General features: G+C 56.4%; 3 protein-coding genes across 21 annotated transcripts; 1 reads left to right on the top strand and 2 right to left on the bottom strand.

The window, feature by feature from the left end:
- Positions 1 to 41,529: 41,529 nt before the first annotated feature.
- On the bottom strand, positions 41,530 to 133,024 carry PLEC (plectin). 13 transcript variants are annotated; one of them, XM_054985201.1, is made up of 34 exons: positions 132,829 to 133,024; positions 79,841 to 79,902; positions 78,445 to 78,459; positions 77,942 to 78,031; positions 75,969 to 76,046; positions 75,768 to 75,860; positions 73,662 to 73,828; positions 69,641 to 69,756; positions 69,425 to 69,531; positions 69,176 to 69,295; positions 68,237 to 68,332; positions 67,577 to 67,704; positions 66,779 to 66,872; positions 66,522 to 66,676; positions 65,728 to 66,037; positions 65,451 to 65,528; positions 64,947 to 65,108; positions 64,749 to 64,853; positions 64,423 to 64,518; positions 64,076 to 64,201; positions 63,834 to 63,986; positions 63,564 to 63,718; positions 63,228 to 63,354; positions 62,056 to 62,239; positions 61,472 to 61,629; positions 61,086 to 61,264; positions 58,834 to 58,972; positions 58,312 to 58,668; positions 57,624 to 57,707; positions 57,324 to 57,428; positions 56,981 to 57,079; positions 52,234 to 55,614; positions 42,273 to 49,259; positions 41,530 to 41,662 (listed from the first exon to the last, which is right to left on the bottom strand). In XM_054985201.1, exons 1-33 carry the CDS (start codon positions 133,016 to 133,018, stop codon positions 42,936 to 42,938), a joined length of 13,833 nt encoding a protein of 4,610 aa, XP_054841176.1. In that variant the 5' UTR covers positions 133,019 to 133,024; the 3' UTR covers positions 41,530 to 41,662; positions 42,273 to 42,935. The 13 variants fall into 13 exon arrangements, with proteins under 13 accessions (XP_054841176.1, XP_054841184.1, XP_054841174.1 ...); XM_054985209.1 differs by lacking the exon at positions 132,829 to 133,024 and adding an exon at positions 114,882 to 114,979; XM_054985199.1 differs by lacking the exon at positions 132,829 to 133,024 and adding an exon at positions 96,055 to 96,541.
- A 12,945-nt stretch (positions 133,025 to 145,969) lies between these two features.
- PARP10 (poly(ADP-ribose) polymerase family member 10) lies at positions 145,970 to 162,745 on the bottom strand. Of its 3 annotated transcripts, none has more exons than XM_054985662.1 (10): positions 162,393 to 162,745; positions 162,017 to 162,265; positions 161,499 to 161,738; positions 160,191 to 161,047; positions 159,387 to 159,599; positions 159,011 to 159,131; positions 157,759 to 158,682; positions 157,537 to 157,661; positions 155,821 to 155,995; positions 145,970 to 146,918 (listed from the first exon to the last, which is right to left on the bottom strand). In XM_054985662.1, exons 1-10 carry the CDS (start codon positions 162,544 to 162,546, stop codon positions 146,617 to 146,619), a joined length of 3,360 nt encoding a protein of 1,119 aa, XP_054841637.1. In that variant the 5' UTR covers positions 162,547 to 162,745; the 3' UTR covers positions 145,970 to 146,616. The 3 variants fall into 3 exon arrangements, with proteins under 3 accessions (XP_054841637.1, XP_054841635.1, XP_054841638.1); XM_054985660.1 differs by having other exon boundaries at positions 157,759 to 158,685; positions 162,393 to 162,744; XM_054985663.1 differs by lacking the exon at positions 162,017 to 162,265 and having other exon boundaries at positions 157,759 to 158,685; positions 162,393 to 162,743.
- A 7,427-nt stretch (positions 162,746 to 170,172) lies between these two features.
- GRINA (glutamate ionotropic receptor NMDA type subunit associated protein 1) lies at positions 170,173 to 194,954 on the top strand. Of its 5 annotated transcripts, none has more exons than XM_054984836.1 (8): positions 170,173 to 170,195; positions 185,518 to 185,884; positions 186,152 to 186,211; positions 186,341 to 186,453; positions 187,153 to 187,353; positions 187,544 to 187,672; positions 190,802 to 190,945; positions 191,365 to 194,954. In XM_054984836.1, the coding sequence occupies exons 2-8, from the start codon at positions 185,554 to 185,556 to the stop codon at positions 191,512 to 191,514; spliced, it is 1,128 nt and encodes a 375-aa protein (XP_054840811.1). In that variant the 5' UTR covers positions 170,173 to 170,195; positions 185,518 to 185,553; the 3' UTR covers positions 191,515 to 194,954. The 5 variants fall into 5 exon arrangements, with proteins under 5 accessions (XP_054840811.1, XP_054840809.1, XP_054840810.1 ...); XM_054984834.1 differs by lacking the exon at positions 170,173 to 170,195 and adding an exon at positions 170,307 to 170,395; XM_054984835.1 differs by lacking the exon at positions 170,173 to 170,195 and adding an exon at positions 174,700 to 174,772.
- Positions 194,955 to 256,055: the final 61,101 nt, after the last annotated feature.

Below are 256,055 nucleotides of genomic sequence, written 5' to 3'. Positions count from 1 at the left end.
TTGCCTGGATCTGCTGGTGTGAGTCCTGTGCACGGCTGAGGCCCCCGCTGTCCTGCCAGAGCTGGGCCAGCTTGCGCTCGGTGGAGCCCAACCAGTCCTGGAATGAGTCGACTGAGTGCTGGAAGGTCTGAGCGGCGGGAAGGATCTGCTCCAAGCACCTGTGCCTGGAGGGACGGAGAGAAGGCAAGGTGGCGAGAAGGGGGGGGCAGGCCGACCCACCCTGCCCCGGGGGAATCGAGGTTCAGTAGACCCAGAGAGGCATTTCTATCAAGAGCCCTTCAAGCGCACACGCGGAAGGGGAGCCCGTTGGCACAATGGGCCCCAGAGGGGACTGGCGCACGGACCCGGACGACTGCTCTGTACATTTGCCCCACCCCCGTTCCATGCCACGAGGGGCCCACAAACCCAAAACTGCTTGGGGGGGGGCGGGGATGTCACAGGCAGGACCCTCCAGTTGAGGCCAGGCCGGCTGGCTGGGCCCCCTTTTCCTTCCCTCAGCATCTTGGCAGGAGCCAACAGCCGGATGCCAACTCACTGGGAGCCATGCCCAGCAAAACCCCTGTGCCAATGTGAAGGCCAGGCCAGGTGGCTGGGTACAGGGGGCCTGTGAGGTCCCCAAGCCAAAAATGAATGCAGAATGCAGTGAAGAGATCTCGGCAGAGGAAGGGAGTTGCCCTCACCCTGCCACCACACAGGTCAAGGCAGGGACTGCACTTGGACCCCGGAGGCGACACCTGGGCCAAGCCTGAAAGAAAATTAGGTCCAACTAGAAGACCACCGAGCCCTTTGCAAAGCCTGGGAAACCTTGGGAGCAGGCGCCCTTGTGTGGAAGCTGTTGGAGAGAAGGACCCAGCGGGAAATCCCGAGGGGGCTTTGCTTTGCCATTGGGCTCACAGCCACGGCTCTTCCAGGCACCAGCAGTCTTGGCTGAACCATGACTGTTCCATGGGGGCAGCGAACTGGGGTGCCACTCTATCCAGGAGCCAGATGAAGGACCCCATCATGGGGGGAGCTCTTGCAAAACCATCTAGCAAACCCTTAAAAAAGGAAGGGCCTTTCCTTCCAACAGGCAAGCGGGCCAAAAAAGGCAGCAACTGAGATAAGTGGAGCGGAGCTAGCGGCCCCAGAAATGACTCCTGGGGAAGGATTTCAAAGGCCACCATGGCTGCAAAGGAAAGGAACACACAGGCACCCGGGGCGTGTGTAGCCAGCAGTGTGTAGAGCGGCTCTGGGCAAGCGACTCTCCCTGCAGCCTCCAGCCTCATATTTCAAATGAGAGCAAAAGAGACCCGTTTCACCAGGTGGCTGTGAGGACTGGCCTAGCAACGGCCAAGCGGCTCCAGCTGGTAAACCAGTTGGGTGTTTTCTCTTTGAGAAGCAAAAGTTGGCCATGGTAACCGAGGTCACATCCAGGGAAGGTCAGGTCAGGGTTTTGTAACCTGCTGCTCCCGAAGGCTTGTTATGAGCCACCTTCAGCAGATTTCTGGAGAGGCGGCTAAGAAGGATCCAAAACACACAAATACGCACTCCAAGGACTGAGCTCAATGGCCCACACACCGGGAGGGGAGGCCCAGTCCCCCTTGGCTCGCTGGGGCTCACCTGGCTTCTGCCTCCTGGGTTAAGGCCATCCACTTCTCCCGAAGACTGGCGAGACCCCCGTTCCTTTCATGTCCATCAGTCCTGCCAGCGGGTTCAAAGGGCACCTGCCCACCCTGCAGCAGCTGCTCCACGTGGACTCGGCGTTCCTCCAGGAGCCGCTTTAGGAGCTGTGGGGGACAGGGTGGCAGTGAACTCGGCTGGGGCTGGGGCTGGGGCTGGGGCTCCCCTTGGCCCCCTCCCGAGTCCCACCTGGCAAGGGCACTTCAGAGACTTCCCAGAACAAACCTTCAAAGGTCTCCCGTCCTTCCCATGAGGCAGCCCCATGAGCCTGCCCTGGCACCCAGCCAGGCGTCTCCCCCCCCCCCCCAGCTTGGTTCCCTTGCCTGACCAGGGGCGAGGCGGCACCGGCTGCTCGGCAGCACCAGGCTGTCTGGCACACCTGGCACACACAGAGGGGGCGTGCAGAGAGAGCACGGCAGAGGGCCCTGCTGCCCACCAAGGGCACGCAGCCATTCCCTTTCCCTTTGTGGGGCTTTCTCTGTGAGGACGCCCACCTTCTACAGTGCCTTCCCAAGAGAGACCTGCCACGTGTCCTCAGTCTTTTGCTCATCAGGATCGGCGGGTGCCTCTGAGTTCTAGCACTCTCAGAGAGGGACAAAAGTCGACCTGAAATGTCCACGGTGCCCCAGATGCAGTTGCACCAGAGATGTGTGCCGAGGCATTCCAGCTCTGGTCCTTTCATTTCCAACCGCCTTCTGAATAATTCCTACCATGGAGCATCTCTGTTTTTGCCACCACTGTTGCACAATAACTTGATGTTTTCCTATATAGCCAAAAATACTTTCTCCTGATCTGTTTCCACAAGTTCAGAGCCCGTCCGTGGCTCAAAGAACCATTGAGAGGGCTGCTCCTTCCGCTTGGCTTTCTTGTTGATGACTGCTTTTAACCTGATTCTATTTTTTAATCCCATTCCAGTGTTTCAACTGTTATGTTCCCAGGGACCTTTGTTGCTTTCACGCAGGAGGAGGAAAAGCCATCTCCACTGGGGAAGCAGCAGTGAGTGGTGTGGAAGCACCCAGGGGTGGCATCCACAATGCCCGCCCGCACACTGCGCCACAGCCCACCAGAGGGAAGGTGGCTCATTACAGGCCTCAGGGCACCTCCCTCCACAGACTGGCTGTGGGGCAAGTAGCTACATGGTTATTTCCCCTTTGAGCTTCCTCCAGAGGTTCGACCCAGCCTCGTTTCTGGCACTGAGCCCAGCACAGCTTCTGCTGGCAGGAAACACGGCTTTCTCTGCAGAGGTGGCCCCCCTGCTGCTCCTGCAAGATGAGGCCATTGGTGGTGCTGATCTGGGCATAGTGGAGAGAGCACCAGAGCGAACCTGGCGCTTGCCTCCCAGAAGCCTCTGGCTAGGAGCACCACCGCTGGCTTGGGAATTTCTGCTAAAATGCTGCTTCACCCCTTGCCTGTTCCCCTGGGAAGTGTAATAGTTATACATTTAAAATATTTCTATTCTGCTCTTTCAAGTTCAAGGCTTTCCAGAAAGAACGGCTGGCTTCCCTATAAGCTGGCTATGGCCCTTTTCACACTACTTACTTGCTTCTGAAACATCGCGAAATGTAGCGCAAAAACCGCGGAAGATAGCGTCTTCTCGCGCAAATTTTGCGCGATGTTGCACAAAACTCTTGCGAGAAGACGCTGTCTTCCGCGGGTTTTGCCCTACATTTCACGAAGTTTCGGAAGCAAGCAAGTAGCGTGAAAAGGGCCTATTTCCCTTGCAAAATCGCCTTACTTACAAGGGGTGCGTGTCAGTTTCACAATGCTGCCGGTAGTGGCTCCACGGGGCAGAAAACAGTGTGGAGGGAGCCACCATTTCTGCCCAAGGGGCAAAGGGCTCACGCAGGGCTGGAAGGCACCAAACTCCCTCCGAATGCCTGATGCAAAGTCCTCCTGCCGAGGGCTTTGTTGCATGTCAAGAGGCCCTGAGAGGAAGGGCTCAGCGCCCAGGCTGACATTTGCAGGAGCAGGAGGGGGGGGCCATGCAGATATGCTGGTCCCAGCCCATTCGGGCCTTTGCACGGAAGAACCAGCGCCTGCAGCCGGGCTCAGAAACGTGCAGACAACCAAGGAAGGCTCAGGTGTCACCCAGTGTCTAGCCTCACGGCCTCCTTCGGGACCTGCTGTTGTTTCCGGACTGCCTTCCAAAGCTCTGCCGCCCACACAGAGTGCCTTGCAGCCATCTCACCTTGACTGCTGCTAGTGCCTGGGCCAGGGAGGCCAGGGCCACTTCCAAGGATGGGATCAACCAAAGCTGATCGAAGGTGCTGCTATCCACACTAGAGACGGATGTTCAGATCTGAAGACGCAGCTCTCAAAGACCGCCAGCCCGCAAAGCTCCGTCCTGAGCAGGCAGCGTCTCAGCTTGGGTGTCAGCCAGCTCCCCACTGAGCCGCAGCCTGTGCCAGGCTCATCCAGCCCTTTTCTGCCTACAGGCATCGCTTAAGGACACCCACTGCTTGACCTGACTCAGTCAAAAAAGGGAGGCAAAGTCATAGGATCAGAGGGGCGGGACCTCCGGGGTCATCTAGTCCAACCCCCTGCACAATGCAGGAAATTCACAACTACCTCCCCTCCCCCCCCCACTCCCAACAACCCCTGCTCCATGCCCAGAAGATGGCGAAACACCGCCAGGATCCCCAGCCAAACTGGCCTGAGGAAAACGGCTTCATGACCCCGAGGTGGCGGTCGGCCTTCCCCTGGGCAGGTAAGCAAGGGCCATGGCCCACCACCACCACCAATTAGTAAGATGAGACCCACAAGATTTCCAGGGTGTCAAATGTCAAGAGACAGAGCTCCCTCCTTCGGGTCTGCAGACCAACACGGCTACCCACCTAACACTAACAGACTCTCCATACCATTCTCTGAACCGTGGTTTTAATGCTTGCAACAAGAAAACGGAAAGACGGCCCAAAGTCCGCCATGGGTATCTTTCCTCCTGTACCGTTGCCAGGAGATGAGCAGGGGGAGGCTAAAGTGGGCACTGAGTGCAAAAGGTTCAAAGATTCTGCTGGGGAAGAGGATGCAGAGCAAAGCCCGTTCCCTTGCAAGCGTCCAGGAACACAGGCAGCCCCCCCCACCCGCTTCCTCAGGCATCAGCATGAATTCATGGAAGTGAGTGTGCTGGCTGCGAACGAGGTGGGCCCCCCCCAGCCCATTTCCAAGAAGCATGCCTGGTCTTTCTGGGTGTAGCCGGCCTGTGATCCCAGATTCCGGGCCTCCAGCCAGGGGAGGCTCCTCTTCTGACTAAAGCCCGAGGCCTGGGGGTCTCTGAGAACAAAAGCCCGGCTGCGGCGGCCTTGCGGGGCTTGGCTCACCTTTTGCTCCTGCAGCTGGGCCTTCACCACCTTGGCTTCTGAAGACGGGGCTTTCTGGTTGGCCACAAGGTCTTCCATGTCCCTGACCCAGCTGAGCAGCTTCCCGACATTTTCCTGGGTTTGCTCGGCGCTCCGCAGGTCTCCGAGGAAGGCCACTGCCTGTGGGGGGGAAAGAGGACAAGCCCTAACCCTGGGCCAGCAGTCCAGCAGGGGCACATGGGCCAGTGGGCCATGCCTTCTGGCCTGAGGCAGGCCCAGCCCAACCCCCCTGAGCAACCTCCCCAACACCAGCTTTCCTCTCAGACCACTGCTTGACTTGCAGCGCCTGAGGGAAACCAAGCCCACGAGGCTGGAAAGGAAGCGCTTTGCCCAGGAGCAGCTCCTCGGGTGGGAGGAAAGAAGGGCTGCTGCTTGCCTCCCCCCCCCTGCCCCCCGCCCCCGCCCAAGATGGCAGAGCCCGGTGGAGCTGTCGTGGGTCGGGATAGGCGTTGGCGGCAGGAGGCCAGGGAGGGGTCTCTTGCAGTTGGCGTGCCACAGTTCAAGGTATCTGGAAAGAGCTGGTCCGGCCCCGATTCTCTGGGTAGTTCCTCGGGTGAGCCTTCCCACCAAGATCGGGCATCGAGCCACATGCAAAGGTAGCTGAGGCAGGGACGGGAGATGCCCTGGAGCCAGGAGCCTCCCGCAACTGAAAGCAGTCCTGGCTGTGCTTTTCTGGAGCGCCTTCCCCGAATGCTCAGTAATTCTTACAGTCACCTGGCTCACAGGCCTCTCCCTTCGCTACGACGTTCCTGCAGCGCTCCGCCAGAGCGCTGGCCCGAGGAGGAGGGGTGCAAAGGAGGAGGGCTCAGCAAGGCGAGGCTCCAGGCCCCCCTCTGCCCTTGCTCCCAACCGCCCCGTATTAACCTCGGGCAGGGATCCTGCACACTCCGTCAGCACCTTCACCGTCCTGGTGACCACAGGCTCTTGGCTTCTGTCCCCGCCAGGGTACTCGGTCACCTCCACGATCTCCGTCACAATCGTCTCCGTCGTCTCCGTCACCTCCGTCACCTCCAGGGGCTTCCAGGTCCAACCGCTTCCTGCGCCCCTCCTCTGGAGCAGGCCCCTGGGGGGGCTCCAGGCTGCCCCCGCTGCCTCCAGGTGGGCCTTCAGGGGGTTGCAGCTCACGCTCCGGTTCTGCACTTGGACGTCCCGGTTGTTCAGCTTTGGGAGGGGGCTGCCCTGCTGGGCTCCCCCCGGCCAGCCGTTCTCTATCACCATCGGGCTGAGGGGAGACTTTTCCGGGGGGCCCGCGTGGCCTTCCGCATTGTTCCTCCCTGAGGAGGGCCCAGGATCCAGGCCCAAGTCTTTGAGGTACGAGTCTTTCAGGAAGTCCTCTGATTTCTGGCTTTTAACTCCCAGGCAGCTGGGCCTGCTCCCTGAGCTGCCCATGGCCAGCAGTGGAGACCAGCTTGGCAGAGGGCAGAGGAGGGCTTGGGGCTCAGAGGATCCCTGCCTGAAACAGAGGAGCAGCGGCCACATTACCTGTCCCCAGAGAGGGGAGCCCAGACCAACACACGGAAAAGAAAAGCCCTCAGGCCACTGAGGTCCCTGGCCCCAAGGAGGCCCGCTTAGCCTCGACCAGAGCCAGGGCCTTCTCGGTCCTGGCTCCCACCTGGTAGAACGCTCTGTCTGCTGAGACCAGGGCCCGGCAAGACCTACTATCTTTTCGCTGGGCCTGTAAGACAGAGGCACATGGCTGAGGTCTGGGCCTCCGCCCGCCTGAAACAACAAGGATTGTATAAAATCTAACCCTCCCTGCGAAGGCTGTCCACCATCCTGTTTTAGTTTGTAAGGCTGACTGCATCATTCGAAATATGTTTTTATTTTAATGATGTTTTAAAATGTTTTATGGAAATGAATTTTATTGTATTTTAATGGGTTGTGATCCGCCCTGAGCCCACTCGCAGGGAGGGCAGAATAGAAATGTGGAAAAAATAATAATAATAAATAAACCAAGACTAACAGCGGGAGGGCTGTCCTGCCCTGCAGTGCTGGACTGTGGAAATGGCCCCGCTCGCCAGCGGAGCTCTCAAAACAAGCCGACCTTTCCCACCCGTCCCTTTGCAGTTTCGTTGCAAACACACACTTCTCTAATCCCCGCAGGCCAGAAAGCGCCCTTTAGATTTTGGCATTAGATATTTGTATAGTTTCATGAGAGAGACACCGCCGGTATCTCAGCAGGAAGAGAAGGCTGGAATGCCGAGGCCAGGGGAGAAATGACCGACCGGCCCCTGTCCGCCTGGTGGCCGGAGATGTGGCTTTGCTGGCACTGACCAAGTAGGCGAGGCCTGGACACGGCCTGCCTGTCCAAGTTCAAAGGAAGGGGGGCAGCTTCGTGGGAGGCCGGCCAGGGCAGGAGTGGGGCGCAGCCTCCACTCCTTGGTGCGCGAGCTCTCCCAGACCCACTGTGGGCATAGGCCTGCCCTCTCTCTCCCCCCCCCCAGACATCCCAGACCACACATAGCGGCAAGGGGAAGCAGGCCAGACAGCTGCTCCCAACGGCCATCACATTGTGCCATCAGATTAACTCCTGAGGAAGCTGCGGACCAGAAAAAGAAGCCATCTGTCCGTTCCTGGAGCCCCAGCCGAAGGAGGCGGCAGCTCTGGCCCAGATGAGCCGCTCAGCCGCATCCAGTCAGGGCATCCGTGAAAGAGCCACCCCGTCCACAGACACTAACCTGCACTGAGGAGCTCTCTTGTGCCAAACTCCCCCCCGCCCCCCAGTATCCCCCCTGCCCCGCCACTGCCTGGCATGCCCGCCCGCCCTCACTGCCTCATCCCCCCCACACACACACACACACTGTAGTTCTGGCTTGCAGGTGCTCGACAGGCCAGCCCGTGTGCGCTGCCCCACGCCCCCTGAGCATGCCCACCTGGACTCCAAGGGATGGCCTTTGCCTCTGTTGTGGGCCGGTCTGCGAGTCCAGCCCTGGCCCCCCAAGTTCAGCCCGGGGGTTCAGTGATGGCTAAGGGAGTGAGGCCTGCCCCTTCTCCACTCCCTTCCTGGGAGGGCAGGATTGTTACCTTCAGGCTGCAGCAGGGGAGCTCCATTCGTGCAGAGGCTGCGGCTGGCAGGAGATCCACGCGGGGGCTGAGCTCAGCGGCCTGCTCTCTTTTCAGGGGCCAGCCCGTTCCTGAGAGCCGGGCCAGGCGGGTGCCTTTGGCTGGAGTCCCGGGAGCAGAGGTCTGGCTGCGCAAGGAGAAGCTTCGGTGCTTTCCCCCCCCCCCCAAGCCTCGACTGGCTTCCCTCTCCTGCTCAGGGGTGGCTTTGGAGGGGGCACCCGTGGCCAGTGCCCAGGAGGGGCTCAGCTGGCTTGCCGGGTCTCTTCGGATGCTCCCACTTGTCACTGCCTGCCAGGCACATGGGTCTCAGGAGGGGTGGGGGGTGTGCTCACAGAGGCAGCCCCACCTGCAGCGCTTCCGGGCTTCCCTCTGGGCTGGTTCTGTGGGGAGCCCCTGTGGATCCCGGGCCCAGCAGCAGCAGGGCTGCCCTGGGGGGGAGCAAGTCGGGCCTCTGCGCCTGCCTGCAGCCAGCAAAGACCCTCCCCCTCCCTGCCCCCCTCTGCCCCGCTGACCCCCTCAGCACACTCAGGCTAATACAATAAGCCTGCACACATTAACTCTTTGCTCACGATAACACAATTGCCGTTACTGGGGAAACACAACAGGGCGGACAACCATCCTGGGAGAGGGGGAGGGGGAACAGTGCCTCTGCCGCCGGCGCTCCACCCTCTGCAGGCACAACTTTCCCACCAGAATGCCTCCAGGACCTCCTCCGGGGGGGGCACACCTGGAGCCCCCCACCAACCCTGGGGATGCTCAGTGACCCCGGCCTCCCCCAGGCACCTCCTCCCAGCCAGGCGGCCTTGGCAGGGCTTGGCTCCTGGGCCAGGCAAGTGAGGGCTCTCCTTTGGAGAACTCTAGCAAGGGACAGAGAGGAAGACCTCTGGTGCCCTTGCTGCCCTGCCAGGAAGCCCAGCTATCCCAATGGGGGGGGGGGGAGGCGAAGGAGGAGGCGGCAGAGGCAGAGCCCTGCTTCCACTGAGGGCTGCCAGACCTCCCCGGCCTCCCGAGTGGCTAGGGAGAGGGAGACAGGCTGCCCCCAAGAGCTTCTTTTGGCCCAGTTGCAAGGGCTTCTTGCCGTCAGCAGCACTGGGCGGCCCTGTTGCCAACATCAGTGCAGCCGGATGCGAACGTGACGGCGGCAGCCCCTTGGGGAGGCTGGTCGAAGCTGGGCTCTGAGCCCCTCAGACGATCGATAAGGCAAGCGCGTGGCGCCTCTGCAAAGCCAGCCAGGCCGGGAGAGCGGCCTGGGAGGTTGGCCCACGGCCGGACTGTCGTTCTCGCACAGACTCATAGAGAAACTGCCTCCCCCCCCCCAGCGCTGCCCTGCTCAGTCCTGCTTTCTCCCCCTCCCACTCATTTCCTGTCAGGAAACTGAAACCAATAAAGTTAGACTTGCCAGTGCTCGTGGCTTTCCCCTCCACCGTGCTATTTTCACAACAACCCTGCAATGTAGATTGGGCTGAGAAAGAATGATGCCCAAGAGGGTTTCTTGTGAAAGGTGACTCTGCTCGTCTTGCAGCCATTGGAGCTTTGCAAGGAATGTCCCGCTAAGGAAGTCCAGTGGCGCCTTAGAGAGCAGCAAGATTTTCAGGGTGGAAACTTTTGAGGGATTCCAAGCTCCCTTATTCAAATAGGAGTAGAAATGGAGATCCCTGTGCCTTTATATCCCAGCAAGAAGGCGTGAGGAAGGGAATCCGGATGCAAAGATAGGAGCAGAAATTATCATCTGTCGTGAGATAAGGATCCAAAGTCTCTGTTCAGCTCCCCACCCCTGCGGGGTGTGTGTGTGTGTGTGTGTGTGTGTGTGTCTATTGTTCTGAACCAGTAAATGGACGCAGGTGCAGCAATTTCACCTTGTAATCTCCCACTGAAGTTTCTCTGTTTGAAGGCAGCCACTGTTAAGCAAGCAATGAGATGTTCTGGAGGAGTAAAACGTTCTCCTACTGGTTTGGGGGTGTTGTGATGTCTAATGTCAGGTGCAGGTCCGTTTGTTCTTTTGCACAGGCACTGACCTGTCCCTCCAAACTGCTGACGTGCAGCCCAGCCACTCGACCGCTGTGCTACAGCAGCCTCCCAACGCTTGTGCAAGAAGAGTATTGTTGTCCAGCACAGTCGATGAGGAGGCGTTGAACTGGGTGACGCTGGCAGCCGTGTGAGACCACCGGCGGCATCCTGCTGTTGTTTCAGCTGGGCCTGTCTCAAGCAGGTTATCCCTTGGTGTTCTTCTGGCTTTGTTGATCCGTTTCCTTACTACGTCAGGCAGGTATTACCGTCCCAAACATGTTTGTTGTAGATCCTGCAGATGAAAATCTCTCTCAGTGGGGCTGGAACAGATACGACTGTGGGGTAGAGCTCGGCTGCAGATGGTGGATCGTTCGGTGTGCTTCGGACAGTGACTGGAGGTGTGTGGGCATGATTGTCCACCTGTAGGTTTCCTGTATAAGGTGTTTCTCAAGTGTCCCTCATGTATGTATACGGTGGTATCTAGAAAATGTACTTCCTGTGTGGATTGATCCATGGCCGGGCGGAAAGTGCGATGGAAGTTGCTGAAGGCCGGTGGAATTCCTCCTGTGCTTCTTCCCCGCATGTTCAGATGAGGAAAATGTCACCCATAAATCCCAGGTACAGGAGGGGTGTTAGCGGGTGGGAGCTGAGAAAGTGTTGTTTCAAGTCAGCCACGAAAATGTTGGCGTGCTGCGGTGCCATGCGAGTGCCCGTAAGTGTGCCGTTGATTTGAAGGAATAAATCTTCACCAAATTTGAAGTAGTTGCGGGTGAGGGCAAACTGGCAGAACTTGGTAGCAAGGCCACCTGTGGTGTTGTGAGTGACGGTGTTCCTAATGGCTGGCAGTCCATCTTTCTGGGGGTGTTGCTGTATAGAGACTCTATACATCCTGGTAGCCAAAACAGCGTTACCTGGTAGACTGTCAACCGACTGTACTTTTCTCAGGAAGCCTGTGGTGTCTCCCACGTAACTGGGGGCACTGATGGCATATGGTCTGAGAATGGAGTCTCTGTACCCAGGCGGCCCAACAGTGGTGGTCCCCATGCCCAAAACAACAGGATATCCTGGGCTGCAAAGCTTGCGCTTTGCACAGAAGCTAGAAAATGCCTGTTCCAAGTTCCTGTGGTTTGTTCATTATGATTTGTTCCTGTACATGTTTGGTTGATCCCTTTAGAATCCTGTTTAATTCTCTTTGATACTCCTGAGTTGGATCTGAGGTTAGGCTTTTGTAGAAAACCGTATTGGTCTTTCAGCCGCTCAGATGTGGTCAGGTTTATCCATGATGACAACCGTGCCTCCTTTGTCAGCTCCTTAGTCATGTTGCCTGGATGATTCCTGAGGCTGTTCATAGCGTTTCTTTCAGCGCGGGTGAGGATGTGCGGAGGGAGGGGAGGATTCCTGAGCACGTCCGTTTGGGCTTAGTGGTGGTGAAAGGGATCTAATGTGGCCCCGTAACCCTCAGAGGGAGCCATAGAGAGTTCTGCTTCCTGCCGTGCTGGGTGGGTGGCAATTGGTGCTACAACTGTCGGAGGGATGTAGAGATGGCAGTTGGGCAACAATCGATTGTGAACTGTTGCGTTGTGAAGATGCTGCCTGGCCATCCACGTTCTGTTCCAAGGCTTGAGGGAAGGACTTCTTCAGACGCAAACAGCGAGAAAAGGGCCTCCAAGTCACCACAGAACTGAATCATCTGCGTAGATTTCGTGGGGCAGAAGGATCGCCTGCAGCATGCATGAGGCTGGGTAGGGTTTATTCATTTATTCACAGGGCTCATTTTGAGGGGGGATGCGCAGGAACGCAGTTCCGGTAGTTCTCCAAAGAAGTCACGTGTCAGGTGGCCCCACCCACCTGATTTTCTGCCATTTGGGGCCCATTTCAGCCTGGATTGGGACCAAAATGGCCAGGATCGGGCCCAAAACAGCCAAGAATAGTCCCCAAATGGCCAGGATCGGGTCTCTGATGAGTGGTAGATCACTCTCCTGCTCAGCAGTGGCCCAATTCTGACCATTTTGGGCGCCTTTTCGGCCATTTTCAGCCCCTTTTTTGCCATTTTAGGCCCAATTTCGGCCCTGAATGGCCAGGATTGGGTCCAAAACAGCCAGGGTAGGTGATGTCAGGGGGTGTGGCATATGCAAATCAGGCATGCTAATGACACACTGCCGGTGATGTCAAGGGACGTGGCATATGCTAATGAGTTATGCTAATGAGTTCCTCCAGCTCTTTTTCTAGGAAATGACCCATTTATTCCTCATACATTATTTATCTTTTTTACTTTCTTCTCACCCCCCCCCCGCCCGTCTATCTATCAAGAGTTTTCTGCCAGGCTGGCGGCTCTTCCAGGTTCGCGGACACCATCATGTGGATCTTTCTATCCTCCCTCTGGGTCTACATTAGCGTTGCTAACTCTGACATGAGAAATTCCCAGAGACCTGGGGGCAGTAATTGTAGAGGGTGGAATTTGGGGAGGGATTTCACCTATAATCTATGGTATACCATAGAGTTTGCTCCCTGAAGCTGCCATTTTCCCAGGGTTGCCAGATCCTGCAAGGCAACCTGCAGTGGGCGGGGCTGCTCACCGGCAATGAAATTATGTTGCTAGCAATGCACAGATGTCACTCCCAGAAGTGACGTCACCATGTGGCTGGAGGATCAGAACCATCCTTGTATCTGGGTAAAGCTCTATGAGTTTTGCCCAACTATTGGTGCTTCACCCGGTGAGGTTATGATATCACTTCCAGGTGTGTAAGAAGTGATGTCAACACATCACTGGTGATGGGATGATGTTGCGGGCAAGGACCCGAGCTGCCCCGGAAGCCCTCCCCTGGGAAGCACCAGCTTGGGGCAGAGGGCCTGGCAACCATGCATTTCCTCCAGGGAACTGATCTCTGAATTCTGGAGATCAGTTGTCATTTCACGAAATCTCCAGGCCCCGCAGAGGTTGGCATCCATAGGCTAGGCACAGAATTAGACATATAGATGCCAGCTGAGGGTAACGTCATTGATTCATTTCTTTATTGCTGTATGGGCACGCGGCTTTTTATACATCTGCTTTCAACTTTAAAACATCTGCTTTCAACTTTACAACTTTAAAAACAAAGAGTGGTTGTCAATGGCGTCACGTCTGATCGGAGGGAGGTGCCCAGTGGAACGCCGCAGGGCTCGGTTCTGGGTCCAGGGCTTTTCAGTATGTTTCTAAATGACCTGGACGAGGGTGTGAAGGGATTCCTCAGGTAATCTTCAGATGACACCAAACTGGGAGGAGCGGCAAACACCCTTGAAGACAGGGATAGAATTCAACCGGACCTGAACACACTGGAAAAGTAGGCAGATTTGAATACGATGCAATTTAACATGGATAACCTGTTTAAACAGCAGGTTTAAACTACAGGAGGGAAGGCACCGACTGGACATTAGAAAAAACTTCTTCACATTAAGAGTAATTCAGCAGTGGAAACAGCTGCCTGGGGACGTGGTGGGTTCCCCCTCAGTGGCAGCCTTCAAGGATGTCTGGAGGAATCCTTGTTGGGGATGCTTTAGGCTGTTCCTGCATTGGGCAGGGGGTTGGACTAGATGGCCTGTAAGACCTCTTCCAGGCACTATGATTCTGTGATTCAATGCAAGTTACAGTTAAACCTGACATTAAATCAATTAACCAAACCAACAGCAGATCTAGCAGACAACTTGTGCTTCCAAGCCCGCCAGAAACTGGTGCTTTGCCAAAGAGGCAAATGAAAGGGCAAAATGAACCTCTTGGGGGGGGGGGGGCGGGGGGGGCAGTAGGCCTGAGCCCTGTCCCACAGAAGTAGGTGCAGCCCTGACAAATCTGACAAAGCCTCAGTTCAAATGCCGGTGGGGGGGGGGGGCTTTACACGTGCATGTGGACTTGTATAAACTGGGCTGCTATGTTTGCCAAGCAGCTACGTATGCAGTTCGTTCAAATGAGACTGCTGCGTGAGGTCGAAAGGAGGCCCACGGGCACGCTCTGCTGCTGCGGCTAGCACCAGAGCTCTAGCAGCCCCTTGCCGAGAGAGTTCTTCCAAACAGGAGCTGCCTGTCCCCGGGGGGGGGGGGGGCTGGGGCCAGCCCCTCAGATTCTGCCCAGCTTCACTGGAGGCTCTGGGAGTACTGCCGCACGTGGCAAATGAGCCAGTACAGTGCCTTAGGCCCTTGGGCTGGCTCTGCCTTGGACTGCCTACAGAGGGCATTCCCCTTGCAGACAGCTCCCCAGTCAAAACTTTGCCTTCCTTGGGCACCAGAGCCTCTAGAGAAGTTCATAGAAGATCTGTTGGCATCCATAGAAGACAGCTGGCATCTGAACCAAGCTGGCGGGGACTGATGCCTTCTGCTCTCAGGTGTGTGTGCGTGTGCGTGCACGTGTGTGCATGGGGGAGCGTACTGGCACCAGCCCCACCTGAGAAGAAGCCGCAGCAGCAGTAGGCGCCTTCCCTTTGGCGGAGAAGGGCGCCCAGCCAAGGCAGCTTTGTTCGGCATGAATGAGCCTTTCAGTTTGTGCTGTCAGGACCGTGAAGGAAGCCCATGCGCTGAGCAGGCCCACCACAAAAGGCCATGGCCGGGGAGGGGGGGGGGAGGCTTTCAGCAGGCTGGCAGTGGCTCTGGACTGGGGAGGGCAAGGCGGGGATGCTCCTCAGAGAGCAGGAGGGGCCGGGAGAGGCCAAGGCACAAAGGGAGGCACATTAACCCCCTGGATGCTGCACTGCAGGAGCGTTGCACTAATACAGATTAAAGTACACTACACTGCAGCAATACACTTGTATTCTGGTGAACTTCTCGCTACATGAACTTCCTTGTATTTTTTAAAACATGATGTATCACCAATACAGGTGTGCTTTCATCACTGACAGCTAATTACAAGTAGTGGACACTATCTAGATTAATGTTCTCCAATCATAGAATGGGCCAATGGTGATCTACTTACTTAACTCTCTCTGTCATTTTTCACAGATTCATAAATTTTTTTGGCAAGTTGGATACAACATAATTTTTAGGCTGATTAGAACGTTATACAATAGAAAATATAAACATTTAATTAAGTATTAAACCAATCATAAGTTTATCTGTGCTATCACATGAAAAAGATCTTAGATTTTTATATAACATAACCTAGAAAAAATGCCAACTCTGATAGTATGTCAGAGTTTTAATTGGAAGAAATCTCATAAGGACCTGGGTGAGAATTTTTCTATTGCTAAGGGAATCTTAATGCATTTCATAGAAACTTTGATTGTTTTAAACTTAATTAGGAAATGTTAGCAAACCTAATTCATATTGCTTTTCTGTGTTCCACCTTTGTAGGATTTATATTAATAATCATATATGTTTTGATATCTTGCTTCTTTAAAAAGACTAGAGTGTATTTCAGTAAAAAGAAATAAACTTTAGAAGGTTTCTATGTGTCTTGATGGGGAAAAGTATTGCACGAAGAAACCTATAAATAAGGTACTGATAAACAAATCTGTTCAAAGAGCAAGTTCTGTTTTGCAGGTCTTAACTAAGTGTTGAAATCTGTCCAAGAGTCAAGACAAATCTTTGCTCTGAGATGGGGGGGGGGGCTTAGTAGGACACGGATAAGAATCCGTCACAGTAGGCCCATGAGGAGGGCAGAGAAGAAACGGACTTGGGCAGCCACAGGCCTTGGGGGCGTGGGAGGGCTCCTGGGCGTGGGACCCTCCGGAGGAAGCATTGCCGCAGGGAAAGGCAGCACAGGCCAGCCCACCCTGGGAGGGGACACCGAACCCTCTTCACTCACCAGGGAAGTGACGGCAGGAGGCCAATTCCTGCCTCAGATGCTTTGCAGCAAGTGACTTTCCAACTGTCTATGGGGCGCGGGTGGAACAGGACCTCCAAGCACCCCCCAACCTCCCACACTTTGCAGCACACATCAGAGTTTGGCCGAAGTGTTCCATTTGGTGGTCCCGGCCGGTCCTTCCCATCATCACGCCTATGGAATCCTATTCTCTTCGCGGCCTCAGAGCCAGGAGCCTCCCTGCTAAAGGAACCACTTAATTAGAAGCCGGCACCAGGGTTGCCAACCTCAGGGGAGGGGGCTGGAGATCTCCTGGAATTCTCTCCAGAGTATAGAGAACCCTTCCCTGGAGAAAATGGCAGCTTCGGGGGGGCCCCACAGGTGCACAGTGAAATCCCTCCCAAATCCCTCCCTCCACAGTCACTGCTCCCAAATCTCTAGAAGTGTCCTAGGCTAGAGCCGGCAGCCCGCACTGACACCCAGGGGGGTCCTCCTTGGGGCAGCCCCCAGGCACACACCCCAGGCCAGGAAGGCACCCCCCTCCCCAGCTCTACAGGGTTATGCCCCCTCCCTCAGAACTGAAACCGTCCCCAAGGGGGCAGGAAGCGAGCACGGCGCAAGGCAGGAGGCAGGCAGTGCCGGCCCCCCAGCAGGTTAACCACGGAAGACTGCGTCCCCGAGTGTGCGCGCCAAAGAGTGTGTGCACGCGCAGTTGAGGAAGGGCGCCTACGTGGATGGAGCGTGCTTTTATCTTTAGTAAAGACAAAAGGGTCCTTTAGGTTAAGGACCTCCACTCAGGACAGGGAAGAGGAGCGAGGGCATCTGATCTCTCTGAGAGGGATGCAGGAAGCATGTCCTGCCCCCAGCTGCCAGGCGGAGAAGAGGAGGAGGAGAGAGAGAGAGAGAGAGAGAGAGAGACGGTGTTTAGCGGGAAGGAGGGAAGGGAGGAAGGAGCCCTAAGAGCCGCAACGGGACACTTCGAAGGGAGAGCAGCAACAGCACAGCTGAAAAGGAGGGCTGCGCAGGCCCACCTGCCCTCTCGAGCCCTTCGGTTCCTGCGTTCCTTCCCTTCCAGCAAACCAGACCGAACGAGGGGCTCACCTAGACAGAAGCGGGGGAGCGGGCAAGCCTGGGGAACTGCCGAGAGGGTCCCTAGAGACCAGGGGGAAAGGAAGAGGCTTCAGAGCGGATGAGGGTAGGCCAAGAGGAAGGACCAGGCCTTTCCCTGCTTTGCCGTTCCCAGCAGTACAACCAGCTGGGATTCCGGCCCAGAGTTTCTGGCTCATTCTGCCTTGCCATTTGATCCTTGCGTTTCTCTCTCCTATCAAGCTCTCCTTTGATCTAACCAAAGGGTGTTTCAAGAGCTTCTGCATCTGGACACTTCTGCAGAGGCCTCCTCTCTGCTGGGCCGTTGCGGCTTTTCTCTCAGGCGCCTCGAGGGGCTCCGGGTAGAAGAGGCCAGCCTGGCACAGCAGCGGTCCTGTTTCTTGGGGTGCCGATGCCCGGGAGAGGGGCTAGGGGAGCTTGCTGGTGCCAGCCGGGAGAGCAGCAGGGCTCACGGGCATGCGGCGCACTGAAGAGGCGGGAGACCGCGACTACGGCCGTTTACGCACAGGGCGCTTGCCTGGGCTTGGGTGGCGCTTGGTTCCTTCTTGCCTCCCCACAGCGTGGTGGGGCTCCCGTGCACCTCCCAGGTTTCCCCTGTCTTTCTGGCAGTCTTCCCAAACCTGATACCGTGAGACATCAGCAAAGCCTGGGGGGCCCAGGAGAACGGCAGTCTGGAAGTGCCCCCGTCTCACTCACACCGGCCCCATTCCCCCTCCCCCAGGTGCTCCAGCTGGTGGCCCCTCCTCCTTCTCAGAAGCCTTTTTTAAAAAACAAACAGCCATTTAACATGATGTAACATTCATTCAACATCACAGCAACCTGTCTGTTGGGTTCTCTGAATTCCCAGCTTTCATTTTTTTTTAAAAAAAAAGGTAAATCCCCAGCCCCTTTTATAGCAGAGATATGCCTCTCCCCTTCTATCTCCACAACAAAAGGGTCTATAAATTTAATTTTTTTTAAATCTAAGGGGGGTGGTTTCAGAAAACCTCATAAATACATTGTTGCAATATTAGAATGATATTCCATTGATTTTTTTTTAAAAGCCCTCAGTGGTGGTTGGAGGGGGATGGTTTCCATGGGGGACCTGGGCAGAGTTGTGGGGAAACCTGCCCTGGGGCAGCTCCGTTGTGGGGTGCTGTAGCAGCAGCATTAGGGGTCTGGCCCCTGTGTGGAGAACACCTGAGATAGCTGTGGGGGACTTCAGGCATAGCAAATGTCCTTCCTTTCAGAGCAGCTGAACTCTTGCCAAGGCAAAAAAGAACCAAGCTCTTGCACAAGAAGTTTTGCTGGGCTCTTGCGGGCTCCATCCTAATTCACTGAAATGATGGAGCCTCCCTGAAGGGGAAGCCAAACAAAATGCCACCAAGCTGGGAGATCGGTCTGACTCTCAGGTGTCCACCCCTGCTCTCAGTGCCAGGCTGCAAGAGCCAGCCACACCTTGCAGCCCCTTTACCTCCACAGCAGCATCCCGGTCAGGCAGGCCCGGCAGCCTCTTCTCCAGGGCATCCAACCAATGGCGCAGGGAGAGCAGCTGCTCCCGAACACCCACGTCTGGGCTGTGCTCCTTCCTCTCGTCCCTCAGCCAGGCCCTGGGAGCAAAAGCAGAACCTGAGTGCCTCCTAGTACTTCCGGCCCTCACTGGCCCTTGCCTGGGTCAAAGGAGCCTGGGGGAATGAGGAGCAGCTGGAGCAACCCTCCTTCTCTGCTGGCACTCGGAGATACAATGAAAAGGAGAGTTACTAACTGCACTAGGCAATATGATGTATGGAAGTACTTTGTAAATGTTACAAATAATTCTGTATAAATGAAAACACTAAACGATTTTGAGATACAGGCACTCAGAGATAAGCAAGGAGGCTCTCTGCCTGTCTTGAGTGCCAAGCAGGCAGAAATCCTTGTCCCCGGGCTCCCCGCTCTTTGCTTAGCAGGGGGGTGCAGCTTCCCAAATGGTTCTCTACTTTTGCTGGTGTCTGAAGAAGGGAAGGGAGCTCTGACTCTTGGAAGCTGCCATGCTGAAGGCCTTGCTGGTCTCTACGGTGCCCCCCCCCCCCGAACTCAAACCCTGCTGCTCCAGCGTGGACCAACATGGCTGCCCACCTAAAACTACTGACGTAGGAAAGGTGCTCCCACCCCTTAATCGTCTTGGAGGTTTGTTTGTTTAATTATAGTCCTAGTCCGCCCTCCCCACACACAGGCGCAGAGCGGGTCACATCGATAAGCACAATATGGAAGATAAAAGCAGCATAACAATAAAATCTACAACTGTGCCCTTCTCCTGCACTTTCTGCACTTCTGCCACGTCCTTGTTGAGACACAGCGGCCAAAACTGCACACCGTATTTCAGAGGGGGCTGCACGCAGATCTGCTCAGGGGCATTATAATATTGGCTGTTTTATTTTCAGTCCCTTTCCTAGTAATTCGCAGCATAGAGTTGGCCTTTTTTCACTGCTGCACCACAGAGCTGACACTTTCATTTCCCTTTCCACTCTAACGCCAAGATCTCTTTCCGGGTTACTCGTCACTTGTTCAGGCCCCCACCAGTGCGTATTTAAAGACAGGGGTTTTTTTTTTTACACTAGCATCCGTCTCTTTACATTTGCATTGAACCTCATTTGCCATTTTGCCACCCAGTCTGGCAAGATCGTTTGGGTTCCCACCCCCCTGCATCATTTGGTATCATTTAGAAACTTTGTTGCTCACTCACAATTCCAGATGACTTATTAAATAACACCAGTCCCAATACAGATCTTTCACGCCGGGGAGATCCATTGCTCACCCCCCTCCATTGTGAAAACTGTCTGTTTGCACCTGCTTCCTATCATTTAACCAATTTAGTGTTGGGGATTTGCAAGTGTTTCCATTTCAGTCATGAAAGAGTTAAACTATTTGCGTTACTTACTTAATTAGTAAACTCACTTTGCATGTAACCATTAGGGCTTTGAATAAGATCCCCTCCGAAGAAAGGGGAGTCTCTAAGCATAATGAAGTGGAATTAGGATTCCCTATTGGGCAACTCGTTTATTAGGGGGGCAATTAAGTGATGCTATGTACTGAAGTTTTATTGCTCTTTGTTCAGTTGCTGTTTCTCTCTCTTTCAGTTACCTTTCTAGCAAGATGTAGTCTGTATAGCATTTATTATTTTCTTCCAAAGTAACCCTATTTTTTATCCTCTTAGTAAAGTATTTTTACAAAGCTACACTGGAGTCTGTGTCAATTCTCATTACTTCCAATGTGCAAATTCTGCATAATCTCTGCTAATTTCTAACATTTAGAATCCATGAGAAGTCCTCTTATCCCAGGACTGCCAAGAATAATTCCGGGGGGGGGGGGGGATGGTGTTCATCCGTTGCAGTAAAAATGAATGGGAGTTTCACGGCCCCGTGAGAATGAACAAGACTCAACCCACAACATCTCTGTGTTCAGATTTATGCTTTCCCCCAACTTTCTGCAACCCATTCTCTATTGTATTTGTTCACTGACTGCCCTAGCTGTTGATCATATTGACTTTTTAAAGACTGGTTAGTCTTTGCAGGACTGTAAGGCAGCTCATTCAGGAGTCCTTAGTGGGGAGGGGGGTTACAAAAGAAAGAAAGAAAGAAAGAAAGAAAGAAAGAAAGAAAGAAAGAAAGAAAGAAAGAAAGAAAAGAAAGAAAGAAAGAAAGAAAGAAAGAAAAGCCCTTTGGCAGGCAGTGACGGTGGCTGTTCTCTTCCTGGTCACGTCCTTGGGGTGGAGGTCAGCATCTGTGGGGTGCAGCCCGGCAGCCCTGAAGGGCTCATCAGGGCTTGGCGTTGATTTCCACACCAGTGTTCTGGCAGGAACTGGTTGGCTGCTTGGGTGGCCGGGGCCCAGGACTCCTTCCTACATAGCAAAAGCAGAGCTGCTTGGGCATCAGGAAACCCCGTCTGTGGCTTCAGCGTGCCCCAAAGTCTCCTCTTTTGGCATTGCCCACTAAAAGTCAGGTGTATTCCATATACAATTCTCCTCATACTGAAACTTCCTTTCTGTCCTCAGCATTTGTCTCATACTTAAAATGCTTCTGCTAAAATATTGCATCTGCCGGGTCTTAGGCCACACCCCAGGCAGGCCAGTCCACGTGCCGCTTTCCCCCCATTGACTGACTCCTGGTTAAACTTGCTTGTGAGTGGCTTTCCCCAAAATGGGGAGTTGCATGTTTGCGTGCTCTGAAGACCTCTTTTTCCAAGAGGGGCGTTCCATGCAAGCTCAGCATGTGGGAAATGCACACGTACCCACCCCAAGCCTGGACATGCCAGCCCGTTGCTGTGGTCCATGGGCACAGAAACCAAGCCCTGGGGCTCCAGGCTCCCACCTGCCAGCTTTGCTCTCCCACCTGCTTTTAGGCCCCTGGAAGGCTCCGGGGTCTGTGGAAGTTCTCAGGACCTGAAGCAGGTCCCCCTCCCCCTCTGCCCAGTGAATCAACCTCTTTCCTTCCAGTCCCTCCTCCCATCGACTTTCCTTGCTCCTTTCCGCAGTCTGTGTTCTTCCTTGGATCACCAGAGCCCGCTGATACTCGCTGCTCTTTTATCAAATCCATCCTATTGGAAGGAAAGCCTCCGTCTGAGCCTGTGCACCCAGCACTGTGAACATGAGCGCATTGCTCATGGCATCAACAACATCGACAGAAGGCTGCAGATGAGAAGCATGGGGTGCTGAAATCAGGGGCAGCACCAAACAGGCCACATTTGCCACTTGGGGCAAAATTCTGCACTGGATGAGTCGAGAGCTGCTGCCCCCTTGGCTGGCTACCAGGGACAGGCTGGCATGGGCTTAATCTGATGTTCGGGGAGACTCCACTCTACTGAATGCATTCCAGGAGTGGCCTGGTGCTGCCCTCCCCAAATGCCAAGGGGCAGCAGGAGTCACCCTCAGTTTTGGAAGACCCAGTTCCTTCAACAGCTGCCCATGTGGCCTCAGCAAGGACTCCCTGGGCCCTAGGGGATTCTCTAGAACCTCCCGTTGATCGTTTCAGGCGGGTGGTTGTGTTGATCTGCAGTAGAAGAGCAGGACTGGAGTCCAGTGGCACCTTAAAGCCCACCTTGATTTCCAGGGTGTGAACTTTCAAGAGTCAGCTCTCATCTTCACACACACACACACACACAGAAAATGTGGAGACACACTATTTGGGGGGAAAGCAAGAAAACTGCCTGGTGGGGTTAGTTCCATTGACAGGACTGAACTTCGCTGCAGTCTTTGCAAGCCTTCCCACATGGGGGTGCCCTCCAACCGTGAAAGTCTAGACGTTGGTTTTGAAGGGTGTGTGTGTGTGTGTGTGTGCGTGCGTGCGCGCGCGCGCAATTGTCTGGGGAACCTTACGTGGGTTTGTTCCATGACTCATGCCAAGGCACAACTGACTGGCAGCTTGGCTGGGTGGTGGAGCCGCACCACTGCAGAATGCGGGCACTAGCCGGCCAGGCTTGCTGCGCTGGGCTGACCACCAGACCCAGCGCCAGTCTGAGCGGTTCCTGCCCACCGTGCCAGGGTGCCAGGAGCAGAGGAGTTGCCCCAGTCCCTGTCCTGCTGCCGGCCGTGCTGAGCTCTCCCCCCCGCCCCCTCGGCCGGCCTCCTGTTCCTTCCTCAGCTCTTGCTCCGCGCGGCCTGTCTTCGGGAGCAGCCTGCTTGCTCTTCAGCCCCGAGGCTCTTTCCTCGGTTTCCGTGGCGCGACCGCTGTTGCCAAGAGCATCCTGCTGGAGCGAGGCACTTTCTGACCAACCACGTGCTTTGAGCCCCGGAGGGTCTGGCGCGGCGATGAGCGCTCCCGGCCGCCGCCAAAGAGCTCGGGCGGCAGGCACAGAAAAGGGGTTAGGCTCTGAGCCAACGTCCGTGCCGGCGGAGGGTTTCGTCTCGTTCCGTCCTCTCCCCCGAGGACTGCCTCCTCCAAGCGGGGCCGGGAGTTCTCCCAGAATTAGAACTGGACTCCCGATGACAGAGATCCATCTCCCTGGAGAAAAGGGCCGTTTTGGAGGGTGGACTGTCCGGCGTCCCGCCCCCGCGGAGCTCCCTCGCCTCCCCAGTTCCGCCCTCCCCAGGCTCCATCCCCCCGAATCTCCAGGAATCCCCCAGCCGGGAGCTGACGCTCTCTCCCCAGCTGTTTGGAAACGCTAATTTGAGTACATGCAAATTAAAAATACCTCAGTACTGATCCTTGATGCTGATGTCTAAACAAATCAGCTGGGCCGACTTCCCTCTGTCCCGGGGCTTGTTAGAAGCCTGTGGGGCGACAGCCGAGGCTGCAAGACCGGCACCCCCATTCCCGACCAAGCGGGGCCCCTGCCACGTCTCTCCGATGCAGCTCACGGGTTCTTGCCCTGCGTGTCTGGAGAGGTGGGGGCTAGCTAACAGAGGGGGGGGGGCGCAGCAGGGGCAGATGATCCACTGTCCCCTCTTACGGGGCGATCCGTGGCTGCTAGTCGCGATGGCGACCTGCTCCTTCCAGAGGCAGCGGGCCTATTTATATCCGTTGCGGGGGGGGGCATGGGCAGGAGGAGGCCGTGGCAGCCCCCCGCCCCCGCTTGTGGATTTCCTAGAGGCAGCTGGTCGGTCTCCGTGTGAACAGAGCGCCGGACTAGGTGGGCGTGGCCGGATGCAGCGGGGCTTTTTTGATGTTCTTATGCACTTAGTCTTGCCATGGAAAGCCTAAAATGCTTTGACTTCAGTTAGCCATCTTGAACACAGAACACAATCGTTTGCAACAGTGGCCTTCTCCTCCTCTGTTTTATCCTCACAACAGCCCTGTGAGGTAGGCAAGGTGAGAAGGTGATTGGCTCAAAGTCACCCAGGATTTGAACCTGGGTCTTCCAAGCTGTAATCAGGCTGTCTAACCACATTGGTTGATTAGTGCCAAGGAGATACAGACCTAAAGCAGTTCTCATGGTTTTTTGGGGGTATAAAACTAAACTGGTTTACTTTGCATTTCCCAATGCAAATGATTTCAGCATAGAGTTAGGGAGATGGCGCTCTGTATTCATAGACCATAATAATATCAGCTGCTGAAGGTTTTCAAGTGAATATCACGGCTGGCAGGGCGACCTCAGACCAGTCGCACATTCTCAGCCTAACCTACCTTGCAGGGCTGTTGTAAGGATACAGTGGAGGAGAACGATCTAAGAGGGGTTGGTTCCCCATTGGAGGCGCTAATTATATATGAAGTAAATAAGTAATATATAGCGGAAGATGTGAGGGCAGATAAAAAGTAAGTTGGCTGGACAGGAGAGCAGGAAACAGGGAAAGCCGAGGCTCGGGGGGGGGGGGCTGTCAGGATGAGAGGAAGAGGAAACCGTGTGAGGAAGGGGATACCAGGGGAGGCGAGTTGCCCCCTGCCAGTCCTCACAGAGTGCTCACCATGGAAACGGGCCCAGCCTGGCTGGCACCACACGACTCAGCCCAGCCCAGCGGCTGGCACCATGCAACTGGGCCAGACTTTTCCTGGGGAAGGCTGCCGGGGGATGAAAGGAAGGAAAGCTGGGGGGGGGCAGATAAAGGTAGGTTGGCTGGTGGGAGAGAGGAAATCAGGAAAAGAGGAGAGAGACTGAGAGCCAAGCAACACGTGACGAATGACACTTGCCTGGCAAGTGAACAGGCTCACGTGTATTCCTCCCTGTTCACTTGCCATTCACTTGTGCTCCACTTGATCAAGTGGAGCACAAGTGAATGGCAAGTGAACAGGGGGGAATACACGTGAGCCTGTCCACTTGCCAGGCAAGTGTCATTCGTCACTTCTAGCTTGGCTCTCAGGCAGCTTTTAAGAAAGGAAAAGAGGAAGTAGAGGGGAGGAGAAAAGGAGATGCCCCCTGGCAGCTGTGCAACAAGCCCCTTGCCCTGCTTCTGTGAGCCACTCGGAAATCTTCTCCAGGCCCCTCCCCCCCCGCCACTCCTGTTCTTAACTGAGAAGGAGGTTTGTCTCCAGTGGAAACTATTCCCTTCCTGTTGAGGGGTAGAAGGCTTGATTGGCACTTGAGTCAGGGCCTTCTGCGTGGGGGCCCAAAGGAGTTGGTGATGCAGACATTTTACTTAAATTTGCTTCCCATGTGTGGAGGGGGGAGTTTCACTGCATACTTCAGAGGACAGAAGAAGACCACCGTCTCTCTCCAGGGGCACACGCAGCTTGCTGTGTGAGCTTTGAGGAGGGGCTGTTGGAAATGTCAGAAAGGGAAGGGGTTGGGGGTCCGGGAATACTTTCAAGCCACACCGTGCCCCCCTTGTTCTCCTCCGAGGCAATTACAGCAGCGATTCCTCTCCCCTCTCTTGGGAACAGGATTGCCAACCCTCAGGATGGCTGCAGGCTGGGTGCCAGCCCCTTCCCCTCGCATAGAGGGGCACACACCCATGCGCACAGGGCCCTGGACATTCCGTGATGGGGGGGCTCTTGCCCACCTTTCTGAGATATACACCAAGTTAAGCACAACTTGCCAACAGTAAACTGGCACAGAACAATGGCTGAGAAGCTTTGGAATGCCAGCGGCACTCGCTTGACCTAGGCAAGGCCACGGGAGACTTGCAAAAGCAGCTGTGCAGGACCTAAGCCAATCTGGGCCTGTGCTAGGACCTTTGGAGACCCCTGCCTTGAAGGCCAGGAAACTGGCTTGGCTTAGGAAGGATCCAGCGTGCCCCCCTCCCAAGCCCACCGGAGCAGAGGAAGAAGGCAGAGAGAGGTCTGGCAGGCCTCTGCCCAAGCTGCCCTGCCCTGAGGGAGGAAGCTGCTGTTGTGTGGACCCCCCCCCCCCCGCCGCCTTGACCGCAGGATGGAGTTGCAGGGGGTGGGAGAGCAGCTGGCCCGGCCAGCCTCATCCCTGGAAATTGCCCGACGAGCCCTTCATACCTGTCAGGAGGGGCCTCTTCGCTGTCTGGAGGCGAGCGAGCCAAGCTGCATCCCGAGAAGTCGTCAGTGTCCGAGGTGAGAAACTTCTGCAGGGGGGGGGGGGGAGAAACAGCACAGGGAGATGCAGCCTCTCCAGTGACTGAGCCTGGAGCCAGGCTGGTTGCAAAGCAAAACAAAGAGCAAGCAGGGAGGGTGGGGGGCGTCAGGCCGGAGGAGCAGCAAAAGTGCCGCCACACAGTTTTAGATATTTATAATACTTATGTATTATAACTATTTATAATAACTATTTATAATAGAGAGAGCTGTGAATTTCCTGAGGTTGGACTAGGTGACCCTTGGGTGACATTCAGCTCGAGAGCCGCTCTCACCGAGGCACCAGGTGGATTACACAGCAGGAGTCAAATACAGTCAGTCAACCAGTTTTCTGTGGATGAGTGGTTTGAAGACACAACGTATTTACTAACAACTTCATTGAGACCACTGGTGTATCTGTTCTCTGTGATGGCCCCTACCCTATGGAACAGCCTGCCGGAGAGGCAGAAGAGCCCCTACTCACCTGTTTTTCCCTAAACAATGCAAAACCAAATTATTCAAGAGGGATTTTACTCAGATAAGAGGGCAGCACTGCAGGACTGTAGGGAAGTGGCATGAAAGAGATGTTTCGTTAAAGAGATAGGGACCACAGACTTCACCACTGTTGCTTCCGTGCGCTCCTATGTACTATCTGTTGCTTTAAATATGCTCCTACTGGGTAGTTCTATGTTGTTTAATGTTAGTCTTAGAATTATGCTCCATTTCAGCATTTCTTTTAACTCTGTATTTGATTTTTGCAAATGTTATATTTGTAAATTTGCATTTATATACCCTCTGACATGGTTCATTGAAATGTCTTCTACTCATTGCACACTATGTAATCTGCCCTTAGTGAGAAAGGCAGACTATAAATGACATAAACAACAAATATTTTTTAAAGACAGAAGTTCACAGTGCAATAGGGTTAGACTTTGACTGAAATTGTCTGTCAGAACCTTTCTCAGAGGATGAAACAGTTAAAGTTCAAATGGTAGAATGGGCAATGAATTTTAACAGAGAAATTACAGTGGACACTTGGGAATATCTTTGGAGAAACACAATGAAAATATCGACAGCTACTAGTCTAAAAGAGAACAGCTATAAGATGATGTACAGGTGGTATTTAACACCAAAAAAACTAGCAAATGCCAACAATCAAATGTCAAACAAATGCTGGAAATGGAAAAACATTAAGGTTCAATGTATCATATGTGGTGGACTTGTGAAAAAGCTAAGTTATTTTGGTCTAAGATTTTTGCTGAAATGTCATCAATTTTGAAAAGTAATATAGCAAAAAGCCCAGAACTGTTATTATTGGGGTTAAATATGGGAAAATGTGAATGTTAAGGATAGAGTCCTGGTTTATTATATGACGGTGGCTGCAAGACTACTGTATGCTCAACACTGGAGACAGGAGGAGCGACCAGAAATTCAAGATTGGATTCAGAAATTGTTGCACATGGCGGAAATGGACAAATTATCAAGGAAATTGAAAGAACGAAATCCAAGGGAATTTGTGGAAGATTGGGGTAAACTTAAAAAATATTTAGAAAAGAAATGGGACGTGAAAGATCAGTTGTGGTCTCTTGATAACTACTGAGAGATTTAGAAATATAAGATAAAACTTTGCCTTAAACAACAGGGGGAAAGCAACTTAGACCAGAGTTAGTTATTAGGGGGAAAGAGGTCAGAGTGCTGTTGGCAGTCAACAAGGGGAAAGGGGAGGGGGTGGGATAACATATATTAAGAAAAGGGGCATATTGTTGTAAAATGTTTTTGAAATGTATGTGAACCCATCCAATAAAATTTTATTTAAAAAAAAAAGACCCTTTCTCAGAATTCTCATTTAAAGACACGGCTGCTGACATGTCTGCCTGCTGGCCGGCCGAAACAAAACAGATTTTTCTGGCAAGGGCAGAGCCATTACCACCTGCTGTACCCCCTCCTCACCCTTTGGATTCCCCTACTGATGATTGCTACAGTTGTTGTTAAGTTGCATGTCCTTCGTGTAATTTGGTTGGGAGATAGCTGTTGTACAGGATGTTTTTTTGACACTTTAAGCCACTTCAAGTTCCCACCGAGTGGAGATGAGCAGATTTAAAATGCAAAAATAAATAAATAAATAAACCCGACTCCCAACATTATTTGATTGCTAAATTTGATATCTGACAGGCAAGCATTTGTCCTCTTTGATCCTCTTTGATCCTTGACATGCAAAGGAGCTTAGGACTGGTTGCTGATTCCGTATACTCAGGGCCTGCAGTCTCCATGCATCCAGGAAATATGCTGAATGCAGACTGCTCTGCTATGGCAGCTGTGCATGGGGCCCCCTCAGTTCCTGTGGGGCAGCTCTGGGCCTCGCTGTTCCCTGGGTGAACTCGGCGTGTGTCCCAAAGCACACCCAACATGGCCCTTGGGCTGTGGAAGAGGAAGACCAGTCCTGGCGGCCTGAGGGACCTTTAGCTGCTCTTCCCGTTGAGATGCCCCCAAAAGGCACAGGGCGCTCCGGAAACATTTGGGACTTGGCATGCAGAACTATTTAGCCGTAGGGAGTGCCGGCAGCTGACCTCTCTGGATCTGTGCTGTCTTGTTGCGCTTGACCAGAGACATGGAGAGGCCAGAGTGTTTCACAAGCAGCAGCTTACTAGATCTTACTGTTGAAGCCTGCCAAAATTTAAAAAATCATGAGATGGCAGCACATCTAAAGCTGTTGAAATGTGAATGGAAAATGTCAGATTCAAAATACTAATTTTGCTTCAAAATGTCATATTAAAAATGTCTAAATGGAAAAAATTTGAACATTTACCGTGTTTCAAATATATGTGACTATTTATTTCAGGACTACTGCAAACGGCTTGCCTCTCTTACTTCCCAGGGCGCTGTGGCATCCTGGCTGTTGAGCCGACTGCAGCCCAAGCCTGCTTGGGCTTGGGCTGCAGTCCCAATCCGTAGCTAATCCGGTTGGCCTGTATGCTGCTGCAAGCTGACTTTCCATGGCCATGCACTCATGCCCCAGAAGCACATCTCACCACAGAACGTTGAGGTTACGTATCATAGTCATGACTGGTACCTCAGTTATCTGCGTTTGTGTTTTCTTGCTAGTATGTATTTAATCTTGCTCACTAACAATATTCTGGCTGGTAAGCATTTTGTTCTGCACAAATCCTTCTCAAAACCTTGGTTCCCCCACTCCGGCTTCTTGACTCAGCTGCTTGAAGCCAACCCCATGTCATAGCCCTTGGAGAGTCTCATCCAGCAATTCCAATAGTTGCCTGGGAGCTGTTTGCATCTACTCCGCCCTCCCCTCCCCTCCTCTATATCTGACCAGTTTCTTTTTGCCCTCCATGCATCTGACGAAGAGAACTGTGATTCTCGAAAGCTGATGCTACAATAAAATTGGTTAGTCTTAAAGGTGCTACTGGACTCTTTTTGATTTTGCTACTACAGACTAACACGGCTAACTCCTCTGGATCTACGACTCGCTTGTGCATGTGCAAGAGACAGAGAGCCGTGGACGCCCCTGATTCTCCTGGACCTCTTGCCCATTTTCAGAGTCTCTGTCCCTGGTGTCCTTTGGGCCAGCCAAGTGGGCCTGGGGGGCTCTGGCTGCTTGTTAGGGCTGGTGCTGGGAACCCGCTCCTGGGCCTACGACTTTTGTGCTGCGAGGTGCGAGGCTTCAGCTCCATCTTGTATGCTTTCAAACTTCTATATGAAACTGCCAAGAGCACCCAGGTGCTTTGAGTGAGATGACTGTGGCACGCAGGTGACACACCGCTCATGCCTTCCTTTTCAGCTTCACCTGGGCTACGTGGGAGGGGACAGGTTTTGGACCAGGACCTGCAGCTAGCAATAGACTGGAAGAGATCCAGTCTCGACAAGACTGAGGTGCTGTTGGTCGACAGCATTGCCAAACAGGAATGAATTAGCCAGCTGTTCTGCGCGGGGTGGTGCCTCACCTCACACAACAGGTGTTGTGTGCTCACTTGCTCTGTGTCCACAAATAGGGATGCCAGCCTCCAGGTAGTGGCTGGAGATCTCCTGGAATTACAACTGGTCTCCAGGCCAGAGAGATCAGTTCACCTGGAGAAAATGGCTACTTTTGGAGGTGGACTCTTACGGAATTATGCCATGCCAAGGTCCTTTCCTTCCCCAAACCCCACTTTCTCCAGGTTTCTCCAAGTTTCACTCCCCGGATCTCCAGGAATTTCCCAACTTGGAGCTGGCAACCCTATCCACAAATGAATAGGCAAGTCTCGGGGATTGTTTAGCCTGCTTTGGTTGGCCTGTCAGCTCTGCCCTTTCCTGGACACATGGGGGGAGGGAGGGTATCCATGCTGGAAGCTCATCTAGCTTAGACTGCTGCCATGTGCTGAACATGGGCTGCCTTTGAAGACTGTTCAGAAGGCTTCAGCTGCTTCAGAATGCGACTGCAAGAGAAGGCAGAAGCTATAGGAAATGCATCTCTCCAGTTTTAAAGGAACTGCACTCGCTTTCTGACATTATTCGAAGTGCTTGGAGTTACCTTTGAAACCCCAAACAATTCGGGGCTCCAGCAACTTGTGACCACTTACTCTCACCCTTTCAGATCCGAGGGCCAAGCTACAAGTGACGAATGACACTTGAACGGCAAGTGAACAGGCTTGCGTGTATTCCTCCCTGTTCACTTGCGCTCCACTTGATCACTACTGACTCACTACGTGATCAAGTGGAGTGCAAGTGGAGTGCAAGTGAGCCTGTTCACTTGCTGTTCAAGTGTCATTCGTCACTTGTAGCTTGGCTCTCAGCCTTGGTTGCCTGTGATTCTTACATCTATACTGGCTTTTATGAATAGGTGGTGTTTTTATGTAATTTTACATGGTTAGCAAGTTGTATTACTCTGAGGAGGATTGTTTTGACTATAAACCACCTCAAAAGCAACAGGCGAGAGCCTGGGTGGGGGGCGGGGGGCGGCGGCTGGGTATTAAACATCCATTTAAAAGTCAATATCCAAAAATTCTTCTCCACTCATTTTTTTCTATTTCTTTATCAGAACGCCTCATTATCTTCAGGGCCTCTTTCAGCCAGACAATGTCGTTACAGGAGTCCATCCTCACGGGGTGGGCTCTGCAGCTGTACAGGTGTGAAGGCCTGGGGCTTTCCCCCAAGGGCTCATTTTTAGACAGAAAAACGGGGGCATTCTGGGGAACACAAGGAAAAAATACTTCTATGAAATATTTTTTTCCCTTTTGAAATGAAATGCTTTCAAAACAAAGTTTTACTTGCTCAAAATGTTTAGCATGGAAATGTTTATGTAAGACTATCTACAGTATCAGATAAAGATAAATCCTATGTATACATGCAACTTACCTTCAAGGAGATAATTACTGTTTAAATGTGAGTAACATTGTAAATGATGAGTATGCTATCTGTGTGATAAACTATGGAACAGTTCAGTGTTTCCCTCAGCAACCGCTTCCCCACATTTCTGAGGTAACTGCACTTGCCTGTTGCAGCAACACAACAAAGAGCCTTTATTGAGGCAGAAGCCCCCCACCTACCCGCCCCCAGCGCGGCTCCATCATCGCATCGTATCTGAGGCTCACGAAGCTCCCTCCCCTAGGAGACTACTTCATGCGTCTGACAAGGTGGTCCTGGGCTCGCCACAGGCGCTGCCGCAATGAACAGGGTGCTCTTCAAGCCGCTTCTTTTCACAGCCCTTTCCCTCTCCCCGCCACCATATTTGCCTCCTCTGAGAGGAAAGCAAGCCTCCACACCCACTTCTTGGCTGGTCGCTTCAGTGGAAGCCATTTGCCTCTGAAGGTGGACAAAATGGCCGCCCCTGAAGGGGACTGACTGGTTTTCTTCTGGTTGTTCAATTCCATTTAATATGTAAAGTGCTTATGTTTTGTTTCTGCAGTTTTTCCTATCTGTATTTGCTTTGCTGCGTCCTTTCAAACTGCTGCAATCCACAGCCCATCACGCTGTTTGCTGTATGTCCCAGCCATTGATTGCATTGACTGACACTGTGTGAGCCGCCTTGAATCTCAGCGGGGAAAGGCAGACCATTAAATAAATAAACAAGCAAATAAAATGGCTTCTCCCTGATGCCCAACCGAGTCCCTCATTTCAAGCTGGCTTTTCATGCAGGCCTCGCAGAGGCTGCCAGGGCAAGGGGGAGAGGCCTGCAGGCCAGAGGCTCCCTGGGCAAGGCTCCCTGGCAACAGCCCTTCTGAGGACGGGGAGGGCCTGGTCCCTGGTTTTGCTTCTGGGCCCCTCAAGGCTTTCGGCCAACGGCCACTGAGGCTGTGGCAATTGTGAGGCCATTTTTAGCCAGTGAGTCATGGGGGGGGGCTCTCAGATACCTCTGGGATACCACTGCCTTCCAATTGCCCGACTTTTCTCTATTAGGGCAAGGCCATAGATAGAACCAACTGCCCCATTAGGAAGAATAGGCATGATTTGGAAGAACAGATGGCTACTTTGGGGTATGGACTCTATGGAATTACGCCATGCCAAGGTCCTTTCCCCTCCCCAAACCCCACTTTCTCCAGGTTTCACCCTCCAGATCTCCAGGAATTTCCCAACTTGGAGCTGGCAACCCTATGCCAGGGCCAGAATCGGCTCAAACACCGCAAAGAAGTCAGCTCCCGTTGCAGCTGTCATTCCATCATTAGGGTGTACCACAGGAGCACGCAGGCCGTGAGAGCCTGTGCCCCCCCCAGCTCCTGCCGTTTGCCAGGGGGGGGGCCTAGCAGCCCTAGTTAGGAGCAGCTGCGAGGAGAGGTTGGAAGCTGCATATTTACATCGTCAAGGAATGTCTACAAAAAGTAAGATGATATCTGTTGCTGCACAGTAGAAAGGTGTCTGTGTCATATTTATTTTGTAGGAGAGACTTCATGTATGAGAAATATGAAAATTGGTAGACTACAGAGAATAATAGTGCTCGGAAGCACTTCACTGGTATAAATCCATTAACCATGATAAAAGTAGTGTAACGTGGGTTACCTGGAGAAATTTGAGTCAAGCGGCATCAGGTTGGCTGTATGTTAGGTTCTTCTTACAGTCATGGTTAGTATGAATCTTACATGTAAGAGGACATCCCTTCATCTTTTGGTGGGGGGGGTTGGCAATCCCCAAGGTATGTTATAGCCTGGCCTCAGGGTGCCCAGCTTACTCTACAAAAATGTGAATGCACAAGTGTCAGGAAGCGGTCAGCCCAAATCTTAGGTTTTGGTTAAAATAGCTGCACTCAGGTACAAAGTTGCACCTGCTGCTGGGATTCTGGCCTGGCTCAGAGCTGTGCTGGCTGGGCGGATTAGCAACACCTGCAGAGCAGGGCTCCGGCCTGGGGAGGCTTTCCTCAGAGAAGCTCCGTCTGCACTCCCTAAATTCTCACACAGCTGAAATGCTAATTAACAGCTTAGCCCCGATTGGCTCTTGGGTTGCCGGGTGATGCACTGAGCCCCGGAAAAGACGCCTGCTCAGCTCTCCCAGTTGCCTTCCCCTCTTCTTTTCTCCTCAGCATGTCCCTATGCCGGACCAACCAGGCCTGGGAAGGGGCACCAAGCCGAGATGCTAGGTAGCAGGCTCTTACGTTTTAGATAAGCAGAATTTTATGCAGCGACAGTAAGGTTTCTCTGGTTTATGTCTGTTACCTGTATGAGAGTGCTCTATGCTTCTGCAAACACACCTTAAGCTAATAAATATAATTTTAATTGAGTTTAGAATTCATGTCTTGGGTGCGAGTACACCCCAGAACGAACTCAAAGACTGGAAAGCTTTCAGTCTCATAAACAAAAAGGAGAGGCGTCCCACCTGTCTGACTCCTGGAGTGGCTGTGATCAGCGCTTGGAATTAGGACGATGGGGTGTCTATCCTTTCAACAAGGAATAAGGACCAGATGTAGTCAGACCAGAAGCAATGGGCTGAAATTAAATTAGAAGTTTTCAGCTAACCATTAGGAACAACTTCTTGACAGTCAGTGGAACAGGCCTCCTTGGAGATTTTTAAGCAGAGGCTGGATGGCCACCTGACAGCAATCTGACTCTGTGAACCTAGGCAGATCATGGGGGGGGGGCAAGAAGGGTTACATCAGTGCTTAGTCCTCGTGGCCCCTTCTTACATGCCCAGGGCAATGCCTATCGCCACTGTAATGAAATGGTTGCCAAGGGTGAAATGAGTGCTGGTTGCAGTCAATCTGTCTTAAAGGAGGGGGGGGGAATGTTCCCCATGAGGTTTGACGGGCTGTGGGGCCAGGGAGGGGCCTGCAGGAGTCTTGGTGTGGGATGCCCTTCTTCCTGGACTACAACTCCCAGCTGCCCCGGGGCCAAGAAAAGGGCGGGAAAAATAAGGGGTGGAGCCAGAATAGACTCGGCTGATCCTGAGGGAAAGAAGTCAGTTAGGCTCCTTCTGGGTTGAAGAAGGAGAGGCTCCTGCTGCTGGGTGAGACCCGGGTGCCTGGGCCCTAAATGTGGAGGGCCTGGGAGGCAGCAGAAAGGGAATAAAAGGGAGTCCCCTTCTTGGTTGAAGAAGGAGAGGCTCCTGCTGCTGGGGGAAACCCGGGTGCCTAGGCCCTAAATGTGGAGGGCCTGGGAGGCAGCAGAAAGGGAATAAAGAGAGTTAAGCTCCTTCTTGGTTGAAGAAGGAGAGGCTCCCTGCTGCTGGGTGAAACCCGGGTGCCTAGGCCCTAAATGTGTAGGGCCTGGGAGGCAGCAGAAAGGGAATAAAGAGAGTCACCTTCTTGGTTGAAGAAGGAGAGGCTCCTGCTGCTGGGTGAGACCCGGGTGCCTGGGCCCTAAGCGTGGAGGGCCTGGGAGGCAGCAGAAAGGGAATAAAAGGGAGTCCCCTTCTTGGTTGAAGAAGGAGAGGCTCCTGCTGCTGGGGGAAACCCGGGTGCCTAGGCCCTAAATGTGGAGGGCCTGGGAGGCAGCAGAAAGGGAATAAAAGGGAGTCACCTTCTTGGTTGAAGAAAGAGAGGCTCCTGCTGCTGGGTGAGACCCGGGTGCCTGGGCCCTAAATGTGGAGGGCCTGGGAGGCAGCAGAAAGGGAATAAAAGGGAGTCCCCTTCTTGGTTGAAGAAGGAGAGGCTCCTGCTGCTGGGGGAAACCCGGGTGCCTAGGCCCTAAATGTGGAGGGCCTGGGAGGCAGCAGAAAGGGAATAAAGAGAGTTAAGCTCCTTCTTGGTTGAAGAAGGAGAGGCTCCCTGCTGCTGGGTGAAACCCGGGTGCCTAGGCCCTAAATGTGTAGGGCCTGGGAGGCAGCAGAAAGGGAATAAAGAGAGTCACCTTCTTGGTTGAAGAAGGAGAGGCTCCTGCTGCTGGGTGAGACCCGGGTGCCTGGGCCCTAAGCGTGGAGGGCCTGGGAGGCAGCAGAAAGGGAATAAAAGGGAGTCCCCTTCTTGGTTGAAGAAGGAGAGGCTCCTGCTGCTGGGGGAAACCCGGGTGCCTAGGCCCTAAATGTGGAGGGCCTGGGAGGCAGCAGAAAGGGAATAAAAGGGAGTCACCTTCTTGGTTGAAGAAAGAGAGGCTCCTGCTGCTGGGTGAGACCCGGGTGCCTAGGCCCTAAATGTGGAGGGCCTGGGAGGCAGCAGAAAGGGAATAAAAGGGAGTCCCCTTCTTGGTTGAAGAAGGAGAGGCTCCTGCTGCTGGGGGAAACCCGGGTGCCTAGGCCCTAAATGTGGAGGGCCTGGGAGGCAGCAGAAAGGGAATAAAGAGAGTTAAGCTCCTTCTTGGTTGAAGAAGGAGAGGCTCCTGCTGCTGGGGGAAACCCGGGTGCCTAGGCCCTAAGTGTGGAGGGCCTGGGAGGCAGCAGAAAGGGAATAAAAGGGAGTCACCTTCTTGGTTGAAGAAAGAGAGGCTCCTGCTGCTGGGTGAGACCCGGGTGCCTGGGCCCTAAGCGTGGAGGGCCTGGGAGGCAGCAGAAAGGGAATAAAAGGGAGTCCCCTTCTTGGTTGAAGAAGGAGAGGCTCCTGCTGCTGGGGGAAACCCGGGTGCCTAGGCCCTAAATGTGGAGGGCCTGGGAGGCAGCAGAAAGGGAATAAAAGGGAGTCACCTTCTTGGTTGAAGAAAGAGAGGCTCCTGCTGCTGGGTGAGACCCGGGTGCCTGGGCCCTAAATGTGGAGGGCCTGGGAGGCAGCAGAAAGGGAATAAAAGGGGGAACCTTCCCTCAGACCACCAGCCCCTTAAGGTAGTGTGGAAGGGAAAGCAGACGGCGGTTCTCCTCAGTTTGATTTCCTGCCCTAGGAGTTCTGAACAGGGGGGGGGGTCTATACCCCTGTGTGTGGTGCCTTTACCTGCTTTGCATATAGTGCTCTGTATATAGTCAATAAATTACACTTTTTTGAATATAAAGGACCTTGTGGTGCTCTGACTACGTAACCTCCCCCACTTGGCACGCTACAGGGAGGGGGGGAGCCCGGGAAAAACTGATCAGGCCAGACCTTGGTGGGTTGCCAATTCTCCAGGGCCCACCCAAAGATTGGGGAATTCACTTCCCAGTAGGGAAATTCAGCCAGAGGGGTCCCACTGCCCCTCAGTCGGGCGGTGTACAATTCAGTGAGTGGTGGCAGCGACGGAGTGAGCCATGCCCACCAAGGATGGTGAGAGGCTGAGAGCGGGGCTAGCAGGCCATTGACGGTGGCTCAGTTGCCCGGATTGAGAGCCAGCACCTGTTCCGCCACAGCCACTTTGGGGTCAGAAAGCAATTTTCGCCAGGCCAGTTTGGCTAGGCATCCTGTTTTGTCATCTTCTGGGCATGGAGCAGGGGGCACCGGAGGTGTGTGTGAGGTGAGGTAGTTGTCCATGGTGCAAGGGGTTGGACTAGATCATAGAATCATAGAGTTGGAAGGGGCCATACAGACCATCTAGTCCAACCCCCTGCCCAGTGCAGGATCAGCCTAAAGCATCTCTGACAAGATGACCCTGGAGGTCCCTTCCAGTCCTATGATTCTATTATTCTAGCATGACAATGCAAGAAGTGACTATCAGTTGTCATTTGCAAGCAGCAAATTATGCTTTTGAAAAATACATTATAGAGGGAAGTGGCAGTGAAAAGTTTTTGTTTGGATCATAGTGGTTATCCAAATGTGTGTGCAGAGAAAACTGCCTATTTGTGTTTAATGCATGCATCACTATAATTGTGGTGACCCAGGCTATTTGCATCACTCTTCCTCCACAGAACCCTGGGCTGTGGACATCAGGTGCTGTTCCATCTTTTCCTCATGAAACACACACGAGGCAAGGCTGCACTACAAGATGGCAACTGGCACAGCACCACTGGAGAACTCCCTGTTCTATACCCACAGTCCCAGACGACATTCCAACATGGAGTGACCAAAAGCAGCCCCATTTTAAAATAAATTAAGCACTAAGCAACAATTTGGACCTAGGGGCTGTGGAGAAGGGCCAATACCAGGAGAGCAGGGACAAACTCCTGGGAAGAAACGTGGGGTGGGTGTAAAGCTGCCCGTGGCCTGAAGGAGGAACGTCACTCACCTAAGGGGATGGAAGACTGTGGCTTGGGTGCTTGGCCTAAGGAACCACCACTCTGTCTCAAGCCATTCCCTGGCACAAGAGCTGGGGGTCTGGCAGCTGACCATCTGCAGAGCTCCCCACCCTGCACAAAGGCAGTAAGTGCAACCAACTCATTGCCACTTCCCTAGATCCCTTCCAGTCCGGTTTCCGCCCAGGTCACAGGATGGAAACGTTGCTGGTCCCACTGACGATCTCCACAGGCAGCTGGATCGTGGCGGATCAGTGCTGCTATTGTGGGATTTATCAGCAGCCTTCTACACGGTCGATTACGATCTACTGAACCCACCGCCTCGCTGATGTGGGGATACGAGGGACTGCCTTCCAGTGGTTCGTCTCTTTTCTCCATGGTCAGGGACAGAGGGTGGCGCTTAGGGAGAAATTGTCATCCCGCCACCCATTGGTGTGGGGTGTCCCTCAGGAGGCGATACTCTCCCCATTACTCTTTAATGTTTACATGCACCCCCTTGCTCAGCTGGTGCAAAGTTTCGGACTTGAGTGTCATCAATATGCAGATGACACTGTTATATCTGATGGACAGCTGGCCCAACTCTGCCCCAGATGTCTTGGAGTGTACCTTTGAAGCTGTGACTGGGTGGTTGAAGCAGTCGGTTGAAACTAAATCCCACAAATCCTGCATGTGGGTTGGGGGTCCATGGGCACAGGACTCCAGCTCCCTGCTCTTGATGGGAGCACCGCCTGCGCTGGTTTCAAGAGTTAGGAACCTGGGGGTGATCCTGGATGCCACCCTGACGGTTGTCGACCCACAACCTAATTAATGGCAGTGATCTAAGCAACAGTCACCTCTCGATTATACTGCAACTCGCTCTATGGAGGGCTTCCCCTGGGCCTGATCGGGAGGCTACAGCTGGTTCAAAATGCAGCTGCGCGAGTGATTGCAAGAGTCCCAACTGGGGAACATATAACACCTATATTATGCTAGCTGCATTGGTTACCAGTTGAGTACCGGGTCCAGTTCAAGGTTTTGGTGTTGACCTATAAATCTCTATGCAGACTGGGCCCAGCATATCTGTGGGACCGCCTCTCCCTATATGTATCCCAGAGGACACTTTGTTCTACAAATAAACTTTTGGTGGTCCCTGGCCCTAGGGAGGCTTGCCTGGCCTCGACCAGAGCCAGGCCTTTTTTGGTCCTGGCCCCAGCCTGGTGGCTCTGTCAGATGAAACCAGGGCCTGGCGGGATTTATCTTTCTGCCGGGCCTGTAAGACAGAGATGTTCCGCCAGGCATATGGCGGAGGCTAGGCTGGGCCCCCACTGGCCATACTGAAAAGAACTGTCCACCAGAATTTTACCGTTGCCATCTTGAGAAGTTTTATTGTATAGTTTAATTTTACTGTAATGTTTTATCTGTTTTAAAATGTATTTTATGTAAACTGGAATGTTGTACTCTGCCCTAAGCCTGCCTGGTGGGGAGGGTGGACTAAAAATCTGATCTAACAAGTAAATTCCCACCCTAGCAGGACCTCAGCCCTATGGAGGTGGGCTGGCTGATGTTGGGGCTTCCTCCCTGCCTCTGCTTGGCCCTGGCCGCCTAAGAGCCCCTCCCTGAGGCGGAAGGGCAAGCTGCAGGGTTTTCTCTCAAGGGCGAGTAGAATCACTGCTCCCTTTCCACCTGCAGATCGAGTGTCAGCAACAGCCCAGCCAAAGGAAGGACGGCCCTTACTGTCCACGTCCCCCATCCTAAGCTGCCTCTCCCCCAAACCCAAGGAGGCCAGGGGCCTGCCAGGCAACGTGCTCTTGGGGCCCTTTCCCCTCCACCCCAGGAAACCACGTTATCTCCAGCTGCGCCAGGGGTCTGCTTTCTGTTGGGATCATACACAGCCAAGCTTCTTGCCTGCCATCAAGTTCTCTCTCCCTTCTTCCAAGAACTCATGGGGCGGTATGGAGTGTTATCCCCTAGATTATACCCACAACCCTGTGCGTTAGGCAGAGAGAGAGAAGGAGGGAGGGAGGGAGGGAGGGAGGGGGGGTCTTGGTGGTCAAAGTCCAACGCTAAGCATTTTCTGCCACCTTTTCACTCTGCCTAAACACTTCTTTAAAAATGTCACTGATCCAACCCTCCAGCTGGAGTCCCAGGACTTCAGCCAGCGGGGGCAGGGGGGAGCCCTGAAACATCCACGCCCAATGCGCCTGCTGATCCTAACCACAACGCCAACCCTCCTGCCCAGCCTGAGTGCCCCATCTCAGTGCCAGCTTCAGTGTGCGCCAAGGGCCAGAATAGGCCAGGCTGGGCTTCCAAGCAGTGAGGTGGCCAAGCTTGCCACTTCAGGAGAGAGCTCTGCTCTTGCTATGCCCCTGGCAGTCAGCCGTGAATGCAGGACCCCTCTGAAGAGAGAGGCAGGGCACAGCCACAAGGGCACAACTCTTGAATGGTGCTAGACATCCTGGAGCCTTCCCTGCCCTCATTCCAGGGTGTATTTGCCTTGGGCCCCCTCACGGGCAGTTCTACTGCAGGTCCATGGACTGCAGCCTGCAGCCAGCTGCTCCTCCCAGACCCAAAGCCTCTTTCCACGCTTACTGGCGCCGAGGCAGGCCACCGCCCTCACATGCCGTGCAAGCAGGACTCTGCCCTTTAAACGCTCAGTGTTGTTGGATCAGAACCAAAGCCACAGAAGGGAGGGGAGGGGAGTCGATTGGCAGGCCAGAACAGCTTGTTTTGAAGGATGCCCCCTGCTCCCCCTTGTTTTGAACAAATCACACAAAGACATTTCATAGAATCTCTTTTACTGCCTCCCTTGCGGAGAGGCTGTGGTTTCATACTGCCTGTTTTGGTTTTTTTTACAAACACTTCATGTTATTTACACATTGTGGTTTTAGTGTTCTGCCTCCCAAAAAACAGAGATGGGTCAGGACAGCCCAGCCTGAAAGTGACTGCAGCCCCCCCTGCTCCCATGAGCCCCAGAATCACAGAATATGGAGACCGGCTTGGCCAAGCAAGGACATCATGCAAAAAAAAAATCTGGAGAATGAAAATAGTAATTAATATAAGCAATGGCAAGAAGAAATGGGACGTCTCAGTTGACATGGAGGAAATCAAAAATGAGCTTGAGGAGGAACGCCTTGATGTGCCCAAGAGGAAGGTGGGGGGGAGGGGGACAGTGAGCTGGCGAGAGTGCTTCCGAGGACCCAGCAGGCACCACTCCTGAAGCCCCCCCTTCAACACAGACCCGTCACCAAGCTCTAGTGCTCCTTTCCCACCCCTTATTGCTTCCAAAGGAGAATAAAGCACCTTTGCCAGCCCCTGGAATTGGTGCCCCCAAAAGAGGAAGAGGAACGTGGGCCAAACCCTACCCATGGGGTGGGCGGGAGGGAAGTGGCCGCGTGTGGCTGCAGAGCTTTGTCAGGCACACTGACGGCACAGCCTGGCCTCTGGTGCTCGCATCTGAAGGAACGGCGCCCCACCCGAGACACTAGTCCTGCAAATGTCATCCATGTGGCGCTTCTCCAGAGCTGCCTTCCCATGCCAGAGAACCTGCCACAGATGGGCTGCAAGAGCTCAGCCTTCTAGGCCCACAGGACCAGCCCCTCTCTGCCAGGCCCCAGGCCCAATCCCTACACCAACTGCTTCACTGTGCGCGCCAAGGAAAGGGGCAGAGTCTGCCTGGATCCACAATGCTGGGCCACTTCCCCCAGCAGGGGCACACGATCCACGACAACTGGGAAGAACGTTCACATGGCCATCCAGCAATGCTAAAATAAAGTGAAGAAAAAAGAACAGGATGGGATGAAGCAGAACAAGTCACATATGAAATGAAGCCATCACATTAAGCCAGTGAAGCCACAAGCAGCCTCTGCTCAGCTGGTCCCCTCACCTGCCTGCAACCTACGCCCAGGGCCTCAGGTGGTTTCCCAGCGCAAAGCAGAACTGCAGCACAGACGGTGCTGGCAAGCCAGTGGACAAGGAGAAACTTCGGCTGTCCTCACGGAAGGCCTGGCTACTTGCCTTCAAGAAGCACAGGCCTGGAAGACCCTTCCTCAGAGGGAGGGGGGGCATCCTCATTCTGTAACCAGTGGGGAGGGGAGGGCCATCTTCCCATTCCCAGAGCATCTCACGCTCCTGCACCAGCTCAGTTATCAGAAGCACATACAAGCAGCCAGGAGCGCTCACAGAAGGGCCAAAGCCCAGAGAATTACCTTTGTGGGTGGCCAGAGAGGAGCAGCAGCTGCCTCCGGGCATCCCCTCGCAGTCGTCCAGGACTTGCTGACTTCAGAAAACCAGGTCAGGAGTTCTCCCAATGAAAAAGGGGCATCTTTCAAGGGACTAGAAGATGTCTGAGAGAAAGAGCGCATGTTATGACCGAGGGAAGCAAATGAGAGAGAGAAAGTCAAGGCAGAAAGGGAGCTCTAGCTTCTTAGAGGCCTCAGACCTTCGTTGTGCCCATGGGCCGCACTGGTCTGTGATTCGCCCGGGGCAAAGGAAATGGGGCCTGAAATGACACCCTACTGCCTCGGTGGTACCTCCCAGCCCCACAGAGAATGAGTGGACCAACTTTCCTCTGCTGGTGGCGAGTGGCCTATCAGCAGACCTCTCTTGGCTGTGGCCCTGTGGCCGACAGGTTCTAACAGGCACCGCCAAGGCTTCCCTCTTAACAGCCTGTCATGTCAGCCTTGGGCGGGGCACTTCCCAGGTACACCAGAAGGGAGACAGACATGCAACTAACAGCAGCCCACAGCAGCACAAGATTCCCCAGCAAACTGAGCCTGTGAAGCCAAGCGCAATGAGGAGCACCAGGGTGAAGATGCAGGCAGGCTGGAGGAGTCAGCAGGGCAGAAGCAAAGGAACCCCCCTCTCCTGAAGGGAGGAGGCAGGGCGGCGGGCGGCAGGCAGGCGGGCGGGCGGGCAGGCGGGCAGGCAGCCATCCACCAGCCAGCGGGCACTTACAGTCTGAGTGCCAAGTCCACATGGTTGAGGGGAGGCCAGCCAAGGAACAGCTTTGGGAGCAGAGAGCAGTTTCCCAGGTTGTCCTACTGATGGAGGTCCACGGCAACGACTCCAGGAGCTTGCTAGAGCTGACGGCCTGTGGGAATGTCTCTGGGGCACAAGATCAGTGTGGGGCTCTTCCTTCCTTCCTCCCTCCCTCTGGAGAGTGCTGATGGCATCGGCAGCAGAGCTAAAGGCACGGCAGAAGGGTCCCTTCCTCCTTTGGGGGGTGGGTGGAGCTGGCAGAGTTCATCAGAAAAAAGTCCTACTAGTTGGTTAGGGTACAAAATGACCCAAAGGCTTCCGGTCCCTCCTGCGTGTGGCGTCGACATGTGGCTGGTTATGCTAATCAGCAGATGGTGCAAACAAACAAATTCCAGGGAGGACTAAACGGAAGGGGGTGCACGCTCTCTCTCTCTCTCGTAATATACAAATACTGTCAGAACAATCCTATATATTAATATATTTAATCTAGTCTTTTTGGTTAAACTTTAGGCACTGCTTTGGAAGAAAATGAGTTTCAAAGATTAAAAAAACAATAATTATTATTCGGGTTAGCCAGCAGCTTTACCACATGCAGAGCAGGATAAATGTGATCTCAGGCGTATGGAGGCTGGTGGGGCTTCATGCCACAGGCGGCTGCAGCCCGTGCAGCTCAAGGCGCTTCGGCTGGCTTCCTTCCCACCCACAGTTCCCATTCCGCTGGAAGGAGGTGTGGCTGAGTTCAGTGGCATCTGCGCAGCTGTTTGGGCCAGAGGCGTATCTGCGCCCGCCGTAACTCGACGAGGAGTAAGAGGAGGAAGAGAAGGACATGGAGAAGCCAGATCCGGTGGCATCGAAGCTCCCTCGCCTTGAACCTGATCGAGAACCAGTCCGTGACCCCGATCGAGAGCCAGAGGTGGAGCCAGAGCCACTGACGTTGTAGGGGCTGTAATATCCTTTGCTGGACTGGGAGGAAGCTTCTAGCAAGCGCAGGCCGGTCCCTTCCTCAACCATGCTCCTGTCCATGGCATCCTTGTAGGAGATCTTCAGCTTGGTTTTGGGACAGGTCAAGTACTTGGAGTAAGTGTTCACATCCCGCAGCTTCTGCGCTGTACGTGTATCTATGGTGCCCTTCTGCAGCGCCTCGTCTAGCGACACCCGGCCAGCGACTTCAGGCTCAATTAGCCCACCCGTCAGGTACTGCACTTCCAGAAATCTCTGGCCAGCCTCATAGTACAGCCAACCTTTCTTTAAGGCCTGAGCTGCAGACATCTTGGACTTGGTTCTCGGGTCCTCAAACCCAAAGAAAGCTTTCTGAGCAAGGTTGATCCTATCCACCATGATCTTGTCAACCAGACCTTTGTTGACAGCATCGGCAACGGAGAACTTTTCCCCAGAGGCTGGGTCAATGATTCCCCCAGTGCAAGCCTGGGCTTCCAGGAGGCGCTGGCCGGTGATATTGTCCACGAGATTGCGGTGCATGGCCTCTGTAACGGACACTTTCTCTAGGGTGTCCGTGTCCAGGATGCCAGCCACAGGGCCAGTCTCATCCGAAGGATCACTCCAAGATGTCAGCTGACCTCTGGCATGGGCTGGGCTTATAGGGTAGGAAGAGGAGGAGCCAACAGAAGACGATCTAGATCGGAATCCACTCACGTTGCCGGACAGCATATCAGCAAATTCTGTAATGGACAAGGTGCCTGAGCGGTACTGGTCCAGGGCAGACTGGTCTATTAGCCCCTTTGCAATGGCATCATCAATATCATACTGCCGCCCAGATCTCCGGTCGATGATCATGGACTTGACGACTCCGTCTGAAGAGGAAATGGTAATCTCCTCCCATTCACACTCCTGCTCAGAGAGCTCCAAATAAGTTTGGTGGTCAATAAGGCCTTTGCGGTAAGCTTCATACACAGACATTTCCTTCCCGGTCTCTGGGTCAACAATCACCACCCGGCGTTTGCGGACAGAGGACTTGGAGGACGTCTTCCTCTCACGCTTCTTCTCCTTCAATGGCAGAAGACAAAGTCCAGTCTCTGGGTCTGTGATACACCTTTCCATCAGCTGCAGATACGTCAGGTTCTCCTCTGTGTTTGGGTCAAAGAACCCCTTGGTGTCATCACTAGGATCTAGTAGGATCTCATTCATTTCCTCGTCAAACAGGCCTCTCTTGTATGCGACCTCCACAGGCAAGCGATGACTTTCCTCTGGGTCAATAATGCCTCCTGTAGCAATCTGAGCTTCCAGCAAACGGATCCCGTGGTCTTTCAGGATCAGCCCCTTTTTCATGGCTTGGAACAGAGAGATCAGCTTGCCTGAATAGGGATCCTTATAACCGGTCACTGCCCTCTCTGCAGAAAGTAGCTTGTCCTTGAATTCGGGGCCCACAATTCCCATGCGCACGGACTCCTCCACAGTCAGTTTGAGCCCCTTGATGGGGTCAACGACATATCCGGTGGCTGCTTGGGCTTCCAGCAGCTCGAAGGCTGTGCCAGGACGGATGATGCCTTTTTTCATAGCCTGATAAACGGACAGTCTCTCCTTTGTGGAATCCACATATACGCCAGCAATGCAGCTGGTGCCCTCTAAGAACTTCTGCAGGTTTTTAGAGACTTCCTCCACAGAGGTTAAGCCCTCCTGGAGGCGCTGCGCAGTCGCTTCATCCATGACCTTGGACCGAACCAACTCTTCCACAGTGATCTGCTTCCTCAGGCCCCTGAATGTCAGCTTCCGAGTGTCACAGAGTGGCAGCAGCAGGCAGCCAGTGTTCTCATCCTTCTTGCAACGCTTGAGGATCTGTGCGTAGCTGATCTTTTCATCTGTGGAAGGGTCCACATAGCTGCGGACCTCACTGGGCTCGGACAGTCTTTCGTAAGTCTCTCGATTGAAGTAGCCACGCTGACAGGCAATTTCCAAGGGCAAGTGGAAGCCCATGTGAGGGTCGACAATGCCTCCTGTGGCTAACTGGGCATCTAGCAGTCGGAGGGCTTCTTCAGAAGGGATGAGATCTTTCTTCATGGCCTGGAAAAGAGAGATTTTTTGCTCACTGTACGGGTCGCGGTAGCCAGTCACAGCTCTCTCAGCAGACAGCAGTCGGTCGTGCATTTCGGGCCCCACCACCCCTTTCCGGACAGCCTCGTCTACAGTTAACATCTCATTTTTGATGGGGTCAACAACGAAGCCAGTGGCAGCCTGGGCTTCCAGCAAGCATCGCGCCACCTCCGGATTGATCAGCCCTTTTTTCAGAGACTGGTAGACGCCGAGCTTCTGCTTGCTGGATGGGATGTAGATGCCAGCAACACAACCTGTGCCATAAAGATACTTCCAGACAGTTTCTATCTCTAGAACTTCACGGATGGTCTTGGAGCCCTGCTTCAGTGCGTTGTATATCTCCAGGGAGATGATCCTGGCCTCATACAAGTCTTCGGCGGTGATGCGGCGCCGGACGTAGTCATAGGAGGTGAGGTCCTGCTGCCGGATGATCTCCGTTTTCTCTATGATTTCGATGATGATGATGATCATGCGCTCCTTGGTCACCTGGCCGGAGCGGAACTCCTCCATCAGTCGCTTGCGCTGCTCCTCAGGGATGAGGCTGGAGTGCATGATGTCCCACAGGGACATGGAGGAGCCGGCCCTGTCTCCCGCTGGAATGTTAATCTGTGTCTCCTCAAACACCTTCTTGGTCTCTGCCTCTGTGTACACCTGGGTTGTCTCCACCATGGCGGGCCTCTCAGGCTGCTTCAGGGGCAAGAGGTAGAGGCCAGTCTCAGGATCTTCAATACTCCGCTCCTTTAGTTTCAGATAGGTCAGATTCTCCTTAGTATTGGGGTCAAAAAAGCCCTTGGTGTCATCTGTAGGGTCTGAGAGGGTTCGGTTCATTTCCTCGTCAAAGCAGCCCCGCTTGTACGCGACCTCCACGGGGAGGCGGTGGCTGTGCACGGGGTCGATGATGCCCCCTGTGGCAATCTGGGCCTCCAGCAGGCGGATGGCATGCTCCCGGAGGATCAGGCCCTTCTTCATGGCCTCAAAGAGGGAAATGGTGTTCCCAGAGTAAGGGTCTTTGTACCCAGTGACCGCCTTCTCTGCAGACAGCAGCCTTTCGTGCAGCTCTGGTCCCACAAGGCCCGCCTTCACTGCCTCGTTCACATACATCTTCTGGTTCCTGACTGGGTCAACCAGGAACCCGGTGGCTGCCTGGGCCTCCAAGAGAACAGCAGCCGTGCTGGGCAAGAGAAGATTCCTCCTCATGGCTTCGTAGAGGCTCAGCTTCTCCTTGGTCCCTTCCACGTAGACACCAGCAATGCAGTCGCTCCCCTGCAGGAACTTCTTGATGGCCTCCATGTCAGAGAAGTCCTTCACAGATTTGTGCCCTTCCTTCAGCTGTTCGTACTGGGTCTTGCTAAGGATCCTGGACTCCCGCAGTTCGCTCGCAGGCACAGGCGCTCGCAAGCCACTGAAGCTCAGCTTCTCTTGCTTCTTGGCCTCAGTCTCTTCAATGATGGTGATGATGATTTTGATGACCCTCTCAATGGTGACCTTGCCTGATTTGTACTGCCGGATCAGCTCCCTCCTTTGTTCTTCGGTGAAATACTCCGAGTGAATCAGCTCCCAGATGGTGACTGTCTTGCCCTTCAGGCTGCCAGCAGGCACTTCGACTGTCGTCTTGTCAAAGGACTCCTTGGCCTGACTGTCAGAGTAGATTTCTTCCTGCTGCCGCTGGATGGCCTGCTCTGAGAGGGAGAGCAAGAAGAGGCCCGTCTGCTGGTCCACTTGGCATCTCTTCTGCAGCTGAGCATAGGTGACGTGCTCCTGGATGTTTGGGTCATAGTACAGCTTGGCCTCATCAGATGGAGCCGACAAGACCTTGTTCATCTCCTCGCTGAAGTAGCCCCGCTTGCAGGCAGTCTCTAGAGGGAGGCGGTGGCTGTGCACGGGATCGATTATGCCACCAGTGGCGAGCTGAGCATCCAGGAGGCGGATCCCACTGCTCTTCGGGATGAGGCCTTTTTGCAGCGCTTGGAAGAGAGAGGCCACCTGCCCCGTGTAGGGATCCTTGTAGCCCGTCACGGCTTTCTCTGCAGAGAGCAGCTTTTCGTGCAGCTCAGGTCCAACAAGGCCTGCTCTCACGGCTTCATCCACAGGGAGCTGCTCGTTCCTCAGAGGATCGAGGATGTACCCGGTACCCGCCTGGGCCTCCAGAAGGGTGAGGGCGACCTCTGGTTTCAGGAGGTTTTTCTTCAAGGCGTCGCTGAGTGGTAGCTTTTGGCCAGTGGACTCAACCACGATGCCCGCAATGGCAGTGCTGCCCGTCAAGTACCTTTTAATGGAATCAGCGCCGGCGACGTCCTTCACAGACTTCTTCCCCTGCTGCAGCTGGCTGTAAAGATCCTGGCTCAGGACTTTGCTCTCCAGCAGCTCCACAGCTGGAACAGGGGCTCGGAGGCCCTCGAAGCAGAGCAGGCTCCTCTTCTCGCTCTCCTCCACCACCGTGATGACGACTTTGATGATCTTCTCCACGGTGATCTTTCCCGTCTTGTACTGGCGCAGCAGGTCCCGCCTCTGCTCCTCAGTGAAATACTCAGAGTTGATGATTTCCCAGATTGTCACCGTCTTCCCCTTGAATTTGCCAAAGGGCGCGGACACTGTGGCTTTCTGGAAGACGTCTCTGGCCTCTCGGTCTGTGTAGGCCAGCTCTCCTGCAGCGGCTTTGCCCGTCAGCGGCAGGAGGAAGAGCCCAGTCTCAGGGTCTGTCACGCACCGCTCCATCAGCTGCAGGTAGGTCAGGTTTTCATGGGTGTTGGGGTCAAAGAAGCCCTTGGTGTCATCAGTTGGGTCAGACAGAACCTGCTGCATCTCCTCATCGAAGTAGCCTCGCTTGAACGCCACTTCCACAGGCAGGCGGTGGCTGTTGATGGGGTCGATGATGCCCCCCGTGGCAATCTGGGCCTCCAGCAGCCGAACGCCGTGCTCCTTGATAATGAGGCCCTTTGTCATGGCCTGGAAGAGGGAGATCTTGTCTCCGGTGTAGGGGTCCTTGTAGCCAGTCACTGCCCGTTCAGCAGACAGCAGTTTGTTGTGCAGCTCGGGGCCAACCACACCTTCTTTCACGGCCTCATTGACGGACAGTCTCCTGTTCCTCACGGGGTCCACAATGAAGCCGGAGGCGGCCTGTGCCTCCAGAAGGATGAGAGCTGTGCCCGGGCTCAGCAGCTGCTGCTTCCAGGCCTGATAGATGCCCACCTTCTCATTGCCTGGCTTAGTCAGCAGGCCAGCGATGCTGCTTGTTCCTCGCAGGTACCGCCTGATGTCCTCCCTCTGCGCCAGCTGCTCGGGGGTCACCGTCCCTTTGGTCAGCTTCTCCAAGTTCTCTCTGCTCAAGATGCCGGCCTCTGTCAGTTTCTGGGCAGGCACCTTCTGCCGGAGGCCCTCAAAGGCGAACTCCGGCTCGCCGTTTTGAGCTACGCCATCGATCGCGTCCCTCCCGTTGGGCATGGCCTTCAGCGGAGGGGCCACGGCCTGGTGGGGCAGCTCCTCCGTCTGGATCATGATCTCCCGGGTCTGGGCCAGGGCCGCTCGGTGCTCCTCCTGCAGGAGCTCCAGTTTCTCCCTCAGCTTCTGGTTCTCCTCTGCCAGCAGTTTCTCCTGCAGCTGCCGTTGCTTCTGCAGCTGCTGCATCTCCTCCTGCTTGCGGCGGGCGTTCTCCTCCGCCTCCGCTTGCCTCCTCCGGGCCTCCTCCAGGCTGCCCTTCAGCTGCTGCTTCTCCTGCTCCATCTCCTCCTGCTGACGGTCCTGCTCGGCCTTCAGGCCCCGCGCTTTGTTCACTTCGTCCTGGAAAAGCTTCTCCAGCTTGGCCTTCTCTTCCTCGATGAATCTCTCCTTCTGCTGGAGGGCGTCCTTCTCCGACAGGAAGGTCTGCTGAAGCATCTGCGTCTCCTGGCGTAGCTGCTCCTTCTGGGCCGTCTGCATCTAGGGAGGGAAGCAGAAAGAACAGCGCTGAAGAGCCGACTGCAGCCAAGGGAGGCTCGGAAGGGAGGGGGGGCGGCAGGCACAGCAAGGCGCGCTACGAGCCACCACTTCTGGGGCGAGGGGGGTGTTTAGGGCCTAACCCTAACCCTGGCAGGAGAGGCGAGATGTGACTACGTGCCCCAATAACAACAACAACAACAACAACATCATTTGATTTATATACCGCCCTTCAGGACGACATAATGCCTACTCAGAGCAGTTTACCAAGTTTGTCCTTATTATCCCCACAACAAAACACCCTGTGAGGTGGGTGGGGCTGAGAGAGCTCTAAGAGAGCCCTGACCAGCCCAAGGTGGAGGAGTGGGGAATCAAACCCGGCTCTCCAGATTAGAGTCCCGCGCTCTTAACCACGACACCAAACTGGCTCTCAGGAGTCCCTTCTACTGCTGAGCAATTTCTGTTTGCAAAAAGGGGAAAGGGGTGAGGGGTGAAGAGAGCAGGCCAGCGCATTCAGGAAGCAGGCGTTCCTGAGGGAAGCCACTCTCTGGCTGTGCTAAATGGTTCCTCCGATCTCCTGGAAAGGAAGTTTTTTTTATTCAGACCTGGAAACTCTTCTCAGAACACTGTGATAAGAAATTGCTCACAAGACGGTCATTGGCAATTTATGTAACATATTGTAAAAATAACTAGATGTAAGTTACAATTATTTTTAGTTTAAAGACACAAACGTGTCAGAATTGGAAAACGTATCATTTATTATCTGTATGGTTCGGAATGTCTTCCTGCACCACTTCTAAAAATTCATGTTTTGTGAATCAGAATTCTGCTCCTGGGGTCCAAAGCAGCAACTCTGTCCTTCTTGGCTAAGCGTTCCTAAGGACGTGGCCCTTCTCTTTTTCTAACAACAGCGTCTAAAATACGACCTGTCTTTGCTTACAGAGATTTTATTTGATATGTACGCAGTTATTATACAGAAATGCTACTTTTTTATTCCATGTGCCTTCTACTGTGCTGTAGCACAGCGGTTAAGTGGTTCAGCTGCAAACCAGCACTCCATTGGTTCGAATCTCAAGGCTGCCATGAGCTCAGTAGGTGGCCTTGGGTCAGCCACTCCTCGCAGGCCCCAGTTCTCCAGCGGTACGGTGGGGATAATAACAACACTAGCACTTGTTCACAGCTCTGGGTGAGGCACTAATCCGTGTAGAAGAGCGGTATATAAGCACAGCTACTATTATTATTACTTCTATGTGCATATTCTTGTACATATTACTTGCCTAATAAGGAGAATAAAACTTTATGTTAATAAAGGTTAAAGGTAAAGGTAGTCCCCTGTGCAAGCACCGAGCCATTACTGACCCATGGGGGGACGTCGCATCATGATGTTTTCATGGCAGACTTTTGTTGCGGGGTGGTTTGCCATTGCCTTCCCCAGTCATCTACACTTTACCCCCAGGAAACTGGGTACTCATTTCACCAACCTCAGAAGGATGGAAGGCTGGGTCGACCTTGAGCTGGCTACCTGAACCCGGCTTCTGCCAGGATCGAACTCAGGTCGTGAGCAGAGCTTGGGCTGCAGTGCTGCCGCTTACCACTCTGTGCCACGGGGCTCCTAATTTTACCTAATAAAGGGTACTGAACTCAGAAATGTTTCTACCTATTCTGCTGAAGGGCTGAGGCAACTGGTCCCCTAATAGATTATAGTGAGCTGTCTAAAGTAAATTGTCACACCTTAAAACAGGCCTGACTAGTTTTACTGCTCTGTTTCCACCTGAAGAGGCATTCAGGCCTGCAGGCAACTGAGCGCAGGGCAATTCCTGCTAGAGGCCAAGAGGGTGCTTGTAGGGTTCAGGACCCCGACAGGCCTCCTTTTCACGAACATTTGTGGCAAGTGACTGGCTATCACCACAGCTAGAGACAAAGTTCTGCAGAGGAATTCTAGTTTCTTAATGTATTTATTTATTATATTGGTATGCTCTTCTGTAGGCAAGTACTACTCTCAGGTGCTGCTTCATTTACAAGTGTTTTCAATAAACAGGTTTATTTGCCCTCAATACACCGCTAGTTCATTGCCAATGAACGAGCCACAGCGTGGCTGTTCTGTGCGGGAAAATAATCGGTCTTCTCACGGTCTTCAACTGGGGCAATGTCTACCATTCTCGCCCCACCTTGCACAGCCTGTCTTGACAAAGAGCTGCAGGCATGTCACAGCTACACCTGTGCTCTGAATGGCCTGGCGGGGTGGCCTGAAAAGACATGGGTCTTCATCGAAGAGATGACGCCAGTCCCTGCTGCCGTCTGCGAGGCAGCTGGCTTCCCTCGGGGGCTGCTGCCCTTCCCGATATGCCCTTCAACGCTCCTGCCTTCTTCCCGCACCCCACCCTTTGCTGACAGGGAAAACTCAAACACGCGGCTCAAGGCCGGCCTTTCCCCCATGGAATGGGGGTTTGAATGGTGCACGGAAAAGGGTGCTCTGGCTCTCAGTGGCAGCAAAACTGAGGCCCAGCCTGGAGCAGCGAGTGTGAGAGATCCCAGCTCCCTGCTCCAGATGCGAACGTGTTTGAGAAGCAGACCACTTCAGGCATCATTTTCATCCACACCGGAGATATTTTTGCAATCACCCGGACTATGAGGGAACATGGCACACAACTGGTAAGGGGTGGTGGCGGCGCTTGTCCTGCAAGGACAATCGTCCCACCCACACCTGCTCAGAAGCCCAGGGAAGCTGCGGGAGGGGAGGGGAGAACCTTTCCTCACCTCTTGGCAGGCCAGAGAAGTGCGACCAGCTTTCTAAACAGCTCCCCACAGACCCACTGAGGCAGGAGACCGCTTGAGGAGCAGCTGCCCTTCCTAATTCCTCAGCACCCATCAAGAATTCCCCTCCCTCTGAGGGACTCAGCCAAGGCATTCTGGTCTCCAGCTACGCTGACTGGAGGGCGGGGGGCTGTGAGGCGGGGGCTACCCTCCAGACCAGTACCTCTTGTGCCTTCTGTTGCAGCAGCTCTGCCTCCCGTTTCAGCCTCTCCTTCTCCTGTTCCAGCTCAGCGATGGCTTGCCTCAGTTTCTCGGCATCCTGATCGCTCTGGTGCCTCTGCATCTCCAGGGTCTGCACCAGCGTCACCTTCTCCTGGGAGGACAGCTCAGTTTGGTGCAGCTTCTGACTGATCTCCTCCGCCTGCTTCCTGAACCGGCGGGCCTCTTCCTCCGCCTTGGACTGGGCCCGGCTCATCTCGGACACCTGCAGCTTCAGGCGCTCCGCATCGGCACTCATCTCCAGCTGCCGCTTGCGCTCCGCCTCCAGAGTCCTCTGGAAGCCCTCCGTCTCCTCTGCCAACTGCTGCAGCACCTGCGCCTTGTCTTCCTGCAGCTTCCTGGCGTGCTCCTGGGCCAGGTCCTTTTGCTTCTGCAGCACTTCTGCCTCCGCCTTCAGCCGCGTGGCTTCCTGGACCGCCTGCATCTTCTCCTTCAGGATCTTCTCCGCCAGGGCCCGCTGCTGCGCCAGATCCTCCTCCGCCAGCTTCCGCATGCGGGCGGCCTCCTGCGCCTCTATGCTCAGTCGAGCGGCCTCCTCAGCCACCTGCTTCATCTTCTCCGCCTCCTCCGCCAGGAACTTCTGCATGTTGTCCTTGTCCTTCATGATGAGCGCCTTGTTCTCCTCCTCAATGCGGGTTTTCAGCTTGATCAGCTCCTCCATGTGGATCTTCACCTTGAAGAGCTCCTCCTCAGCCTGGGCCTTCTGCTTCATGGCTTCGGTTACCTCGTCCTTCAGCCGCTGCAGCTCCTCGTCCAAGATGCTCTTCTGGTGGTCCGTCTCCTCCAGCCGCAGCTTGACCTTGGCCAGCTCCTGCTCCACCTGGGCCTTCTGCCGCAGAGTCTGCTCAGCAAACTTCTTGTGCTTCTCCATTTCCGCGTCAGCCAGCTGCTTCTGCCGGAGGGCCGCTTGCTCTGCTTGCGCCCTCTTGGCGGCCTCCAGCTCAGCCTCCTTCCGGAGTTTTTCGGCCTCCCCTTGGGCTTTGGCTTGAGCCTGGGCCTCCTCCTCTGCTCGCTGCTTCAGGCGCTCGGCCTCTTCTACCAGCTGGTGGGACAACGTCGCCTCCTGCTCCGCCTTGATTCGGGCAAATTCGGCTTCCTCTGCGGCCTTCTTGGCCTGGGCGGCCTCCTCCCTCAGCCTGTCCAGGAGGCTCTTCTCCTGCTGCCGGGTCTGCAGCATCTCCTGCTCCCTCTGCTGCACAGCCACCAGGTGGGCCTTCTCCTCGGCCGCAATCCTCTTCTGGGCAGCCTCCTGGGCCAGCTGGATCTGCCGCTCCGACTCGCGCTCGGCCAGCTCCTTCTGCTTCTTGGCCTCCTCCACCCTGGCCTTCAGGCGCTCCACCTCCTCCAGGGCGGCCTTCCGCTGGCGGCCAGCCTCCTGCTCGGCAGCCAGGATCTTCTGGACCTTCTCTTCAGCCTCCCTGCGGCGCCGCTCCTCCTCCAGGGCCAAGCGCCGCAGCTTCTCCGCCTCGCGCTCCGCTTGCTCCTTGCTCTGCTGGACCTCCTCAGCACTCTGCTTGATCTTGCCCAGCTCCAGCTCCAGGTCTGCCTTCCCGACAGAAGCCTTCTCAAACTGCAGCTTGAGGACCCGGATCTCCTCCTCGATGAGGCGCCGCTGCTTCACCGTGTCATCCACGAGGCTCTTCTGCCGCTCCAGCTCGCTGGACGAGGACTGCTTCAGCTGGGCTATCTTCTCCTCGATGTCGCGCTTGTGCTGTGCCGCTTGCTCCTCCAGCTGCCGCCGCTGGTAGGCCTCGTCCTCAGCCAGCCGCCGTAGCCGCTCATTCTCTGCCTCCTTCTCCTTCAGGGCGATTTCAGCTTCAGCTTTCAGCTGTGAGGCTTCGTTGATGGCAGCCAGCTTCTCCTTGAGGATCCGCTCAGCTTCTGCCCGCTGCCGGGCAGCTTCTTCCTCTGCCAGCTGCCGCTGCCGCTTGGCTTCTTCAGAGAGGGCCCGCAGCCGTGCCGCCTCCTCCGCCAGCTCCCGCAACTTGCTGGCCTCAGCCTCCAGGATCTGCTTGGACTTCTCGCTGGTGGAGCGCGAGTCCTCCTCGGCCTTGGCCTTGCTCTGCAACAACAGCTCCATCTCCGCCCGCAGCTTGGCCAGCTCCTCCTCCAGCTCTGCTCGCTTGTGGATGGCTTCGCTCACTTCTGCCTTGAGGCGGAAGAGCTCCTCCTCAAGCAGGAGGCGGTGCTGCTCCCCGTTCTCCATCTCTGCCTTCAGGCGAATCAGCTCTTGCTCTGCCTGGAACTTCTGCTGGGAAGTGCCCTCGGCCAGCCGCCGCTGCTTGTCCAGCTCCTCCTCAGCCAGCTCCTTCTGGCGCAGAGCGGACTCCTCGGCCTTGGCCCGCTTCCGGGCCTCCCGCTCGGCATCCTCCTTCTGCTTCTCGGCTTCCTCCTGGGCCAGGGACTTCTTGTGGGCCACCTCCTCAGCCTGCAGCCTTAGTCGCAGTGCCTCATTGGCCTTCTGGCGCCACTTCTCCACCTCCTTCTCTGACTCATCCCGAGAGTGCTCTGCCTCCAGCTGCTGCTTACGCAGGCGCTCGGCCTCCTCTTGCAGGTGGGTGACCGTGATGTGCTCCTGCTTGAGAGAGAGCTCCAGCTGGGCGGTCTTTTCGGCAAAGGACAGGCGCCGGCTTTGCAGGTCTGCCTCAGCGCTCTTCAGCGCCACGTCCTGGGCCACCTGGATCTGCCGCTCTTTCTCCAGCTCGGCCTGCTTCATCCTGCGCTCAGCCTCCTCAGCCTGCTGGCGCAAGGCCTGCAGGTCCTCTAGGGCTGCCTGCTTCTCCCGGGCTGCTTGCTGCTGGGCCTGCACCTTGCGCTTCAGCTCCTCCTCGGCCTCCCTCTTCTTCTGAGCCTCATCCGCCACCTGCTTGCGCAGGCGCTCAGCCTCCTCCTGGGCCAGCCTCTTCTGGCGCTCAGCCTCCTCGGCCCGGGCCCGCAGGGCTTGCAGTTCCTCCTCGGCACCCAACTTCTGCTTCTCTGTGGCAGTCAGCTGCAGGCGCACCACGCGGATTTCCTCCTCCACCCGCTTGCGGCTCAGCTCAGCCTCCTCAATCAGCTTCAGCTTGGACTGGATCTGCACATCCGAGTTGAGCTTCATCTGCGCCAGCTCCTGCTGGATATTCTGCTTCTGCTGCGCAGCATCCACGGCCACCAGCTGCCGCCTGCTGACCTCCTCCTGCATGCGCTGCTGCAGCTCCCGGGCCTCCTGCTCGGCCTGGGCCTTGGCGCGGGCGTGGGCCTCGGCCAACTGCTTCTGCTTCTCCAGCTGGGCCTCCACCTCAGCCAGCCGCCTCTGCTCTTCCTCCTTCAGCTTCTCCGCTGCTTTCTGCGGGGAGGGTGCAAAGAAAAGGGAGGGAGAGAGAGAGATCACCGGAGAGAGCTTGGAGTGGTGAGGACCAAGGGCTGGGGCATGGCAGGGCTGGGCTCCTTCTGAGAGGTAACAGGGCATGGCACACTGAGAAAAATGACACCAGGCTCCTAGCTCGCGCTCAGTGCAACAGGCAAGGAAGCAAAACAAGCAGGAAACCCGGGACGGGTGGACGGACAAGCAGAGCTCAAGACAAACGACCCCCCGAGAGACAGCAGTTGGTCCCCCTCTGCTAGGCTCAGAGCAGCAGGCAGCAGATGGGAGACCGAAGAGGCAAATGAAAGAGCGACAGACGGGTCCCCCCTGGAGAGCCCAAGTGGCGCAGGGAGCCCCCTGCTGTCCTGATGGCAGCAAGACCTTTCATTTGCTCCTGTGCTCAAAAGGTAGCTCCTCTGGGCCAGCTCTTGGGATACCAAGCGAGAGCATTGCAGGAGAGGAGGCAGCAGGACAGAAGGAAGCAGCCCACTCACCTCTTTGAGGAACCGCGAGACACCCCCTGGGAGCAGTGGAGCCTGGACAGAGCGCACCAGACAGAAGCCGTGACGCCTGGCCAGAGAAAATACCTGGGGTTGCGAGGCAGGGAAGACCCCCGACCACATGGCAGGCAGCAGAAGGGTGTGTGCATTTGCAACAGAGAAGCACAGAGCTCAGTGACCCTCCCCAGCTGATTGCAGCTCTGGACCCTCCCCCACTTCAAAGTCTTTGTTGCAGGCAACACGGACTCCCCCCCCCCGCCCCCAACTCTCTCTCAACCTGCTAAGCAACACAATGGCCCCTACCGGAGAGGCAGAGGAGACTTCGATGGGACGAGGGACCACAACCGTAGCGGAGTACCTGGTGCAGCAACGCCTGGCTCCTTGCGGCTTAAACCCTCCATTAGATCCCCACCAACATAAACATCCCCCAAGACAAAGCACTGGCAAAGCGGCTCAACTGGCGGGGCAGAAACCAAGAGTTAAAACTGTGACCGGGCCACAGGAGCTTGGAACAGGAAAGAACAAAGCAGAAAGGGAGTCAGCAAGCTTGGAGGGCTAGGGGGTGGGGGCAGAAAGCAGCCCTTGGCTGAGGAAGACGCAGCTACGCTCTGGTGTATCTGGGAAGCGCCACTGAGGATCAGGCCAAGCCCTGCTGGCCTGGGATCCTGGGGGCAGGACCTCGAGATAACGCTGCCCACTGGGAGGCCCCAAGGCGGGGCACCTGCAGGGCCAGGCCAGTGTTAGTGATGCGAAAGGCAGACTGCTCTCAGCTGTCATGGATGGGGGGATGCAGCCGAGGCACGCTGGCTCCCAGCCCCTCCCCTCCCTCGCCAGGGCCGCCCCCTCACCTCCTCTTCCTCCAGCCGTCGCAGGGTCTCAGTAATGAACTTGATGTACTGGCTGGTCAGCGTGGTGAGCTCGCTGTATCGGGTCCGCAAGTCCACATACTGCATGGCCAAAGGGGTGGTTGTCAGTGCTCCAGAACGGGGTGGCCCCAAAGCCAGCCAGGTGTGGAGGTGGGCCACAGGAGACAGCCCTCCCCACCAAAGAAGGAGGCCTCTCATCTGCCCCCCTCCCCCGCAAGGCAGCAGACCGCCTCCTCATGAGGCCCCCCTCTTTACAGCCAGCAACTCAGGATCACAAGGGCCCCTGCCCACCGGCAAACACAGGCGAGACTCCTCCCGCCCTTACCTCCTGGAGAATGCTGTCTGACGCAGACTGAAATTTGGGCTTCTTGGCTGGGGAGACAACCGGCTCTACCTGGGCTTTGTACGTCACCAACTGAAGTTCGTAATCCTTGGAAATACACAAGGGGAGTCCAATCAGCCCCAGACCTGACTCTGGAAGCTCTGCCCGCAGAGCCCCCCACCTGCGGCCCCAGCTCCCCCCCGCCCCCATCCACTCCAAGCACCCCCGACAGCCCAGCTCCAAAGCAGGTGGCAATCTCCTCTGACACCTGCCTGGCCCTGGCAGGAACAAGCACCGCCTCACCTTGATAGCATCGATGTATTGCTTGGCAAAGCGCTGGCACTCCTCCACCTTCTCCCGGTTCCGATCACACTCCTCCAGCAGTTTCTAGATAACCAAACAGGAACATATTCATTTTTACGACTTACCTGCCTCGCTACAGCAAGTGCAGAAGGCGTCTACCTGTTTGCCAACCACAGTAACCGAGGATGCCCTGCAGGAGTTCACCTTGTGGAGCTAGAAACAGGTACTGACGTCAGCTCCCATCTTCAGATACACCTGGACCAGGGGCCACGGAAAAATGGAGCGGGGCAACACACTGGCACCCTCCAGACGCCTTTGCACCAGAGGAGGGGCTGCTCAGAGCATCTGCTCAGCACTAGCCACGCAAGATGGGGAGATCAATCAGGTGCAAGAGCAACTCCAGGGGGCCACGTTTACAGCCACTTTCTGGGGATGCTGCTTCGCAGACAGCTTATGGATTTAGCTGCGGGATCCAAAGCCAAAGTGGGCCAGGCCCAAGCCCAAATTTACAAGAGAATTGCCGTAAGCAAAATGCTTCTCTCATGAGGAAGCCCCAATCCACAGAGGCCCCCAAGCCCACCTCCCCTTCTTACAGCACAAACGGCTGTGGCTGCACAGCGAAACTGGGCAACTTGGGTGCAGAACCCCGGACTGCATCATGCCCCCGCCCGCCCAGCCCGAGCATCACCTTCTCTTGCAGCAGCTGCTCGCGCACAGTCTTGCTATCGGTGATGGGCACGGCCTGGATGATCTCCTGGCGCTGCCGGGCCTCCTGGATCCACCGGATGAGCCCGCTGTAGCTCTCCCGGTAGTAGCGCAGCTGGCGGCCCAGCTGGTCCAGCTCCCGCTGGCGCAGGTCGATCTGGGCCAGGATGGCCTGCCAGCGCTCCAGGAGCTGCTGCACTCGCTCGCGGTAGCGGTCCAGGTCCACGTCCCTCTCGCTGTGGCCCCGCACCATCCGCTCGTTCACCTCGCCGGCCTTGCCCAGGTCCGCCTCCAGGGTGCTGAAGAGGGGCTGGTGCCCTTCCACTTGCCCACGCAGCCTCTGCAGCACAGGGTCAGGGTCAGGGTCTGGGCAGTACCCTAGCCTTTGCTGGACCCCAAGCCCGCCTATTTCCCTGCAGACGTGGCCACCTGACCCACCCCAGGACAAGCTGAGCCACTGCAGCCCCCCATCCCGACTGCCTCTCTGGGACTGGCCCAGTCTCACCTTCAGCTCAGCCTTGGTCGCCTCCAGCTCCTTGAGGTCGGAGGGCACTGCCTGCACCTCCTTCAGCTGCTCCTCGTACTTCCGGACCAGCTCCTCAGCGCCTTGAGTGCTGCGGATCACCAGGTTGATGGTCTTCAGCCTATGGGGAAGGACGACGTTGGTGTGTGCAGGCAGGAAAGCTCAAGCCTCTCCCCGCCGCCACTGAAGCCCCACCCGCTTCCGGGAGGCTGGCCTCAGCCCCCTGAATCCAAATGGCACCTCCCATTCCTAAGTCAAAATGGATCCCACCTAACCCACAAAGCTCACTAGACGGCCCGTTGCCACCTTTTCGCCTAGCCGACCTCAAAGAGTTGCTGTAAAGGAAAACAGCACAGCTGCTCCTTGAAGCTTCTAGCTCTCGCAGTTGGAACCAACATCCTGAAACGCTACGTGCAAGATACGCAAAGCCTTCAGCAAGAAAAATGACCGACACGCACTCCACAGTTATTTGTCAGTCAGGGTCAGAATGCTTCCTCCAAAGCTGTCGGGCTGGTTGGGTGACCGGGCAACAGCTGCCCCAGCCCGAGAGGCCAGTGAGGGAACGTCAGAGACACAACTCTCTCATCGCCTGGCCAACGGCTGCGCCAGAAGTGAAGGGCCGTGCCTCAGAGCGGGCCAGAGCCCTCGCGTGCCTGCAGAAGGCCCAGCCCTCCCTGGGAGGGGGCGCTGCAAAAACTTCAAGCCAGCCCTAACCGCAGGGGCTCCACCCCAGGCAGCGTGCTGTGTAAGGGTAGACAAAGAGCGCATGCGAGGTGTGCAGGACAGTGCCAAGTTCCACCCCTGGTATCACCAGTTAAAAAGATCACCCAGTCCTGGCAGCGCCCGAGGCTCTCAAGAACCTCTTGCGATCAGCCTGAGCAGGACAGTCTCCGTGTACGGCCGCCTCACCCGTTCCCTGAAGACAACCAGCAGCACAAAGGACGGCCAAAGGCACCTCTGCTCAGGACTGCATGGATTTCCGTTCCCTGCAGCCGAGCTAAGTGTGGTCCAAGTGGGAGGCTGGAAGGGGCTGCTTGAAAACCCTGCCCACCTCGAGGCCTCCAGGGCTGGCATACTCTTCCCGCAAGAAGAGTCTTGGCAGGTGACAGTGGGTGAAGGAGACACCAGGTGCTCTACCCATGTTCCGTGGAGAGAAGAGCAGTGTCAACAGCAGGACAGCTTTGTGGCCTAAGCTAGGCTAGCAACAGGCAGGCCTCGATTCTCTGCCTGGAGCACTAGGCAGGGCCATCCTCCTCCATGGGGAGAAAAGTCCTCTGAGCTCACGAGCAGAAAAGTGGGAGAAAAACAAGCAGGCAGGCAGGCAGGCAGCAAACGGCAGAGTGCCCCCCACCCTGTTAGGACACCCAGCCCCGGTTCTGCTCCCCAGAAGGGTGCTCCCTCCTCCAAATATCAGGGCAAGCGTTTCAATGCGGAGGCTTCTCAGGGGAAAAAATGAACCATCCTGATACTGAGCATCTGAAAGCACCTCTGGCAATAAAGATGCTTCACTGCACAGCCCTGTATGGTGGGCCACGACCACTATCTCCGGGCAGAACAGGCAGGACTGGCAGAGAGAGTGGGCTGCTTAAGGCCTGCGGAGGAGTTCAGAGCAGAAGAGCGATGTGAGGAGAGGCCCCCCTGAGACCACAGAACCTTCCTGGGCTCCTTTCTTCCGGGCCACAACCTCTCCCCCCTGACTAAACGGAGCCCCTCTTCTGTGTCAGAGGCGGAAGCTGGCCTCCCGTTCTGTTTTGCCTGCTTGGTGCCCCTCATCCCTGGCCCAAAAACGGTTCCTTGCACTGACAGCTATGCAGAGAGATGTCCCAGCTCACCAAGATGAACCTCTTGCCCAAAGGTAAACTCACACCCCCCCCCCACACACACACCAATTAAGGAGGCTCCAGTGGCTCTGGGGTGCCCCGACCCACAGTGCTCGCCAGAAATCTCTGCAGGGCAGTTCAGAACACCAGAGGTGCCTTGCCAGGCCCTGGTATCCTCTTTTCATGCCTGCCCCAGAGGACCCGCAGACAGGGCACAGGGCAAAGAAGCTGAGCAACAGCACCCCGCCTCTGCAGGAGACTGGCAGGCGGGCCAGGTGCCCAGCACGTCTGCCATCGCCCACCTGCTTCAGACCTCCGGGAGGAGAAAGCAAGGGGCAACCAGAGCACAGGGGGGTGGGAGGGGTGCCCATCAGCCTCAGAGCTGCAGGCCAGGGGGGCCAGAGGGGTGCTTACTTCTCCAGGTAGACGCTGGACAGGCTGTACACCTGGTCCATCTTCTGCAAGGTGACGTCCAGCTCCGAGTGCAGTGTGGGGGCTGAGCTGGCCTGATCCGGCTGAGCCAGCACCTGCTCCATCTTGGCACTCACTTTGCCCAGGCTCTTCTTGATGCCCTCCAGTTCCAGGTGGATTTGCTGCCAAGAGAACAAGGAGGGCAGGGGATGAGCTGAGCCCCACTTTGCCCACTGGCCCGCCGGGGATCCAGCACCATTCCTCACTCAATGCCGGCCTGCACCTTGAGATCTTAGCTTGCACGGGGAGGAACCCACGCAGACGGCAAGGGGAGGAAGCTTTGCCAAGAGGCAGACCAGCAGCTTGCTTGCTGGGGGGAGGGGGGATACCTGCTGGTCACTGATGCGCTGGGCACACTCCCTGGCAGGATCTTTGTCGAGTGGCAAGCGGATTTTATGGATGGTGCGGGACTCGCAGCCCTCCAACTGCAGGCGGATGTCCTTCAGCTGGGAAATGTAGTTCCTGCACAGAGACTCCTCCTGCTCGCCTGCCCCCCACCCCCCAAAAATAGATTAAACAAGTGTAGAGTTTGTGGCGTTCTGCTGCAGGAAAGACCCACAGGGAAACTTCTAGTCTGAGGCTGCGAGCCAGTCTGTGCCAGGGAAGAGGGAGCTGCCCAGCGGGTGGGAGGAGCAGAGAGGGGAGGGGGGCATTCAGGGCACCTGAGCTGGGCATCACAGGGAAGCAAAACGGGGGGGGGGGGCACAGTGGCTGTCAACAGGTGAGGCTCAGCAGCCCGTGGGGAGGCCAAGTGCCATGCCTGGGTGCTAGAAGGCAACGCCTCTCATTGTGCTAACAGCCTCAATCCCCTCCCCCCATTATCTTGTCAGCCATCATTTTAGTCGTCCCCTCCTCAAGATCAGCCCCTGTAAGGAAAGAAGGCCCGTCACACCCTCCCTCCAGCATGGCCTACCTTTCTCCAGGCTGCGTAGCAGCAGCTCGTACTTCTGGGTGCAGGTGGTATATTCACGCTGCACGTGCAGCCGGTCATCCGGAAGGAAGTTCTGCGCATCTTGGCTGCAGCGCAGGAACTCCTGGTAGTGGGTCTCCAGGCTGCGCAGTGTCTGCCGGTACTCCTCGGGGGGCATTGTCCGAAACTAAGGAAGGTGCAAGCAGTCAGAGGGATCCTGCCCCTCCCAGCACCCCCACCCAAGTGGACACCCACCCAGAGACCCCACCGACCTCAGCAGAGAGCAGCGCCTGAGCAGGGCTTGTACCGGAATGCAAAACCCCCAACGGAAGGTCCAGATGACCGGTTCTAAGGCGGACACTCTTAGAGCCAAACTACAAGTGACATCTTACACAGGTTGGACACTAGTTGGCTTCCCTCAAGTTTTGATGGGAAATGTAGGCATCCTGGTTTTACAGCTTGGCTCTCCATTACAGCTGCAAGACCAGGATGCCTACGTTTCCCATCAAAACTTGAGGGAAGCCGACTAGTGTCCAACCTGTGTAAGACGTCACTTTTAGTTTGGCTCTTAGAGGCCCACAAGAAAAGGCCTGGGGCTGGGGTGGGTGAGTGGGTGGATAGCGCTTCTAGGTGGTAAACCAACCCCACAGTGGCCCAAGGGAAGGGCACAAAACCTGCCCTCCCCCCACCCTGTGTCCCCTGGTGTGCTTTGCATAGCACATAGCATCCTACAGGCTTGGGACGTTTCCTCTGCACTGAACAGCAAATTGTATCTAAGAGGTTACCTCCGTATTTCTAGCATGTCTTTCTGCACCTGTTCCCTCCCCAGCCCAGCACTCAAGGCTGTCCTGGCACAGGCTGCAGCAGGCCCAGCAGTGCATCCCTGACATGATGACCCAGCCCAGCTAGCCCTCTTGGCACCAGCAGAGTGCCTGGACAGAGCCTGGGTGCGAACAGGGACTACAAGGGACCGCCACCACAGACAAAGCACACCATCAGCAAACAAAGCACACCTCTTGGTCTCCAGAGACGCAGACAGGCCCACTGAGACCCCAAAAGCCAACGGACACCCGGTGGATAATGTCCCAGCCTACAGCTGCCGTGGCCTGGGCGGTGGGCTGCAAGGGCACCGGATTGAGGGTGGGGGCATGGAAAGAGAAGAAACGCAGCCTTACCACAAGGAGAGACCACGACTGGATTTGCTGGAGGTCACGCTGCAGGGACTGCCAGTAGAGGAGGCTCTTCAGATCGATGTGCAGCTGGTGCCAGAGGCTCAGCAGGTTCTGGTGAGTGGCCTCCAACCTGGGGTGGAGGGGCGGCAAAGCCACAGAAACCTCAGCATGGGAGGGGCCTGCGCCAGAGTCTGGACGCAAGAGGACTGCTGGAGAGGCAGCCCTCCACCCACCCCAGCACAATTCTGACGCAACAGGGACCAGTGTCTGCAGCCGAGCCGAGCCGCAGAGCCCACCGGAGCCTGGGGCTTCCCTTAGTCCTAGAGGAGCTTTGCTGACCTGCCAACTGCTTCCAGGGCGTCCTTGTTGGGTGGGGGCACCAGGAAGCAGACAGACGGCACGACGGCCTCGCTCCCTGCCACATCCAGTACCTTCCACTTATAGGGCTGGGCGTTGCTCAGGAGGGTGCAGGAGTCGCCCTTGTGCACTGTGATCTGGGGAGGGTAGAGGGCAGGCAGCCTTCCATGATGCCGCCACAGGCCAAAGCCCAGAGAGCCCCCCTGCCGCATGTCCTCTGCCTTTGCCCCCCCGCCCTCCCCCGGCACACACCTCCATTTGCTTGTAGTCGCAGACGGCCTGAAGCGGCAGGCGGCCCTTGAGCGGGGGCGATGGGCTTCGGGGCTTTAGCTGGACCACAGCCTTGGCACGCTTGGCCAGCCCAGCCAGCTGTCCCTGGTACTCGGTCAGGTGCTCCTTCTCGTCCTAGAGCAGCATCAGAGGACAAAGGGGTGCATGAGAACGTGTCTCTAGACAAGCCGCACCAGATGGGCACGCCCGGCACCTGCACTCACCAGGGAGTCTTGCAGCAGGTCCTCCAGGCGCGTCAAGGTGACGGAACGGTCACAGGTGAACTTCTTCCTCAGTGTCTCCTGGGCCTTGCGCAAAAACTCCTCGGCTTCTTTCACATCAGCAAAAAACTGTGGGGAGTACAGTCATCCGTTGTAGCCGTGCCTGTGCCAGCTCTGCCCACTGCAGCTCTGCCCCAGGGACTCCGGCAACCAGGAGAGTGGCCACTGGCACACAAGCCGGAGCACACATGGTCTGTACGTGCTTGGCACACCCTTCCCCCAGGACCAGCCTTGGGGTATGCATCATCATGCCCCGTGGGCCACCCCTCTATCCCACCCCCCAGTGGTACCTGGAAATAGGTTGTGTTCTCCTTCAGGTGAGCCTCTATACAGCAGCAGAGCTGCAGCATCCAACTCCACTGGGTCTGCAGGGCAGCCTGGAACGCCTGTGGGGAAGAGGCCACAGGTCACTCGGGGTTCGGGGTAGAGGGTGGCAAGGGGGTGGTGGTGCAGATCCTCTGAGATTGAGCAGGGGGGGGCTGAGGGCCCAGAGCGATAACGGCAGGATGTGGCCAGCTGACAAGGCTTCAGGAAATGCGTGACTGCCCCCATGGGAGTCACGAGCAGGCACCCGGCTCAGCATGGGCAGGGCTCGTCTCCCTCCCCCTGGCCCTACCTCCACCGTTGGCTTGCCCGGGTGGTCTTCTCGCAGCAGCCGGTCCCCCGTGTTCTGGATCTCCTTGATCTTCCGCTCCCGCTGTTCCAGTTCTCGCATCAGGCCCTGTCAAAGAAACATCAGAGCAGGGGAACCCTAAGCAAGCGCAGGAGGCGGTGGTGCCTCCCCAGACCCCCTGCCTTCCCTCCAGAGCCATACCGAGTAGCTCTCCTTCTTGGCGCTCATGTTGCTGTTGCGTTCGCTCCAGTCGTAGTTCACCTCCTCCTCTTCCCTCTCGTTCAGCCACATCAGCTCCTTGGTGGCAGCTGCCACAAAGGCATGGAGGCTCTCCAGGTGCCGCAGCCGGGCCTTGGAGGAGTTCTGCGGCATGACAGCCAGCGTGAGGGGAGGGCCCAGCCTTCCCAACCCCTGGCCTGCCCCCACCCCTCCTTTGGGGAAATCTGGTGCTTTTCACACTCATTTAAAACCAACCGAGTTCTGCTCCCCCTCCGTAGGGAGAAACCCACATGAGCTTCCCCAAAGTGCTTCCCTTCCACTGGCGCCCACTCTCTGCTCTCCTCCCCTGCAACGGACCATAAACTAAATCTGCTTTCCGTCCCAACTGCAGACCCATCAAGTCTCTAAATTCTGCAGAGACCAGGACCTTGCATATGACGCTGCTGCCACCCTGCAACCGCCCCCTGCGCCCCCCCCCCCACTCACCAGCAGTTTGGCGTACTGTAAATCAAGCTTGCTCAGGCAGTCCCTGTAGGCGTTGCGGGGGCCAGGGGAGAGCTGGGCCTGTGGGGCATGAAGGGAGCAGCTGTGAGTTCCAGGCAGCCTGCAGCTGCCACGCCACTGCAACTGCCAAGCCATGGGGACAGGGGCAGCCCACCTCCAGGCACACCCCAGAACGTGGACGCGCTCGTGGCCCAGCACTCGTGGCTCCGCTCTCCCGTGCCTGGGCAAAACTGAGGGACAAGGGGCCAGCAGGGCTCACCTCGTCGGCACGGGCTCTCTCGATCTTGGTGCGGAACTCCTCGATGGACTGATGCAGGCCCCGGTGGCTGCCCAGCTGCGACTCCACAGTGGGCAGGTCAATGCCCCACTCAGCCACACTGACGCGGCGCTGGTTCTCCTCCACCCAGGCCAGCAAATCCTGCAGGTAGCGCAGCGTGACATCTTCCAGCTCCTGCCGGGGCCGCTGGGTAACAGGCAGGGTGACCTGGGTGACGGGTGCTGAACCAGACTTCAGGCGGAGGTTGTATTCGGTGCGGATGGCCACCAGGCGTTCGTGCAAGCGGTAAACCCTGGGTGGGGGAGAGGGAGGGAGCTGAAAGGCAAGGCCGTGGGGGGGGGGTGCAGCTGTCCCTGGAAAGGCCATGTGTGTGTGTGTGCATGACTTCCAGGCAGAGGGGCACAACACAAAGCCAAGCATGCTTCATCCTTCCTGCACAGCCCAGTGGCTGCTGACCCAATGGGGCAAGTACAAGACCAAGGGGATGGATGGCAAAGGGGGGGACTGGCAGCGCACGTCACCCCAAGAGGCAGGGCAGCTGCTGTGCCCAGCCTGTGTTTCCCACTTGCGCCACATGGGTGTGGCAGCACACGGCTCCTACAACCGTCTCTATGCCCACACAGATCAAGAGGCAGGTCAGCTGCTTGCATTACCAGTGGCGGCCATCAGGCATGGCGGGGGCGCTCTGAGCCTGTACAAGAGCAGCCCGGAAAGACACCAGGACGCCTGGGCAGAGAACGGAGCAAAGGGGAGCCCAGCAGGAAGAGGCGGCTGACCTGCGATACATCTGCTCGCCCTGGGGGTGGCGCCCATCCTTGAGCGTCTGCACGTCATTGAAGAGCGAACGGATCATGGCATCGGCCTTGTCCAGGTCGCGCTCAATCTCTGCCGACTTCTGGGACGCCTTGCCTGCGTTCAACAGCCGGATGTCCTAACAGACCAGGAAACACACGTCAATGGTTCAGGCCTCCGCCCAGGCAGCAGGAGGGGCTCTGCTGGTCAGGGGAGGGGGGCGCTGGAGGCAGCATCTCACCGACTGCAGGAGGGTGTCGGCCTGGTTCAGCTGCTCCTCGCAGAGGCCAGACTCCATCTGGAGCTTGCTGACGATGCGCTGCAGCCGCTCCAGCCTGGGTAGAGGACAATCAGGACGGAGCTGTCAGTGCTCCGCAGCAGCCCCTGATCTGTCACCCCAGCCTCAAGCCGGCTGAATCCCAGAGTTGCAAACTTCTGCAGCAGGGAAAGCCAAGCCCCAGCCCAGCGGCTGCTCCAGGGCAGCTTTGGCCTTGATCTGCCGCTCAGGCTGTGCCGTTTCCTGAAGAGCCCCGGCCGGAGGCTGGTGGTGACTCACCCACCGTGTGTTTCCCATTAGGGCTGGGCTGGGCTGGCAGCCGGCTGGGAGGGGAACACCCAGCAGGACTCTTGCACTCCCCCCCTCCCCGAAACGAGGGCGTGGCAGCCACAAGGCCTCCCTCAAACCCGCTCTGGTTCTTCCCGGATACAACCGCCTGCAAGCCAACCGCCCAGGCCACACACACTGCACAAAAGGGTCCCAAGCAACAACAGTGTGGTGCAGGGGTGAGAGGGACAGGCTAGGATCTTGGGCACCCAGCTTCAAATCCTGCTCTGCCAAGGAAACTTGCTGGCTGACCTTGGATCCGACATGCGCTCAGCCTCACAGGGCTGTTGTGAGGATAAAATGGAGACGAGGAAGACAACAGGAGCCACTTTAGGTCCCCGCTGGGCAGAAAGATGGGCCCCAAGCCCACAGCGCCCCCCCCTCCCCCCACTGGCCCCCTCCTGTCACTCCCACGCCCCCCAGTCAGTTCAGCACCTTTCGAACTCAGAGCGCAGAAGCTTCTCTCGCTCCAGGATGGCCACGTGGAGTTTGCCCCACTCCTTTTCCACATCCAGTGGGTGGTAGCCGGGGGGGACCTTCAGCTGCCCGGACTGCACTGCGGCCTGCCCCAGCCAGGGAAGGGGGAGAAAGAGCGCACAATCAGACCGGGGGCCAGCACGGAGCTTGAATCCAAGAAGGGGCTGGGATCAATGGGGCACAGAGCCAGCCATGCCCTTCCCCGACTGGAAGCAAATGCAGGGGCCTCATCCTGCCCAGCCCAGGCGTGATGGCGTTCTGCTGAACGCAGCCATGCGCACAGCAGGGCCTCCACCAGTAGCCGAGGGCGGAGGGGAAAGGCTCTCCGAGAAACAGAGGGGCGCTGCTCCCCTGGCCTGAGGGCAAGGAGTGGCTGCAGCAAAGATCCTTCCCCGCCTCTAGAGATGCCACGGGGCCAACGGCGGGCACACAAAGCCCCCACCACACCCCTCCCGTGGCAAGGCCACTGGCTCACTCCGGGCTGGGGGAGCAGGGCAGAAACGGGCCTTGGGCGGCCACCTGCACAGTGTCCCAAGAGGACCCGCAGCCACTCTGATCTGGCCTCAGGATGTGTTTGCCAGATGGCAGGGCAGGCCCCGGGGGCGGCACTTCTCTCACCTCCAGGGACTGGTAGATCGCCTTGGATCGGTTCTTGTCGGACTCCTTGGCAGGAAGCTCCGTCTCCTTGAATTTCAAGAACTGCCGCCACAGGACCTGAGGGGTGGCAGGACTGGGTCAAGCAGGGCCTGGGAGCAGGAGACCCCCTTTGCCCACCAGGCTTATGCGGTAACCGTGGCACCACAAACGGAAAAACACACGTGAGGTAGGAGGGCAGAAACATGAAGGGTGAAGGCCCCCCCCCCCGAGGGAAAGGGGCATTCCTGGAGCAAGTATTCCATCTGCTCCCCCACCCCGTCTTCTCAGGCATGTCTCATGCTACAATACCCCCACCCCACCCAAGATGGCAGCAGCTCGGAAAGACCCAGCCCCCCCTCCCCCCCCCCAGCAGGAGGCGTCTGGAATGTTTGTCAGGCAGGGCTCTGGCAAAGCAGACGGCACAATTCCCGCCCCAGGCCTTTCTGGTGAGCCTTTCCTGGGCACCCTGCCTGAGCTCTGGAGGAAGAGCCCACAACGAGGAGGAAAGAGCCTGGCCCTGCAACGGCCAAGGAGAGGCCCTTTCATCGAATGCCAGCAGCCAGCCAGGGAGTGCCCAGAATGGAACGTCCTGGCACAGCCCCAGCCCCAGCTCCCCTAGGCCCGTCTGCAGGGAGACTCCCAGGAGCCCAGCCCCACCACGTGCCCCCCGCTTGGCCCCACCCACCCGTATTGCTACTGAAGGGAAAGAGGGAGCAGAGAGAAGGGAGAGATGCCGGCAGATGCACGGCAGGGTGGCAAATGCCCAGGCACAGCCGTTCCCCGGGGGACACCGTCTGAACCCTGGCAGACACCAGCAGCCCCCCTCACTTGGCTCCAGCATCCCTCCCAGAACCCCTAATGGCATGCACAGGAGAGGGGGACGCAAGCCGCAGGCAGGGGGGGAATGGGCGCTGCTCTCACCTCGATCTCCTCGTAGCTCGCAGGGAACTTCCGCTCCTCAAAGACCACCGTGTGGTGCCGGATCCACTGCAGAAGCAACGTCACCACCTCCGAATACTCTTGCCAACGCAGCTGCAATTCCTGAGGGGGAGGGGGAGATGGCGATGGTGTTCAGCTCCCCTCAGCACTTCCCATGCCTTCATGCCCTTCCCGGTCCCCCATGCCCCCCAACGCTGCTTCTTCTGGTGGGTTTGCTATGGCCCCACTCACATTGGCCTTCACTCCATCCTGTACATCTGGCACGCGGGGCATGGCGTCATAGAGCGAAGAGACGTACGTGATGATGGACTTCTCATCTGGCTGAGGCACGTCGACATCTACAGTGGGGGCAGAGGAGTTATTGGCCCCTCAATGCTCTCCAAGACAAACCCAGGCCAGCTGGCCCAGAGCAGAGCTGCCTGGGGGGTGGGTGGGTGGGTGGGGTACCTTCAGGGTCCAGCAATCGTGTCACCCCCAGATCATGCTCTGCCACCGAGAAGGCCTGCTCCAGGTTCTCCACGTTGGTCTGGCGGTAGACTTTGTTCATATCAATCAACATTGGCCTGGAGCAGGGAAAGGCGGGAAAAAGAAGCCATGAGCAAAGAGAGGCCCTCCCCATAGGGACATCCAGGGAGGCACCAGCCCCCTTCTCAGGCCCCTGCCAGCTCCTCGGGCAGCTGAAGGAGAGCCGCTCTGCAGCTCCCCCAACACAAAATAGATGCTGCACAGGTGCAAGAGCAGCCTCTTGGGCGGAGGGCCCCGAAATAAGGTCTCCGGTACCCCTCCACCAAAGCAGGGGAAACAGAATCGGGGGCTGCACGTGCAAGCCTTTTTCCTGTGCATAATTCCAGCAGGTTGCAAAAGGTTCAGTTCTTGGTAAGAGAAGCCCCTCCCCACCATTTCCTTTCAGCGAAACAAGGGCACAGCCTTGAATGCAGTTACCAGAGAACTTTCCAAGACATGGGAAGGGGGAGGAATGGAGAATCAGAGGAGGAGGGGGCTGATTTTGCATGTGCAAGAGAGGAAGAAACTGAGGTTTGGGGAGGATGCAGTGGCGCCCCCCCCCTTCAAAAAAGATGTGGGGCCTGAGAAGCAGGGCCCAGCAGGGGAGCCTTGGCTCAAAGAATCCGGACGCTGCATTTGGAAACGTCCTGGTTGCAGAGAGATGCTCGGATGCTTCCTGTAGCAATTTCTCAACAGCAAAGCATTGCTAACTCGAGTGGCAAAAGTCACGCAACACCCTCATCTCTGCAACACGGACAGCAGAGCTGCCAAGGCTCTTTGCCAATCCCAAATGGGCCCACCCGTGCCACCTTGGGATAACATCCCTGTGCCCAGCCAAAAGCTGCAGGGTGTGCGTGGGGGAGCCCAAGGGGCTTGGTGTCCCAGGGAAGGAGCAGCCCCCACTTCTGCTGGCCCAGGAACCTTTTTGCAACACAAACCCCACAGCCAAGTGAGTAAGCAGCAGCCCTGGGCTGAGCCACAACGGGCCTCCCTCCCGGCTGGAATTCCCGCCTGCGACCCACTCTGGAACGCGTCCCGGTGCACACTCCTAGAAACCAGAGCCAAGGCCTCACGCTCAGCCCCAGGCAGGATCCTGCCTGCTCATCCGCCCCCACACTGCTCCCAATGGTTCCTTCCAACCCCCAAATGGAACCGTCAGCTGGACCCTAAACAGGCAGCACGGCCAGGCCAGGCCAGGCCAGGCCAGGCCTCTCCTAGCAGCAGAGCGGAGAGCCGCGTAGCCCACCTCTGCCAGATCAGAGCTCGGAAGGCCCAGATGAACACAGGGAGTGGAGGGCTCTCCCTAAAGCCCATGGGCCAGAACTAGAAAGGGACCGTATTTTAAAACCCTCCATACGCTTGCACGACCATCGCCTCTTTAAGCAGCGCAGCCCATGCTCTCCCTGCCCCCATCCCACAGCAGTAGCAATGCTGCCCCACTGCTAGGTAGGAAAGGTTGCAGGGCAGCTGCAGTGGGGGACGGAGCACCCAGCAGAAAGCCAAGCCACAAAAACACCCACAAAAAAGAAGCCTACACTTCGCGGAGACGCAGCGTGGAGTGAACCGAGTACAAGGAACCACTGATATTCCGGCCTCCAGCCGGTGCCTGGTCGGGTATCCTGTGGGACCGTGGCAGCGAGTCCGAGCCTGCCCCAGGGGCCTCCTCACACAGCATCAAAAGCCGCTCCTCAGGTTCAGAAGACCCTGCCAGACCCCGGCGTCTGGCTCTCCGCCGGCTCCGCGGGTGCAAACTCATGGCTGCGCGTGGGGCTGCTCCAGGCACAGAGGGAGCCTCCAGTCCCACCACGCTGCCTGCACCGAGTGGCACGCCAGCCTGAGCCCCTGGATCTCTGCCCTATGTGGGGCGCGGCAGGCCGGGGAGGAGCAGCTTCTGCTCATACTTGTTACAGTTTTACACAGTTCCAAGGAGGGAGCGTCTGCCACGCCCTGCGCCTGGCACCAGGGTCTGCTCTCCTTCCCATCGCCCGCTGAGGGCGGGCACGGGGGCAGCTGCAGGGCCCCTGAAGGGCAGAGAGCAGCAGCAAGGCTGAGGGAGAGAGGAGAGGAGATGCTCAAGGCCTGCACTAAGGAGCGGCCGTGGGGGGCGAGCGGGCCACAGCTGAGAGGAAAGCAGTCTGGCAGCAGGCCCAGCAGGGAGGAGGCCCTGAGAACCCAGGCGCGGGAGGCCAGCCAAGCCTCTGCACCCTCAGCACCCGGCAGGATTTGTCCTGAGCCACAGCAGGCAGCCTGCCCCACAGGGCACGTGGCTGCCAGGAGCCAGATCCAAACCCGTTTGGGGCCTAGAGGCACCAGAACCACACCTTGCTGGCACACGACAGGCCACAAAACATGCCAGGAGCGCCAGGATGGAAGAGAGACCAGCTGCCCCAAAGGGGAGAAGTATAACCAAAGCAAGGCCAACCCCTGGAACACACAGATGCAAAGAACGAAGAGGAGACCACTCCCCAGGAGCACGAAATACACTTAAACCTCTTTTTTTCTTAAACTTATGTATTCGTTAAACTCTATAAGGATGTGTTGAACTGCTTATTATTCACACGTACCGCGTACAGAGGAGCTGCTTACAAATGTACATTCTTTAAATGCAAGACATGTGTATTAACATCTAATCCATACAAAAATTAATGCCTCAAATATACAAAAAGGACCAGGAAGAATCGAGAGCCAAGGGAGAGCAAAATTAAATTCATTTGTTCCGTAAGGACAACTTCTCAGTTCTTAAATCTCCCAAAAGGTGAAAGCGCTGGTGTGCCCGAAGTGACGGCGTCGACGAGTTGTTCCGCTCAGCTTTTCGTCCGTGACTTCCTCAGGGGCAGCCACCGTTACCTTATTCCACCAATCAGACTTCTCCTCATTCTTCCAGCAAAAGCGACGCCGTCAACGCCGTCACTTCGGGCACACCAGCGCTTTCACCTTTTGGGAGATTTAAGAACTGAGAAGTTGTCCTTACGGAACAAATGAATTCAATTTTGCTCTCCCTTGGCTCTCGATTCTTCCTGGTCCTTTTTGTATATTTGAGGCATTAATTTTTGTATGGATTAGATGTTAATACGCATGTCCTGTATTTAAAGAATGTACATTTGTAAGCAGCTCCTCTGTACGCGGTACGTGTGAATAATAAGCAGTTCAACACATCCTTATAGAGTTTAATGAATACATGAGTTTAAGAAAAAAAGAGGTTTAAGTGTATTTCGTGCTCCTGGGGAGTGGTCTCCTCTTCGTTCTTTGCATCCAAAGGGGAGAAGGGCAGGCCCAGTCCTAGTGGGGGTGGCCGAAGCACGGGGTGGGGGTGGGGGGCTAGGCTGACTGACAGCAGAGCACTGAGCCTGGGACTGCCTGATCTTTGGGGCTGGGGGGGGCACCGGCTCCTCTGGAGACCTTTTTAGGAGGGTGCCATGCAGGGGCTGCCCACCCCAACTTCAGGGTGCAGGCACCCCTGGCCCGCTCCCTCCCCCACGGGAACCCCTCCGGATCTGGGCTACCTTAAAGGGCCACAACTAAGCCAGGGGAAAATGTTCTTTTAAGATTGTTCTCATGGCATTTCAATTGACTGCTGGCGGGGCGGGGGGTTCTCCTGTACATTCTTGACCTGCCGTGACTCGCCCTCCTCTCGAAGGAACCCATCTACATAAAAGGAAGGCATTCATCGCATTCCTGACGCAAATGAGGCTGTGTTGGTGTACGTCTGTCAGACCTGGGTCAGCGCCAAACCAGGCCACACCTGGCACAGCACGTGCCAAGCTAGGCAACATCTGGCGGCGAAGCCCTGCTAGGCTCCTGCAGCGAAACGAGGCATCCTGTGGCACCTTGAACAACAGAGGGATTGGACCATCAGCCACCACGCACCGGAGCAAGTCAGCAGGGGCTCCATGCCACGAACAGCCTCACGTGCCCACCTGGGCAAAGCATACCACACTCACTGCCCGCTAGGCCTGCTCCTTACTTGTGTCGGTGGATGATGGCATTGAAGAGGCGCCCGTCGCGCCAGCTGATGGTGAAGTTGTCGCAGCGCAGGCCCTGGTACCCTTCCACCATGCGCTGAGACCAGAGCAGCAGCTTCTCTTTGGCGGTCATATCCTCCGACTGGCCGCTCACCTGGATGTCGGAGATCTTTGGGCAAGATGGGGGGAGGTGGGAAGGAGGGACCATGAAAACAGAGATCACAAATGAAACTCCACAGGCCTGGAGACAGAGCCCAGGGCCAAGGGAGACAGGAGTGCCCAGCTGAGGAGAGTGGGGGGGGGGCAAGCTGGCCTGGCCCCCCCTGTGCTTTGCGCCTCAAGGTTTTGCCGCAGGGAAGCCCCCAGTGTTATGCCAATATAGATTAAAATCATATGCCAATAATCAATACTGAATAATACTAGGCCAAACTCTTGTATTCTCTAGATGAACTTTTAAACTTTGCATGAACTGTCTGTGTGTTTTTTCTATGTATAAGGTAATTCAACAGGTGTGCTTTCATCCTTTGACAATTAATTAAAATAGTGGACTCTACCGAGATTGATGTTCCTCTATCAGAGATTCAACCAATGGTGATCGTCCAACTTAACTTTTCTTGACACTTGTTAGAGATTTATAGTTTTCTTCTGCAGTTCTGACTATGACATAATTTTTTAACTAATTGGAAGGCTGTACTATGAAATTATGAATATTCAGTGAAGTGTCAAACCAATCAATATTTGTTTGTGCTATCATGTGAATAGACCCTAAATATTTGCATATGATTAGGTATATCATTGCAAACACAGAAAGAATAAGCAGGGTACTGATGGAAGAGATCTCTTGGGAGAATCTAGGTGAGAAACTATTTCTACCTATGTATTTCATAGAAACTTTGAGCAATGTTAAACTTAGGATTTATTGAGAAATGTTAGTGAACTTATTTCTTATTGCCTTTCTATGTTCTGTTGTTATAGGATTCATATTAATAGCCATTTATATTTTGATTGCTTGCTTCATTAAAAAACTAGGGTATATTTTCAATAAAGCGAAATAAACTCTAGATTGGTGTCTGTGTGTTTGATGGGGAGTTGCAAAGCAATATTGAACCCTATATAAATAAATGTACTGATAAACAGCTGGTTCAAAGAACTTATCTGTTTGACAGGTCTAAAGACTAACTGCTTTCGGCTTCCCCGGAGAGAGATCCATCTTTCTCCTGGCAAGTTGAAACTTGGTTTTAGACACGGGCAACCGACCCGTTACACCAGAATCTGCTCTGTGCAAAGGCTGGTCTGCAGCCCAGGCAAGGTCTGGCAAGGAGGGCACCCCCAGGGTCCAGAAGAGCACCCCCCCTTCTCACTAAGGCACAAGCAGGGGGAGCTGCGTCAGCCTCCGAGGAGGAAAACCTCATATCCCGGAGCAACAAACAGGTGACTCAGCCCCAGCAAGCCGCAAGATCATGTTCTGCTTTCTGCACTGCTGGGCGCACCCACAGCCCGCCGGCTGCCACTCTGCCAGCCACACCCTGGATCCTCACTAGCAGCAGAGCGCAGGCGAAGCCCAGCTGGAGCCCCACCCTGCAGGCAGGGGAGCAAGCAGAAAGCCAAGCGCCTCTGTCTGTGCGTGGGGGGCGGGGGGAGCACGGCTCTTCCCTCCTGGGGGAGAAGGGGGGCAGCTCTCCCATCCACAAGCCCTTCGGGGCTCTGCGGAGACTCTGCCCACCCACCCAGCACCAGGGAACGGGGGAGAGGCGAGCTACAGCCAGGCAGGCGGCTCTGTCGCTTCCCACTTCTACGTCCCCTCCGACCCTGCTCAGCCCCTTCCACTGCGTGGCCTTGAAGGAAAGTGGTGGTGGGAGGGGCCAGTATGAGAAGAGGCCATGGCCGGGGGGGGGGGCGTGCACCAAATTCCCCCCAAGGGAGCAATGCCTGCCTCCCAGTAGATGGCCTCGGCCGGGCAGCTTTTCTGCAGAGAGCAGAAGAGCAGAGCCAGCTGGGTGTGTGTGCGTGTGGGGGGGGGGACACACATCCAGTCTTGAAGCTCCTCCACAAAGGAGGAGGTCCACCCCTCCTCCAAGCTACTCTGGCAGGACCCCCGCGGCCCCCACCTGGAAGTGCAGGATGATGGTCCAGATGAGGCCAAGGGTCAGCTTGGGGTTCCCGTCCGCGATGTCGTCATTCCGGATGTTAACCAGCTTCACCTGCCGAAATCGCAGCACCTTTTGACTCATGGGGGGGGGGCAGTGGCCCGCTCCTCCAGCCCAGGGAGGCATCCTGCCCTCCCATCTCTCCCCGCACAAGGAACTCACCTGCCGGTGCTTCAGGTAGTCCAGCGCTATTTGCACATTCTGCAGCTTGTGGAACCGCATCCGGCCCTTCTCCCGAGGCTGAGGATGGAAGAGGAAGGGTGATCAGCGCCCTTGGCCCATCGCCCTCCGTGTCGGTGTGCCTTACACCCCCCGCCCCTGCCAAAGCCAAGCTCCACAACAGAGGCTCCAAGAACAGGAGAAGGCTGTGGTAGCTTGGCCCAACAGCCCTCCCGGCAGAGAACAATACCCGGGAAATGCCCCCCCCCCCGCAAACGCAGACCATTTCCTTTAGGGGTGGACACCTGCAGGCAGCTGGGGACAAAGGCTGCAATCCTCCAGGACTCCCCACCCCCACCCCACACATCCGTTTTTCAGCAGCACAGTCTGATCCGCCTCAGATTCCCCCAAGCTCTTTCAGCTCCAGGTCCAGATAGGAAATAGCAGCCTAGATTCGGGATTTCCAGAGAAAGCAACCTGCGGCCAGCTGAGGGACTGCTCACAGTCACAAAATTTCCCCTGGAGGAAAAATGGGGCAAGGAGCCCCACCCAACTAACTCCAGACTCGCAAAGCATCAGGGCCCCTCCAGCAGTCAAAGGTAGGAGGCCCCAGCCTGGGAATGGAAGGGCATCAGGAAATCTGGGCGGCCATAACCCTTCCATTCCCGCGTGGCGCACACAGGAGCCAGCCGGGCTGGCAAGAGATTCAGCAGAGCCCTCGCTGGCAGAGGAGGCCAGCGTGATGCCACTTGGGCACCAGCTGGACGGCGCCTCGTTGGGCCTCCCTCTGCAGCAGGCAGTGAGGCAGGGCAGGCACCACCATCCAGAGACGGGCATGCAGCAGCTGCAAGGCCATGCCGGAAGCTAAGGGGAGAACCACTCACCAGCCGCAAGTTCCGGATCACGTCGCGCTCCCTGGGCTACGGGGCAGGTGAGAGCGGAGCAAAGAAGGAAGCAGAGGCCAAAGGGCAGAATCCAGCCAACAGGAGAGGCAAACAGAGTGGGCAGCAAGAAGACAGGGAGAGAGAAAGAGAGACCAGTGCAGCAGACAAGACTTACGGTGTTAGAGCCACAGGGCTGCGGGAAATAAATCAAGTTGGGGGAAGGAAGGCAAAGAAATGCAGCAGCCAGGAGAGAGCGGTTGTTAAGGCTCCCGGAGTCAGGCTGAGGAATCGGAGGAGGAGGTGCCCCAGAAGCTCGGCTGCCATCCTCCCCCCAGCAGCCACACGCCTGCCCGCCTGGGAAGCCTCAGGCAGCCTCCTCCCTGGCGGCGCGCTCTCCTGCCTTCGACGGGCACGTGACGGAGCACTCCCAATCCAAGCATAAGGTGCCAGGGAAATGGAGCTGCAGCATGCTGGACCACAGCACATATCAGAGCTGGGAGGGGGGAGCAGGGCAAAGCGAGGGGGGATGCCTCCTGGCAGCCGGGAGCTTCTCCACGGCCAATCGCTGCCCAGCGCAGAACCAGGGATTCCTCGGAACAGAAACGCAGGCTCTGCTTCAGGCGGGTGACGAATTGGCGGAAGACAGACCTGGAGGGGCCTTCTATACCCCCATCCTGCAATAGCTACACAATGTTGTAGAGACAAGGCAGCCAAGAGAAGCCACGCTCTCTTCAGGCCCTGCAGAAGAAAGGCCAAGGCGAGGGGGGGGGGACACACACAGCCCCAGGGGAAACAGAAAGGCCAGACCCCTCCGAAGCAGGAGCCGAGAGTCCCAAGGGCAGGGGGACAGAGTCCAGGGGACACGCCGAAGGCCCAGAGGAACCGGAAGCAGAACTGGGGGAAGGGGCACAGTGTGCCAGAAGGGGCTTCAGATCCGGCACTCCGGCCATTTCATGCAGACAGCTGGGTCTTCAGGAGCCCAAGGGCAGCACCATGCTGGAGGAGAGGAGAAGGCACGGGGGGGGGGGGGGACCAGCCACTGCCCCATGGAGCAAACAGGGCAGGCATCTGCGGGGGAGGGTGTCTACGTACCAGGGTGTCTCCAGAGAGCACCTCCAGGAGAGAAATCAGATTGTGTCCATCGCGGAGGTCCTCGTAGAGGTCGTTCACATGGCGCTGGGCCTGCATGGTCAAAGAAGTGTCAAGAGCGGAAAAGAGATGGGGGTAAGGAAGCCAGCCCCTCCCCCCAACGGTGCACCAAGCCCCTCCCTTCCCAAACTTCTTTGAGGTTACCCATCAGGACTGCCAGCGAAGGAGGTGCAGAACACACCCAGCTGGGGATGCCCACCCACATCACTGGGAAGGAGCACGGAGCACGGCTAGATGCCACAGCCTCTCTCCAGACTTCCTGGGATCCATCAGACCTGATGGGCCTGCAGCTGTACCGGGCCGAGGGCCTTGGCCCTCTAACTACAGAGCCCCCAGCAGGCTCCTGGCAACCCTCCTTGAACCCCACAAAAGACAGGTACACAGCAAAGACAGCAAGGAAAAGACTGCCCCAGACTCAACCGCGCCAAATGTGCACGACCACATACCTCTGCCCGCCAGTGCTGATGCCGCCCGAGAGGAGAAAGAAAAGCAGGAACAGAAGGAGAGATTAGGAAGAGGAGGAAGAGCCGCCAGAGCTGCCCGCCTGTGTGAACAAGCCCATTTCCTGCCCAGCCCCCTGAGACCCTGCCCCAAACTCCCTGCCCGCCCGCCCAACCACCACAACCCCCCCAGTGTTTGGGTCTTCTGCAAGCAGCGGCTGCCTTGGGCAGATGGGCCTCTCTCCACTACTCGCACGGCACCTTCCCCTCCGACCAGCAAGACGGACTGCACGAAGGCCAGTCCCACCAAATACCTCGGCTGTCTCAGGCTGTCATGGGAGCTGCCAGGGACCGAACCCATGGGCTTCTGCAAGCAGAACCTCGGCTCTACCGTCCAGGCAGGGCCAAAAGCACCCAGAGCTGGGAAACGCCTAGACCAAAAGTCACAACACGTGTGCCTAATTTATGCTCCCAACCCATAATACACCCCATCAAATGGTAATCTTGAAGAATATCTGCTTCTACTAGGATAAAGATAGCAAGATAAGGTACGGATGTTTCTGTAACTCACAACGCAGATAGCGTTTCTGCTTTTCCAATTTTATCCTCCAAACAACCCTGTAATGCAGGTTAGCCTGACAGCACATCATCAAGTCAAGATTACCTTAACCAGCGAGTAGACAACTAAACTGCCCTAAGTCTTAGCCTGATACTCTAACGGCTGGGCCATGGGGGCTCCTAACAGGGCAAGAAATAGACCTTGACACCTGTTTGGCAACTGGGGCAGGGAATGCCAAGTGGTATATGGAAACCACCAGCAGGAGCAGCACGCAATTGGGCCTGGCGTGGTGAAGGCCAAACAAGGTGGGAGGGGGGGGCAGGCCACAGAGGCCCCTTCCTGGCACAGGACCCTGCTGCAAGGTCTCTGACGGGCACGAGAACTGCCCCCGCCAGACTGTCTTCAGAGCGAGAGAAAGAGAGAGCGAGTGAAAGAGAGCATGCATCCGCCTCACTGGAAGATGAATAGGGGCTGCTAGGGATGTGCCAAGGAGGGCAAAGGCGTGGCGCTTCAGAGACAAGGAGAGGCATTTTCCAAGGGGTGGCAGGCCCCTCAAGCAAGAGGAGTCACAGGATGGAGGCCCACGCCCAACACGACCCTGCCTGTGGCAAGTTGCTGGCCCAACAGCTGGGTACAAGAGCTCCATTCAGGACCAAGGAGAGAAGGAAAGGGGGGGGATAGAAGTGAGCAGGAACTGTGGGGCCCGTGGGCAGGGCCCGTGTGTCCCCCCCCCGTCCCCATCCAGGCCTCCCTGGTAGCCCTCAGACAAACCATGCCCCAAAGCGTCTCCTCCCATCAAACTGCCCCCCCCAGCCACCCCCACACAGGGGCAGGACCAAGTACCTTGATGAGGTGCTTGTTGACCCATTTCGTGAAGGTTTTCTTCTGAACCCGATCTCGTTCGTCTGAAAGAGAGAACAGGAGAGGCAGGCATGAGTGTGAGTCTGTGTGTGTGTGTGTGTGTGTGCCAGCGCCAGCCCCTGCAGGAAGGAAAAGGGAAACCAGCCGTGGGACCTAGGAGAGCCCAGCCTGACTCACCCAACAGGACAGGAAGGAAATGTGTGTGTGTGACTCAACCGCCCGGTGCCAGTACATGCCCCGCTACAGCAGCCTGCATCCGAAGGCCTGGCCCCAGGGGCTGCTCCAGCCAAGCTTCCGTGGACCCCACCTGCGACCCCTACGGCCGGCCCTGGCTGCAGAGGGCACAGAGAGGTGCCGCCCAGCCAGCTGCCTGCAAGCAAAGCCGCGGCTAAGAATGGCCTTCCAGGATGTGGCCATCCTGCCCGGCCTCTGGACCCCATGAGCCACCTGGGCAGGGGGTGCTCGAATTCCGGGACAGACCGACTCCCACTTCAAGCCCTCTAAAGCCCGGAGTCTCCTCCAGAGAAGCCCAAAGCAAACAGACGGTCTCGGCAAAACCACACACCCCTGAAGACACACACACACGCACACACACGCCCTGGGCAGCCGCGGCTCTGCCGAGCCAACCACCGCCGAAAGACAGCGCCCGAAGGCCCTTCCCAGCCCGCCCCTCCTCCTGGGAGCAGGACGAGAGTCCAAGGGCGCCGCCCGCCGGCGCCAGGCTCCCGCTCTGCCAGGGGACTCCTTCCCAAGGGGATGCGCTTCTCCCCGCAGAAAGGCCGGCGCAAGGAGGAGAGCGCGGGACGCCTCCGGGGGGCCGGCAGAGAGGGCCCTGCAACACGACGCGGGGCTGGGGCTGGCCTCAGCGCCCGGGCACCCACGGCCCCCAGAGGCAGGGGCGCGGAGGGCGGCTGGTCTGCCTGCGGCTCGTCGGGGCTGCAGGCTGGGGCTGCCCAGAGGAGCCGCCCGAGCCGGACCCCGAGCGCACATCCGGACCCGCCCCAGCAGAACGCGCCGGGGCTCCCCCCGCGGCCGGCCCCGCGAGACTCCCGGCGGCTCCCCGGACGGGGCGCCCGCCCGCCCCCCTCGCCGGCAGGCACCTTTCTTGCCCTCGGAGGCGCGCAGCACGGCCAGGTAGAGGTTCTCCTCCGAGCCGCTCCTCTCCCGCAGCGCGGCGGGGCCGTCGGGCGCCTCCCGGCTGCGCAGCCTCTGGCGGGACATGGCGGCACAGCGCGGCGGGCGCGAGTGGCTGGCGGGGCGCGGGCGAAGCCAGCCAGCCGAGCCGCCGACTCCGCCCGCCTGAGCCGCGCCCGGCCTCCGCCCCGCCCCGCCGGGCTTCCCCTCCTTCGCCAGGCGGGCAGGCCCGCCGCGTCCTCGCAGGCCGGGGGCAGCTTGGAGCCTGCGCGGCGGGGCCGGCGCTGACTCACGGGGCGGAGAGCCGGCCCGGCCCGGCCCGGCCCAACCTGGAGAGGTGGAGGGCGGCGGCAAGACCCCGCCCTCGAGCGCACAGCTTGAGTTGCGCGGCACTTCTGCACGCCCCCCCGCCCGCCGTCCAGCCCAGCGGGTAAAGGGCCGGGCTGCGAGGCAGCGCTGTGCTGGTCCGACGGCCTCGCCTGCCCTGCGCTCAACAGGTGGCCTTGGGCAGCCCCTCCCCTCCGCCCCGCTCTGTTGCGGGGAGAACGACGACCTTGTTCGCCGCTCTGAACGGGGCACTCGCCCCTCCCCGCCCGCCTAGAGGAGCGCAACAGAAGCGCAGCTGCAATTCTCCATTGGATGCCGCTTAGGGTGCACAGCCCTAAAGTGTCTGCAGAAGTGAACTGTGGCTCGCGAAAGCTCACACCCTACCACAAATGTTGCTAATGTGAGAGGTGCTTCGGGACTCCTGCGCTTTCCCTCTACAACAAGCCTGTAAGGTAGGCCAGGCCGAGGGTGGGGCTGGCCCAGGATCACCCGGCGAGCTCCATGGCAGAGCGGGGCGCGCCCCTCGGCCGCCCACCTTCTAGCCGGTCGCTGCGCCGCACAAGCTGCGGCCTGGCCTCGCCGAACTGCTCTTCGACCGAGGAAGAGGCCTGGGGGAGGCGGGCGCGGCCGGGCGTTCGGGGCGCGCTTCAGGGCTTCGGCCGCGCGCCCCTTCTTTCAGCACAGAAGCGGGGCGCTTCGGGCGGAGGAGGAGGCGGCACAACGCCCCGCCCGCCCGGAGGAATCCAGGGCAAAGGCTGCCCCGCCCCGCAGCACATTCCAGGCCGGCCGGGCCCCGCTCCCGCCAGCCCAAGAAGCCGCGGCGAGGTGGGGCGCCCACATCCGGCCTCCGGCGCCGCGGCCTCCTGAGTCACCGGCCCGCCAGCAGCGCCGGCTGGGCGGGGAGCCGCGAGGGGGCGGGCCGGAGAGCTTCCCGCCCCCCTTCCCTCCCCTCCCCGGGCAAACTCCACTCCCGAGCGCGGCAGCCGGGCCCCGGCCCGTCCGCTGCTCCTCCCTCCGCCCGGGGACGCCGGGAATCCCCACCCGGGCGAAGGAGCAGCCGCGGCTCCGGGCCTGCGCCCTCCCTCGGCCGACCAGCGGCCCGAGAAGAATGGCCACACGGCCGGGCCAGGGAAGAAGCCGGCGCCGGGCGGGAGCGCGTCCTCGGGCCTGAGGCCCGCGCGCCTTTCCCCTACGAATTCGCCAGGCAGCGCCCCGCCAGAGGCGGCGGGGCGGGGAGGGGGGCTCCGCTTCCTGCTGCAAGCTCGACGCTGCTGCGGGCGCTGAAGGCTCGCGGGCGGGGCGGGGGCAGGGAAGGGCGCCGGACCCCCGTCTTGGCGGGCTGGGCCACACCTGCGGGCCACTGACGCCCCCGACCAGGACCGCAGTCTTTGCTCGCTGCTTTGCTGCCTGCGCCCGCTTTCTACTTGCAGGGAGGCTTCAGCGCAGGAGAAAGTTCCAAAGGGGCTCCTCCAGGACCTCCGCGATGTCACCGCCCCTCCCAGGACCGCCAGAAGCTTCACTTGTGCCCCCCGAAGGGGCCTTGGGGGAGGGCGCAGTCAGCAGAGCGCCCCCTTCGCGGCCGGCCGGCCCGCCTTCGGAGCGGCTACGCAGAGAACGGGGGGGGCTGCCCCCCACCAGCTCGGCTCCGGCCCCGACAGCTCGCCGAAGTCGGGGCGGGACGCAGCAGTTGGCCGTGGAAGCCGAGCAGCGCCGAGCCAGAGGGGGCGACGCGACTGGCGCGCCTGCTCCGCTCCAGCGGCCCGGCGTCTTCGGAGCGCAAGGCAGGGGGCGCCTCTGCTTCGCCGACGGCGGGCCGGTGCAGCCAGGCCGGAGCCCCGGGGGCGCCCCGCAGCGCAGATCGCGGCCGGCCAAGGCGCGCGGGGAGCGCGCACGAGCGGCAAGCGAGGCCGTCGGGGCCGCGCCGGGCAGCAGAAGCCGCCCGCCCCGCCTGCCTTCCCTCGCCTGCGCCCTCCCACGTACCTACGCAGCAGAGCTGGCCGTAGAGGAGGCGCTGCCGGTGGCGCTCGGGCGCGCGCAGCCACTCGGAGCCCCCCAGCAGCGCCTCCCGCTTGAAGGCGAAGTAGGCGGCCGCGTTCGCGCCGGCCATGGCAACCCCCGCCGCGCGTCTCCTGCGCTCGCCTCTGCGGCGGCCGCCTGCCCGCCCGCTCGCCCCGCCCAGTCCCGCCCTTCCGGGAGCCGCAGCCCGGCCGGCTCCCCGCGCCCACCGCCAAGCAGCCCGGCCAGGCGCGCGCCAAGCCGCGGAAAGCCGGCCGAAGGCCCCGCCGGCGGAGGGAGGCTGGCTGGCTGGCTGGCCGGCCGGGGAGCTCGGGGCCGCCCTGGACGGCAACGACGAAAGAGCCCTCCAGGCGCCGGCCTCCGAAGCCACAGTTGGGCTCGGGGCGGGGAGGGGGGGGAGACCCCAGGCTGTTTCCCGCTTCTCTGCGCCCCTTTCTGCCAGCGCTGCGGGACCCATCGCGAGGAACCCCGGCGGGAAAGCGGGTGTGGAAAGCGAAGCGAGAGCCGGAGCGGGGGAGGGGGCGCCCCCCCTCCAGCTGCGCGACGCCCCCCGGCCAGCAAGGCACCCCCGGCGGGAAGACGCGGCCGGCCGCGCAGGTCCTCCCGGGCAGAGCCCGGCACTCGGGCGGCGTTCGGCTGCAGCAGCCGCTGGGTCGCCTCGCCCTCTCCGAGCCCCCCTCGTCGCAGCAGCCGGCCTGTGCCAGGGCAGGAAGCGGCAGCCTGGCAACGAGGCGCCTGGCCCGCTTGCCGGGCCCGGCCCTTTCCGGCGCGGCGCTCCCGCCTCCCTTCCTCCCCGGCTGGCATTTCCCTTTCGCGATCCGAGGCTGCCGGGAGGTGCCCCGAGGCCCGGCATTACGACGTGGCCAAGTCCCGGGTGCCCAGCGCCATCGGCCCAAGTGACGCCTCCGGGCTTCTCCCCTGCCATCCTCAGCTGCCAGGCTGAACCAAGGAAGAGGCACCCGCAGGTGTCTGACCAGCCCCACCAGGCCCCACTTCCTCCTGGGCCCCAGGAGCTTCGCCACCCAGCCCTGCTGCCAAGACACATCCCTGCAGGCTTTGTTTAACTCCCCCCCCCCACCTCGACTGGCACCCTTCTGACCTGGGACTCGGCTCTGGCCCTGCTCCTGGTGCCAGCCCGGCTCCTGCTCCCACCGGACCCAGAAAAACAACACAGTGCCTGAAGTGAAGCCGGCCCCACTTCCTCCTGAAGCCAGAGCTTTGCTGCCTCAGTGGAGGGGTTGCACAAGCCCCAGCCCATCTGCCAGGCAGCAGTGCCCCCAGGCAGCCACCCATGAGTTCCCAGCAGGAGGGTGCAGCGCCCAGCCCCAGGGCATCGACCCTGCTCTGTGTCCCAGCCTGGGCCCCATGTGCCTGCCTGCAGAGGGCAGATAAGGCGGAGCTGGAGGGGCCAGCATGCAGCTGCTACAGAAGGAGCAGGCCGGCAAGCTGGCTGGTTCTGGGCTCCCCTGCCAGCTCCTGCCACCAGCTGAATCCCAAAGGGCCCCTCCTGCCCTCTCTCCCCAGCCGGGCGGGGGCGGGGGGGGGGCTGAGAAGCTGCAGCCAACCTGCTTCCCAGGCTGTGGCGCTGCAGCCGCAGGATCCAGCCAGGCCAGGCCCAAGCATTTCCTTCCATCCCACAAAACCCAGGAACAAATGAGTCACTTGGCAGAAACGTGACCAGTCAGACTCTGCACAACAGCAACCCCCCACCCCACCCCAGCACTGCCTCTGCCCTGGCACAGCTGCATGAGGGGAGGGAGCTGGAAAAACTGAATGGGGAGAGAATGCAGTGGACCCCTAGGGGAGGGGAGTGCGGAGAAGAGCCGCCTGTTTCTCCCTCCATGCCATTCCTCTGCACCCCTCCCCCACACTCAGGACCCTTCCTCAGCAAGCCCAAAGCGCCCCCCCCTCACGAGATCCCGCAAGGGCAAGGCAGTCTCAGAAGATAGTTCCAGGTGGGCAGCCATGTTGGGTTGCCAGCAAAGAGGTGCTATTGGACCCGGATCCTACGCTCTCAGGAGCCAGGGTAACACCCTTTGCACATGCCCAAAGGCACTCTTGCTCGCTGCTAGCAGCACCAAGCACTGGCCTGGTCACATTGCAGCCCCATCAGTTCATCAGCGGATGAAAGGGACTGAAACTGCCTCCGAAGAACAGACCTGCCAGGCAGAGCCCCTCTGGATGCCCAACGGAGGCCCACGGGAGGTGCACAGCAGGCAAGCTTTTCCTGGCAAGACCCACAGGCACAGGGCCTGCTTCCCCCTAACCAGCCACTGGGGGGGGGGCTGCATCCTGCCAGACCTAAGGGACTCCACCCTGGCCAAGCAGCAGCCCTGGGAGAAAAGGGCACCCCCACCCCAGCGTGCCTGGCAGGAGGCGAGTGCCCGCCAAGGAGGACCCCCCTCGAAGCTTCTCAGGCAAGGAAGGGCACGAGGACACTGGGCAAACATCTGCTGGGCCCCCTTCCTCAGCTTCATGCAGGATTTCTGCAAGGTTCTTAAAACTTTGTACATTTGCATGTATGTATTAGGTTTATTCAAATGTCTTTGATAGTGACTGAACTAACCCACCCTGTGCCATCCACCTTGAATCTGCACAAGGCATGTAAATGACATAAATAAATAAAAATACTGACGCCTGGCAGGAGCTGCCCCCGCCAGCCCTTGCCAACAGTCAGTGGCCAGCACCCCCCGCCCCCACCGGGGACAGCCAGCGGCAGCAGCAGTCAGAGCCTGGATCTCCCCAGGCCAGGATCGCCTCCTCGGATGGGGTGCAAAGGCTCCCCCAGGCCTCAAGAGATCTTCTGTCTCACGACGGCCAGGCCAAAGATGCCCAGGACCGACCCAGGGCCTTCTGCAGGCAGGCAGGGGGTTACGCCCCGCGTCACAGCCCCGCCCACCCCAGGAACCAGGCAAGATAAACAGCCTCTGTCCCCCACTCCAGGCAGAGCCAATGCTAAAAATAGGGATGCGGAACCAGAGCCTTGGGGGGGGGGGTGCACCCCCTTGCCACTCCCATGCAGCCCGACCTTCTCGTGAGGTGCCCTCCCTGGAAGCAATGGAGCTGCCACAAGAGACTGGAGATGAGCGGGGGGGGCAGCGGGGGGAGTAGAGACCCCATGCTGAGCAGAGGTGACCTCCGTGCCAGCCGGGAATCTGGCCACACCCAGGGAGCTGATGTGTCCCAGCAGGTGCGACCTTGGCGCAGTAGCTGCCCACCCCCTGGAAGCCAGCCTGGCAGGGCGCCAAGGACAGAATTGCTCTGCTTGGGAACAGGCTGTGGCCCAACAGGGATTAGCAGGGAAGGGCTCACCAACACGCCCCCCCCATGGTCACTGGCCTGCTCAGGCAGCACCAACGGCAGCCCATTGGCACTGAGGGGCTGCCGGGCTGAGTCACAGGGAGTCCCGCCCAAAGGACCCCCCCATTGTCTTCTCTGGCCTTTCTCCCCCCCCCCCCCAGCCCCCAACAATTACGGTCTCTTGGGCAGGAGCGGCTTCAGTACTTGCAAGCACAGGAGCTCTTCAGGGCCAACCCTCCCCCCCCTCAAAGCAGCAGCTCTGCCATGCAGAACCAGGCTGCGGTTTCCCAGTTCCTGTGTTGTCCGGGGGAAACCCAGCTGCTGCCATGGCAACCAGGGGGTGGCCCCAGCACCAGATGAGCTGGCACAGATGCCAGGAACAGGCAGCAGAAATTCTGAGAAAACAGCAGGCCCCGTTGAGGCCCCGTAATAAGAGCTCTCCAAATGTGGCGGCGGGAATGGGGGCCGCAGCGGGCAGAGGTGCCAGCCCTCCACTGGGCGTGCTGAGTCAGTCCCCAGCACAGGCTGCCATGAAGGAGGCCCCACAAGCCAGGCAAACCGTGTAGCAGCACTGCCCGAGAAGGGCTCAGCGCTGCTCCAGCCAGGTAGAAAAGAGTCCAGGAGCACCTTTAAGAGAACCCGCTTTACCGTAGCATAAGCTTTCGAGAATCACAGCTCTCTTCGTCAGATGCATCTGTGCTTCTCGAAAGCTTGTGCTACAGTAAAGCGGGCTAGTCTTAAAGGTGCTACTACAGACTAACCCGGCCAGGGCAGCCTCCCGAGCGGAGCCTTTCTCCAGCCTGGGGAGGGGCGCGGCCAAGCGGCAGCGCATCTGCTTGGCAGGCGGGGCTGCCCAGGGCGCGTCTCCGCCAAGGGCTCGGGGGGCCGCGGAGCGGAAAGGGCCTCCCCAGCCACAGCCGGGCTTGCTCTGCCCGGCCTCGACGGCCCCGGGGCCGAGCCTGCCCAAGCATCTTCCGGGCGCCCAACGGGGCGCAGGGAGGCCCGACCGGCGGGGCCGCGGTCAGGGCAGAAGAGGCCGCCGCTCGAGGCGGGCCTCGGGCTGAGCCCAGGGGCGGCTCCGGCCCCCGGCCACGGAAGAGGCCGTGGCCCAGACTCGGGCGCCCGCAGAAAGCGGCTCCCACAGGAGGGCCGCCCCCGCTGAGCCGCGGACAGGCCCGAGCGCCCCTTCCCCAGCCGGCCGCCCCCTCCCCCGCCCGGGCCCCCGCGGGTTAAGCGGCAGCAGCCCACGTGCCCCTGGTGGGCGGGGGAGGGCCCCGGCAGCCCCGCCCCTCGGCCCGCCCGCCCGCCCGCCGGGCCCCAGCGCCGCCGCTCCGCTCACCCTCGCCGCCCCCGACGGGGCTCCCCTCCGCGCGGCGCCGGAACCAGACGAGGGCCAGCGTGAGCGCGTGGCCGGCCACCACCAGCGAGGGGAACAGGCCGCCGCCCCCGGGCTCCATGGCGGCGGGCAGGGTAGGGCAGGGCAGAGGCTCCGCGGCGAGCAGCTGCTCCGCCGCCAGTCCCTGCCGGAGCGCAGCGCCCTACGGCCCCTCCCGAGCCGCCGGCCCAGGATCCTCCTCCTTCTCCCGGGCCAGCCGCAGGCAGGCCCGCCCCCCTCGGCTCCCCGCCCGCACTGCGGAGCCCTCGCGCGGCCGGCCCACCCCGGCCCGGCGCCTCAACGCCCAGCGCCGACCCTGCCGAGGCCGCCCCAAGGTTACCCCCCCCCCCCGCCGCCTCCGGGCACTGCCAAGGAGCCCGGCCCTGCGCCCCACCTCGGGCAGCGCTTGTCCCGGGCCGGGCGGGAGGAGGCCCGAGGCTGCCCCGCGCTCCCCGGCGGGTCCCTGCCGACCCCCGCCCAGGCTCCTCGGAGCCCCCCCCCCTCCACCGCCGCTCGCCTACCCGGCACGATCTTCATGGCGGCGGACGGGCGGCCCGCACCGCGCGCAGCAGCAGCAACAGCCCCGACGGCAGCCGCCGAGTGAGGGTCGGGTGGGCAGCGCCGCGCCGCAGCAACGCCCCCGCCCGCCGGGCCCGCCGCTGCGAGCGGGGCGCAGCAGCCCGCCTATAAATAGCGCGGCCGGCCGGGCAGCGGCCTCGTCAGGCGCCCGAGTTAGAACATGACCCGGGAGGAGGAGGAGCAGGAGGGGCCTGCCGCGCCCCGCGGGACCCCCACTCGCAGGCCCAGGAGCGGGGCGGGCGGGAGGCCCTCACCTGCGCCCGCGGGGCCGCGCCGCTCCTTTACTGGGGGGGGCTGCCTGCCTGCCTCTCCCCCCCCCCGTAGCTGCCATGCCCGGGCAACACAGGAGGGCTTTTCCATGCCCTTGAGCATCCTCGGCATCTCGCTGCCAAGGCCTCTGGGCCCCCCTCCCCTCAAAACCAGTCTCTGGCCCCTTTTGTGGCAGAGAGAAGGGGAGAGGCCCGCGGAGGCCCCCCACCCCACCCCCGGCCGCTGGGCAGCCTTCAATGGGCTCCGGGCTGCTGCCTGCACTTGCATGCCAGGAACGGCCTTCTGGGCGCTCTCATTTGCTGCCAGCAGTCCCAGCAGAAGTTAGAAGCCCCGCTTGCCCCCTGGAAGGATGACCCCGCTTGCCCCCTGGAAGGATGAAGAGAGTTAGGAGCGCCCTGGGATTCAGGACCCCCCCCTTTCCCTTCTGCTCCAAGGGGGCAGCAGTGCCGAGACTGGGCTGCTGCATTTCCTGGTGACACAAGGGTGGGGGGGGGAGTCAGAGGAACTAGGCGAGAGAGCCTTGCCATACTAGAGCCCTAAGTCAATCGCATTTTTTAAAAAGCCCTCCAGTGGCAGGTGGAAGACGGGTGGGGGTGGGGTGGGTGTCAAAGCAAGGGAAAATGGTGCCGAAATGGGCAGGAGCTACAAAGCTGCGCCGCTTCCCCACCCACATGGCATATAAATGTGCTTTGAACCCAGAAAGTGGACAATTACGGGGCGGTCAGTGTTGCATTAAAAAAGACCCGCCATGGCTTTGTTACCAAACCAGGGCCAAGCCTGAAGGCGGCTGAAGTCTGTGTCCCAAAAGAGCTTATCTGGAGAGGGGTGCATACAAAGTCTTTGGGGGCAAGTCCATTATGACTGGACTTCAAGGACAGAATTCAGTTGGGGGGGGGGGGGCTGGAAGTCCACTGCCACAACTTCTCAACCAGCTTGTCAAGTCCATCTCTTGCAAACGCTCCCAAGATCTTTCCCCAGATCTCCCGTTCAATGTTCAGCACGGCTGGGATGCTCTTTTCGGATTCTTCCGTGGTGCTTTGCGTTTGCCCCCCTTGCACAGCATCACTTGTGATGTAGTGGTTTGGAAGCTGGCCTAGGAGCTGGGAGAGCCGGATTCGAATTCCCACCCTGCCATGGAAACTTGCTGGGTGCCTCTGGGCCACTGACGCGCACGCGGCTGAGCCTGCCTTACGGAGCGGCCACGAGAAAACTGAGGGGGGGGGGAAGTGCCCCGGAAGTGGCTCTGGGTCCTCACTGGGAGGAGGAATGGCGCGCCAGGGAGTACACAGAGCCTCTTCCACTGATCTGCGGGCGAGGGCCACGAGTCCCGGTTGGTTTTCCTGCGCGAATTGTCATCTCGGCCACGCAACGCAGCAGGCCAGTCACCACTCAGCCTAGCCTCCCTCCCTCACAGGAGTGTTGTAAGGTTGTAACGGGGGAGGAACTCAGAGAATGCCTCCGAGCTCAGTGGAGGAGCAGCAGCAGCAGCATCAAAAGGGGACAGAACCCCCCCCCCCCCACACACACACAGCAAGCCCCACAAGGTTACCGGCAAGCTCCCACAACCCAAACTGCCTCAAAATGAATGGGCCCAATCCACCCCCTTCCCTTCTGCTCCAGGATCAAGCTGAGGGACTGCAGGGCACAGCAGCAGCCGGGACAAAGAGCACCAGTCCTTGGGGGGCCACGCAAAATCCCTCCCCAGCCACGGAGCCCACTGGATGACTTTGGCCACTCACTCACTCTCGGTCTGGCCTAGCCTACCTCACAGGGGTGTCGGGAGGATAAGACAGAGAAGGGGAATAACATTCATAGACCACTTCATCACAGGAAGCCTGGGCGATTGAGGAGAGGGACTGAACTGGTTTCTTTGCACTGTCCTGCCCCACTACTGCCTCCCCCCCCCCCCGCAAGGTTTCAGGCTCTGCACTCCTCCCAAGCTGGTGCCCGCTGCAGTCAGGCCACCTGAGCAGTTGCCCTGCCCAAGGGCTGGCTTCTGGTTACCCCCTGCAGCACCAAGGAGGGGAAAAATCTCCAGGGCCGCAAGGGAGGGGCAGCCTGGGAGCAGCTGCAGAAGCGGGGGGGGGGGCACACTCCCCTATTTAGATAAATAATTTCAACTTTTGATGCTCAAAGTGGCTTTCGGATCAATTAAAACATTGCACAAAGCAACAGAATAAAAGCAACACTGGACTTCAAAAGAATCACAAAAAACAAATCATGCGGCCCCGAAAAGTGAGAGTTTATCTCCCACGCAAACACCACTGGGTTTGGCAGGGGGGAGGGGAAGAAAGTCTGCAAGAGCAGGGGCCCCCCCCGGCAGCCAACCTCCCCCCCCCGAGGCGGGGAGGGGGCTCCAAGCAGGGCCTGTTCACTAGGGAGCAGCAGCCCAAGCCCCAAGCTGCCTCCAGCACTGCAGGTGCACCCCAGCGCTTCGGGCACGGCCCAGGCTGCACAGGGAGCCGGTGATGCTGGAACGGCCGTACTCGGCGAGGGCCCTGCAGCTCTTTTAAGCCCCCGGAAGGTCGCTCTGTGCATACACGGCAGAAGGCTAACTGGGGGGGGTCCAAGGGCTTCACACTTACGGCCGGGTCACGTGTGTCCGGGTGTGGGGGGGGGGGGGCGGATGCCAAAGAGAAGCAGATCAAGGCACTTTGTGCCACACCTGCCGTATCTGTCCACAAAGCTGGACGTAACAGGCCAGCTGCTGCTGAAGAGCTGCTCCACTGGGCAGGTGGGCAGCCCTGTCCAGAACGGGCCCCACCCCCATTCCCAGCACCACCTCAAGTCTTCTATGGACTGAGCCTCCCTCAGTCCGCTGCTCCCCCTGCTGACTCCAGGCCCACTGGGGGCGCCCACGGGCCTCCCCTGGGACCAGCGTAAGGAAGGAAGGAGCTTGCTGATGACCTGGGACCGGCTCTTTACAGGCCACCCCCCTCCGTGTAAGTGTTAGAACAGCCTGGGAGGGAAGATGGAACTGGCAGAGCAGCCCCCCCCCCCACCCGGCACCACCTTCTGGGCCGTCGCAGAGGAGCAGATCGGCCAGTCCTGCAGGGCCCAAATGGCCACCCAGAACAGGCAGGCCGGATGAGGGTGGCCAAAGCCATGACGGCATCCCCCCCCCGCCCCCGCCCCAGTAGTGGTCATCTGGCACGCTGTCATCTAAAAGACGGGTCCCATAGCAGGCTGGAAGGCACCACACTGGCTTCATTTGGGAGAGCCAACTGCGCCCCCCCCCCAAGATTCTGGCCCCCCCCAGGGGTACCCACCCAACTCCTCTGGGTCCAGAGGAGGCCTTCCTTCATGCTCTCCTGAAGCAAGAATGCCCCCTACCCCACTCCCATGGGGCAGCCACATCCTCCCTCCTGCTCCGCCAACCCACCGCTCTCCGGTATTCCGTGTGTCTGTCTGTCTCCTCTTTGTATGCTGGGGGCAGGGATGTGGCTTTTGTATATATATAATTTTAGTTGCTGAATTCTATTGTAGAATCTGCTACGTAATTGTATTTTATGACTGTTGTACCCCGTCCTGAGCCCACTTGTGGGGAGGGCGGGTTAAACACCGAATAAACTAAACTAAACTAAACACCCTCAGCCAACTGATCTCTGTCCTTTGTCCAACTCCTCCACCCTCCCGAACCTGAAGAAGAGCCTCTGAAGAGGCTGAGCCCCCCGCCAGGCTGGCTTCACACCAAGGGACTGCAGTGACCCCCCCCCCAGATGTCAGATGAGGGCAGGGCCTGCCCCCCTCCCTGGGCCTCCACTTCTGAGCACCCCTGCACAAGATGCAGCCACCTCCCCAACACGTGAGGGTGTAAGGCATGCAGTCCCTGCCCCAAACCCAACACCGCCCCCCATCACCACCAGAGGGAACTACTAGTCATCCAGAGGAAGTTTTGGGAATCCGCCCCGCCCCCCCGGCTCCCAGCAGTGGATGGCACGTGCAGGCAGCCCCCAGATCCAGCCAGGCAACTCAGCAGCCCCAGGGAGATCCCGCCTCCCAGGTGCTCCTGTTCCACCCACCCAGGAGCCCAGTCCAGAGTTTCCAAGCAGCCCAATTCTCCTCCACAGCCACAGCCCTGCCCCAGTGCCAGGAGGAGACCCGTCTGCTGGGCCCAGCAAAGGGGAGGCAGCTTCACTGCAGGGGGGGCTCGGTGGCCCACAGCCCGCTTCCTCGGATCCAGCCCACGCCACTGGCCTCCAAGCTGCCTCCAGGCCCCTTTTGGGTTCCGCTGCAACAGAGGCCCAGCTGCTCCAGACACAAGGACAGCCCACCCCTGGCTGCAAGGGGCCGGGCCGTTCTCACCCCCACCGGGCAGGCACACCTGAGGAGGCGCGCACAGCCCCCAGCCAGGTGCCAGGGAGCCCTCTGCTGACAAGGGCCAGGGAGCCGCCTTGCTCCCCCCCCCCCAAACACTCCAAGCAGCCCAGGCCAACCAAGCCAGGCTCCTGCCCCATCCATCCTTCTCGGGCAGGCCAGCCAGCGAGCCAGACACGTGCCCCCCCCCATCACTGGGGCACCCCGCCTACCCTGGCCCTGCTGGATGAGGTCCTCCATGAAGTAGCGACCATCCTCCCAGTCCAAGGCTGGAGCTGCCATTCTGGCTGCTGCTTCCAGCCAGCGCGCGAATCTCAGCCGAGGCAAGCCCATGCAGAGCAGAGCAGAGCAGAGCACCGGGGGAGCTGTGCCCCCTCCCCCACAGCCACACCCCGAGGGAGGCCGCCCTCTCCCCGCCCTCCCGCGCCAGCAGCCCCAAATTCATTCCATCTGCCAACCTGCAGCAGCCAACGTTCCCGCAAAAGAGCTTTCGTCCGGCGCCTGGAAAGGAAGTCGGGGCGTTAGGTGACGAAAGAGGCCTTTCTGGCTGGGCCCCCCAAAGCAGGTCCTCAGCCTGGAATGGCCATTATGGAGCGGGGGGCGAGGGCCCAGCTGGAAAGCAACAGGACCCCCCCCCCAACACCATCACCCACAGCTGCTCGTGGCATCACAGACGTGCCAGGCACTGGGCTTCGCTTCCTCCCCCCAGGGGCACATGGGCATGCGGACGGCCCAGGCCACAGGACAGCCACTCCCAGGGAAGCAGCCAAGGGGGTGGAGGCCCAGCCCGGCCACACAACCACCTGGGCCAGCCATGCCCGGGGCCAGCCCTCCCCCTGGGGATCTGACTGGGCAACGCGTGAGGGGGGGGGGGCGGCGGCCCCTCTAGCCTCCGAAGGCCTCAAGGCGAGACCACCTGGCAGCTTCCCCCAACACCCCCACAGACACCCCCCCCCAGCAACCCTTGAAAGCTGCCCCCACCCCAGAAAAAGATGGAGGGCAGGAGGAGGATCGGGGGAGGGGGTTGGAGGGCCCCCAGGGCTTTGGGAAGATCCGGTTCCAAGGCCCACCAGGTGTGGCTGGCAAGGGAACCCTCTCTGGAAACAGCGCCCCCCCCCAGCCCTTCCAGGAAAACAGCTGCCAGGGCAGAGAAGGGTGTGGCCCCTCAAACGGCCCAGAGCAATCCAGCCCTCAAACGGCCCAGAGCAATCCAGCCCTCCTCCCCCGCCCTCCTCCCTGGCGCGGGGGGGGGAGGGGGGCGCTGTGAGGCCAGGGCACAGCCAAGAAGTGCGCTGACTCACCCCCCTGGAATACAGGCCGGGGGCGAGGCGCACTTCCTTTCCTGCTGGAAACGGAGCCCCACATGATCTACCAGCAGCAGCTGCCAGGGCTTCCCCCGCCAGACTGCAGCCTGCTTGCAGCAGGAAATGGCCGGCTTTCCCACCCCCTCCCAGGCGGCAGGTGCTCAGTTCAGTCAAGAGCCCCCCCACTCAAAAGAGCAGGAGACGTTCAGACCCCCCTGGCCACTATGGGCCCCTCTCCTCCTAGGGGGCACCATTCCCCCTTCCAGTGCAAGCCGTGTATAATGCACAGCTTCTGTTGGGGGTGTGTGTGTGTGTGAAAAGTGGCCCCCTAGACAAGCATCCACCAGCCCACTGAAGGCTCCCGTTCCAAAAGGGAATGGCCTGGCACCCCTGGGTGTACAGCTAACCCCATCCCTGGCTGCCAAGGAGGCCCGGAGCCATAACAGCCCCACCCATGCCCAGCCATACGCCCAGATGTCAGGCAGAACAGTTGTGCCAACCGGCCAAGAGGATCCGGACCTGGCGGGAGGGAGGGAAATGAACCGGACAGCCGAACCAAGCCCCGGCACTAGCCTCCCCTCCTCACCCCAGCTAGTCATAGCTCCTGTGAAATGAGATGCCGAGAGGCCCCCAAAGGAGGAAACCCTCTGAGGAACGGGGGGAGCAAAGCCTCCAGAAAGGCCCTGCCCTCCCGCCACAGCCCCCCAAATGCCACGGAGGTGCAAAGAGGACTCTGGCCAGCCAGGCTGCTCCTGCAGGGGGCTCCCATCAGATGCCCAGGCTGTTTGCACCACCACCCCGCCCCCCCCAGCAGTTAAGTACCTTCGCTTGAGCGCCCCCCTTTCCTCCCGCGCCCCCTGTGACGCCTCTTCCGGGGCTCTTCCCTGGGGACGTCCTCCCCTCGAGCGCACCCTCCATGAGACATCCCGGCTGCCTCTGACCTTGGCAGAAGGAAAGACGAGGCACTGGGAGGGCTTCTGGCTAAGGATAGCACAAGGCCTGCGACCGCAGCTGCTGCCCGCCTGTCAGCAAGAGAGCCCCCCACGAGATCGAGGCCTGCCCCACAACTGGGCTCAGGGGCAGCCGGAGTGGCTGTTCAGCGGCATCTCACGTGGCAGAGGACTAGAACCTCATGCCTCCCTGCAGCCAGGGGCCCAGCTGCCCTCCCCACTGGCTTCCCTTTCGTCTCACGGTAGGTACTGGCAACCGCAGGCGGGCATCATGAATGAATGAATGAATGAATGAATGGATGGATGGATGGATCAACCAATTGTTGCTGGCAAAAATCACACGCATGCTCCTTATGCGCCCTTGTATTGCACTGCAATTTACCTGGAGCAACCACCACCTCAGCTTCGACCCACAGCCACCAATGCCAAAAACGTGTGCACATGTGGAGACGTCTGGTGACACCACGCCCCATGCCACCTCTCATGCGTTCTCCCCCACCCCCCCGCCAGCCAGGCCTCTCCCCGCTCGCACTGCCTCTTGCCACTGTAGGCCAGGGCACCCCCTTTCCCTCGCCCCCAGCAGCCTCAGCCTCCTGCCCAGGCCCCCTATTGAGGGTCTCTGACCTTCTGCAGGACCAGCAGTCGAGGCCTCCCGTGATGCCGCCCGCACAGCAGGGATGGCAACGTCCTCCTTCCGGCGATACGCTTGCCGCGAGGCCTCCTGAGGCTTGGGGGGGCACGCGAATGGCCCTGCCACGGTCTGTGTGCGCGGTGGCTGCGAGGCAGGCCTCACCCGAGCAACAGGCTGCCGGACGCGCTGCAGGGTGGCGGGCACTATCTCCGGCGGCAGACGCAGGTAATCGCGCAGATGGGCAATGCCCTCGTCCGTCAAGTACCAATAGCAGTGGCGCCAGGCAAAGGTCTCACGGACCAGGCCACGGGAGCGCAGCGAGCCCATGGCCCGCTGGACTTGCAGGTGGCTGACCCCTGGCAGCTGGGGATGGCAGCTGTGTGGGCACCGGTCTTTCTGTGCCACCATGACGCCATCACGGAAGAGCAATTCATAGATGGCCCGCAGCTGCCCCAGCGGCATCAGCATCCCAGCCACCATGGCAGCGGCAGGCAGAGTAGAAGCAGGAGCCAGCCAGGCAGCCAGCCGGCTAAAACAGGAAGGGAGAGGCGCCGACTGCCCGCCCTCCCCAGCTCACAGAAGGCAGTGGCTACCGAGGCTCCCACCAACTCCTCCCCTCTCCACACAGCCACAATGCGGGGAGGGGGGGGGGAGAACACGTGCCCCGCTCACACCCTCCATCCAGCCGAAGGCCCCCTCCCCGGCACTACCAGGCCTGACTCAGGGGAGGGGGAGGGGGAGGGGAGAGTCAGCCCCACACCATGCCACGCCTCGCCTCTGCGGGCATCCAAGGCTCTGCATCAAAGTTTCCTTCAACTTGGTGGCTGGGGTGGGGGTGGGGGTGGGAAGCAGTTTCCCCTGCCAGCAGAGACGCAAGGACTCCTCTGCTCCAACCGGATTGGGGAGTTTGGGCGGCAGAGGGGGGGGGGGAACCTGGGAACTGAAGTAGGGGAAGGCAGAGGGGGGAGCAGCTGGGAAGACAAGCGCTGTGCTCTCCGCCTGGCAAGAGAGCCAGCCCAGCAGCCCAGCCCAGCCCAGGAACGAGGGAGTGGACCGTGGTTAACCCCTAGCATGCCAGCACACACCGGGCAGGGACAGGGCACCTAAATGGGCAGAGGGCATCCCTAGCGAGGAGGGCAGAGGGACAGAAAGGCAGTGGGAGGGGGTGGCACAGGCTCCAGGCAAGCATGTGCCTCTCCCGACACCGGGCACAGAACCCAGGCGCCCTGCAGAGACAAGGATGAAGTTGCGCCATGGCGGTAAGGCCACCCCGCCCCCGCACGGAAACCCTCGGGCACTGCTGAGTGGGGTGCAGCACCCACCCTCTTGGTAGGCAGGCCGGATTGCCTTTCCCCACCTGTTTCCCCCCTCTGGCGGCTCTCCAGGCAGCCGGGCTCCAGAGCTATTTCTGGCAGGGACGTGCAAGCTATTCCTGGGCCAGAGGGTGGCTGCAGTGCCCCCCAGGGGTGTCTCCAATTATAGCCTCAGGAACCAGATCATGCACCAGCCGCCTCAAGGGGAACTCCCGATGCCCTGGGGCTGAGCCCAGCTTCTTTGCCCGGCCTCTGCCCTGAGAGAGCCTTGCCCCAGAGATGCACACAGGAACGGCTCCTGCCCCATGTGCCCCCCACTCAGCCAAAGCCCCTCGAAGCCAGGCAGAGGGTGGGGCTGCTCCTCGAGGCAAAGCTGTCTCCTTGCCAAGGCAGGCCTTTCGAGAGGAAGAGCTCTCTGGGGCACTTCCCGGGTGGGGAAGCCAACGTCAATATTTGCCTGGCATCTGCCTTGGGCGGCTGCTGCACCTTCCTCGCCCCCCCCTCTGCCACACCCCAACGCACGCATAAGAGGGAGCCGCCCCCTTGAGTCTGCCTGCCTGAAGATCAGCTCAGCCAATAGGGGAGGAATAGCACTCTGCCCATGGTCAGGAGAACTCAGTGCTGTCACTTCAAAGACTACAGGGCTGCCCTCTGGCTCTGAAACAAGGGCTGGGGCTGAATTCTGGCTTAGCAGCCCTCCTCCCATTGCCTCCCAAGGTCTGAAGAGAGGCAGGGGTCAGGATCCAGGCCATTAGGAACTTCTGTCCAACTTTCAGCTTTCAAGACCCAGGCAGGGACTCAGTGCAGCTGGCCGCAATGGGTGGGGTGGGGGGCTTGGGCAATCTGAACAGGGACCCTGAAGTGCCCGCTGTGTGTCAGCAGGCAAGGCAGTGCCTGGCATAGGGAGAACAGGCGGCAGAGGGCAGAAATGGGCCAGCCACCAGCATTAGTGTCCTCTTTGCACCAGAGCAAAACCAGGTTACAAGCCCTCCCCAGATAGAGTTCTCCCCCCCCCCAACACACACACACACACACACACACACACTTACCTGGCCCCCAGTGGGACATGCCTGCCTCTTGCAGCCCACACCCACTTTGGGTGGTCCTGCACTGTCCACACCCGCTGAGCAGGTGAGAGCCACGTGGCAACCAGGCGTGCCAAGGAAAGCGCCAGCACCTGCCAGGAGGGGGCACCAGGCATTCAGGCCGGGCCACCAATGGGCTCGGCCAGCCCACCCCTTCCCCCAGCCCTTGGCCCTCTGCCCAGCAGCCGGTAGGGAACTTCATTGTCCGGACATGTTAATCATTAGCCAGAAGCTGTGGGGGCTGGGCTGGGCTGGGCTGGGCTCTCTGTGGGTGGCTGGAGCAGGCCAGAGGAAGGGCCGGGAACCAGGGCCAGCAACATCCCACTCCTGGTGCCCAAGAAGGCCGAAGCATTTCTCCGACTTGCCTGCTGAGGGCTGGGGAAACGACTCCCCCACCACACATCAGATACAGCCCACTCAACCACACACACACACACCCACCCAGCCCGCAGGTACGCTGCAGGTGGGGCTCGCAGGCGAAATGGATGCAGGCGACTCCTGCCAGCCAGCCAAGTGGCGGCACAGGGCCAACGCACGGCACCCCGAGGGAAGCCAATTCTTGGCAACTGGGATGGCAGCCTGGTGGGCGACGAGTCTTGGGCACTCCCGTCAGTTAACTTCTGTGCCGCCTCTCCGGCCTCTACAGCATCCCCGGGCAGAAATCAATCACTCACAAACACGGAAGCAGGGTTGTGAAAACACCAGAAAAGGACGGCTGGCATTTTGTCCAGATGTCCCACAAAGGCAGTGCCAGCCGCCCCCCCCCCCCGGGCGTTTCACGACAGCGGGCTGGCAGCTACAGAGGCCTGCCCGAGTCCCTGCCAATCTTGCCCACGCCAAGGCCTGATCCTGCAGGAAGCCCCACCCACAGCCTTACAGCTTGAGCAGGTCCGTTAACGGCTTCAAAACCAGCACCCAGGTCTGGGTCAAGAAGCAAACTGGGGGCCAGGGCGGTGGCAAGCCAACCAGCTGGGCAGGCGCAACGGATTCCAGTCTTGCTGCAGCGGATGCCTCTGGGCAGCTTCAGGCAGGCAGCCGTGTTGGCCTGTGGCAGAAGAGCAGGCCTGGAGTCCAGGGGCCCCTTGCTAATGCCACGTCTTTGTAAATTTGTATGTATGTACCCTACGGCATTGTTTATGGAGATGCCCTTGAGACTGACGGTGCTAAGCTGCCTTAAGTCTCAGTGAGAAAGGCGGACTATAAACAAAATTAACAGCAACAAGAAGCTCTTCAGGGTCGCAGCTTTCGAGAGTCAAGAGCTTCCCTCTGCAGACCCAAAGAAGGGGGCGCCAGCTCTCAAAAGCTCAGCCCCGGGGGATCTTTTTGGTCTCCGAGGTGCCCCTGGACGCCAGTCCTGCACTCTGAAGTCTTCTTGAGCTGCCCCCAGCAGAGCAGGCTGCAATAGCCCGGCACGGATGTTGCTTTGGCTTCCATGACTGTGGCCAGGGGGGCTTTTTGCAAGAATCATCATAGCTGGCGAAAGAGCTGGAGGTGGGGGGGGGGGGAAGGCACCTCCACCAACTGGTGCCACCTGCTTCTCCCAGAATGGTGAGGTGCCCCGAGCCTCTCAAGCTGCATCTGCCCTCCATCTGCCTCAGCCTTATTACCAACCCCCCAGCTTTTCTGTCTTGTCTGGAGTATATTTCAGTTTATTTTCCCACAAAATAATAGGCTGGAAAGTTGGGCTGAAGCTAGCAAACCAAAATTCAATAGAGAAATATGCCAAGTCTTTGTCTCTTTGGAGCAGCCATGGCTCAGGGGCAGAGCATCAGAAAGTCCCAGGTTCAAGGCCCAGCATCTCCAGGTAAAACGATCAGGTAGGAAGTGGTGGAAAAGATCTTTCTCTGCCCAGGACCTGGAGACCTGCTGCCAGTCCGAGCAGGCGATGCTGACCTTAATGGACCAAGAGACTGGTTCAGTAGAAGGGACTTCCGTGTGTCCAGCATTTTGGAGGAACAAACCCCGGATGCACAGGCACGGTGTAAGGGTTAACAGACATGGCAGTAGAGCATGTGCAAAGGATCTCAGATTGCAACTGGTCACTGGCGAACGTGAGCCAGCAGCGTGATGCAGCTGCAAAAAAGGCACATGTGATCTTAGGTGGCATAAAGAAAAGCAGCCAAATGGGGAGCAGTCTTTGTTCCCCACTGCTCCGTGCTAGTCAGACCAGAATCCACTTCTGTTTGCCACACTTTAAGATGTGACCAAGTGGAGAGGAGGGCAATGACAGGAAGAGCAATGGGGGGTCTGGGGAAACAGTCCTACCAGGAAAGACTGGAGGACCTGGGTACATTTATCCTGAAGAAGAGAAAGCAGAGGGGAGACGCAACGGTCCTCTTCAAGCTCTGTCCACGGAAGAGGGCCACAGCTTGTCCTCCGTGCTCCAGAGGGCAAGACAAGGCCAGAGTGCAGGCGGGGGAGAGGTGGGCCAGACCTTAGGAGGAACCTGCCAACTGGCTGATCTGCTTTGCCGGTGGAGCCGCCTGCTCAGGGGGAGAGGAGGGGGGCTCCCCCTCACTAGAGCCTGGACACCCTCTCTTGCTCCGGCTTTCCTCCTCTAGGATTGTCTCTTACCACCGCCAAACTCTAGATCAGACGGCCCGAGAAGCCCCCTCTCGAGAAGCAGGCCAGCTCTCTGGACATGTCCGAGTCCGCAGGGGCAGGAAAAAGGCAAAATCCGTACGAGGGATAGCAGACACAACTGGCCAGCCATGCAACCTCTAGGCAGCAACGTGGCCTGCCCCGTGGCCAGCCTCTATCTAAAAGCAGGGAGCATCCCCTTCCCTCTGAGGGGTCGAAGGCTTTGGGGGCTTTTTAGCTTAGGAAAAACAGGTCGGGGGGGGGGGGGAACCAAGGCACCATTTCTTTATTTCCTTCGTTTACTCCCCACCCTCCTCCCCAGGGGGACTCAAAGCAGCCTGCATCTCCCTCCTTTCCTCCACTTGATCCTGTCAGACAGGTGAGGCGGGCAGAGAGAGACTGGCCCAAGCTCACCCAGCGAGCTTCTAAGCGGCGTGGGGATTCGAACCTGGGTCTCCCAAACCCTGGGTTAAGGCCTGCTGCCCTTTCGTACATTCCCAGGGTAATGCTGGTCGCCTCTTTGGGATCAGGAAGGAATTGGCTGGAGACCCTGGAGGTTTTCTGGGCCACTGTGCTGGGGGAGCCGGGGGGGGGGCAGCTGAGAATGCCCTTCCGTGGGCAGGGGGCGGAGCCTCGGGGCGCCCTCCGCTCTGTGACTCTCTGCCCTGCCTATGGACTTCCCAAAGGGAACTGGGCAGGAAGATGAGGCAGGACTAGAGGAGGAACCGTGCGTTGATCCGGCAGCAGGCCGCTCTGGCGCTCAGCCCCACGGCAACTAGTGATGGGAACCAGGAGGGAGCCCGGCTCAGTGGCAGAGCAGGAGGCCCCGGTTCAATTCCCAGCAGCATCTCCAGTTGCAACGACCGACCGGGCAGCAGGCGACTGGGACGACCTCTGCCTTCGATCCTGGAGAGCAGCTGCCCGTCTAAGCTACCAGCTCTGACTCGGAAGGGCCCAGGATGTGCCCCGCGAGGAGACAGATTCACGGGAGCCCCCTGCCACTGGTGCGACCGGATCCGCTCAGAAATGATCCGGAATTGGGAGTGAGCAGGGCAGGGGCCCAGTCTGTGGACGACCCAAAATTATGCAGGGTGGTGAAAACTTTGCAGAGCTGGAAAAAGTAGAGAAGAGAACCCGCACGGGCGGGCGGGGGGGCACCCTTTCCTAGGAGGAAAGGCTGAGAATTTGGGACTTGTCTGTTTAGAGAAGAGGCGAATCAGAGGGGGGCGGGATAGAAGTGTAAACATCGTGCACGGGGTAGACAAAGCGGACAGAGAGCGCTCTTTCTCGCTTTCCCACCAGCACTCGGAGGCATCCGATGGTTGATGTGCGGGAGATTCAAGATGGACACAAGAAAATATTTTTTTTCTCAGCAAAATCGAAAAGAGTCCACTAGCACCTTTAAGACTGACCAACTTTACTGTAGCATAAGCTTTCGAGAACCACAGCTCTCCTCGTCAGATGCATCTGGTTCTCGAAAGCTCATGCTACAGTAAAGTTGGTTAGTTTTAAAGGTGCTACTGGACTCTTTTCCATTTTGCTACTACAGACTAACACGGCTAACTCCTCTGGATCTTTACTCAGCAAGTAATTTAATTCTGGGATTTACTGGCAGCAGAGAGAGCAACAGCCACAAGTGGGGATGACTTTAAAAGTGGGTTAGGCAGATTCACGGAGTGGATCTCACGTGGTGGGCCAGGAGGTGCCTGTTAAGCTGCAAAAGCACGGCTGGAGTGCCGGGGAAGGGACTGGCAGCATATGGCCACGGTCAGGAAGACGGGAACTGCCAGGGGCCTCAGGCCACCAGATGTGTTTCGCCTGGAGAGGCGGCGGCTGAGAGGCGACGGGATGGCCCTCCTCAAGTATCAGAAGGGCTGTCACACAGAGGATGGAGCAGAGTTGTGTTCTGTTGCCCCTGAGGGCTGGGCCAGAGACAGCGGGTTAAAATTAAGGCAAAAGAGCTTTGGGCTAAGCGTGAGGAAGAGCTTCCTGACAGTCCGAGCGGCCCCTCAGTGGAAGAGGCTTCCTCGGGAGGTGCTGGGCCCTCCTTCCGTCCCTTGGAGGTATTTACAAAAACACTAAATGGTCGCCAGACAGCTAGGATGATTCTCTGACTCTATGAGTTGAGTAATAACATTTTGATTTATATACCATTCTTCAAGACAACTTAACGCCCTCTCAGAGCAGTTTACAAAGTGTGTTATTATTATCTTTACCACGATCACCCTGTGAGGAGGGTGGCACGGAGAGGGCTGATGGAGAGTCTCTCCGCGCAATGCTTTTGACATGTGTTCTTCATGTGTCAGGAGACACGATGTTTGCTGGGAATTGTAATTTTAAATGACAAAGCCGGCAGAGATGACTCTGGAGGGGACAGATTCTCTCACAGCCCTCTGCCCCCTCTGGCGTCTCCCCTTCCGGAGCCTTTGCCCTGCCGAGGCTTGGTTAACTCAAAGTTTTAAGAAGTAAGGGCAGCAGGGTAAAAGCTCCGGAAGGGGAGACAGTCCAGCACGCCCAAGGCGGTGGAGGGCTGTGAGAGAATCTGTTCTCTGTGGAGCAATCTCCACTGCCTCCGTCTTTCAAAACTACACTTCCCAGCTAACATTGTGTCTGACGGACACTTGACGGACACCTGCCCCGACGCTGAATTTAGGCAGATCATGAGGAGAGGGCAGGAAGGGGTGAGCCGGTGCTCGGCTCTCGTGGCCCCTTCTTATCTGCCCAGGATAATGCCGATCGCCACTTTGGGGCCAGGAAGGGATTTTCCTCCAGGCCAGGTTGGCCAGGGATCCTGGAGGGGTTCTGCCTTCCTCTGGGCACAGAGCAGGATTCGCGGGGGGGGGGGGGGCGAGATGAGAGAGGGAGGCACCCGTGAACTTCCTGCGTTGTGCAGGTGGTTGGACTAGATGGCCCTTGGGGTACCTTTCAGCACTATGATTCTATGACAGGTCAAGCTCTGGCCTCTGTCACGGAGGGGGGGAGGGTGCTGTGGCAGGGCCCATGGAGTGTGTGTGTGTGGGGGGGGGGAGCTCCGAGGGGTCACCGGAGTGGTCCTGCCTTCTCTTGGAGGAAGCAGTGCTGCAGAGGCAGTCTAGTCTCAGGGCTCGTATGGCCCTGAAGCAAGACCCCTCCCCACCCCGCCCGCAAGCCCCTCGCCTTCTGTTCTGCTGGCGCTTCCCCTCCCCTCCCCAGGTACAAGCAGGGGCTCCCTGCAGGCTTCCGCTCCGGCTTCTCACCTGGCCCAGCTCCAACAGGCCTGATCTTCCGCTCCCACCCATGTTGCAGACTGGGAGGGGACCGAGATAGTTCCTGGATCATTTCCACACACGCGCACGCACACACACACACACACACACCCCTCAGCCCCAGCAACCCGGAGCAGACGCCTCAGCACCCAGCCAGTTGCACGCGGAGACAGAACGCTCCCCTGAGCAGCAGCAAGGGGGGAGGCAGAGACTTCCCCCTCTCCTTATCCCCCCCCCACACACACACATTTCCCGTTTTCTCATCCCCAGGACTGCAGCAGCCACCGCAAAGCGCAGAGTCAGCATGGCTGAGAGAGAGGCAGTGACAGACAGGCGCCCAGACCGCTGCCTCCGCCTGCACCAGCCCTGCCTGCCAGGGAGCCGGCAGCTGCAGTGCCAGGAAAGGGGCACTCCAAGGTGGCTTAGGAGCCCACGGAAAGAGGGGCAGAGGCAGCGTCACGCCGAACCAGCAAGCCGAAGCAGAAGGCACCCTCTCCTGGGCCCAGAAGCCCCGGGCTCTGCTTGGCTGCCCGCTGCCCAGAAGACCCTCTCCAGCAAGACACTTGCCCTGGCCCACCAGCCCCACAGCCCCGTTGAGGCCCCCTGCCCCCCTCGCCCCAGGGAGCCAGAAGCAGATGCCAGCCCTGAGCCTCCTTCGCACGCGGGCAAGGGAGGAGGGAGCCAGCCGCACCCACAGGTGGTGGGGACGCCCAGCACTGGCTCCAGGGGGCACGGGGCCGAAGCCTTGACAGGCTGCTGCGCCCTCCCTCGTCCTTGGGGGAAACAGGCCGCGCAAGGCAAAAGGCCCACTTCCCAAACTCTCTTCCAAGGAGCAAAAGGGGCCATACCTGGTTCTTCCTTCCCCAGCACATTCCCACAACAGCCAGTCCACGTTCACTTGGCGAGGGGTTAAGCTCCCAGATCAACGTTCCCCAGCGTGGTGGGCCCAGGGGCACCAGGGACCCAAGCACTGCCTCTCCTCCAGCACACTGGGCCAAGATGTACTTCAGACAAGCCAGGAACAATCCCACTGAGGCTGCTGGGAGCACCCAGGGAGGAACCCCCTGCCTCGCCTTTTCGGGGGATGCCTGGTGTGGAGCCTCCCAACACTTCCGTGATGGCCCCAGACCCCCATGGCAGCAATAAAGGAGCTGGCCAGGACACGCATCCCAGTCACTCTGTGGTGATGCCCAGTACCTCTCCCAACATTTCTAAAAGTGCCCCCAGGGATCAATAGGGCTGAGGTCCCCGTCCCAGATAACAGCCCAACATTTATTGGGTGCTGCTCCCATAACCTCCATCAGGACTACTGCAATGCACTCGACTTGGGGCGGCCCTTGAAACCGACATGGAAGGTCCACCTCCCACAAGACGCAGCTGCTTGCTGGCTTGGCACAACACGGCCATATCACAGGATGCCCAGGAAGCTGCCCTGGCTGCCAACCTCTTCTGGCTTTGAGGCCCGTGGCAACGGAGAGACCCACCAGATATTCAGAGACTAAGCTTTCGAGAGCCGGAGCTCCCTTCTTCGGACCAGCGTTCTTCGCGAGGCCGATAGGTTCCCGCTCCACGCAGCTGAGCGTGGGGCCTTCCAGAAGGATGCTTTAGGTGGGTTGCCTGAGAGACGACTAGCCAGATCTTCGGAGTCTGAGGTGCCGCCGGGACTCCGATCCTGCTGTTCTACTGCAGAATAACATGCCCCCCCCCAGCTAAAGCAACCTCTTCTGGGTTCGCGTCAAGGGCCTGGTTCTTATCTTGAAGGCCCTTCAGGACACAGGTGGAGCTCCTTCTGAGGCACTTCATTTAATTTAAACGTTTCTGCCCGGCTCTGTTTCCTTGCAGCCACACACCGGTTTTCTTCCCACTGCCCAAAAGGCCTTGACCCCCCAAACTGGACTCTCCCAGTTCCTGCCCCCTTAATAGGGAGCGGCAGCCTAGAATCGGTCCAGCAGGTTCCTTTGCTCTTTGGAAAGCCTGCAGGAGCCGCATATTTCAGGAGCCTCCCAGATTTCAAAGCCTCCCGTTGGTGCGGCGTGGCTGAGATCGGAGCTGAAACACGGCAGCCTGTTTGCTGGAGCAGGAATTTCAGTTGTCAGTTTGGCAAAAGCACAGAACAGGTTTTGGACTTGGTTCAATATTAATGTTTGTACGGTAGTTTTTATTAGGGTTTTTTTTTTCCTTTTGGGCTTTTCATTCCCATTGTTAGCTGCCCAGAGCTTTGCGGGAAGAGCAGGAGAGAAACATTTCAAAGAAATGCAACAGAAAAACAGCTCTGGAACCGAGGCAACCAAGGGGTTTCGACCTGGGGGCTTTGGCCTCCACTCATACATTCCTTGCCTCCCTCCCTACAAATAACTGGAAGAACACTGGGGGAAGGATAACATTGCCATGGGCAAAAAAGGGTTAGGGGCCCTTCCTCTCCCAGAGGTCCTCACCTGCAAAGGAGAGGCACCTCGGGCCTGAGCGAGGCGGGCCAGTGAGGGACCACTTGCTAGCTGCCCCCTCGGCCCAGGGCTTTGGCCTCCCAGCTGTATGCCTGGGCATGTAGCGGGAGGCCCAATCCCCACCAGCTGACAAGTATTGATCGCAAGCAGATGCAGTGGGCAGACACGCAAGGACCTCCTCTTCCCCCATCACCTCCCCAAAGCTATGGGGGGGGGGAGGGAGGGAGGGGCTGCCCAGGGATTTCCAAGCTGAGCCAAGAACAAAGGGAGGCTGTTTGCAAGGGGAGGCGGTCAGCGCCAAGCGGGAGGGCCTGGAGGTGGCAGAGGCCGGATTATTTGCCAGGCAGGACCGAACTGGTTCTCACAGTAAATCAGCCAGGAGGCCACAAAAGCAGCTTGACAAAGCCTGGCAGACCAAGAGCCCCCCCCCACTGGCCTGGGCAGCCTTGCCCACTCTGGCAGGCAGGAAAGCACACTGGGTCCTGCCAACCCGGGCCCCCCCACCCCACCCCACCCCCCCCCGGCTCCAGGGAACAAGCTCCTGCATGCCCCACAGCCACGCACAGCCAGCCCCTCCCAGGCAGCACGGAACCTGCACAGCCCCTTCCCCAGCAGAAGGCCTCATGCCCACCCACCGTGGCCTCCAGCCAGCCCCCCAGGCAGGCTAGCAGGCAGGCAATGCCCCTGCAGTGCTTCCCACTTGCCCCGAGAGAGGGGGGCTGGACCCTGACCCCAGGCCGCCCCACAGAGTCCTCACAGGGCTGCCTGCTGCCCCCATATCTGGAAGAGTGCTCAGCGAAGCCCGGGCAGCCTCCATCACAACCTGCCAGGATGCGCATCTTTTCCAGTCCAAAGATGAAACTTTCTCCTGGCCGTGAATGAGGGCGGGGGTGGGTGGGTTCCTCTTAGCATTGCAGTGGAGAAGCAGGACCCCCAGAGTCCGGGTGCCAGTTTGCCCAGCACTGGAGAGTCCTCACTGGATTCTCCCAGGAGAGGCTCCCCCCCCCCCCCCAAGCAGGGCCTGGAATGCCGAAAGACACCGCCGGCTGGCTCCAGGGAATGCAGACCCTCTGGATGAGACAGGCAGTGCAGCAGAGCATCCGGGGAGGGGGCCCTGCACCAAGCCCAGCCCATTCATCCCTGCCCTAGGCTGGCAGGAGCCCCAGCACACGGTGCGGGGGGGGGGGATCGCTCTCTCCCCACTCCAGTCAGCTCTCCTCAGAGGAACGCGGCCCCTGGCCCAGGGCCTCAAAGGGTAGCAACCCACCAGCAACCAGAAAGCTCTCCATATCTTTCACCAGGTGCCAACCTACACCAGACCCCTAAAATGCCCATCCGGACAGAAAACGGCCCATGCCCAGCTTCCTGGCTAGCCAGTCCAGATTAACAAGCTGCAGCCCCCCCCCCCTCTTCACAACAGCACACTGGGCAGGAAGCGCCCCCCCCCCAACGGACCGGCCCAGGGACTGCGGCTTGTCCTGGCTCCAAAAGAGCCCAGCAAGGGGCCTCGGGGGGGGGGGGCCACAAGCAGGATGCGGTAGAAATCGCTGGCCCCTCCTGCAGATCCCTTCCCTCTGGCATATGGATAGACTGCCTGTGGACATGGAGGCTCTACAAAGCTATCCTGGCCAGGTTTTGGCAGAGCTACTCCACACGCCCGGACGTTTCATCCCAACTCCACACCTACTGCTCTCCCGACAGCCAGCAAGGAGGGAATCGGGGCCTCCGCCCTCCCCCTCGTTGCTTCCCGACCCCTACGAGACGACCGCCTTTCCAGCCGCCTCCAGAGCCCGCTTTCCCACCAAGCCTCGTGCACAGCCCCGGTCCTCAGCCCAGCCGCTGCGAGGGACGCGCATTCGCCCCCCCCCAGCCCTTTCTCGCCCCCGCCGTCGAACCTGAGACTGGGAGCCCTTCGGGCAGGATCCCCGTCAAGGGCGAGGGACCAGGCGCGCGGCCCTCCCGAGAGAGGGGGTGCTGCCGCCGGACCGAGACGCAGGTCGCCACAGAGTCCCCGACGGCGCCTCCCTCGGCCCCCGAGCCCACTGCCCCCCCCCCCGCCGCACTGCAGAGGCGCTGAGGGTCACTCGCCCCGAGGCAGCCCGGCGCCTCGGCCGCTCCCGGCTCCGCTGGAGGGGCGCCGCGGCCCCCGCCTACCTTTCAGCGAGCTGATCTCGTGCTGGATGGAGCGCGCCGAGTCCATGGCGCCCGGCTCGCAGCAGCGCCCGGCCCGGCCCGCCCGCGCCCCGCAGCCCGGCCCGCCCGCCCCGTCGGAGCCCGCGGCCCCGCCCCGCCCGCGCCGCAGCCAATCCCGCGCGAAGCCGGCCGGCCCGCCGCGCGCCCGGGAACGCCCCCAGGCTGCGCGCGGCCACTGCGGCACTCGGGCCGGGGCAGCGCTGGCTCGGCCGCCCTGCGCGCCCCCGCGGGGCTGGGCCGGGAGCGAGGGCCGCCCGCTGGCTGCAGCGGCGGAGGGAGGGCAGCGGCCGGGAGGGGGGCGCGCCTCCCGCGCTGGCCGCGTAACCCTCGGAGCGCGACCCCCGCCCCGCCCCTTTCCCCGCGCCTGCTGCAGCGAGCCTCGGCCGGGCCTTCCGAGCCAGCCGAGGCGCCCTGCGGCCCTGCTCCAAACGTGCTTGCCCGGGGGGGGGGGGGGGGCAGCAGGCGGGCCCGGCCTCCCCCTTGCGCCGGGGTGGGGGTGGGGGGCGTTTTGCGGGGCCCGGCTCCTCCGAGTAGAGCAGCCCCGGGGGGGGGGCGCCGTCGTGTCCTGCGCGGATCCTGAAAGTCCCGCCCGCCCCCGTGCCAAGATTATGGCGAGGCAGAAAAGGGCCTTTACTCCAAGCTCGGAAGCCCCGAAGCCTTTCGCCCTCCTCGAGGCAGCACCGCCGGAGCCGGAGGGCCAGGCCTGACGCTTCCAGCCGGCGAATGCGGGGTCGTGGTTAGAGGGCTGGAGAAGAACCTCAAGCGCCCGGGGGCAACCCCGCTGCCAGAGAAGCTGGCAGGACGCCCTTGGCCAGTCACACACTCTCAGCCGGACCTACCTCACAGGGTTGGTGTGGGAATAAAACCCAGGAAGGGAGACCAATGTAAGCTGCTCTGGGGATAAATATGGGGTATAAACGACAAAAAATAAACCGCAAACCTGCTTCCCCAGCCACAAAAACAGAATGATGCAAAACTGTACCAAGGGCAGTTTTTGTGGAAGAAGAAGAAAACGCCCTCTCTAGGAGTTGCGCTATGTAAACACAGGCAAGAACTTAGGCCCCATTTCTTAATTCCCGCAACTAATACAGGCGGCCTTGCCCTTTCGCACTGGACTGATCTCCAGCCCAGGAGGAGGAGGGCTCCCGGCCAGGGCGTGCACAGGTGGGCTCGGCATGGGCAGCGCCCTAGATGCCGCCTCCCCCTGCCTTGCCATTTGCTGTCCCCAGCCTGCCAGAGTTGCCGGTGAGCAAAGCCCAGGGCTAGAGGCATTACCCGCAGGCCCCCTGCTCTTGGCCCTGCCTGCCCCCCCATGGGGAAGAACCAGAGAGAAATGGGGGGGGCTCTGCACCACTAAGCTGCTGCACCATCGCTAGGCCAGGCCACTGCCAGGAATCAGCGGCAACAGCCACAGCCGCACTGCAGCCCTCCGGAGCAGTCATAAATCAGAAAGCACCAGTCGGCTGTGCCACGGGCTCGGCTAGCAGTTCAATGCCCCAGCATTTGGTTTGGCCAGCAGTTCAATGCTCTCCCCCTGCCCCGCCCCCCCCCCCCCGCATCAGATCACTTCCAAACTGCTCCCCTCAGACTCCTCTAGCACTTCCTCACCCAAAGGAGCGGCCACCAGATCTCTGCCTAGGGCAGCGAGAAATCAGTGCCAGGCCACAAGTCCTGCCTGCCCGTCCTAGCAAGGGAAGCTTGAAGGGCTCTGGGTGTTGCCTGCACTAACAGAGGCATCAAGATAAGACCTGTGAAAAGCTTGATTCTGTGACCTGCAGACATTCGGCCCAGAAAGCCAATTTGCACGCACTCCCTCCACTGACCTACTTTATTTCCATTTTGCTGAGCGCCTGAAGGAAGCAAAACGCTGAGCCCTCCTCCGCCTCTCCCCCCGCCTCTCCCCCCACCCCAGGCCTAAACAGCGACCAGGGGTGCTTGCTAGGAAAATCCAGGGCTCCCCACCCATCACAGGTGTTAAGAAGCTTAACTACTGTGTGGTCTCTGTTCTTTTCTTGATCAACTTTGACTTTTAGGGATAGATCAAGATGGGCAGGATATGAGCCACAGCTCACTTCTTCAGATACCCTGAAGATATCTAAAGAAGTGAGCTGTGGCTCGCAAAAGCTCCTACCCTACCGCAAATTTTGTTAGTCTTCTGGGCGCTACTGGACTCTTTGCTCTTTTTGACTTTTAGGACATTACAGTCCCGCTTCCTGTCTTCCATGCCCCCTTGATCCTGGTTTTTTATATACCCCTACAGAAAATGTTTGCCCAATGAAGGTGTGCTAAATTGTTCTTGTTCTTGTTGTTGTTGTTATTTACATTTCTTACTCGTCCTTCCTGCAAGCGGGCTCAGGGCGAGGTACAACAGATTATAAAAATATAATACAAATATTAAAACCGTAAAACAACAGTTCATCATAAAAACAACAAACAGATATAATAACTGTCCCAAGATGGGGTCAATTTCAGATTCCTGCCCATCAACATACAGGACGAGGGAAGCGGACAGAGTGCACCTGAAAAAGAGGGCTCCCCTCTATGAAAGCTGCTGCTTGGAATGAGGGCTGGTCTTTAAAGGGCCATCAGACTCCAACCCCTCTCCCCCACTTTAGAAGTTAATCAACCTGCAAGGAAGAGAGGCTGAGATTGTCCGGCACAGCTGCGGGGAGGCCTCTCTCATTCCCCTCCCCTGATGCTGTACAGCAGCTGCTTAGTCACCCCCCCCCCCCAGGGTCCTGGGCAGCATCGCCCCTCCCTTGCAAGCCGAAAGGTCCAGGTGCAGCATCACCACTCCGCTCCCCCCTCCCCACACAGAGGGGTGGCTCCAGCTCCTCAGGGCTCAGCCATCACCGTCAACTGGGGAGCTGCTTCCAGCCATGCGTGCCCCCCTTCCCCAAGGCTCAAATCCTGCTGATAAGCAGAGCAGAGAGGAAAGCAGAGCGGGTGTTCCGCATGCCCATGCCACTACACTGTCCCTTCCCCTCCTGCCTGACCCCCCTCTCGAGGGGGCCAGCTGCGGACCTTTGCCAGCGCCCCCGGGTGCTTCTCTCTGTGGCTCCTGCCTGCACCAATGGGCAGCGGAAGACCAACTTGGCATGCAGAAGGCCCAGGTTCAATCTCTGGCAGCATCACCAATTCACAAGTTCAGGGGACGGGGGACGGGGACGCCACAGAGGGGCCTGCACCCAGTCCCAGGAGAAGGCCTTAAAGGCATCCGTAGGGCCTGCCAGGTCCAGCCGCTGGCCACCTACCCAGTCCAGGCAGCCACACCAACAGCCCGACGCTGCCCCCAGCACTGGGACGAAGAGGACTGCTGCATAGTAGCCACTATTCCCCCACAGATGTGTCGCCCGTGCACATAGCAAGCCATGGCACACCCTTGCACTGTCAGATGCAGAAGGGCAGCCCGGAGGGATGCTGGAGCTGCCCTGCCAGCCCTTTCCCAGTCCGGCAGCCCAGCTCAGGACGAGGTGTCCAAAGCCCCCCCCTTCATGCCCAACCTTTCCATTGCCCCAGAAGGTCGGACCAGAACCAACAGATTGATATTAAATCAAAAGAGTCTATATTATCTGTTGCTTTAAATATATATTCCCGTGTGCTACCTGTGCTTCATGTTGTCTAACGCCAGTCCTAGAATTGCTCGTGTTCCGTTTCAGCATTTCTTCTGCTCTGTATTGGATCCTTGCTAAGGCTTATGTTTTTGTAAACTTGCATCTATTTACCCTATGGTATTGTTTATGGAAATATCCTTAATATTGACTGTACTAATCTCATACTGTGTCATCTGCCTTGAGTCTCAGTGAGAAAGGCAGACTATACAGGACATAAATAATAAATAAATAAACATTAGGAAGAACTTCCTGACAGTTAGAGCGGTCCCTCAGTGGAACAGGCTTCCTCGGGAGGTGGTGGGCTCTCCTTCCTTGGAGGCTTTTAAGCAGACGCTAGATGGCCACCTGACAGCGATGCTGATTCTGTGAGCCTGGGCAGATCGTGAGGGGGAGGGCAGGAAGTGCTGCATTAGTTCTCATGGCCCCTTCTTACCTGCCCAGGGTTAAGGCCGATTGCCACTTTAGGGTCAGGAAGCAATTTTCCCCAGGCCAGTTTGGAAGGGAATCCTGGAGTTTTTTTGCCATCTTCTGGGCATGGAGAGGGGGGGGGGGGTCACTGGGTGTGTGTGTGGGGGGGGAGGTAGTTGTGTATTTCCTGCATTGTGCAGTGGGTTGGACTAGATGACCCTGGAGGTCCCTTCCAACCCTATGCTTCTATGCTCCTCCAGGGAATGCCTCGGTCCTTGCTGCACGGAGGGCAGATGCCCTGTCCCCAAAGGATGTGGGTCAAGCAGGCGAGGGCCTGTTCCTTTGCACTACCGCCGATGCCTCTGTGCAGCAGACCATTCTTGCCTTGCTGCGTAACCAGAATTGTGCAAGGTCTCCGCACCTGCACTGTCCAAATTGGGCCTGGTCAGAGCGGGCAGGCAGGGAGCAGCGAGACACACTCATCTAGGAGGCCTGCCTGCCTCGGATTCACCACAGGGTTTGCACCTGGGTGGCACCTGTGCCCTCACTTAGCTTTGGGCTCTGTGCTGAGCTGGGCACCCCCCCCCCCCGCCCACTGTCCAAGTAACAAAGGAAGAACCCAGACCTTTTCAGCACCCCCTCCAGAACTGCCCACAGCTTGGCTACTAGGAAGGAATAATGCCCCCCCCCACACACACCCCTGTTCCAGCTGCAGCCTTCCATACCAGCTGGGTCCGAAGTGTCGACTGAGGCACAAATGGGACCCTGGCTGGCTGCATCCGGAGTCCTGCACTAGGCAAACTCCAGTCACCAGAAGGCACCTCCTCTTCCCGACAGGGGCTCTCCGGAGTCAGGCAGGGGGGGTGTCTTTCCCTTCCTTTACAGGGGATGCCACTGCGCCCAGCCCGCCCCCTTTCCCTTCCCTGCCTCCTGGTCGGTGGAAGGCCTGCCCTCCCCCCCCCCCAGCAGAGGCGGTTCCAGGGGATTCCCTGGCCTTTGAGTGGAGGAGGAGCCCTCCAGCAACCAGCAGGGCCACCCTTTTACTCCTCAAGCTGCGTCAAGGCGCTGCCTCCCGGCGCAGGACTTGACCGACAGGCACTCTTCTGGGCGGTGGGGCGGGTCGTATGCAAAGTTCTTGGGCACGTGCAGAGTGCCTCCCCCTGAGGGAGCAGGAGCCTGGCGTGCACACGGCTGCTCACTGGGATACTGGCACATTTTAAAATTAGCCATTACGCTGAAGATGTGTTGTTTTCCAAAGTCGAGGGAGGCCAGCCAAATCCCACGTTTGCCATGCCCGTCTCCGAGGGGGGGGGGGTAGAGGATGGGAGAGCGGAACACCCCCCCCCCCCGCAGGAAGAGACCCACCAAATCTGACCGGGGGTGGGGTGGGGGGAGTGCATGGGCACAAACGGAGAGGCCCAAAATCATCCGCGCAGCCCCCCCCTTCCCCGCTTGGAGAAGCCCCCGGCCCTAGAAGGGGCTGCGTCCACCCCGCCCGCCCCTGTCTCCCTGCCCCACACGACCCCCCTTGCAGTGAGATCTGCAGCCCCCCCCCCCAGCAAAAAGCCGCCCCTGTGCCTCGCGAGCGGACCGGTCCCCTGCGCGGGCGGCCCCGCTTGCACGGAGGGGCGCCTCGGAAGAGCCCAGCCGGCCGGAGCCGCCGCTTAAGCCACTGAAGCGCCGCTCGAGTCGCCCGTCTCTCGGCCGGCAAAGGAAGGGCTCCTCCGTCGGGGGGGGGGGGCCGCCTGGCGCCCTCGGGCAGAGCGGCGAGGCCCGCGGGCGCCCCTGCGGCCCCCTCCCGGGCAAGGCGGCCCCGAGCCCGGCCCGACGCGCCCTCCGCCGCCAGCCCGGCAGGAGGAGTCCCCGGGGCCGCGGCCGCCCGCGCAGCATGGCCTATTAAGGGCAAGCGCGGCCGAGGCCACGTGGGCCGGGGGGTACCTTTGTATTTCTCGCGCACGTCCTCGTAGGCCTGCACGAAGTCCTTCTCCTCGGGGTTGGGCGGCAGCAGGCGCAGGTCGAAGGTGGCCATGCCCCGGCGCGGCGCGGCGCGGCGGGCGAGAGAGGCGCGGGCCGCCCGGCCAAGCCCAGCAGTGACATTCCAGCCGCCCGGCCCCGGCCCTACCCCTTAAAGGCACCGCCGCCGCCCACGCCTCCCCGCCGGCCCGGGCAGGAGGCCTCCCCGGGGGCGGGGGACAAGCCTCTCCGCAGCCAGCCCCGGCAGGGAGGGAGGGAGGAAGGGCGGCCCCAGGCCAGGCGCGACTCCCGGGCCCTCCCGGCAAGGACCTGGCACGGCCCCGGGGCACAAGCCGGGAGGGAAAAGGCAGCGGCACGAGGGAGCCGCCCCACCCCCCCAGTTGCAAGCCCAGGGCAGGGCAGCCCCAGGCACCCCCAACCCGGGCCGCCTTTGCCCCCCCCCGGGGAAAATCAGCTTTCCAGTGGGGGCTTCTTGGAGGTGATGGATTGCCCCCCCCCCCATTGCCACTCATCACCCCAGAGCAAGTGAGCCACTTCGGCTGTTGCTTGTCCCGCCCGCTCCACCCCCCTCCCCGCCTCACTGCCCCTTCAAGAGGTCTCTCCGGGCACCAGAGGGGGCAGCAAGGCAATGCCCACTGCCTTTCATTGGCATCTACACGTGGCTGGTGCTGCCCAGGTGGCAGGGCAACAGGTGCCCCTATGGTAGCCCAGGGGCTGCCCTTCTCTTGCCAGGGGGGCTCTGGGGCCTGGTGCTGCTGCTGCAGGACCAAGACCCCCACAGTCCGGGCCCACCACAGCCAGGGGCTCTGAGAAGAGATGCCCACAGCTCCCAGAGGGAACACAGGACGTACTGTGAGATGCCCTTTGGCAGTCTGGGCCAGAGGCTGGCACACTTTCCTACCTGCCTGCCTGCACACAGCATGGGGCACAGCAGCCAGAGACAGCACGTGGCAGCGCATCCAGGCAGAGCCGCCAGCCCGCCTGTCTGGGGAAGACTGCAGAGCAGAAGAGCTGCGAGTGCTCCGAGGCCCTCCTGGCCCTCAAAATGCATATTTGGGGACTGAGCCTTTGACGCTGAAAACTGGTTCCCTGGCTGAGCTGCGAGCCTGAGGAGCAGGGGGGGGCACGACAAGAGCCCTCCCCCCCTCAAGGGCAGTGCAGAGCTGCAGCCCCTCCATGGCATCGCATGGCGCATCCACCTGGGTGTGTCTTGGTCAGGGGAGCACCGCTGAAGACGCCACCTCCACCAGGCAGGCTGCCCCACACAACAGCCAGGTCAGCCCTGGCACGGATGTTCCCTTGGCCTCCCTGGGTGTGTGTGTGTGTGTGTCTCCCACTCTGCACAGCAAAGGAGAGGCCAGAGGCTCCACTCCCAGGCGGGAAAGGAGCCCCCCCCCCCAAGGTGCGTCCCTCAGCAAGACTTCTTGCCCTGGGCCCCTCCCTTCCTGAATGTGTTCACAGGGCCTCTGCCCTCGGCCACCTGCTCCGAGTGCAAGGAGTGAAACATGAGTGGGTGGGCGGGCACCTCCCCTCCCCCTGCCTCCAAGAGAGACGGGGACATGTGTGGGACTTTACTGCGCCAAGCAGCCGATCCCACCCCGACGACGAGGGATGAGACCAGCAGGTATTTATAAGCTCCCTGCAAGGCCAGGCCGGTTCCAGGGCCGTTTCCAGTGGAATGCACCCCCCCCCAGCACCATCCCCGTCCTGTTCATCTGGTCTGGCTGCCTTGGGGCTGATGCAAGCCCCAGCAAAATAGCCCCATGCCTGGGAAGAGCCCTGCAGGACCCCAAGAGCGGGGGGGGGGGCAGAGTCAGCTCCACTGAGTGCCCCTGCAGTGCTCAGGCGTGCCCTTGCCACCACGTGTGCCCTTGCGAGTCTGTTTCTAACGCACAAGTGAAGACCCAGCTAGAGCGGCACAGATACCAGCAGGACACTGGCATGGCCAGGCCAAAGCAACGGACAACGCACAGCAAGAAGGGCTGCGGCAAAGACAGCCTGCGGTCTGAGGCAGTGCTGGGGCGGAAGCCACTGGCATGGCGCCCCCAATCTGTGCCCACCGGCCTGTCTTTTCTGTGCCCAGGGGCTATTTAGAGCCCTGCTGAATCCACGGCCCAGGCCCCTGCAGGTAGAGCCACGGGCCAGTGACGCCCTCATGGCTGGCCAGGCCAGGCCATGGCTGCTCCTCGCCCGTCATCCAGGGGGCACTTTGAGTCCCAGAGATGGCTGCTCTCTCCCCGCCCTTGGCCAGGGCAGCCCTGTAAGGTACAGGCTCTTCAGTGGCCACTCAGAAGCCGTCCAGACAGAACCCAGAGGCCGGCATTGTCAAGCAGCTTGCATTCGCCTGAGAGAGCCCTGCCCAGGCAAAGGTGTCCCCTGGGAGTCTCGGAGCGGTTCTGTTGCCCTCAAGGCACTTCCAGCCGCCCCTTCCCATCCGACAGCTGAAGCGAAGACCGCAGAGGGTCAGCAGAACTGGATGAGACCCACAGCCAGCTCTGGCGCTGGGCTCCAATGGGACGTGCCACACAGGAACAACAGCCGGGTCAGAGCCACGGGCCATCTCAGGGCCATCTGGGTCGCAACAAACTGCCCTGGAGCGCCAGCACACAGGAGACTGGGGGGGGGGGCAGGCCTTCCCCCGACACATTCTCTTCCGTCTATCCTGACTCTGCTGCCCATCAGCATCACTGGAGGCCCCTCCGGAGTTCCCGTATTTGGGGAGAGGGAGAGAAAAGTTCTCTCTGTCCACTGTCTCTACCCTGTACTTCATTTTATAAATCTCTACCCTGCCCCCCCTTAGTTGTCCCTTTCCTAAACTGAAAAGTCCCAGACCCCCCAGCCTTGCCTCATAGGAAAGGCGCTCCAAAGCCCTGGTCATCTTGGTTGCCCTCTTTGGCACCTTTTCCAGCTCGGCAATGTCTGTTTTGAGATCCGGTGATCAGAAACGCGCTCAATATTCCAAGTGTGGCCGCACCGTAGATCTATATAGAGCCGCCCATGATGCCCCCAGGCCTCTTTCCCTCAGTCTCAGCAAGTTCAGACCCATCAGCATAAACTTGAAGTTGGGATTTTGTGTTCTGACGTGTATCACTTGCTCTGAACTTCATTGGCCACGTTGCTGCCCCCCGCCCCCAATTTGTGGAGAACTGGACCTTTTAACTGCCCACTTTGGTTTTCACCACCCTGAATAGTTCTGTGTCATCTGCAAACTCGGCCACTGCACTGCTCACCCCACTTCCAGATCATTTATGAACACATTAAATAGCACCGACCCCAATACTGATCCTTGAGAGACCCCCCTGCTTACTTCCCTCCACTGCAAGAACTCTCCGCTTATTCCTACTCTCTGATTCTTGTCATTTAACCAATATTTAATTCAACAGGGCAGGGGACCCGTCCGCTTATCCCATGACTGCAAAGCTTACTCAGAGTCTTTGGTGAGGGACCTTGCCAAAAACTTTTGCAAGTCCAGTTTTACCATTTCTACCAGAGCTCCCTTCCCGACATGCCTGCTAATCTGCTCAAAGAACTCCAAGAGGTTGGTGAGGCAGGGCTTCCGTTTGCAGAAGCCGTGCCGAGTTTCCCTCTGCAGGGTTTGTTCCTCTATGAGCTTAAGAATTCTATCTTGAATAACAATTTCTGCTAAGTTACTTGGAACAGACAGCCTAATTGGTCGGTAATTCCCTGGACACCCCCTAGACTCTTTTAAAAATTGGTGCATCATTTGCTATTTTACATCCTCTGGTATAGAGGATGATTTTAATAACAGGTTACCCACACCGGATAGTTGGTCAACGATTTCATATTTGAGTTCCTTATGAACTCTTGGGTGTATGCCATCTGGACCCAGAGACATACTAATTTTTAATCTGCCCCAGCAGTCCTAGAATTTCATATGTCATAAATTAATTCGATTCAGCTCTTCAGACACCCTTCCTGAAAACACCTGTTCCGGCATGGGTCTGTGCCCCACATTTCCTTCATTAGAAGCCGAGTCTCTCTCCCACCTCCCCCAAAGAAATCCTTCCCGTCCTGTCTCATCCAAAGGACCAACCCTCCTCTCCTTGTTTGCCTGGTCCTGATATAATTGAAGGAATGCTGCCTGGTTTTTTAGCAAGCCCCCTCCCCAACACACACACACGTTCTTTTTGTTCGCCTGGACAGTTTCCATGTGCTCCTCCCTGCTCACCTCCCCTGGGGAGGGCCTCCACTTTTAAAAAGAAGCCCCTTTGCCTTTCAGGGCTTCCTTGAACCGAGTCCTTAGCCACAGCGCCTCTCCTGACTTGAAGCTGTCTGTATTCGGGCACCAATTAGCCTTGTTTTAAATACCTTACAGGCAGGGCTTTTTTTCTGGGAAAAGAGGTGGTGGAACTCAGTGGTGGACCTCAGGACCACACAATGACGTCACTTTGGGTCAGCTGGAACAAGGGGTTTTTTTTTAAAGTTTAAATCGCCCTTGGTGAAAATGGTCACATGGCCGGTGGCCCCGCCCCCTGATCTCCAGACACACGGGAGTTTAGATTGCCCTACACGCCACTCCAGCGGTGCGGAGGGCAATCTCAACTCCCCTCTGTCTGGAGATCAGGGGCGGGGCCACCGGCCATGTGACCATTTTCAAGAGGTGCTGGAACTCCGTTCCACTGTGAACCCGCTGAAAAAAAGCCCTGCTTACAGGCATCCACGAGGGATTTGGTTCACATTTTTCTTCTTTTAAACTTCCTTCCGACTACTCCACTCATCTTAGCGAAATTCCTTTTTGAAATCAAAAGTGATGTTTTTGGACTTTGGGGGCAACTTTCCAGGGACAAGAATGCGGCACTTGATGGCATTGTGGTTGCAGCTCCCAACTGGTGCAACAACCTTTACAGTTCACCCCAGGTCCAGAGCTCCGTGCCCAACCACCTCCAGAGTTGCTACCCCTCTGACTGGCTCTCTGAGCCGCGGTTCCAGAGAGGTGCCCACTGGATAGGACCACAAAGCCCAAGGCTGCTCCATGGAGGCTGGTGCCACCCTCACAGCACCATCTTCTGAAGGTACAGCGCAGGAGCCTGGTACCAGCAGGCACAGCCATTTCACCACCTGTTCAACTCCGGGGAGTGTCGGGGAGCCACGGCACTTCTTTCTGACTGCACCCCAAGAGCGGAGTGGCTTCCTGCACTTCTGCCCAGGCAAGCCAAGCCACCCGCCAAGCTGCCCGTCTCTCAACCTGCCCCCTCAGGCTCTCACACCTGCCTATTCTGCACTGTTTAGACGGCCAGGAAATGACAACGTCCCAATGTCCCATCAAAATTAGTGTCTAAAATACAACTGCAGAAAGGAAAAAGAATAAATTGTCGAAGGCTTTCACGGCCGGAGAACGATGGTTGTTGTGGGTTTTCCGGGCTGTATTGCCGTGGTCTTGGCATTAGTAGTTCCTGACGTTTCACCAGCAGCTGTGGCTGGCATCTTTAGAGGTGTAGCACTGAAAGACAGAGATCTCTCAGTGTCACAGTGTGGAAAAGAAGTTGGCAGGTCATTTGTATCTACTCAGGAGGGGTGGGGTTGAGCTGAAAAAGAATAACTTTCTGCTAGTCAGCCCCGCCCCCGCCCCCAACTGGCAAGAGTGGCCTTTGTGGTTGGTTGGTTGGTTGATTTCATTTATACCCTCCTTCCTCCCCAGTGGAGCCCAAAGTGGTGTACATCATTCTATATTTTTATCCAAAGCAACTCAGTGAAGTGGGTTAGGCAGAGTGTGTACGACCCTGCCAAGCTCACCCAGCAAGTTTTCCTGACCAAGTGAGGATCCGAACCTGGGACTTCCCGGCCCTACTCCAATACCCTAACCTGTACGCTACACCGTCTGTCTGGGTTGTCAGTCAGCCACCTGTCAGACGGTGTGCAGAGTTCATTTTTGCCATGCCGATGGATCTCTGCCAAGGGCCACAAGAGAGATGACAGATCCACCTCGCCCTGGACTCTGCCAGCTGGGGACAGAGCAAGGATCAAAGGGCCAGGCGTGCGTCCCAGAGCAACGCTTCTTCTGGGGCCTCCCCTTTGGATCCAGGCAAGGTGCAGACACGCAAGACGAGGTGGAAGGGCAGGGAAGGCGGACCCAAACTGCCGCCCGCTCCAGCCCTGTGGCAGAGCCACAGTCAGAGAGTCCATGGCCTGCCCAGCATGTTGGCTTGGGCCCCTGCGGAATTCCTTCCCGATCTTCCCCCTACAATGTGCTCTGCTCCGACCTGCCTGCCCTCCAGTCCCCCATTTCCTAGCCTATCTTAACCTCATTCCCCAAACTCAAGGCCCTGTCCCCATCGGGGTCCCTGGAGGCCTCCCAGTCAGGCACAGGTGCTGCGTGGGCATGCCAGGTGGGCTGACCCAGCATGCCCTTTCACGGCCTCCTAGCCAAGCCGGCCTGGGGGAAATTGCCACCTGACCCCAAGGTGGCAATCGGCCTTACTCGAGACCTGCAAGAAGGGGCCACAAGAACTAAGCACTGAACACCATCCGCCTGCCCCTGCCTGGGAAGAGTGCTGCCCTTCCAACCAAGAGAGGGCTCCGTAAGGCAGCCACGCTTTCACCGGTAAGGGCAAACAAGGGGAGTGCCAGGCGGGCGGGCATCAGGCCCAGAGCCCCTCCCAGGACTCCATCAGATGCCTCTGCTCCACTTGAAGGAGAAGGATGGGGGGAGCCTCATCTGCTGCCCCCCCCCTACACACAACATGGTCTGCCTCCTGCCTCCAGTCCAGCGCTGGCCCCCTCCCTGCTGCCCGCCATGTCCTTCAGAGATGGGCTCTGTCCTCGGCCTGCAATCCACAGCTCACCAGAAATAGCACTGGGCGGACAGGACAGGAGGCCCGTGCCAGACATTGTCCTCAGGGCACTCTCCAAGGACGCCAGGGCTCTGGGGAAGAAGGGTGGCTTTGCCCACAGAATCCTCGTGTACCCCCGGACCCTCACAGGCCCCACCTGAGGCCGCTGGGCCATGCCCTCCCCTCCTTCCTACGGAGGGATCCTAGGTAAGAGCCATGCAGCTGGCTCTGGATGTGTGTGTGGAATGGGGCAGGCAGGAGGTCACAGGAAATCCCTTCTTCGGTGGGAAATGTGTCCACCAAACCAGACCAAGCTGCATTTCCAGAGAAGGGGAGCTGCCGCCTGACAGCCACGCTGATGCTGTGAGCCTGGGCAGATCATGAGAGGGAGGGCAGGAAGGGCCATGTCAGGGCTTAGTTCTCGTGGCCCCTTCTTACCTGCCCAGGGTAAGGCCGATCGCCACCGTGGGGTCAGGTAGCAATTTTCCCCAGGCCAGTTTGGCTGGGGATCCTGATGGTGTTTTGCCCTCTTATGGGCATGGAGCAGGGGGGTCGCTGGGGGTGTGGGGAGGGGAGGTAGTTGTGAACTTCCGGTATTTCGCAGGGGGTTGGACTAGATGACCCTGGAGGTCCCTCCCAACCCTGTGATTTCATGATTCTAAGACGCACCCAACACGAATGGAGCGGTGGGAGTCCAGAGCCATCTGAAGCCCAAAAAGGGTTACAAGCCGAGGAACGGTTTCCGGCCTTCTTTGGCTCCTCTCAAGCGGCTTCCCCACAGTGCCCTTGGGGCCGCTTTGCACGTGACCATTTCCAGCTGCCCCAGCAACAAGAAGCCTCTCCGGGGCTTCTCCCACCCTCACCTCTGTCTCCTCCCCTACAAGGGTGGCTGCCTGGGAGAGCCAAGAGGCACACGGGAGCCTTGACTCTGCCCCTCACACCAGAGCCCACCTCCTGGGGCACCGACTGCAAAATCAAAGGGCACACCTTTTCCCCCACAAGACCACTGCAGACTGTTCCTTCGGGTCTTCCTCGTGCGGAGACGGATGTGGCTTCCCCCAGCCCAGTGTGGCCTCCTCTGGCTGGTGGCCACATCCCAGACTGGCTCAGGGCGAGAATCGTGCCCGGCTCTTGCTAGCCAGAACCTCCCTCACCCAGGAGCCCTTTGGCAGGAACAGCACAGGCTACCGGCCCCTCCCCCAGGGCCAGGCTGAGCCTGGCAGACCCCCCGCCCACCTTGCCCAAGGGTGAGACTCCAGCCCACACCTCCTGTCCCCCACGGCAGTCCTCTCTCGCATCGCACATCTGCGCATCGCAGAAACACCCCCTCTTGTGCCAGAATGCTTCTCCCTGGCATGCTAGCTTTCTGTCTGTGGGGGGCGTGTGTTCTGCCATGGGGACAGGATAACAACATACAGTGCCCCACTCCAGCAGCAGTCTGAAATGTTTGGACCCTTGGACTGGCAGCAAGACATGAAGCTCAGTCCAGATGCGATGGGAACCCCCTGCGTGGAGGGCCAGGCCGAGGCAACATTTGGGGTCCCCCCCCTTGTACACTGGACTCCCTCGCGCATCGTTGCCCAGTGCCCCGCCCTGCTTCCCACCTTGGCGCAGTGCCTGGCAGATTCAATGTCATCCAGCAGAAAGAGGCACGAAGGGGAGGCTGGGCACCTGCGAGCCCCCCCTCCTTCTGTCTCTGGCTGGAGCTGGGGGGGGGGAGGGGCACTGCTAGGAAAACTCGCCTTAGCCTGAGCAGGGAGAGACACCCCCCCCCCTCCTGGAAAAGGCCCGGATCCTTCCTGAGCACAGGGAGTGGATCACAAGCGAGAGCAGCGGGGAGGGGCTGGGCAGGTCGCCTGGAATTCCTTCCTGGCGCCAGGGAGATGGGGGAGGCCCCCGCAGAGCAGATGCAGGCCCGCCCCCCCCCCGTCCTGACTGACAGAAGGGAGGGACTCCGACTGCAGGCCCTGGCAGGGTGTGGTCCTCGTCCGAAGGTCCCTTACCTGCGGGTGTTTGGCCCCACCTGGGACACGAGTGGGAAGGGGTCCCCTTTCTGATGCTTCCACGCGCCCCGCAGGGTTTCCCCGGGATCTTCCCAAACCTGCTTTTCTGGGATGTTTTGGGACAGACGGCAGCAAGGCTGGGCTGGGGTGGCCCCCGCATGCACGGGCCTTCCTGGTCCCACCCATATCGGTGCCATTTGCCCTGTTCCAGGCCCCTGTGGTGGCCGTTTCCGTGCCCACCCCGGAGAGCTTTTAAAACGTGGCAATTGACAGTTTTATAGCATTATCAATATACTTGGTCCCATCTGTGGATATTTAAACCTGCAGATAGGGGCCATGTAGAGAAAACAGACTTTTCTAAAAAGCTAGGGGAACACCCAGGTTTGCAGAAAAATAGGAAGTTTTAAAAAATGGAGGAGGGGGTTTAATCCCCTCATGGGAGCCCTGGTTGCCCTTTGCAGGCAACAAACCTCCCCCAGCTGGGCAGCATCACGTGCCTCACATGTGGGAGACGGAGAGCCACCCAGGGCTGCTGAGCCAGCCGGGTGGAGGCAAAGCAAGCGGGTGGGGGGGGGAGAGGAGGGGACGGAGCCATTTCCCACCCCCTCCTGCCACTCCCCACGGAGCAGATGGAAGGAGAGCAGGCTGGTGGGGCAGGCTGCAGCAGGCAGAGATCCAGGGAGGACGGCAAGCGGGGGGCGGGGCAGCCGGAGGAGCAGGAGCCAGGCCCACAGAGTGGCTGAGCGAGCAAAGGGGGGGGGGAGGATGCGATGTCCCCCGTGATGCTCTCTGCTTGCAACGTAACAATCCCCAGCATTCGTTTTATTTTAAAAGTAAGCCTCTAGCTCCTTTTCCTGCGGAGATAGGACTTCCCCCTTATATCTCTGCAACAATTCTCTAGCAGAGAATCTGACCAAAAAAGCCCCAAACCACGATTATAACACAGCGATGGGGGAACCATGCAAGTCTGTCCCCGTGCAGAAGCACGTAAGAATGGCCTGGTAACGCTCTGCTGCTCTTCGAGTCTCGCAAAGTGTCCTTATTTTGGAGGCTTCAGGGGGCAGCCTTAGGACAGGCTGCAAAGCCATCTTGCTGCCTGCCGGGAAGGAGGGGGCTTGCGCCCCAGGCGCCCCGGAGGCGTCTGGCCCCACCCTCCCATAGGCCCAGGAGTCCTGCACGGGTCCATTCACTGCTCCGAGGAGGCCTCGAATGGAATGCTGTGTGCATTTTGGGTTGCCGTATCTCAGTAAGGACACTACAGAGCTGGAAAAAGCACAGAAGAAAACCACCAAGACTGGAGGGTCTCAGACTCCCAGTTTAGAAAAAAGTGGCTAAAGGGGGCAGGTTTATAAAAGCGTGCACAGGGAAGAGAAAGTGGATAGAAAGACCTCCCCCCCCCCTTCCTTAAAACTAGAACTTGGGGGCACCCAGTGAAATTCTTGAGAGGTTCAGGAGAGACAAAAGGAAATACTTCCGTACTCAATGAGTAATTTAATTGTAGAATTCACTGCCAGAGGATGCCGTGATGGCCAGAATGAAAATGGGAAGAGGGACTCTGGCATGCTGGCCCAGCAGGAAGGGTCAGTCTGTGTCCAGGGGTTCCAGGCCCACTTTGCCCCCCCCGCCCCCACCCCCAAGGCAGGCTGGCCTCTTCCCTGCCTGCCTGCCAAGAGGTCCCTCCATCCATCCAAGGTCTGCCTTCAAGGGGTCCCTCCCTAGAGCTGAACGTAATAGTATTCTACCGCCCCCTGGTGGAGGCCACTGTCACTGCCAGCATGCCCAAGCACAGGGCATCCGCCCCACACGCTCCACCCACGTACCCTCCAGCCTCCCACTGGCTCTGCCCACCAGCAGACCAGGCAAAGTTCTCAGAGGCAAGTCCCAAATGGCAATGCAGGGACTGGGCTGGCGTCACTCCAGTGGCCCCAGGGAACGTCTGTGGCTAAGGACAACCTGAGGCTCCCAAGTTACGGGGTGGGGGGTGGGGGTGGGATTAAGAGGCTGCTGAAAACATGCAGAGCAAAGCTGAGTGCAAAGCACCAACACAACACAAAATGAGGGAGCGCCACCGGAAGGGGGGCCACCGAGACGGCGTCCTGGGCCTCAGCAGCAGGAAACCAGCCAACCTCTACGCAAAAGAATAAATGGACACAAATCTGACATTAGAAATGGAAACGTCCAGAAACCAGCGGGAGAACACTTCAATCTACCAGGACATTCCATCAAAGACTTAAAGGTCGCTGTGGTTCAACAGAAACCTTTCAAAAACAAAATCCAAAGGGAGGCTGCTGAACTGGAATTCATATGCAAATCTGACTCTGTCAAGCTGGGACTGAATAGGGACTATGAATGGTTATCACATTATCACAGGTAACAGATTTCCTTTACAGAGGTGGGGTCTGGGGGAGCCCAGTGTCGCCTGGTGTGGGCTTTCGGGGACCACAGTTCTCTTTGTCAGATGCATCTGGCAGGGAGAGCTGTGGTTATCGAAGGCTTATACTACATAGTAATTGGATACTTTCCAAACAAACACGGCAAACTGATGTATTGTCGAAGGCTTTCACGGCCGGAGAACAATGGTTGTTGTGGGTTTTCCGGGCTGTATTGCCGTGGTCTTGGCATTGTAGTTCCTGACGTTTCGCCAGCAGCTGTGGCTGGCATCTTCCAGATGATGCCAGCCACAGCTGCTGGCGAAACGTCAGGAACTACAATGCCAAGACCATGGCAATACAGCCCGGAAAACCCACAACAACCAACGGCAAACTGACTCCACACCAAAAGGAGATGTTTACATTTACTAGCAAAGGAATGTTTGGGTTGCCTCCACGCTAATTGCATCCTGTCCCCTTGTGATATATGTCCCCTTCTTTCCCTCTCTCCCCTCCTCTTCTGTATGTGGCCAGTTTGGATCAGGCATCTGACGAAGAGAACTTGATTCTCGAAAGCTTATGCTACAATAAAATTGGTTAGTCTTAAAGGTGCTACTGGACTCTTTTTGATTTTGCTCGGCCCTTCGGCTCCCTCCCGAACACAGCGAGCCCAAGCAGACGGGGCAGAACTGCAGCCACAGGACCAGCAGAGCTCTCTAGCAAATACTCTACACTGCCCACAAACAGAAACAAACACCCCCGGGCACTCCAGGCCCGCAGAGGCCCGCCCAGCCACCGGTAGCACAGGGCGCCCCTCAGAGGGCAGCTCCGTGGGTGAAACACCGTCACTCCAAAGACTGTCAGTGAGCCTGGAGGGCCGTCTCCCGTGAGCAGCTGCTCCTCTTCACACAGAGAAGTTCCTGAGAAACGCTTTGGCCACATCCTCAAACCACACAGAAGGCAGACCCATAAAAGCCGCAATCCTGAGGAGGAGGAAGCCGTCCGGGGCCTGCGCCACTTCCCTACGAGTCCCTGGAGGCGCTCTGCAATTCACGGGCTTCCTGCCTAAGAGCCACTGGGCCTACACCACCATCCCTGCCGCAGAAGCCGTTTGTCCACCCGCTGCCCAAGACAGGCTCACCACCAGCACACTCCAGAGTCCAGGGAAGGGAGGGTCAGCCTCCCACGGACGGCCCTCTTACCACGGCATCTCCTCCCACAAGCCACAGGCAGGGACACAGGGAAAATAAAAAATGCTCAATGCACATTGCATCCCAAGAGACAAACAGTGAAGCCTCTCCCTGGCCCAAATGCTCCTGGCCTCTGTTGTTCTAAAGCAGCTTCAAAAACCTCCGTGCTTAATTAACTGTTTCCTATTCACTCTTTCCTTTGTGGTGGTGGGAGGGGCTTTAATTACAGAGTTTCTGTTTGACTGCAAAGTGCTCCCCCCTGTAATTTTAATTACCATCATTTTTACACTTAAGATAATAAATATATGTTTAAAGGTAAGGGGGAAAGGAGTAATCAAAATCTCCCCCCCCCACCCTGAAAAAGGAGCTGACTAAAGGCCCCGCAAGAACAGAGGACTCCGGATCCAGGAGGGAGGGAGGGAGGGAGGACGGAGCCCAGCGCCCAGAGGCAGCCCTGAGCCGCAGGCTTCACGGGCCAGTTGTGGGGAGCACGGGGGGGGGGGGTCAGCTGAAGGAGGCTTACTCCTAAGGAGGGCCTTTTTCTTGGGGGTGGCATTCCCAGGTTCCCCAGAGGAAGGGCAGTGCTCTCTCTCTCTTGAGGGCTCTGTGTAGCTCCCCCTTCTCTCCCATCTGCAGTGGGATGTGGAGCCGCCCCCACAGCACCATCTGACTGACTCATCCGAAATTGCTGGGGGTGGGGATGGTAAGCAGCGCTGCCTCCGGGATTTGCAGGCAGGCACTGGCAGCAGACACCCCCCCCCCAACACACACACACTGCCAGGACGCTGCTCCCTCTTCCTCCAGTCACTCCCACAAGGGCAGCTGGCAAGGCCCCCCCCCTCTGGTGGCATGAGCCTTGGTAGGTGCCCAGCAGTGCCAGACCAAGCGCTGCCTCGATGGATGGCAGGGCTTGGAAGCCCCTAGGGGAGCATTTCAGGGAGCATCCTTGTAGACTCTTCACATCAAACCGGCCCCATTTGTGGCTCTGCTGCTGGCTCAGCTTTGCCGAACGATCGAAGGAGCCCCCTGGGGCCAGGTAAGCCAGCTGAGATGAACACCTGAGCCACACCAGGACCGCAGCCCCAAGGGCATCTCTCTCGGTCTGTAAAGGAACTCCCCCCTGCCCCCTCCTCTTGGCCGGGCTCCAAGGATTCTGTGACAAGCCCCCAGCAGCCTGTGGCCAGGCCTGGAAGCTGCGGAAGGAGCCCCCAGCTAGGCTAGTATCTGCGCTGGCAGCGCGACGCTCTCGCTCACAGGCCTCTGCCTCCCCCTGCCTTCAACGTCCACATACACCACTGCACTCAGGATGCCAGACAGCACAACCACAGTCCCCTCCTCTACTGATATTTTGAGCCGGGCTATTCACATCACAACCATGTGGCCAGACTGCTGTCAATGCACTCTATGCGGGGCTGCCCTTGGGGGCTGTCCAGATGCTTCAGCTAAAACCCAAACACTCGGCGCAGGAGTACATGACACAATTTCCCCATGATGTGGGCCACATATGGCTCTGCCTCCTACGCAGCAAGCAGCCAAATGGAAAAGGCAGGGCCCCACTTCTCTCACACACATGCAGCCTGCGTGTCTCTGGGACACCCTTCCCTGCCTTCCTCATTTTGCCTCCTTCTCCTCAGAGGGCAGAAACTTTTTTGTCGAACCTCAGGTGCTTCCACGCCAGGATGATTTTTCATGGTTGTCTGGCGTAATGGAGACAAAGTAATCTATTTTCTCTCCATTTTTAGCCCTGGTTTCCCTTTCACAACTGATGTGTGACCCTCAGGATTCTTTGCCCTCCGTTTCAATGTTTTGTTTCTGAGCACCATGGGCAATGCTGCATAGAAATATCTCTTTAAAAAATATGTATTAAAAAGTATTTGCAGAGATGCCTCCAGACAATTCTGCCCCCCCCCGCCCTCCCTGAAAGGCAGGCTGAGCGGTGGGCGATTCTCTTCTTCTTTTTAAACCAACTGGCAGGAATAAAGTTGGCCGGCAGAGCCCATTTCCGCAGGGAGCTGCTTCTTGCGGTCATCAACACAGGAAATCAATAGAGCAACTGACTAGCAGTTGGCTGGTGACACTGCTTCCCCTCCAGACACGAGAGACCGCTCCTGCCCACAGCAATTTGCCCGGGAAACATCGAGCGGGGGGGGGGGGTGTTGCAATTTAAAATAAAGCAGGTTTTTATTGGAAGGAATGGTCTGTGAATGGCCTGGGCACAAAGGATGATTTCATGTAGAAACATGCAAGGAAAAAACCCACCAGCCCGGGGGGGTGGGGGTGGGGGGGCTGACATCTGAGAAATCCTTGGTGTGGAAAGTTCCCTGTGAAATCAGTTTCCTGGGCATCTCCGGCTCAGGCATCATTCGAGGTGCTGCATTTGACCTACACAGATGTAAACATGGAGGCCAGGCAGCCTGGGAGGAGGCAGATTCTCTGGCCCGCTTTCAATCTGGATTCAGACCTGTGGTTGGGATGGAAACAGCCTTGGTCAGGGCCGATGACTCTGACCAAGACAGAGGCAAGGGAAGTGTAACCCTCTGGATTCTCGGGCACTTTCCGTACCATCAATCATTGTGCCTCTCTGGAGTGGCTGGCTGGGAGTAGAGGGCACCATACGAAGGCAGTTCTGCTCTGACTTGACCCGCTGATTCCGGGAAGTGGCGTGGGGAAAATTGCTTCCTGGCCCATTTATGCTATGGGGTCCTGCAGTGTTCCATCTTGTTTCTCAGGCTATTTAACAGGTACATAACAATGATGGGAGGGGTCATCTGGGAAACTCGAGTCAGGGGCCACCAGTACAATGATGAAAACCAGCCTGGTGGGTCTGCCTACGATGGGATGGATCATAGAATCAAAGAACCTTGAGTTGGAAGGGTCTTACAGGCTGTCTAGCCCACCCCCCTGCCCAAAGCAGGAACAGCCTAAAGCATCTCCAACAAGGATTCGGGGAGGGCCAGGAAAGTGGAGCTCAGTCCAGGCAGGATTGAGGTGCTCTTGGTCGATGGAGAAGCTACTTGGGGACTGGGGGGAGTCCCTCTGCCCACGAGGGAGCAGCTTTGCAGCTTGGGGGTTCTGCTGGATCCTGTCCTACAGTCGGATGCCCAGGTCCACTCTGTGGTCACAGCGCCTTTTCTCATCTTCACGTGATACGTGTGACCTGGCCAAGGTAATCCATGGTCTGGTCATATCCAGGTTAGACTACTGGAGCACCCTTTTATGCGGGGCTACCCTTGAAAACGGTTTGGAAACATCAGTTGGTCCAAAACGGGGAAGCCGTTCTCCTGCAGGAAGGGCCGGATGCAGCATTCGTGGCACCCCAGCGCTGAAAGATCCGCAATGGCTGCCCAGCTGTTTCATGCCCGTTTCTTCCCCCGGGAATTTCCATTAAGGCCAGCCGCATAGAGGCAGTTCCTAGAGATCATCAAGCGAGCAAACCGCCCCCTCTGCTCTCAGGCTTCCCGGCGGTCCTCTGGAAATCTGAGCCGAGCCTTCCTGCGACCCCTGGGAAGGGACCAGGGCATCGTCCCAGCAGCCACGCCTTGTCATTCCTCTGGGCATTTTCCTCCTCCAGCTCCACCAAGCCACTCCTTTGTTCGGTCCCTCTGCCCCCAAAGCCAATGCTCCCGCGACAGGCGGCTCGTCCACTAGGAGGGCAAGCTCTCTCAGGCCCCCATGCAGCACAGCAGGTCCACTCCGCTCCAGAAACTGGGCCAGGCGGGACCCCGGGAGGGCAGTGCCCAAGGCCACGTGCCTCTCTCTGCCTGGCTTCCGTGGTTGTCCTGCCTCCTCCTTCCTCCCACCTTTCAGCTACTACAATGCAGAGGAAGGAGGAAGTAAGGCTAGGAGGCTTTGGGTTTGGGCTTCTGAAGGTCCGGCCCCCCTCCCCGGCCCCTGGCTCTTGCTTTAGGCCACATCGGGGCTTTATCAGGGTGTCTGCCTAGAGCCCTTCTCCCATCGGGCAGGAACCCAGCCTGGTGCTCAGCATTCAAACAGGGTCTTTGGAGGGCCCTGCCTTACCCTGCCTCTCAAGTGGGCTGTGCTCTCCTGACCCAGATCTTGAGATGGCGAGGCTGTGGGGAGGGACAGCCCCACTCACTGCGGGCGCTTCTAGAGAGAAGGCCTGAGAATAACAACGCCCCGAGGCCTGGACACCACAGCCCGCAAGGAGCATGCCACACCGGGGGGGGGCACTAGAGGGCCCACCCCCTTCCCCCCAGCCCCTGCCCTCTTGCAGGCTGGTCCCGCCAGAGGGGAAGGGCAGAGGCCGTGGGGGGGGGCCTGTTACAGTCTGACCTCTTCAGTAAAAAAAAAATGTAGGCAGTTGCTATCCTCCCCCACCCAAAGGGCATAAAATGGCCGCTGTTGCCTGGCAACAGGCGCTCCCCACTGCCCCATTAGAGGCTGAATGGCTCAGGAAGAGAAGCTCCAACTACTCGTCTGCATATTAGATGCCCTGGATTCATATTAATGGTTAATAAACAAGGTTTTGCTTGCAGCAGGGCCCATGCAAGAGGCAGAATGGCAATTCGGGGGGGGCGGGGGGCGGGAGGGGAATACGCCCCAGATTAGCACGGCCTCCTTCCTCTCTTTCATTTTTCTGAATCAGTTAATATTTGATATGTTGAGGAGCCATGCAAGCAAATATCCCTCCTCAGAGGAATAATGTTTAAAGAACAAGATTATGTGAATGGAGTGTACAAGTCTCTGAGGGCCAAGCCCTTTTTCTCTCCCAGTTTTGCCCCATCTGTTTGCCACAGGGCCAAAACCCTGAGCGGGGCCAGGTGGCACCCCGGGACTCCCTCGGAGGCAAGGGGTCTCAGGCATTCTTCCAGTGGGTTTCGGAAGGGAGAGGCCGCTCACGCCAGGCCCTGACCACAAGCAGCCGAGGGACCAAGGCAGCCCCTGCCCCTGTCAGCCGCCTTCGCTGACACCCCCCCCCCCGGAGAGAGGGGTAGTCCCTGGCACCAGGCGGGTGCTAGTGAGGAAGTGCCGGGACAGACGCAAGCCATCGACAACTGACGCGCCGCCACAGGCGCCTAGAAACACCCTGGCGGAGCCGAGGCCCAGGGCCCCGCAGGAGGCCAGGCCACGGAGGAAAGGGGCCTTTCTGGGACCGGCCGTGGCTTCTGGACTCCGCGACACCAGCCCCTACCCCAGACAGCTTCTCACAAGCAGCCTGCAGTCACAAGCAGCCTGCCCTGAGGTCTCTCAACAGCCACAGGGAGCAGAAGGGCCCCGTCCGCCCCCACAACTGGGCCCAGGTGGCCTCAGGGCGAGCGGAGGCACTGGGGGCCCGAATGACAGCAACACCACAGACCTCCTCAAGACTTCATCCCGCCCCCCCCGCCCCCGTGAGCATAATTATCTTCAACGAAGACGCAACACACACACACACCCCACCACAAAGGCCCTCAGGGCAAGCACCAGACAAAAACCGCAACACAACCTCCGGAGCCTCCTGCGCCCGGCCCGGCTCCCCCTCCCAACTCCCACACGGCCCAGGCCCACCCTGGCTAGCCCCTTCCCCGCTCCTGACTCGCCACCGGCGCCCCGCCTACCGGCAATGCGGAGGACGGCCCTCTCGGCAGGGTCCAGCACGGTGCCGTTGCCAGAGGCAGCCTTGGTCCTCTTGGTCCGCTGGTGCTTGGGGAGGTTCCAGGGCAGGGTGTCCCCCGGACTGGGCGACCCGCTGCTGCCGCTCGAGCTCTCCTCGGCTGTCCTAGGCTTCTCCTTCCGTAGGGCAGACATCACCTCCTACCAGGGGGAGCAAGAGAGTCAGGGCATGAGGAGGCCCCCCCCCCAGCTTCTGCCACACTCCGCCCTGCCCCTGCCCCCGGGGACGCTGCCTGACTTCCTGTGCCCCCGAGCTCTGGCTACCATGCAAGGCACAGTTCAACTGCTCTGGAGCAACGATCCACCCCCCTCCTGTGCCTCAGTGCTCCCCAGAGCAAAGGGTCCAGCAGGCGCCCACCACTGCCTCTCCCCGCCCTCCACACAGGAACCAGGAATTCAAAAGGGATGGCTCAAGAGGAGCAGCCAGCCGTGCCGGCCAGGCTCAGACCCGGAGAAGCCAGAAACCGAGAGCAGAGCCAGGCCACTCGGGAAAGTGAGCCAAGCTGTGCCCATTCCTAACTCCAGAAGCAGAACCAAAGCGGAGCCTCAGGGGGGGGGGGCGTGTCTTTCTTCCTTCCCCGACCCCAAATATTATAGTCCACAGGAGCAAAATCCATCAGCCCAGAAGGAAGGCATTTGGGGAACAGATCCGTGTTCTGGCCCCACAGAGGCAGCCTCCCTCAGGCCAGGCCGTTTGTCATGGGGAGGGGACCATCCGGACCCCCCTCCATGCACTACCAGCCCTTGAGTCAGTGGCCTGAAACGCATCTGCCCTCCAGCATCACAGCCTGAGAGCCAACACAGCGCTGCATACCTGGGGGAGAGCTGCGACCCTCTCGCTGACAGGGAACAATTGGGCCGAGAGGGGGCGCCTTGCCCAGGCCAGGCCGTGTGGTCACTGGGCATTAGGGGGGCCTGGCCAGGCCGCCCCCCCAGGCTTGCTTTTCAAGGGGGGGTCCAGCTCCCTTCCTCTCCAAAACGAAGGCCTGAAGTCCCGAGTGGTCTAAGCGAGCCACCAAACTCCAGGAAAGGGGCAGGAAGACTTTGGAAGCATCCAAGACTCCAGATGAAGGAAGGGGCCTGTGGTGGGACTTGACGCCTGCAGGCACCTCCCCCACTCCCGCCTGGACTATTAAAAGCCCCATTAGCCTAATCCCAGTGGTGAAGAGCCCCCCCCCCAAGGCTGTAGGACTACTGCCAGCCCCTCAGTCCCGTGCCTGACACGCCCCATCTCCTACAAGAAGTCTCCACGCCTGGCCCCCCCTTCACTCCTGCCTGCGCCTGGGTGAGGAGGGGTCCTTCAGCTGCGCCAGTTCTCAGGACGCCCCAAACTCTGGCCCCACAGAGAGCTCCACCTGCAGTCGGTGCTTCACCCTCCCCCCCACCCCGCCCTCCCAGAGCTGAGAGACCCTGGCACCCCTCCGCAGGCCTTGACACTGGAGCACTCCCCCCCCCGGCAGAGGCAGGGTCGGTCTCCCCCCACCTCAAGGACAGGCAGACAAATATTCATCACCCCTGACCCCCAAGCAAATGCCTCCGCAGGGCCACAAGTCAGCGCCTTCCTTGGCCTCCGCAGGGCCACCCCCAAGCCTTTGGGGGGCAGCAGTGGGCCCGGCTCCTCCCAGCCTTCAGCCGGGTGGCCCACGCGCCAGCCCCCTCCCAGCCCTCCCTGCCTTCAGAAGCTGGGGGTGGGGGGGATCTGACAGCTCCGGTTCCGCCTGCAGCTGAGCACCTCTCCGTTGCCATGGACACGCCAGCAGTAGAGGGAGGGGCGAGCAGAACAGCCCCCAGCCCCTCCCCAGGCACTAGTTCCCTGGCAGCAGAAGGGGGGAGGCATGCCCCCCCAGTGGGCTCAGCCAGTTCCCCCCCTCCTCTGAGAGGGATCTTCTTCCACCCCCAGGCCCCAGTCTGCCTCGCCCTGCTTCCCCCCTCCATGTCAGCCAGACTGGATGGCCAAGCCACGACCACCGGAACCAGTCCAGCAAGCTGGTGCTCTTGCCCAGCTGGACTAACCAGTCCCTGCCTCCCACCCCACCCCACCCCACCCCACCGCTCCTGCCTGGGTGCAGCACAGGCAGTGTGAGGCCTGGGATCGGCTGCCCACGCGTGTACCAACCACCCCCTGCCATGGCCACGCCACGCGCCTCGGCCAGCTGCTTTTACCAGGCAGTGACATTCTGCAGAATGCCAACCAGCCTTCAGCCGGGGCAGCCCACATGTCACCACTCCCTGCTTCTGCATCCATCCAGCAATTGCCAGCGACACCTGCTGCAGGCCCGAATTGCCCAGCAATGACCACAACGGTGCCTCCGCCTGCCCCCCGAGGCCCTGTCTCCCACCACAGTTGCCCCCCCCCAACGGCCAGGCACAGTCTGAGGGCCACTCACCGTCTCTTGGCAGCTGCACGGGCTGAGCTGCTCTGCACTTCCCCAGGAAGCATGGCAGGAAGCCCTGGCCGGGCATGAAGCAGTGGGCAGCAGGCAGGCAGCGTGGGAGGGGGCAATTCTGCCGGGCAGCCCAGCGCTGGGCAGGCGTCACACGGCTCCAGCAGTGGCCAGGGGACCTGGGCTTCCTCGGTTAGCAACATCCAGTGTTTTTGGCAGCGGAAGCTCCTCCTCCTCCTCCTCCTCCACTGAGCACTGCAGCTCTGGCAGGGCGTGTGTGTGTGTGTGTGTGTGTGTGTCTATCTCGCCTCCCCACCCGCCCAGCACTCAGCGGCAGCCTCATGAATTATTAACCGGGCGGGCAGCAAAAGAGCTCCCATTCAGCGCGCACAATGGAGGGAGCCCATCCGGCCACCACAATCGCTGCCTTGGCTGCCAACGACAGCAGCAGCCGGGGGCCCTTAACCCGTTCGCTGCCAGCCGAACAGACAGGAAAGCTCCCCAGAGGGCTCCTGTGGCCCTGCCACGGGGAACCAACACTGTCCCTGCTGCCCCAGCTGTTATCCTGCCCTGCCAGCCACACCAGCAAGGGGCAAAGAGGCCACGGTGCCAGCTGGAAACACGCTTCAATGGCCAGCACAGGAAGTGTTTGGGGCCTGCACTCTTCCAGGCCGTGCCCCAAGAGTGGCACCAACAAGGACAAAACCAGAAAACGGGGAGTCTCTTGCACCCCACGCTCAAGATCACATGTGGACGAGGCTGCCAGCACGCTGCCTGGGGGGGGAGGGGAGAGGGGGATGCCTCTTCCCCTGCACTCCAGGCCACAGGTGAGGCAGGAAGGGCTCTTAGAGACCGCCAGCCGCAGGACAGCCCCCGGGCCTAAGCAGCAGGCCGCTCCCCGAGGATGTTAGGCCACCCCTTCATTCTCTGTAAGGGCAACTTTTTCCTTGCACCTCCCGCCCCCCCCCCCAATGCTGCCGCCGCAAGGAAAACACACCGTTCCTTGCAGCGAGGAGGTTTCCCTGTTGCAGGTTCCCTTGTCAGGTCACCCTTCCAAAGACAGGAGCCCGGATGGAGCAAGTTAGCAGCCCTACGGTTGGCTACTCAACAGGTAGGGCAGATGCACCTGGCCACGGCAGTGAAGACCTCCCTCCCTCCCTCCCTGTCCCCGAGGCAAACCACACAGAGAGCTCCACACACAATGGCCCAACACTGCTCCGTCTGTGTGGTGCTGAGCACCGGCGCTTCCCAGTGCTAGCCACAGGTTTCTCTTGCCACACCACCCCTCCAAGCCTGGGGTCAGCCCCCTGCTCCTCCACCCATCCTCCTCAGAATGTGCTCGGGGGGCGAGGGTGACGGGTGTCTTTTCTTTGAGGGCCCACAAGAACCTGGGAAGCAGAGCGGGGCGAAACCCTGCCAGGATGCACAGCTGGGCCCCCTCTGGGAGCAGCACTGCAAAGCAAGGAGGAAGCGGACTGGTGCTTGCTCAGCGTAGGAGACACACAGACACCCCCCCTGCTGAGGCCGCAGCCTGGAAGAAGGCAAAGCTCCCTTCCAACTGACCCGGGCAGGAGCAGCTGTGGGTGGTCCTCAGCGTGCGCTTTACAACCACCCCCGGCCGCGGTCCTCTCTGCACAGAAAGGCCAGGAGCCCGGCAGCTTCAGATCCTATGAACCCGCTGATCCTGAAGGTGCCACATGGCTGCCCACGCTGGCATCACAGACAGCCGCTTGACAGGGGGAGAAGCCCCTGCTGACCCCACAGCCACCCACGGCCTCACACCAGGCAGGTCACGCGGGCAGGCCAGTGCCCACTCTGCTCCCTGCAGGGGGAAACGGGTGCCCTCCTGCCTCTCGGGCTGGCCCTTCGCAGCCCTGCCCAGAGCATCCTCCTCCGCCTCCGTTTACCTACAGGCTTCCTGCAACAGGAGCGGCAAGAGCACAGAGACAGGCTGAATGCGGCGGCCTCCTCCGAACTCCAGGGGCCCAATGCGGGCCAACGGCGAGGCAGGGCACTTGCACCAGAGCTGAAATGGCAGAGGTCAGGAAAGGGGGGAGGGCCGGAATGGGTCTGGCAGAGAGAACAAGGCCAGGCTGTCAGGGCCCGGCAGAGCCGCCGCACCCCACAGCCGTGGGCACAGACGCTCAGCAAGGCTGCCTGGCAGTGGCTAGATGGCACGACGTCCCTTGGAAAATCTCAAGCGAGAGCAAGAGGCAGAAGGAGCATCTTTGGGCTGGGGGGGGGTGAGGTGGAGGGGGTGAATGCTTTTTAGTTCTCTCCAGTATTGAGCTGTATGGATAGCCTCTTTTAGCAGTCCTTCAACTCCGTATTGGATCCTGGCTAATGCTCTGTCTTTGTAAACTTGTATTTATCTACCCTATGACATTGTTTATGGAAATGTCCTTGACACTGTATGGAAATGTCCTTGATACTGATTGTCCTAATCTCACACTACGTAATCCGTCTTGAGTCTCAGTGAGAAAGGAAGACTATAAATGACCTAAATAAATATGCAGAACCCCCCACGGAGACGGGTCAGGGAGGCATCAAGCCACGGCACTCCTCGCTCCTGGCTGCCCCAAGGACTCAGCAATGCCCTGAAGCCGAAGCACGGAGCCCCTTGAGTCCCTTCGCAGGCGGCTGTCTGGTCCCTGCCCAGCCTCCCCCTCAAATGCCACTCAGGTACGTGAACAGAAGGCAGGATCTTCTTCCCAACCCCGGCTCCCCGTGCCCAGCTGGGTTGTAAGCCGGACCTTGACACATTTCCTTGGGCTTGAGGTGCCAGCCCTCCCCCCATTGAGCAGCCAGGCTCCTTGTCCAGCCGTCAGGCAATCCTAGTGTAACGACCACATTGTTCGAATGACTACAACCACAAAGCCCACCCCCAGCCTCTTCACAGCGTCTTGTGACAACCACATTGTCGCACATGTAGGCACATGGGAATGACACCGCCTGTCACCACTACTGTGGAACGCTCCCCTCTGCCCCCAGCCCCCCCATCAACCCCATTTCTCGTCACTTCAGCACTGCTTTAAAAAGCTCTGTTGGGGGGTGCCTGGGAGCCAGGAGAGAAGCAGCAGCTTCGGGAAAGAATTCTTCCACCACTACCGGAGTACGTACAGTTAACATTCCAACAAGCAATGCTTTTAACGCAACTTTTACGCATTTTGACAGGAATCTGTAAGCACGCTGTGTGCTTCTGCTGAGGGCACCCCAGAGGCAACTACTGGCTGTGGGAGCCTCCAACCGCGCCTCACTCTTGTCTGGCCTGAGCTTCAGTTTAGCCCCCTGCTGCCTCTGGGCAGGTGCGGAGAATGTCTGCCGGCCCCTGGTGCTGGCGAAAAGGAGACTTGGAGCTGGGTGTCAGCCGTGGCCCTTCACTCCCACCCCCAGGGCGCCTCACCCCAAAGCCACTGGGCCACCTGCTCAGGCCCGTTCGTGACATTCATCTGGCTGGCGATTCCGGCTGCGTGGGCCCCTCAAGCCCGTGGGAGAGCCATCCAGTATTCTGAGCAGAGTTTATGTCCTCAGGAGCAAGAAGAAGAAGAAGGCCTCAGCCTGGCTCAGAACTGCTCCTCTGGTCAGCACACGTGGCAGAGCAGCGGCCCACTTTGGGGCCACAGAGAGGGGAGGAAGGGGTGCTGAGCCATGTGTTTAGTCCTCTTTGTTCCGAGTGCTTGGCCAGCAGGCTCCCCTGCTCCAAATGCCTGAGTAAAGCAAGGAGTGGAAGGGCCGCTGTGGGACGAGATGGCATCGGGACACTACGGAATGAGCCCTTTAGAAGCTCCAGACCCAGGGCACTGGCATGGGACAGAGCCAGTCCCACAGAGACCGGCTTCAGAGGTGCATCGCTCGGGAGTCTGGGCAAGCGCAAAATGCTGCGCCCCCTTCTCAGCCGGTAGCGAGTGGTACGGGCCTCGGTCGCAGTGTCACAACAGCAAGCTCATTTCCCAGTCTGCGTCCAGGCAAGCTTCCTGGGCCTCTTGTTGACTGTAGGAGCCGCTTTACTTGAAAGGGGACCATCTTGCTCTCTAGGGCCCTGCCCTCCAGCCTCTCTCCTGTGTTGGAGAGATCCCTTTGGGGAGGCTCGAGAGCGTCCGAGGCCAGAGTGGCAGCCCTGCTCTCCCTGCCCCCCCCAGAAGAGTTACGCAAAGCCCCCCCCCCCTCTGGTGAGCTGCTCCTCCTCGTCCTCCTCCTGGCCTCGGCTGGCAGCAATTGAGAGCTGTGGCTTTTGGAACGAACTGCAAAATGCGGCAGACTGCTTGCGACACCCATCACCTGTTGGCGGTTTGGCCAGTGAGATGGACGTCGTTGGGGGCTGAGCACTTGTGGGATGTTTTGAAAGTTCACTGTAATATTAATCAAAAAGAGTCCAGTAGCACCTTTAAGACTAACCAATAAAATTGGTTAGTCTTAAAGGTGCTACTGGACTCTTTTTGATTTTGCTACTACAGACTAACACGGCTAACTCCTCTGTAATGTTAATAACAACGTTCGATTTATATACTGTCCTTCAGGACAACTTAATGCCCACTCAGAGCGGTTTACAAAGTATGCCACAGAAACCTGCCGAGGGAGCCCTCAGAGGTGCAACAGGCAGCAGCCAGGCTTCCACGGCGTCGGCTGCAGGGACCGGGGCTGGCCTGGCTGGCTGCAGGCCTGCCTGTAGCCCAGTCCAAAGAGCTGGCTGCTCCCGCCCTGAAGGGCCACCGATGTCCACCCAGCAGCAGCAGCCCTCCGGGCCGTGATCCTCTCACGGAAAAGGGGCCCTCGCCAGCACTCTCTGAGCTTGCCACTGAGAACTGCCCGCCCTCTTCTTTCCTCGGAGGAGTTTAGCCCTGGGGCTCGGTGGGGGGGGGGGCGGGGGCAGGGGGGGGCGGCCGGTCTGCTGCTTCCCCTGCCAGTCTTAGTCTGGGTTTCTAGTTTGTTTCCTTTGGTTTCATTGTTCAGGCTGCAAATAACTCTGAAAGTGACACTCCTGAGACGGCTGATTTCATCGTTTATCCCGTGTATTTTTACCTCTGTTGTACCCCGCCCTGAGCCTGCTTGCAGGGGGGGGCGGGTTAAAAATCAAATAAATTAGAGTAAAGTAAAACACTGGAAGAGCCTGGGGGCTGCTCCCCACCGGAGCCATCCCGACCTGGGACAGCCCAGGTCACTGCCACCAGCAGCCCCCACCTCCCTAGAGACAGCCCCCCCCCCACCGCCCCCACGGACAAGCCGAGGCAGACATAAGCCATTGCTGCACATCTCGGAGCTGCCACCAGCAGCCGGAGCTCCAGCCCCAAGCGAGGTGTGCAGGTGCAAGCCCAGCCAGACCCAGGTGAGCCTGCTCCTTCTCCGGCCCCTTTGCCTCCCAGCCTGCCCCAGAGCGATGCCACCAGTCTGGGGCCACCACAGAAGAAGGGTCGGCACGGCTGATCTCAAAACGCAAGGGGTGAGGACGCACTTGGGCACACAGGGCAGTGGGCAGGGCCCAGGGCAGCCCCCCCCCGCACAGATCCCAGGCTGCCGTGAGTCCCAGACGCTGTGAACAGGAGGGTGGCTACGAGGAGACCCGAGCAGGGCAGCCCCGGAACCAGCTGACACGATGTCCCAGAAGCCGCTCAGAGGCCCCTTGGAGGAGCTGCTGCCCTCTTGCCGCAGCCGGTGTAGGCAACAGGCTACTTGGCCAGGGGCAAAGAAGGTCACAAAGTCAGCACTGATGGCGGGGGCGGGGAGAGCTGCTTCCTCCCCCCTCCTGGCCAAGCCAGGCTTAAGTCTCAGCGCCTGGCACAGATGCAGAATGGGTTTCCTATGGGAACGACCTCTCCCCCAAGACCCCGGGAGTGCTTCCTACCTGCCGCTTGGCTGGCCGCTGAGCAGAGAGGTGGGCCAGCTCCTTCCGGCCGGACAGCGTCTTCCCTCTGGAAGTCTTCTTCCGTCGCTTCTGTGAGAGACAAAAAGGAAAAGACCCATTGGACTGCAAGTGGCCCCCAAGGCCAAAGGCAGCCCAGGAAGCAACTCCAGGACACCCCTTGCCCACAGCACGCCGCCTTGTGTGGGTGAGCTTGGGAGCGCCACGGCTACACGCCAGCCTCTTCTGCCTGTGCTCCATACGACAGCCTCTGTGGAGAAGAGACTCCCCCATGAAGCGGCCGACTGACTGCAGGCACGCTGCCAGCCGCCGGCATGCCCAGGGAGAGAGGACCAATGGCCAGCAGAGCAGGCGACGCTGACTGGCCTCTCCCATGAATAGAGAGAGACGAGCCCCTTCCAGGCAAGGGACCTCTGGCAGAGGCTCTGGCCTCCGCGTCCCACTCGTAGGTCTTCCGGGGGTATTTGGCTGGCCTCTGTGGGGAAGAGAGCCCGGGGCTCACCCAGGAGGGCCCCACAGATGGTCTCTGGCTGTGGCCTTGCTGCTCTGTGGAGCAGACTTTGGGAAAGGGGGCAAGAAGAGGTGCTGTCTGGATGGGAAGGCTGGCAGTGCAACACAAGGCCAGCAGAGATGAGACGCAGCCCCGGGGGGGGGGGGGGGACACACCAGACAAGCAGCTGCAGAGGGGCTCAGGGGTTCTTACCTCCAAGGGGGCCTTTGCTCCTCCCAGCTGCTGACCTGGAAAAAACAGGAGATGCAGTCGGGGCTGGGCAGAAAGGAGACCCTGTATGCCGCTGAGGCAGCCTGAAAGCCCCACTGCTATGAGGAGCGGCACAGAGGAGATACAGAGAGGAGTTCTCTTTGATTCATTCCCTTATTTTTACAGCACTGATGTTCAGCTCGACGCTGCCATTATCATCAATGCCTACAGCCTGCAATGAAACTCCCACCCCCACCACACAGGGGCCTGGGGGGGGGGTCTGTCCCGGAGGCCTGTCAGTCTGTGAAAGCAGCAGAGGTTTCTCTTTGCGGGGGAGGGACGTGGCCCCCCTGCCAAATGATTACCCAGTCCCATGGCTCCTCCCCTCCCCCTCTGAAGAGCTGCAGCATTATTATGGGATGGAAAGGGACGTGGGGCAGAGGAGACAGCTGACCCCGAGTACCACGTGCCTGGAAGCAAGGCCTTCCTTGGGCAGCGGTTCAGTCACATCAGTAAAATGGGCACAAGGGCCCACCGACTAGGGAGCAGCAAGGATGCAGCCGAAAAGCAGGGCTGGCATGGGAAGGGGGGGGCAGTCAGCGGCATACAGCCCAGAGGAGGAGGAGGCAAGAATCCTCCACAAGGCTGTGGGGTGCAGGAGTGTGAGTCGCCCAAGGAGAACAGGGGTTCACAGAGGTTTTCCAACACAGAAAGCAGTCAAGGACTCACCAAAGCGGAGAAGATGCCAGGGACCAACAAGCCTGCTCCATTCCCACCCCACAAGCAGCCCAGAGCTGACTGCATCGTCAAGTCATCGGGCGCTGCCCAGCTAGGCACCCTTGCTGCCAGGCAAAGCAGCCCCCGGCAAGGCAGTGGGTGGGTGGGTGGGCCCAAGCACCTACCTGCCCAGAGACTAGGGGGCGGGCGCCCTCCCAGGGAACACAGCAGGAAGAGGGCCCAGACCCCCAGCGATCCCAGCACCAGGCCAGCCACCCAGGCAATGCGCAGCCACGCAGGGTCGCTCAGGGCCCCCGGGCCCAGGATGGCCATGCTCAGCCCAGAGGAGCTCTGCCACGCCACACCAGGCTGAGCGAGGCGGGCAGGCAGGCAGGGAGGGGGGGAGCCCCGGCCAGCCGGCCCCCTTAACCCTCGCTGGCCTGCCTGCTGGCCCAGATGGGTTCCAGATGTGCAGGGCCCACGGCCAGGCCGCTCCCCTCCCTGTGAGTCATCCGGGCTGTCTTTAGCCGCAGCAGGAATGGGATGCAGGGCCAGGAGCCCTTGTGGGGGGGGGCGACCTTCTCCCTCTCCCCTCCCCTGCTCACGGAGAACAGCGATGAGAATTTCCACTCCGACTGCCTCTCAGAGGGGTGGGGGAGGCCAGGAGCCCCACAGCAGCCGCCTGGCAAGAATCTGCTGGGCAAAGAGCTGCAGCTGAGAACTCCTGCCTGAGCAAAGGGGGGGGGGGCGCTAAAAAAGACCCTGCTCAGGTGCAGCAATTTGAGTTGCCGGGCGGCAGGCCTTACATTTGCTGGTAAGCAGTGCTCCGAGCTGAAGAAGGGTCTAGAACCAGAAAAGGTTTGAGTGGAGGCCCGGTTTGCCCCACAGAAGAGACCCCCCCCCCCGCTCTCTACGCCAAAGATGCCCTGGCCGAAGGCACACAGTTTACACCCCTTGCGATGTTTATTGAAATTCTCATGAAACCACCGGCTCAGGCCCTGCTGCAATCTGCCTCGAGTCTCAGTGAGCGAGGAGGCCTGGAAATGTCGTAAAGAAAGAAGGGCAGGCACCGGGCAACTCCCCCCGCTCCAGGCCGGCCTTTTTAGGGGTACATTTGAACTGCACGGGGCGGGGGCGGGGGCGGGGTAGGGGGCGCCTCTCCCGTCTACTGGTCAGTTTTCCGGCGGTGGCGGGAAGCGCCGTCAAGGCACAGCTGACGATGGGCCAGCCCGGCTGGGCTTGCAGGGCAAGAGGCGCTCAGAGGCGGGTCGCCGCCGCCCGGTCCTCCCTGCAGTGCTCCGTCCAAGTACTGCCCGAGGCCGACCCGGCGTCGCTCCCGAGCTCGGAGAGGTTACTCCGGCCGGGGCTCCGGGGCTCCGCCAGGAGAACTGAGCTCCTTGGGGGCCGCCGGAGGCCGCAGCCCCCTCCCCTCCGACAGGCGCCGCTGGGCAGCCGCGCAGGGGCGGGGGAGAACACGCGGCCGCCCCGGCCAGTCCCGCCGCAGCTTGCGGGCGTCGCGGGGCGAACATTCCTCCGGGCGGGCGGCGGCAGGCTGGCGGGGTCCTGCGGCCCGGACGGTCTCCGCGCCTCCGCTCGGGGAACGACCCGCAGCAGCGCTCCTCTGGCCAGGCCAGGGAGGAGGAGAGGCGGGGAGGCCGGAGCGCCCGCTTGGGGAGGCCGGAGCGGCCCGGGGCGGAGGAGCTGGCCCGCGCTTCCTGGCGCGGGGCGCACGTGGGAAACGGCGCGACGGCTCCGGGCGCCCTGCTGCTGCGCGCCCGTCGGCCTTCCTCGGGCCTGGCTCCCTGCAGAGGGGCGCGGGCTCAGCTGCAGGCAAAAGGCCCGGCAGGCCAGAGGAGAGCGGGAGCGCAGCCTTCGGGGCCGCCGGGCGCGCTCCTCCGAGCACGCCCTCGGGGCCACGGCCAGGCCTGGGCGCGCTTGGGCCTCCGGGGACACCCAGCGAGCCCGAGCGCCTGCCTCGCAGCCGCCGCCCGGGGGGAGACTGGCAGCGCAAAGGGCTCCGCGGCCGCGCCCGGGCCTGAGGGGCGCAGAGTGTGGCCCAGAGGCGGCGGGGCAGGGAGGAGCTGCTTGCCCTTCTCCCGCGACTGGCGCCCTTTGGCGGCCTCGCCCTGGCCTCTGCCGCTTCCCGGCCCGCACGCCCCAGGCGAAGCCAAGGCAGCCCCCGAGGGCCACGGGGGCCGCCGCAGCGTGGGCAGCGAGGGCCCCCAGCCCAGCCCAGCCCAGCCCTGCCCGGCAGCCGCGGCGCCACACCCACAGCTCAGCCTGGCTCCGCCCCCCAGGGAAAAGCGGCGCCGGGCGCGGCCCGTCTCTCTTCGCTGCCCCCGCGGAAAGCCGCTCCTGCCCTCAAACCCCAGCCCGCGCGGAGGGGGCAGGCGGCGGCGTCCAGTGGCGGGGCAGGGCAGGGCACCACCGCCGGCCTGCAAGGAGGCCCCGGGCGCGTCTTCAGCCCGGCCCAGCCCCAGCCCCTGCCCACACCTTCGCCGGCGGGCGCGGCGCTGCTGCCCCCGCGATGACCAGGGCGGGCACTGAACTCAGCCCCCTCCCACCTCAACGGACCCGCTCCTGCCTAACGGGGTGGGGCTGGGCATCCCCTCCCCAACGGCTCTTCCTAGAGGGCGCTTCAGGCCCAGGGGCCCACCCTCCCCCGGGCACCAGGCCCTGCGCGGGGCGGCCCTGGCTCGCGGCCTCCGCTCCCGTGGAAGAGGGCGGCGCTCGCCTCTCCCGGCCCCACCCCACGGGGCAGCCAACAGCCCCCTCCCCCTATGCTCGCCTCCGGGGGCAACAGCCCCTCCGCGCCCGCCCCGCGCCCCGCAACGTTCCCTTCCCCCCAGGCACGAGCAACCGGGCAGGAACGGCCCCAGGGCGCGCGCCTTCCGGGAGCAGCCGCCACGCAAGCGCCGGGAAGAGCCTCCCGCGCCCGGCGGCCCGCGTTCCATTGCGCCCCCCCCCCCCGCCGCCAAACCAGGAGGCGCCACACCCCTCCCCACCGGCTCGGCTGGAACAAGAGCGCCCCCACCTGGCCCCCAAGCAGGAGAGCAAGCGGCCGGCAAGCCTGCTGCTTCTGGGGGGGGGGGGCGCAAGAGAAGTCTGGCAGCAAGGACCCCCCCCCCCCCCCCGCCAACCCAGGCCCTGCCTGCCCCTTTTCAGGGAAAAAAACAGCAGCCAGGTCCAAGCCCACCTGCACCCCGCCCCCCCCATGCAGCCCCACAGCACTTAAGCCTCCCTCAAATACCCAAAAGCAAGGAGGCAGGGGGAGCACTTTGGGAAACGGGCCCCCACCCCAGCTGCCTTCCTCTGCCTTTTGCTGGGGGTGGGCAGGGGGAGGAGAAAATCCAGAGCAGCCTCAAGGTCCAAAGGAACCCTGCCCCAGAGACGGTCCCCGACGAATACAAATGGACGGGAGACCGAGAATAATTCACTTGGTTTAATGGCTGGCAGCACAGAAAAGACCAAGAGCAGAAGTGTGTGTGTGTGTGTCTCCCCCCCCCCCTTCAAAATTAGGCAACGATGTTTGGCTGGCTGTGCAGAAATTGTGCAGAATTTTAGATTCCACAATCCCTGTCTTGGCGCCCCCCCCCTACTGTCTACTCAAACAGTGACGGGGGGGGGGGCTCACAGTACAGATCCCGAGACAAGACGAGCAAGCCCTGCCTCTTCCTAGTTAGTGACTGCTTATGCCCTCATTTCCTCCCCAGGGAGCCCAGCAAACCTAGCAGCGGCACCCACAAGCCCCCACCTTGCCAGCAGAGCCCCCTCCAGAGGCGCTGGGGGTGGGTGGGCATGGGCCGCCAGACAGGATGCCGCGGCACTGCAGCTCAGCAGTGCCCAAATAAGGCAGCCGGGCAAAAGCCCTCCTTCCCTCCCCCCCCCCCTTCGCCATTTCGTGGAATATTCCCTTCCACCTCCCCAAAAGGACACTTTAGATCAGAAAGGCAGCGAGGTAAGCCTGGCAGAAAGGTAGCTGGAGTGGAACAGCAGTGAACCCCGAGGAGGAGGGCGTGTGCCCGCGAGCCCCCCCCCGCCCCCCAGGGGGGCTGCTCCAGTCTGCCCAATCCTATCAGCGTCGCTTGGACCACTGGCAGGTGATGAGGTACTGGGGGTACGCTTGCGTGTCGTTGAAGATGACGAAGATGGAGGGCCGCTCGAGGGAGTCCACCACGCTGTCATACCGCCGCAGCGCAGCATCTCCTTCCTGCAGGGGCGGTGCGCGCATCTCCTCGCGGCCAGTGGTGTAGCTCCCAACCAGAGTCCGAGTCACAAAGATGTACTTGTTGCCATCCCAGCTGCTGGGCGAGTATTGTTCATGCGCCGAAACGAAGGCCTGGACAGCAAAGTAGACGCCCTGGCCATAGCGCGTTGCTGGCGGGACAGGCAAAAAGCAGAAGGCGTCAGTGTCTGCAGATCTGAGCAAGATGGGATGTGACACGGAGAAGCCCCCAGTTCTGCAGCTGGGTAACAAAAAGACCCTCTTTCGTGACTTTTGCAACTGCTTTGCATCTACATGGCCCTCACTCCCTGCACCCTCTCCCCCCCCCCCACCTATGTATCTCTGGCCAGTTTCTTCCTACCCTTCATGCATCTGACATAGAGAGCTGTGGTTCTCGAAAGCTGATGCTACAATAAAGTTAATTAGTCTTAAAGGTGCTACTGGATTCTTTACAATTTTACTGAATGACAGATACACTTCTGGGTAACAGTGTGTGTGAACAAGATCTTGAGGTACAGGTGGATGGGAAGCTAAATATGAGCAGTCAGTGAGATGCAGCAGCAAAAAAGGCAAAGGCAATCTTGGGGTGTATCAGCAAAGGCATCACATCCAAATCACAATAGTTAAGTGGTTCAGCTGCGAATCGGCACTCTATCAGCTCGAATCCCACTCCTGCCACGAGCTCAGTAGGTGGCCGTGGGTCAGTCACTCCTCTCAGCCCCCTCCCCAGCTGTATTGCGGGGATACCGCTCTGGGTGGGGCACTAATCTGTCCAGAAGAGTGGCATATAAGCACAGTTTATTATTATTATTATTCTATACTATATTGCTCAAGCTATGCCTATGGGTATTTTGTGCAGTTCTGGAAGCCTTGCTTCCAAAACCATGTCGACAAACTGAAAACAGGTGCAGAGGTGAGCAACCAGGATGTTCAGGGGCTTGGAGACCAAGACCTACAAGTAAAGATTGAGGGCCAAACTACAAGTGACGCCTGACACAGGTTGGACACTTGTCTGCTTCCCTCAAGTTTTGGCGGGAAATGGAGGCAGCTTGGCGGAATGTTGGACAAGTGACAGTTGAAAAGTCCGTTGGACAGCAGTCGGAGAGCCAAGCTGCAAGACCAGGACGCCTGCATTTCCCGTCAAAACTTGAGGGAAGCTGACTAGTGTCCAACCTGTGTCAGGCGTCACTTGTAGCTTGGCCCTCAGGGACTGGGAACGTTCAGTTTGGAGAAGAGGAGGCTGAGGGGAGACCAGATTGCTCTCTTGCAGTATTTAAAAGGCTGTCACTTAGAGGAGGGAAGGCAGCTTATTCCTGTTGGCAACAGAGGACAGGACTCGAAACTGGGTTTAAACTACAGGCGGGAAGGGGCTGGCTCAGGCGAAGAGTAATCCAGCCGTGGAATCAGCTGCCTGGGGATGTGGTGGGTCCCCCCTCACTGGCAGTCTTCAAGGGGCGGCTGGAGGAAACCTGGTCAGGGATGCGCTAGGCTGTGTTCCTGCACTGGGCAGGAGGCTGGACTAGATGGGCTGCAAGACCCCTCCCATCTCCAGGAGTCTGTCAAGAGATGCTGTGGCCCACACAGCACACTAAAGTTGGAGAACCGGGCTGAAGGGAGGGTGAAAGACAGAAGCCACAAGGTGGATCAACTTCACCAAGCAGAGTTAATTTTTCAGTTTAACACCACGTTTATATCCCACCTTCCCTTTTGGCTAGTTTGATGCCCTCCACCAGAGGAAGCCGCATTTAAGTTGGAGGAAGGCTCCAGGGTTGGATCCAGCCCGGTAGGGGCTCCAGGGACCGGTCTTTGCTCAGAAATGATCTGGAATTGGGGGGGGGGAGGGGTGACAGAGAAGTGGCCAAGTTTGCAGATGTTACCCAATAATTCAGTATGGTGAAAAGCTCCTAGAGGGTCTCCCTAGAGTGGGCACTGGCAACCACATGGCATAGCCTGCATGATACGGACCTGGTATGAGGGCTGCCCTTGAGACTGCTCTGGAAACGGCAAATGGCCCAGAATGCAGCAGCAGGCATCCTGGCCGGTACTCCGTTCCGGTCACACAGAACACCAGTTCTGCGCCAACAGCACTGGCTCCAAGTTGAATGTTGGGATCAGGTTCAAGGGGTTGGTTCTAACCTTGAAAGCCCTCAGCGGACTGGGGCCAGCATACCTGCGGGACTGCCTCTCACCACATGTTCTGCAGAGGCTGCTTCGTTCAGCAGATAAACACCTCTTGGTGGTCCCTGTCCCCAGGGAGGTTGCCTCAACCAGGGCCGGGAAGGCCCCAGCCTGGTGGAACTCTCTGTCTGTGTCAACGCTGGCCCATTCGGTGACGTTCCCCTTCCGTCGGACCTGCTAGACAGAGCTGTTTCGCCAGGCATTTGGTGGCTGAGGCAGGTGGACCACCTAAGATAACATGTTGGCCTCCTGCCATGGGGAGGGGTTGTATATGCCCCCCTGAGGCTCTGTAAACATCATGATGGCCACTCACCCCACAGGTTGTTTAGTTGGAGCAGGGCCGGATTGGGGGGGGAGGGGGGTAGTCTGCCCCTGGCACCGCCAGAGAGGGGGCGCCGGGAGCAGCTGCCAGCTGCCGGGAGCGCGCGGGCGGCAGTGCAGGCAGCCTCGCAGCTTCCCGTGCTGCCTTTCGCCTGCCCCGCAGGACAGGGGGCGGCCAGCTTGCCATACGCTCCGTCCTGCAGGGCAGGCAAAAGGCAGCGCGGCCGCCCGCACCATTCGTCTGCCCCACAGGACAAGCCGGCCACCCCCTGTCCTGCAGGGCAGGCAAAGGACAGCGCGGGGGGCTGCGAGGCCGCCCGCATCATTCGCCTGCGGGGAGGCGAATGGCGTGGGCGGCTTCCCAGCCCCAAATGCTGCCTCCGCCGCTCCGCGCCTGCATGACGTCACCGAAATGACATCATCACGCAGCGCCGGAAGCGCGCTAGGGTTGCCGTCGGCACCAGCAACCCTAGATCCAGCCCTGAGTTTGAGGGGGTAGGGTAAAATGTATGAGGCTGTTTATAATTGAGGTGTTTTAATGTTTATATCGCTGCTAAATTTTATTCTATTTATTGTATATTGGTGTAGTGGTTAAGAGCAGCAGGACTCCAATATGGAGAGCCAGGTTAGATTCCCCACTCCTCCGCTTGAAGCCAGCTGGGTGACCTTGGGTCAGTCACAGCTCTCTCAGAGTTCTCTCAGCCCCACCCACCTCACAGGGTGTTTGTTGTTGTGGGGATAATGACATACTTTGTAAACCGCTCTGAGTGGGTGTTAAAGTCATCCTGAAGGGCAGTATATAAATGAAATGTTACTATTAAAATGCTGTGATCCACTCTGAACCCGCTTGCAGGCAGAGTGGAATAGAAATCAAATCAAATAAATAATAAATTTTATTTATTTATTTATTTGATTTATATTCTGCCCTCCCCACACCAGCAGGATCAGAGCAGATTACAACCATATACAATTAAAACACATTAAATAATTGATACCAGTTAAAACCCTAAAACAGTCAAAGTTACACAGTTAAATATACACACACACACACACAATTATCATGGCACAGCAACCAACTGACCGACCTTCCCCCATCTCTAGAGCATCATACTGGGGGCTGTTTGCTAGATGGAGGTACTGCTAGTAGGGCGGGCATATTCTGCAATCTACCTGCCAGGGGGCTCCGCCTAGCACCGCCCATACGCCTGGCGGAACAGCTCCATCTTGCAGGCCCGGCGAAAGGGTAACAAATCCTGCTAGGCCCTGGTCTTGTTAGAGAGTTCCACCAGGCTGGTGCCAGGACCGAGAAGGCCCTGGCCATGGTCGATGCCAGGCACGCCTCCCTGAGGCCAGGGACCCTTAGCAGATGTTTACCAGTAGAACGAAGAGCCCTCTGGGGTTCATATGGGGAGAGGAGGTCCTGCAGATACACCGGTCCCAGTCCACATAGGGCTTTATAGGTTAATACCAAAACCTTGAACCTGACTTTGTACTCCACCGGTAACCAGTGCAGCTGACGCAATACTGGCGTTATGGGCTCACGCATCAGTATTCCTGTGATGACCCGCGCTGCCGCATTCTGCACCAGTTGTAACCGCCGGATCAGGTTCAGGGGAAGCCCTGCGTAGAGTGCATTACAGTAGTCCAACCTAGAGGTGACCATTGCCTGGACCACTGTAGTTAAGTCACGGGACGAAAGACAAGGGGCAAGTTGCTTCGTCTGTCGAAGGCAGAAATAAAGAGGACCTGGCAACCACAGAGATCTGGGCCTCCATTGTCAAGGAGGAATCCAAGATCACCCCCAGACTCTTAACTCTCAGAGCCGATGTGAGCACCGCCCCATTGAGTGCGGGGAGCGGGGGTCCCAAATTCACATTTCCACGACTCAAGTACAGGATCTCCGTCTTCGCAGGGTTTAACTTCAGCCAACTTTGCCCCCACCATCCAGCCACGGCTTCAAAAGCACGCTCCAGGACATCCGCGGCCGATCCAGGCTGGTCATCCATCAACAGATATAGCTGGGTGTCATCCGCATATTGGTGACGCCCAAGCCCGAAACGTCGCACCAACTGGGCGAGGGGGCGCATATAGACATTAAACAATAATGGGGAGAGTATTGCCCCCTGCAGCACACCACATATTAGTGGGCGGTGTGACGATAGCTTCTCCCCTAGCGCCACCTTCTGTCCCCAACCGTGAAGAAAAGAGACTAGCCACTGTAGTGCTGTCCCTTGAATCCCCACAACGGCGAGGTGGTGGGTCAACAGATCATAATCGACCGTATTGAACGCTGTTGAAAAATCTAGTAATATCAGCAGTGCCGATCCACCTCGATCCAGATGTCTGCGAAGATCATCCATGAGGGCGACCAGCAGCGTCTCCACCCCATGTCCTGGGCGCAAACCGGACTGGAAGGGATCTAGCAACCACACAGCATGTGTGACCGAGACCTGGGTGGAGGAAGGAGAGACGATGGCCCTGAAAGAACTGACACACACACACCCCAGGTTTTCCGGGCCTTCACCAGTCCTGGGCAAGTGGCTGGAGGGAGGGGCGGCGATGCTCATTTGAGAGCCTCTCTCCTTCAGGCGGCTCCTTGCCCCAGAGATGGCCAGCGAGGACTGCGAGGGTCTGGTGTGGCATGCTGAGGAATTCGGCTGTCTGTCCACTTTGCGCACCAGCAGCTACCCTGTCGAGTCTGCTGGAGTTGGTGGCCGGAAGGGCCTTGCAGTCCCCCAAACTTTTGTTTCGGGGGAATTTTAAAATCCATGCTGCTGCTGCTGCTGCTGCCGCTGCCGCCGCCGCCTTACAGGCTGCCGTCCTGGTGTCTACGTGGCAACTCTGAGATTTTCTGCATTTGCATCAGCCCACACACATCAAGAGAGCCAGTCTGGTGTAGTGGTTAAGAGTGGCAGGACTCTAATCTGGAGAACTGGGTTTGATTCCCCACTCCTCCTCTTGAAGCCAGCTGGGAGACCTTGGGTCAGTCACAGCTCTTTCAGAGCTCTCTCAGCCCCACCCACCTCACAGGGTGATTGTTTGTTACTGGGATAATAATACTTGGTAAACTGCTTAAAGTGGGCGTTAAGTCATCCTGAAGGGCAGTATATAAATCAAATGTTATTAAGTGGGCCACACGCTGGATTTGATCTTTGGGATGGGGATACGTGTGTATTTGGGCACGACTGAAGCGGTACCGTGGTCACACCACTTGGTCCTGAAGGCTCATCTGGACGCACCAGCCCTCCCCCCCGCCCCGCCCCGCCCCGCTGGCGGTGATGCTCACTTGCAGAGACCGATGAATCCAACTGGCCTCCAGACTGCTCTGTGGGATCCTACATCCCCTGGCAGTTCGCCAGATACACTGGTGGAAGATTGGCACGCCTGTCTTCCTGAAGCCATCGATGCAATCGCCCCCATTGCCCCCGCACCAAGCTGGCTCCTTGGTACCCGAGGAGCTGCGACAGAAGAATCGGGAGCCGAGACGGCTTGAGCCAGTGTGGAGGTGGGGTCAGGACAAGGAGGCACGAGCATCGTACACAAAAGCCTACGAGAAGGCAGCGGAGGCAACAGAGAGGGAATTCTATGCCGTTTCCATTGCATCCGCGAACTCACGCCCGGCCCAAGTACCTAAAACTGTTTGGTCTCCCTATCACAGGGAGACCATCCAATTGCTCATTCAAAACTCGGCTGTGAGGCTTTTGGGCCACACTGGGGGAGCAGCCATTGCCTCGCCACCCCTTACTGTGTGGCGTTCCTCAGGGGCGATACTCTCCATGATGTTATTTAATATCTACACGTGTCCCCTCGCCCAGCTGGCGTGGAGCTTTGGATTGGGCTGTCATCGGCATGCTGGTAACACCCAACTCTGTCTGTTGATGGGCAGCCAGCTGGATTCTGCTCCAGAAAACGTGGCCAGGGCTTTGGATGCTATGCCTGGCTGGTTAAAATAGAGCCGACTAAAACTGAATCCCATGAAGACGGAAGTCCTTTACCTGGGCCGTAGACTGACAGGTTCTGAGATCCAACTTCCAACCCTTGACGGGATGCTGCTGGCGCTTGTGCCAGCGGTGAGGAGTTCGGGCCTGATCGTGGCTGTCTTCTTCTCAATGGAGGCCCAGGTCACGGCAGTTGCCAAATATGAGGTTTTTCCATCTTCACCGGATTAGACAACTTGTTCCCTACCTCTCAGCCCACAACCTAGCCATGGCGATCCATGCAACCGTCACCTCCAGGTTGGACTACTGCAACTCGCTTTATGCTGGGTGGCCCCTGGGCCCACTCTGGAAGCTACAACTGGTCCAGAACGCAGCAGCAGGTATTTTGACCAGGACTCCATTCTGGTCACATACAACACTGGTTTTCCCCCAGCTCATTGGCTCTGAAATGTTTAAAGCCCATAGAGGACTTGGACCAGCATACCTGCGGGACTGCTTCTCACCGTATGTCCCCGGAGCCTGCTCCACTCGCCAGACAAACATCTACTGGTGGTCCCTCACCCAAGGGAGGTTTGCCTTGCCTCAACTAGGGCCAGACTTTTTGGGGCCTGGCATCAACCTGGCGTAACAACTCTGTCTGTGGAAACCCAGGCCCAGTCGGTACCTTTCTGCCAGGCTTGCAAAACAGAGTTGTTATGCCAGGCAGATGGTGGTTGAAGCGGTCAGGCCACCAAACCGGCCTCCTAGCAGGAGAGTGGCATTCTCCCCGCTCCGACGGTTTCATCTGGCAGCCGGCCACCCAGCCCATGGATTTGTTTAATGCCTGGTGGACTGTGCAATATGTGTGTGACTGTTTTAAACAGATTTTATTAACTGAAATTTTATCTATGCTACTCCTCCACTAGAAGCCAGCTGGGTGACCTTGGGCTAGTCACGGCTCTCTGAGCTCTCTCAGCCCCACCCACCTCACAGGGTGTTTGTTGTGGGGATAATGACGGCATGCTTTGTAAACCGCTCTGGGTGGGTGTTGTCCTGAAGGGCGGTATATTATTATTATTTTCTGCGATCTGCTCTGAGCCCACTTGCGGGTAGAACGGAATATAAATTCAATTTTAAAAAATAATAACATAAATTAAGCTCAACACGGGTATGTATGCACTGTGATGGTGCATTTTGAACTAAAAAAATCTTAACTTTAAAAATATCCTGGGGTGGGGGCCTGAACTGCCTGAGAGGTGGAGGAAATCTTGGGGTTACTGTGGGACGCTTGATGAAAATGCCAACCCAGTGTGGGAGAGGAGAAAAAGGGAAATTCCATGCTAGTAATTATTACAAAAAGGACTGAATATAAAGCAGCCAAAGCTGCAACCCCCTGTATGGCCTCAGTTGGAACATGGTGTGCAGTTCTGGCCCCCTTAGCGCAAAAAAGAATATAGCAGACTTGGAAGAAGGTTGGAAGAGAGCAACCCACATGATTAAGGGGTTGGAGGAAAGGAGCGCACGACAGACATTCATACCATTGTACCTGATTTGCAGCAATTGGATGCAGAGACCTTTTATCTCCACCCACCCACACACACACACCAGTACTAGAACGCAGGGGCATTTATGAAGCTGAAGGGCCAGTGGTTCTCAACAGACCTTCGTCACCAAGCACCTCCTTTCACTGGGGAATTCACTGCCAGCTGAGGGAGTGGTGGCCACAAGCGTGGCAGGCCTTAAGAGGGGTCAGACACACTCTTGCAGGAGGGCAACTTCCACGTCTAGAGGCAGGAACCCTTTTTTCTGTGCCTGTTGCTTGGGCAGCTGATGCAGGGGAAGCTGTGGTGCTCCATGCCACTGCCTCTGGGGGCTTCTGGCTCGCCCAGCGAAGGAGGCCAGATCCTGAGTGGGATGGCCTACTTGCCTGACCCGGCTGGCACTTCTCCCGTCCTTGTGTTCTACGCCCTCCTCTAACCCACTGATCCTCAGCTGCTACCTGTGGCCTGTTCCAGCCCCAACGGAGCCCCTGCAGAAAAAACAGCTCTTTGCTTCTTCCTCTAGCAGTCGAAAGCACAAACGTTCTAACACAAAACAAAGGATGCAGGACAGACAACGGCCTGCCCGCTCGGCTCTGCTGGGTAACCCCTGCAGCTGCTCCAAGCCCTCTAGGAAGAGAAGCATCTGCTCCGTTTAAAGAAAAGGGCTGCTTGAGAAACCTTCCACACTTCTTTACACTCCACACCAACCGACTCTGCGTGCACACGTGGGCAACAGAATCCCAGCAGTTCGATGGTGCCACTGCAGGGGTTCCTGGAGGCAGGAGAACCAGTGCAGTAATAGGGCTTAAGAGTGTCAAATTAGGATCTGGGAGGCCCGGGTTCAAATCCCTGCTCTGCCAGGGAAGCTGGGTGACCATGGGCCAGTCACGCTCAGCCTAACCTACCTCAGAGGGCTGTTGTTGCGAGGATAAATGGAGAAGAAAGATGTAAGCCCCCTCACTGGGCAGAAAGTTGGGGTATAAATGAGGCAAACAGAGTGCCAGAGCCCAGGAGCCCAGCAGAGGCCATCTCCCCCTAGTCAGCGGAGCAAACAGAAGCCCCTTCCCCAGTCGGACCTCGTCCCAGGGGCTCCTCACCATTCCGCCCACAGAAACTGCGGTTGAAGCCAAACTGGCAGATCTCGCGGCTGGCCTGCTCCGTGGTGCCATGGTACAGGATCCGTTCCACCTCCTGGTGCCCACAAGCCTTCTCCATCGCCGCTCTCTTCAGCAGGTACTGCTGGTACAGCAGAGGGTGCAGGACCTTCTCCACCTGCCGGCAAGAGGGGCCAAAGGGGGCGAGAGTTCAAGGACTGAAGAGCCAGTGGGAGGGAGGGGACGACATGCCCGCTCCTCCGCAGCACGGCGTTTAAAGAGCTTGACAATTGGCTCTGTCTAAAAACCCAACACCTGGAGAGGGGTGTAAAGGAAATGGCTTTTCTGTTCAAACTGTGGCTGTGTTCAAATCTTTGGCTCAGGGAGAAAGTCCTGAGAAAGCTGACAGAGCTTGCTAGCAACTTCCATACACGGTGACCTCAGAGATAAAGAGTTAAGCTTGTTAGCAGCGCCTCCATGGCACAGATGTGAACCAATTAACATCCCTGGGCACGAAGCGAATCCGGCACCCGTGGGAGAGGCGCCGGGACCACAGCTGCAGACTGGTTTCGCTTCTGCCCACTCAACGTTCATCCCAGCAACAGGGGCATCAGTTCTTGGGGTTCGTATTGGCTAACAGGCCTGAGCTAATTAAGACCCCTTAACCCGGCAAACAGGTTAGCAACACGAAGAAGCGAGAGGCCAGGAAAGAGCAGCTCGCCCCCCCCCTGCGAGACGGCCGTCCCTTTGCAACCATCTTTCTGTCTGGTGTTCTGGACCTGAACGACTGGGGTCCCCTCTGCCTCTATGCCAGGCTCTCGGGGGCCCTTTGCTCCTGCGTCTCACTTGCGTTTGCCTTCTGGGACTACTATGGCGTGTGTAGTTAGAGCTTATATGCGAAGGCTTTGTTACGTTATCCCCACGGTCTGTTTTGTCCTTTTGAGTATCTCTGCACCTTAAATAAATACTTATATTTTTTATCTTGTGTGCTTCTTGAAACCTCAAAAGGCTAAAACCGGTGTCTTGACCCTGAACCACCTACCAGGTAAAACTTTGTTGAGAAACTCTGCTTGCAAGTCACCCTTGCCAGGTAGACCTTCTGTTCAGGTCCCTGCCAGGCGCGGGAGGTTTGTCCTTTTGCTCCTGGGGGTAGCTACTGGGGCTAATGCGAGAGCAGTCTCTCGTTGGCGGTTTTGCAAAAAAACGCGTTTAATGAAGACCTGGAGCTCTGCGCATGTTCCCCTCTGCCTTGGGCGGAAGCTGCAGACCCCCACGTCTTTGACAAGAGGTTACAAATCAGCGGGAAATAACGGGAAGGGAGCTGCAGCCAAGGACTGTTAGCCAGCATTCACTTCAGCCACGGGGAGGGATCGTGTCACAGCAGCTTTCGGACAGGGAGGGGCTCTCGACAGCAGCTCCCCTTCCCGGGGCAGACAAATCAGCCCCGCTTCCTTCCTGGGCTGGGGATTTGATTGTGACTTGAGGGAGGGCTCAGGTTCCCCCCTCTTCAGCAGCTCTGAACAGCTGTGCCCCACCCCCATTGTGCCACTGGCCCTTCCAGCGGCGCCTTGCATCACCCAGGCAAGGCCTCGCCTGCTCCTGGGCCCCCTGCAGCCAACCATGCAGCTCGAGCCCGCGGCTGGCAGGCGGCCCAAGAGCATAAAAGGGCAGCGCAGGGAGGGAAGCCTCGCACAAGAGCCATCGATGCCCCTCACAAACCTTTATGATGCGGATCTTGTTGTGGAAATCCTCCAGCGTGCCATAGAAACAGCGGACGGTCTGCTGGAACTCCTCTGAGCTTTCGGGCAACAGCAGCAGCTTCACTTCATCGCCCGCCTGGGCAGCTGCAAACAACAGCCACTGAGCATGAGCAGAAGGACACTGGCTTCCAGCCCTCCCCCCCCCGCCCCCGAGCTGGGCCACACCCAATCTCCACTATACCTGGAGAGGCCGCTGGGGGCTCAGTGCGGCCAATGGGCAGAGTCCGGGCATGGCCAAGGTCATATTCTTCCATGCGCTCAAAGTCAATGGTGAAAGGCTTCTCGTCGAAGAACACGTCCACTCGCTTGTGCCCTTGGCCCCAGGCCTGCTCCAGGAGAGCAGTCGCCTCTGCGGAGTACGGGGTGGGAGACCCGCGCCCCGAGGAGTCCCAGTGGACCCAGCAGACGCCCCTGGACCCCCTGGCCACCTCAGCCCGCAGCAAGCGGGTGAGCAACAATGCGAGATCACGGGTGGCAGCCACGGGGTAGTCAGCAAAGCCACGGACGGTAGCTGTGGCGCCAGACAGCGAGATGCGCACAGCGTGTTTGTGTTCCAAGTGTGTCAGGTACTCGAGGCAGAGGGGAGGCAGGGAGCACAGGGCTTCGTTGTGCACGGTCTCCTCCCGCAGCAGTGCCTGCAGAGCTGCCTCCAGCTCCTGCGTCAGGAGGGCCACGTCCCCCTCCGCAGCACTGCAGACGACCAGCTGGGCCGAGTGGGCCCCCTGCAGCACATCCTCCAGAGACATGCTGAGCACAGCCTGGAGGGCAGCGTCGGGACTGGCTGCCTGCTCCGTCTCCTGCCGGTAGGAGCGGAGAGAGAGCTCCTGGGCCCGCTGCAGCTCCTCCTCCTCCCGCCGGGCGCTGTCCATGGACTGCTGGATGGCCAGCAGCAGTTCCGCCTCCTCCGCCTCGGCGGTGGGCCTGTCGCCCAGCCCTGCCTCCTCCTGCCGCGCAAGGGGCGCTGCCGCAGCTGCGTCTTGCTCGGGCGCAGTATACAGATCCTCAACCTCCTCCACGTTGCTGCTCCCCAATGCCCAGGCCTCCTCTTCTGCTGCAGGAGCAGCCACGCTGGCAGGCCGCAGAGCAGACAGCAAGCTCTTGATCTCTTCTGGGAAGGGAAGAAGGGCGAGGAGGGGCAGAAGAGCGACCTTCAGAGGCAGGGCAGGACCCGTGGGCCGTTGGGAGGCCTTCCCCGGACCCACAGCAATCCCCATCCCAGGCAGGAGACAACACTGGAGGGGGGGGGCAGGGGAACGGCCCAGTCGGGATCTCTGGCCTTGGCACAGGCAAGCAGCACTGGACCAGCCCCTGCCACGGAGTCAAGTGGAGGGAGGCCCAGCACCACAGCCTCCCCGTAACTTGCCAAGATCCTAACCCCTCATACCCCCATCCTAGCCTCTCCTCCTTCGGCCCCCAGGCGTGCAATTTGTTACCCATGTTGGCGTTGCTCTGTTTGCCGGCCACACCGTGCAGGGCTTCCGGCTGCGCAGGCCCAGGCAGGGAATCCCGTCGGCAACTCAGAGCGAGCGGCACCTGAGACATCTCCAGCTCGTGCTGTGGAGACGGTGAACAGGAGACAGAGGCCCTGATGCTCGAGCTCAACCCACACACAGCCACGTTCCCTGGGAAACTGCCACCCCCCCATCCTCTCCTCAGGCCCTCGGCCCCCTCTTCCCATTCCCCCCCCCCTTCTGGTGGTTACTTGGCTTCTGCATGCCCGCTCCTCAATGCCTTCGCCGTCTCACCAGGTGCCAACTGAGCCCATGTGACACATTGCCTCCTTCCTCCGGGGGGACGGGGGGCTCGCACCTGCACTAGCACCGGGCTCCAGTGGACCCTCTCCAACCCCACGACGCAACGGAAGCGCCTCTCCAGGTCTTGTACGACGGCCTGGCCACGCCCGTCGAGGAGGAAACGGCTGATGCCAGGCAACTGCAGCGTCACGGTCTGGGTGTGGATGGCCTCCCGCAGGCTCTGTAGCAGCTCAGCTGCCGCCTGACAGGCACGGGCCTCGCCACTCAGCTGCAGGGAAGAGAGCGGCAGAGTCAGGCCTCCCCCCCAGGACTGCTTACACCAGGCAACAGCTCCCGCCACATCCGCACCTGGCAGAACCGCAGTAGCTGGAGGACTCTTTTGAGTTTCTGGCGGAGGGAGGTCTCCAGTCCAGGCCCCCCTCTAGGCCCAGGGATAGAGGTTTCTCGTGGAGCCTCCCAGCCAGGAAACCTTGGAGGCCATGAATGCTCCAGCCCGCCCTCCGGGATCCTGGCCAACCTGGCCTACTGGGGGCACAGCTGGCACAAGGCCTCCACGAATGTGCCACTTGAGCTCCCTGACCGCAAGTCCAGGTGGGCAACCGGCTCCTACGAAGCAGCCACGCGTGGGGCTGAGGGAAGTCCTGCTCCACGTAAAGTTTGGCCCGTAAACCGCGTGGGAGGAGGAGGAAGAGGCACCGTGCACACTCAGGCCGGCTATTCTCTGCCTGAAACTGTCCAGAGCAGAGGAACAGCATGCCGATGGGCCAGGATCTAGGCAGGCAGCTTCCAAAAGAGGGGAGAAACGGCAGGGTAGCGGGGAGGGGGGACCAGGGCAGGAAGCGCCCCACAGCAGCCATACCCGGAAGCCCGTGACATCGGCGCCCTCCAGGGGCAGCAGAGTGACGCTGGCAAGCGCAGCCAGAAGCTCCTGGTGGTAGAGCTGGAGGTAGCGCAGGGTGCCCGCCTCCAGGGCCACCACGGTCTCGTCGGGCATGCTGTCCTGCAGGAAAGCCGTCAGACGCGCCAGGTTCTCCTGCTGCAGCTCAGACAGAGTCAGGCCTTCCAGGTGTGCCCCGCTCTCTGCCAGGTGCACAAGGCAGCACCGCAGCCTCTCCTGCTCCTGGGCCCAGCGTGGCGAGGTCAGGGCGAGGAGCTGCCCCTCCGACAAAGGCAGGGAGAAGGAAGCCAGGACCGAGCCCAGGAAGGAAGCTGCCTGGCGGGCCACAGAGGGCTTCAGAGCCACCACCAGCACCTCCTCCTGGGCGGGGACGTAGCAGGCCCCCAGCCCCTGCCCCACAAGCCGCTCGGCCAGGCGTGCGGCCACATCCTGCTGCTGCAGGAAACCCAGGACCCGGGTGGAGAAGGGCAGGTGCTCCTGGACCGCTCCTCGCAAGGCCTCCTGGACGCGCTCCTGCAACTGCTGCCGGTGGGCTGCATCCCCCCCCGAGATGCAGAGCCCCGCTTCCTCGAGGTGAAGCGTGCACTCCGGGACGGAGCCTCTCAGCTCCTGCAGGACCAGAGCCGACTCCAGCAGACACCGCAGGGCTGCTTCGGGAAGAGGCACGCACAGAGAAGAGGCCCCACCGCCCTCTGGAGAGGCTCCCGCTTCTGCGGCCGACGCCTCGTCCTCAGCAGGTTCCAGGAAGTCGTAGTAAGGGCCCACCTCCAAGCAGGCCCCCTGGAGCTGATGGGGCCTCTGCAGCACCCTTTCCGCCACTGCGGGGAGAGGCAAAGGGCCTGGGATCCACCACTTTCCCACACACACCCCAGCTGCTGCCACCACCCCCTTCTGGGCAGGCCACGGTCCCCAGAGGGCTCGGGAACGCCTGCTGGCCTCCTCCACTGCAAGAGGCAGCTCCTGGCCCCTGAACCGCCGCCTGGAGACTGCCCCGTCTAAGCCCCGAAGGAAAAAGGGCTGCCAGTTTGCCAGAACAGCACTTCCAAAAGGGGCAGCAGCAGCAGGCTCAGGGGGGCGGAGGACACCTGCTGGGTATTGCACAGGGAAAGGTCTCTTCTTCCCCGATAGAACTAGCAAGAGGTAGGGCAAAATCGCCACCTGCCTTAGAGACCCAGGGAGCCACGGGCCAGATAGCAAGGCCTCCGTGGGGGAACCCCCAACGGCTGCAGGGGGAACCTTCAAGCCACACTGCCCTGCCGCCCCCCTCACCTGCAGGGTCTTGGAAGGAAACGATGGCCCTTGTGCCCCCGCGGAGCAGCCGCACGCCCTGCACGGGCCCCCCGCCGCTCCGCTTGCTCTCGAAGTACAGCTCCAGCAGGTCCTGGCTTAAGGGGCCGCTGTCCCCTCGGCACCCCACAAGCAGGCTGTCCGTCTGCTCCACCCAGTCCAGTTCCAGGCCGGCCTCTTCCAGTGGCTGATCTCGCACACGTTCTGCCAGTGCCAGGAACTCTGCCGGGTCAAGGGGAAGAGGTCTTGAGTCGAGAGGCCCAGCTGACCTTCCACAGTCCCAGGAATGGTCAACGCCCCCCCCCCCCCACCGCTGCGTCCTGTGCAAAAAGAAAGCGGGGCTTTTCCTGCGCGCCTGTCAAGCTTCCCTGGCGGAGCCGGATTCGAACCTGCGGCTCCCGATCCGACTCGACGGCGCCGCCGCTGCTCCGCACTGCCCTCCCCGCGCCCGGCGGAGGCCTCCCCGACGGCTGGCCGCCCCCCGCGCCCGGCGGGCTCACCTGCTTCGCCGAGGGGCGCCGGCAGCTGCACCAGCGCCTGGTCCCCGGCCGGGCTGCGGTGGAGGGCGAAGCGGGCGCCCCCTCGGCCGGCCAGCAGCCGCTCCACGTAGAGCTCCAGCAGCGCCGGGCCGCTCCGGGCGCGCAGCCCGCGCAGCAGCAGCTTCCCGAAGTCCCGCGGCGCGGCGGCCCGCACGGTCAGCGGCGCCCCCTGCAAGGCGTGGCCGCCCCTCGCCAGCACGCGCGCCGCGTCTGCACGGAGGGAGGGAAGGAGGGAAGGCAGGAGCGAGGGCAGGAGCCGCTCAGGCGCAGCCCAGCCCCCCGCAGCCGCCCCGGCCCGGCCCGGCCGGAGGCTCCAGTCCCGCCCGCCCGGACTCACCCTCGGGGCTCTCGAAGAGCAGGCGGGCGCGGGCGCCCCTCCGCCGCCAGCTGCGCACCGGCCCCCCGCCCGAGCGCCGCCGGTTCTCGAAGTAGAGCACCACCAGCTCGTCCGCCGCGCCCTCCGGCAGCCCCGCCACCTCCACCGCCGCCATCGCCGTCCCGCCCGCCGGGAAGCGAAAGCGAAAGCGTCCGGGAGCGAGGGCAGGCGACTACAGCCCCCACAGGCCTTTGCGGCACGCCGCCACCGCCTCCGGGGGAAATGCCGCCTCGAGGGGTGGGGCCTTACGTCAGAGGCCGTTGCTCGGAGACGGGGCACCCCGGGCAGCAGCCATTGGCGCGCCGGGCGAGGCAAGCGTCGCCCTTCCCTGCAGACGCAGCGGGGGGGCGTGGAGAGGAGCGGCGGGCGGCAGCGACCCCTCGTGGCGGCCGGCGGGGTTGCCGCCGAGAGCGGGAGGGGCGTGGCCTGAAGCGCTACGGGGAATTCCCTCCCCTCAAAGTCCTTGCCAGCGCGCTCTGTCCATGGGCAGGAGCCCTGTTGAGAGAGAACAGGGGAGGGAAGTGAGGGGGGCTGGAGCTGGAAGCCGTCGAGACCCCAGCACGGAGCGCTCAGGCTCCCGGCTGTGTTAATGGTTTGCTGCCCGATTCCCTGGTGGGAACGCACACCGAGAGGCGCAAAGCTGGGATTGAGAGTGACAGCGACAGGAGAAAAACTTCCTTTGGGACAGAGCAAGGTTTAGTTATTTTACTTTTTTATTGATTTCGCTTATACTTTTGTTCTCCCCCTTAATGAGGACAAAAGCACCTTACATCTTTCTCTTCCCTTTTTAGCCTCACCACAACCCTGTGAGGTAGGTTAGGTGGAGACAGGCTGACTAGCACGACTCAAGCTCAACTTTGCCCAATGAACCTGGAAGCGTCCAGTATTACAACATTCTCTCCTTTGGCCACTTCCCTTGTTTCCTTCCTGAACGTGAGATCCGCCTCCTGGCTTAGATCAGGGGATGATAGCACACCCCCTACTTTTAAGATGGCTGCCCACCTTGATCTGTCTGTAGCAGCAGAAAAGAGCAAGAGTCCGTTAGCACCTCTAAGACCAACAAAATTTGTGGCAGGGGAGGAGCTTTTGCAAGCCACAGCTCACTTCTTCAGATACCAAATATCTGAAGAAGGTGTCTGAAGAAGTGAGCTGTGACTCATGAAAGCTCCTCCCCTGCCACAAATTTTGTTGGTCTTAGAGGTGCTAACGGACTCTTGTTTCTACCCCTACTTTCAAGGAACCTTATGGGCCTGGTAATGCCACCCATAGCAGCAATTCAGCGGGGGGGGGGGGGGGACTTCCCCTTGTGTTTTTTTATCTTGACTGTATGCTGCCTCTGCTGTACAGAGCAACACGCCCCCCCCCCACTCACCCCACAGTGGAGTTTGCATCCAGGGATAACAGCAGCCCATTGAGGATCCGGAGATGAATGGCCTCAGGGGCTTTTCTTGGACCGGGCCTGCGGGAGGAGGGGGGGAGCGACGGAAGGCACTGGAGAGCACCTGCAGCTTCATGCGTACTTTGAAAAAGGCTGTCCGGCATACAGTGTCTACCTGTATGGGAGGGGGCCTGGGGGCCCACACAAACAATCAAAATAGGGCTCCCGGGTTGCTAAAGCTTGAGAAGCATTGGGCTGCAGTATTCCTTGTAGAGGCCCAACCTGACAATATGGACACCCAGCTTCTTCTAGGTGTCCAGGTACATCTTTGACCAGCCCCCACCCATCTTTTCTGAAGGGACAGGCGGTCTCCTGCCATCCCTCCTGGGTGCTAAATGCAGCATCCCAGAGACGGCCCTCCCTGCCGTCCCGTCGGCAGCAAATGCATTGCCATCAAAGTACAAATGGACAAGGGGAGAAACAGACCTTTCAAGCCATCTCCTTCACAGGCAGCAAAATGGAAGAGGGGGGTGTCATGGCCCTCCCCCCCTCCCGTTCCTGATGCCAGGGCCGGCGCGCCCATGGAGGCCAGGTAGGCGGTGGCCTCGGGCGCGCGGGCACTGGAGGGGCGCTGGAGGGGGTGTTGGGGGCAGAGGCGCGCGCAGCGAAGCTGGCATGACAGGGCCGCCTGTAGCTACTGCTGCAGCCAGCCAGCCAGGCAGCCCCTTGCTGCCGCCGCCGCCACACGCCTCAGCCGGGTGCAGCCTCTGTGCGCCGCTCGAGCAGCGACTCGCGGCTTCTGCGCCCAGCTGGGGCGCGCGGCGGCGGCAGCACGGAGCTGGCTGGCTGGCTGGCTGCAGCAGCAGCTGTAGCCAGCCACGCCAGCTCAGCGGCGCGCTCCTCCGCCCCAGCCGGGCGCAGAAGCTGTGAGCTGCTGCTGGGGCGGCGCACGGAGCAGCCTCCGCGCGCCGCTACAGCAGCAGCCCGCAGCTTCTGCACTCGGCTGGGGCATGTGGCGGCGGCGGCACGGGGCTGCCTGGCTGGCTACAGCTACTGCTGCAGCCAGCCACGCCAGCTCAGCTGCGCGCTCCCCCGCCCCAGCCGAACGCATTCCAGTTGCTGTGGGGAGCCAAGGAAGTTCGTAGCCAGACTCGTAGGTTAGATTTTCGTAGGGCCGACTTCGATGAACTCAGAGGCTTGATGACAGTCAGAGAGCTCCAGAATAAGCTAAGGGAGAAAAAGGAAATGTTCAGGAAATGGAGAGAAGGACAGACCTCTAAAGAGGAGTATATGAGGGTTACTAGGTACTGCAGATCAGCCATCAGAGAGGCCAAAGCTCAGTACGAGCTGGGTCTGGCCAGGAGGGCTCGCTACAATAAGAAAAACTTCTACAGATATGTGAGAAGCAAACGCAAGGTAAAAGAGGCAATTGGACCTCTGTTGGGAGTAGATGGAGAAACTCTGATGCAGGACAGAGAAAAAGCAGACAGGCTTAATGACTTTTTTGCCTCTGTTTTCTCCCTGAAGAACTCAGGCACATCTAGAGAGAGTAGAAAATGTGGCAGGACACCTGAGTGGCTAATTGACATTGACAGAGAGGTAGTGGAGAGGCATCTGGCTGCACTGGATGAATACAAATCCCCTGGGCCGGATGGGGTGCACCCAAGAGTGCTGAAAGAACTTTCCAGAGAACTTGCAGAACCCATGTCCATCATCTTCAAGGCCTCCTGGAGGACTGGGGATGTGCCACAAGACACGAGAAGAGCGAATGTTATCCCAATCTTTAAGAAAGGGAGGAAGGATGATCCGGGAAACTACAGGCCGGTCAGTCTGACTTCTGTTGCTGGGAAGATATTAGAACAGATTTTAAAGGGATCAATCGGTAAGCATCTGAAGGACCACTCAGTGATCCGGGGAAGTCAGCATGGTTTTGTTCCTAACAGATCTTGCCAGACCAAACTGGTTTCCTTCTTTGATCGAGTGACCAGCTTACTGGATCTGGGGAACTCTGTTGACGTGATTTATCTGGATTTCAGTAAAGCTTTTGATAAGGTCCCCCATGACATTCTGATGGGCAAACTGGAAGACTGTGGAGTAAACTATAGGACAGTTCGGTGGATAGGGAACTGGTTGGAGGACCGCACTCAAAGAGTGGTGGTCAACGGTGTTTCATCAGATTGGAGGGAGGTGTCCAGTGGGGTGCCGCAGGGCTCGGTTTTGGGCCCAGTACTTTTCAATATTTTTATCAATGATCTGGATGAAGGAGTGGAAGGGCTGCTCATTAGATTTGCTGATGATACCAAATTGGGAGCAGTAGCAAACACCCAAGAAGATAGAATTAAAATTCAACAAGACCTGAATATTCTGGAGAAGTGGGCAGCTGTGAATAGGATGCAATTCAACAAAGACAAGTGCACAGTATTACATCTGGGCCGCAAAAATGGGAAGCACAAATACTGGATGGGGGATACACTTCTGGGCAGTAGTATATGTGAAAGAGATCTTGGGGTAAGAGTGGACTGTAAACTGAATATGAGCAGTCAGTGTGATGCGGTTGCAAAAAAGGCTAATTCAATCCTGGGTTGTATCAAAGGGGCCATAGCATCGAAATCGCAGGAGGTCATAGCCCCTCTCTATACTGCCTTGGTCAGGCCACACCTGGAGTATTGTGTGCAGTTCTAGAGGCCTCACTTCAAAAAGGATGTGGACAAAATCGAGAGGGTGCAGAGGAGAGCGACGAGGATGATCAGGGGTCTGGAGACTGAGCCCTACGAGGAAAGGCTGAGGGCCTTGGGAATGTTTAGTTTGGAGAAGAGGAGGTTGAGGGGGGACATGATTGCTCTCTTTAAATATTCGAAAGGCTGTCATTTGGAGGAGGGCAAGGAGCTGTTCCAGTTGGCAGCAGAGGGTAGGACGCGAAGCAATGGGCTAAAACTAAATGCACAAAGGTACTGGCTGGATATTAGGAAAAACTTTTTCACGGTCAGGGTAGTTCAAAGGTGGAATCAGCTGCCTAGGGAGGTGGTGAGCTCCCCTTCACTGGCAGTTTTCAAGAAGAGGCTGGATGAATACTTGTCAGAGATGCTTTAGGCTGATCCTGCACTGGGCAGGGGGTTGGACTAGAAGGTCTGTATGGCCCCTTCCAACTCTATGATTCTATGATTCTAGTCCACCTTTCTCAGGTAAGACTCAAGGAGGCTTTCCTAGTGTAGATCAATATGATCAACGGCTGGTACATTTGACAAACAATATAATGGAGTATAGATTGCAGAAATTTGAAAAAAGCATAAATCAAATAGAGAGATGAAACACTGCAGAAACAAAACCTAAGTAATCTGACACGAACATACTAAAAGATATGGAAATTCCTACCTATGCCAACAAGCAGTACCCAGTAGTATAGTCTACAGTCCCTGACCCTTTCCCAAGACATCTGTCTAAACTTACAGCACACCCCTACTGCCTGAGTAGAAAGCCTTCTTGAATAATTCAGTTGTGTATAGTTTGCAAAAGGCCAGGAGGGTATTTGTTTTCCTGCTGGGGCTTGAAGGTGGTGTCTGGGGTCCGCAACCCAGCCCCCGGACTTACCTGGAGAAAAGGACAGGAGACCCTCGGGAGACATCTGCCCAGCTGCTTCCACAGGCACTTGTCCTGGGGGAACAGCAACAGCGCCCCAGCAGCAGAGCCAGGGGACTCAGAGGCTCCAGGGAAGGCAACGCAACACAGCCAGCAGCACGTGTGGGAGGGGAAGCCCACCAGGGAAGGGCAGCCGTGCCCAGCAGCAGGCCAGCGACAATGGACAAGCAGCCCAGATACCGGCCAGGGCGGCACCTCAGGAGCAAAGTCAGGGAAGCGCAGCCACGCCCAGCTCCAAGGGACAGGCAGCCCAGATGCCGGCTGGAAGGGCACCTCATGAGCAGAGGCAGAGACGGCCAAGGCACAGCACCTGGAAAGGCCCTGCCAGCCCAGTCCTGCAGGGAAGATTGAAGGAGAATGAGGGAGGGAGAGAAGAAGGCACACCTGGAAGCCTCAGCTGGGACACCTTTACATTCAGCCCCAACTTGCTATACAGGCAGGGAAGGCTAGGAGGAGTTAATGAAAGAGAAGGAACACCTGAGAGCAGACACAGCTGGGCAGCCTCAGGAGAGAGGAGGAGCTTGGAGGGAAGGGCGGAGGCAGCCAAGGGAAACCCTATAAAAGCTGGCTCAGGAGCGCATTCAGGGTGGGTTGATTGAGTAGGAGTGATGGAGCAGAGTGAAGGCAAGGGGGAAAGTTGATGGCAGAGGAGGCAATGGTGGAGGTCAAGGGGATGAGTGGCGCAGGTTGAGCAGGCCAGTGAGTGGACTGAGAGGGAGTCTGGGTGAGGTATACCGCCCCTCCTTCCACAGAGGAGGGTCCTGCACCCATCCCCGGCACCCCTTTGATGTCAGGGCTGGACATACTGCAAGCCCTGACAGGTGGTACTAGCTCATCTGAACAGGGTCTCCTGCAGGTGCCGGGCTGCACATGGGTGAAGTCAGCAGCAGCCCGTACACGGGCTTTCTCTGTGGTGGCCCCTACCCTGTGGAATGACCTGCCTGAGAAAGTCAGAACAGCTCCCCCTCTTCCGGCTTTCTGCAAACAATGCAAAACTGAACTATTCAAAAAAGCTTTTTACTCAAATGGGAGGGCTGCATTGGAGGGAAGATGCTTCACTAATGAGTTAGGGACCATAGACTTCATCACTATTTTTGCCTTACATATTCTCTGCTGCTTTAAATATGTACTCCTATGTACAACCAGCGCTCCATGTTGTCTAATGTTAGTCCTAGAATTATGTTTTGCTCCAGTATTTTTTCTACTCTGTGTTGGATCCTTGCAAATGCTAGGTATTTTAAACTTGTATCTGTTTACCTTATGATATTGTACTGAAATGTACTTGATACTGACTGTATTAACCTCATACTGTGTAATCCGCCTTGAGTCTCAGTGAGAAAGGCAGACTATAAATGATGTAAATAAATAAAATAGTGTGGAACAGGGGCATTTGGGTCACAAGCGGGAGGCTCTTGAAAAAGGGCTTTGGAACCAGGACGTGAACAAGCCAGCCCCTCCTTGGGCTGTACCATGAGTCTGTCTGCAGCAGCACACCAGAGGTTTTTTCTTCCTGTAAAATATTCCTGAGAAGGCTCCATGTTTACCATTTCTGCATATGATTACCTGTTGGACTCGCCTTTCTGACTCCAGGAACCAAGCAGCAGGCGGTGGGTTGTGAATTGCATGGGATTCTCTTAGGGGACATTATTGGAACTGGACTCCTCCTTGGTGCTGCCCGTGTCAATTTACGGAACATTTTAGGATTGTATTATGTAAGAGGCAGTATTTTGCAGAGGTTATATCCTAGTTCCAGACTATGTATTCCCAGTTATGCACGCATGGCTTCATGAAGTATTGCAGTCATGCTGCTTATGAGAGAGTTCTAACTGTGAAACACATTTCAATTTTTGTTCAAACTACTGCTTTGAATGGCCTTCATCTGAAGGTGACTGACGGTTGCAGTCGGAGAGTGACCAGGGGCCTCTCTGTGGATTAGGCGCCCCCCCCCCAAGCTGCAAGCAAAACCCTCCCCCTCCCCCCGACAGGAGCCCCAGCCCCTCGCGGCCCTCCCGACACCTCAGCCGCGAAGGGGGGGGAGGGGGCGGCGCTGTTTTGCCCCCCCCTCACACTCACACAGTCAGGCGCCTCCTCACAGCGCCGCGGGGGCGGGGCCCCCCGCCCGCCAGGCCCTGCCGCAGCCTCGGCCTCGCTCAGCGCTCCGAGGGCAAGGGGGGGCTGCCCTGGGCAAGGCAGGGCAGGGCGAGGCCCTCGGAATCAGCGTCACGCTCCGCTCCGCGCTCGGCCTGCGCCCCCTGCCGCCCCTGCGCCTCGTCGGCCGGGTCGGGGGCCCTGAGGGCGGCGGAGGCCCCGCGCGCACCGCCCCCCACCCTCCGCGAGGCTCTTTCGGCGCACATCCGGGGCCCCGCCCAGCAGGCCGCCCTCTCGGGCCCGCCCCCTCGCGCACCTTCCGCAGCGACGGGCGGGGGCGGGGCGACGGGCGCCGACACGCGGCCTCCCCCTCTCATTGGCGGGCCGCCTGTCCGTCAGAGCCGCCGCCCCCTCCCCGCCCACGAGGTCCCGCGCTCCGATTGGCGGACTCGGTCGGTTCCGCGCCGCGTTATTGTTATTTTCCTTCTTATCCCCGCCCCCTCCCTGGACGTCGCCGGTTCGCCCACAGGCCCGCCCGTCAGGCCGCCGGGCCCAATCAGCGCGCGGGCCGCGCCTCCTCCCTTTGGCGCGCCGGGCGCTTCGGCCGGGGAGAAGACGCGCGTTGACGTTGCGCACGTGTGAAGGCGGCTCCGGAGCGGCGGGTGAGCTTCTGGCGGGAAGAGCCCCGGGCGGGCGGAGGGGAGGCCCGGCGTGGCTCCGCCTTCCCCCGCCCTCCTCCTCGCGTCACGCGCCCGGCCAGCGCCGCTGCGGCAGTGGGCGGAGCCTCGGGCGGCCACGCCCACCGGAGCAGCGCCGGCAGCAACAGCAGGCGGAGGCGGAGGCGGAGGCAGAGGAGCGGCCGGTGAGGAGGGGGCGCGGGGGGCGCGGGCCGGGCAGGCGGCGGGGGAGTCGCGCCCCGCTCGGCCGCCTCGGGCTCGGGCTCGGGCTCGGGCTCGGGGGGCCGCCCGCCGGAGCTGCGCAGGCCCGAGAGCGGCCTCCCGCTGAGCCGAGCCGGGCTCGGGAGGGGCGAGCGAGGGCGCTTGGCCTGGAGAGGGGGGCGAAGTTCCGGCGGGCGCCTCGGCCGTCCCGGCTCCCGCCTCGCCTCCCGGGGCCCGGCAGGGAGGGCTTGGCGGCCGCAGAGGGCCGGGGGGGGCGTCGGGGCGTGCCGCTGGGCCTGCTGCGCCGGGAGGGGGCGCCCCCCTCAGCCCCCCCCGCTGTCTTGGCACGGGAGCCCCCCCCGCCTGTCTCTCCCGGGCGGGAGGTGGGTTGAGCGGCGCCAGCCGATGCTGGCAGCAGCCGGGCCCGGGCCGCAATGGCCGCAGCCCGGAACAAAACACGTCTTATGCGCGCTACGTTAGCCAGTGCGGGGAACGGTCTTGCATGAGTATAAAAACCAGTTAGTGCAGCAGTCATGCATATAGTGTACGCAGTGGCGTTTATAGTTGCGCCGCCCTGCACGGCCTTGCTGCCGCATCCCCCTGTCGCCTTTATGGAAATGCCCCCCCCCGACCCATTCCATTTCCAAGCGCTGGCAGGGTGCCAGAAGGGGGGGGGGCTGCCAGGTTGGCCATTCCACAAGCTGGGGGCCCCAACAGGGAAGGCAGGTGGGCAGGCAACGGTTGGCCTTGCCCATCAGCCGGGTGGCATCAGCAGAAGGCCATGCTCAGAGGAGCCAAGTTACTGTGGCAGAGCATGGCAGAAGTGGTTTGTAGAGATGAGGGGCTGTGAGGGGTTTGCATGTGATGGCGGGTACCTGAAATTGAACCCAGTAACCGATGGGCGGCTGGTGGAGTGACTACAGAACGGGAGTGATAGGCGTGCTCTGACTAGCTCCGGGTAACAAGTGAGCTGCAGCATTCTGTACCAGCTGAAGTTTCCCAGTTGACTTCAAGGGCCAGACCTACACAAAGTGTATTGCAGCAGTCTAGTCTTGAGGTTACTGTGGCCTGGATCCAGGTTGCCAGACCATCCGAGTCCAAGTCAGTATCATCCCCTGTGACCCACTCGGAGTACTCAGGAGAAGAGGCTGAGGAGCCAGGCCCAGGGAGCCAGGAGGGCCTGACGCTGCAGAGGCACCTGCTGTCCGTGCACCAGCCACACCTAAGGCCACCCTGCCGGAGTCTGGAAGCGAGCCCTTATCACCAGCCACTAGACATCTGCCAGGCAGGACGCTATTCGGGACCCTCTGCTCCTCTGCAGAAACGGCCGTGGCAGAGCAGAAGTGCCAGGCTGGCTGCACACCATCTCGCTGTGACCCCAGAGCAGAGTGCTGAGAGCGGTGATTCCTCGTAGGATCCTGGCTACAGGCCAGCACAGCCTCCAGAGCTGCAACACCTGCCAGCAGGTGCCGCTGAGCCCGATTGACACCCCCCTCCGATTTAGGCTCAGGCTTGGGAAGGCTGCCTTGCTGGATCAGCCGCTCGCTAGGCACAAGCCCTGTGCTCTCGCTCCCCTGCCTGTCTGTGCCCCTAAGCCGAGCCAGCCAAGCCGTTGTTCCCGCTCCAGAGGAGCCCGGGTCTGGCAGCCTGCAGAGCACAGGACAGCAGGGGGCCATCTTCTGGGCTGAATGAAGCTGGAAGGAAGCGCTTGTGGTGGCTGCGTTAACTTGCCTCCAGCGGCAGCAGTCTTGGCTCCAGCAGAGCTCCGAGGTTCTTAACAGGCTCAGTAAGGGTTGGCTAAACTCCGTCAATAGTGGGGAGCACAACGTTGAAGGCTTCCCCACAGCAGAGGGCTGGGCCTCCCCAGCTGCCCAGCCACATGGAGCAAGCAGGGAGGCGTGTGGAGACGGACGTGGCACGCTGGAAAGGCAGAGGCGTGGCACGTGCAGAGCCCCTGGTGTGATTCCCAGGTGGGGGGAGCTGGAGGGCCGTCTGGTGGGACTCCAAGCCGCTGCTGAAGCTTGGCCCTGCCAGTCTTCATCTTGGGGGATGGGCTGCTCTCTCGTGTGCCCGTCACTTTGGCCAGCAAGCCCCCACGCTCTGTCTCCTCCCTGCACCCAGGGGACTCAGGGCCACTACACCCCCCCACTCCGCCCAGCAGCCTCCGTCCACCCCGCCCACCCCCGGCCAACTGTGTGGACTGTTGGACAGCTGCAGAGATGTGGAGCAGTGAGCCACCAGGAAACGCTTCCATTACAGCCATCGATCCCTCCCTAGGCTTAGCCAGGGGCTTGCTCTGTAATGGGCATGCAGTCTTCTCTGGCCCTCGTCTTACTGGGCAGCAGTAATGAGTCATCTTCCAGACCAACAGCAGAGAGCATCGGTCGCCAGGTTTCTGCACATGGTGCCTGAGTAGGGCTTGTGGGCCCCCCCTCTGCCTTGCAGGAGGTCCCTGCATGGAGGGAGAGTCCATTGGGGACGCAGCAGGTACTCATCCCTTACATGGGGCTGCCTTGGGGCCCTATCTGGGGCTGCTGTGGCTGCAAGACATCTGGCGTCAGAGGTGTGCATCAATGGGTGCACAGACAGGGTTGCCAGCAACTCTTGCGGGAGTCCGGGGCACTGAGGCGTGGCGTGGCTTGGGTGCCAGAGGCAGCAGCCCTGCTTTGAGGCAGGGATTCCCCCATCTCTTGCGTGCCTGTGGGGGCAGCTGCCGCCGAAGCAACGCTTTTAAAAAATCTGCACAGCCAATGAGAAACCTTGCTGAATGAAAGCCCCACCCAGCTTCCTGAAATAATTGGTGGGTGCCAGGAAAAGTGTCAGCAGGCACTGCGTTGGGGGCCCCCGGGGCTGAGGGGTGGGAGGGAGCACGGTGAGCTCAGGAGGGCTGATTCAGACACCTGCGTGCAGCCCCCACCTGCTGAGGTCTCTCTTGCGGTGGGACGGGCCGCCCAGAAAAGCCCTGGGGCTGCTACAGCACCCCTCTCCTTGCCAGCCCCCTCTGGAGCAGCAGGTGCCCCGCTTGTGGCATCCAAAGAAACACTCGTGTTAGTTCCGTAAATCAACCAACCAAATTTCTTTGGCCTCGGCTGAGGGGCTTCCCAAAGAAAGGCAGCCTTTCAAAGTGGAGTTCCATATTGATACTTAATACAGAGGAAGGCTTTGATCAAGCTTTATCTGATCGGTGATCATTTGCTGCAGTGGGATCAAAAGGCTATAATCTGCCCATGTTTGTGGCAGAGGTAGACTTTAGCAGTTAGTTCCGTGTTCCTTCTTTGGTACCAGGGCCTTGTCCTCTCGCATAGTTAACTTTGCTGATGGTGAGCGTACTTTTTAGCTGAGAAAGGTTCTTCGAAGGCTCAGTCCGGCGCTTCCTCTGTTAAGCTGCTGGCGTGTCTGGTTTACAGGGAAGGGGGTCTCGCTTGCTAGCACACGCAGATGGACGCTGCACCCCCAGGGTGTTTTCGGGGAGGGGGGCTGCTGCTTTTGAAGAGGCACCTCCGTGACCCAGGAGAAGGAGAGCGTCGTTTCCATCGCACAGATGCATCTTTGTGGTCTTCTACTCCAGAGGTCTCCCCCGTGAATTTCCTCCAAAGATGCACAACCAGGCTTGAAGATCTAGAGGAGTTAGCCGTGCTAGTCTGTAGTTGAAAAATAGGAGTCTAGTAGCACCTTTAAGACTAACCAACTTTATTGTAGCATAAGCTTTCGACAACCACCACTCTCTTCGTCAGATGCATCTGACGCTGTGGTTCTCGAAAGCTTATGCTACAATAAAGTTGGTTCGTCTTAAAGGTGCTACTGGACTGTTTACTATTTTGCAACCAGGCTTGTAGTCTCCGCCTCCTCCTCTGCATGTGTGGCACCTACCGTCACCCCAGCCAGGCAGGCCACAGTTCTGTCGTGGCGGGGCAGGCGTCCCTCCTTCAGAAACTGCCCCAGAAGTGCGCCGTCTCCTGCGCTCTCCGCTGGCAACGTTAACTGCGTAGCTTCATTTCTCCCCCTCGGAGCAAAAAGAGCAACCGGGCAAATGCTTCAGGCCGGCCGGAGAGGCCACACCGGCGTTTCCGGGGCTGCTGGCTGGGGGAGCGTCGCGCCCGGAGGCAGCTGGGCCCCGGGCTGGACAGCACAGGGACCCCCGAGGGAGGAAGCGGCGCTGGGGCAGGGCCTCCTCCTCCTCCGTCTCGGGCTGAGCAGCGGCGAGCCGTGGCGGGGGTGGGTGGGAAGGACTCGGACCCCGTGACGAGTCAGCCCTGGAGGCTGGGAAGGGAGGGGCTGCGGGCGGAGGCGGGCGGGCTGGCCGGCGAGGGCATGCGCGCCTCTTCTCTTGCAAACCCGGAGCTGAAGCCCAGAGCAGCGAAGTAGGTCGCGCCGAGTGCCCCGGGGCGGGGGGTGTCGGAGCGGGTGTCTTCGTGGGCGCCTTCCTCCCGCGCGAGCGCGTTCCTGGCCCGGCTGGCCGCGTTGGGCCCCGGGGCAAGCAAAGGACAAGAGTTCTTCTTGCTGCCGGAAGGAGCCCGCCGCACTGGGGCTCCTGCCTGGGGTGGGGGCCGTGTGCTGCTGCTGCTCCCGCCCGCCCCCGCCCCCGCCGTAGGAGGCTTTGGCTGCGGCGCTCATGGCTTGCGGCGCTGTCGATTTGGCGGAGCGGCGTGAGAGGTACGTGGCCGGTCGTGCGCGGGTGGGGGGGTGGGGGGTGGGGGCAAACGGGCCCGGGGGCTCTGCGCCCCCGCCAGCCAGCCAGCCAGCCAGCCAGCCCTCGGTTCTGTCACCTGCTTGTCTGGGTCGGCCACGCGGGCCAAGCCTGTTATGGCCCCCTCCCCCGCGGGTCTCTCGTCCCCACCGGCCCGTCCGGGACGTGAAGGCTGCTTCTGAGAGGCAAGAGCGCCAAGCCGTTAAACGGCTTAATTCTGGGCTGAGCTGGCTTAGCCCGGGGGGGGGGGCTTGCTGCTGCCTGCTCCAGGCCTCTGGCGAATGTTCCGGGGCTGGAGCTTTCTTGGAGGGCCCCCTCCCCCCTCCAGTGCTGCTGGTTCGGGGGGGGGCGGGGGGGGGAGGGAGGCGCTCGTTCTGGGGTCTCTCTGCAGTGCCATGCCCGGCTTTCCTTTCACGCCAGAAGCGTCTTGATTGAGATGTTTCGGGCAGGGAGCCGCGTTGGTCTGCAGACGGAGAGCAGGATTGGCGTCCGGTGGCACCTTGGAGACCAACCAGATTTCCCGGGCAGGAGCGCTCAAGAGTCGGGGCCAGATGCCTCTTCTCCGCTGCCCGCGAGCGAGCGCCATCCGGCTTGCCCTCCAGGGTCCAAAGGCTGGGATCGTTCCTGGCTGACGTCCAGACGCAGCCTCTGCCTCGGCTTGCTTGGGAGGGCTGGGGCCTGGAAATGGCAGCGAGCTTTCCCAGCCCTGTTCTAAGAGTGCAGGAGAGCCCAAAGGGAGGCTTGGGGTCTGTGCACCTGCCTCAGCAGTGGCAAGGAAGTCCTGTAAGTGCTTCGTGTGGGCGTGGGGGGGGGGGGGTAGCATTGCGGGGGAGGCTTATTTTATTTATTCACTTTATATATATATTATGGTCTGTCTCTGCTGAGATTTGAGGTGGGTTTCAAAACTAAACTGTGCAACAAAACCAGTGTATAATCCATACAATAAACAAGGCAGCAGAACTGTGGTTGCACTAGAGGGTTAGGGCAGGGGGAAGCAAGCTGCGAAGGGTGGCCCCCCCCCCCACCGACTGCTGTCAAGCGCCAGGGGGGCTGGAAGTCACGAGCTCTGGCAAGCCGTGCCCTCTAGCATGGCAGCATCGCAGAACCAGCCCTGTGCCTGTCCTTGGCACCTGTTACAAACATTAACATCATTTAGAGTATGCCTTTATCAATGAGAAGGCAGGTTACACGGAATGTCAATACGATCAACAATCCAATAAAGTAAGGACAGCAGGAATTTGAAAGTAAACGGAAATCCGATACAGTGCTGGGACAGGGGAAATGCTGAAACACAGCATGAACAGATTGAGATGACATAGTAAATCAAGTAGGAGCATACTTACAGCAACAGAGAATGCACAGCACTATAGTCTACAGGCCCTATCCCTATACCATCGCCTCTCTCTCTGAACCACTTCCTTACAGCACAGCTCTATCGACTGTGTAAAAAGTCCTGGATCGTTCAGTTTACATGTTTTGAAGAAAGCCAGGAGAATGGTGTGACTCCAAACGGGAGCAATATGCATGCTCTGCCCAGCTCCTGGTGATAATTGAGCGGTGGTGTTCTGAACCAGCGAGAGTCCTTGAGTTCTCTGTGAGGGGAGACCAATATGGAGTGAGTTACAGTAGTCTAGCCTCGATGTTACCATGGCATGGATCTAGGTGGCCAGATTGGCCGTGTCAAGGTAGGCGGCCGACTTCTGGGCTAGCCTGAGTTGGGAGAGGATAAAACGAAGGGGAACCTCTGAATAACAGAAACAAGGTGCAGAATACCAGAAGTCTAAGAAAGATTATGAATTGTATACGAAAGAATATAGAAGGTACATATAATATAAAAATTGTAAAAAGGATTGTAATTACAAAATTACAAAAAACATAATTACTACAACTGGACATATGCTGTAAGGAATTGACAAGCTATAAACGGCACCGCCAACAGCCAAGACAGGGTGCTGGCTACCTCGCTCCTGGAAATTTGGGAGCCTGTTGTAAACAGTTGTAGAGAGATAATGAATTTTAACAATGAAAGCAAACCATAATTTTAAACATATTGTGAATTGATATCCCAGAGACTCAAAAAACCGTTTGTAATACATGGATTCAATTACAACCCTGTGAAAAGATTTACAGATATCCCATCAGTTCAATGAAATCGTTGTATAATAAAAACAGTGTTAAAAAAGAACAAAGTCATAATAATATAAAATGTAGCTTATATCTAAAGGGCAACTTTTGTAAGTATAGTATGCGTGTAAAAGAGAATATTGCTTCAGAGAGAGTAAGAAGGGGAGGGCTCAGCTCAGCTGCCACAAATTAGCAAGTCTACAGAGGAGTAGTTAAAGAGGTAAGTGATTATCGAAGAGACCAAAACCATTAAGGGGAAAAAGCAATAAGTGAGGCAGCTCAAATTAAGATCTTTAGGAATCCATCTAGTCAATGCATTTTTGTACTGAATCATTTTACTAATTGCAACTCAGCTCATGTTATTTATGTGTTGCGATGTCCTTGCAATTTACTCTGTGTAGGTATGACCACACTTCCTTTCAAACACAGCCTGTCAGAACATTGTAGTAAGGTCAGAAATCATAACATGGTTCCCCTGTTGGTTAGTCACTTTTTATCCTTGAAGCAAAACAGTAAAGAGTCCAATAGCACCTTTAAGACTAACCAACTTTACTGTAGCATAAGCTTTTGAGAATCACAGTTCTCTTTGTGAGATGCATCTGATGAAGAGAGCTGTGATTCTCGAAAGCTTATGCCTCAATAAAGTTGATTAGTCTTAAAGGTGCTACTGGACCCTTTACTGTTTTGCTACTACAGACTAACACGGCTAACTCCTCTGGATCTATGTCCTTGAAGCAGAAGCCTACTGATTTCAAATTCTTTGTTACTGAGAAACTAAATTACAAATGCTTCTCTAATTATGACGTGGAAAAATGACTTAGACAGAGGGAGGCTTTTTGAATCTACGCATCGGGATCCACACATCCTTTAGGTCTTGATGATAGGTTAGAGCTATATAGGTTACAGCCTATATCTAACTGATACAGTATCTTGGGTCAGCATATACATTACATGGTTTAACTTGATTTGGGGAAAAAAACTTTTTTCCACAGTTAATCTTTTTATTGAGTGTTTTTCCGCCCTTACTGATGCATGATCTTTCTTAGACCTCAGGTACTCTGTACCTTCTTTTTTCTGAGTTGGGACTGAGGAGGCCTTTCTTGCAGCTGCCTTGACTTGCTTCTCTAGCAGCAGCGCTGGATCCGGTATAACCCCCAGGCTCTTAACCGAGACTGCAGGGGGTCGGTTGAACCCCGTCGGAAGTGGGAAGTGCCACGCCCGTCAAGATCTCTGCCTCCCCAACCAGCATCTGTCTGGTCTGGCTTCTGTCGCAGCTCGTTCGCTTTCAGCATCCCTGTGGACGTAGCCAACTGGCTGCTTGAGGGCAGTCAGTGTTTTGGAAGAAAAAGTAGAAATTTGGGGAAATTTTGAAATTATGCTGTACTTATTTCGTATCAAACCTGTACTTGGCTGATTGCTTTAAGGACATAAAATGCATCATATATAACTTAGCCTGTAAAATGTGCTATTTACCAGATCAGCCGTTCTGGATGGGGCTGCAGTTCCCTTGAAGGAACATACCTGGGTTCTGGGGTGTTCTTGGATCCAGGCCGACTCCTGGAGAGGTAGGTGGCAGCTGTGCACTGGAGTGCCTTTTACCAGCTTCACCTGGTTAGCCTGCTGTGGCCTTTCCTAGGCAGAAAAGATCTGGCCGCGATGGTGCATGCCCTAGTTACATCTAGACTAGATTACTGCAATGTGCTCTGCGTGGGACTGCCCCTGAGAAGTCTTCAGAGACTTCGATTGGTGCAGAATGCTGCAGCCAGGATGTTGACTGGAGTGGGTCATCTGCGCTGGCTCCCTGTCTGTGTCTGGGCGTAATTCAAGGTGATGGTGTTAACCTTGAAAGCCCTCCGTGGTTTGGGATCAACATGCCTGGACAACTGCATACTCCTTTATGGACCTGCACGACCACTATGGACATCTTTGGAGGCCCTACTTTGGGTGCCCCCACCTTCTGAGATTAGGCAGCCGGAGAGAGGGCCTGGCCTTCTTGGTTGTGGCACCCAAACTCTAGAACTCTCCCCCAGGGGGACTCATCTGTCCCCTTTTGTTGGCTCCTTCCACCAGCAGCTGAAGACTTCTGTGTTTGATTCGGTGTTCCCTCAGCGTTCCTGCCTGCCCGCCCAGTGCTTTAATGGTGTTTGTTGGCATTACTTGCCGTCTGCTTTTCTCTCTGGGGCGGTCTCAGATTTTACGGCAGCCATGGCAATATCAAGACTCCCCCAGGCGGTTTGGGCTGCTGCGTATGAAGCAGGCCGCACGCTAGGTTTGGTGTTTGCACAGGACTTGATCTGAACGGTCTGCTCGTTTATTTGTTTTTTTGTTTTATTTGAAAAGAAAAATAGAAATGACAACCAAAAGTGCATCGAAACTTATACAGAATACAAAGTACTACGTTTGAACTACAACAGAGAAGTATATTCAAAATATGTGGCAACACAACTAGCTTATGGGATAGTTCTCTACTCTCTCTCCTTAATTGCTTATACCTAAAATTTAATATCAATAGTTTTTAATCAGTCATCTCTTCCACATTTTATAGTCAACCTTTTTAAGGTCTCTGTATTATGATTACTCTATTTCCATATTAACTATTTTTCTTAGTTTCGAGCTAGGTAATCTAGGAAATCTGTTACGTACATAAGAAGTCAATTTAGCCATTGATGCATATTGGTACAGTTTATCGACTCAAGACATTTTGGGGCAAGATTCTGTCTTACGTTTTTCTGCATGTAATACTCTCGCACCTGTCACCATGGACTTGGAAAGTTCTCCCTGTTCTTCTGTAATATTACTCGGTAGAATGTGTAATAGCAGGGACGGCTCAGTTGTGAACCAGGGCCATGGTCAGACCATTTCCTTGTAAGGGTCGGCCTGGGAGTGGCCACCCCCCCCCCCTTTGTAGGAGCGACAAGCATATTTATGTTTGCCTGTGGCCGACGGATGGGCCCCCGATGTTTTCCAAAAGGCTTTGCAGGATTTATCTGGACCTGCTGCCAGTTCTCTTGATGATCTGACGGAGGTCTAGAATAGAGGTTTTCGGGAATGAGATTGCTGATGAGATTGCTGCCTGGTGCTCTTTGCACCCTCTTGTCTCCGTGGCTCTTTGGTATGAGAATCTAAGAGACCTCAACAAGTTGCTCAGAAGGCTAGAGCAAACCTGGGTCAGTGCTGTGAGAACACACTGTAGAGCCCAGGTGGCGAAAAGAGATTATTTGGCTACCTACACTGTACCTGCTCGTTTGCAGCCAGCTAAATTATTTTGTTGGTTTGACTACCCCTTTGAGTCCTAAATCTGATACTGATTTAGCCTTTAGCTGTGATTTGTTTGCCACCTTTTTGTGGATAAAGTCTCTGAGCTCTGCATAGAATTGGCCGCCAAACTTGATGGCAGTCCCGGGATGGGGGTTCCGTGGGCACCGCCCGGTTCTTCTTTGGATTCCTCGTGGATGGTGGACAGGATCCTAATAGCTGTGACGCTGACCCCCTGCTCGTTGAATCTCTCCCCATTGTGGCTGGTAAAATCATATCACAACATGGTAAAAGGCCCTCTGTGACAGATTATCAATTATCTCCAGGCTGTTTCCCCAGCTCCCTTGAGGCAATTGCCAGACCTTTGTTAAAGAAACCCTCCTCAGATAAAAAGAAACGGGATAATTGCTGCCCAGGGACTCATCTTCCCTTTCTGGGGAACATAATTGAACAAGCAATGGTCTCACGCATGCCCTGGTTTTGGAGCCGCCACAACTTGGGTCACCTCAGTTGACTCTCTCAGCGTCCATCCGGTCAGAGGCATATGCCGCTGGCCGAGTGGCTCCAGCTGGCCTTTGGAGGTTAACCAGATGTGTTGGGGGGGGCGGGCGGGTTGTCCTGATTCTGATACGTATTGTAATATTTTGACTTAAATTCTATTGGTATTATTTGATCTTACATCAGTGTCAAATGTTGTAAGTTGCCTCAAAACCCCAAGGGGAGTAGCGACTAAAAAATCAAATAAATAAATTTCTTAGCTACCTTGGTGGGCCTTATGAATAGAGAAAGGTGGGATATAAATGTTACTAGATAAATAAATAAATATGAAATTTAAAACGATAAATATCTTCATTTTCTATAAGAAAAATTGTGAGTATATCCCATGCTTAAGACTCGTAAACTGCTGCCCCCTGTGCAACTATAGCACGCGTATCTTTAATTTTTGCCGTCTGACAGGTAGGAAGAATCAAGGCCACCAGCAAGACCCTCCCTTGGGGCACCTCTTGGATACACCCCTTAACGCGGTGAGGGGGTTTGAGAGTGTCAGTGAAGCCGAGAGCAACACCAGGAAAAGTGTCTTTGGGGGAAATACTGTAATTTTTGAGAAAGTATGAAATATACCCAATATTAAATAGAGACTCACAGCCAGCCGAGCCCTGACTATCCTAGCACATTTCACTTATTCCAAAAGGGGGGAAATATTTAGTAGGAGTGTTTTTCAGTACTATCCTACATTTCCCAATAAAATCTTGCCTTAAAAAGCGTCTCATTCCGAAGAGCGCAAAAACAACCGTAGGAGGCTTTTCCAGTCCCCTCCCCCGCCAATTCCCCCACAGGGTCCTGGTGTCTCTCATGGTGGCCCTTGGTTGCCGCGGTGATGGAGGCGGCATTAGAACTCGGTCTCTGTGTTCCGGGAAGCAGTTGGGAGCTGCTTCCGAGAGCGGCTGGGGGGGGGGGGCAGACACCTCTGGGGGCAGCGGGCCCTGCAGGGCTGACGGTGAGCACCCACCAGGAGCAGAAGGAAGGTGGGCTGCGATGAGGGGCCAAGCTCTGCTGATACGGGGGGGGGGGAGCTTCTGCCCACAGTGTGCCATCTCTGTGCCAGACTGCCGCATGTGCTGCTGCTGCATGCTGGTTAAGAGCAGAGATTGAGAGCCAAAAGCCCCCCCCCCCCCCACACACACACACGCACGCACCAGTAAAAGAAAATCTGCTCAATTATGGCCTTCTTTGGTAGAGCTGGGTGGAGGGGCTCAGATGTTCTTTTGGACTGCCTTACAGGGGTGTTGTATTGTTCAGTCACTTCTAAGCAGCTCCTACACTCTGCCCCAGGATGGTTTCTTCCCGAGAGCTGGGCAGTTATTGCCCCAGCTCCTCTGCCCCAGGACACATTGGCAGCTGGCACGAGTTGGGCAGGGCAGAATGAAAGGGGGTGTTGTGCAGGGAGCGGGGAGAGGCCTGGGGGGTATTTGGAGGGAACTTTGGGCGGAATCCGCTGTTTGAGGTTGATGTGTGGTTCGGGTCAGACCCTACGCTGGGTCATCCTGCCCCCCTTTTTTCTATTTTAGCAAGTTCAAAGGGGAAAAGGACAGAAAGCGGGAGCTAAAAGAACAGGAGGATGAATTTCATGGAATAGCTGGTTAGAAGCATAACCCCAAAGCCGCAGAATACCGTTTATTATGTCTTAGCCTTGATAAAAAGTATAACTTGGATTTTGGTTGCGACCAACATGGCTGCATACTTTTTCTGTGCCTTATTATGGCAGTTATGCCCCCCCTTTTCTGCCCGTCTGGGGCCTCAGAGTGGCTGTCTGGCACAGGCCGCCCACGTGTCAGCCCTGAGGCGGTCTGCAACCAATGCCTGGCTTTGCTTCTGTGCCCCCCTTCAAGTGCAAAGGTGGGGGTTTCTTTTGTGTTTTGAAACGGTGTGCCCTGTGTTGCAGATAGGGGTGGAAAGGTCTACCGTGCCTGCCTTCTCCCCCCTTCCATGGGGGGGGGGGAGGACACGGGCTGTGGGCTTTCTTTCTGGAGAGCCCCTGCTCCTAGGAATGCAGGCGGCCCCAACGTTTACAGTTCCTGGGCACATGTGGGACGTGGAGTTCCACGCAAACTCTGTCAACCTCGAGAGGGTGCTTTTTGTTTTTAACACAGGCTTCCAGGCCTGATAACAGAACAGTGGCTGAGTGGGGTGTGAGCGGAGGGCTCTTGGTGCCCTCCAGTGCGCCTCCTCAGCTCTTCTCATGAATGAATTGTGGGGACTTGGCAGATATCCTTAACTTGCATAATTTATGTCTGAGCCAGACCTCGGCATTTAGTGGAGCAGCTGTTTCTTGCCCCCATCCAGCCCTGCCTGCGTATGGAAAGAAGCAGAGATCGGAAGAGGTGCAGGGTAGGGCCTTCTGTGTTGTGGCCTCTGTTTCCTGGACACGCTGCCCCAGGAAGCCCACCTTTGTCAGCCCTGCCAGTGTTCAGGTATAGAGTAGCGCCTCCCCTTTAGGTATTTGAGGGGTTCCCTGCTTCAGGAGGATTTACCTTCTGTGTCAGCCAGACACAGAAGGAATGTTTGTCTGGCTGACACACATGTAAACTTTGCTCAGTGAAGAGTGGTGCGATGGGGTAGGACCCACTCGTCTCATTAAAAATATTCCTAAAGTCTCCATTGTGGCATGTTCTGAACTCTTGCCCAAAAGTGGTGGTGGGCTGGGGGGTGGGCAATCAAGCTTGATCTGGATAAAACCGGTGCAGCTGGTTAGGGTTAGGGTGGGTGGGAGTGCTGTCCCCCGAAGGGCCTGGTTTTTGGTTTGGAGATGCCGTTAAATGTGGCCCTGCAGAGAGAAGGGCAGTTCCCTTCCAGCTGGCTTTGCCTCCTGTGTCAGCTTTGCCCCTTCCTGGCCACGGTTCTCCGTGGTATGATAACCTCTTGGTCAGATTACTGTATTGTGCCTTTGACACCTCTTTGGAAGAGCCAGGTTGCCCGCTGAGCTGCCACTCGTGCTGGAGATCCGGTGATGTTTGCTTCATAATAACAAAGTGTAGAGTACTCACCATGATTTTAATCACAGGTATTCATGTTAATCGTGTGTGTCCTTAAGTAGTTTTCATAACCTCCGTAGGGTTCAGCCGCCAGTCGGGTAAAATACAGGGTCAGTTCGAAGGGCTGGTTTCTCCCCTTAGAGCCCGGAATGCCGAGGGCCAGGGTTACCCGAAGGACCGCTTCCTTCCTCCCGCATTGTCCAGCCCACCAGCTGAGGTCTTCCTCACAGCCCTGCCCTCTGCTGCCACCATCAGAAGTGAGGTGAGGGGCAACCAGGGGCAGGGCCTTTTCAGGAGTGGCAGCGCAGCGCTGGCATGCCCTTCCCAAGGAGGTTCACCTGGCGCCTGCGTCGCTCTCTGGTAGGCACCAGGCCCGGACATTTCTGTTCACCCGGCTTCTTCATTAAAGGTGAGACTCCAGGCACAGCAGGGGTCAAGCATTCCAAAAACACTGCAGTAGGCCACGAATGGCCGGGAGTTGAGAGCCAGCAGAAATCAGACACCTGAAAGCCAGCATAAGCAACTTCACCAGGCAGAAACTGCTCTGCAGGTACACAGTAGTGCAGTCCACAGTCCCCGTCCCTTTACCATCGTCTCTCTGAGCCATTTCCTCACAGCGGAGTCCTGCTACCTGTGTTTAAAAAAAGCTCTCCTGAATAATTCCATTGTTCACGGAAAGCCAGGAGGACGGGGGCCCTCCTAACCTTGCCAGGCAGGCTATTCCATGAAGTGGGGGCCACCACAGAGGATGCACGTGGATAGGCCACTGGTGATTTTGCCCGCGTGCAGGGTGGCACCTGCAGAAGGCCCCGTTCAGACGAGCAAAGCTGTCGTGCTGGAGCAGAGAGAGAGAGAGGCAGGTCTGCAGAGATGAGGGACCGCCTGGGAAGGGCTTTGTATAGGAAACCCGGTGCCTTGAACTGGGCCCGGTAACTGATGGGCAGCCAATAGTGCGTCTGCAGAATGGATGTAATAGTGTGTTTTGGCCTGGGAACTGGTATTCATTTTAAGATGCCTAATTGTTTTTCTGTTATGTTGGTTGTTTTATGCTGGGTTTAATTAAGAACGTTTAATGTCGATTTTATTGTGCTTTGTTTTGTAAGCTGCATTGGGCTGGTTCCCTGGAGAGGCAATAAGGAAATTCTCCAAATAAATCAAGGAAACAAACCTGATTTCAGGTGTGCAGAAAGAGCCTGCAGCCTGGGCTGTAGCGACCAGAGGCTTGGTGTGTGGCAGTGTGTGTTGCATTCTGACTCTGCCTGGGAGCGGACAGGCGAGAAACTATTTGAGAGAACCTGCCTAGTTGGTGCAAGCTGAGACGCCTGGCAAAAGTGCATGTGTGTGCCTCCCCCCCCCCCCCGGTCTGAAACAGGATTTGCAGCTGGTACGCCGCCGGGGAAACTCGTAACAAGACCCCTCTGGGCGGCAAGGGGGGAGGGCCTGCTGGAGAAGGGGCGTTCCTGGGTCCCAGCGGTAGTTTCTCATTCTTCCCCTCATCTCTCTGCAGCTCTGAGGTGGTGGCCGACGTGTGAGCACCGGAGCCATGTCGCACGAGAAGAGCTTTCTGGTGTCGGGCGACCCTTTTCCTGGACAGCAGCCCCCAGTTCCACCAGGCTATGCCCAGCCTCCATACCCAACAGCTCCCTATCCACAGCCACAGTTCCAACCGGCAGCCTATGCCCAGCCTGGCTACCCCGCTGCGGGGCCCTACCCACAGGGACCCTACCCAGCTGCAGGGCCCTACCCGCAAGGGCCCTACCCAGCTGCGGGGCCCTACCCGCAAGGACCCTACCCTCAGGGGCCCTACCCGCAGGGACCCTACCCTCAGGGGCCTTATGGCCAACCACATCCTGTCGGCCCTGTGGACCAAGACTGTAAGTAGGCGGCTGCTGGGGGGAGGGAGGGAGGACATTGGCAGGGGTGGGCTGAGGGTGGACCCATGTGGATTTCCCAGTGGCTTCCTTGCCTTGCCCCGAGCGCGCTCTCCTGTCTCTTGGCTCTCTGTCACCCGGTGGGGCATGAATGGGGCTTCTCCTAAAGAGTCTAGGGGGGTTGGTTTGTGGGGACATACGGCCCTTGAAGCAGCCCCCTCCAAGGCCCCCTCAGTCTCCTCTCTTCTCTTGCTGCTTTGTGCCCCGAAGGTGGAACAAGGCCCCCTGTCTATGTGATCTGGAGATCAGGCACCGTGGCCTCCAGGATTGGTGAGCGCTCCCCCCGCTAAGGGTCGGGGCAAGGGGTTGCAGAGCCTGGCAGAGTCAGAGGAGCGGGCCTGCCCTGGTCGGCACAGCGGGGGGGGCGAGGCACTAACCTGGCTTGCTGCTTCTCCCCAGCACCGCTGCACAGTAACTACCATGAAGACGGGCCTCCCTCCTATTACGACAACCAGGATTTCCCCACTACGAACTGGGACGATAAAAACATCCGCCAGGCCTTCATTCGCAAGGTGAGGAGCGAGGCACGGTGTGTCTGGGAGGGGCTGCCCTGTGCCTCCGTGGCAGAGCCCGCGCTTGGCCCGCAGAAGAGAAGAGCGCCGCTGGGTCAGGCTGGAGGCCCATCTGGCCCAGCGCCTGCTACCTTCGGTGGGAGGCCCACCAGCCGCCCCCCTCCCCTTTGCCCCCCCAGCAGCCGAGGTTCAGGGCCTCTCTTAGCTTTGCACCCAGAGGCTCGGACTCTGCATCCTGGCTGAGAGCCTTTGGTGGAGCTCTCTAGGGATTCGCCTGTTCCCTTTTAATGTCCTCTACACCAGCAGCCCTTGTGGCAGGTTCTGTTGTATGAAGAACGTGTGGCATTCGTGGCCCTCAGATGTCACAGTCACTTGCAGCACCTGCAGCCAAAAGGGTCTTGGGCACCCAAGAAAGCTGCTGCCACCCCCAGAGTTCCAGGGAGAAGGCTAATGGGGTTGGCTGTGTGTAGGGCTGTGGTGGGCGGCCCCCCAGGGCAAGGCAGGCTCTTCTCTGTTGGATGGTTCTGCTTCTGTACTTGCAAGCGTGGGGGGCACGAAGGGTTCTGCCCCAATGCAAGGAGATCCAGGCTTCTCCGGGGGCGGGAGGGGCACCAGCTCACTCTTCACAGTCCATGTAATCTCCAAGGGGCTCTTGATAGCTGCCCCCCAGTCGCTGCACTGTCGCTCCTGTGCCCACAGGTGTTCCTCGTGCTGACCCTTCAGCTCTCCGTCACCTTTGCCTTCGTGGCCATCTTCACCTTTGTGGACGGCGTGAAGGGCTTTGTGAGGAAAAATGTCTGGACCTACTACGTCTCCTACGTCATCTTCTTCATTTCGCTCATTATTCTCAGCTGCTGTGGAGAGTTCCGGCGCAAGCACCCCTGGAACCTTGTTGCCCTGGTAAGGGCCTGACCCAGTCATAGGGGGGCAGCCAGGCTGCCTTGGGAGCTGGTGGGGAAAGCCCCCCCCGTTTGCGGGGCAGATGAGGCCCGGCGGGCGGGCGGGCTATGGAGCCAGAGGCCCCTGCCAGGAGGGCTTGGAGTCATGCGTGCTGCCAGGTTCCTGCGACTCGTGCTTCCTTCTTCCACAGTCCGTCTTGACCCTGTGCCTCTCCTACATGGTGGGCATGATCGCCAGCTTCTACAACACGGACGCTGTCTTCATGGCGGTGGGCATCACAGCTGTTGTCTGCTTCACCGTCGTTCTGTTCTCCTTGCAGGTGGGTGTGCGTGGTGCCGCTCTTCTTCCTGTGGCTTGGGAGGCCTGGGGCTACTGTCCCCGCCCATGTAGCGGGCAGGGGGCTTATTCCGCTGCCTTGCTTTATCCCTGGGGTGTTGATGGGGCAGGTGCAGACCCCTCACTCTTTGCCCAGAGTAGCCAGGACTGGCTGGTCCGCTCCCTGTATCCACTGGGACACTTGTGGTTCTGCTCACAGGAGAAACTTTTGGTTACATGAATTGGCCCAGTCCCACTGCAGAGGGGATTTTGACCTGATCCTGATACACACCCAGAGATGTGAAAGCATGGGAGAAAGAAACCTGAAAAATTCAGGGGATACCCCTGCCCCCATTTTCTTGTAAAATGAATGAGATGCTTTTTAAGGTGGGGTTTTTGTTCATTCAAAATGTGCTGTATGAAAAATTTTACATACAATAATCTAAAGCATTAGAGAATGATAATTCCTTTGTATGCTGTAGACACAGATGGTGTGTTTCCAAAGGTATATTTATTGTTTAAATGAGACTAGTTTGAGTAGCAATTCATATGCCTTAATCATGGTTTGATTGTAGTAAATGAAGGAGGTTCGTTTTCACTGTTAAAGTTTATTTTGATATCTAAAAATGCTGCTGAGCCCGTCATGACTTTATGGAGACTGTTAAATACACTTATAGAATAGAATCATCGAGTTGGAAGGGGCCATACAGACCTTCCAGTCCAACCCCCTGCCCAATGCAGAATCAGACTAAAGCATCCCTGACCAATATTCATCCAGCCTCTTCTTGAAAACTGCCAGTGAAGGGGAGCTCACCACCTCCCTAGGCAGCTGATTCCACCTTTGAACTACTCTGACCATAAAAAACTTTTTCCTAATATCCAGCCGGTACCTTTGTGCATGTAATCTCAGCCCATTGCTTCGCGTCCTACCCGCTGCTGCCAACCGGAACAGCTCCTTGCCCTCCTCCAAATGACAGCCTTTCAAATATTTAAAGAGAGCAATCATGTCCCCCCTCAACCTCCTCTTCTCCAAACTAAACATTCCCAAGGCCCTCAGCCTTTCCTCGTAGGGCTCAGTCTCCAGACCCCTGATCATCCTCGTCGCTCTCCTCTGCACCCTCTCGATTTTGTCCACATCCTTTTTGAAGTAAGGCCTCCAGAACTGCACACAAAACTCCAGGTGTGGCCTGACCAAGGCAGTATAGAGAGGGGCTATGACTGCCTGCGATTTCGACGCTATGGCCCCTTTGATACAACCCAAGATTGAATTAGCATTTTTTGCCACTGCATCACACTGACTGCTCATATTCAGTTTACAGTCCACTCTTACCCCAAGATCCCTTTCACATATACTACTGCCCAGAAGTGTATCCCCCATCCAGTATTTGTGCTTCCCATTTTTGTGGCCCAGATGTCATACTGTGCACTTGTCTTTGTTGAATTGCATCCTATTCACAGCTGCCCACTTCTCCAGAGTATTCAGGTCTTGTTGAATTTTAATTCTATCTTCTTGGGTGTTTGCTGCTCCTCCCAATTTGGTATCATCAGCAAATTTAATGAACAGCCCTTCCCCTCCTTCATCCAGATCATTGATAAAAATATTGAAAAGTACCGGGCCCAAAACCGAGCCCTGTGGCACCCCACTGGACACCTCCCTCCAATCTGATGAAACGCCGTTGACCACCACTCTTTGGGTGCAGTCCTCCAACCAGTTCCCTATCCACCGAACTGTCCTATAGTTTACTCCAGTTTGCCCATCAGAATGTCATGGGGGACCTTATCAAAAGCTTTACTGAAGTCCAGATAAATCACGTCAACAGAGTTCCCCAGATCCAGTAAGCTGGTCACTCGATCAAAGAAGGAAACCAGGTTGGTTTGGCAAGATCTGTTAGGAACAAAACCATGCTGACTTCCCCGGATCACTGAGTGGTCCTTCAGATGCTTACCGATTGATCCCTTGAAAATCTGTTCTAATATCTTCCCAGCAACAGAAGTCAGACTGACCGGCTTGTAGTTTCCCGGGTCATCCTGCCTCCCTTTCTTAAAGATTGGGGATAACATTCGCTCTTCTCGTGTCTTGTGGCACATCCCCAGTCCTCCAGGAGGCCTTGAAGATGATGGACAGGGTTCTGCAAGTTCTCTGGAAAGTTCTTTCAGCACTCTTGGGTGCACCCCATCCGGCCCAGGGGATTTGTATTCATCCAGTGCAGCCAGATGCCTCTCCACAACCTCTCTGTCAATGTCAATTAGCCACTCAGGTGTCCTGCCACATTTTCTACTATCTCTAGATGTGCCTGAGTTCTTCAGGGAGAAAACATTTACATTTTTTCCACTTACAACATTTATTCCAAAATTGGTTTTCTTATTTCAGCTCCTCCTCCGCCCCTGCCTCTCAGATGATGCACAACAAGGTAGCAGAGAGTGCCGCAGTTTGCAGCTCTCTCTCAAAGACTGGGTCTATCTATAGTTTTGCTGCTAGAAAACTGAAGCATTTGTACTCTTAAATTACATATATATGTCAAATTGTACTGTTTTATATGCAAAATAACGAACAAATTGCCTTGGCCTGGATGGCCAGGTGAGCCTGATCATGTCAGATCTCAGAAGCTAAGCAGGGTCGGCCTTGGTTAGTGATTGGATGGGAGGCCTCCAACGAAGGCCAGGGCTGCAGAGGCAGGCATTGGCGCACCACCCCTGAAGGTCTCTTGCCTTGAAAACCCCACCAGGGGTCGCCATCAGTCAGCTCTGACTTGAGCGCACTCTCCACCACCACCAACTTCTAAATTATGCCTTTTTATATTGCTAAAGCAGTAAAATAGGATAGGAAAGTAAATACATGTTCAACTGTTTTCCCCAAGCAAGACTTTCCCCTCCACGGCTTAAGAAATTTTGGAAACGTGTGTTTGGAAACGATCTTTGAAGCAGAATCAGATCTTGCCAAACAAGCAGATGCCGTGCCGATTTTGGCCTGCGTGCCTCACTGAGCTTCAAGGGTGTGCCTGCGCTGCGTTTCCCGTTTCTTTTCTCAGCCAGGCAGGACGCAAAGCCAAGGAAGGGAGGGGGGTTGAAGGGGGGGGCTGCAGTGTGGGGGTCTGCCCTGACGACCCCCCCCCCCCCGGTGCTTCCCTTGCAGACCAAGTATGACTTCACCTCCTGCCACGGCGTGCTCATCGTCTGCCTGGTGGTGCTCATCGTCTTCTCCATCCTGTGCATCTTTATCCAGAACCGCATCTTGCAGATTGTCTACGCCTCCCTCGGAGCCCTTCTCTTCACTTGTGTGAGTGTCTGGATGGGGTGGCAGTCCTGGGGAGGGGGAGTCCCTTGTTCTGCAGGCAGCTGGCTTAGCCCCTCCCCCTGTGCCCTCACGTATTTGCCGGGAATCGCCCCTGTTGTCCCCCAACCCCTGCCTTGATCGCTGTGTGTCCCGGCTGGCCTATCCAGTAGTCTAAGGGGGCTGGAACCAAGGTGGGGGGGTGGGGGTGAGTCCGAGCAGCACCCATTGCGTTCTTGAGGGTGGCCTTGCCCAGCTTGTAATTTGGGGGGGGGCACACTGTGTTTTGCTCCAAGGGGCTGAAGCTGGAGGGGGGCAGGGAGGAGATCCCGCTGCCTGCTGGCCTCCTGGATTGTCCCCGGCAGAGGGGTCTGCCGTCCTGGGCTGGGAGTCTCGCGGACCAACCGACTTCCCTTTCTTTGCAGTTCCTGGCTGTGGACACTCAGATGATCCTGGGGAACAAGCAGCTGGCCATCAGTCCGGAGGAGTACGTCTTTGCAGCCCTCAACCTCTACACAGACATTATTAACATCTTCCTTTACATCTTGGCCATCATCGGGCGTGCCAAGGAGTAGGGCGCCGGCAGCGTAGAGTTCCCCCTTCCTCCCAAGCCCCGTCTCTTGTCCTGGTTCTCCTCCTCCGGGGGCTCTTTTTCCGTCCGTATTTGTGTTCTCCTCCTCGCCCGTCCTCCCCAGATTGTGCTTTGCTGGGTCAGATGACAGGATGGGACACCTCAGGGCAGCAAAGGGCTGAGCCGTGTTCCTTCCGCCTGCCCCCACGTCGGGGGTGGGGGGATGTGTAAATATGCTGCACTTTGGGGGTGTTTTTCTTCTTTTGCATTTTGGTCTGGAAATGGAAATATTTATTTAATACAGAGGAACGTCCTTGGCCCGGGCATGCCACCCATGCTCCCCTCCCCACCCCACCCGCTGCCCCCCACAAGTACCAAAGCTCTTCTAGTGCTCCGCTCCTGTTGCACTCAAACACCCTTCCTCTTGGCTGGGAATGAGCTCTTATCTCCTTCTCCCTGCCCCAGTATTAGGAGGTCCTGATCCGCTTTGCCTTCCACGTTCCTGGGCTTGGTGTTCCAGCCGTTGTGAAGGCCGAGTCTGTGCATCCTCACCCCTCTGTTCTGCCTTCCTTCCAGAATGTTGGGGGAGGTTGTCCTCTTCTCCTCTCGTGGTGGGCCAGGGGCACGGGGTGCAGAGGCTTTCCTGCGCTGGGCCTCCACCCGATCTGTGGCTCTGCGGAGGCCTTTTGCACACCGAGGGGAAGTCATAGCCTGGGAGACTTGCTGTCGGCTAGATGCTGTGCATCCCGCTCCCTCCTCTCCTTCCTCTTCCCCCCCCCAGGGGGCTTTGGCCTGCAGCATGCTGAGCAGCCACAGCAGTGCCCTCTGGGCCTCTGCACTCAGCTGTATCTATAGGATGTCTGAATAAAACTGAGCCTGTTCCAGAAGCCAGCAGCCATCTGTCTTGTCTTTCCTGGGGTGCCAGGGGAGCGCACGCATGGCCAGCCAGGGATGTGGGTCTGGGGAGCAGGTCTGATGGGGCCAAGGGCTGCATGCAGCTGGGGGCTGGGGAGCCTGCCTCCTTCCAAAATGCGGGCCTTTTTTGTGTGTGCAATCTCTGGGATCCTTCGAAGTGTAGCGAGGCTGCAGACCAGGGGAAGGGTGTGTGCATGTGGTGTCTGCTCAGGGCCACGCCAACGCTCTTTTGGCAGCTGACGTAAGGGTTGGGGGCTGCTTCACCCATGAAGTGGGGCAGAAGTCTGGGGAACTGTGTGTCAGCACACCACATGCCTTCCCCATGCTTCTTCTGGGTCCCCCATGGGCTCTGCCTGAGCCTCACAGCTGTTCTGGCCACTCCCTTCTGCACGGGCACAGCTGGTACCAGGCACTCTCGGGATCCTTGCCTGGGCGGCATGCTTCTCACCGGCACGGTGGCTACATAGCCCCGGACTCGGACCCTGGATGGAGAGCTGCTTCCTGCCCCGGAGGAGTGGGGGCCAAGGCCTCCTCCAGCTCACATTGTCCCACAAGAAAAGCTCAGCACTGTGCCCTCAGCAGGGCCCACAGCACCCACCCCTTTGCTTCACAGAGCCTTCCTTCGCGTTGGCCTTGAGTTTGGTTTAAGAGCTTCCCCCCACACACACGTGGCGGCAGAGAGGCCGAGGGGGAGAAGGCTTTGCCTAAGGCCACCTGAGGGCAGGCGTCACGCAGCCCAATATCCTGTGTCTCATGGTGAACAGTGAGATGCCTCTGGGTGGCCCTTGAGCAGAGATGGAAGGAAACGGGCTGCCCCCAGCAACGGGGGTCCAAAGAACCACTGCCTCTGAACAAGGAGGCTCTCCTAAGCCAGTCTTCCTGGCCCGCCCGTTAATTCTGTGCTGAGGAAAGAAGTGCGTGGCTCCTATCTGCCGCCTGCCTCTCCACTGCCAATGGGTGGCCGGGGGTCTGTGGTATTTTGGGAGAGGGGGGAGAAGTCGCCCAGTCCCTTCCTGTGCAGAACGCGTGGCCCTGAAAGCCCAGGGAGAGCTTTTCTTGGTTGATAACCTGCCACCTCTTCCCAGTTTTTCTTGTATGTGGCACTTCTTCTGGGAGCAAGTTAAGCGAGGCTGAGGGGAGCAGGCAAGGCGGTGCAGCTCTGGCACATCCAAGGCGTTCCTGGGAGCTGCCTGGGCCGGAGCGTCTGTATTCCCAGAGCAAGTGAGAAAGGCCAGTGCAGTGCTGGGAGCTCCCAGGAGGAGGGGATGCACGGAGGGGTCAGCCCAGGCAGGCCTTTGGTCTGAGCCAGCCCTGTTCTTCTGGTGTGCTTGTTGGTTTCTGTGCCTGGCCTGGCTCACGAGCCTGAGTTATTGGCAGTGAGACGTGTTGTGGAGGGAAGCCCTGCCTTGCAGCAGTCGGCACTCTCGTGGTGTCTGCGAAGGAACAAGGGAAGCCGCCCCGTTTTCCCCTAATGGAGTTCTGGCCCTTCTCTTGTGGCGTACTTTCATCCCCAGCTGCCCGCAGAAATTCAGGCTTCGGGTTCTGGGCTTGTCTGCTGCTGCTGCTGCTGTGTGTGTGTGTGTACGTGCATGCGCGTCGGGTGCTTCTCGACTCTCTCTACCTGCCACTGCACCTGTGTCTGAGTTCCAAATCACTCTTGCCCTCCTCCCTTCCACTAGGATGGCGCTTACCTGCCGGGCACTAAAATGGGTCTTTCCTGCTAGGACAACATGTCCATTTCTAGGGCACCAGTTCTGTGACTCCACCATGTGGCCGGAAGCTTGCGGCCAGCTGCCTTCCGCAGAAACGAGTGAAATTCCAGGCGGGAACAGGAAGGTTTGGGGACTGCAGCACTGAGAGCCACCTAGTAGGAGCAGTGCACGACCTTGTTATCTGCTAAGGTGGCCCTTTAGTGAGTTTGTCTCTCCATGGCCCAGTGACCTACCAGAAATGCCCTTCCTTGAACGGGACGGTCAGAAGGCCAGCCAGTGAGCTGGCCATCTGGTCCAGCAGCCTGTTCCATACAGTGAGCAGCTGCATGGAGGACAAGGCCTTCCCTTGGTGCCGCCTCCCAGTGCGGAGATTCAGAGCTTTGCGGCCAGTCCCATGACTAGCGATGGCTAGTTGCCATCAGTGGAGCTGCCCTCCTGGAATTCATCCAACCATCTACACACAAGGCTGTCATGCTGTCCACCGGCAATGAATTGCACAGTTTAAATGCTCACCGAGTACGGAAAGACGTGCTTTTATCTGTTCTGTACCTGTTGCCCATCAACTTAATAATCTGTCCCAGAATTCCATCATGAAAGGAGAGAGAAAAAAGCCCCCTCCCGCCCCAGGCGTATTTTATGAACCTCTTAGGTGTTGTTTTTCAAGACTGTTTATTTATTTATTTATATAAGTTATTTGAGAGTCAAGGCAAATTACAAAGCAATTCAGTCAGATAGTTTTAAAATATCTAATGAACTATGTAATAGACCTTTGTTTACAGAATTAGAAAACTGCAAATAAAAGAACCTGTCTAAGGCGTGACATTCTGTTATGAATGGTGGGAGACGATGCAGTCAACGCAAGGTGCGACACACAACAGTCCAACAGACTTCTGGCCTCTTCCTTTATAAGAGGTTCCTCCTCAGCTGTTCCGTTTCACTACCGTTCTAATCCTGTTGTAAAAATCCCTCCTGAATGTTTCTGTTTTGTACATTCTACAAAAGCGTGTGGCCGTTCCTGATCTCGAATGTGCCATCACACAAGATAGGAACCACAACAAAACACACCTGTCCTGGCCCATTGCCTTTGGTAGGGTGGTATCCAAGGAAGGTTTTGCTTGGGTGAGTGAAGCTCATTGGCCCAGCCTGCTAGGAAAGAGAGGCCTACAGGTATGTGGGATGAAGAGCACGAAGGGCTTGGTATTTATTTGGTGTAGCCAGTTTGGTGGTGTGGTTCAGAGCGGCAGGACTCTAATCTGGAGAACCAGGTTTAATTCCTCATTCCTCTGCTTGAAGCCACCTGGGTGACCTTGGCTCAGTCACAGCTTCTAGGAGCTCTCTCAGCCCCACCCGCCTCACAGGGTGATTGTCGTGAGGATAACAAGAACACAGTTTGTAAACCGCTTTGAGTGGACGTTAAGTTGTCCTGAAGGGCGGTATATAAATCAAATGTTAATGTTGTTATTTATGTTATTTATACTCTGCCTTTCTCACTGAGATTAAAATTAAATCAGGCTAGGATATTCAATAAAAATACAATAGGGTAAGAATAGCATAAAGTTAAAAATAAGCATAATTCCAAATACTTAGATGAAACATTGCTGAAATGGAACACAAGTAATTTGAAATAACGTATTAAATGGTGCAGAAAGTACCCAGTAGGTGCATATCTTACATCAACAGATAGTACCCAGCAGTATAGTGTACAGGCCCTGTCTCTCAAAGCTTCTCTCAAAGCCATCTCTTACAGCACAGCCCTACTAGCAGAGTTAAGCCCTCCTGAGGAATTCATTTTCCCCCCTATTTTTCAGAAAGCCGAGAGAGGCAGCCTCCCTGATGAATTTGGGCAGGCCATGCCACAAGGTGGGGGCATCACACGTGTGTGGGCAGCCGCTGATTTTGATCATTTGCAAGGTGGCATGTGCAGAAGGCCCTGCTCAGGTGGACAAATCTGCCATGGTGGAACATAGGGGGAGAGGGGAGGGGCAGGGTTAGGTCCTGCAGATAGGAGGGGCCAAGGCCATAAGGGGCTTTGTATGTGACGGCCAAGACCCTTGCACTGAGCCCGGTAACTGATGGGTAGCCGATGGAGCGACTGCAGGATGGGAGTCATGGGAACGTTCTGCCTGGCTCTGTCTTGCGCTGCCAGCAGACCCCATGGAGGCAGGGGAAACCCTGAACAGGTCCCAGGAGGCAGTTTTGGAATGGATGCGGGCTAAGGAAGTGAAACATTATCCAGAAAAAAACGGGAGGTGTTACTTGGGAGAAAGGGTTAAGCCAGGAAAGGGGATATCTCCTGTTCTTGATAGAGTTGCGCTCCCCTAGGGGAGTGCTTGTGGCTTGGGGGTGCTGCTGGACTCAGCCAGGAGGACGCCTGTTGGATAAACAGATAGCAATGGCTGCCAGGGGCTCCTTTTACCAGCTTCAGCTGGTGAGCTATTTGAAGCCGTTCCTGGGCAGGAAAGATCTTGCCCCTGTAGTACATGTCCTGGTGACGCGAGGGCAGGTTGGACTGCTAATGCTTCACTGACCGTCTTCAAGGAGCGGCTGGACGAATCCTTGTCCAGGGATGCTTTAGGCTATTCCTGCGTTGGGCAGGGGGATAGACTAGATGGTCTGTAAGGCCCCTTCCAACTCTAGGATTCTATGATTCTGTTAACATCTAGATTAGATTACTGCAATGCACTCTATGTGGGGCTGGTCTTGAAGACTGTCCAGAAGTTTCAGTTGGTACAGATTACTGTGGCCAGAATCCTGACTGGTGCGGGTGGGGACCATATCACTCCTGTCTTGTTCCATCTGCACTGGCTCTCAGTTTGTTTTCGGGCCCAATTCTCAAGGTGCTGGTTTTGGTTTTTATAGCCCTATATAGCTTGGGGCCAGCATATTTTAAGGACCGCCATATGTATATACCCGTTCTTTCTGGTCACCGTCACAAGTGCTGTTTTGGGTGTCCTCGCCATGTGAGGCAACCCGAAGGAGGTGGTGGCTCAAATCTTTGGAACTCCCTCCCCAAGGAGATTTGTGTCTCCCCCTTTATTGCGTCTTCCGCCAGTAAGTGAGAACTTTTTTGTTCTGCCTGGCATACCCCCAATAATTATTATTGGCCCTCCTCCCTGTTGTTTGTGTTGTCTGTTTGTGTGGCCGCATGTATCAAAAATTTTATACTATATTTTAAATGTTTTAAATCATTAGTATTTTAATGTTCACTGCCTTGGGGACTCTGTTTTGGGTGGAAAGGCAGAATATAAATATTTTAAATAAAATAAATAAATAGATAGCTCCTGATAACAATTGAGCTGCAGGCATTCTGCACCATCCGGAATCTCCAAGCTGACTCTGAGGGAAGACCTAGGAAGGGTGTGATACAGTAGTCTAGTCTCAATGTTACCACGAATCCAGGTAGCCAGACTGGTCATGTTGAGGTAGGCTAATGGCTGGTACCTTGAACTGATCTTGGTAAATGAGCAGTAACCAATGGACTGATTGTGGAATGAGTGTAACATGCGCTCTAAGCTCCAGATAGTAACTGAGCTGCAGTGTTCTGTCCCAAGAGGAATTTCCAGTTTAATTTCAAGGACAGTCCCTTTCAGAGTGCATTACAATACTCCAGCCTTGAAGTTACAGTGTTACCCTAGTGGGGGTGGGGGGGGGGTCTCCTTGTGACTTGTGGGATTCAAGAAGACGCAGTGAGAAGGGGTAACTAGGTATCTCCGCCAATGTATACCAAGATTGTTCCCTTAGAGAACTCTCACATGAACAGGCAGATGTTTAACAGGAAAGGTTTCTTTATTAACAAAGGAAAAAAGCAAGCATACAGGAAACACACACAGAGCTAACTAAGAAAACATTGAGAGCCAGTTTGGTTTAGTGGTTAAGAGCGCAGGACTCTAATCTGGAGAACCGGGTTTGATTCCCCGCTCCTCCACTTGAAGCCAGCTGAGTGACCTTGGGCGAGTCACAGCTTCTAGCTCTCAGCTCCACCCACCTCACAGCGTGTTTTGTTGTGTGGATAATAATGGCATACTTTATAAACCGCTCAGAGTGGGTGTTAAGTCATGCTGAAGGGTATATAAATCGAATGTTGTTGCTGCTGCTGCTGTTGTTATATTGAGGAAATGGAAAGCAGTTTCGAAGGAGGCAGCAAAACAACCAGAGCTTCACAAAAGGGGAAGAGAGGGCTCAGACGTACTCTTGAGGGTGTGTGGACAGGCCCCAGAACACACACAGCACATGGCTGGGGGAATCTAAGGCAAAACGTGTCCTGGGGCAAAACTGATGTCTTTGCCTCAAGACAAAGGCTTGATGGCTTTTCTGGAGGTTGGGGCTATAATTTAGGAGAGGCTCAATGGCTCTACCTGAGGCAGAAAAAAGGTGTGAATGGGCCTTGGTGACCCAGCAATTGCTGGACGGGGAGAAGCATCATGGGCGCTGAATAGCTCTGATGAGGAAAGTTGGTTCAAGGAAGGGTGTTGGCGAGAATAACTGGCAGTTTTTGGCAGACCTCTTTGTTTTCAGGTGTGTGTCACTCTCCGGGGCATGCAGGCATCAGCTAGCCAGACTACCTCTGACTTACACTCTGGTCATTTTCCAGCTGGGCTAAGAACCGTTCTGCCTTGCTAGGCGGTGCCATGTGCTCATGGCATATGAGGAAGAGGTTTATGATATTCTGTATCTATAAACTGCCCTTTTCAGCGGTGTGAGGGAGGGGTCTGACTGCCAGCAACTCCGGCATGGATCCATGTGGCCAGACTGGCCAAATTAAAGGTAGGGGGCCGTCTTCTGGACTACATGAAGACGAAAAAAACCATTTGTTTGCAGTTGCATTAATTTGCTTCTCCGGTAATAATCCTGGGTCCAATAAACCTCTGGGCTCTTGATGTAGTTTGCGAGTCTCAGTTGGGCCCCATCGAATGCGGGCAGCGTGGTATCTTGCAGGCTTCGGCTTTCCCACCCCCATCATTGCAATCTTGTCAGGATTCAGTTTCCACTTGTTCAGCCGTAGCTGTTTAGGCACAGCAGTCAGGCAGCGGCACCCCCATGGGATTTGGATAAAGAAACAGACAGTTGGGTATCATCAGCATACGGACGCCGCCTCCTCCAAAGCCATGCATGGTTTCTCCTATGGGCTTTACACAGAGATTAAATAGTGCCGAGGGGATTAGTGAGGGAGCGATCCATCAAGGATTGCTCCCTCACTGATGACAACTGACCTCCAACAGAAACCCTCTTGTGTCCTGTCCCTACGAAATTATTTCGTCCAAAGCACATTAACCCATACATCTATTTCCGAAGGCCTCAACAAGATGGCATGGTCTGCAGTTATCAAAGACTGCTGACAAATCCAACAAGAACAACAAAGAGAACCCCAAAAGGACACCAGCGCCATTTCTGTCCCATAGCCCGGCCCGAAACCCAACTGAAAGGGGTCTAGAGCAGATGAATAATCTAGGGACACCTGGAGTTCTTTTTTATTTAATCATTTAAAGAGTGATTAGACTGATTTTTTTTAAAATACCTTAAAAGACAACATTGAGTGATCTTTGGTTGGGATTCAAGTTTTTCACTTAACCCTTGGAGTATATTAACTTCTGACCCCTCTTCATTCAGAGGGCTGATTACCTGTCAGAGATACATTATTAGAATCATCTCAATGTAGCCTTGCAGTTCAGTGGTTAATGCAAAACTTTGGAACAGACAGAGGTTTGTACATGCCTGTTTTAAAAGTAATGTTCTCCCACGAGAGGGCGAATACGCCATCACAATTTCAGCAACCGGGGTGGACAAGGGTCCAAAATCCTTGTGGTTGCCTTCAGAGATCCTAAGATCTTGTCCCTCACAGTAGCTGGACTGAAAAGATCCATAAATGACCCACACAGTATATTAGGGAAATGCCCTCCATCCTAGAATTCACCCCGATAATTCAACCACCTGGACTACACACTGCCTATGAGCTGGGACCCTGCTGCAAGATCATAGCTGACCAAGAAGACAGATGAGGGGGGTGAGTCATCAAAGCCCCCAGTACAGAGCAGTCCAGCACTTCTTCACGCAAATACTTCTAGCTAGAGAAAAACGAAAAGGTTTACCATCCAACATCTTCTCAGAATGCCCCACCTAAAGGGGCAGAGACCGGGAAAGCCAAATACCTAAATAAGTATTTTCTTCCTCCTGAGGGTGGAAGATCAGGACTGACCCCAGACAGAGACGGATTCCCAAGGGGAGGTTATAAATTCTCAAGACACCAGGAAGAAGCTCTTTTATGCCCTCTGGGCTTTGGATAGGTACAAGCCATGAAGGAATAAATCTTTACCTTGGGACTCTGTCTTAATCCTGTGTCAAGAGACATTGGGAGAAGTCCCAGTTCTGAGACCCAAGGTAATGCAGACCTTCTAAATCCTGCCACTTCAAGAACGACTATCTGTAAGTACAGAAACAAAAACCTCAGGGCACATAATCCATGGATTCCGATGTCTCTTCTGCACTAGTGCAAAGAGTATGGGAAACAAGTAGGAGGAATTTGAAGTCCTAATACAGGGAAGGGACTAAGACATGAAACATTACCGAAACTTGGTGGAATGACACTCACAATTGGAATACTAGAATTTAGGGATACAACTTGTTTAAAAGGGATAGACAAATAAGGAAGGGGGGAGAAGTAGCATTTTATGTAAAGGAGGTATATATTTGCGAGTATTATCTGAGCATGGAAGTTCAACTGAGAGTCTCTGGGTAAAAATAAAAGGAGTAAGAAACAGTAGTGATATTATAGTGGGGGTCTGCTATAGACCTCCAAGCCAGGCAGAGGACTTGGATGAGAAACTCCTAGAACAAATTACAAAGTTCACAAAGAGACGGGACACAGTGGTCATGGGAGACTTCAGTTATCCGGATATCTGATGGAAGTCTAACGCTGCTAAAAATAAGAGATCAAATAAATTCCTGACTTGTCTTGTTGACAATTTCATTTTCAAGAAAGTGGAGAGGAAAAGAAGGGGGATCCGCTATCTTGAACTTGATTCTCACCAACAGGGAAGGACTGACGAGGTGAAATAGCAGGTACCCTGGGCAGCAGTGACCATGTAATTTTGGAATTTACACTCCAGGGGAAGGGGAAAACTGTATGTAGTCAGACATATAGGTTGGACTTCAGAAAAGCAAATTTGAACAAACTTAATGTAGCGAAGAACCGACAGGAGACGAAATCAGGATGTAAGTCTAAGCCCCCAAAACGGAGGCCAGTGTTTTATTAGAAACTTTCAGGAAGTCCCGGAAAAGAGCAATGCCCAAATAAGTCAGTATCAAAAGTTACATATTCTAAACCAGTCACAGGCGGCCGGGCAAACATGCTGTGATCAGCTTTTGTCTTATCTGTGAAGCACAGTGAAAAGTACATAGTGAGCTTAGGGTGTGTGAGAATATTGTGCTCTGTAAAGGATGAGAGGACAAGATGAGATATGCTGAGACTACTCCCTGAATCCTGTGCAGCAATTGGACAGGTGCCCTAGGTTCTGTATGGAGAAATCTGCCCACCTTTTCCCAATCTTTGAGCTTTAAAGACCCAGCTTCTGGATGAGCTGGACAGTGTGTGGCAAGGTGGCGCAGGAGACTTGCAATCTCTGGAGAAGTACTAGACCCGCCAGACTTCTGTTTTTTTTTTTAGAAAAGTTTTTATTGGGTTAGGATCAATTATTTATACATTACAATCAATTTCCCCATTTTCCATTTCTAACCCCCTCCCTTTCCCCCCCTTTTTTGTTGACTTCCAACAGTTTTCCAACCCTTTGTCCCTTTTCCCTTACTCCTTTTAAATTCCTCTATCTAACAAATATATGGTCTCCCATTTATTCTAAGCAATACATTCTTAACTATTTTTAATACTCTATACCCAAACTATGAGTCATTATTTCCATATTGGATAAACAATTTATCCCAATTTCCATAATTCCAATTTCAAATATTTCTATAAATCATAAACCATATAGATCATATATTCGTTTAAATCAAACAATTTGACTTATGCTCTATATGTTACTCATTCTTTTAGTTATATATAATTACTTTAATATTTCTACTTCCCTTCAATAATAATTCTATATAACTATCATCACATAATCAATCAATTTGACTCATATATATCTTCAAATAAACATATTCAGTTTGTTACATTATACCAATCTTACCAAAAAGAAAATATTATTAGTTAATCAGTCCTTATAATTAGCCCTTATGATTAGTTATTTTCTATCGATATTCTGTTTATTAGTCTATATATATCTGTATATATATCAATCTATTAATCTAACTGCTTAGAAGTTCACGATTGTCTCTTCTCCCCCCCGGTAAAGTCACCCCCCTCTACATTTTATTGTACTTCAGTAGTTCTCAAACTGCCACAGTTCTCCTCCCACCTCCCATTTCTTCTCCAAATATTGTTTCAGCTTCTCCCAATCTGTGTTAAACTGCCCTGAGTCCAGATTTCTCAGTTTTCTTGTCATCTTGTCCATTTCTGCCATGTACAGCAATTTGTAGATCCAATCTTCAATAGTTGGCACTTCTTGTACTTTCCATTTTTGCGCATACAAAAGTCTAGCTGCTGCTGTCATATAAAATATCAGCGTCCTATGATGGGCTGGAATTCCCTCCATACCCAAGTTTAGTAGCAGGAGTTCTGGGTTCTTATTTATTTGAAATTGTAAAATTTCACTCATTTCTCTTATTATTTCCCCCCAGTACTGCCTAGCTACCTCACACGACCACCACATATGATAGAGGGAGCCCTCATGCTTCCTACATTTCCAGCATTTATTAGAAGTATTCAAATTCCCTAGCGCAATCTTCTTTGGTGTCATGTACCAACGATAGATCATTTTGTAAATGTTCTCTTTAATGCTAGTACATGTCGTTGTCTTCATTGTAGTCTTCCACAAGTATTCCCATGCCTCCATTGTTATTTCTTTATTAAAATTTATAGCCCATTTCACCATTTGTGTTTTTACTGTCTCATCCTCAGTATACCATTTCAACAGTACTTGGTATACCTTAGATATTCTTTTCTTGTCCTCTTTAAGAAGGGTCTGCTCTAGTTCCGAGTTCTCTATTCATATACCTCCCTTTACAGAGTCCGAATTATATAAGTCTCTGATCTGTCTGTACTGGAACCAGTCATAATAAGGTGATAGTTCCTCCTGCGTCTTCATTCTGAGTTTAGATGCTTCAGTTCTAGTTATTTCTTTGTAAGTTAAACATTGTTGCTCATTATCAACAGCTCTCGGATCTATCACCTCATATGGAACTACCCACAAAGGAGTTCCTTCTTGTAGATAAATTCTGTACTTCTTCCAGATTATATATAAACTTCTCCGTATATAATGGTGCAGGAACATCGAGTTCACCTTTACTTTATCATGCCATAGGTATGCATGCCATCCAAATATTTTTTTATATCCCTCTAGGGCTAGTAATTTCTTGTTCTTTAGCGTCATCCACTCTTTCAGCCACACCAGGCAGATTGCATCATGGTAAAGTCTCAAGTTGGGCAGTTGCATTCCGCCTCTTTCTTTTGCGTCTTGTAAAACTTTCATTTTCACTCGAGGCTTCTTGCCTGCCGACCCGCCAGACTTCTGAATCAGGAAGCGCAGTTCCTCCACACGTCTCTGCTGAGGCTGTGTTAAATCATTACCCATGCTCACCAGTGAAAGGGGTCGTTGAACGACGGAGTGCACTCGATAGGGGCCTGTTCCAGGCGCTGGTAGCTGGGGTGGGGGGGGTCCCTGTGTCGGGCGCCAGAAATCAGGAATGCAGAGAGTCACCAAGGCAGGCTGGCTGGCATGCCAACTCCAGCCCACACTTAAAAGTTATGCTGGGGAGAATCCCGAGGTCAGAAATACTTAAAGAGAAGGGAGTTCAAGAGGGGTGGGAGTTTCTTAAAAGTGAAAAATAGAAACCACAATCACAAACCATTCCTACGAGAAGGAAAAATGGGAGGAGCCTAAAGAAGCCAAGGTGGCTCCATAAACAGCTTCCTAATGAACTGAGAAATAAAAAAGACTCATTTGGGAAATGGGCCTTAATGGGACTCCTGCCTGATACGAGTGGAGTAGGGGAGATTGATCTGATAAAACCCCAGTAGCAAGTGTTACTCTCTGTATGTGCCTGCCTTTTGGGTGCTGTGATATTATATGTAGCCGTGGTCTTGGCATTGTAGTTCCTGACCTTGTCTTCCTTTTTCTTTCTCTCTTCTCTGTACAAGGAGAGTAAAATATGCAATTGTTTTTACTGCTCAATTTTCCTTTTTCTCTCTTTTTCTCATCTTCTTTCTTCTTTACACTATGGTTGGGTTAACGGAGGGTGGTAAGGACTGGGGTGGGACAGGGAGTTCTGTGGGAGGGGGAATTGGGTTGGGAGGGGGGAAAGTTAATATGTTGGAAAAAATGGTTGCATTATTTAGGAGCTTGACGCTTCCATGTTTGGACTTACCTGTGTCTCCAGTATTAGTTGCTGCATTAAGAAGTAAATTATTCATATGTAAAATGGACTTGCTTATGTGGGCTCACTTGGCTCATTCATTAATCTTTTGGCTCTTGATGCTGTACCTGTTTAACAGGGGTTCTCATTGGTTATTAATGCTAAATGTTCATTCTATTCAATGGTTAATTAACAATGTCTCTTAAACTGATCTCATATCATTGTAGAGGCCTTAACAACAGAGTGAAAAATAAGAGAGTTTCCACAGCATTGATGAAACATCATCCAGGTTTATGTGCACTTAAGTTTCTATGGTAAATGTACTGGCGAAGTGCTGCAATAAAAGAATCATCCAGGTTTGTTATTTTTGCAGGAAACCCATCTAAAGGTAATGTCTTTTCCTGTATTTAAATCCCAGTGGTGGGCGTACCAGTTTCAAGCTGCAGGTACCTCAAAATCAAGAGGCGTAGCTATTCTCATCTCCAAAAATGTTAGATTTGAGCTTTTAGGCATGGGAAAAGACACGCTTGGTCGATATATCTTTGTAAGAGATCGTCTTGACAATCATATGATTAGCACCTCTATAAGCAACCAATGTTAACCAAGAGGAAAGATTAACAAGATTGGAAGCTTTCCAAGAAGGCAGTAGCATTGTCGGAGGGGACTTTAATTTAATAGACAGTTTTGAATTAGACTGCACTTACCAAATATGCTCAAAGAGAAAACACTTAAAGCATAAATCCTCAAATGTCTATCTAAAATATTAACAAAATATTATCTAAAATATTAACAAACAAAATTTGTAATACATATTATTCCCCCAAATACAATGTACATACAAGAATTGATTATATTTTGGTATCTATATATTTTTGGTATATTTTTGGTATCACTGACAGTTTTCAAGAAGAGGCTGGAGGAATACTTGTCAGAGATGCTTTAGGCTGATCCTGCACTGGGCAGGGGGTTGGACTAGATGGTCTGTGTGGCCCCTTCCAATTCTATGATTCTATGATTCTAAATCTTTAATAGACAATGTCTCTCTTCTAATATTGGAGTCAAAGTGTGGTCAGACCACGCGTGGTTAGATTGCACTCTTTCCCTCACCACAATAAATAAAAATAAATCAGACTGGATTTTGAATAAATTTTTATTATTTCACGAAGATTCATTTAAACAAATAGAAAAAGAGATCCTGGAATATTTTGAAAATAACAAAAATTGTGGAGTGTCTCCATCTATTACTTGAGACGCTATGAAAGCAGTGATTTGGGGAAAATATATATAGCCTCTGCATACAAAAAGAAAAAAGAAAAAAGTTAAAACCCAACTCTTAGCTAAAATCAAATTATTAGAGACAGAACGCAAACAGACATGTAGCAAAAAAATTATAAACAAATTTTGCTAGAAAGGAAAAGACTTGAGACATTAGAATGCTCACACAAAAAACAACGTATTATTCCTAAGACAAAAATACTAGTATAAATCTTTGTATCTTATCATGGAAAATTAAAAAGAAAATGGCTTCCAAGTTCATTAATTTTATTAAAGACCCAGAGGGTACAATTCACTCCTCCTCTAATAAAATTTTGGAAAACTTCAAAAGCTTCTTTAAAAATTTATACTCTTCCACTAATCCCTCTTAATAGCTCATTAACAATTATCTACAAAATCTGGATCCTTCTTTGAAGATAGACCCGGTGTTCAGGGATTTAATGGAACAGCCCATATCCCCCTTAGAAATTAAAAAAGTTATTAACAGCCCAATCCTAAGAAGGGGAGGGAGTGCATAGGGAGAGAAGCAAGGCTTACATGGGCGTAAGTGGCTCCCACGTGGGCGCAAATGCCCTTCCGCCGGCAGTGGCACGAGTCATGCTACCGCTGCCGCGCCACTGCCAGCGGGAATGCCTGGCGGGCGGGCAGAGGCGGAGAAGCGGCATAGGGCCCCACGTTGGTGCAGGAGGGGGGCAGAGGGTGGGGCCGGAGTTAGTTTGCTCCCTAAGCCCTTCCAGAAGCGGGAACACCCACAGCGGCGCAAAAGAGCTATGCCACGAAAAACAAGGCGTAGCCCATAGGCGCCCATTGAACGGGGAAACCTTGGCCCCCTCTCTGAGCGCCGAGCCCTGCCCCCATGGCCTGAAGGAGCATAGGATAGAAACTACCATGGGGGCCAATCCGCGTGCGCTTCCGGCGTGGATGAGCCCCCCTCCTTGCACCCAATCACCTGCAGACACACCCTACAAAGCATCTGGCCGCGCTGCCCATGACCTCAGGTAAGTGAGCACTCCGCTGAAAGCTCTGCCCATCAGCCTTCTGCCATGGGTACTTTGAGCATGAGGCGGGAGAGAGGGTACGCACGGTGGCGGGCACTGAGTGCACTTTGGGGACTTTGCGAGAAAAGTGGGAGAACTTTGCACTCGCTCAAGAGAAGAAAGGCAAAGTCCAGACTGTCTGGCTAACTAACAATAGCCACTCAAGCCTCCTTGCAGGTTACCGGACTCTGAAGTTCCATCTCAGGAACAAGGTAGCACTTACAGGTAAGAAGGAGCTAACCCAGCTTGCTGATTTGTGCTGGCTGCCCCATCACCTGAACTCGCCTTGGCTAGCCTTGGCGGGGGAGAGGACGGTGGCGGCAGCCCCTGCCTGCCCCAGAGGCAGTTGCCCAGAAAACTACTCTTGACCAGGTGTTTGTAACCACCTGCTCGCTTTCTCCCTTAAAGGTAAAAGCACCCCAAGGCAGAGCGCCTCCTCGCCAGAGGGTCTTGCATCAGCTGGTTGCTGCCGCTGCTACTCTCTACTATGTGCATCTTCTCAGATGTTGGAGTGTGGGCTTTGCCTCAGCCATGGACCGAGGCAAAGCCCACCTGTGTGTCTTTCTCTTGCAGGCACATCCTGAGCATGTCTGCTTCCTCCCCCCTCCCTCATAATCCTCTGCAAGTGGCATTTGGACCCAGCCCAGGAAGCAATACCTCACAGCAGTCCGCATCTCAGCCTTGCCCCTGGGAGCGCAGGAGGGCTGCGCAAAATGCCTTGGCTCCCTTTCCAGCCTAGAAACAATGGCACTTTTCCCGGTTTAATAAAACATGTTGAACAACAACAAACCTCTGTGTTTGCATGCCTGACTGACATTGTCATTAGCCCCTCTCTCAACACCCTGCCACACATGCCCACTCACACATCCCCACAATTTATTTATTTATTTATTTATTTATTGTATCATATTTATATTCCGCCCTCCCCGCAAGCAGGCTCAGGGCGGATAACAGCATTTAAAACATTTCATTAAACATTATCATAAAACATTAAAAGCATTGTATAAAGATATTTAAAATAGCAGCACTTTTTTTTTTTTAGTGGCGATTTCAGAAAGTGCAGCAGTGCAATTGAACATGGCAGAAGCTTCAGAACAGTGGTGGGCAGCTCTCATAGGGAGGGGAGTAGATGTTATATCCTCCAGCCAGTGGAGGCCCAGCCTCAGCCATAAGCCTGGTGGAACAACTTTGTCTTACAGGCACCCCGTCCAGCCTCCCTGCCCTCTTCCTCCCCTCAATGTAACTTCAGGCAGAGGGGTGGGAATTGAACTGCGGCCCATGAATGTCTGCGGGGGGGTGGGGGGGGGAGGCGCTGAGGACTTCCATTCTCTGATGGTCTGAACTGCTGGCCTCTGATAGGCCAGGAAGACGGTCGCTGCAGGTGGGAAGCTGCTGCCAGGGGGTGGGGGATGTGTTTTCGGAAGCAGGGATGGACTTGGCGTGGGGAGGGTCTGTCAGTTCACTCGGGGGGGGGGCATCTCCCCAGTACTGGGACATGACTGTCAAGGTCCAGCCCCTGTTCTCGCTTTGTAGAGATGCAGTGATGCGTTCCCGTTGCGCAGCAGCAAGTCTGAGCGCGCTTTTCATTCCCCTCGTTTCCAAATGGCCTCCCGGCCTCCCACGTAGTTCCCAATGGACATTCCTGTCACTCATTGATGGTCCCGCCTCCCCCCGCACCTGCTTCTCCAGAACCTGAGGACTACTTAGGGTTGCCAGTCTCCAGGTGGTAGCTGGAGATCTCCCAGAATTACAACTGATCTCCAGGCAACAGAGATCAGCTCTCTACTATCTGGCGCTACTTTTTGGGGGGGGGGGGGACACCTTTTTCTTTTGGTGGTGGCAGTGGCGGCGGGTATTTGAAGGTGCACCAAGCTGCAGCCACCAGCCTGGCCCTCCCCATTGGCTGCGCCGCTGTTTGCCCCTCGCCTGAATGTCGGGAGGGGTGTGGCCATTGGCTGGTGTGAACAGGGTTGTCAGGGGAACAGTGGGCAGGCCCTCCCAGGGGCCGCTGCATCTCGCCTTGCCACACTCGGGCGCTGGCAGGACTATCCTGCAAAAGTCCATAGGGAGCCATGCAGCTGCGCCCCATTTACACCAGTGCACGAGCGACGATGCTGCCTGGGGGGGTTAGGATTGGGCTGCCCGGCACTCAAAACAAACAACACCCCTGGAAATGACATCTTACCATCTGAATTCTATAAAAAATATGCCCATATTCTAGCTGACCATCTAGCCGATACTTGCAATTACACAATAGAATTGGGCTCACTTCTGCACACATGGTCAGAATCAAATTTAAAAGTAAGCCAATGGGTGCTGGAGCTATGTGACAGCTGTGGGAGGGGCGAGGAGAGGCGTAGGCAGTGGGCTGGTTGCAATCCATTGCAGCTGATAGAGGGACAGGCACAAGTCCTTGCCAGCAGGCCGCCGAGGCAGCCCAAAGACAAGGAGGGATGTGGGCGTGGCCGGGCATGCCACGGGCAGCTGGAGGCCAAGCAGGTCAAACAGGCGCCCCTTGTGATCGCTACACTGACAGGCCCTTGGCAGCCACAGGCACACAACCCCTGCAGCATCCTGTCCTGGAGAGGCCCCCCAGTGGGGAGGGGCAGGACCGCACACCATGGCAGGTCTGGCCACGCCAGGTGTGCGGGTTAGCAGGGCAGACCCATCGATGGGCGCATACAGGCCGATCACGCCCCCTCCCCCCGGCTGGCGAGTCCACGACTCCCGTCCTCCTGACTGCTGCTTCTCACACTGCCCCCTCCCTTCTCTGGGATCCGGGTTGCCAGGCAGGGTCTTCCAGGGCTCCCCCGCACTCCCTTCAGCAGGGTCTCTGCCAGGACTCCACATCCCATACCGGCCAGCCCCACCCCCACCCGGCATCTCTGTGGCGCCCCCGCACTCGGCCCACCAGGCCTCCTCTCCTCCGGTGTGGCCTGTGGGCCGGCCTCAGGGTGCCTCAGGGGTGTCTCCCTGTGTTCAGCCTTTCCTCTGGACCCCAGGAAGTGGGGGCCCCTGGGTGACGCAGATGCTCCGCGAAGTGGGCCTGCTCTTTCCCCAGGGGCCCCCCGGCCATCCCACCTCTGGCCACAGCCCATGAGGCCCAGCCTGTGAGGGAGCCCCGGGGAAAGAGCTGTAAATAGGAAATAGGCAGACGGAGGACTTGAACACATTGTGTAGTTTATTGTTCTGCAAACGCTCCTGGAAGCACTTGGGCGGATGCAAATCCCGGACCCCCGGGGGGGGGGGCTGGGAATTCCGCCAGCCTTGTCTGGCCGTCTGACCATTTCCCCATTCCGCCCACTCCATGGGTGGGGCTCCGGACCATCTCGCCTTCTGACCAAGCCCCCTGGGCAGGGCCAGCTCGACGCGATGGCCCACACGGGCAGACTGGGTGGGTGCCATGTCCACCGCTCCTCCTGACGGGTGGCGACCTGCCTGCAAAGGAGAAATCACACATGGAGAGCAGATTGCGCTGGCGCGTGCTGCATCCTCTGCTGCAGACTCACTGGCTGGGCGAGGGTCCATGCTTGGGGCCTGCAGCAGCGACTGAGATGGAGATTTCGGCAGTGGGAGGCTTGACCAGGCGAGGCAGACCCCTCCGTGGAGATGGTGCTCTGCATCGCTGGGGGCCTCCTGTCAGGGAGTGAGACGGGCCTTTGAGAGCTCTGCGCGAGCACGAATGGCCAGTCTTTGGTTGCCCTGGGCGCCGGCAACCGTAGATCCGGCCCTAAAGGCAGGGCTTTTTTTGAGCCAGGATGTCCCCAAACGGCATTCCAGCAGCTCTTTAAAATACCCACTGGTGTCACGTGGATATTTTTAAAATAGCCTGTTTTGACCATATTGGGCCCGGAATGGGCCCAAAACAGCCCGGATCAGGGTGGAAACAGCCAGGATCTGACCGGTGCCAGGCCGGGGATGGTAACCCCACCTGACAACCACCCATTCCAGGCCAGTTCGGCCCCGATCCATGCCATTTTGGGGCTGTTCTGGCCATTTTGGGCCCAAAACAGCTCAGATCGGGGCTGAAACGGCCAGGATCGGGCCAGGGAGTGTTCCCCCGCTCGGCAGTGGCCCATTCCAGGCCAGTTCAGACTCAATCCGGGCCATTTTGAGGGCATTCTGGCTATTTTGGGCCCAAAATGGCTCAGATTGGGTTCCCCCGCCTGGCAGCTGCCCGTTCCAGGCTGGGCTGTTTCGGCACCATTTTGGGCCCATTTAGGCCAGGATTTGGCCTCTGCCAGGCAGGGGACCACTCTCCTGACTGGCAGCTGCCCGTTCCAGGCCATTTTGGGCCCCTTTTGGCCATTTTGGGCTCAATTCAGACCCAAAATAGCCAGGATTGGTCTGCTGCCTGGCGAGGGAGTGCTCTCCCGTGTGGCAGCAGCCCGTTCCAAACTGATCTGGGCCATTTCTAAGAACATAAGAGAAGCCATGTTGGATCAGGTTAATGGCCCATCCAGTCCAACGCTCTTGTGTCACACAGTGGCAAAAAACCCAGGTGTCCTCAGGAGGTCTGCCAGTGGGGAAGGGACACTAGAAGCCCTCCCACTGGTTGCCCCCCCCCCAAAACCCCAAGAATACAGAGCACCATTTTAATTGTCACCAGCTGCAGAGTGTGGGGACCACAATCACCCGTGCCCTGAGGACATGGTGATCAGAGCATGGCACAGGCTCAATCTGCAGCCCCCAAACTGGATCTTTCCCCAAAAGTTTTGGGACAAAATATTAAATCTGGAGGTATGTCTTTGGTCATGGACGGAACCAAGAGTGGCCAACGAGGCGATGAAACCCTGCCCAGGCCCTGGCAAGGTGCCAGCGAGATGAATGTTGACCTCACCCAGGACAGTCAGTCTAGGTGCCCCCTGCACCAACCCCGAAATCACCTCTGCCAGGTCAGGTGGGGGGCACGAGGGGGCCAGTAAAGAAGTGCAATGCCCAATCTATGCCTGGGACCAAACCTTAAGGAACAGCCCCACAGTGCCCGCAACACTTTGCAACAGGACTCTGTGAAAGGGGGGGGGGATTCATGGAGGGCGAGAGGCTCCCCCTCTCCGTGGGGTAGGCGAGGACTGCAGACCCCAGCGGAGTTAATTGAAAGACAGCCCATCAGTTCCTTCCGGCCAGGTCTCTGTCAGCCAAGCCAGCTCCATGTTCTCCTTCTCCAGCAACCCAGACAGGGAAGCAGTTTTACTCCTTGCCGATCCGGTGGTGCCAAGACTAGTGAAGAAGCAGAGGCAGTGGGGTCAGAAGAGGAGTTGGCAGCCAGGGTTAGATAAGCAGTGGAGCACTGCCTCTGGAACGACAAGTTTGTTTTTCTGCTGGAAGTTGCACCATCAGAGCAGGAAATTTGCTTCCACTAGTGAAGGGGGGGGCAGATAGTATCGTGGCCCATATACTTCTGCGCAATTTAGCAGTATGCCTCAAAAGACAAGCGCATTTCCCCAAACAGTCTGGATGGTTTCTGTGAAGGGATGGGCTTGCTACCCCATCCCGTTCCTTCTGGCTGGCCCTCAGATGGCCAGAAAAACCCTGCAGCCATCCCAAGTCTCTGTCTGGCACCACTGCCCCGTCCTCTCGCTCCCCGGGTGCCACGGACTGCCCTGGCATTGAGTCAGAACAGGAATCCTCACCAGAGGAGGAGGACTAGCTACCCCCGAGCCCAGCCCTGGCAGACCCCTCCTGAGAGGCATTTTCCTCAGGACCTCCCCCCCGCCCCCCTGCCCCGCCTCGCGATCCTGAGCTGGCACCAGTGCTGCCCCTGAGCCAGTCGGGCCCTCAAGCCAGCAAGCCCCAGCATGGGCCTGCCTGCGGCTAGACCTGCTGTCGTCTCCGGAAGGACCACAGGTCAGAGAAGGGGAAGGAGCAGGGAGTAGCCTGGAACCAGCAGGCCAGCCGGGGCCTTCCCACTGCTGAGGAAGTGCCGGGAGAGACCGACGCCGTTGCAGCACTTGAGGCCGCTGACTCCGCTTGGAGATGACTGGGTTGGAGACAGGAGCTTAATGAAGGCGCCGGCCGCTCCTGTCAGGGAAACCTTTTAGATTCCATTTCTTTACTGGAGCCAGAGTGGGATCGCCTTGTCTCCAGCCCCCCAGTTGCCTGAACTGCCCGTTGCTGAGTGCTGCTGCTCGAACCTTGGACTGCCCGGGACCTTGATTCTGGAACAAATGGGACCCTCTGGTACGCCGCTTATTTAAGTATTTTTACCCCACATTTCTCCCCTATAAGGACCCAAGGGGCTTACAGAAGCCCCAAAGTACAATTAAAGCAACCCCCCCCCCCGCAACAATCAACGATGCGTTCCAGACCTGTTCTGGCTCCACTGGCCCAGCTCACTCGTGGCCACAGGTGTCAAGCCACCGGTTAGCAGACCTTTGGCTCTCTTGCCCTCCAGCCCCCAACCTTCTTCACACTGAATTGGCTGCCTTCTGGGAACCACTCACCAGGCAGGACTGGATCTGCCCAAGCACAGTACCGTGGCCTACACCTCAGCTTGGTGATCCCAAAAGATACATTGCTAGTGGTTTGGAAAGGTGTGGAGAGTTCCCGGAGAATGAAGAAGGGTGTGCTTTCCCTGTCCAGTTCCTGGCGAAGGTTATCCGGGAAGGTGAGCAAAGCAGAGCTGAAATGCAGCTGAAAGGCCCCCTAGGATTTCAGCCTGGTCCCAGAGAGCCTGGAGCGGAGTGCCTGCACTGGCCCCTCCCCTCCAGAGCCAGGGTTGCTAGGAATTCTGCCCCCCCACCCGCCCCGCCCTGCCCGGCGCCTGCATCACAATAGCTGCCCAGGACACTGATGCAAGGCCAGCCTGCCTGACCAGCAGTGGCAAGGAGGAGGGGAGCCCGCCTGGGCTGCTGAATGCCACTGCTCCGGGACACCCCCAGGTGGCACAGTCTCCCCTCCTCGAAGCGGGCCTCGGGGGATGGCAGGCACCAGCCGCTTTGACAACCTGCGGAAGGAGATCAATTCATTGATTGCAGAAAATGAGGAGCTGAAGCAATTGGTGCACCTCCTGAGGGAGAACCAGGAACTCAAGGCCATCCTCCACGACCAGTACAATGAGGACGTCACCCTGCTGCCCATCCACGAATCTACCCGGATAGACCAAGGTAGCCCCGGGAGGGGAGCCCAGGCCCCAGGCCTGGCCCCAAGAGTAGGGTGGGGAGTGGGGCTTCGGCCCTACCCACACGCCTGCCCAGGCCCAAGCAGAAGTCATTGGCTGATCCCCTCAAAGTGGTCCCCCTCCTGCTCTGCACAGAATACGGCAGGCCACAGAGGGCTTTGGGGACAACCTGAACCCCCAAAGCCTGCTTGCCAAGGGTTGCCAGCTGTGGGTCAGGCTGGAGAGCTTCCAGAATCACAACAGAGTTCAGCTACCCTGGAGGAAATGGCTGCTCTGGAGGGGGCCTCCCTGGCATTCTATGCCACGGAGGTCCCTCCCCTCACCCAACCCACTCATCCGTAAGCCCCACCCCTGAATCTCCAGGAATTTCCCAACCCAGAGTTGGCAACCATAGCCAGAGGCTTGGTGGGTGAACAACTGGGTCAGTTGCCTGCATGGACAAACCCTTTGGTTTCTGAGGCAGCTGTCGCTGAAGACGGGCTGGGCTGACTCCCTTTCCTGCACACCCAGATTTCTCCTCACAGAATCCAGCTCAGCCCCCTGCCCAGTGCAGGAACAGCCTGAAGCACCCCTGACAAATATCCGTCCAGCCGCCCCTCGAAGACTGACAATGAAGGGGAACCCTCCGCACCCCCAGGCAGCCAATGCCATGGCTGAACTACTCTTAATGGGAAGAAGTCTTCCCTCTTGTCCAGCCAGCACATTCCCTCCTGTTGGTTAAACCCCTTGTTTCGAGTCCTGTTCGTTGCTGCTAACAGGGACAGCACCTCCCCTAACGACAGCCTTTTATATGCTTAATGAGAGCAAACATGTCTCCCCTCATCCTCATCTTCTCCAAACGGAACAAATAACTATTGCCCATTTTATAAAAATGTTCTTATGTTGCTTTCCTCATTTGCTACCTGACCCCAAGGTAGCGATTGGCATTACCCTGGGCAGGTAAGAAAGGGACATGAGAACTAAGCACTGACGTAACCCTTCCTGCCCTCCCCCTCATGATCTACCCAGGTTCACAGAATCAGTGTTGCTGTCAGATGGCCATCTAGCCTCTGCTTAAAAACCTCCAAAGACGGAGAGCCCAGCACCTCCTGAGGAAGCCTGTTCCACTGAGGGACCACTCTAACTGTCAGGAAGTTCTTCCTCATGTTTAGTTGAAAACCCTTTTGATTTAATTTCAACCCATTGGTTCTGGTCCGACCTTCTGGGGCAGCAGAAAACAACTCTGCACCATCCTCTATATGACAGTCCTTGAAGATGGTTATCATATCACCTCTCAGTCATCTGCCCTCCAGGTTAAACATTCCGAGCTCCCTCAACCTTTCCTCCTAGGACTTGGTCTCCAGACCTCTCACCACCTTCATTGCCCTCCTCTGGACACGTTCCAGCTTGTATATATCCTTCTTAAATTGTGGTGCCCCAAACTGAACATAATACTCTAGGTGAGGTTTAACCAGAGCAGAGTAGAGCGACACCATGATTTCTCATGATCTGGACACCATGCTTCTGTTGATACAGCCCAAAATTGCATTTGCCTTTTTAGCTACCATATCACACCGCTGGTTCATGTTCAGTGTCTAAGACCCCTAGATCCTTTTCGCACATACTACTGTCAAGACAAGTCTCCTCCATCCTATAATTATGCATTTGATTTTTCCGATCTAAATGCAGAACTTTGTATTTATCTCCATTGAAATTAATTTTATTTGTTTCAACCCAGTTTTCCAGCCTGTCAAAATTATCCTGTATCCTTACTCTGTCTTCTACCATATTTGCTACCCCTCTCAATTTAGTATCACCTACAAATTTAATAAGCATTCCCTCTGTTCCTTCATCCAAATCTTTTATACAAATATTGAACAGAACAGGTCCCAGGACCGATCCCTGAGGCACTCCACTTGTTTCTCTTCTCCAAGAGGATGAGGAACCATTTACAAGCACTCTTTGGGTATAGTCTGTCAACAAGTTACAGATCCACCTAAAAGTGATAGGATCCAAACCACATTTTACCAACTTGTCAACAAGGACATGATGTGGAACCTTATCAAAAGCCTTACTGAAATCTAGATAAACTATGTCTACAGCATTCCCTGATCCAGCAAGGTAGCAACTTTATCAAAAAAAGAGGTAAGGTTAGTCTGACATGACTTGTTCTTGAGAAACCCATGCTGGCTCTTAGTAATCACGGCCATCCTTTCTAAATGCTGAAGGACTGACTGTTTGATGACTTGTTCTAAGACTTTTCCAGGTATAGGTGGTCAAGCTGATGGGTCGGTAGTTACCCGGATCCTCCTTTTCCCCCTTCTTGAAGATGGGGAGAATTTTTTCCCACCTCCAGTCTTCTGGCCCCTCCCCTGTTCTCCAAAAACTCTCAAAAATGGTGGACAGAGGCTCAGAGATTACACCTGCGAGTTCTTTTAGTACCCTTAGATGCCATTCATCTGGCTCTGAGGCCTTAGTTTCATTGAAAGAAGTTGGGCGTTTACGTACTACCCCTACGCTGATCCTAGGATGCAGCTTTCTCTGCAGCTGCCAGTCCTTCCCAGTTGGTGAGAATCAAGTCCAAGACAGCAGAACCCCTCGTTTCCCTCTCCACTTTTCGGAAAATGAAGTTGTCAGCAAGGCAAGGCAGGAATATTTTTGACCTTTGCAATAGAATACTTTGAGACCATGATGCTTTGGATGAATGAAAAGTCAATTCCTGTCACCCCCCCTGCTCCTAAATATTAAAATCTTTATAAGTTGGGTAACAGACAAACAGCTAAAGGTCCATCTGATTTACTGGTATCATTGCAGGGTCTCCAGGGGTGGGGTGGGAGGCAAAAGGGCCCATCCCCCCACCACATGGTGGAAGGAGGAATCAGCCACGTATGTTGTGCTGGGCAAGAGCTCCTGACTGCAGGACCTGGGAATGGTCTTTCCTCGTAGGGCTTGGGTCTCCGGGCCTCTGATCATCCTGGTTGCTCTCCTCTGCACCTGTTCCAATTTGACAACATCCTTTTTGAAGTGGGGCCTCCAGAACTCCAGGGCTGCTGTGAGGGGAGATGACAGGGGGGGGGGGGACAAAATTGCAGGGTCCAAATTTATCAGGGTCTCTGAATTCCTGGCTTTCATCTTCTTTGTTTTGAAAAAATTAACTCTTTAGTCCTTTCCATGGTGAAGATATGCCTTGCCCCTTATATCTATACAAAGGAAGGGGCTAGATATATAATTTTTTTTTGAAAGATGGAAGCCGAGAATTCAGAGAACCTGGTCACATATTGGTTATAATAACATCAGGGCTTTTTTTCAGGGGGAACGTGGGGGAACAGAGTTCCGGCACCTCTTGAAAATACTCGGCAATAGAGCTTGAAAATAATATGATTTCAAAGAATCCCATGTGTTTCTTCCTCATTTCCCTCTTGAGAGTTCCGCCACCTCTTTTCCCAGAAAAAAACTCCTGACTAACATTATATCAATATCAGGATATAATGATATTCTAAAGCCATTTTAAAAATAATTAAAGCCTCCTATGGTGTGTGTGTGTGTGGGGGGGGTGAATGGCCAGTGCAGGGAAAATCTCAAGGAACAGGGCTACCATGAGGGGTGGGGGAAATCTGAATTTTCCACCCACTTTACAGCCACCCAGGCATTACTCTGATCTTTCCCAAAACTTTGACGCAAAGCAGGGTTGAGAAAGATCAGAGAAAGGCCAGTGAAACCTTGGGAGGGGCACAAATGCCCCACAACGTTGTGGCGACAGTGTTGCCAGGTGCTCTGGGGGCCGAACTGAGGGGGCAGCGGGTACTCAGTGGCTGGTCCCACGTCAGAGGAAAACAACGTCATTTCCAGCATGATGTGGAAATGATGTGTCACACCAGGGGACGATTCTCTAAAACTGAATTATTCAAGAGGGCTTTTTACTCAGACAGGAGGGCAGCACTGTAAGGAAACGGTTTGAAGGAGAGGAATTGGAAAAGGGTTAGAAGTCGCAGACTGTGGGCCAAGCTAGAAGTGACGAAGGACGCTTGAATGGCAAGTGAACAGGCTCACATGTATTCCTCCCTGTTCACTACGTGATCGAGTGGAGCGCAAGTGGAGCGCAAGTGAACAGGGAGGAATACCTGTGAGCCTGTTCACTTGCCATTCCAGTGTCCTTCGTCGCTTCTAGCTTGGCCCTAAGAGTGTGCTCCTACTGGGTAGTTTCTGCATCGTTTAATATGTCAGGTTTAGACTTGCTTCTGCTCCGCTTCAGCATCGTTGCAGCTCTGTATCAGATCTCTGCACGTTTGCATCTGTCTACCCTGTTGCATTGTTTATTGCATGCCTCTGCTGTTGATTTCATTGACTTATTTTGTGTAATCATCCTGGAATCTCAGTGAGAAAGGTGTATTATAAATAGCATAAACAAGCAAATAAATATTGTCCCAAAAATTAGTATTTGGGAATGTTTTTTAGAGAGTAGGCCCCTGTCGTGGCTCGTGACCGGTCACTTGCACATTGCCCCAGAAACGGCACCCTTTCCCTGGGATGCAGAGCCACGCACGTGAGCACTTTGCACATATACTTCAGGCTCGAGTGCTCCATTTCCTGGTGCCTCCCCGTCCCTGCTAGCCAGAGGGGTGGGGGGAAGAGGCTGGTGGAGGCTGGGGATAGAGGATCCCTTCTACAGTGGGGGATCTGGCAAGCCTGCGTGGGGAAGGAGGGGGAAACCCCACTTCCCAATGGCATCCAGGCTGTGGAAGTCATTAGCGGTGGGATATTTCACCACAACGAGGCTGAAGCAAAAACCAGCCCCTCCTGCAATTCTGCTAAGACCATTAAGCAATTCAGAGATCCTGATAGGCAGATGGCGATAACATTATAAAGCTGGAACAATATTAAACTACCAATTTTTAAAGTGTGTGTGTGTGTGTGTGTGTGTGTGTGTGACTACTCCAGGGAACTGAGGCAGGCAAAATGTGGGTCAAAACGAGAAGGTCTTAATTTCCCCTCCATGTCTGTGCCAGCCTGGCTTTGCCGCATTCTTTTTGAAAACTTTACGAAGAAGCAGGTTTAGGAAACACTACCCCGGAGGCACATGGAAGCCCCTGGACCCTGCTGGGAAGCGGGGGTGGGGGGACCCACTTCCGAATGGCATTCAAAATTAACTATGATTTATTAACCATAGAAACAAGATAAGGGAGGACTTAAAACCCAAGACAATGTCAGAAAAGATAAGATGAAGGTGCGCTCCTGCACTGTGCAAGAAAAATAAGACAGGTGGTGGGGGGGAGTATTTATTTATTTTTATTTGTTTTTGATTTATATTCCGCCCTCCCCACGCAGGCAGGCTCAGGGTGGATTACACACAAATAAAACATTACCATATAATTTACACTTTAAAATAATTTAAAATGACAATAACAAACCAGTATGCAACTGGTTAGAGAATGCCAAGGAGGATAGGTGTTTTTTGGGCAGCTTTTTAAACACCAGGATAAATAGTTCACCTCCATAGGGGAGAAACGAGAAAACGAACTCAGTACCCTCAAAGTCTTTAATTCCAAGGCAGCAACACCCAGAGTGCCTGATAGAAATATGGATGAAGGAGAACATGGTGCATTTTTGCGCTACTGAGTCTCCCTGCTGCCTGCTTGGCCCTCAGTGAAAAGCCAAGGAAGAAAAGAAAGTTTTGTTAGCTTAAGAGATTGGGGATCTGGGGAAAGACTGTGAGAGGGCTTGGCCCAGTAGTTTGGGGTCTGATAGGAGCCAGAGGGCTGGGCAGTCATTGCAAGCCCTGTGGTGCCCGCTTGTATCTGCAGGAGCAGCACCCTGATCACGTCTTTCCCATCTGTTCCATCCCCCAGGTCAGATTCCCAGGCAGCCCATCTTGGACCATTCTGCTTGGGAGCGCAGAGACTTCGCCCCAAATGCCACCTATCAGGTCACCGTGCGACAGCCACTGAATGCTACCAGTCAGGTGGTCTCGCCATCGCCTCTCCACCCAACCCTTGCAGGAGCAGGGGCATTCCCATTCGCCACCTTTTCCGCTGATTCCACCTTGCCTAGCTTCTGGGCCTCAGAGCTGCAGAATGCTGGCCAGAGACAGCGCCACAGGGTCCTCCCTTTGCCCGACACCAGCCACGCAGGTGAGTGCTCTCTTGTGTTCCTGATCAGGTACAACTTTCGGCAGGAGGGGTGGTGAGGCCATCCCCAGAGGTGCCCACTGGCACCAGCACCTGAGGTGGCAACTCTTTCAGTCACTTCAGGCTCATTAATGAAGGGCATGAAGGACCAAGAGCCAGGGTCCTTTGCCAGGCTGCAGGCAATACTGGGGTGCAACTCTTGAGCCTGGGGCACGTGGCCTGGCTCTCAAGAGGCTCAAGTACATGTGATGGCAGGAAATCTGTGAATGGATCTCCCGGAGGTTTAAAAAACATCTTTATAGGAGGCAGCCGCAGGGCCTGGTTTGGATCCCAGTTATGTCTTGCGGGAGAGGTGAGTGGCTCCTTTCCCCCTGTGCTGTTTTCCTGTTGTCAGTTGCACATGCATGTTCACAAACAGTCACAGCTGCTGTGTGCACCACGAAGGAAAATATTCAGCCCCCATCTGGGTGCCCGAGCAGAATGCACAGTGCAGCTCCTGAGAGGTGTGACAGGTCTTGGGTCAGTCCTGGCCAATGGTAGTGGGTGGCTGTGAGCAGCTTCATGTAGGCAAGTGTGACTGTGGCACGGGAGGTCTTGGGGAGCAGAGCACTCAAACACGCTCGTACCTGCCAGACAGGCTAGGCCGCCATATTGGAATTGCTGGCGGGGGTGGGGCGATGTTCAGCACCCGTGTATGCCCAGGCGGAACAAGCAGCTGGTATTCCAACGGGAAGGGCATGTGCCAACCAGACATTTATTGAGTTTCTCACAATATGGCCTTTACATCACAACGAGGAGGATGTTTCTGACTTCTCGATTCAAGGCAAGGTGACGGTTTCATCCTGACACAGTGAGGCCCAGCTGGCCACCGAGATCCCCTAAGTGACATCTGATCCTGACTGCAGCCCCATTGCGTCCCACCCACTCGGAAGGGTCCAATGCAGACGGGTACTGGTGCCACCTCAGCTACCATCAGATGCCATCACAAACCTCCCTTTATCCTGACAACGTGCGCTTTGACGCTTGGAGCAGCTTCTGGGTCTTCTCTCAAAAGCTGGTTGTGGGCAAATGTTTTAGTTCACACAACTGGGGCGTGTGCCTCAAAGCACCACACTAGAGCCAGTGTGGTGTAGTAGTGCTTGAAGTGTCGGGTGAGAATTGGGGAGACCCAGGAAGGAAATCCACGTGAGTTGGGTGACCTTGGGTCGGTCGCCGACTCTCAGCCTAACCTACCTTACAGGATTATTGTGAAGGGGAAATGGAAGAGCTCTGTGGGGGAAGGACAGGGCGAGGAGAACATGGATGCGTTCTTGCGTTACTCACAAGGCCTTGTGGCTTCTGCTGCCTTTTCTGCCATGGTCCAACCAGAACCATCCATTTGGCACCCGACTCTAGCCTGCCATACGCAGCATAGCAAAGCACCGAATTATCCAGTGTGCCTCAAATGGTCCCACTGCAGCCCAGTCCAACCATACCAGTTTTGCCAGTTCCCAGTCAGCAGCATGTCAGAGCTAGAATTCTCTGTAAGGCTGTTGGGTCTGAAGGAATATCATCTACAGAGATTCTCAAAGCTTACAGAATGAGGTGGCCATGAACCAGGTTTTGGGCTTGTTACATTGACCCTTTATAAGTTTATACTACAAAGGAATCCCTGGTGGTATGTTTGGGCTACTACTTTTAAGTACTACTTTTTCTTTAGAAAATGGGCCTGTCAGCTGTGCTTCTTTTAATATGGGTTTCTTTGTGCTGCGCTGGAGGAATTTTCCAGTTATACCTCTGGGCCAGAAATTGTTGCCTGTTGTTTCAGCGTCTCTTCCATGTGCTGTTACGGGGGCTACTCCATCTTCTGGCTAAGCTGCGAGACCCATTTTGGCTGGAAAATGTCTAGGCTTGGCACTTTTTAGGGATCCTGTAAATCTGTGGACATTTAAATTATTACATCTGCAGCAGTTCGCCAGTTCTTCAACCCTGTGTAATAGTTCAGACCATTCAAAAAGCCTTTGAAGTTGTCTGATTTCTTCTTTAAGGCTTAATTACTTTGCCCTTTCAGATGTATTTTCAAGGTCTTTGGAGCCCTGTCAGTCTCTTGAATTTCAGTATGTTCTGGATCAGGCAGGGACCCAAGGGCAGCTCATCTTGCATAGCGTCTACCTCATTCCTAACTTCTAAGTAGAATGGCACTTAGAGGCATCAGGCTTGTTTTTTACCCTCTCCCACATCTTGTTCCCGAGTCTCTGGGAAATTATTCCTGAAAAGAATTCTTGGAGATTATTTGGAGATGCTGAGGAGAACTTGTGCTTTCCCTTAGAATCACAGGGTTGGAAGGGATCTCCAGGATCATCTAGTCCAACACCCTGCGCAATGCAGGAAATTCACAACGATCTCCCCTACCCACACCTCCAGTGACCCCCCTGCTCCATGCCCAGGAGATGGCAAAACACCATCAGGACCCCTGGCCAAAATGGCCTGTAAAAAATTACTACCTGACCCCAACGTGGCGATCCGCCTTACCCTGGCCATGTAAGAAGGGCCACGAGAACTAAGCCCTGAAGCAGCCCTTCCTGCCCCCCCCCCTCATGATCTGCCCAGGTTCACAGCATCAGCAAGGCTGTCAGGTGGCCATCCAGCCTCTGCTTAAAAACCTCCAAAGGAGGAGAGCTTTAGTAGTGATATGCATGTTTAAAGCAGTGCCTGTTGTTGTTGTGCTCCTTATTCACGGTTTTGTTGCTGGTGGGGAAGGAGGTCAGAAATTCCATTGATGGGTGAGGCCATTCTCCACCCCAGGAGAGCACTTCTTATAAATGTCACCATTTAATTGCCTGTGAAAAATGTTAGCTAGTCCTGCCCCCCTTTCTTATATTGCAATTGTTCACTTGATGTGCTTCTAATTCATGGCTCTCTCATGGAGTCATCCAGGTTTATTGCACTGTTTGCTGTATGTATGAAACTGATTTTGGATGTTTGGAGGGAGAAGTAGGTACAGGGTTGCTTGGGGGGGGGCATTTGTCATGGGAGGGGGGCTTGTCCTGTGGGGTTCCCGAAGACACAGCTTCCTCTCTTGTCTTGTGCAATGTCTGTGTAGAGCCCTTGGGAGAAATCTTCCCTAGTTTGGGAGTTGGCAGTCCTCCACATACTGCTGCCACTCCGCTCTGCCGGCTGCTGCTGCAGCAGTCTGAGCAGTGCCTGCATGCTGTGGTTAAATGGCTGAAGGCGAACAAGCTGAAATCGAATTCTGACACGACCGAGGGGATGCTAGTGGGAACCAGGCAGGGGTAACCTTAAGGCTGGGCTATTTCTATGCACCGCACATGCGTCTGCCTGGGAAGACAGCTTGGGAATTCCTCCTGGCACAGAACTCCACAGCAGGTTTCGTCTCAGGGCTTGGTGTAGACATATTTATGACATCTTTTCTGCAGGCACGCCATTGGTTGTTGATTATTTCCCTGCTTCATTTCAAGATGCTGGCCATTACCTACAACGCCCTTCATGGCCTAGGACACGTGTGCCTGCGGGACCTGATGTGTTCTGCCGCCAAAGCTCTGCCCCCGCTCTTTGTTACATTGTTTTATAATTGTGCAATTGTCCTGGAGTCTCAATAATAACATTAACATTCACTTTATATACCGCCTTTCAGGACAACCTAACACCCACTCAAAATATAACCTTTGTCCACTAAAGGGAGATAAAGAGTTGGGGTTTACAACGTATGTTTACAAAGTTGCAGTTTACAAAGTATGTTACTATTATCTCCACAACAAACACCCTGTGAGGTGGGTGGGACTGAGAGAGCGCCTAGAAGCTGTGACTAGCCCAAGGTCACCCAGCTGGCTCCAAGTGGAGGAATGGGGAATCAAACTCGGCTCTCCAGATTAGAGTCCTGCCGCTCTTAATCACTACACCAAACTGGCTCTCAGTGAGGAAGGCAGATGATAAATGAAGTAAATTAAATTAAATTAATTGGTGAGGGCAGTTGGAAGAAGGGGCCAAAATGGGGTGTGGTATGGGGGGGGGTCACTTGCCTGCGTGCTGGAAAGTCACATAATTTCTGATGCAATGCGGAAGGAAGGTTCAAAGCAGAGTTGCAGTGTCCTGAGAAGGAAATCAATAAAATGGTTTACAGGGAAGGAACTGGAAAGACCCCTGTTGGGATTCAGGGCATGTGAAGACCTGGACTTGGAGAAATGCTTTGGACAAACGACATCTACGATAAAGTCAATAGTTAATCCAGAGGAATAAAACCTCACTGTCTTCCAAGGCATGGGCCTGATACAGATTCCACTTGACATTAAGATAAAAACCACACTCTAAACCTTTTTGTGTCACCGTTCTGGACATGTGCTAATGCCTATTCCTCCTCCTTGGTTAGTAATTGGATGGGAGACCTCCAATGAAGACTAGGGTTGCAGAGGTAGGCAATGGCAAACCACCTCTGTTAGTCTCTTGCTATAAAAATCCTGCCAGGGGTTGCCATAAACCAGCTATGACTTGATGGCACTCTCTACTACTATTACTGTAATCTGGGTAGAAAGCCCTCCTGAATAATTCAGACCGGCATCGTTTCCAGAAAGACATGAGAGTGGGAGCTTTCCTGACCTCCTCAGGCAGGCCACTCCATAAGGTGGGGGGCACCACAGAGAAAGCCCACGTGTGGGCAGCTGTTGATTTTGCCCAGCTGCAGGGTGGTGCTACAGAAATTACATTTCAATTTGCTTGAGTCAGTCTGCTTGGATTCCAGCACCTAACAAAGGTGCAAGTAGAGGAACCCACAGAAACAGAGCACTTCTGTACAATTGCAAGGTATAGGGAAGACAACTAGCCTGACAAAAGCAAATTGGACTGGGAGTCAGGGCCAGATCTAGGGTTTCCGGCGCCCGGGACAACCCTAGTCCAACCTTGTGCGCGAGCACAGCACGCGCTCCTGGCACAGCACGATGATGTCATTTTGGTGACGTCATCACGCAGGGCGGCAGAAGCAGCGCGGGGGCTGCGAGGCTGCCCGCGCCATGCGCCTGCCCTGCAGGACAGGGGGCGGCTGGCTGCCCCCTCTCCTGTGGGGCAGGCGAATGGCGTGGGCGGCCATGCTGCCCTTTGCCTACCCTGCAGGACAGGGGGTGTGCGGCAAGCCGGCTGCCCCCTGTCCCACGGGGCAGGTGAAAGGTAGCGCGGGGGGCTGCAAGGCTGCCCGCGTGCTCCAGCAGCTGGCAGCTGCTCCCGGCGCCCCCTCCCTGGTGGCGCCAGGGGCAGACTACCCCCCCTGCCCCCCCTTGATCCAGCCCTGCTGGGAGTGCCAGAAGTTTTGGCAGGTACATTATGAGATTGCAGTTGAAGAGGCATTACTGATGAGAGGAAATCTCCTGATAATTCCAACTAAAATGTGCAAAGAGATTCCGTCACGAGTCCACAGTGGGCACCAGCATATCACAAAACGGCGGGAACTTAGTAAGGAAATCAGGCCTTATTTAGGAGAAAGGTGGGGTAAAAGTCAAGTTAAAAAAAAAAGAGGTAGGTTAGGCTAAACCTGCGTGACAGGCCCACGGTCACTCGGCCAGCGCCGATCTGGTCCAGGATGCTCCCTTTCCCTTCATGTTTGGCATCCTGAATTCGGTGGCCAGCTTTCAGACTTCTAGCTTTATTTTCTGATGAGTCATGCCTGCCACAAACAGCACCTGAGCTTCCACTGCAAACAGCCGAGGGATGTTCTTGAGATGTTCCAGTTCCCTTTATTTTTGGCAATGCAGTGCCCACCACTCTCCTGAAGTTGGTGGCCATTTTCAGGCACCATTTTCAGGCATTCTCTTTCAGTGAGTTCTGTCAGCCTCACACAGAGCATCTGAGCTTCCATTGCCAAGAGCCGGTGGCGGCAGTTCTAGGGGTCGGAGGTTCCAGTTCCCGTCATTGTTGCCACTGCCGCTCCCGTGATCATCCCCAAAATGGTGGTCAATTTTGAAATGCCTGGATTAATTTTCTGATGTGTCATGCCTGCCACAGTAATTCAGGTGGCTGGATGCACACATGGATGGATATTATTATTAGATTAAAAATATTAGGTATATTTTTATTGTCATGATTTTAGATTGGATTTTACCTTGACACAAGCCACTTGGAGAACCAAGTCTGGCTGAAGGAGACAAACGTCCCATCATTTTCATCGCTAATCTGTGCTGGAAAATTAATAGCCACGGGAAGTCTTTAGATCTGTCCAAATCGTTGCTTAGAACTGCAGGAGGTCAAGAGGGAGGGGGAGGGAGGGGCTCAGCAGATGTGAAACTGACAGGGACTCTTTGCAATCAGCAGAGATGCACAGGTCTGGCCTCCAAAGAGTCCTGACAGGTCTGTGTTCCTGTGCTGGCTGGCTGATCTGGGGAGAGAGGGATTTGATCTGGTCAGTCCACAGAACAAACGAAACAGAAATGTTCAGAAGGTTGCTTTTATGAGAAGATTAGACGTGTGAGTCCAGGAGGGCTCCTTTATGAGGGAACAGGGCTGGAGTTCACTGCAAGGGTTATTCTAGGCATCCTCTTGCTTTTACGGCCGTGTCTTCTGCCTTTGTAGTCCCAGCATAACTCACTCAGGCAGTTGGTTGTTCACACTGTCTTCTAACTCTGTAATCCTAGTCCTTCTTCATTGTTTATCAAATTTTATTTGTTTGTTTATTTTAAATATTTGTATGCTACCCTTCCACCCAACTTAGGATCCGCAAGGTATCGAACAATCAAAACTATGTTCAACTACAGATAAATATAAACGCATGAACAATCAAAACTATGTTCAACTACAGATAAATATAAACGCATGAACACATATAAACTCACAAACAGGGGAAAAGGCTAGTAAGAGATAGTGAGGGAATGCCAAGCAAAACAACACAAAATTTCACCTGCTGGCAGAAGATAATGATAGAGTTTGGCAAATGAAATCTGCCTGGAGGGGGAGTTCCAGAGCTCTGGCAGTATGACTGAGAAGGCCCATTCCAAAGTAGGGCCACTGAAAATGACTGCAGAGGTTGGGTAGGTTCATATGGGAATGGTGATGGTCGAAAGCGCCATCAAATAACAGCTGACATATGGCAATCCCTACTGAGGTTTTCAAGGCAAGAGACCATCAGGGGAGGTTTGCTACGGCCTGCCTCTACAACCCTGGTCTTCACTGGAATAGTTCATTGCAGGATCTTGAAAAAATTTCAAAGGAATTATGCCATATCTCCTAAGATAGTCCTGCTGGGACAAAGGTAATGCAGGGTATCCCCAAAGAAGAAAAAGTTAACGGAACTCTGTCATGAGAAATGGGACCATTTATCAGTTCCACAGTCTTAAGATCACACCTGGACCAGAGCATGGCTCTCAAGGTGTCCAACCCATGTTCTCGCATCGTTGTGATGCAGTGATGTGTTCAAATGGCGCCGTTGCAAGTCTGTGGGCGCTTTTCGCTCCCGTCTGGCACATGGTTTCCAATGGGCATTCCTGTCACTGACTGAAGAACCCACCTGCCTCTCCGGATCCTGGGGGTTAATCCTAACTGCTGCAGGTTTTCTAGTCCCAATTTTCAGGGAGGGGGAAGCTGTTTCTTGCGGTGGCTCTGTGGGGTCAGGGAGACCCAGACACTCAGTGGAGCCTCTCTCTATTCCTTGCAGCCGCTGGCTTTTTCACACCAGACAACGCTCACCAGGATTCCAGGTTGGGGAGCAACGCTGCAGGTTCTAGGTCGGGTGCCCAACGATACTCCTTCAAATGCTCCACTCCCATCCAAACACATCTTCAACACAGAGCCCTGACTGGCTCACCATTTGGTCCTGGAACCGCCTCAACGGGCCCCATTTCACACATCTACTCACAGGACTTTCCATGCAGCTGGTCTTTCCCCAGCACCCAGCAACTGTCACAAGCCACCTCAGTCTTCAGTCCGGCACGCACTCCGAGGGCTTTGGCGCAGACGTTCTCTGTCTCCCCAGAGGAGTCAACTTGGTCTGTCCCCAGTACCCAGCAACTATCACAAGCCACCTCAGTCTTCAGTCCGGCATGCACTCCGAGGGCTTTGGCGCAGACGTTCTCTGTCTCCCCACAGGAGTCAACTTGGTCTTTCCCCAGCACCCAGCAACTGTCACAAGCCCCCTCTGTCTTCAGTCCGGCACGCACTCCGAGGGCTTTGGCGCAGACGTTCTCTGTCTCCCCAGAGGAGTCAACTTGGTCTGTCCCCAGTACCCAGCAACTATCACAAGCCACCTCAGTCTTCAGTCCGGCATGCACTCCGAGGGCTTTGGCGCAGACGTTCTCTGTCTCCCCACAGGAGTCAACTTGGTCTTTCCCCAGCACCCAGCAACTGTCACAAGCCACCTCAGTCTTCAGTCCGGCACGCACTCCGAGGGCTTTGGCGCAGACGTTCTCTGTCTCCCCAGAGGAGTCAACTTGGTCTGTCCCCAGTACCCAGCAACTGTCACAAGCCCCCTCTGTCTTCAGTCCGGCACGCACTCCGAGGGCCTTGGCGCAGACGTTCTCTGTCTCCCCAGAGGAGTCAACTTGGTCTTTCCCCAGCACCCAGCAACTGTCACAAGCCACCTCAGTCTTCAGTCCGGCACGCACTCCGAGGGCCTTGGCGCAGACGTTCTCTGTCTCCCCACAGGAGTCAACTTGGTCTTTCCCCAGCACCCAGCAACTATCACAAGCCACCTCTGTCTTCAGTCCGGCACGCACTCCGAGGGCTTTGGCAAAGACATTCTCTGTCTCCCCAGAGGAGTCTACTTGGTCTTTCCCCAGCACCCAGCAACTATCACAAGCCCCCTCTGTCTTCATTCCGGCACACACTCCGAGGGCTTTGGCGCAGACATTCTCTGTCTCTCCAGAGGAGTCAACTTGGTCTTTCCCCAGTACCCAGCAACTGTCACAAGCCACCTCTGTCTTCAGTCCGGCACGCATTCCGAGAGCTTTGGCGCACACATTCTCTGTCTCCCCAGAGGAGTCAACTTGGTCTTTCCCCAGTACCCAGCAACTGTCACAAGCCACCTCTGTCTTCAGTCCGGCACGCACTCCGAGAGCTTTGGCGCAGACATTCTCTGTCTCCCCAGAGGATTCAACGTGGTCTTTCCCCAGTACCCAGCAACTGTCACAAGCCCCCTCTGTCTTCAGTCCGGCACGTACTCCGAGGGCTGTGACATTTTGTCTCCCCCCAGAGGAGTCAACTTGGTCTGTCCCCAGTACCCAGCAACTGTCACAAGCCACCTCTGTCTTCAGTCCGCCACGCACTCCGAGGGCTTTGGCACAGACATTCTCTGTCTCCCCACAGGAGTCAACTTGGTCTTTCCCCAGCACCCAGCAACTGTCACAAGCCACCTCTGTCTTCAGTCCGGCACGCACTCCGAGGGCTTTGGCGCAGACATTCTCTGTCCCCTCAGAGGATTCAACTTGGTCTTTCCCCAGCACCCAGCAACTGTCACAAGCTCCCTCTGTCTTCAGTCCGGCATGCATTCCAAGAGCTTTGGCCCAGACATTCTCTGTCTCCCCAGAGGAGTCAACTTGGTCTTTCCCCAGCACCCAGCAACTATCACAAGCCCCCTCTGTCTTCATTCCGGCACGCACTCCGAGGGCTTTGGCGCAGACATTCTCTGTCGCCCCAGAGGAGTCAACTTGGTCTTTCCCCAGCACCCAGCAACTGTCACAAGCCCCCTCTGTCTTCAGTCCGGCACGCACTCCGAGGGCTTTGGCGCAGACATTCTCTGTCTCCCCAGAGGAGTCAACTTGGTCTTTCCCCAGCACCCAGCAACTATCACAAGCCACCTCTGTCTTCAGTCCGGCACGCACTCCGAGGGCTTTGGACCAGACATTCTCTGTTTCCCCACAGAATGCCACCTGGTCTTTGCCCATTCGTGGAACCACCTCAACGGGCCCCATTTCACATATCTCCCCACAGGACTTTCCATGCAGCTGGTCTTTCCCCAGCACCCAGCAACTGTCACAAGCCACCTCTGTCTTTAGCCCTGCAAGTGCTGGTATGGGGCAGACACACACTATCTCCCCACAGGATGACTCGTCTCTTCCTGGCAAACAACAAGCGTTAGCTGGCACCACCTTCAGTGCTGATAGCCCTCAGAAAGATTCGGTCTCTGCTCCTCCCACCCAGCCTGCAAAGGATGACTCCCAATCCACCAGCACCGAAAGTGGTTCCCTTTCCGAACCTCCTTCACAGGGAGTCTCAAACAGCTCTCCTCCAAGTGCTCTGGGAGAGACACACACCCTCTCCTGCTCTGCAGATGCGGAGGCTGCTCAGGGGCAGACACACTCATTCCCCAGCCCTACAGGTGGTCTGGACCAGACACATATTTTTTCCCCGCAAGCTACTTCAACTCCTTTCCCCGGTGCCCAGGCTGCCATGTGGGATGCCACTTATACCACCTATACCGCTGAGAGTGGCTCCCCTTTGGATTCTGTCCCACGCGGTTTTTCTCCTACCTGGTCTTTTCCCAGCACCCAGCAATCATCACAAGCTGGCTCAGTCTTCAGTCTGGCAGGCACACCAGAGGCTATGGAGCAGTCGTATGTGTTCTCCTTCCCTCAGACTGTCCCCTGCCTAGCTAGAGGACAGGTGTACACTTACTCTCTGCAGAATCTGCCTTTTGCGGCCCCCGGTGGGTCCAGCCCTGTCCTCTTGCCACCACAGGCTCCAGCAGGCCCAATAGTCCTGCAGAACCCACCCCCTTTTGTACTGCAGCCCCCCCCACCGGGCAGGAAGGCCCGCAAACCAGACTCTGCGCCAGCTGCAGCCCAGCTTCCCAGCCAGCCCCTGCCCAGCGGACCTGCGGCTGCTCTTCCACTCCCTGCCCAGGCTCAGGATGTACAGAGGCCTCCCGAGGGGCAGCCAAAGGAGCACAAAATCTTGACTAAGCAAGAGACTTTCTCGAAGACCAGCAGCGAGGAGAAATCCAAAGGTGAGACAGACCCCGAGGCCGGGCCCGGTGGGGTGGAGGCGGTAGGCAGTTGTTTGATGCACGGAGCAAATTCCCTGCCTTGTCATTGAGATGGATGCTGAGCAGATGCACTCAGAGAGCAGCATCAGGCCCAAATCTGGAGCCCAAAGCTTGCCACTGCACTGGGCACAGGGAGCTGAGCAAGTGTGCCGGGAGTGGGTGAGGGCCGAAGGGCTGCCGTGGGCTGGAGGGTTCCAGGAGGCCCAGCCAAGGGCGGAGGGGCAACTGTTGACGAGGGAGGCAGGCCAGGACCTTGTCTCGTGCAGGCTTGGTGGACCAAGGAGGGCTGGATGGCCTAGCGGCGTAGGCAGGGGAGTGGCACCTGTGAGATACACGAGCAGTTGTTCAGCTGCACAGAAAGTCTGCCCCAAGGAAAGGAAAGCTTCGTGGCATGAAGCAGTGGAGCATGGACAGATTAAGACCCAGACCCCACAGCAAGGCCTAGGTTTCCCCCATGGCTCAAGGGGCAGGGTTCCCGGCCAGTTCCCAGGAGGGCTGTGGCAGGAGGCTGTGGCAGCAACTGCACCATTTGTGGCTGGAAAGCACGGAGGGCACGGAGGAACAAAGTAGTGGACAGGCAGAGAGGGCTTGGGATGAGTCCAGTGGCCCTCCTGGGTTGATGTGGCAGAGCTGCATTGGAGGAGTTGTAGCCGGACAAGCCTCTGTAGGCTAGCACTTGCCAGGGGGCTGGTGGGGGAGCAGGGGCCTTCTTTGCCGAGGTGTTGCAACTTGCAGCATCCTCATCCTGTAGGTATCATGCCAGCCTGAGGCACTGTAAGGCACCTCAGGCACCCTGTGGTTGAAAGTCGTGCCCGTGAGCCTCAGAGCCCCCCCCCTTCTTTGCCCACAGGCATCATCCCAAGCAGAGGAGAATCCAGCTCTCCTGAGCTGTAGCTTGCATGGCTTTCTCCGCTTGCTTTTTGCACAAGCCATGCTGTCTCTCTACAACACAATACAGCCCAAGGCCAAGAGCTGCGTTCTCTCATGTGCAGGCAGTTGGCACAGGAAAGTCTTTGGCCATGTGCTCGTCCACACCGGGCATTCCCCCACCCCGCAGATGCTGCTCTGTGCTTCCTCTGTGCAAGCCGGCATCGTCCTCTTTCCTGCCTGCCAGTGGCATTTTCCCTCCCCCATTCAGAGGGTTATTAAGGAGCATCACATTGAGAACACAGGGGAGTTCCCGGCAGTCCTTCCCCTGGGCACGATTTCTCCAATGCACCCTCCCCCCCCCAAAAAAAACAGGGCTAGTCGCTCCAGGAGGGGGCATTTTCCCCATGAGATGAACAGCAACTCCTGAGGGCAAACTGAGCATCCAAACAACCGCCCCACCCCCCCATGATCCACTCCAGCGGCTGCTTTTTTGCAACCCTGTCGAGAGACCCGGTGTTGGGCGATATCTTTGCACCTTGTCTAGTCTGACCTGCCCTCCCTCCTCTCCTGTGGCCGGCGGGTCTCTGTCCCCAAGTCCTCCTGTCCCAAGGGGAGGCGGACATTGCAGCCAAAGGGCCCTTCCCTGCTCGTTTATTATTTTCCAGCTTCCTGGATGACAGGGAAGTGCTGCAGGCAGTCTGGGATACACCTTCGCGTTCCTGGTTTGAGGTGTTTTTTTTTTTTTAAGGACTCCCCATCGTGTTAGAGTAGGAGGGAATGACGTTGCAGCAGCCCTGGTTTAAGGCCCATTTTAGCAGAGCCCCAGGGACAGATGCGTACCAAATTTGAGCCTTTTACTGGGTGGGACTATCCAGACTTGGTATCTTTATGAATGTAGTACAAATACTGCAGAACAAGGGACAAAACAGACATTTGTTTTTACTGACATGTAAGAACCACCAACCTGATTGTCACACAGCATCTCATCCCAGTGCAAAACGGGCCAGACGTGCAGAGTCCAGTGTGTGCCAGTCAAATTCCTAGCTCCAGTTCCAAAGTCAGTTGCACACACTAGGGCTTGAGGGCCTGGTGCAGCTGCGATGTAAGCTGCGCTGGATGCCTGTGTAGTACAACACACCAGGAGTTTTTGGTCCAACCCCTCCTTGTCACCCCAGTGTGACAGGCTGCCCCCCATGCAGGTCCATTCTGCTCTCCAAGAAAGAAGCTGCAGCCTCAGTGAGTCCCCTTTCAACAGCCTGGGCAGGTTCAGCTCCTGTGTGTCAGCCAGGAAAGTGAAGTGACTGGAGGGGCAGGAGAAGAGAGGAGGCAGCCAGTGGGGAGGGGGAGATGCTGTCGGGGGGCTCTGCTGAGTCCAGGAGGCCTGGGTGTGAAGCCTCAGACGGCCAGCTGTGAAGATGATGGGGGGTGGGGGTGACCGCTTGAGCACAAGCAATGCTCACTTGGTGCACCCCCCCCCCATTGCTGCAGGACCCCTCACTGACTGCACATCTTTCAGATTCCAGGCAGGCGACCATGGAGCGCATCGTTGGGGAGATTGCCTTCCAACTGGACCGCAGGATCCTCTCCAGCATCTTTCCTGACCGGGTCCGCCTCTACGGCTTCACTGTTCGCAACATCCCCAAGAAAGTCACGCAGGTGAGGAGAGTCCCTGCTTGGTGAGGCTGAGGACAGTGAGGAGGGGAGCATTGGCACTGGCCTCTGCAAAAGGAGCCAGCGAGGCAAGCAGTTTGGGGGGGGGGGAGTGAGTGCCAGAGGATAATCAGTCGAATTCAGCCTCTCTGCCAAGCCCAGGCAGTCAAGAGTAGGTTGGCTAAGACGTGAGAACTGGACTGGCTGTGGGGTTTCTGAAGGGTGGAGCTTTGGGTGTCCCAATTACTTACTTCCCTCTATTGAGAAAGAGGTCTCTTGTTTAATGACAGTAACAATAAGAATATGTATTAGGCACCTAAAGAACCACAGCGCAACCCTACTATATAAAAGGCAAGCCGTATTGGTGACGACTCACTTTTTATCCTTGTGCAGGCGCATTGCCGATGGCTCTGGCCTCGAGGCCACTGCAAAGTGCCCGCTTGCCACCGGGAGCGGGCCCACCGAATCAGTGGCCTGAGCACTCCTCCCCGTGCCTCCCCTCAGTGCCCTCCTGCTCTGGCCTCCAGGCTGCTGTGAAGCACCTGCTTGGCACTGGAAGGGGGCGCACCAAATCAGTTTTCTAGAGCCTGCTGTATTTTTTCACCCAATGGATGTTGTTGCTAGTGTGAGATAAAAAGCATGAGATCAAAGCCAACAGGCTTCCAATGTGAAGAAACAAACATACAAGAAAAGAGAAAGGAGACACAATCATTCAGTGGAGACTGTTCAGTTGACCATGAAGAATGTTGAAAACAGAGATGCCTTGATGCACTCCTCAAAGAACGGGAGAGACAAAACCAGGCACCTGTCTTGTGCCAAATGAATCCTACAGATAGTGTTGCCAAGCATATCCTGGCAGCCAACAGGAGTCCATGGGGAGGGGATATGGGGGGCCTGTTGGTTGTTGGCATGCCATCACTTCTGGGATAAACCCAAGAGTGATATCATGACTCTCTAGTAATTGCCAGAAAGTCTATGGTAAAAACCATAGAGTTGCCAGAGATTCCAACAGCGCCATTATGATTGCTATTTTTCCCCATTATTTTTCTCCCACTGGCTGCAGGAGCCGTGGTGGGAACTGAAGCTGGGTGCAAGGGATCCCCCACCTCAGGAGGGAATCTGGGAACCCAGTCCACAGATGGGGTGGATTCAAAGAGTTGTTGTCTTGCTCTTGCCAATGGCAAAGCATCTCTTGGTTTGATACTCATTCCAGTGGCCCAGGGCACTCTGGGAAAAGTAGTTTTGTGAGGGGTCTTCAGCACCTCCGACAGGGCTTTCAGCTCCCTCCCCAATTGCCATACCCCAGGTTTCTTTATAGTAAATTATATGACAGTTAAATCAAAGTAAACCCATTCACTGGGTCTGTAATAAAGACACAACCGTTACATTTTATGCTGTTCTAAGCAAGGATGGGTGATGTATTTGAATTCCACTTGTAGCCAAAAAAGTGGACATGGACTGGATGGTTGGCTAACTCCTGGCTGGATATCCAGGAACTAATTGTGCCCAGGCAAGGCATGGAGGAACATGTGGCCACTCCTAGGGAGATGGAGACCAAGAGCAACACAAGAGGGGCTGGCCACCGCAGCCTCTGGCCCGTGCCAAGCAGTCTTCCCAGGCACCCGGCATGCCCTCGGCTTCTCTCTTTTCTGATCTGAGTGCTTCTGCATCTGTTTAAGAGGGTGTAAGAAGCTCGAGGGGTATGTGAGAGGGGGGGGGATGCTTCTTGGGGAGCCAGTGAATGATGCCTCTATGACTGGCATGCCAGATTCCCCCTCCACTGCTCACCACAGCCCAGGGGAGCACTGGTGTCACTGGAATTGTCAATGTGGGCACCGTGGAGCCCTCTTGTCATTTCTTCTCACACTGATTACCCAGCAGACTCCTCCAGCTGTTCTCTTCGCCTCCCGAGGTCCTCTGTCTGTGGACAACTTCCTCCTCTTCCTCACAACTTCCCTTTTCTTCTGCTGCTCCTGGAGTTCTTTCCTTCCTAAAACCTCTGCTCTTTCTTCCTTGAAAAGGCTTCAAACAACCTCTTTTCTCTGTCTTTGCATCCGGTTTCTTTCTCATTTTGGACTTTCTGCCTTAATTTTTCCTTTTTCTGGTTTTACTTCCTTTCCCCTCTTATGCTGAACACTGGCCATTACGTCTCTTCTCTTTCCTTCCCCTTTCTGTGTGTTTCAGGCCTTCAGTCTGCTGTGAAGTGTGCCAAGAGGCCTTCTGGGCTAGGGTCTGTTGCCCAGCACTTGCCAGGTGTTACAAAAGCAATATATAATGGAAGTAAAGATCTACTGTAGAATCAGCAGCCATCCATTTCAGTGGAACACCAATATACAGATATAAGTTTAGAATGCCATTGCTATAACCAAGAGTAAAAGAAGAAACGATGGCCGAGTCAGTGTGCCTCTGGCTCATGATACACACTGACATCCCACAATATCTATCAGCCTTTTTTAACCTAGTCAATGGCCAGGCATTTTGCCTTACTCCAGAGGCATGCATGTTTGTGGCCAACTCATCATGCATGCAAAAGGTTCCAGGAATCCCGGTCCGGTCCCTGGCATTGCTAGTTAAGCATGGTATCAGGAAGCTGGCCTGGAGCCCTCCCTTCCCAAGACTCTAGACAACTCACCAGAACAGATCATCCTATCTTGGCATTGGGCAGCTTCACGCATTCTCATGTGTGGGTCTGGGGTGCCCTTCTATCTGTCCACTGGCCTTGAAGCACTCCTTAATGCTTTCTCTCTCTTCACAGAGTGGAAGTGATCCCTACTCTCAACTGAATGAAAAGCAGTCCTCTGTCATCATGGAGCGCTATAACACTATAATGAATTGCCTGAAGCCTTTGGGCTATGACCCAGACGCCCACCCCAGGATTACAGAGCAGGTAGTGAACACTTTTGGCATCCTCCGGGAACGTCCAGAGATGTCGGGTGCTGAAGCAGCCTCCTACAACGACATAGAGAACCTGAGGAACGTGGTCAAGAATACTGTTCCCCCAGACATGGTCGCCGATTGCATGCTGCTGCTCAACTGCCTCCATCAGCTGTCGCAGGATGATGGGAAACCCTTGTTCATCTGGTGACCTCCCCCCCCCCCCCACTCCCCTACTGTGTTAACCCCACTGCAAGCACAATAAACCATCTGCAAATGCTTGGCCAGGGTGTCTTTATGCCAAATAGTCCACAGCCAATTTGCCCCCCTCCCCTCCCTGCATCTCCATTACAGGGAAAAGGACTATTTGGTTCCAGGGTGGTGGACCTCAAAATTCCCCTCTGAAATGGGGGATGTTATACGCAGCCTGGAAGCAGATTCTCAGACGAAGGAATATTGAATACTGGCCAAAATGATATGCAGAAAGTTTTCTGCAGCACAGAATATTTCCCAAACAGGAAAGGAGGGGAAAGAGGCAGTGTTGTTCTGCCCTAACGGAATGACCCCTCCCCATCAGGGCAAAGGGCTTTTCTTTTATGAATGGAATACATTCTCTTGCACCTCTAGAAACTGCCAACCACTGATGTGCCATCATATTTTCTACACCTTAACACCTTTGGGGAGATCCCCTGGTGGCGGCAGCTGCTCTGTCTCAGAGGCAGACAGCGCTGACGGGTAGAGCCTGGAGCTCACACTCTGCTGAGAGGCTGACCTGGGCTGAAGCGCGGCTTTTCACCTTGCGGCCAAATCTGCTCCCATTTTTGTTTTAGATTTTTAATTGCTCAGGTGCTATTACAAATCTGAGAGCCAGTCTGGTGTAGTGGTTAAGAGCGGCGGGACTCTCATCGGGAGAGCCGGGTTTGACTCCCCACTCCTCCACTTGAAGCCAGCTGGGTGACCTTGGGCTAGTCACGGCTCTCTGGAGCTCTCTCAGCTCCACTCGCCTCACAGGGTGTTTGTTGTGGGGTTAATAATTAATTTTTAAACTGCTCTGAGTGGGTATTAAGTTGTCCTGAAGGGCGGTATATAAATCGAATGTTATTATTATTATATTACATTAAAATGACGTTTAAAAATAAAATGAAACATAACCATACCTTCTTAATAAGAGATTAGATAAGCAGGAAAACCAATTATTAGAATCCTCCCTGGTATCAGAAGCAAACTGATCCCGTTATCAGAAGCTACTGATTGCATCCACTCCCCCCTCCCCTCCCCACCTGTATATCTGACCAGTTTCTTCTCACCCTCCATGCATCTGACGAAGAGAGCTGTGGTTCTCGAAAGCTTATGCTACAGTAAATAGTCGGTTAGTCTTAGAGGTGCTACTGGACTCTTTTCTATTTTGCTACTAGTACAGACTAACACGGCTGACTCCTCTGGATCCCTGGTATCAATATCTACAAGTTAGACAGGCTGTTTCAGTGTTGTTGGTGGTCACTGCATATGCTACAGAAGGGGGGTTTGAGGTCTCAAAGGTGTGAAGAAAGAGAAGCGTGCCATTTTAAATGTGTCCCCTGCTGTGAAGTTTAACTATTCAAAAGCATAAATATGGATCTTGTGGGAATGAGATTTTTGTGGTGATGTCCTTGATAGTATGTGCAAGAATATTAAACTATTCTCTCTTTGTTCTATTAAGAGAAACTCAATACAAAATATTGTTTATTTAATATCTCACCCCAGCAAAGCTAAATATGATTGTTGAAAAAAATAGATTTAAATGCTGGAGATGTTATGCAATATATGAGGACTTCTACAATATTTAATTGTATGTTTACTTATTTATTTACATTATTTATAGTCTGCCTTTCTCGGTGAGATTCAGGACAGATTACACAGTGTGAGTCATTACGGTCAATTTCAGAGACATTTCAATAAATAATGTAATTGGGTATATAAATGCAAGTTTGCAAAGATTTAAAATGAGCAGAAATCCCATGCAGAATTGAAATATGGAAATTCACTTTCTTTATCGCCTTCCTCTGTTGCTGAGACACCAGGTGCGTCACAATGTGTCAACCGGAGTGTGGGAGTGTCCAAAGGTTATATTTACCGGTCACAACAAGTTATCTCAATTAGCCCAGTAATGACTGAATCACTGGCCGTTTCCGCACGGCTTACCTCAACCCGGAACGCTGAGCAACGTGCCGAAAAAAACACGGAAGATCGCGTTTTCTTGCGTGAGTTTTGTGCGCAACAGCACGCAAAACTCACGTGAGAAAACACGATCTTCCGCGGTTTTTCGGTATGTTGCGCAGCGTTCCGGGTTGAAGTAAGCCGTGCGGAAACAGCCATTGAGTAATTATTATCAGATCTACCACTGATTTTACTGCAATAATTTTCTATTAATAGTCAAGCTAATATAAAGCTTTTGATGATAAAATTATTAACAGCTCCTAGGATAATATGAGTGAAGCACTGGGAAAACTTTGTTATCCCTTTGATTCAAAAATACCTTATTAATCCTTGCAGCAATACGGAAAGAATGAAGGCTTCAGTCTCATTTCAGCAGAACCGGGACGTTCGGAGCAATCCTAAGAGCCCCCCAGTGAAGGCACCTGGCTGCTGGCATAACCATGGCACCGCTAGTTCACTCCTTGTGGCCATTCCACAGGAAAACAGCGCTGCATGCCCTCCCCCCCACTTTGCTAGGCACAAATATAAGGTTGCCAAGCTCCTGGTGTGGCCTGGAGACTTCCCAGAATTACAACTGCTCTCCAGATGACAGAGATCAGTTCCTATGCAGAAATGGGCTGCTTTGGAAGTAGGCCTCATACCACACTGATGACCCTCCCCTCCCCACATCCTGCTGCCCACCCCAGATTCTGCCCCTAAATCTCCAGGAATTTGGCAATCCGGAGTTGGCAACCCTGCAGAGACAGCGTAGCATGTGCGCCAGAATCCCCATAGCAACCCCAGCAGAATTCACCAGTCAAGCAATGGCCTCCGATGACAGCCCCATGAGGGGCATACACAGGTGCAGCCGATCGCCCACTGCTAAACCAACCACTGCCCCCCCCAGAACCACGTCCACCCACCCGCACAGAGCGTCAGTAGGCAGAGAGGGAAGGGCTGTAAGAGCAGCACCCCGCCAGAGTCATGTCTGAGAGGCCCCCTCCCCAGCCCAGAGGGGATGCCCTCCCCCTGCCTGGCAAGGGCCTGATGAACAGCAAGAAGGGCTCCCTGCTCCGAACCACACAACCTTTCTCACAGAAAAGTAAAAATAGAAAGGCGGAAGAGGGGGAAAGACAGAGGCCAGCCTTGCCTCACAGCCTCTGACACCCCAAACCGGCCCCCCCACCCTAGCCTCAGGAGGGGGGGGGAGGTTCCAAAGGAGCAGCACCCCAGCAGGCATTAGGTGCCTCTGGAGCCCTGACAGCACCAGCAGCCACCCTGAGGACAGGCAAGGCTCAGTGGAAAGGTGCTGGGGCAGCACGGCTGGGCCCCCTGGTTCAATCCCCACATGGGTAGAAGGGAGAGGCAGGCAAAAGCCCCGGGGATGACTTTTTGCCCCCACAAATGAAAACGGGGAACTGGGCAGAAGGGGACAGCCCAGAGAGCTACCATTTTGGCTGGGAGCCACTCCCTAGCTCAGCCTCTGCTGACCCGTGGCAGTGGATCCCCCTCCCCATGCACTAACAATCGGCATGGTTTATCAGATGCCAGCAGGGACCCAGAGACCCCTCCCTCAGAGAAGCCGTGCCCAGTCTAGAACAGCCCTCCAGGCCTGTGCAAGCTGCTAAGGGTGGAGTCGGCCTCCGAGGTGCCACTGAACCCTCCCGCTATGTTTTGCAGCTACACGTAAAACAAACAAACAAACCCCAGACCCTGCCCCCCCCAGTATGACTGCCCCTGAGCCAGAGCCCATCCCCTTGGGCATGTGAAGGGGCAGTCCTAAGGAGAAGTTACAGGTGGCGGGAGGAGGTGAGGCAGGGAGGGGGCACGCAGCCAGTCCCGTCCTCTCACAAAAAGGCAGAACCTCGGTTTTGGAACAACCCAGACTTCATTAAAGGAAGGGGTTGGAGGACACAAGTGGCCTCTGTCCAGAATGGCGCCTGTCCCTTTGAGAGCCATGTCCAGAGGCCAGGGGGCTGTGCCATGCCAACACAGCATGCCTGAGAGTGAGGCAGACTCCCAGGTCGAACAGCCGCCCGAGGTAGGCAGGCTGGAACCAGAGGGGTGGGAGCAGTAATAGCTCTGCTCTGAGGAAGAATCATAGAATCATAGAGTTGGAAGGGGCCATACAGACCATCTAGTCCAACCCCCTGCTGAATCTCCCTGCTGAATCGCCACCTGCATGAAAGCAAAACAGAGACATACAAAGTGAAGGCAAACAACACAGGCACCATGCCAGCCACAGCTGTGTGTGTGGGGCGCCCCAGCAGGGCCCACGGTCCCATTCTGGATGAAAATGCAAGGAGACCCCACGGAGGCACACGCCACTGCCATCCAAACGGCACTTACCCACCTTGTGTGGAAGTGCTCAGAGACGGTGAGCGAGTGGTGTCAGGGCTCTGCTCATGCAGAGGGAATGGGTCCCAGGGTTGCTTGGCCAGCTGGTCCGCTCAGGACAGCAGGGCAGCTTCCTGGCACCCCCCACCCACAGTTGTGCCCCATCCATGCCTATGGAGAGAGTCTCCACAAAGCATGTGTTTGGGGGGCTGTAAGTATCCGTTCACCCCATTAGAGGAAGCTCCTCTGGGTATAATTTCCTGGGAGTCTTCCCCATTGTATGACACATGCCAGGGTGCCTGGAATGCCAGGCTCTGGCCACTCCTTCCCCAAATATGCTGATCTCAGTTGTGGCAGCTGGCATTGGGGGGGGGGCAGGTGTTGGTAAAAAGTGGTTTGGATCCGACGACTGTTTGGTGGATCTGTAACTGGTCGGCAGATCGCACCCAAAGCGTGCTTCTTAATGGTTCCTCGTCTTCTTGGAGAGGAGTGCCAAGCGGAGTGCCTCTGGGCTCTGCCCTGGGCCCTTCGTTGTTTATGAAGGACGTGGCTGAAGGAATGGAGGGGATGCTCATTAAAGCTGCAGATGATACTAAATTGGGAGGGGTTGCAAACACAGTAGAAGACCGATGCAAGATTCAAGGTGATCTTGACAGGCTGGAAAACTGGGCTAGAACTAAGAAAAAGAATTTCAACAGAGATCAATGTAAAGTTCTGCATTTAGGTAGGAAAAATCAAAGGCACATTTATAGGATGGGGGAGACTTGTCTTGGCAGTAGCAATGTGAAAAGGACCTAGAGGTCTTACTGGGCTGAATTTGAGGTCATGTCTATCACATTCAAAGACCTTCATGGCTCCGGCCCCTCATATCTGTATGACTGCCTCCTCCCATGTTCCACCACGGCAGCTTTGCTCTTCTGGGCAGGGCCTTCTGCAGATACTGCCCTACAGGTGAGCAAAATCAGGAGCTGCTCACACTTGTGATTCCTCTGTGGTGGTCCCCACCTTACGGCATGGCCTGACTGAGGAGGTCAGGAGAGCTCCTAATCTACAGGCTTTCTGCAAAAATATGCAAAACTGAATTATTCAGGAGGGCATTCTTACACAGGTAATTGGGCTGCGCTATACGTAAATGGTTCAGAGAGATGTATTGGGACAGGGACGGTAGACTTTACTACTGGGTACTATCTGTTGCTGCAAGTATGCTCCTACTGGATAGTTTGTATTGACCCACCCATCTATCATATTTTTATCCTTTTTTCCTCCAGGGTGCTGAGGAGTGCATACATTCATTGTTCTTCCTCTGTTTTATCCTTTTATTTCCTGGCTTTCTATGAAGTATGCAAGACTGAATTACTTGGGAGGGCTTTCTATCCAGATTATAGAGCTGTGTCGTAAGAAGTAGCACAGAAACATGCATTGGTAGGAACGGGGACTATATGCCGCTCGGTTGGGTTCTGTCTGCTGGTGTAGACATGTGCCTTCTAGGGAGTTTCCATGATGATAAACGTGCCATGAAAATTAGTAATGGTTTGTTTCAGAACGATTTCATTTCTGTGCTTGGCTTTACGTTTGCTTTTCATATTTTCTGCTACCATGCCATGTTGTATCTCTTTCAATGACTGTCCTTACTGTTGTTCATTATTGTACTTTGCTGTTGGTTGTATTTTCACTTGCACTGTGTACTCCCCCTTGGATCTCAGTGAGAAAGTTGGACTATGAATTGATGATGATGATGATGATGATGATAGATCATACACTGCACATGAGTCAGCTGTGGGATGCAGTGGCTAAAAAGGCAAATGCCTGTATGAACAGAAGTACAGTGTCCAGATCAAGCCAAAGGAAGAGTACAGTGCTCTGGTTAGACCTCATTTGGAGTACTGTGTTCTGTTTTGGGCATCACAGCTTAAGGAGGCTGACAAGCTGGAACTGGTCCAAAGGAGGGCTAGAAAAAAAAGATGGTTATGGGTCTAGGGACCAACTCCTATGTGGAATGGTTGGGGGAGCTGGGTATGGTTACTTTGGAGAGGAGACAACTGAGAGATGATGCAATAGCCATCTTCAAATATTTGAAGGGCTGTCACATAGAGGATGGAGTGGAATTGTTTTCTGTTTCCCCAGAGGGTCACACCACAAACAGGTTAAAATTAAAGCAAAGGAGTTTTCGGCTAAGCGTGAGGAAGAACTTCCTGACAGTTAGAGCGGTCCCTCAGTGGAAGAGGCTTCCTCGGGAGGTGCTGGGCTCTCCTCCTTCCTTGGAGGTATTCAAGAAGAGGCTGGACTGCCACCTGACAGCAGTGATGATCCACTGACTTGAATTGAATGTATGCAGACTGGGAGAGGGAGGGCACGGGGGGAAGAGCTGGCGCTCGGTTCTTGTGGCCCCCCTTACGTGCAGAGGATAATGCCGATCGCCACTTTGGGGTCAGGAAGGAATTTTCCCCCAGGCTGGATTTGCTGGGGCTCCTGGAGGTTTTCTGCCTTCTTCTGGGCATACAGCAGGAGCCACTGGGGGAGGAAAGCGGTGGGGGTGGGGGGGACATAGCTGTGAATTTCCTGAATTGTGCAGGGGATTGGACTAGGTGGCCCTTGTTGTCCCTCCCCACTTGATCTTTCTAAGGCCCAGGTGCAGCTTCTTGCCTGCTGTGCTTTGCCCCCTGGTGCCATGTCTGTGCCCTGTCCATGCCACTACTTAATGCTGACCTGTTGTTTGCTGACCTGTTGTTTCTGAACCAATGTTTCATGCTGTAACTTGATGTCATATTGCCAGTGCCGTAATTGTTTCTTTCACAGGCTTGTTGAAGCTGCAGGTGCCTTATCTAACGGACTGTAGAAACTCTGAGTGCTTCTGACCTTGTACACTGCTCACTCCCATGCGCTGCTATGTCTCAACTTTGATCTCTTGCTTTCTCAGTGTCTCAACTTGATAGTATAAATATGTGAAATGTGCTCAGCATGAGTTCGCACCAAAAGTTCTGTTTTACTGTTGGGAGGGGGAAGGAGTAAACGTGTGTATGAAGAGGAAGGGTTTTCTGACATGTTACCGTTCCTGTCAACCTGTTCTTACTGCTTAGATGCTTACCTTGTTTCTGAGTAATCCTATGGACGTACCTGTGGAAATGATCTGATTTCTGAATAAAGCCATTTAACCAAGAGCCTGGATTTCTTGCTGCAATGGTACAGGGATCTATCTGCCACAGCCTGTCATCCATAGCCTCATATTTTGACAGGAATCCTCTTTAATCCTTCTGTACCTGTAACCATTGGAGAATGGCTACCCGCTTCATGTCATCAGAGCCAGACCCGGGGACTGTGGAGCCAGAGGATTTAACATGCAACCCAGACTCGCAACTGGGACCAGGTGCAACTCCTGGAGGACTTTCTAGAGAGCTGGTGCCTGTGACTCAACCGAGGAGGGACTGCCTGATGGACTCAAATACAGTGGAGATGAGGGGGCTTGGAGCCACCTCGACCCTCCCAATGTATTCAGAACTGGGAGCAATCCCAAAGATGGGGATTACTCATCTTACGCGGAGAACTTTACCAACCCCCAGACAATGGGCACCCTGACCCCGGGAAGAGAAAGTGAGGCAGAGAGGAGCGCTGTTTGGACGCTGACCAGATGAGACCGGAGTGTCGAACGTCTCACTGGAACCGCAGCTGACCTCCATTCCAGAGGATGAGCCGGGGATAGAGCCCGTGGGGGACTCTTTGTTCAGAACATCCCAAAACACGTTCGAAAGGGAAGTAGCAGATATAGCCACGAGTGGAGTAGAGCCATGGTGGGATGATGAACTGGGACATTATATGAGCTCCCCACTGCAAAGGGAGAGTTTGCCGTCTCAAGTCTCAAAAGGCTCACAGGCAACGTAAAAGCATTTGCCAAGGGAGCTTGTTCCTCGCCCGAGATTCACCCGAGCCAGACAACTGGACGGAGTCAAGAGGAGAGGATCGTTTGGATTACCTCAGTGAACAACTCCAGGTGATGAGATATGACCTGTTGGCATTAACAGGACTTACCAGGGGTTGGATGAGAGGCACTGTGCATGCCCAACGTACCCTAACCCTAGTGGATTTACAAATAACGGGGGACCCTGGATTACCCCCGGGCAAAGCGGAGGAGATATCAACACAAGCACTACTCAAGGATTTACAAATACAGGGGGGCCCTGGATTACCCCCTGGCCACGGCAGAGTTCCCAGGACTACATAGGTAACAATGGTACCTACACCTTGGACTGGAATGCGGCTGGGCCATCAGACCCATTCGGGAGCCAGACGCCGCAACCCAGAGAGGTGGAACACAGGTACCAGACAATCGAGACCCAAGTGGCAACGATGAGAGAGGAGTAGGGGCAAACTGCCCAGCTAGCAAACGAAATGATGAGCCTGCCGATGGGACCGGTTGTGAAACCGCTGCCGAAGGAGCGAGGGAGAGCCCCACAGATCGGCCAAGGACCAATAAAGGTGGTGGGATCAACGCCTTCGGAAAGGGGAAGGCCGGTGTTAGTAACTCCTGAACAGTTTATGGGAACTCAAGTAACTCCCCCGACTACACAGTTTCCAGTAGTTACTGGAACGGAGAGAGGGAGATCTGTTCTGCCTCCCACCATAGTGACTGCCTCTAACTTACCCTTCCGGGGAGTGGGAATGGATCCATCTGGGGGAGCACAGCCTTTGATCATTCCTCCAGTCATGAGCGGCTCAGGGGCACCAATTGTCACAACGGGGATGAGAGTGTCAAGGGACCTACAAGTTCAAGCTCCCCCAACAGTAATGACAATTCCCATTTTACCACCCCAAGCGGGAGTAGGGCGACAGCAAGGGGGGACACAGCCAATGAAGGTCCCACCTGCTACAACAAGCACAGGGGCATCAGTTGCCGCCATAGGGATAAGAATGCCCCAAACCGGTCAACCACAGGGGACCCATATCGTCGTCCCTATAAGGACAGGAGTACAAATGGGCAATCTGAAACTGGGAGGTCCCACAGTATACTCCCCTTGAAGAGTATCGGGGGTTCAAGCGGAAACCTTTCAACCACAGTACAGAGTGGTGCCTCAAGCCACTCCTATGGTGTATGGAGCAAATGGAGCATATCAAATACCCTTCATGGCACAGCCACCCCCCAGACCAGCCCTAATCCGGCAGCCGACAGGGTGTCAGGGAGTAGGAGCTCCCGGAGCAGTACTGCTGCAAGAATGGTTCAAATTGGAAGCCGATTTTGAGGGAAAACCCGGAGACTTGAGATTTTTTATAGTACAAGCCATGGAATTTTTCCAAGATTGGGGACATTTGTTTCCTACAGAGCACAGTCAGGTAAGCCATTTAGGATCTCAACTAGGGGGCCCGGCAGCCGAATGGTAGGTAACTTTGCATGACATGGGAGCACCCAAGCTGTATGATTTAAATGCTTTTGTGTATGCGCTAAGAGCCCAATTTGAAGACCCACTAGAAGGGTGAAGGAACCATAAGACAGGGGTCCAGAGCTGTAAGAGAATATGCTGCCGAATTCAGGCAATTAGCCACCAAAGTTCAGGGTTATCATGAAGGAGTTAAAATTGAACTTTTCAGAAACGGATTGAATGCTGACCTGCTAGATAGAGCATTAATGCAGGACGACCCACGGACTCTGTTAGGGTGGATCCAATTAGGATGTGAGGTTGAAAACAGAAGCCAAGTGGTGAAACTCATACGAATACAACAACATGCAGGGCCGAGGAGGCCAACCACTGCAGACAGGGGACGCACCCCTCTAAGGCCAAGGCCCCCCATCCCAGGAACTGGAATCAGCTGCCTAGGGAGGGGGTGAGCTCCCCCTCACTGGCAGTTTTCAAGAAGAGGCTGGATGAATACTTGCCAGAGATGCTTTAGGCTGATCCTGCACTGGGCAGGGGGTTGGACTAGATGGTCTGTATGGCCCCTTCCAACTCTGTGATTCTGTGATTCTATGATTCTATGAACTGGGAGAGAATTACGATGGAGACAAGGACTATGTTTAAAATGTGGGGGTGTTGGACATTTTGCAGCACAATGCCCCGTAAGGCTGGCGCAGGAGAAAGAGGCCAAGACGCACTGAAACCCGCAGCCCCCCCCCTAAACCACTGAGTCAGAGATTGCCTCCAAAGTGTGGGAGGCCAGGGACTGGCTTGGATGCCAATAAGAGTCCCGGAAACACCGAGGAACCGATACAAATAGAAGCAGAGGAGAATTTTACCCTACTGTTGGGAAATGAGACAGACCTGCCGTGAAAAGGTCCCCCCAGCAGGTCCCCAAAGAGCCCAAACCACCGGAGGTGAGAGAAAGAGGGGCCATACTGTTTATGCCCATGATGTTTCTGAATCCAAAAAAGGGAACCCATGTGCAGGTGCAAGCATTAATAGATTCCGGATGTTCCCAGGACTTAATATCGCCAGCCCTGGTCACAGGACTAGGACTAGAAGTAATAAAACTCAAAGATCTTATAGTATTTGAGCAAATGGATGCGCCTAGTATGACTCCTGCACCCGACAGAACTGAGCGTACCCCAATGGGCATGGGGAATCATTGGGAGAATAGAACGTATGTAGTCAGTGATGTGGCCAAATACCCCTTGGTACTGGGAAGTTGGTGGCTGTGGGACCATGACCCGTACATCAAATGGTCCACTGGAATGGTGATTTTCAAAGGAGATCATTGTGCAAAACATGCATGGACTAAAGTGTGGGGACGGGAGGCACCCTCCCCGTTAGAAACTGTGTTATTAACCGCTGAGGAGGAAAAAGCCATCCCCCCCCCCGAATATCATGATTTAAAACAAGTGTTTGAAGAAAAAGAAGCTAATGAACTTCCTCCTCATAGAGGCACGGATTGTGCTATTGAACTAATTCCAGGAGAAAAATTGCCTCAAGGAAAATTGTACTCTCTGAGCCCAGCAGAGAGAAAGGAACTGAGAGAGTTCATTGATAAAAACCTGGAGCGAGGATTCATTCGCCCTGCCAGCTCTACCCATGCAGTGCCTGTATTATTCTGCAAAAAGAAAGATGGGGGGCTGAGACTGTGTACCGATTATCGTGGAATAAATGTTGCGTCCATGTCAAATGCTTACCCCCCGCCCCTTTTGATCAGAGACTTGCTCAGTGTGGTGGTGCAAGGGAAATTTTTTCAAAGCTGGATCTAAAAGATGCTTATTATCGGATCAGAATAAGGGAGGGGGATGAATGGAAAACTGCCTTCAATACCCCCCTGGGGCAATTAGAATATCTTGTGATGCTTTTCGGCCTACAGAAGGTGCCGGGTGTGTTTATGAATTTAATCAATGAAGTGCTGCATGAGTACCTGTACAAAGGTGTGTTTGTTTACCTAGATGATGTGTTGATTTATTCTCCTGATAAAGAATCCCATGTGGAATTGGTCAGAAAGGTGTTGACCGCTTTAAAAAAGTATAAACTATCAGTGAAACTGTCTAAATGCGAGTTCCACAAGGAAAAACTGGATTTTTTGGGGTACCAGGTCTCACATCAAGGACTTAAAATGGACCCGGTAAAAGTCCAAGCCGTAGTGGGAACCCCCCAAAACAAGGCAATTGCAATCATTTCGAGGGTTCACTAACTTTTACCGACCTTTCATAAAGAACTTCGCTCAAATTGCTCTCCCCCTAACAGACTTGCTAAAAACCAAGGGGAGGGGAATGCAAGGGGGAAAACCTAGTGCTAGATTGAATTGGACTGGAGAATGCCAGGAAGCTTTTGAAAACTGAAAAAACTGTTTATTTCAGAACCGGTTCTACAACACCCAGACGAGAACCAGAAATGTGTGGTCCAGATTGATGCTAGTGACAACGCCATGGGGGGGGGGTCCTCCTTCAACTGAATAAAGAGAAATTGTATCCTTGCACAGATATTTCCAAAAAAATCTCTGAAACTGAATGCAATTGGAGCATATGGGAGAAAGAAGCTTTTGCGGTGAAATTTGCACTTACCACCTGGCAACACTGGTTAGAAGGGGCTAAAATACCTTTTAAAGTATGGACTGATCACAAAAACTTAGAAGCATTACGCACACCCCGTAGACTGAATGCCAAACAATTAAGGTGGGCAGAATTCTTTTCCAAATTCAACTTCGTGTTGAAGTACCTCCTTGGCTGATCAAATTTCCTAGTGGACACATTTTCTCACATGCCACAGCATGACAGCCGGAAGGAGGAGATAATTTATACAGTTTTCTCACCAGCTCAACTGGGAGGAGTGGTGACGATGACACGCAGCCAAGCTGCGAAAACACAAAGCAGCACGAAACCTGATCTCTCAGAATGGGGAGAGAGAATGAATGCTGAAACAGAGAGGGGGAAAATGTACCCAAAGCTGAACTGAAACAGGAGGGAGATGGCTACTAGTACAGAATGGGCAAACTATACATTCCAGCCAGTTTAAGAAAAGAAATTTTACAACATCATGATGCCAAAACAGCTGGACATTTCGGGTATCTTAAAACCCTACACTTAGTACAAAGACAGTTTTGGTAGCCAGCAATGAGAAAAGATGTTTCTCAATATGTATCCTCATGCCCAGTATGTATAATGGGTAAATCTAGGAGGGGAAAAACCCCTGGACTATTGCAACCCTTAGAAACCCCTCCTAGACCATGGGCTGTGATTTCAATGGACTTTATCACAGATCTTCCCCTCTCGAAAGGATATACATTCATTTTAGTAGTAGTGGATTTGTTTTCAAAACAGGCTCATTTTATTCCATGTACTACAATCCCTACAGCCAAGAAACTAGCTAGCCTGTTCATCAAACACGTGGTCAAACTACACTCCTTTCCTAATAAGGTAATCTCTGACAGGGGCCCACAGTTCGTTGCCAACTTCTGGTGGGAGCTTCTCAGACTTGCTGGGATTGAACAAGGAATTAGCTCCGCCTATCATCCCAAGAGCGATGGGCAATCGGAACGCACAAATCAAGTGCTGGAACAGTTTTTAAGATGCTATATTAACTATCAACAAGATGATTGGATTGATTTTCTTGATTTTGCTGAATATGCATATAACAACTCAATACACAGCTATATAGGAGCTACTCCTTTTAAAATAGTACATGGATATGTAGGAAACGCCTTGCCTTTTGCTACAACCCCTGGGTCCCAACAACCAGGAGATCTAAACAAATGGTAGACTAATTTTATTTCCCAGCAGGAAATCATACAAAAAACTTTGGAAAAAGCTAAGGAGGACTATAAGAAATTTGCTGACAAGAAACATTCTGAACAACGGAAAACACAACCAGGAGACTTGGTGTATATTTCCACCAAAAATATTAAAGGGGAGCAACCTAGCAAAAAATTAAGGTGGAGATATATCTAGGACCTTTTCCTATAAAGAAATTAATTAACGAAGTAACTGTAGAAATTGAGCTCCCCGAGAATTTGAACCGAATCCACCCAGTATTCCACTTCAGCCTGCAGAAAAAGGCTCCCCCACCTGACCAATGGCATCCAGAACGGGGCCCCCCACACCCAATGCTAATAGATAGACAAATTCATTATGAAGATGAAGAAATCCTGGTCCTGGGTTCTAAAATAAAGCACAACAAACATTTCTACCTAGTCAGGTGGAAAGACTTTGATGAATTTTACAAAGAATGGGTAGAACAATCCCATATGAATGCACCTAGACTTGTTTCAAACTTCCACGAATGTTATCCTGACAAACCTGGCCCCTAAGGAGGGGGGCCATATTTGGGGAGGCAGAATGTCATGTCTGGGCCCCATCCATGACACTACTTAATGCTGACCTGTTGTTTGCTGACCTGTTGTTTCTGAACCAATGTTTCATGCTGTAACTTGATGTCATATTGCCAGTGCCGTAATTGTTTCTTTCACAGGCTTGTTGAAGCTGCAGGTGCCTTATCTAACGGACTGTAGAAACTCTGAGTGCTTCTGACCTTGTATACTGCTCACTCCCATGCACTGCTATGTCTCAACTTTGATCTCCTGCTTTCTCAGTGTCTTGACTTGATAGTACAAATATGTGAGACGGTCTCAGGACGAGTTTGCGCCAAAAGTCCTGTTTTACTGTTGGGAGGGGGAAGGAGCAAACGTGTGTGTTAAGAGGAAGGATTTCCCCACAGGTTACCATTTCTGTCAACTTGTTCTTACTGTTTAGATGCTTACCTTACTTCTAAATAATTCTATGGACATATCTGTGGAAATGATCTGATTTCTGAATAAATCTATTTACCCAAGAGCCTGGATTTCTTGCTACAATGGTACAGGGATTTGTCTGCCATAGCCTGACACCTGGGCCGTCATGCTGGCTCTTTCTTCCGTAGAAAAGCAAGCCCTGAGCCTGGGGGCTTAACAGGCTCCCTCGAAAAATTTGGCCTTTTGGGCTAGGGTTGATTTGTGCTTAAGAAATCGACACATCAGTTAAATGGGAAGTGTGCAGGACTGGCTGCCTTCCCTTTGGAAGTCCAACCCTTTCCTAGTCCAGATGCATGTAAACCACTGTCACCTTCAGGCTGGTGGATAGACAGAGCATGTCTCAAGCAAACCATTCCAAGCCACTCTACAATGATCTGGAGACCTCTGTGAGAGACATTATGAACTCGCAAGTGGGGCAAGGGGCTAGTTGAGTGCCAGGAAGAATTCCTCCTCCCTCACCACAAGCCAATCACACTGGGGTGAGCCAGCAACAGAAACCCGGCTGCAAAGTCCATCTCAGAGAAACCTGCTGATGAGAATGGGGGGCAAGAGGCAGAGGCCTGGCTGAGTGAGGAACACTCAGCTGGCTGGGCTCCTTCTAGCCAAAATGTTGTTTTATTGGTCACTAGCAACAAAGCCCGTTATGGGAAAAGATACAACAGGCTCTAGAAAGCAGAGGGCGGACAGGTGGGCATTGCCTTCTCTTTCATGACTGACCCTGGCAGGGTCAGTGGAAGGCAGGGAGTGGAAATTGCCACCTGCTCTGCTCCTGATCCCAGCTGGGTGAAGGGGGGTGGGCATTGCCACCTGCTCTGTTCCTAATCCCAGCCAGCTGAAGGCGGCGGGTGGACATTGCCACCTGTTCTACTCCTGATCTTGGCCAGGTGAAGGCAGGGGGTGGGCATTGCAACCTGCTTTGCTCCTGATCTTGGCCAGGTGAAGGCAGGGGGCTGGCATTGGCACCTGATCTCAGCTGGGTGAAGAATGGGGACAGGCATTGCCATCTACTCCCCTCCTGACCTCAGCTGGGTGAAGGCAGGGGGAGGGCATTGGAACCTACTCCAATCCTGATCCCTGCTGTGTGAAGGGAGGGGGGGGGAGGCATTGCCACCTGCTCCAGTCCTGATCCCAGCTGAGTGAAAGGGGAAGCAGGCATTGCTACCTGCTTTGCTCCTGATCTTGGCCAGGTGAAGGGGGGAGCAGGCATTGCCACATGCTCCAATCCTTATCCCGGCGTGTTGAAGGGGGGGTGAGCATTGCCACTTGCTACACTCTTGATCCTGGATGTGTGAAGGGGGAGTGGGCATTGCCACCTGCTCCTCTCCTGATCCCGGCTGGGTGAAGGGGAGAACAGGCATTGCCACCTGCTCCGCTCCTGATCCCGGCCAGGTGAGGGAGGGAGTGTTGCAACCTTCTCCTGATCCCTGCCAGGTGAAGACAGGAGGCAAGCAGTGCCTCCTGTTCTGCTCTTGATCCCAGCCAGGTGAAGGCAGGGGTGGGCATTGCCACCTGCTCTGCTCCTGATCCCTGCTGGGTGAAGGAGCAGTTAGCATTGCCTCCTGCTCCACTCCTGATCCCTGCTGGGTGAAGGCAGGGGGCGGGCACTGCTCTTGATCCCGACCAGGTGAAGGCGGGGGTTGGGCATTGCCACCTGCTCCGCTCCTGAACCCACCTGGCTGAAGGCGGGGGTTGGCATTGCATCCTCCTCTGCTCCTGATCCCGGTAGGGTGAAGGCAGGGGCAGGTATTGCCACGTACTTCACGCATAATCTCAGCTAGGGGAAGGAAGAAGGGGGCATTGCCACCTGCTCCACTCCTGATCCTGCCTGGGTAAAGGGGGGAGCAGGCATTGCCTACAGCTGCATGCCTGATCCTGGATGGATGAAGATGGGGGAGTGGGAATTGCCACCTGCTCTGCTCCTGATCCTGGCTGGGTGAAGCTGACAGGTGGGCATTGCCACCTGCTCCATGTCTGATCCTGGCCAGGTGAAGGTGCAGGTGGGTATTGCCACCTGCTGTGCTCCTAATCCCGGCTGGGTGAAGGCAGCGGGGGGGGGGGGAGATTCCCTCCTGCTTCCTTCCTGATCCAAGCTGGTTGAAGGTGAGGGGCGAGCATTGTCACCTGCTCCACTCCTGATCCTGGCCTGGGTTTCCTGTCGCAGCAGTTCCCTATGGTGGCGCACCAGGGTAGGTTGTCTAGAACTCGCTTACCCTTTGATATAGTAAGATTGTTATTTTTATGAATCTGAGCACTTCATTTGCTTTAATGATTTGAATTTGCTGGGAAAAGACTGAGTATATACATTAAAAGAGAATCAGCAAATCCAGATGGCTGTTGTGGTACAGCAAATGGCCCACAAGCACAAACTTAAAGGCTGCTGCCTCTCACTGGATTAACTTGGCTGTTATATTGAAGACAGCTGTGGGAGGGGGAAATGAAAGACACTTTTGGTCCTGCCTAGGACAAACATAAGTGGAGCCTATCTCTGCTCCTTGCAGTTGCTGGTTTTCATCCGGATCAGGATTTCAGCATCACAGATGGAATTCCACGTTCTGGATTTGCTGGTCAAGAAGATGCCTTCAAATGCTCCACGCCCATCCAAACACGTCATTCACAACGAGGCCTGACCTGCTCTGCATTCGGCCCTGGAACCATCTCAAAGGGCACCATTTCAAGTGTCTTCCCTCGGGACTTTCCATGCAGCTGGTCTTTGCCCAGCACCCAGCGATTGTCACAAGCCACCTCTGTTTTTAGTCCGGCACGCACTTCGAGGGGTACAACATACTCCATCTCCCCAGCGGGGTCAGCTTGGTCATTCCCCAGCACCCAGCAACTGTCACAAGCCACCTCTGTCTTCAGTCCGGCACGCATTCCAAGGGCTTTGACCCAGACATTCTCTGTCTCCCCAGAGGAGTCAACTTGGTATTTCCCCAGCACACAGCAACTGTCACAAGCCACCTCTGTCTTCAATCCAGCACACACTCCAAGGGATAGGACATTCTCTGTCTCCCCAGAGGAGTCAACTTGGTATTTCCCCAGTACACAGCAACTGTCACAAGCCACCTCTGTCTTCAGTCCGGCACGCACTCCAAGGGATAGGACATTTTCTGTCTCCCCAGCGGGGTCAGCTTGGTCTTTCCCCAGCACCCAGCAACTGTCACAAGCCACCTCTGTCTTCAGTCCAGCACGCATTCCAAGGGCTATGGCACAGACATTCTCTGTCTCCCCAGAGGAGTCAACTTGGTATTTCCCCAGTACACAGCAACTGTCACAAGCCACCTCTGTCTTCAGTCCGGCACGCACTCCAAGGGATAGGACATTTTCTGTCTCCCCAGCGGGGTCAGCTTGGTCTTTCCCCAGCACCCAGCAACTGTCACAAGCCACCTCTGTCTTCAGTCCAGCACGCATTCCAAGGGCTATGGCGCAGACATTCTCTGTCTCCCCAGAGGAGTCAACTTGGTATTTCCCCAGTACACAGCAACTGTCACAAGCCACCTCTGTCTTTAGTCCGGCACGCAGTCCAAGGGGAAGTACATTCTCTGTCTCCCCACAGGAGTCAACTTGGTCTTTCCCCAGCACCCAGCAACTGTCACAAGCCACCTCTGTCTTCAGTCCGGCACACACTCCGAGGGGTAAGACATTCTCTGTCTCTCCAGAGAAGTCAACTTGGTCTTTCCCCAGTACACAGCAACTGTCACAAGCCACTTCTGTCTTCAGTCCAGCACGCACTCCAAGGGGTAAGACATTCTCTGTTTCCCCAGAAGAGTCAACATGGTCATTCCCCAGCACCCAGCAACTGTCACAAGCCACCTCTGTCTTCAGTCCGGCACGCTCTCCAAGGGGTAAAACATTCTCTGTATCCCCAGAGGAGTCAACTTGGTCTTTCCCCAGCACCCAGCAACTGTCACAAGCCACCTCTGTCTTCAGTCCAGCACGCACTCCGAGGGGTAGGACATTCTCTGTCTCCCCAGAGGAGTCAACTTGGTCATTGCCCAGTACCCAGCAACTGTCACAAGCCACCTCTGTCTTCAGTCCGGCACGCATTCCTAGGGCTTTGGCGCAGACATTCTCTGTCTCCCCAGAGGAATCAACTTGGTCTTTCCCCAGTACCCAGCAACTGTCACAAGCCACCTCGGTCTTCAGTCCGGCACGCACTCCGAGAGCTTTGGCGCAGACATTCTGTGTCTCCCCAGACAAGTCAACTTGGTCTTTCCCCAGCACCCAGCAACTGTCACAAGCCACCTCTGTCTTTAGTCCGGCACGCACTCCAAGGGGTAGGACATTCTCTGTCTCCCCACAGGAGCCAACTTGGTCTTTCCCCAGTACCCAGCAATTGTCACAAGCCACCTCTGTCTTCAGTCCGGCACGCACTCCAAGGGCTGTGACATTCTCTGTCTCCCCAGAGGAGAAAACATGGTCTTTTCCCAGCACCCAGCAACTGTCACAAGCCACCTCGGTCTTCAGTCCGGCACGCACTCCGAGGGCTTTGGCGCAGACATTCTCTGTCTCCCCAGAGGAGTCAACTTGGTCTTTCCCCAGTACCCAGCAATTGTCACAAGCCACCTCTGTCTTCAGTCCGGCACGCACTCCAAGGGCTGTGACATTCTCTGTCTCCCCAGAGGAGAAAACATGGTCTTTTCCCAGCACCCAGCAACTGTCACAAGCCACCTCGGTCTTCAGTCCGGCACGCACTCCGAGGGCTTTGGCGCAGACATTCTCTGTCTCCCCAGAGGAGTCAACTTGGTCTTTCCCCAGTACCCAGCAATTGTCACAAGCCACCTCTGTCTTCAGTCCGGCACGCACTCCTAGGGCTTTGGCGCAGACATTCTCTGTCTCCCCACAGGAGTCAACTTGGTCTTTCCCCAGCACCCAG

The sequence above is a fragment of the Eublepharis macularius genome, chromosome 7 (genome assembly GCF_028583425.1).
Source record: "Eublepharis macularius isolate TG4126 chromosome 7, MPM_Emac_v1.0, whole genome shotgun sequence".
Taxonomy (NCBI): Eukaryota; Metazoa; Chordata; class Lepidosauria; order Squamata; family Eublepharidae; genus Eublepharis; species Eublepharis macularius.
The sequence above is the reverse complement of the archived record's forward strand: the minus strand, read 5'-3'. Positions and strand labels throughout refer to the sequence as shown.

Bases quoted from the DNA above. Each gene is read 5' to 3' on its own strand.
- GRINA (XM_054984836.1), top strand. From the start codon at position 185,554: ATGTCGCACGAGAAGAGCTTTCTGGTGTCGGGCGACCCTTTTCCTGGA. The intron at 185,885-186,151 runs GTAAGTAGGCGG...TGTGCCCCGAAG, and splicing joins CGGCCCTGTGGACCAAGACT to GTGGAACAAGGCCCCCTGTC. The intron at 186,212-186,340 runs GTGAGCGCTCCC...GCTTCTCCCCAG, and splicing joins CACCGTGGCCTCCAGGATTG to CACCGCTGCACAGTAACTAC.
- PLEC (XM_054985199.1), bottom strand. From the start codon at position 96,541: ATGGTGGCTGGGATGCTGATGCCGCTGGGGCAGCTGCGGGCCATCTAT. The intron at 65,529-65,727 runs GTGAGCCCTGCT...CATGCCCCACAG, and splicing joins AGAGAGCCCGTGCCGACGAG to GCCCAGCTCTCCCCTGGCCC. The intron at 64,202-64,422 runs GTACCACTGGGG...TACTCCCCACAG, and splicing joins AGAACACAACCTATTTCCAG to TTTTTTGCTGATGTGAAAGA.
- PARP10 (XM_054985660.1), bottom strand. From the start codon at position 162,546: ATGGCGGCGGTGGAGGTGGCGGGGCTGCCGGAGGGCGCGGCGGACGAG. The intron at 159,600-160,190 runs GTATGGCTGCTG...TCTTCCCTGCAG, and splicing joins CCGATGTCACGGGCTTCCGG to CTGAGTGGCGAGGCCCGTGC. The intron at 159,132-159,386 runs GTGCGAGCCCCC...CCGTCTCCACAG, and splicing joins GGAGCCCGGTGCTAGTGCAG to CACGAGCTGGAGATGTCTCA.